Genomic DNA, 219,209 nt, shown 5'->3' with positions numbered 1-219,209 from the left:
TTACTTTGAAGTACCGCTAATAAATTTCATGTACGCTGGGTGTTCTGTCTTGCATTGTCGCGAAGATGTTTGCAAGGGGTACAATAAACTTGCACTCGATATGCTTAATAAGTTCACGGCGAGATCCATGTAGTCATTGCGATTGTCGATTGTTAACGATCATCGGCACAACGCCAAATACGGCGATTTCTGGCCTCAACAATGGTCCTTAACTTCAATGTATGTCCGGGTGCGAGTGTCTCCCATTCGTGTCGCTGTCGCTTTGCCATATAACAGCATCAACTCAACCGGCAAAAAGTGTTAAACAAAGACGATTGATGTTAAATAATTCATCAACATGTTTAAACATTATCTAGCAATTAAATAAACGAAATGATTAATATTTAAAAGTCAGGAAAAGTGTAAATTAAACAAAGATTGAGAATGTTTAAAGGGTAATACTAAATATTAAAGTGTAAATCAACATTCGCGAGACCTTACGGTCGACTATTTTTTCGTCCACCCGCGAAATGACGAGCTTCCTCGATCCAAGCATTGAGCGACTCAGACGCTGAATACACATCTCACCCCAACGATCACCTCGAGTAGAGCAATTCGACCCGATGTGCCATATCCGATTTATTAATCAACGGTGATGAGCTTCGGGTGATATGGCGTCGCTGATTCGTCCGGTATCATCGAAATCTTTGGCCGTGGATGCCACGCGACGTCTGAGGCGTATAGACCGGCGCTCTCAATGCCTTCCCGAGTCTGACATTGGCTTTCATAAAAATTGGCCTCCAAATGTCGAGAAGAGCGATGCAGCGTGTCGAAGAAGAGAAGACTCTCGCGATTAAGCTCGCAAGGCCCTTTGGACCGTCCGACGAAGGTGATTATCTCATGATAATCTCCGCTTTCGTATAAGGCATCGCCCAACTTAGATATAGAACAAGTCAATTGGCATCGGTCTCGTTGTGACGACTCATCCGAGGGCGGCGTGGATCATTGTTACCATCTTTCCTGCATGGCGCGATGAGTGTACCCCGATATTTTTCCAAGGAGGTGGAGTGCCGAGAAATGAGCTGACCTGAAGCCCTCTTGAATCCCACGATACACGCGCTTGAAAAGAAAAGAACGCGTTTTAAAAGCGATCACACGTCTCTCTCCACGATCGCACTTACTTCTTAGCGGTTGTCTCGAGCCGCCTTATCCACATACCAAAGCAAGCAGTCATGTCTGGAGATGTCGGCTGCAGTCGAGGACCACAAGGCATACTCTTTTTCCCAACCAAGCACCTTGCTAGTGGTATGTGGACACCATGTTCCATAACGTGTCCTCCGAATGTCGAGGTGGCCTTATGCGAGGGGCGGATTCGCTTAAGCTTCTAGCAGATCACTGCGATGCGCTAACCCAGTTTTGGGACGCTTTTCGGATGTGGCACGAACCTACTGCCACCACCGCAAGTGTGTGCCGGGTTGATTGTCTTGATTACGAAAGTATTTTTGTTATACTCTTTTTGATGCGTGAAGGCGCGCAGCTGACAACCATCGGCGCATTCGCGATCACTTTCGATGTTTTTCGTTCTTTATGAATTTGAAGTCAGAAATTCGCTTTTGATTGCATGATTTGAAAGTGCGTCCACTGAAATGTTCGAGGCAGTCAGCGTTGACCAATATCCAACGACAACCTTGGAATGATCGGCGAGGAAGGAAGACATCCACACGGTCGAGTGCTCATGGGGATGAATGGGAGCACTCGCAGAATGCAATCTCGCCGACACTTGATCAGATGAAAGATCAATATGTTAGCGGAGAATATAATGTTTAGCGATAATGACAATAGTTAAGCGTTAAATTAAATACTTAAACAATTAACTAATAACGTAAAGGACTAGTCTGATATGTTAACCCGATGTGGACGATATTTAAACAATAATGACCCGACAACGGAATAATTAAAAGAAAAGGAACTTCTGACGAGTAAACCTCGTTTTCATTAGGATTAAACGGATGGCACATTTTACGTCTCGAGCGACAAGATCAACTACGACACGTTTGAAGATGGAGTGGGCGTGACACATCCATTGGAAGTCGACATCGTTTTCTATTAGGTGAACCGTTTTATATCCATACGGTGTGATGAACTTAACCACGACAAGAGAGACTTGAGGACCCCATCGCTCACGTATCTCAGTAACACCAGATTCCCAAGAGTCGAGCCGTGAACATTAGCACTCTTCCCTCCCGTTGAATCTAGCGATACCACAAAAACTCTCCAGTAATATATCGATTCGAAAAGCCAAGATCGATACAGAGCAAATGAAATGAAGAACAAAGCGAAGGCAGCGAAGAAGAAGTAGAAGATGTAAAGAACAAGCGGTCGATCGAGCGCAAACAAAAAGTCTGCGATTGTATGCATAGAGGTTAGACTAGGCGTGATGTGATTGGGCGGTATTTTTCCCTCCATCCCAGGGCGAAAAGGGAAATATATGTCATTGTCGCGAGGGAAGACATGTTGTCGTCGTTCGAGATGAAAGTTCTCGACTCGACATGAGTCTGCGTAAAGCGTCAAGCTTTTTATGTTTAAAGCAGGATACATATAGTGTTTAACATAGCGGTTAGCTGTTTAACTAAAGTCTATATCATGTAAATAATATGTTATTGTTTTAAATTGAATGCTTTCAGCTGACATCGCGTTGCTAGATGGGTACCTCCTGGGTCATTTGTTTAAACATATTTACGTATTTTCTTAAACAGCGTTGTCGTTGTTTAAAGAGTAACTTGAGTATTGTTTAACTTTTTCTATTGTTTACTGATGGCGTTTTTGTTTCCCATTGTTTTTACTAGGTCTCTGTTTAAATTTCAGAAGTTCGCGATCGAAAATCACGATTGTTTCGTTTTATTTATAAAAGATTTACAACATTTACAACATTCTACGAAGATTTACAACATTTTACTGACATTTCTACGACGTCACTCGGACTTTGGGACGCTCACGACTCGACCCTCGTATATTGAAACAAGTATGCAGTACGTTCGAATGCTCACGGCGATTGCATAACAAGCGCATCGACTTGAACACGCAAAAGCGTCTGACATTAAAAAGGTTAAAGCAACACACGTTCATGAAAAGCGACTATTAATCGATGTAGTCGTGGTAGGACTTAAGCGGCGATCACGATAGTTAAACACGAGCGTAACGGGTTATGCTGCGGCGTCATTTTTCTTAAGCGTTAACGAGAGAAAGTCTCGAGTGGTAAATGTCAACCCGTCTTAAAGGATGTTTTCAGCGATCTCCCTCCTACAGAGAATCTCGCATGATCACCTTGATCAGTGAAAACTTTCTTTTTCTTACCCAAGTCGAAATGCTCTCTTAATTGCTTTCCCGTCGTCCATCTGGAGAATCCTGCGTTCGAGGCGATTATGAGAGGATTTCGGCTAGCGAAAAAATAGTTTAACTAGTTCGATGATTACGGCTAGTGATTCTCGAGATAAGGAAGAAAGGCTACTGAAACATCGCTTTCGAGATAGAGTGGTTGTCTATGGGAAGAGGAGGAAGAGGAGGAGGAGGAGGAGGGAAGATGATGAGGGACGGCGAGGGTGGTTGTCCATGGGGAGGGTTCTTCACAGTTGTTATGGTGTGAAGTCCACAAGCGGTGACTCTTCGTGTCAGAGAAAAAGTTAAGCCTGCGATGGCCGAGCGATTGGTGATGAGAGCGAGCGTGTGTTCGGAAATTTATGTTCACGGTGCGTAAGAATTAATCGATCATTAATTCTTACGCTTGCAGGATACTCTCTTTGCCACATGCCACGTGCCGCATGCCGACAATTCGGATCGAAGCGAAAAAGATCACCGTTTCTGCGAGACTTTGAGAATTTACGTTTATGAATAGTTATACATGTAAAGATAATGTTAAGCGGAGATGGGATGTATTAAGCGGATATGACAATTATTAAACATATTAGTAAAATATTTAAGCGGATAATAGCAAATAGTTAAACATTATTTAAAAATATACAAATAGATAACCATAAGCGAGGAAAAGAACTTTACAATGAAATGAACTCGTCGTAATTCTTTGTTCTTCTCGTCAGTAATCTAACTTCTGACCATAAGCGAGAAGGCGACAATGGCACATGCTCGCCTCGACAATAAAAATCGACTACGACTCATTTTGAAGATGAAGTGCACTTGACCAATCCGATGGAAATCGATTTCATTTTACATTAGAAAGCAGGTTTATATATTTCGGGTATGATAATGAGGAGAACAACAAGATGTAATGCAACTCCTTGGCATTGTCTATCAAAAACCAAGCAGAAAAGTCCTTGAGGTTGAGCATGATGTGATTTGGCGCTTTCCTTTCCCACCATTTTCGAGGGGCAAAAATGGGATTTCAGCAACATGGGACGTTTGAAGTGAGCGGTGGGGGTAAAAGGGAAGTTAAACACTATGGAAGGGCTAGTCAGTGGTGTGTAAAAGTAGGAGGGGGTTTTTGGGAAGTTTTGAAAATTACGAGGGGGGAACAGTAATTTTCCCTAAATAAAATTACTATTTTAGGCAAACACAAATGGATAATCAAAATCTCAAGAGGATCCGACAATCATAGCGGATCCATCTTTCATCGGATCCAAACAATAACCCGCCCGGATCCGCTTCCTTTTATAAGCATCATCTAGAATGCTCTCTTCTCTGAGCTTGAGAGAGAGAGGAATGGCGTCGGGGATTCAGATGGATCAAGAGACCGCGCTGGAGCTGGTGAAGAAGGGGGCTACTCTCCTCCTCCTCGACGTCCCCCAGTTCACCCTGTTCGGCATCGACACCCAGGTATTCCTCCAATCACCCTTGTTGCTTTCCTTTCCGGAATCTCTCCAATATCTCATTCAAAACCTAACCCTAACCCTAAAGAAATCTTTGAAATGTATTTTCTTGCTTGTTGGTATCACAAAGACTTTGTTCTTGATTTGGATTCTTGATGTGTTTACTAGAAAGTATCAAATGTTCTTGAATGTCACGCTTTGATTGTTGAGCATGGATGCTGTGAACTTTATCAGAAAGATGTTGATTGTTCTAGGTTTCAAATGACATTATATATGAATTCCTAGTAGGATTCTTGAATGATGTTTCTCTTACTTACTAGTTTACATAATTGAATTATAAACTTACTCACATTGCTGTTGAAAGATGAAGTCATCATTTGCAATGTTTTTGTGATTGTTCTGAGTATTCATTTCCTGTGTACTATATTCAATTTCTAGTTTTTTTATATTTATATGGATGTGTGTGTTTTTGTGCTCTACATGTGATCATCTGGAAGATGTTCTCTGTGGGTCCAAATTTCAAAGGCATGAAGATGATCCCACCTGGTCCACATTTTGTCTATTATAGTTCAGCGAATAAGTAAATCCCCTTCACTCATAAACACTAAAAGTTTTGTTGTTTGGTTTTAAATTAAAAAAAAACATGCTTTCCATTCTTTATGCCTTTATAAAGACTCAAATGCTAATAATTATTTTATTGCCTGATGAATGGTTGACTGGTTTTGGATTTCATTTGGTTTTTCTTGTTCCCTTTGTTACCTATAGGGAAGGAAATGAATTCTCTCCGACAATTGGCTTCTTTATCACTACAAGTTACTCTGAGGTACTTTTGTTTCAAACATTCTATCATGATTTAGTTAATTAATTATCCATCCATTTTTTTGTATTTCGCAATAAACTTTTTAGATTAGCTAACTCTGTACATCTAATTTTTACTACTTGTTTGCTGTGTGTGTAATTTCATTTTCTTGCCGAAACACGTGATAGGGAGATTCTTATTCCAGTCAAAACTGTCAAAAACTTTTCTAAAAGTCAGAAATGCGAGTTCAGAAAAAAATAGATATTGATCCGAGCAATAATATTGTGATTTTTTTCTTGTGTTTTTTCAGTAAGCATTTTAGAATAATTGGAGATCCAAATATGACCTGTTTTTGGTTTTTTTACCCCTCTTTTTGCACTTTCCTTCCCTATATGGGGCTTGTGAATTGATTCTTCTCGAGTTGTGATTATGATATTTCTATCTACCTTCTTTTTATGTCTTTGGATTAGATTGATGGCTACAACATCATCCATGCGAGTAGTTGTTCGTAGATGGCATTGCCAAGATGAGCACTTGGTGAAAATTTCAGAGGATGAGGTTATTTCCCTACTAGTACATACCATCTGAAAATTTTAGATATTAGTGAGAGAACTGTAGTTTATACCTGAATTTACTATAAGAAAAAAATGAAACTCCGAGTTTTTATTTCTGTGAGATATGTTGATTCGTTCCCTTTTTGTCCACATTTATATCCTAATATCATCAGTTGGCATCTTAAAAGCAATGAGTCATTAAGTGATTATGTCCCTGAACTCAACTCAACATATAGGAGTGTAGGTATTCAAGCGAGTGAAACATTTGGAGTTTGATAACCAACTTGGACCTTATGCTTTGGATCACTTTGTAGAGTGGAAGCGGCTGTCTAGTTACATCACGAATCACTGCTATTGAACGGCTTGGTAATGCTTTCATGTTACCTTTGTTTTGTGGCATATATGATTTAGTGGCATTAGTTTATGTCTCGGACCAATTCTTTTGTCCTTGTTGCAAGTTCTATGTTGAGTAGGTCATGCTATCTTTTTGTTTATATGTGTTTCCACTCTCAACATTTACATGTAATTTTTTATCTGATAAATGGATGAAATGAATGGTTTAAACTCTGCATTGAATAACTTCACAGGGGAGAATGTTCCATGTTTGATTTCGAATGATTGTTCTCTTGGATAGTATGATGTAATTGTTATTTTCTGTTATTTTGTTGCCACCTGGAGATCGATGGCCACACTACATTATTATGTTACTAAGGGCATATGCTGTTATTTATTTCAAATTGGTTTACCTTTCTATTGAACCTACTCATTTGGACAATCAGAAATTTTGGAATAGGTTGATCATGGTGTGGATTTAAAGGGTTATTGTGAATCATAGGAAAACATGTTTTTCTTGACTATAATTCTCGTCCTCTGGTTGGGATCATCAAACAAGATTTTAGTCTTTAAACTTAGGCAATAAAGGCCATCCCTCTAACACCTCGTGCGTCAACCATTGTAAATGGTGGTAATAATAAGTGCTTTTGAGGCAAACATTGAAGATAATTTATTGATTGTTACCTTATCATACCATGTACAACAACAAGAAGCCATTAGTCCCAAATATTTAGGGTTGGCTGAGTATTAACTTACAATGTATTTCTTGCACCTTATTATTCAGCATTATCATCACACTGTTAGCTATATCTCTTTTCTTCAACTATACTTTGTTATTTTTCATTACTCAAAGTTGGAAAGTATATATTGCTATTTACGCTTAATGCCTGATTTAATCACAGAACCTATTGGAGGAGATATTACAATTGCTTGTGAATCTGGATTGATCCCAGATGTTCCAAGAACAGCTATGGAGAAACAATTGATGGAGCAATTAAATAGCAGCAAGTTTTCCAGGACTACCCCAAAAGATTCACACAGACATAAATGCTACTATACAAAAATTTCCCAAATTGTTAAGCGTAAGGATATTTCTGGTGAAGAGCTTACTGCAATGAACCTTGACAAAGTAAGGTCCTTACTTTAATTCTGAAAGTTGAGTATTCTATGATATTTTTCTTGATTTCATGAACATTTGAAACAGATCCAATGTTTATATGGTTTTGTGGTTTTAAAAAACTTAAGATCAACAACTCCTTTCAATGTTTTGGTAAGTTAATTACAAAACACACAAGTTTTGAGTTGTTCTTCGTAAATTTTTTATGCAGAATTTTGGATTTGGATCAAACATGGACTGATTACTAGCTTTACACTGAGGGGCTTTTTGGTTCGTGGTAATAACATATTACCACATAACAAGATTACCATGATAATATGAGTGGGAATGTTATATGGTTGGGAATATTGCGGTAATTTGATATAAACATGTTTGGTTGGGAACTCTTATTACTGGGAATAGTTCATTGCCGTGTTTGGTTGTCATGGTAATCAATTTGCTAAAATATAAAAGGTTATAAGATTACCACGGTAATTCAAGATAGACACCAAATTTGGTGGTAATAGGATTACCAACTTTCTTGGTAATATTTATAAGTTGGTAATGTGATATTACTTTCCAGATTACCACCGTGCAATAACAAACGTGGTAATATTTTCAGATTAGCACATAACACTTGGTAATCTTTCTACATTACCGCGAACCAAACGACTCCTGAGGATAATCCATCCATCTTGACGCTTTAGCTTCTAAAAGGATATTGCTACTGATACTTGTTTGTTTTCTCATCTTTCCTGTAATTACAATAGCTTTTCTGTTTGAGTAACAAAATGTGCTACTAACAAAATATGCTATTTTGGGTACAGATTAATCTCTAATTGTAGGTCCTTGTTGACGCAATTTACTAAAATTCATTTTACTTCTATTTTTTATTTTATATTGTTTCATATTTTTTATTTTGGTATAATAGCTTTCGATTGGTCTAAGAATGTTTATGTGGAATTGATTATGCACTTTCTTTAATTCGCTTTGTTACGGTTACGGTGATGTTGGCAATTTAAAGACATTTGCAATGGGAGAATCACAGCTCTGATGAGTCTTGATACTACATGCATATCATTCTCCTATCAGAAAAGATTTTGTATGGAAAATTGTGGCTCCATTATAACTATATGTGATAAGTTTATATCCTTGTTTCTGCACAAACATTTCATTGCAATGGATCTGCATTTGAACTCCAACCTCCTTTTGTACCTTTGTGTATAATTGATAGTTGCTATTTGCTATCCTTGTTTTCTGATGCATGAGGCTTTTTCTTCTTCTTCTAATCTTTAATATTTTTATAATATATATATATATATTTGGTTACAGGTCTTCTATCAGTAGACTTTTTAGAAGACATTGATTATATTGAGATTCTGTTTTATATGGCGATGTAATGTTTCACTAAATAGATAAATTTTATTCAGACCCAGTTGCTGGAAACCATCCTTTTAAAGGACTTCAAGGGTGCAGAAAATCTACTTCTAGCAGAGCTGCAATTTGCTTTTGTGGCGTTTATGGTAAAGTCAACTAATATATCTCTATCTTAAGCAAAATTTCGGTCTGTGTATTATTGACTTAAAAAATTTTAAAAGCTTGCAGATGGGGCAATCACTTCAAGCATTTCTTCAATGGAAAACATTAGCAAGCCTTTTCCTCTGCTGCACAGAAGCTGTAAGTATTTTTGTTCTGTTTTATTTAAGTTTAGATCTATCAAAGTACAATCTTCATTAGGTGTTTATATAAATTATGATGATGGAAGAGAATATTGCCATGTATAAGGCACATTGTTTAATGGATATTTATACACTAGTAGAAAGGGAAAAGTGTTGAAATTCATGAATGTTTGCCGAAGTTTCACATGAAGCCTATGGGTATCACTGAAGAGCCAGAGTTCAAGAAAAGTTTGTACAACTTTATCATCATATACATGCATATGTGTATATATATATGTTGCATGTTGCTACAAATACTCAGAAAGTTCTTTTTCACATCAAGCTGCTTCTATGAGAGAAAGATACTGAAGCGTTATTAGGTCTTGAGATTTTTTTAATGTGACTGGAGTTTCTAGTTTAGCTCGTGTTATTATTTTTCTAATATAACCTTTTCCTTTCCAGCCTCTTAGAACAAGGAGTCAACTATTTTCTAAGGTAATTCTCTTTTTAAATTCATTTTTTTTAATATACTACTGTGGCCAGAAACTTCTTGGTATCAACTTCTTGGGTGTGATGATGATATATGGTAGTGCAATGAATTTCAACAAGCAACTTAGTGCAATAAATGCATGGGTTGTGATGTTCTTTTGGAGTAAAAATTACCTTTCCACCTTCATTAAGGTGGTAGATGTTAAATTAAAAGCCCCCAAGTTAAAATATACAATTTTTGTTTACTGAATTGGTGGAGAAAAATCTCCCATTTAAACCAGAGAATCAATAGGCTAACAAATCCTAACAAAATCTTTTATCTTTGGAAACTAACACAACTGTATTCAAAGGATTATTCTAATGTCTTCGCCTCCAAACACCAACATATTTCAGTCAGGTCAGGTTTGTACCAATGTCTGTAAACTCCCTTCTTCTTGATATGGAACATCAATGAGGTCATGGGTACCTCATCAGTCCCATGTGGTATTATTTTGCTATCCTATAATGATCCACAACGTGTATCTGTACATGTGCTGATGGATGATATGCTTTATGTGAGACTGTAAGAACAATTTTATTAGAAGCTTCTCATTATTCCGGCAATATGCTGGTTGCATTGTGAAAGGCTATGAATGTATCACTAGTACAATTGACTCTGGGCATCATTAATGTTTCTTTTTTTTGAAATATTAATATTCTTATTCATTAGGTGATCTGTGCAGTTTATTGAGGTGATCTACTGGCAGTTGAAGTATGGTTTTCAAAAACAAAAAAGTACCACTGCAGCTGAGGGTAAGGAAATCTCAGTATTCTTAGATGATGCATGGTTCTCGAAGGACATCTTTTTGTATCGCCTTTGCAAGGTTCGTATTTCCAGATTTCTCAATCTAATTCTAGTTTAGAATGCAAGTTCTTGAGGTCCAATTTAGGACTGTAAACAGATTTACTTCTGGCCTAGTCTGAACTGAATGCATATTAAAAAAAAACACCGTTGCCCAAAGTTGGAATGCCATATTAAAATATTCAGTTGCAATTGAGGTTGTGTTCAGGCTTATGCAATTTTCAAATGCATTTTCACTGGGCTTGACCCAAGTCGTGAAAGAAGTAGGGCATGGGCATGGTTGTGAAATTTTAGGCCGTGTATTCAAGTTATCTCAGGCTAGCGTAACCTGTTGACAGCCCCACCTACATTTTGAACATTAAAGCACTTCTGTTTTTGCAAGGGATTTGTGCATTGCAATAATTTATTACTAGAGCAGATCATTCATGAGTTAAATGAATTACTTAGAGCATATGTTCATAGTTGGAAATTTACGTCACTGATTTTTTTTCCATTAACTGGGCCAATTCATATTTGATTGACCTGTTTACTCAGATTATCAATTTAATGATTATAGTTGTTTTTCATGAAGCAGTTTTTTGAGTATTCCTTTGAAAGATGCTTTAGTTAACATCTGAGCATGTTTTTTATTTCCAGGACTTCTTTCTTTTGGTGTTACAATCTCCTGTTATTGATGGAGATCTTCTGACATGGGTATGAAGGCTGAATCCTTTTCTTGACTCATCCATGTTTCTATTCTGTTTACGAAATGACAAGAATCCCTTTTGTTCAGTGAAACCATAATAATTTTGAAATCCAGAAGGTATAAGCATGGCATGAGAACAAGAAAAGTTTAATTGTTTGAAGTTTTAGTAAACTAAATAAAAAAAAAAAACTAAATCTGCATTTTAGATATGATTCAGAGTAGGGATTATACATCCCAATTCCAAACGCCATGTTGCAATTAGACTGACTCAGCTTCACTGTCTGTGATCAACTGTAATTCCCCATGCACAAGATTGAGAAACCCAGCAGACAACCCACAAGTACCATTCTCTGATCAAATGTATGCTGAAAATTAGGGACTATAATACTTGTTACATAGTTAGAAATAATTCTGGTTCTATTGTGAAGAATTTTCTCAAAATAATTCTCTAGCACAAGAAGCTAACTTGCTGTCTCACATGCAGACCAGAAAACTCAAGGGATTATTGGAAGACATATTTGGCTGGGACTTTGAGGAGAGCGCTCTTGATGTTATGTGTGAAGATGGGGATGAGGTTATTCATTTTTCTATGGCTTTTGCTATCCATTATTTGATTTATTTCTTCTTGGCTGAGAAACTAAAATTATGTTTTTTAACCTGTTTGCAGTATGCACCAGTGGTTGTACCTCCAGATGAGGCTATGCCTGTTGAAGACCAAGCTAATTAATTAGCTCTGGAATAGCCGTTTCTTGTTGGACTCTATGACATGAATCCGCCAACAATATTGTACAATATTATAAATTATGGTTCCCACCTCTTCCCTTCATGTGTTACAGAGCTCTTAATCCTTGATTTTTCTCTGCTTCTGCATGTGTTCCTTTGGAGATAAAAGTTTCGGTTTAATGGAATTTTTCTAACTTATTCTAGGGAGTTTTTATTTTTTATTTTTTCCGTTAAATTTTGATTTAATAAATATTTATTAAAATAAACAAAAAAATATATATATTTAAATTAATGAAAGATGTCTATATATATATATATATATATATATTGGAAAACGATACTGATCAAATAAATAATATGGAAGATGATGATGGTACTATGATGAAGAAAACAATAAATAATAGTATTTATTTTATAAATGATGACATTGATGCAAATCATATGTACATCTACAGAGATTCAGGTACCTACAATATAAACCATTTGCTTTGAACATCATTTACAACCAAGCAAATCGACCGAAATTCATTGATGTTAACCAATTGTACCCTTTGAAGTTAAATGTTAGACACTCATTGAATAAGCATGTAGCTGTATCTCTCAATATATATTTAGTGCGTGTGTGTATAGTTTATTATTCAAATATTTTATTTTGTTGTTTTTTTTATTTGTTCGATTTTGGCACAACAATTTTGATTGTGTTTGTGAGCTTAATCCCTAAGCTAAGCTTCCTCAGATGATGATGACTAGACCGATCAAAGAGTACATGCATACGATTTATGCATGCTTAACATATATATATATATACATTAATTACTTTTGAAGCTAGCTATGTTCCAATGGATGTAACCATCACCATCAGCAACTGATTTTTGTGCCCATATATATCTATATATGTGTGTGTGCAATCATTGGTAAATCAAACTAAAATCAATTAAATCTAAAATTTAACCCCAAAGTTTTTAAAAAAAAAAATTAAAAATAAAAAACTTTATAATTATCAAACAAGTCTATTATCCTCAATGCATTTAGATGCCTATAATTATATAAACTAACTACTCTCTATGTTGTGTCGAAGAAAAAGAGAGCTTTTATTCGGAAACTAGTAGCTTATTTATTAGACTCAAGTATATATATATATATATATATATAGAACATCAGGAGCAAAAGACTTAATATGTATCCAAAGCATTCCTCTCAAGTGTACTTAATATGTTAAAATGAATAAAAGAATTAACAAAAATTTCAATTGATAGAAAGGCATCAATATCAACATATTAGTAGCATAGCAAACTTGAACAATTAGTGAATCAAACTCTCTGTTTTCCTGTTTCTTAATATTGTTTTCAATTTCTGTTCTTGCATTTGCACAACTATCATGAGTAATGCCATATAAATTATATTATCCTCTCCTCTCATCACATAAAGTCCAATATATATGTATATGATGAAAAATAAATTAATATCTTGAAGGCCTCAGGTTTTTGCACTAATGCTACTATGGATATTCAAACTAATACAATGATTATCAAATACAACTAACAAACTTTTGCTGCAAAATTTAAATTAATTTAGATAACAATTATTTTTATTATTTTATTTTTAAAAATCCAAAATTTTAACAAACTCAAATGATAACAATCTTTCAATTTTTTCAAATCCGAATATTCATTTATTTATTATCCAATTTCATATTCAAACATTTAACGGAGGGATGATTTTCATTGTGCACTCTAGCTTTCATATAGATTTTCTCCTTTTATTTTTTGTGATTTATTTTTTTAAAAAAGATTTTAAACTGGCTACTAACACTTGGCTATCTTTAAAATTAAGGAAGATTTGGAATAGATTTATTGCCAAATTGATATTTAAGCATTTATACAAAAATCTATAAAGCCTCATACCTTGGATAAAAAGTATACTGTGCTTAAGGTTAGGTTTTTTTTTGTTTTTTTTTGTTTTTCTCTTTTTTTGGGTAAAGTGGGATGTTGGTGGTAGTGTTAGCAATGATTTACAAAATTTGGGCCCGAATATTTAATAACGATAATAAAATTAATTTGAGTATATCCAAATTCATGAATTTGAATCCAGGAAATTATATGTGAATATTTAAATGATCATGGTTATAATTAAATTATACATTTTTATGTATTTATTTAAAGATAATATAAAATTTAAATTTTTTATATTATTACAATTGTATTATACATCCTATTTTATCATTATTAATTATTATGCCATAATTTTTTACATTATAATATATTCTTTTATATTTTATAATTGATCTAGATTCAACTCTGAGTCATCTCTAATTGAACCCTTGACCGTCAACCCCTGAGATATGGTAGACAATACTGAACCGGGTCCAACAACATTGTTTATTAGAGAAAAATTCCTCACATTTACTCTTAAGGAAAATGGTGATAGAAATGTTCGGCGCATAGATAGATATGTTTGCAATGAGGATTAAGTGAGCCTATTAACATATCCTCATTAAATGAATTGTTATATATGCGACTACATTCATACGAGTTAATGAGCTAATGAGCTAAGAAGCAATGCAAGTCTCACTAAGGAAAGTCATGGGCCTAGCACTACTAATACGGGTCACAATCTAAGGCTCCAAAGTACCCAGCTTTTGGAAGGTGAGGGAAAAGCCTTATGCAGCCGTTTGTGGCTCCTACATGATAATTTAAAATATAATCATCAAAATAGTGTATATATTTTTCTCTCTCTTTGGTTTTGGTCTCTCTACTCAGAAATGCTCCCGACTAGTCCCTTTATTTTTGAAAATGTGCCCATTTAGTTAAAAATACTCTAAACTAGTCATCTAGTTGAGCCATTTTTAAAAGTAGAGGAACTACTTAGGAGCATTAATTCTAACTAAGTGGGCACATTTTCAAAAGTAAAAGGACTAGTCAGGAGCATTTCTGAGTAGAGGGACGAAAAGAGAAGAGAGACAAAAGTAGAGGACCCAATTAGGGTATTATACCATAATTTAAACATAGAGTTGTCATTTTGCCTCGATCTGACCCAGTTCAATCAGGGCAAATGCTAACATTTGGAAACAAGTCAGGGATGTAAATCCCCATCGGGGAATAAAATCTCTTTTTCTCCCAGTCCTGAATACATAATTTTAATATATACATACATAAGTATTTTATTAAAAAATTATTTAAATTAAAATATATAAGTGCTATATTCCATAGATGCAAAAACAGGACAATCCTCGTGGGGATGTGAAAAAAAATTCTCCAGCTATGGAACCAGGGATAGGTTTTGCAAATCGGAGTCGGTGGTATGGGAATACACCCCTGGTGAATCCCGTGGGATCATGCACGCACCTTCAGAGGTTGCAGGTGGTCTGAACGTAGGTACTTTGACGTGTCTAGGAGAGCGTTTTTGCATGAGACCAGCTCTCTGCGCGTGATCGGTTTAGTAGTTTTTCACAAAGACTTAAGAATAATGCATTTGGTCCATGCACCTCACTCACATATGACCCAATATATCCACATGTCAGTGACAATTAAACTAAGACTTTTCATTTCCCACATCCTCTTTCATAACAGGGACAATGCCAAACTCATTAAAAAAAAAAGTTAAAAGATAATGGCATGAATTATTCAATAATAAAAATTTGATTTTATAAATTCATATATAATACATTTAGGCACAGAGGCAGATTAAATTTCAAAGAAAGATGCATTATTTGGATGCATGCACAGTGTAGTTAACTAAATGCTTACTTAACATCTCTCAGATAATTTTAATTTTTGTTTATTCTAATTGGTTGGTTCCAAACATTGGTTACCTTAATGCATGCTTATCATCTCTCACAATATTTCAATTAGTCTGTAGTATTTTGAATAAGCCAAGGGAAGTAACTATGATAATAATATTAATTGAAAATACAATTAAATCCATCCTCTTTTTAGAAACCTTAACTTCTACATTTAAATTTCAGATATAATCAAGCAATAAAATAATATATCAAACACCATCAAAATCAAGGGGAAAAATCAAAACAAAAACATCACAGGGAGAAAATTCAGATAGAATTTACTTGTTTTGAAGAGTATAGAAATTTTTTTTTCAGATTGCCAAATATATATGCATGTTTGCTTCTAGTAATTACAATTAAAAGGTCATATCATATCTATTGAGATGCCTTAAATTCGATTGTGATGGTAACTCTATCCGAATTATGACTCGACCCGAATTTAGAGAGTTAACCCTAAATTTGAGAATTCAATGAAGATTTGTGGTGGGCTTTTGACTTGGGCCTGACCAACAGATTGAACAGACTGACTGACTGATTCATTGTGGGTTATAATATTTTATTTTAATTCAGATATATATATAGGGGTTTTTCTCATCTATATGAGTTTTTTTCTCTCTAAAGAGAAGAATAAGAAACCTCTATCTCTCTGCCCATGGACGTAGGTCACATAGACCGAATCACGTAAATTTCTGTGCTACTATTTTTCTTTTGTTTTTCTCTATACTATTGCTATGTTTGGCATAACAATATCAAAACCAAGCTGAACAACATATATGTACTCTCCACCATCTAAGCCAGCGCTAAAGCACATTTAACCTTCCTGCTAAAATGAATGAATGAATGCATCAACATAAATTCAAAGACATTACTATCAACAATTAAATCTAAAAACTAGAATTTAAATGAAATTGCATGAAAGAATACCAAATATGTGTTGGATCCTAGAATCATTTAAATCCCAATTTTCTAGCTTCTTTTAACCTGTGAAATATTTATATATAAAAAAAACATGTAAATATAACACAAAAAAACAATCATCAACAATTAAAATATAATTTTCATACACCTTTTTACCTCATGTAAGTGTTCTGCACCATAGCTTTGGAAGTCAGCGGGTGGCCGCACCGCTTGCACGTTAAAGAGTTCCGGTGTACCGAGTTCACATGTGCAGTTAATCCCGCAGCAGCTTCGAAATCTTTGCGAATACAAATGGTGCAAAACGATCACACAAAAGCTTTTTTCTTTTTGTTAAAATCTATCGAACAACAAATGTAGAACCTGAAAATGGCAAAGCATACAAATTCAAGCGAAGTAGTTCAGGAGGAAGATCAATGGAGGAATGCGTTAGTAGGTTGTGTCTATGGCATGCAACCAAGATTGGAAAGATTTAATGCTATCATACAAGCTCGATGGAAGACTTATGGAATAGTCCCAGTCTCTAAAGTAAATGCAGATCTATTTTTCATTAAATTTGATGATGTTGAGGGGGTGTGAACAAGCCTTGAGGAATGGACCATACACTTTTGATAACCACCCCATTATCCTACAAAAATGGCAACCAAGGATGAGTATGGAAAGTGCAGTGTGTGTTCTCCCTATTTGGATTCAACTCCCAGGTTTACCTTGGGAATTTTGGTCTGTAATTATGTTAAGCTAGATTGGTAGTGTTTGTGGGAAACCTTTTTATTGTGATAAATGCACTATCTCAAAGGTGAAGTTGGGTTTTGCTATAATTCTTCTTGAAATGGATGCATATGGGGATTTCCCTAAAATGATTGAGTTGATTGAAGAAAAAAGTATGGTTTTTCAGCAAAAAGTAATATATGAATGGAGGTTTGCTGTCTGTTTGAATTGCAGGAAATTTGGACACATATTGAAGGATTGCAAGGCTGCTCAACCAGGAAAGATAGTGTGAAAACACTACAAAAGAATTGCATTTTACAAACAGCATTTTCTGTTTATAATCCGTTGCTAACTTGCATTAGCAACGGATTATAAACTATTATTATTATTACAATTATTATTATTATTATTATTATTATTATTATTATTATTATTATTATTATTATTATTATTATTATTATTTATAATATTTTACATTTTAAAAATCATTCAATCAAAAAATATATAATATTAATAATAATTTTATATATTGCAAACTTATTAACAAACAATTAAATCTATCTTAAACTTTATTAGTAATAATATATAAATTAATCTTTCCTGATTAGAGTTAAAAAAATTTGTAATTATCAAAACTTATTATGGCTATTTTTATATTTAAGTTATTGCCATATATATCTTTAAGGAAATTATTGGTCTGGAGTAATTCAAAAAGTCCCAAATAATGTTTGTCATTTTTTTATCCTAAAAAAATTTACTAATAAAAAAAGTTAATAATCCGTAACATTAATCATATCTAGGAGGAGTTAATATATATTCATAAAAAAATCATTTAAAAAAATTATTATTCTTTTCATGATTACAATTAAACAAAAAAATAATAACCACTTCAATTAATTTGTCAAAAAAATTGTTTTACAAAAAAATATAAATAAAAATTTAAACCTACTTTATCTAATATTTATTAAATCCCAATCTTATATATACGTATCTCCATAATATATTCATAAACGAATAGTATACATATGGATAAATTTATTATAATCATCTAAAACCAAAAATTTATTTAATAAAATATAACTTTAGAAATGGAAGTTCATGGCCATTTCTAATTTACCAATGGAACCAAACTCCGTTGCTAAGTTTTAGAAACGGATACCCAATCCGTTGGTAATTTACAAACCGAATCGTAATCCGTTACTAGATTTTAGAAACCGATATATGAACCGTTACTAGTTTACAAACGGAATACGGATCCGTTGGTAATTTACAAACCGAATTTTAATCCGTTGCTACCATTTAAAAACCGATGTGTAATCCGTTACTATTTTACAAATGGATTACAAGTCCGTTGGTAATTTACTAATGGATTATAATGTCCGTTTGTAATTGTTTTATTTAGAAAAATTCTGTATTTACAAAATCTAAATATTTTAATTTTGTTTGAAAAACTAATTATGGCTATTTTTATATTTAAGTTATTGTTATATATATTTTCAAGAAAATTATTGGTCTTGAGTAATTTAAAAAGTTACCAAATAATTTTTGTCCTTTTTATCCTAAAAAAATTATATTCATAAAAAAGTTAATAATATGTAACATCTAAAAAGGAGTTAATATATATTCATAAAAAAATTATTTAAAAAAATCATGGCCATTTATAATTTACCAACGGAAACAAACTCCGTTGCTAAGTTTTAGAAACGGATGCCCAGTCCGTTGATAATTTACAAACCGAATCGTAATCCGTTACTAGATTTTAGAAACCGATATATGAACCGTTACTATTTTGCAAACGGAATACGGTTCCGTTGGTAATTTACAAACCGAATTTTAATCCGTTGCTACCATTTAAAAACCGATGTGTAATCCGTTACTATTTTACAAATGGATTACAAGTCCGTTGGTAATTTACTAATGGATTATAATGTCCGTTTGTAATTATTTTTTTTAGAAAAATTCTGTATTTACAAAATCTAAATATTTTAATTTTGTTTGAAAAACTAATTATGGCTATTTTTATATTTAAGTTATTGTTATATATATTTTCAAGAAAATTATTGGTCTTGAGTAATTTAAAAAGTTACCAAATAATTTTTGTCCTTTTTATCCTAAAAATTATATTCATAAAAAAAAAGTTAATAATATGTAACATCTAAAAGGAGTTAATATATATTCATAAAAATTATTTAAAAATCATGGCCATTTATAATTTACCAACGGAAACAAACTCCGTTGCTAAGTTTTAGAAACGGATGCCCAGTCCGTTGATAATTTACAAACCGAATCGTAATCCGTTACTAGATTTTAGAAACCGATATATGAACCGTTACTATTTTGCAAACGGAATACGGTTCCGTTGGTAATTTACAAACCGAATTTTAATCCGTTGCTACCATTTAAAAACCGATGTGTAATCCGTTACTATTTTACAAATGGATTACAAGTCCGTTGGTAATTTACTAATGGATTATAATGTCCGTTTGTAATTGTTTTTTTTAGAAAAATTCTGTATTTACAAAATCTAAATATTTTAATTTTGTTTGAAAAACTAATTATGGCTATTTTTATATTTAAGTTATTGTTATATATATTTTCAAGAAAATTATTGGTCTTGAGTAATTAAAAAAGTTACCAAATAATTTTTGTCCTTTTTATCCTAAAAATTATATTCATAAAAAAAAGTTAATAATATGTAACATTAATCATATCTAAAAGGAGTTAATATATATTCATAAAAAAATTATTTAAAAAAATCATTATTCTTTCATGATTACAATTAAAAAAATAAATATAACCACTTCAATTGAGTCATAAAAATGTTTTTACTAAAAATATAATCAAAAATTTAAACCTACTTGATAACCAACGGAACCAAACTCGGTTACTAGGTTTTTAGAAAGCGAGATAACCAATTCGTTGGTAATTTACAAACCGAATATTAATCCGTTACTAGATTTTACAAACCGATATGCGATCCGTTACTAGTTACAAACGGATTATAAATCCGTTGGTAATATATAAACCGAATTTTAACCCATTGCTAATATTTCGAAACCGATATGTAATCCGTTACTATTTTACAAACGGACTTCGAATCGGTTGCTAAGTTTAGAAACCGATGTTTAATCCGTTACTATTTCATAAACGGACTCCAATTCCGTTGGTAATTTACAAACGAATATTTTACCCGTTTTTAAAACAGAAACGGATTAGCCACCGATGGCATTTACGTTTTAAATTTTGAAACAGTCCTAAATTTTGTTTGTAACATTGTAACGGACGGTCTAATCCGTTGCTAATCAGTTATTAAACCGCAACAGAACCAGTCCGTTGCTAAATTACTGTTTCTAATTCAACAGTTTCTTGTAGTGAAAATAAAGAATAAAGTTGATGGGGACAACCATGTGATACCCACCCAATACACAGATTCAAGAAGAAGTACATGAACATACTAAAAAAGAAATAAGAATTGGTAATACTGAAAATCTGCATGTTGAAGGCCTTATTGAAGGAAAGTGGAAGGAAATTGTTAAAGGTAAGACAGTAAGTTGTACAAATAACATAAGTAAGGGTGTTGTTCACAAGTCTTCTCAAGTTCAGATTGATAGAAATGGAGGGACGGATATGGATGGTAGAAAGTAGAATATACCAGATTTGGCTCCAATAGATAGTCAGTTGTTATCTTCTCCGCCTATATATATATATATACATATATATATTTTATAATTTTATTTATATATAAAATTTATTCAATTGTTGAATCATATTTATTATTTGAAATTGTTATTATTAGGAAAAATTTTATATTTAATATTCGTACGTGTATGATTTTGTATTGTTTAAGTTGGTGATTTATTGTAATCATTGAATTTATACATAAAGTATGTATGTTTTGATGCGGTCCTTAGCATGGACTATGATCTATTCTTATGTTCACATTATTGATGTCTGTGTATGAAATATTTTTATAGTGTTTTTTAAAAATATTGACTTTTTATTTAAAAAAATAAAATAAAATATTGACTTTATTGCTTTATATATATATAATGTATATTTTAGCTTGCAAAACTTCAAAAGGGTTTTTTTTTTTCTCCACAAGCAACATGAGCAACTACACTTTTAAAAAAACAATGACGTGTATAAATCTAGACCGAGCAATTGAGTAATAACACTATTAAAAAAAATAATGATGTGTACAAATCTAAACAGAGTTAGTGAGAATTGAGCCTGTGTACATGTGGGTATTAGAATTATAGCTATACAACTATTATATATACTCATCAAAATATTTTTTTATTTATAAATTAAACTTTTATTATTTGGCAAAAAATTCTGCATGGACTCGGATACAAATATAACTTTGGTCATTGGTAAACTTCAAAAAAGTATTACTAGGACACATTACCATGAAAATGAAACTATGAAAGCAAGGGGGTTGCAAGCAACTAAGCAAGAACCTAGACTTGGTGGCCACTAGTTGACTAAATTCTTTTAGTGGGCTTCTGTGGGATTCCGATGTTCATGATGAGAAAACAATCACAAGTGATGTGATTTTTTTAATTAATTAATTAAATTTAATTTGTTTGTATTTCATTCTCAACCTAAATTAAAGATAATTTTTTTTTAATAAAATAATTAAAATTTAAACAACCATATATATATACATTTGTGATTAATGATCAAAATAAGTAGAAAATAATTGAATCATGATTTAAAAAAAAGCTTTTATTATAAAATATTCAGAAATTTTATTTGAAATGATTATTATACATAAATTAATGTAAACATGAAGGCATGATATATTGAAACAATAATTTTACATTTATACAGGCTTGGTGATGTAGGGCTTCGTCATATTTTGTAAAAAAATATATAATAATAATAATTTGTATTTAATATTGATAAAATAGATTTAAAAATAATAATGATAATAATAATAAACACATGAATAGAGGGATTACATAAGAATTTTGAAAAAATATATATGAAGAAAATAGTATGCATAAATTAAAGATATTTGAAGAGCATTAATTGAGAATAATTCTTATGTTCTCTTCGCATTCACGTGCACTCAGCACACCCGCACAAGTGTACCCGCTAGTGCCAAAACTAACACCACACGCACGCACATTCCCCGTGGCCACTTGCAAACACATGCACAACACAAGACAAATAATTAGATAATTTTATTTAAAAATATTACTCCATCTATTTTTTTTATTTGTTATGGTTAATCAAATCTCATATACCAACAAGCTTAGTTACTTCACAAAATTTTATAAAAAATTAATTATTTTTCCATAATTACCTCTAATTAATATTTTTACATTTATTTCTCATATCTAATTCTAAAAAATTAATTGAATAAAGTGTTAAGGGTAATTTTGAAAAAAAAAATTAATGCTTCTTGATGTTAGAAAATGACAGATAAAAAATAATATGAATTTGTTATAAATAAAAGAGGAATAGAGGGAGTAATAAATTTTTTTAAATTTTAAAATGCTGATTAAAATACCAAAAAGTTTCGTGTCAAAAAAATACAAAAAATTTAAATATAATCTCAATTAATTATCTAAAATCCCAACTCCCTCTTAATATTTTTAAATGAATAAATCACATTAATTAATAAAAAATTAGAAAATACAATAAAAGGACAAAAAACTCAAAATCTCATCGCCATATATTTGTTTTTCCATATTTTTTTAAATTAAATAATCATATTAATTAAAAGAATTCAAAAAAATAAAACAAATTGAATGTAAGTTAATTACTATTTGAAAAATAATAAAATAGACTCGGTTTTATGGTAACTATCAAAGACATAGTTTACCTTAAAAATTTCTAATCTTTTTTAAAAATTATTTAATTTAGGAAAATCCAACAAATAGGATTAACCACATCTTGGTTATGTCATAATTACACCACAGAACCGGTTCGGTCGTATCATCTCTCTTACTTATTTTTTATTTTTTATTATTTATTTATTTTTTATTTTTTTAAGGCTAACACAAATGGTTAATCAAAATCTCAAGAGGATCCGACAATCATAGCGGATCCATCTTTCATCGGATCTAAACAATAACTCGCCCGGATCCGCTTCCTTTTATAAGCATCATCTAGAATGCTGAGAGACTCGAGATCCAAGTATCCAACAATCATAGCGGATCTATCTTTTATCGGATCTAAACAATAACCCGTCCGGATCCGCTTCCTTTTATAAGCATCATCTAGAATGCTGAGAGACTCGAGATCCAAGTATCCAACAATCATAGCGGATCCATCTTTCATCGGATCCAAACAATAACTCGCCCGGATCCGCTTCCTTTTATAAGCATCATCTAGAATGCTCTCTTCTCTGAGCTTGAGAGAGAGAGAGAGAGAGAGGAATGGCGTCGGGGATTCAGATGGATCAAGAGACCGCGCTGGAGCTGGTGAAGAAGGGGGCTACTCTCCTCCTCCTCGACGTCCCCCAGTTCACCCTGTTCGGCATCGACACCCAGGTATTCCTCCAATCACCCTTGTTGCTTTCCTTTCCGGAATCTCTCCAATATCTCATTCAAAACCCTAACCCTAAAGAAATCTTTGAAATGTATTTTCTTGCTTGTTGGTATCACAAAGACTTTGTTCTTGATTTGGATTCTTGATGTGTTTACTAGAAAGTATCAAATGTTCTTGAATGTCACGCTTTGATTGTTGAGCATGGATGCTGTGAACTTTATCAGAAAGATGTTGATTGTTCTAGGTTTCAAATGACATTATATATGAAGTCCTAGTAGGATTCTTGAATGATGTTTCTCTTACTTACTAGTTTACATAATTGAATTATAAACTTACATTGCTGTTGAAAGATGAAGTCATCATTTGCAATGTTCATGTGATTGTTCTGAGTATTTATTTCCTGTTTACTATATTCAATTTCTTGTATTTTATATTTATATGGATGTGTGTGTTTTTGTGCTATACATGTGATCATCTGGAAGATGTTCTCTGTGGGTCCAAATTTCAAAGGCATAAAGATGATCCCACCTGGTCCACATTTTGTCTATCATAGTTCAGCGAATAAGTAAATCCCCTTCACTCATAAACACTAAAAGTTTTGTTGTTTGGTTTTAAATTAAAAAAAAAACATGCTTTCCATTCTTTTATGCCTTTATAAAGACTCAAATGCTAATAATTATTTTATTGCCTGATAAATGGTTGACTGGTTTTGGATTTCATTTTTCTTGTTCCCTTTGTTACCTATAGGGAAGTAAATGAATTCTCTCCGACAATTGGCTTCTTTATCACTACAAGTTACTCTGAGGTACTTTGTTTCAAACATTCTATCATGATTTAGTAGATTAATTAGCCATCCATTTTTTGTATTTCTCAATAAACTTTTAGATTAGCTAACCTATACATCTAATTTTTACTACTTGTTTTCTATGTGTGTAATTTCATTTTCTCGCCGAAACACGTGAAAGGGAGATTCTTATTCCAGTCAAAACTGTTAAAAGTTTTCCAAAATCAGAAATGCCAGGTCCAGAAAAATAGATATTGATCTGAACAAATTATGTTTTGATTTTTCCTTGTGTGTTTTCAGTAAGCATTTTAGAATAATTGGAGATCCAAGTACGACCTGGTTTTTATGTTTTGTTTTGTTTTTATTTTATTTATTTTTTTTATCTTTTGGACTCCCTTTTCCCTATATGGGGCCTGTTGATTCTTCTCAGTTGTGATTATGATATTTCTATCTACCTTCTTTTATGTGCTGGATTAAATTGATGGCTACAACATCATTCATGCAGGTAGTTGTTCGTAGATGGCATTGCCAAGATGAGCACTTGGTGAAAATTTCAGAGGATGAGGTTATTTCCCTACTAGTACATACCATCTGAAAATTTTAGATATTAGTGAGAGAACTGTAGTTTATACCTGAATTTACTATAAGAAAAATGAAAGTATGAGTTTTATTTCTGTGAGATATGTTGATTCGTTCCCCTTTTCTTCCACATTTATATCCTAATATCATCAGTTGGCATCTTAAAGCAATGAGCTGTTAAGCAGATTATGTCCTGAACTCAACTCAACATATAGGAGTGTAGGTATTCTGAAGCAGTGAAACATTTGGAGTTTGATAACCAACTTGGACCTTATGCTTTGGACCACTTTGTAGAGTGGAAGCGGCTGTCTTGTTACATCACAAATACTGCTATTGAACGGCTTGGTAATGCTTTCATGTTACCTTTGTTTTTATAGCATATATGATTTAGTGGCATTAGTTTATGTCTTGGACTGTTGCAAGTTTTATGTTGAGTAGATCATGCTATCTTTTTTGTTTATATGTGTTTCCACTCTCAACATTTACGTGTAATTTTTTTTCTGATAAATGAATGAAATGAAGGGTTTAAACTCTAGCTTATTCCCTAACTGCAATGAAGAACTTCACAAGGGAAAGTGTTCCATGTTTGATTTCTGAATGATTGTTATCTTGGATAGTATGATTTAATTGTTATTTTCCGTTATTTTGTTGCCAGCTGGAGATCGATGGCCACACTACATTATTATGTTACTAAGGGAATATGCTGTTATTTATTTTCTAATTGGTTTACCTTTATATTGAACCTACTCATTTGGACGATCAGAAATTTTGGAATAGGTTGATCATGGTGTGGATTTAAATGGTTTATTGTAACTCATAGGAAAACATGTTTTTCTTGGCTATAATTTTCGTTCTCTGGTGGGATCATCAAACAAGATTTAATCTTAATCTTAAAATTTAGGCAATAAAGGCCATCCCTTGGACACCTCGTGTATCAACCATTGTAAATGGTGGGAATAATAAGTGTTTTTCAAGCAAACATTGAAGATAATTTATTGATTATTACCTTACTATACCATGTACAACAACAAGAAGCCGTTAGTCCCAAATATTTGGGGTTGATTGAGTATTAACTTACAATGTATTTCTTGTAAATCCTTTGCACCTTATTATTCAGCATTATCATCACACCGTTAGCTATATCTGTTTTCTTCAATTATACTTTGTTATTTTTCATTACTCAAAGTTAGAAAGTATATATTGCTATTTACGCTTAATGCCTGATTTAATCACAGAACCTATTGGAGGAGATATTACAATTGCTTGTGTATCTGGATTGATCCCAGATGTTCCAAGAACAGCTATGGAGAAACAATTGATGGAGCAATTAAATAGTAGCAAGTTTTCCAGGACTACCCCAGAAGATTCACAGAGACAGAAATGCTACTATACAAAAATTCCCCAAATTGTTAAGCGTAAGGATATTTCTGGTGAAGAGCTTACTGCAATGAACATCGACAAAGTAAGGTCCTTACTTTAGTTATGAAAGTTGAGTATTCTATGATATATTTGTTGATTTCATGAACTTTCGAAACAAATCCAATGTTTATATGATTTTGTGGTTATTAAAAAACTTAAGATCAACGACTCCTTTCAATGTTTTGGTAAGTTATTTACAAAATACACAAGTTTTGAGTTGCTCTTCGTAAATTTTTTATGCAGAATTTTGGATTTGGATCAATCATGGACTGATTACTAGCTTTACACCGGATAATCCATCTGATAGAGAGGGAGAGAGTAAGTGGATCAAATCCTCGTTAGATTGAGCAACTCACATGTATGATCTTAGGTCTACATATACGAACCAACAATACAACACAATGATACAAGTATAACCTAAGTATACCTCTGTACATATACATACGTACATACATGTTTTGGTAAGTTAATTACAAAAGACACAAGTTTTGAGTTGTTTTCCGTAAATTTTTTATGTTGAATTTTGGATTTGGATCAAACATGGACTGATTACTAGCTTTACACTGGATAATCCATATGGTAGAAAGGGAGAGAGCAAGTGGATCAAATCCTCATTAGATTGAGAAACTTACATGTATGATCTTAGGTCTACATATAAGAACCAACAATACAACACAATGATACAAGTATAACCCAATTATATCTCTTTATACATACATACATACAGCTAACACCCTCTCTCAAACTCAAGGCAGATTGTGCATCTGGAGTTTGGATAACATGAATAGATGCTGATCATGTGTCTGCATCTTGGTGAAAAAATCAGCCACCTGGACCTCTGTAGGAAGATAGTGAAGTGACACAATCTGGGCACGTGCATGACATCTGGTGAAGTGTGCATCCACACTAATGTGTTTGGTTAGCTCATTCTTGACCAGATTTGCAGCAATTTGAAGGGCCCTTTTATTGTCACAGTGAATAGAAATAGGAGAAGAGATCGATACACCAAAATCTTGCAGAACCGAGCGAATCCAAAGCACCTCCTGGATGGTAGAAGCCAAAGCACGAACCTCAGCCTCAGCACTGGACTTAGAAGTAGTAGGTTGTTTCTTGGTCTTTCAAACAACAAGTGAAAACCAAGAAAGATACATTAATCAGTAACAGAGACCCGATCATTAGGAGAACTGGCCCAAGTAACACAGAATAAGACTGCAGCTAAAGAGTGGACTGACGTAAGTGGAACAGACCACGAAAGGTAGTGCCACAAAGATATCGCATCACTCGAAGAAAATGAGCATAACGAACAGAAGTAGGAACCACAACGAATTGACTTGAGAATGTGAACATCATGAGAAATGTTACGACGTGTGACAACCAAGTATACCAAATTGCCAACCAGATGCCGATAATGAGAAGGATCCAATAAGAGAATCTCATCAAAAGCACGAAGTTGCAAATGAAGCTCCATCGGTGTAGTGGTAGTACGAGTGTCAAACCAGAGCGAGTAAGGAGATCTAGAGTGTAACGGGACCACGCCCCTCTAGCGACCGCGCCCGCCTCGACGGCGCTAGCCTCTGCCACTCGCTTGCCTCCCGTGCCACCGCTGCTCTTTTCTCGCCGGACAACAATTTTTTTGAAATTCAGTCTTTCTCTAGGATCAAGCATACCAACATGATGCATCTTTCTAACCACAATAAGCCAAGATGAAACATCTTTCCAACCACAACAAGCAAATATGAAGCATCTTGTCAAACAGAACAAAACAATATATTATGGCCCATCCTAATTTGCAGAATTTTTTCAAACAGACAACCATTATGCTGGGGCCACCATATAATTAAAAAAAATGGATGCTTATGGGTTCAGTGGTGTGGTACCGGAGGTTTGTCATCGAAACCCCCAACATTCTAATGTAATTCTTGATGGCACCAACTACATTCCCTGGAAGCTCACTATCAAGGGAATCCTCGACAGTATTCATGTTCCTCGCCATGTTGATGGCATCTTCACCACTCTTACTCAGTCTAACATTACTGCCGCCTTTTCGGAGGCTCCTGCCTTTCTCGCGGCATTTGAGCAACAGTTGGAAAAGTGGATCGTTGATGACTCTATGACCAAGATGATTATCTGTTAAATTGTTACTCTGGAGATTTGTACCCAGATTGCGCATCTTTTCACAGCTCATGCGATGTGGGAATACCTATGGCACTGTTACTGCAGCTTTGGTCATGCACAGCTCTATACTTTGTACCAGGCACTCGATAGTCTCTAGTAGGGCGAGAACAGCGTTGACTAGTTCTACAGTCGGTATTGTGCGCTTTGGCGTCAGATTGATGCTCTCATCCCTCTATAGGGCACTGTGTATACTGCTCAGATTCTTACCTCTTTAGAGTCCTGCTCCCGTTGCCGTCGCCATGATGAGACACGTCGTATGTATGAGTTCATCATGCAAGGTGTAAGAAAATCAAAAGTCAATATCTTTATAAAGATACATTCATCATTGCTGATGACATGCACATTCCCTAAGGCCCAACCACTATTTTTGTCCCTTGTTCAAGCTTCCAACTAAAATCATTTGTCGTGTTGTTGACGTTCAATTGAAGGTTTGTTTGGGATCTTGAATTGAATGTCAACAACACGGCAAATGATTTTAGTTGGAAACTTGAACAAGGGACAAATGTAGTGGTTGGGTCTTAGGGAATGTGCATGCCATCAGCCATGGTGAGTGTATTTTTATAAAGACATTGGCTTTTGTTTTTCATACATCTTGCATGATGAACTCATACATACGACGTGTCTCATCATGGCGACGGCGACGGGAGCAGGACTCTGAACAGGTAAGAATCTGAGCAGCATGTACAGTGCACTATGAAGGGATGAGAGCATCAATCTGACGCCAGAACGCACAATATTGACTGTAGAATTGGTCAACGCTGCCCTCGCCTTGCTGGAGACTACCGAGTGCCTGGTAGAAGGTGTAGAGCTGCGCTTGACTGGAGCTATAGTAGCGGTGCTCTAGGTATTCCCACATCGCATGACCTGTGGGAAGATTCGCAATCTAGGTACGGATCTCCAGAGTGACAGTTTAGCATCTAATCATCTTGGTGGTTGAGTCATCAGTGGCCTAGTTCTCCAGCTACTGCTCAAATGCCGCGAAAAGGGCAGAAGGCTCAGAAGAGGCAGTAATAGCGTCAGACTGAGTGGGGGTGAAGGTGCCATCAACATGGCGAAGAACACGAATACCGTTGAGGATTCGCTTTATGGTGAGCTTCCAGGGATTGTAGTTGGTGCCATAAAGAATTATGTTAGAATGTTGAAGGTTTCGATGACGATCCTCTAGTAGCACACCACTGAACTCATAAGCATCCATTTTTTTAAATTATATGATGGGCTCCAGCGTAATGACTGTCTGTTTGGAAAAATTTTGCAAATTAGGATGGACCCTAGTATATTGTTTTGTTCTGTTTGGCAAGAAGCTTCATATTGGCTTGTTGTGGTTGAAAAGATCCTTCATGTTGGTTTATTGTGGTTGGAAAGATGCTTCATGTTGGCATGCCTGATTCCAAGGAAAAAGGTTGAATTTCAGAAAATTGGTTGTCTGGTGGGGAGCAAGCAGCAGTGGTGCAGGTGGCGGAGGCTTGCGCGGTCGAGGCGAGTGTGTTCACGGGCGGTGGAGGGGCGTGGTCGTGGGCAGGTGGGTGCAGTCGTAGGCGGTGGAGCTGCGGGCGAGTGAGTGCGATCATAGGCGCCGGAGGGGTGCGGTCAGTGGAGCACGGGCTGGATCTGAAGGTTTGATATATATATATATATATATATATATATATATATATATATATATATATATCAAAACAAGGAGGAACAAGAGAAATAAAGGGTAGGCCGGGATAGCTGAAAATAGCCGGGAGAGATGGCCAAAAGAGGTGGCCGGGGGAGAAACCTAGTCTATAGTCTGATACCATGATAGAGAGGGAGAGAATAAGTGGATCAAATCTTCATTAGATTGAGCAACTCACATGTATACTTTAGGTTTACATATAAGAACCAACAATACAATACAATACATTGATACAAGTATAACTCAAGTATACCTCTGTGCATAGACATACATACATTTAACACCATCCACCTTGAAAAGCGTCTAAAAGGATATTGCCACTGATACTAGTTTGTTTTTCTCATCTTTCCTGTAATTATAATAGCTTTTCTGTTTGGGCGACAAAATGTGCTACTAACAAAATATGCTATTTTGGGTACAGATTTATTTCTAGTTGTAGTTCCTTGTTGACGCAATTTACTAAAATTCATTCGACTTTTATTTTTATTTTTTCATATTTTATATTTTGGTATAATAGCTTTCGATTGGTCTAAGAATGTTTATGTGGAATTGATTATGCACTTTCTTTAATTCGCCTTGTTATGCCTTGTTACGTTTATGGTGATGTTGGCAATTTAAAGACATCCGCAATGGGAGAATCACAGTTCCTGATGAGTCTTGATACTAAAGGCATATCATTCTCCTATCAGAAAAGGTTTGTATGGAAAATTGTGGCTCCATTATAACTATATGTGATAAGCTTATATCCTTCTGTCTGCACAAACATTTCATTGCAATGGATCTGTATTTGAACTCCAACCTACTTTTGTACCTTTGTGTATAATTGATAGTTGCTATTTGCTATCTTTGTTTTCTGATGCATGAGGCTTTTTCTTCTTCTTCATTTTTTTTGGTTACAGATCTTCTATCAATAGGCTTCCTAGAAGACATTGATTATATTGAGATTCTGTTTTATATGGCGATGCAATGTTTCACTAAGTAGATAAAATTTATTCAGACCCAGTTGCTGGAAACCATCCTTTTGAAGGACTTCAAGGGTGCAGAAAATCTACTACTAGCAGAGCTGCAATTTGCTTTTGTGGTGTTTATGGTAATGTCAACTAATATATCTCTATCTTCAGCAGAATTTCTGTCTGTGTATTATTGACTTAAAAAGTTTTAAAAGCTTGCAGATGGGGCAATCACTTCAAGCAGTTTTTCAATGGAAAACATTAGTAAGCCTTTTCCTCTGCTGCACAGAAGCTGTAAGTATTTTTGTTCTGTTTTATTTAAGTTTAGATCTATCAAAGTACAATCTTCATTAGGTGTTTATATAAATTTTGATGATGGAAGAGAATATTGCCATGTATAAGGCACATTGTTTAATGAATATATTATATACACTAGTAGAAAGGGAAGAGTGTTGAAATTCAGGAATGTATGCAGTATGCCAAAGTATGAAACCTATGGGTATCACTGAAGGGCCACAATTTGAGAAAAGTTTGTACAACTTTATCATTATATACATGCATATGTGTATGTATATGTTGCATGTTGCTACAAATACTCAGAAAGTTCTTTTTCATATCAAGCTGCTTCGATGAGAGAAAGATACTGAAGTGTTATTAGGTCTTGAGATTTCTTTAATGTGACTGGAGTTTCTAGTTTAGTTACTGTTATTAGTTTCCTTATATAACCTTCTCCTTTCCAGCCTCTTCGAACAAGGAGTCAACTATTTTCCAAGGTAATTCTCTTTGTAAATTCATTTTTTTTAATATACTACTATGGCCAGAAACTTCTTGGTATGAACTTCTTGGGTGTGATAATGATATATGGTACTGCAATGAATTTCATCAGGCACAAATAATGCAACAAAAGCATGGGTTGTGATGTTCTTGTGCTATAAAAATTATCTTTCCGCCTTCATTAAGGAGGTAGATGCTAATTAAAAGACCCCAAGTTAAAATATACAATTTTAGTTTACTGATTTGGTGGAGAAAAATCTCCCATTTGTACCAGAGAATCAATAGGCTAACTAGTCCTAACAAAATCTTCTATCTTAGGAAACTAACCCAACTGTATTCAAAGGATTATTCTAATCCTTTCCCCTCCAAACAACATCATATTTCAGTCAGGTCAGGTTTGTACCACTGTCTTTAAACTCTCTTCTTCTTGATATGGAACATCAATAAGGTCATGGGTACCACATCAGTCCCATGTGGTATTATTTTTCTAACCTATAATGATCCACAACATGTATCTGTACATGTGCTGATGGATGATATGCTTTATGTGAGACTGTAAGAACAATTTTATTAGAAGCTTCTCATTATTTCGGCAATATGCTGACTGCATTGTGGAAGGCTATGAATGTATCACTAGTACAATTGACTCTGGGCATCATTAATATTTCTTTTTTTTGAAATATTAATATTCTTATTCAGTAGGTGATCTGTGCAGTTTATTGAGGTGATCTACTGGCAGTTGAAGCATGGTTTTCAAAAACAAAAAAGTACCACTGCAGCTGAGGGTAAAGGAATCTCAGTATTCTTAGATGATGCATTGTTCTCGAAGGACATCTTTTTGTATCGCCTCTGCAAGGTTCGTATTTCCAGATTTCTCAATCTAATTCTAGTTTAGAATGCAAGTTCTTGAAGTCAAATTTAGGACTGTAAACAGATTTGCTTCTGGCCTAATCTGAACTGAATGTATATAAAAAAAAAACGCAAACCCTTGCCAAAGTTGAAACGCCATATTAAAATATTCAGTTGCACTTGAGCTTGTGTTCAGGCTTATGCAATTTTCAAATGCATTTTCACCGGGCTTGACCCAAGTTGTGGAAGAAGTAGGGTATGGACATGGTTGTGTAATTTTAGGCCATGTATTCAAGTTATCTCAGGCTAGCGTAACCTGTTGACAGCCCCACCTACATTTTGAACATTAAAGCACTTCTGTTTTTGCAAGGGATTTGTGCATTGCAAAAATTTATTACTAGAGCAGATCATTCATGAGCTAAATGAATTACTTAGAGCATATGTTCATAGTTGGAAATTTACGTCACTGATTTTTTTTTAATGATAAACTAAGTTCAAATGCGGTTAACTGGGCCAATTCATATTTGATTGACCTGTTTACTCAGATTATCAATTTAATGATTATAGTTGTTTTTCATGAAGCAGTTTTTTGAGTATTCCTTTGAAAGATGCTTTAGTTAACATCTGAGCATGTTTTTTATTTCCAGGACTTCTTTCTTTTGGTGTTACAATCTCCTGTTATTGATGGAGATCTTCTGACATGGGTATGAAGGCTGAATCCTTTTCTTGACTCATCCATGTTTCTATTCTGTTTACGAAATGACAAGAATCCCTTTTGTTCAGTGAAACCATAATAATTTTGAAATCCAGAAGGTATAAGCATGGCATGAGAACAAGAAAAGTTTAATTGTTTGAAGTTTTAGTAAACTAAATAAAAAAAAAAAACTAAATCTGCATTTTAGATATGATTCAGAGTAGGGATTATACATCCCAATTCCAAACGCCATGTTGCAATTAGACTGACTCAGCTTCACTGTCTGTGATCAACTGTAATTCCCCATGCACAAGATTGAGAAACCCAGCAGACAACCCACAAGTACCATTCTCTGATCAAATGTATGCTGAAAATTAGGGACTATAATACTTGTTACATAGTTAGAAATAATTCTGGTTCTATTGTGAAGAATTTTCTCAAAATAATTCTCTAGCACAAGAAGCTAGCTAACTTGCTGTCTCACATGCAGACCAGAAAACTCAAGGGATTATTGGAAGACATATTTGGCTGGGACTTTGAGGAGAGCGCTCTTGATGTTATGTGTGAAGATGGGGATGAGGTTATTCATTTTTCTATGGCTTTTTGCCATCTATTATTTCTTCTTGGCTGAGAAACTAAAATTATGTTTTTTAACCTGTTTGCAGTATGCACCAGTGGTTGTACCTCCAGATGAGGCTATGCCTGTTGAAGACCAAGCTAATTAATTAGCTCTGGAATAGCCGTTTCTTGTTGGACTCTATGACATGAATCCGCCAACAATAATGTACAATATTATAAATTATGGTTCCCACCTCTTCCCTTCATGTGTTACAGAGCTCTTAATCCTTGGTTTTTCTCTGCTTCTGCATATGTTCCTTTGGAGATAAAAGTTTTGGTTTAATGGAATTTTTCCAACTTATTCTAGGGAGTTTTTATTTTTTATTTTTCCGTTAAATTTTGATTTAATAAATATTTATTAAAATAAACAAAAAAAAATATATATTTAAATTAATGAAAGATGTCTATATATATATATATATATATTGGAAAACGATACTGATCAAATAAATAAATAAATATGGAAGTTTTAAATTTTATTTTTTTATTTATTGAAAAAAATTTATAATCTGTAATATAAAGAACAAGTTAGAAAAATGCACCAAAGAGGCAACGCACGGGGAGATTATAGTATGTCACACGCTAATAATGATGATAACTAAATCAATTTTAGTGTCATAAAAGTAAATGCCAATCTGTTAAACACTTTTAGTGGGATTGATTTTTTTTAAAACGCTTTTATTATTTAAACGTTTAATGTTTAAAAATGGGATTTATTTTTTTTTTAAAAAAAAAACGCTTTTATTATTTAAAAACGTTTAATGTTTTAAATTTTTTTTCCTAATGATTACTTATCTAATTCCACCAATAAACATTTTTGCCCCCTCTCTATGGTGTTACTCCTATAGTCCTATATACATGTTCAGGAGTTCTATGAAAATCCTAAAATTTTCAGGGTGGTGTTTACAAAAATAAATAAATAAATAAATAAATAAATAAATAATAATAATAAAGCCCTTTACAAACTTCAGTCCGGCGGGCTTCCCTTGTTATCGGCTTCACCACGAGGCCTTCGCCGGAGCCGTCCTCTTCCCGGCGTCATCTGCACTACATCTTCTCGATGGTTTTCAGTTCTCCTGTTTCAGCTCGTCGGTCATACCATCGATCATCCAATTCCTAACCCTTAAACCCTTAAAAAACCCTCGCTTTGAAATCACACCACCATGAGTCTTTGCCGCCGCCTCGGAGCTTGTCTCCTTCGATCTATGCCCACCGACAGGTTTGTTTTCAGTTTCAGGACAAAAATCTTATTCAGACTTCTGCTTTTCATCGGCTCCTGCCCAATTTTAATCGAAGATTTCTGCCTTTAGGTTTGGGGTGCCAAGTGGAATGCCCATTGGTGGTTCTTGGAGTGGAAGAAGCATAGGAGGGGGATCCAAGCTTTTTATTTTGCATGGTTTGTTTCTGGTTTTCATATCCTGTGTCTTTGATTCATTAAAGTTTGCAACTTTGATCGTTTTTAATATGCTTTGATTTATGTATTTGTACCAAAGCTCACGTTTTTCCCTTTTTCTATTCAAATACAGTCTCTTAGATTGATTCACTAATTCGATGATGAAAATTTGAGTCTTTGAGATTTGGTTTCCAAGTCTTTCGTTTAGCTAGTCTTGGATTGAGGAGATAAAAATCTTCTCCAAAATTTGGTTAAGGGTGGTAGTGATTATGGATGCTTAAATTACCTTGTAAATAGTCTGCTCAACTAGATTATTTTAACTAGAGTCTAGTCGAATTTGTTGATAAAATGTAATTTATGTAAGTGAAAATAGAATCTCAATTAGATAGAGGCAATTTACTGTGTGGATTTTATACAAAGATCACACATTGATTTGTGGAGGATCATTGGATGCCTAAAAGCTTGACTTTTTTCTTGATGAGAAGAAGGATGCAATTAAGAACTTTACAATCTGTGTATAATAGCAAGGATATTCTTAATGAAGTTTTCCTATAAGGAAATTATAACTCTAGTAGGGTCATCTTTCTTGACCATGATTGATGGATCTGTTTTGTGTGCTACACATTAACTTAGAGCCTTAAATTTTTATTAGCAAATCTAACTACTTGTTTGCCTTATACTCAAATAATGGGAAGCATGTTCTGTTATTTTGCATAGTGTTATCTGGCTTAATGCTTACCTACTTAGTTGTCTATTCTGAAATGGTGATTAAAAATCATATGATTGATTAATGCTTAAAAGATTCATCTTTTTGTTGTTCTGGTACTTCATTTACAAAATGGAATTCTGTTTGCTAGAATTAATTTTTGAATCTTTCTACTCTATTCCGCAGTATGGCGTTCCTATGCTCGTGGAAACACGCATTCTTATAACTTATTTGGCAATAGAATCCCTGGTGATAAGGAATTTAGAAAGGCATGGGCACAAGATGTTGATGAGGAGGACTGCCTTTGGACAGGCAGCGATGAAGATGAAGACAATGGAAAGGTTGATGGTAAATTAGAGAGAGATATAAAGAAACTGAAACAGAAAGCGAAAGAAAATTCAGATCTTATAGACGCAGATGACAGTGATGAATTGAGAAGTATTTGCTCTGAAAGTGATGAAGAGGTAACACTTTGGAGTGGTAGTGAATGTGATGATGACGATGATATTCCTTCAGAGGCACATCCAAATGAGCGAAGTGATCCATATATTGACAAGTTGTTTGAGTTTGAGGACTTACCAAAGTATCGAACAATTGGAGAGCTACTGAAAGCAGAAAAGGAACCCCCGGAGTTATCTCCAGGAAAACAAGCTCGGAAACTTGCTGTAGAAAATGCTTTGAAGAAATTAAAGAAAGGTCCAGACGGACGATACATAAACGTTTGGGAGGTCATGAGTGATATAGATATTCTGATCGGAGCTTTTGAGAACATAGTTTCAGGACCAGAATATGCAGAGCTACGTGAGGGCGGTCCTAAGAAGTTAAACATGCAGTTCTTCAAGGATATACAATCACGGATGAGGGATCCGAATTTTCAGTTCTCGCCCGAGTTGAAACTAAAACCAAAGAGCAAATTTGTTCGGAGAAAAAAGTGGCAGAAGTCTCAATCTAGACGAAAGAAAAACGAGAGGCGTTGAACTTGTGCATTTTTTACTCTTTCTATAAGAAATAGTTTCTGCAGTTTTGTATACTTTCGATAATCGGTTATTCTCGGATGTAAACCTTTCATAATTTGTACATTAAGATTAATTTTTGGAAATGTACTTGCCTAATTATTATCAATACATAGAGCTGTTCTTGTTCTTCTGTTGAGAAGGTGAAGCTCTCTGTGAACGTGTATGCTAATGTGTTAGCATATCGTCGGCTGTTGATATATATATATATTTGTCTTCTTTATAAAGGTAAATTCTCATTTAATCTTTATATTTTTAACACTATACAATGGTATGTGATTAGTACAAAAGGGTTTTAAAATGTACAAAAACTTTCTTTGACATCTTTAAATAGAATTATGGGGGAATTCTAAGTTCGTTTGTTATCCATTTCTGAATATTGTTGGATGTTACTACTTCGATAACTTGATATTTATACTTTTAAATTGTTGAGCTGCAGCTGTTGGCAAAACCAAAAGCTAATATAGGGACGTCCGGTAGAATTGTTATCTACAGGCGTTCCTAGTAGACTGGTCCTTATATATATATATATATATATATATATATATATATATATATATATATATATATATATATATATATATATATATATTGTATACTTGTATGTATAGAAAATGAAAGGACCATAGTAATTATTAACATATCAAAGTTAATACCGAACCTACTCTTCTCAACTTCCGTTCAGGTCATAGACTCATAAGCCATTTGGTTACAAGGTTTCTAGAGGATAAGGATAAATGGAATATATAATTTAACACAAAACCTATTCCAATAAATATAGGGATAACTTTATCCACATCCTTTCTAACCGGGATAAGTATGAGCTAAATGGTTGTCATATATATATGTATATATTTATGAATGTGAAAAAGAAAAAGGACAAAAGGATTTGTAAGCTGAACATAAGACATAATCCTGACAAATTCAGATGTCTTATTAGTTTGGATTTAAATCATCAGCCTTGAAATTCCAAGTCATTTTTTCAGTAGCAAAAGAATCTAGGGTGGCCCATGAATCTGCCAACTCTGATCACTTATCACATAATTTCTTGAAAACAACTTCTCCAAATGAAATGGACCAGATGAATGTTTGGTTGGCATTTGAATGAAAGTTCAATTAATTAATTAATTAAAATGAATAAATCATATATTTATTAGACAAATTACAAAAATAACAAAATTGGGAAGTAATCACAAGCACACAAATAAGTGCAAGACTAATAAATAGTTCGATAATGGCACCTGCACTAATACGTCATGTATTTTATTTTTTTCATTACAAATATACTCTCTCCGTTCTTTTTTATTTTTTAAGAAAAATTAATAAAAGTTAGTTTGTTACCCATATTTTTTAAAAAATTATATTATTTTTTATAACTACTCCTATTTAAAATTCCACTAGTAGAATATACTCCCTCCGTTCTTTTTTAGTTGTTACATTTACTTAATTCACACCGATTAAGAAAAGTTGGTTAAAGTTAGTTGATTACCTTGATCTACTTTATAAAAAATTCCATCACTTTCCAAAACTACCCTTTTTTAAAACTCCACTAATGGAATATATAATTTAATACTTAGTTGATTATGATTTATTGAAAATTGTACAAGTACATTAAATTTAAGGGTAAATTTGAAAAAAAAATTATTTAATGTTGCACAAAATTTTTAATGTGACAAGTAAAAAAGAACATAGAAGAGCTCCAAAACGTAACAAATAAAAAGAAACGATGGAGTATAATTTAATGCTTATTTGATTGTGATTTATTGAAAATTTTATAAGTATATTAAATTAAAGGGTAAATTTTAAAAAAATTATTTAATGCTGCACAAAATTTCTAATATGACAAATAAAGAAGAAATTTAAAGCATGACAACTAAAAAAACGGAGGGAGTATAAACTTACATATTGTGTATGTATATATATAATTTATATTTCACCTTGAGTTTACACTATTTTCTGTTCACAGCTTCTATGAAGTAAATTTCAATCTAAGTTGCAATTAATTACTCACATATCTAAATAAAAAGAAAGGTTCAACTAAGAATTAAGAAACAAATGAGGAAGTGGCCACTAATCCCAGAAATTCAGCAAGGAAATATTATACTACACTCTTTGCTTTGATTGAAGTTTTGTTTAACTTTTTTATTATTTGTCTTTTGTATCCACCATTCCAAGCGGCGCATTATCAAAACTTTCATCATTTGCCAACCAGTTAATCTTAGCTTTTTCCTTTTGATGTAACATCAACTTTAAATTATAAAAGTCTTAAAGTCTTTTTTTAGCCAAATCTCCTCATCTTTCTCTTCTTCTTTTTCCCTCAATATTCATTGTTTGTACAAATGAAATCATTTGTATTTGGGCCCCTCTTCTTTCTTTTCTTCCTTTTGTTTTTATATACTAAAATGTTATCTTATACATTATTGTTACATTCATTCAATATCTAATATTAGCATATTATTCCTAACCATTAATTATGAAATTGAATTTACATGTACTAATAACTATAATCATATAACATAAATGCTATAAAGGAATTTGATTATTTTTCTCCGACCATAGCAACATGAATAAAAATTATAATCATGAAACAATGATTTATTATTACAAAGAAAGTTGAGGATTCAAATCATACTCATATCTTATCAACAGATCTTTATATATATAAACTTATTTTCAACAAAAGTGTAACTTAAATTTATAAGCAATGATTATTCAACATATCTATTATGCTTAACATGGATTTGATTAGTGAAGTGTGGGCCAATAAAAGCTAATTTAAATCTCTTTCTAAAATAATATTATCATAATAAAATCTTCATCCAATATTCAAATTAAAAATTACCACTAATTAAATGAGAATATGTTATTTGAGTTTAGCTTTTTTTTTTTCTTTTTTTAATTATATGATATCAAAACTCTCGTAATTTTTTGGTGTTGAGATTAATAAATCTAGCCATTACTTAAAAACATAACATATATCATCATTAATTCATTCATTCATTGAATTAAAATAACTTCAAAGTGCAAACTCTTTAACAACTTCATTCATTCATGCATGCATGGTGCATATGCATGCTATATATTACATGATAGAGCAAGCATTAGGGTTATCATCACTGAAGAATGAAGTAAACTTCTCTTCATCAGGGTTTGGGAGAGCTTGAACTACATTTCTAACAAAACCTGAAGGTGCTCTCTTATCATAAGCTTGAGCAACATAAGGATGATAAACAAGGTTATGTTCGACATACGGCCATGGCTCGACTCTCTTTCCGGTGCTCTTCACCTTATTTATCACTTTCTTCGCATCGACATGCCCTGTTACAATTACTCGACTTTGTTTTCGGTTTACTTCATAAGATGTCACTCCTGATATGTATATATATATACACGTAAAAATTGAGAATATGAATTAAGTTAGTGTGACAAAGAAAAAAACATATTTATAAAAAAAATTAGAATATTTTTATATAAATAATAATATAATATAGACATAAGATAATTAACATTGTAATAAATAATTTATAACTAAAGAGTCATCATAGATTCTTGTGGAAGAGATATACGTACGAACTAAATCTCCTTGTTTTTCTTTTTCTTTTTCTTTTTTTTTATAAAAAAAATAGATAACTAAATGTTTTTTTTTATTTCTCTTAATTAAATTGTTTTCATGTAGGCTTTTATTTGGACTCATTTGTTGACAGTTTCCATGCAAGCACAAGGCCCCAGAAAAACAAAAGAATACTTCAAAGAGAAACAAAAAGAATGAGAAAAATATGGTGTTGGTGTTTGGCCTTTTCAATTCTATATCTATCCACTTTCAAATAAAACTTATAATATATTCATCATGATATATATATATATATATATATATAATATGCTTAGAAAACAAATTATTCTAATAGATCTTTCTTCTTTTTATTTTTTCATACAAATTGCTTTAGTTAATCTCTTAATAAGCACTCTATATATATATATGTTTGATAGAAACTTTCATTAATTCAGAGAGAAAAAAAGAGAGAAAGAGAAGTTAAGTGTTTGTTTGAACCTTTGATGGAGCTAACAGCATGCTTCACTCTTCTTTCACAGCCATCACAGTCCATTTTAACCTTCAACTCCACTGTCTATTCAATGAATCAAAGAAGAACATTTAACACTAAGAAAAAATAAAAACAAAGACATACATATATAGATTTTAATCTAAAGAGCATGAAAATTAAGCTGTTAAAACAAATGAAAAGAAGTTAAAAAAGAACAAGAAAAATAAAGAAAGAAGAAGAGAAAGAGTGTGATGTTCATCCTCACCTGGAAAGGCTTCCTTTTCTTGAGTTTCAATGCTCTCTTTGTGTCTGTAACACTGCATATGTTGGAGATGTAGTCCAAGGCACCCATGAAATTTTAATGTAGAGAGACAAAGATGAAGTTTAATTTAGTTTAGTTTAGAAAGAGAGAAATGAAGGATGACAAGCATGGAAGAAGAGGAGTGTGTATTTATAATTGAGGATGTGAAGGATGGGATATACATGTTGTTTTGTTAGGTTTCATTGGATTTAAATTTAGTAGTGTTCCAAAAACAACCTTTTATACAAGTGTTAAAAAAAAACTCTTTATTATTATTATTATTATTATTATTAAACAAATTAGATAAATCACAACTTTATTTTAAAACAAAAAAACAAGACAAACAGAGAAAAAAAAATCACAAAAAAAAAAAACAAACAGATTAAAATTCTTATCAGGGCTGAGAAACACAAAGAACAAAACAGAGAAAATAAAATATAAAAAGAAAGAAGCTGGACCGATGAAAATTATCATCTGGTAACACAAACCTGCTCGAGTTGTGAGAGGGAGAATACTACTACTCCTGATCTAGATTGGTGAGAAAATAAAACCTCTTTATTATTATTATTATTATTATTATTATTATAGATTGGTGGTAAACTTTTAATTCATTAAACCAAATGCCTCTTAAGAATCTTTGATACATATAAGTAATATTCTCATAATCTGACAAATGGTTGGCTATCATATGCACATCTATATAATTAATATTTAATTTGTAAGATAAATGAGACAGATCAAAACAACAAAAGGATAATATCCACTTCACTTTCTCAACCATAAAGAGCCTTGATGAGATATGGGTCATGATAAACTGATTCAGTATTGAATCTCTTTACTAGTAGTTATCCATTCATTTGTTCAGTATTAGTCTCTCTCAAGCCACCAAACATTCACATATTTCATTTATAAATAAAAGGTTAAGCTGCAAATTTTGTAATTTAATTAATGACAAGACTAGGCTTTGCCGACCACAATTAATGGCTTCTTTTCCATTTAATTAATTCAAAATCCATGATCAAGAAACCAAACAAAATTCAAATATAAAAAGTAATTGTAAACAACATTATCATGTATCAAGAATTAGAATGAATCATTGCTGAAATTGCAAGCATCCTGACTTAGTAATAGTCTCTGAGAGGTCCATTAAACAGATATCATTTCTGATGATAAGTTTGTCACAAAGAAACCTTCAGCTATTGATCCTAAAAAATGATGGAAATTTATCAGAAAACTTCTCATTGATGGGAGATTACTTAAATAAACATAATTGAGAAAGAGCAATGCTAATATCATACCGAGTTATTGACTAAAGTTTCCTCTCATATCAACCTTCTCAACTTCTGGCCTTGTAAGCCATTCCGCAAGTCACGCGCAGTCATTACCTTTTTTCCCGGGAGCTGAAGTTCGAGTACCTAATTAAGGTAATACCGAAAAGTGTCATAATTTTTTTGAGGAATGAAGTTCATGACAGTTTGGTTAAAAACATAGATTAAGGAACAATGTGTGATAAGAGGATCATGCACCTCAAGAGCAGATTGTTCGGCACATGGAATCACCATGGCACTGCCAACAAAAGTTATCTCATCTGCTTCACCTTGTCTTTCATAAGCACTAGAAACTCTTGTTGTGATTATCTTGATTTCAAGAGTATTTGGATTACCATTGCTATCAATAACTTGAATTCGAGCTCGAGTTCCTGGCCAACCTGCAAATGCTCGAACCTGAAGAAATAATTTTATTGCTGCTTATCCATGTTCTTCCAAATTTTTATCAAATAATTACCTTGTTGTGTAGAATTTTAGCTTCTTGATCAAAGGATAGCCATGACTCATCAGATGTTAGCTGTAGGATCACGAGGCTTAGTAAATTCATAAATTAAATGTCATCCAGCAAACTGGTATGGCATGGTTCATGAAACAATCGTTTGCATAACAAACTTTCACCACGTGTGGGAATTTATTCACAAACCATTACTTTTTACTTGGTTACTTCAGTATGGCCTCAGAAACTACTTGAAATATTTTCTTTTATGTTGGAAATAGCATTAGGAAACATTTTCTTGCTTAAGGACTGAAAAATACCTTCGGTGCTAAGGTAGCTTTGGAATCATCTTGTGCTTTTGCTTTCAGTTTTGCTGATCCATCAAAAATGGATGGTAGCTCGTGAATCAGGATTTTTGATCCTATGAGCGAAATCCATCAACAGAAGAATTAGACCAAAAAATTGTAGATCTTCATGTGTACTTCACCTATCTTTCACAAACTATCCACATAGATGATATACAAATCAACTTATGTGCAAATATAACAAGAAATCTAACGGTTATATAACCACATGCAACCATGGATTTATAGGATGCAAATAAACAGCACTAAATAATGTAACTACGCACTTGCTGGAACATTCACAGACGAAGCAAAATGATGACAAGCAAAAGGGTGCAAAACATAAGTAACAAAATAAAGTGGCATACCTAGATCAAACAAAAAAGTTAGCAGTTCCGGTGCCTGAACAAAAAAAGATGAAAAACAACATTGAGTACAATACCAGAACCAGAAGGAAATTTTCACCACCTAATGCATAACAAATTTCCATGCTAAAGAAAATTTAAGGATAAAAAGAAATGAGAATTAAAATATCCAAATGAGAATTTTGCAATAAATATTCATGGTTTTGTTCACCTTAATGCAATCATCAACTTCCACTCTTTCACAAGCAATTATAGGACCAGCATCCAGTGCACGGACAGTGAAGGCAAGTGACACACCTGTCTCTTTAACACCATCCTAAGCAGGAAAAGTAACAAATCATTGGTGTAAAAAGTGTGGAATCAACCATTTGCCCAGATGTAATAATTTGAAGGCATCAGACCTGCAATGCCCTTTGAACTGGAGCAGCACCACGATACAGAGGCAACAAACTTGGGTGTATGTTCACAGTGCCTAAAAGGAAAACACATATTCAACTGATGCTGCGTATTCAACTGATTTCAACATATACATCTTTAAGTTGAATAACCAAGGAAAAAGAGTTTTCTGAACAAAAATCACTAACTTCTGGCATTATTAAACTAAGCCTAACTTCAGTCAAACAAATTGCTGCCAGACATTCACTAACCATATGGAGGAATCTCAAGAAACTTGTTCGGTAAAATATTCCCATACGCAGCTGTAACACAAAGTTCTGGATTTAGTGCCCTGAAATTACCCAGAAAATTCTCCTGCATGAAGAGCAGATAGGAACCTAATAAATCGTCAAAACTTTATCTAGCATTCACCTTTAGCCATTCAAGTACATTCTTACAAAGCTCCCACTGAATTTAATACCAAAAAAGAAAGCTCTTTTTCCATTGAAATCATGATGGAAAATCAACAAGCAAGCAATTAGCAACAATAACACAGGACTCACATCTCCAGTTCGATCTGGAGTTAATATGAGATCCCTAGGGAATCCCCAATCCAAGGCATACTGTGCAACAGCAGACGGCATTAGCTTCCTGCCTCTATCCCTAGTGGAAGGAGGCTGCGTGACAATAGCTGCAACCTAAAAAAGTAAAAATCCTTAATTTCTTGTCAATACTTCAATTCCATACCAGTTTTTCCAACATAAGTGGCAAAAACAACACATCCCCCCAAGTGCAATGAATGAAATCAATCAATGGCACCTGAAAAGAAGAATTTGTGGCTGTGGATGCGTCAAGCAAAGCACCGAGAACGGATGCGGATACCTCCAAGAAAACAAAGGAAAGGATATAAAGGAGGAGAAGAAAAGAGGATGAAAGAGAAGAGCAGAGACAGTGAGAGAAACCTGAGGAGAGCCCATGAAGACGAGGTTCTTCTTCTTAGTAGCTGGCTCGAGAGCCGAGGGGGCTCCATTGCCGCCGCCGGCGAAGCAAGAGAGCAAGCGCCGCAGCGCTGGAACCGAAGGCGCCATTCTCCGTTTATCAAAACCCCAAGAGGAAATCTAGTTATCTCTTACAAACAAGAACTTTTACATCCATCCCCCTTGAAAAGTTCAAAATTTACTTTGAGGGGGTAACAAGTGAAAAGGCCAATAATATCATTATATTCGCACAAAATACAACAAAAACAACTTGATCTCCATTGAAATCATTGCATTAATAATAGCAAAAAATGGTTTTGATTCATGATAATGAGAATATATAACTACAAAGGCTGGAAGAACCTGAGAATGGAGTTCTTGTTATCAGTTTTGGTTTTAGTCTTTGGATGCTTTGCTTTGCTGTTAGGCTTAGACTCCACAGTGTCTTGTGATTCTGGTGATGAGGAGCATAAAAAATCGCCTGGTTTTTCGGCATCCAAGAGCACAGGAACTTGATGAGATAAACCATTTTTCACTGGATTGGTGTCGCCTAATTTTCTTCTCTTGAACGGATTGTTATTTGGTTTTTCCCTCCTCTCCATATGTATCTCTACTTCTTGTTGGCTTTCTAATGGTGCAATTAGTTTTCCAAGTGATAGAGCTTCTTTCATATACTTCTTTTGGTCTACTTTTACCTGCCTAGTAACTGTCCATGAACCATAACAAGGAGATACAATCAATTTTATGATGGTATTATACAACTCTGTGGAAATGGACATTATGTAGTTGATGTCCACTTACCTGTAATCTCCTCATCGCCAACTTGCTGGTCTGAAATGATAGTTATGCAACTCTCTTGTGTTAATGACATCTGAGATTCATCTCTGTAAGAAATATTTTCATTTTTCATTCGCTTGGCTGGAAAGATGGTGATGCAATTATCTGCTGCAGGTGTATCAGAGCGGCTAGGACTCTTATATAAGCAATCAAAAGCTTCCATGGTCAAAGGATTCAAGTGCCCTTCAGCAATGGCAGTAGCCATTGATGGTGGGAGCTCTCTTTAGCATTACCTTTAAGTCAAGGAAAGAGTGAACAATTTTTCAAAAAAAAAAAAAAACCAGCAACCTGCTATCAAATATCTATGATCCAGGAGTTTATGCAAGTGCAAGAAATTCAATGCAGTGAATGTATACCAGTTGAGTCGATGAAGCATAATCAGATGCCTTCTCAATGCAAACCACCCAACATTATCATAATATCATGATTTCATAACTAATAACTGATTTGATGGCATGGCCTATTCTATCATCAAACTGCTATTCTTTAATCCAAGATAAATACCGATAGTTTCTATCGAGGACTATTAAAGAAATATTTTCATTGTTTTTGATAGGATACGGTCCAAGAAAGTCCAAGTCTCCAATTAGAGAGTGCATATCCTTCTGCTGGAGAGGTTTCATATGTTTGAGTTTTTTAGTTTCTGCATCATATCTGCATGAGATGGGGCATGCAACTCAAACAGGACATAATTTAACAATACCAACCATTAAGTGATATATCTCATTTCTTAAGAACAAATAGTAATTTTTTTCAAGTCAGAGACAAGCACAAATCATTAGCTCACACGGTAGCATGATGGAAGACTGCAACTGCTTTTCTAAAGAACTCTGGATAATCTTCTGGTATTTGATAGTGTTTGTCAAGCTTCAATGCTGATAAAACCTGCAAAGTCAGGAGCAGGAGCTAAAGAGCATGTCAATTAAATTAAGACCTTCTGACACAAGGTTATGATACCATTATTAAGTGTAAGAAATAATTCACCAACATCATGTGTGTTTACAAATAAGTATAAGTGAGAGGTTAGTCATACACGATCTAAGTTTCTGTACTTTGAGATCAAGGAGTAAGCTCGTTTTATTCCAATGCCACTGATAGAAGGAAGAAAATCACAGCCTGCTAGCACACACATGCCTGTAAAAGCATAAAACTGAAGTTGGTTGTTAAACTGCTTGTAGAAGAATCATTGAGATTAGAAAGAGAATTGAACTCCGCATTGAAGATGAGAGATGCAAAATTTAAGAACAAGACTCATGGAATATAAATATACTTGAAACTATCAAGAAAAGTGTTTTCCATTTCCTATAAACATTGTCTTCCACATAAGGCAATATTTTTAAAATGATGATCAGAATACTGCAAGTATGCAACATAGAAGACTTATTTTATCAATTTATGAACACAAGCAAGCAACAGCATAGGCTTACACAGCATTATAAGAAACAGAGTGTGTCACCTGTAAACAACTTTTTATCAAAATTCTTGAAGGAAAGTTCATTAGAAACAGAATTGAAGACTCGGTCAAGCAAAAGCTCTTCACCATTCCCATATCTGTCCATCTTATATATTACCTAGAACAGTGAAAAGCTTCAAACTTTCTGTCTAGAAAAATATCATCAAGAATGAATGTGAAAAATGAACTCACAGCTTGACAACCATAAGCTATAAGATCACTGTCTTCTGTTATCACAACATCAACACCACCTTCATCAGCATCAAGAGTAGACAAATAAGCTAACTGAGCGTCAGCTTCATACGGAGCAACAACAAACTCAACGTTTTCTTTTCTCAAAATCTGGAAATGAGCCATTTTGAAGATTCAGGAGCTGCCAGAAGCTCAAGGTAGTCAACAAAGATTACAAGCAGAAAGTCACCTGAATCAGCTGATGTGCCATTGATGGAGTAATTCGAACTGCTCTCTAGTAACAGAAAACCTCAAAATAAGAAAAAAAAAACTCATTGCCATCACTGATATTCCAAGATTAACATTTATGATTACCTGAAATAATTCGACTGCCCCTCTAACATCCCCTCGTTTGAGCTTCTCCTTAGCCAATTCAAGATTATTTTCTCTTCTCCTAAATCAACAAATCAACCATATAAAGAGCTAATTAAAACAAAACTTCAAATCTTTTAGTGATAACAAAAACAAAAGAAAAAAACACAAATGAGGCCCCCATTGATTTCAAAGCAGCTTGCCTATGGCGTTCATTCTCAGTGGCGGCCTTGCAAGGCATGTTACCGCCATCAAAGACAACAACCGGAGTAATCTTATAATGCCTAAGCAAATCAATGTGATGCATGAAATACTTGAGAAACCGTTTCGCACTTTCGCTCCGAGATCCAAGACACAGCTCCATGCTGCAAGAATAAGCTACAAGAAAACCCATGATTCACAATTCACGCCAAAAAAAAATCATTTTTTTTCTAGCAAAACCTTCAACAGCTCTTTACCTCCTTTATGAAGCCATGAATACGCATCGATCCCAATCTATCAAGAAAAACAGGAATCAATGGCGAATGCTAAGGAAAACGAAGATGAATTTAGTGATCGCAATGAAAAATTACCCGCTTTCCAGAGTACTTCTCGATGTGGACGGGCTCGATGAAGGGTTTCATGAATCGCAGGAGATTTTGGATGCCCATCTTCGAGGATTAGGGTTCTCTCCATCGATTTGGTTTGGATTATAAGAAACGAAGGGTGGAGCGTTTCCCGCGCTATATTTGAATATTTCGTGAATGCATAGTTATTCCCGCGCTTTTCTTTCAGGTTTCTAATAAATTAATAATGTTTTATTAATGTAATAACTTTGTTAGGATATTTTTTTATAGATTTTTTTTAGAATAATTTAAATTTTAAATTTTATTTTTAAAAAAATTTACAATATTTTTTTTAATGCAATATAAACAAATCATGTCATGAGAGTGTATAGATATGTAATTAATACATCAACACACTAATTTGTTTTTTTTTATTTTATAAAACAATCGGTAGTAGTTTATAAATTTTTATGATTTTTTAAAAAATGGGAAAATATATAAAAAATAGTTTTTTATTAGACGAATTATTTATAAAATCCAATTAGTTAAATTGATAAAATGGTTAGTTGATATTTTGAAATTTTATTAACCAAATATGAAACTTTGGCCTCCAAATATTAATTTTAATAATTATTATTATTAAATAAAACTGTCTTCAATCAAATATAATTCATGGATTTGTATAAAATTAAACTCTTGTTTATGTGAGAAGCCACTTTTTTAACAAATTATGGGCTTTTGATTGTTTTCTACATATTTGAATTAGATTTTTCTTTGAAAAATGAGAAAATGTTAAAAAATAAGTTAATTTTACAAATCGCAAGTTTTATTCAGTGATTCATAAGTACAGCACAAGGGTACATCACATCATAAGTATCACAAGTGTTTTGTCTCATGTTTTGTTTGATATTCAAAAAGTAATACAAATTAATATAAAACAATTAAATATAAAATTACTATAATATCTTCTATATATTCGTATGATATTTTGAAATAAAAAAAGTAGCAAAAAGAAATATTTTCAAATTACTTAGCACAAATATATATTTTAAAATTTTAAATATATTAACTAATAATTATTTATGAAAAATATATTATAAATTCTGTTAACATTTCTTATCTTATTAAAAAAACTAATTATCTTGATATTTTTAACTATAATTCACAAAATTAAATATGCTTATTACAATTAGAGACAAGAAACATGCAATCTTAACATAATAATCTTTTTTACTCAATAAATAAATCTAAAAAATTTGCATAGGAAAAAACTAGTAAATCTTGAAGGGTGCTCAAAAACCATAGAATACTCAAAAAGAGAATAGAAAGGAAGGAGAAAGGCAAGAGAAGGGGAGAGAGATTTGAAGAGGAGAGTGCCACGACTGAAGGAAGGTCGGGTGTTGTCCCGTAACTTAAAACTTGTACGGTTATACAGTGGTTTTGGTGGAACAAATTTTTTTCCAACTTATGATGTACTCAAACATGTTGTTGTGTTGTGCCCTAAACACATTAGCAAATTAAACAAGAGATAAGAAAGTTTGTGCTATTTTTGTACAGATACAACAATGATATTAATATTTTTTCTTAAAAAAATATATTATTATTATTATTAACAACTGAATCAGAATGCCCATTTAGTAATTTTTTTAAATAGCCCTGTTTCTTAAGTAACGTATTTTAACATCAAAATAAAAAGAATCAATACCCATTATTTACTCAGAAAGAGAAACTTTTTTTACATGAACCCATCCAAACAAAAACTATTAAAAAAAAAAAAACAAATATAGAGATCCAACTAGACTGTTATCACTACAGAAGACTAACAGAAACATTTCATCATTTCGGAATAACTTAAGTATGATTCCCATCAGCAGAAGTTGAAGGCAGCTTGCATTTCTGTATGGACACATTCACAATGATCTTGTGAGAGAAAGCAAAGAAATCTTTCGGAACAAAGAGAAAAACTTTGGCAGGATGAACACCCTTCCATTCATTTGTAACTTCTGCTGACGACTTCAGTTTAAGATTCATTGTGTCATCACCAACAGAAAGCTCATACACAAAGTTATGATCCTCTGCGCTTGAACAAATACAAATCATTGAGAGAGCATTTCCACCGGTTGTGTCATTCTTGTTCAGAAGTAGGAAGAGACGATCATCTGATCCTATAAGAACAAGAAATGGAGTTTCTGATCGATTAACTGCAATAGGGAAATGGCATCCATATCTGAATTCAATAGCAGACTTTTTGTGGTGGGTGCGGATGTGCTGCGAAAGACTTCTTGCGGAGCCCCAGAATGAACAAGATGAGTCAGGGCAATTGCATGCAGCATAATTGCAGGTTTTCTGGTGCGCTTCGCGGTGTGAGTATGCTAGGGTTTCATTGCATCCGTATTTAGCATTTATACAGTGCATTTTTACTGATTCGATAACCTTTTCTAGTGCCAAACAACGTATACCAATTAATTCAGAGCAGACTGGACATTTGCGACTAGTAGTGACGCAGCAGCGTGAGCACACCACATGACCATTTTTGCACTGTAAGAAAAGAAAAAAGAAATGTATGCCTGGAGAATTACAATAAAGATAATGCTGAATAAATAAGAAAAAATATATTTTGGTGGTTAAAATTATCTGAAATAGATTGGGAGTGACAACTATAAAATATTACTAATAAGTTAAAAAAGAATTGATTAAAATAGTTCAGCCATATCAGACTCGTAGATACCCCACAAGAAGGGTGTAAGCTCCTCAGGTGGAGGGTCATAAAACAAGAAAGATGGACCTAAAAAGTATTCAGTAAAAACTTTAAGAACTAACATGTGTGATCTTAATTTATATAGTCCTTTGGTTTTTGATGAACCAACTTGGAGGAAGAATTCATGTAGTGACCCCAAATAGTTGGGATCAATGAGCAATGGTTTGTTGCTGCTGTTTTCATCATTGTACATTTTATTTAGCTGATAAGTTGTTGTCAGAATGACTAAATAAGCATCTGAAAATATAAAACACTATATTTACATAAAGGCATACCATAGTATAAAAAAAAAAAAAAAAGCTTTTTTTTACATGCATCCTAACATGGTCTCATATTGGGTAGAAATTGAAATTTAAACTCATTAAAAGTTAGAAAACAAACTTGTCATTACATGAAAATGAGCCATTTCTGATCATAAATTACTAAGATTTTGGTGCAAGCATAAACAAATAAAGAAACGAAAAACAGTAAGAGTATCAATAGAAAGCCTCATATAAGCCCATGGTGTCATTAAATACTAAAACAACGCAATCGAAAGAACTTTAAAAATAATAAAAATACATACAATCTCAAAACAAATGGCAAAGTAAAAGATTACCCTACCTAATGCATAACAGAACATTGCATATTTGCACTAGTCTGTTCACCCATTCCTTAGCATAAAAACTAATTAAAACATCATTGCAGATTAGAAAAATTGGTGTTCTTCAAACTATCCTATGAATTGCAGCACTCATTAAACACAATTATCTGCAAGCTTTTGCCTTTCAAGATGCTCTGTTCCCAAACATTAATCATCAAAGTGAACCATTTTCTTATTGTCAAATAAAGTGAAAAAAAAGAACATCAATTAAAAGGAAAAAGGATCTGAAAAAAAAAAACCTTCGATTTTCCTCTCACCATTTTCGACCAATTCTATCATCCCACAATCCCAATCAAAGAATTAGCGCTTTAAGGTTTGCATGATGATTCAAAATTAGAGAAAAAAAAAATTAGCAATTGATACAACCAAAGCCATCATTCATTACAAAATCTCAAAAAAATCAGCAATTGATGCAAAAATAGATGCGAATAACAATAAATGGCTAAAAATTAAACAAAATCAAGTAATTGCAAGATAAATCCAACCTGGTAAATGGGATGAAGCAAAGCCTCGTAACAGACGGGGCAATCGAGCGCATCTGTATCAATTCTAACAAGAGCTCCGTTCCCATTCGAAGCACTCGCGTCTTGTCCTCCTTCCTCGTTTTCGGATTTCACTGGCTCTTCGGATTTCACGGTCGCCTCATGATTCGTAGGATGGTTTTCTTTGGCGACACCGCTCATGCTACCCGGACTCTCCTCTGCGGATCCGGGAACCTGTTTCCGCTTCTTGGCTGAGCGCCTGCCGGCGCCGCCGACGGAGAACCTCGCCATGGACGCCTTCTCGAAGCCCTGATCTTCCAAATCGAAGCATCAAATTGGGGCCAGGTTTTATAGATTTTCAGAGACGACGAGCTTAATGGCCACGTGGCGGCCTCACAGGCTCTGATCGTTTCCGATGACTTTGATATCCACCGTCCATTGCCACCAATCATACCATCCACTCAGAAGCATTTATTAACTAAAATAAAAGGGTATAATATCGATTTTAAGATCAGTTATTTATCTAGATATAAAATAAAATTTTAATTTTGAAAATTGGGAATCACTATTTATTATTTACTTTTTAATAAAATGAATATTCATTAATTTATTAAAGGGAAAATTACTGTTTACCCCTCGATAATTTCAAAACTTCCCAAATGTACGTGAGTTTTTCATGACACTCGATAACCCTTCCTTTATTGTTTTCACTTCCTTTTTACCCCTGCGATTATGAAATTCCATCATCGCTCTTAAACCTTTTCAGATACATTTTTTTCATTCTTTTTCAGATTCCTTTTTGCATGTACTCATTTCTTAAACGAGAGTTCATTTTCTTAAACGAAAAACTCATTTCTTAAATGCAAACCCTCATTTTTCTTAAACATAAAACTCATTTTTTTTAAACAAAAAAACATTAATATTTAAACAGAAAAACAAATATTTACATGATAAATTAATCCTGGATATAAAACCAATTAATCTTGGCCACTCGTACATATTTAAATAGAAACAACGATATTTAAGCACTTTTTTAAACGTAAACGCAATATATTAAACAGAAACATTGATAGTTAAACAAAGACAAACAAGCATATAAACAGAGAACTCATTTCTTAAACAGAGAGCTTATTTGTTAAACAAAGACCTCATTTTTTTAAACAGAAACCTCATTGAGTAGGGACATTGAGTATCTCATCGTCGCTGATCTCGCGTGAACGCTTGAGTGCTGAGCTCCAGATCTGGCGAGCGATCTCGAAGGTGGCATGCTCGTATGGGGTCTTAAAGGAGAAATCTTTATTGGCGTTGGCGATCCGGTTGGCGACGTTCCTCGGCGGTCGGAGTGGTGAGGTCTTCGGTGGCGACGTCGGATAAGACGAGTCGAACTCGAATCGGAACCATTCTCGACTCACGGAGACCGCAACATGGATAGCAATAGGGTTAGGGTTAGGGATCATTCCGGGGTTTGGATCCATGGTGCCTAAGTCGGTGACTGGGAACGGAGGGAGGAAGCGGTGCCGATGAGGGTTCGATCTCGCCCGTCTTCGCCTTCATCTTCATCGCCTTCCTCGTCGTCGACCTCATCTCTTTCATCTTCTTCGTCGCCGACCTCGGGGAAGACCGCGATGCTCCTTGTCGTCGAGCGAAGGCATCGAAAGGTTGCACCTTTTCCTCTCGAACATGAAATCCCATTTTTTTCGATGCAACGTGATCGTGATTGTGAGCCGCATGCTTTGTCTCACTCGGCAGATCAAATCGCAATAAAGAGATTTTGGGGGTGATAAATACACCACAAAAAACTCATTTCTTAAACAGAGACCTCATTTTTTTTAAACAAAACCCTCATTTCTTAAAGCAAAACTCATTTCTTAAACAGAGACCTCATTTTTTTTAAACAGAAACCTCTTTTCTTAAACAGAAAACTCATTTCTTAAACAAAAAACTCAATTTTTTAAACAAAAAACTCATTTTTTTAAACAAAAAAACTCATTTTTTTAAAATAGAAAACTCATTTTTTTATACTAGAAACTCATTTTTTTTAAACGTAACCTCATACCTCATATTTTTAAATAGAGCTTTCATTTTCAAATAGAAACTCATCAGTACTCCAAGGGGCATTATAGTCAAACCCCTATCACACTTGCCATAACTTCCCACGCAAGGGACAATTTCAGTCAAAAAAATTCCAAATTAACTCTATCAATCACTATTAGATGTTTGGGGGTTTAAAAAAATCATCAGTATTCAAAAGGGAAGGGGTTTTTGAGGAGTCAGAAAACTAATGGGTGTTTTTAGCAATATCAGAACTTACTGAGTGTTTTTGGCAATTTCCACTTTATTAAACTAATAATAATAATAATAAACAGTGACATAGCAATTAAAAAACATATAAAAATATTATTAAAAAAAAAAGTAAAAATAAATAGGGGTAATAAAAAAATAACATAACAAGTAAATAGAAAAGTAATCACCAAAAGTGATACTAGTCTTTATGAACAAACTTATAAAAAAATAAAAAATAATTGAATTGGCAAAATTAACCGTGCAATAACAAAAATTTTGCACAACTGTTATTATAAAAAATCCTAGACAAAGGTTTAAACATCCATATCTAATAGTTTAAATTTTTTTCGCGTCTGTTTTGTTATCTTATTTTTTTATTTCAATAAAACTGTAGTTTATCCACATTTATTAAAAAAAAAATAGTTTAAATTTAAATTAAATTCAAATTATCTTCAAAATACTGGTCTTTTGGAAGTCAAAATATAGCTGCAAAACCATCCAATGTTTTCACTGATTATTTATGGCAAAGACATAATTTGCATGAAGCTAGAACTACATATAAGAACACACAACAACAGGTTTGTCATTAATTATAGAAAACATCACTTAAAAACATAGACATAAAATATCAAACTAGGACCTATTAAAATAGACAAATATGTTGGGAGCTTGTACGCTCACAGATGAAGAAATAATAATGGAAAAAAATCATTAATAATAAAATAAAGGAAGTCTTTCCGCTGTTTTGTGTCGTGGATGACCGGATGTTCATCATCCTCGGTGATTTTTCCTAATTTGTTTAGTTTCAGTTTATTTTTTGTTTTAAATAGATTGTGATTTATTTACTTTAATTAAAAATAAAAGAATGAAAGGGAAAGCACAAAAATCAGTTATTCATTCATAATTAATTTCTGAAAATACACTGTTCAAAGCTTTTAAACCAACCGATGCTGAGTCATGATCTGATGAACTTATCTCTGCCGTTCATTTCTTCTTTAATCCATCCACCTGCTTTCCCTCCAGACTTCAACGAACTAAACTAACAAACAAGTTTATACAACCATTCAGACACTTAATACTCAACTAAACAACCTATATATATATATATATATATATATATATATTTAATTAACAAAACACAGCAAAAACACAGAATCATCCACAGTGTTTCAGCTCAGCTTCTCTGCAATTCAGTAGTCAATCACCTGGTAACAAAATATTGACAGATCAAATTTCAGAGGATCATCCTTCTACAGACATGATAAAAATAAAAGAGAACAACTTTATACCTAGCTTCGAAATCGTTTGACTTTCTGTATAAACAAATCGACATTGGTCTTGCCAGAACATAAACCGTCAGGAACAAAGAGAACAATTTTAGGATAAACACCCTTCCATTCATAAGTCATTTCTCTCCAGATGATTTCAGCTTAAGATGAGTCGGATGCGCTTCAACTGAAAGCTCATACATGAATTTATTATCTTCAGTAGCCGGACAAATGCAAATAATTGAGAGTGTCTTCCCTGCAACTACATCACAATTAACCAACAGTAGAAACAGACTTTTTTCTTGAGAGATTAGAATCAGAAATTCCTCATCAGGAATAGGAACACTGAAATGGCGTCTGTAACTGAATTCAACTGCAGAATTCTTATGGTTATCGGTGAAATGCTGGGATAGATTATTCATGGAGCATTGGAATGAGCAAGATGGCACGGGGCAGGAGCATGGTGTGTATATGCATGATTCATGGTGTTCTTCTTTGTGTAAATAGGATGGCATTGCCCAACATCCATAGTTGGCATTTCGGCACTTTAATTTTATTGATTCAAGTACTTTTTCAAGCGCCAGACAGCGTATGAGACCCATGAATTGAGAACAGAATGCACATTTGCCAGTAAGACGAACACAGCATGCTGAACACACCACATGACCATTTGAGCACTGGGTGAAACAAAGTAACAAGAATAAATTAGTTAACAAGAAATATAAGCTGCAAAACTTAAACATAATGATAAAACATATTACATTATCATCAAAGAGACATTTTTTTTTCTTTTACAAGCATTTGATATTGAACATGCACTGAGTGAAAGTTGAACTTTAAACTCATAACTATAAAAGAGAAAGCAAGCTTCTTGTAACATGCAACTAAGCAATTTCCCCTGTAGCTTATCCTCATTTTTTTTTTGGCAAGAAATACACCATAAATATCATAAAGGACAACATTGGACATATATATCAAAGCAAAGGTAATTGAAATGACTTTCAAAATAATGACAAGGAAAAGCATGTGCCCAAGATAAATGCTGAAACACTAGACAATTAATCAGACAAAATGTCTAATTATATTAAAAACAGAACATACATAAGGCATAACATGGAAAGAAAAGACATCTTTTGCATGCATTCTAGTATTGACCTCAAATTGAGTACAATTGAAGATCAATTCCATCAAAAAACAAAGGAAACAACACGAAGAAAAGAGTAACCAATAGAACCAATAAAGAGTACACAAGCATTGATCATATGCATTCTCGTATTGACCTCAAATTGAGTACAAATTGAAGTTCAATTCCATTCAAAAACAAAGAAAACAAATTTCTAATACATGAAGAAGAAAAGAGTAAACCAACAGAACCAATAGAAAACACACAAACATTCATCATATCTCAGAACAACCAGTAAATTTCATCTCCAACTAAATTGAAACAACTTTTAAATTAACAGCAAGTAAAAAAAAACAAAAATCAAAGCATATAGCACTAAAGGGCAAAATCATTCAACAAAATCCAAAATCTCAAATTAAAACACATACAATCGTTCATCAAACCTGATGTATAGGAGGCAATAAAGCCCCAAAACAAATGGGGCAGTTGAGGACATCAGACTCAATTTCAACAAGAATTCGGCTTCCATTCGATGCCGTGTAATCTTTGGATACCTCCTCACTCTCCTCCTCCTCCTCCTCCTCCTCCTCTTCTTCTTCTTCCTCGGAATCTCTAGATACCTCCTCACTCTCCTCCTCCTCCTCCTCCTCCTCCTCCTCCTTGTGGTTCGGATCCTTCTCTGCGGTTTCGGTCACCTTCTTCCTTTTTTTGGCGCTGATGGAGGGCGTCGCCATTGATGCGCTTCTTCGAGCTCTGTTGAGAAGAGCTGTTGTTGAGTTCTATGTATATATATAAAGGATCACAAGGGTGTTAGTGGACACGTGTCATAATCATAGTGGCTAGTCTTGTTTGATGGAGTGAATATCTACCGTTCGTACTGCAATCCATCGGCCACTGGAAAACATTTACCACTGAAATTTAATTAGATATTTATTCAACACCATCGAACACTGTAAAAAAATATTTATTAAAAAAAATATATAGAAACCTATATTTATGGAGAGGAATAACTGATTTTTTCTGGATTTTTGTGTAAAAATTAATATAATATTTTTTTGATAAATATATTTTGAAATCTCAAAAGTAAATATGAAATTTGGCTTATATTTATTTTTTAGGAATTTGTTATTTTTAGAATTTGTTTCCATAGGCTTAAAATCATTAAAAATATCCCAACAATTATATATTTAAAAAGAAAAAGAAAAAAGATGAGTATCTTTTCCCAATGTTCCAATAATAAATAACGGAACTGGTTACTATACAGTCTATATTCTTCGCAAATAAAACGATTATCAAGATTTTTGTTTTCTTTGGTATTTTCTAATTTCTATGGAACATTGAAAATTAAAGTAGAATTATACTCGCTTGTGTCTTGTAAATTTTAACTAAATCACACATATAAAAAAAAAATAGTTAAAATTAATTAATATTCTAAAATTTTAAAAAATTACATTAATTATGAAAAAATATTAAATATGTAATTTAATATAATTTATTAAAAATTATATAAATATATTAAATATAAAAAATAAATTAAAAAAAATAATATTTGATGTTTTATAAATTTCTAAATGATCAAGTAAAAAAGCAAAAAAAAACCCCTAAAATGGACGAGTCAAAAAAGATTGAAGGGAGCATAAGAAAATATTTAAAAATAATTAATTAATAAATAAGCTAATATTAAAATATTATTTGATAAAATGAAATTTATCAGGGATGTAAGTTACCTCAAACATGATAGTCAAATGATATTTAGAAAAATAGATTTGATTTTTTTACCACATGTACGTCAACAAACATCTATTTTGCTGGACTACATAACCTTTATGGGAGCAAATATTTAATTATGCACTTGAAAGATGGTTTAAATGCAAATTTATCAAAATCCAATTTTGCTTTCACATTCTATATACTCTCTAGATTCCTAAATACATGTTATATTAAAAAAAAAATTATTCCAAAATAATTATCATTTTACAATATCATAGCAATATTTATTTATTTTTTTAATTTTACCCATCTTCAATTTCCTAAGTTATATAAATGAAGAGAATAATATTTATAGTCCAAGAAAAAAAATACATGATTTCAAGAGAGGGACAATTTAAGAGTCGCTTGGAATTGCTGTCAAATCCTTGTTTTTGTTTCCAACTCTAAATTTTAGAAACAAAACAAGAAAAACATGTTTGGTAAACTATTTTTGTTTCCAAAAATTTTGAAAACATCCGTGTTTTCAAAAAAAGTGAAAACACAATTTTTATGTTTTCAATTTTTTTTCAAAACATATAACCCATTAAGGATATTAATTACTATTTTTTTCTCATAAACATTAATGATTTAGACAAACGTGCCAACTAATCTTCATAACTTTTTTCTTGATTTTTTTCTATCGTAAAATCTATTTTCTCACATCTCTTTTTTGAGATTTATTTGTGATCTTTTTAAGATAACTAGGAAAATTAAGTTAAAAATGGTCAAAGATTTGATAGTTTTATTGATAAATCTCCTTAGTTTTTTTTTTCTAAATATTTTATAATTATTACAAAAGAGATATATCATATTCTCCTCTTCTTTTTATTCATGACTAATAGAATTTTATAAAGATTTGGCATCTCATTATTTATATATATATATATTTTTTATAAAAATATATATAACTTAATTTCGTGTACTAATATAAAAAAATTATAAAAATCATAAAAAATATAAATTAAGAAAAATACAAAATTTTACAATACAATTTTTTTTTTTATGCTTTTGTGTTTGTTGCTTTCCAAAACATACCACTTTTGTATCCAAACATGTTTTTGTTTTCAAAAAATTAACAACAAAACAAAAACAAAACAATACGAATCAAAATTGAAACAAAAACAAAAAACAGAAAAACAAAAACAATTCCAAACATGTAATTTGGTTGTTTTTTATGTTAAAATTTAGATAATTTAATGTTATCCTTAATTCTTGTGCAACATCCTTAAACAACATGTATTTACGAACGAATGGAGTATATATATACATACATACAAACACCAGTATTAGACAATCATATAAATGAAAAACAACCTGCATACTAATATTAGAAGAAAAGAAGAAATTGCAACTTCATAAGACTCGAGCATGATCCAAATAAATAAGCCTGAAACTCATCTTCTACATTCACAGAAGAAAAAAAAAGGGATAAAATCTTGAAAATCTCATGCACATTTTCAAGCAGTATGAACAGTCTATGACAGAGTTGGAGAATCTGTACAATCCTTTGGAAATAAAGGGTGGTATTATATTTTCAATCTGAAAAATTTCAGACATGAATCCTCTGGCAAGAAAACAAACCAGTCCATGCTGCAATTTTTTTGAAGCAGAAAAACCTAAAAGATCCAATGCACAATGTATGGGAATTGCACAATTGCTAAGAAGAGCCGATATGATATATATCATCATTCACAACACTTAGAACTATCAGATGGTGTGGTTTGTCCCACTGAAACTACCTGTAAGTGAAGTAGGGTCAACATTGTTTCTCGCCGCTGAAATTTCAGGAAAATCACCAGAATCAAACCCTTCATTCTGCAACAATCATATAACGTGATCAGGTAATAAATATGGAAAGCAATAAGTTCACAAGCACCAAAAAAGGATTTCAAAGACAAGCATACAAACATGCCTTGAACAGCTCCAGCATATAAATAGCCTCATTCAAATTACCATTGTTCACATGTGTGGCGACGTGAATAATCTCGCATAAGATTGAGCAATGAAGTTTCTGAATGATTAACTGCAATAGGGAAATGGCATCCATATCTGAATTCGACAGCAGACTTTGTGTGGTGGCTGCAGAAGTGCTGCGAAAGACTTCTTGTGGAGCCCCATAATGAACAAGATAAGTCAAGGCAGTTGCATGGAGCATAATTGCAGGTTTCTGGTGTACTTCGTAGTGTGAGTATGCTAGGGTTTCATTGCATCTGTATTTGGCATTCACACAGCTTACTTTTACTGATTTGATAACCCTTTTTAGTGCAAACAAATTAATTCCGTGCAGTCCGGACATTTGGCACTAATAGTGATGCAGTAGCATAAGCACACCACATGACTATTTGGGCACTGGAAGAAAAGAAAAGAAAATCAGCTGACAAACATTTATGCTTGGACAATTACAATAAAGATAATGTTGAATAGATTGGGAGTGACATCTAATACTTATAAGTCAAGAGAGAATCAACTAGCATCGTACAAACATCCTTAGACGACTGATAGATGCCCCTATAAGAAACATTGAAGCTCTTCAGGACAAGAATTGAGGACGAAATAGGCCTCATAAAGAGCTTAGCAGAAACTATGCGAATGATACATCTTGATCCTAGTTTATCTAGTCTTTTGACTTTTGATAAAACAACGTGGAAGGGAAGGATTCATGCAGCCCAAATAGTTGCGACTAATGGTTTTTGTTGTTGTACATTTTAGTTATCAGAATGACTAAATCAGCATTTGAAAATATAAACCATTATATTTGCATAAAGGTGTGCCAGAATAACAAAAATGATATCTTTAACATGCATTTGAATATTGTCTCATATTGTGAAGAAATTGAGCGAATTCTGATCATAAATTATTCAGTTTTTGATGCAAGCATAAATACATAAAGGCGAAGACAGTAAGAGAATCAATAGAGAGCCTCATATAAGCCCAAGGTGTTATTAAATCCTAAAAACAATGCAATAGAAAGAATTTTTTAAGATAATAGACATATCAAAGTTTTAGATCACCCTTCACCTATTCCTTGGCATGAAAATTAATTAAAACATCTTTGCAGATTAGAAAAATTGGTGCTCTTCTTTGAACTATCCTGTGAACTGCAACACTCATTAAACACAATTATCTTCAAGCTTTTGCCTTTCCAGATCTCATGTTCCCAAACATTAATCATCAAAGTGAACCATTTTCTTATTGTTTAGTCAACTGAAGAAAATAACATGAAACAACAATTAAAAAAAAAAAAACCATCTGAAAAATTTAAACCATCTAAAAAAACATATGTAATTTTCCTCTCACCGTTTTCCACTAATTTCTATCATCCCACAATCCCAATCAAAGCATTAACAGTTTAAGACTTGTATGATCATTCAAAATTAGGGGAAAAAATCAGCGATTGATACAAAATAGATGCAAATAACAATAAAAAGAACAAAAAAAAAAAGAAGAAAATCAAGTAATTGCAAGAAAAATCTAACCTGGTAAATGGGAGGAAGCAAAGCCTCGAAACAGATAAAGCAATAGAGCACATCGGTATCGATTCTAACAACAGTTCAATTCCCATTCGAAGCACCCTGGTCTCTTCCTCCCTCCTCACTCTCCTCCTCGTTTTCCACATCCTTTGACATTCGCTCGTCGGATTTCACCATCGCCTCATGGTTCTCAGAGTTGTTTCCCTTGACGAGACCGCTGCTGCTACTTTGACTCTCATCTGAGGATCCGGGAACCCGCTTCCGCTTCTTCCCCGGGCCGTCGCCGGCGCCGTCGACGGAGAACCTCGCCATAAAACGCCCTCTCAATGCTCCGTTCTTCCTAATCGAAGAATCAAATTGGAAACAGGTGGTTTTATAGGAGACGACAAAGATATACGGCCACGTGGCGGCATCACAAGCTCTAGTCTTACCAGATGACTATGATATCCACCGTCCATTTTGCCACCAATTAAGCGATCTAATAATATATATATATATATATATATATATTGGGTTACTTGGGTATAATACACTAATTGGTCTCTTTATTTTCCTCACTTCTCTTTCGGTATCTTTATTCAGAAATATTGCAAACTAGTCTCTATATTCTTGAAAGTTGATACACTTAAGTCTTGTTTAGATTAGGTTAAAAAAAATTGCTTTTTTTTTTAAGTTGTAGAATCACTTTTTTTTTTTTAAGTGCTTTTGAGAGTAAATTAAATGTTTTTCAGTATTTTATGTATGGATAAGCTAATGTAAAAGTACTTTTATATGTGTGAAGTTATTTGGATGTGGATTTTTAAAAGGGCTTTTAGGGGTGGCAAATCATTAATTTTTCATTGAGTTATTATTATACATTGCTATTAATAATGGTAACGAAAACATTAATGATAATAATAATAATAACTTAATGTATTATAATTATAATTATAATTATGATTACAATTACAATTATTATTATAATAATTATTATTATTATTGTCATGTTTGTTGTTGTCTAATAAGCTAGGACTGAGGGCATTAATTTGTTCAATTGTTGAGGGTAAACTGGTAATTTACAACACCCAAAAACATTTTTTTAGAAGTGTTTTTTTTAAAAACATCTCTTTACCAGCTTTTGAAAAAAAGCTGAATTTGTGTTTTTTTAACAGCTTCTACTTTTGCAGAAAACCTAATACAAATACATTTTCTTTCCTCCAAAAGTGATTCACTTATAAAAAAACATGCTTATAGGTTTCCTAGAAGCCAATCCAAACAACCTCATAGTCCCTCTATACTTTATCTCTTCCCAACTAATCCTTCTATTCTAGGAATCAAAAGAGAATAGAGAGAAAAGTACTTATGCGTTGTAGTTGTTCTTTACTCTCTCTCTCTCTATCTATATATATATATATATATATATATATATATATATATATATATATATATGCCAGAACACCACTCAAATTTTCAGACTACTTGAAATAGTAACCCTGAGTACATAAAAATCCCAAACAAAGAGTACTTACATTAACTTATCTTGATTATTTATGCAAGAGAGATAATTAGCATAGAGTTGCAATATATAAGAACAAAACAAGATACCAGCCTTATTATTATAAAAACAGAAAACAGAAATAAAAAAGCAAAGACTACATTTCAGCAAAGCCTGAGTTCAATTCCATCAGCCTGGTCCTGGACACACATTGTTTTTCTTGATGGTCACAAAGATTTGTAACTTGGGTAAAGGAAATGCATCATCAGGAACAAAAAGATAAGTTTTGGGATGAACACCCTTCCATTCACAAGTCATTGCTCCAGCTGCTCTTAGCTCAAGATGAGTAGAAAACATGTCAACTGAAAGTTCATATGTAAATTGATACTCTTTAGCAGCAGGACAGATGCCAACAACTGAGAGTGCAGTCCCTTCAGTTACATCTCTATTAATCAGCAGGAGGAACAAACGATTATCAGGAGAAATAAGAATGCGACGTCCCTCACCAGTAACATGAATACCAAAACAAGATTCATATTTGAATTTAACTGCAGAAAATTTGTGTGTGTCTACAAAATGCTGAGATAGAGTTGTCACACAGCCTTGGAATGAGCAAACAGGGCAAGAGCATTGTGCATAACTGCATGACTTCTGATGGGATGCTCTGTCTATGTACACCAGAGTTTCATCACATCCGGCATTTGAGCAACTTATTTCCATTGTTTCAATGATTTTTTCTAATGCCAAACAGCGTATCAGCCCAATAATTTGAGAACAAGATGGACATTTCCCAGTAAGCTTAACAGTGCATTTTGAGCACATCAAATGCCCATTCGGACACTGGTTTAAAAAAAAAAAAAAATGAAAAAGTAATGATTCGTTAGCTGACAAGAAATATATATATATATATATATATATATATATATATATGGTGTAAAAGTTAAAAATAATAAAATCTCAAGTTAAAATGGACCAACTGATGGTAATCAAATTAACCTGGTAGATTGGAGGATACAGAGCTTCAAAACAGATAGGACAATCAAACGCATCAGCTTCAATCCGAACAAGCATTCCTCTGGATACCTCATCATCCTTTGGCCTTTTGGATTTCTCCTCTTGAGTTTTAGCCACTTCCTTCCTCTTGGTGCTAGAGGGCCTCGCCATTGATGCGCCTCTTCCAACTCTGTTGAGAGAAGTAATATATACTACGTTCTATTCTATGTACATTGTACACACACAATATATATATATATATATATATATGGGGGACAAGTGTCATAATCGTAGTGGTTAGTATTGTCTGATGAAGTGAATCTCTACCGTTCGTACTAAAATCCATCGGAAACCAGCGAGCATTTATTCAATAACATCGAACATTTTAAAAAAGTTAATTGTAAAAAAAAAAACTAAATAAATTGTTCATATTACTCTTCCAATTTTTTCACTTAATCCAAAAATCCATGGACTATTTTATATATATATATATTTAAACATTATCTATAACTTATTTTTTCAGTATTTTGTTTTTTTTTTAAATTGAAATACAAAATAGCAAAATAGCAAAATACCCTTCATAAATACCTTTCATCGATTTTAAACAGAAACACAAAATAACAAACAAGAAAATAATATATTAAAGGTCAAAAATAAATATTAAACAAAAATATTAAATATTAAATTAAAATTTATAGTTATACATAAATACTTTTTTATACTTAATAAATGGCAAGTACATTTCATAAGCAGCGGAACAAAATTAGATTTTTAAATAAAATAAACTGATGCAAGAACTGAAAATAAGTAAACTAAAAAAGAAAATATTACAATGGAAATTGAAATGTCAGAGGGATTGCAGGAGATGTTTGAAAAGTTGCAAGGACTAATAAATAATTTTCAAAAAATAAATAATTTTTTTTAAAAAAATAATTAATATATATATAGAAGATTAATCTATTTTCTCTGGATTTGGGCAAATAGCCTATATTTTAATCTATTTTATTTAAATCCAATTTGAGTTTTCGATAATATCGACCATTGGTATTACACAATCCATCGGGCATCGGAAAGTATTTACCACTAAAATTTAATTAGATATTTACTTCTCCGTTCCGAATTAGATGTTGTTCTAGGAAGTAAAAAAAATTCTAAAATACTTGTCATTTATGTTACCAAGATAAAATTTCTTTTTTTTTTCTCAACCCTACCCTTTTTTAATAAAGAATTTCAATTTCCAAAATATATTAATGAAATCCACTATATAATTTTATAAACTTAATTTTAAATTAAAGACCAACAAAGAAAATAAAAAGATGTAAAGACTCCATGTTCCATAGTTGCGGGATCTAAACCTTCATTTGATTTTGATATAATGTCTACCAAAGAAGAAACCAAAGATACACCATGTAATGAAATCCACTATATAAGTTTTATAATCATACAATACTAAATAAAACTTTATTTTTATCTTTTACCATGCAAACTAGTTTTAATTTAAATAAAACTCGAATCATATCATTTAAATAAAACTATATTATTTTTATCTTACATACTCTCTCTCTCTCTCCGTAAGATAAATTAAAAAAGAGAGATTTATTTAAATCAAAATAATTATTATAACTAATTTATCCATAAATAACTATTTTGATTTAAATAATTTATCTATAAATAACTCTTTTGATTTAAATAAATCTCTTTTTTTATTTGATAATAGATTGACTTATCTCTCAATTTATCGTAACGACTTTATTTACACTAGCAAACTAGTAAAATTCTAGGTTAATTTATTCATAAAGAAAAATTTAAATTTAAATAAAAACTTCTTATTTTTTTTTTTTATCTTTGTTTACACTAGCATATTAGTATTTTTTTAAAATAATATGAAAAGAGAGTTAACATACTTGCAAATATCCGAGTTTGTTTCATGATGCAATCTTATTGCCATATTTGAAGTTACTTCATAAAGTGCATCTGAGCCATTCAAATTTAAATTTATAAGACTGTAATCTTCTACGGTTTCTTCACATGGTGTTCTGTTCAAGTCGAATTGTAAATGATTTGATGAAGTTATCTCAAATATTGAAGAACTTGGACTGAGATTGAGGTCGATAATAGTTGTAATATCAATATTAAGATATGGCAATTGAATTTGTACTTGTCTTTGAGGCCTATTTCCATCTATATTTAAATCTATTTCATGTAAATCCATTAAATGATAACGTTGTCTTATTTTATAGGATAAGTTTTGGTGGAAATTATACATATCCATAATTTTAAATTAAAATTTTAGTGGGAACAGATTTTATACATTGAAAAGTATAGATTTTCAAAATTTTAAAATGAAAAATTTGGTGGTAAAACATGCCAATTGGAGTATTTTGAAAGAGGAAAAAAATCAACGATGGAGTAATGGGTGGAAAAATTAAAAAAAGAGAATCATTTTCAATTATAATTGTAGTCCCAAGAAAATTTGTAGTTTGGTCATTTAACTTGTTTTATTGTAAAAATATGAAAAATTTATTGTTGTTCTTAATTCTTGTGCAAATAGCATCGAACAGTGTAAAAAAATTATTTATAAAATAACTTATAAAAACTTATATTTATGGAGAAGACTAACCGATTTTCTCTGGATTTATGTAAAAAAATTAAAATAATAATTTTTAAATAAATATATTTTCAAATCTCAAAAGTAAATATTAAATTTGGCTTCTTCTTCTTCTTCTTTTTTTTTCCAAATGTTCCAAATGTTCCAAATGTTCCAAATGTTCCAATAATAAATACCGGAACAAGTTACTAAACAGTCTTCACAAATAAAGGGTATATCAACTATCAAGGTTTGTTTACTTCGGTATTCTCTGCATTGAACTCTGAAAATTAAAGTTGAGTTATATAAGAAAGTTTTTTTAAAAAAATATTAATTAATAAACAAATAAAATATTGAAAATTTTATTTGATGAGATGAAATTTATCAGGAATGCAAGTTAACTTGAAATTGTGATAGTCAAATGATATTTAAAAAAAAATTGGTCCTAAAATAAAAACACTTATTTTTTTACCACAGGTGTATTATACCATTCAATATCCAAAGGATTGTACAGATTCTCCAACTGTGTCATTGATTGTTCATACTGGTTGAACATGTGCATGAACTTTTCATGAATTTTATCCCTTTTTTTTTCCCTTTGAATTCAGATGATATATTATCCTTATTGTGATCCTTGTTATTAGTTTCAGGTATAGCTTGACATCCTCTTTATGTAGATCATGCTTGAATATTATGAATTTGCAATTTTTATTTTTATTTTTTTTTAATATTGATATGTAGGTTTTGTTTCATTTATGTGTGTGTTTTATGATTAAATATTTGCCGCCATAAAGAGTAAATAATCCAGTGAAATAGATGTTTTTTTGACATATATATACCCAATCAGTGGGGGAACTAGGTCAAAATGAAGGGTGCTAACTTTAATTTAAAAAATTATATATATATTTTTTGTGTGTGTTTTATGATTAAATATTTGCCGCCATAAAGAGTAAATAATCCAGTGAAATAGATGTTTTTTTTGACATATATATACCCAATCAGTGGGGGAACTAGGTGAAAATGAAGGGTGCTAACTTTAATTTAAAAAATTATATTTTTTTAAAAAAATTATATTAATTTAAATTTAAAATTATAATAATTAATATTTCAAAAAATATATCATGATTATCAATATGAGATGAGAGTTGAATTATTTAGACAAATCCAATCTAGTTTTGATTTAAATATGAAATTTTTTTATATTAATTCAAACTAAAAAAAATTATAATTAATATTTTAAAAATAAAAAATATACATACAACTAACAACTACCACTATTTGGTAAAAATTAAATCATTCCACCGACTTGCAAAATCATGGCATTCAACAAAATCAAAACATATTCTAAAATTATTTTTTTTCAGAATTTAAAAATTTTATACAAAATAAAAATCATAAGAATAAATTTCTAATAAGATGAAGTAGCTTGTTACGACAAAATCTAAAAAAAAAAAACGATATGCAAGATTATATTAAATATAAATATAATATATATAATTATAAATTAATATATTATATGTACTGTGTAATATATATATATAACATATAAGATGGAGCCAAAGCGAGTGTTTAACCCCTTCACCACCTCCTTCCGCCTCTGCTTGCCCCCTCTCCTTTTGTCTATGGCTATATCATATTATCAACTTGAAAGCAAAACATTTCAGACATTAATCCTATAACAACAAAACTAACCAGTCCATGCTGCAATTTTTTGAAGCAGGAAAACCTAAACGATACTACAAACTATGTATGGGAATTACACAATTGCTAAGCAGAATCGATATGGTACTATATCATCCTCATTCACAACACTCAGAATTATCAGACGGTGTCGCTTGTCCCACTGGAACTACTTTCCAGTGAAGTAGGGTCACAGTTGTTTCTCGCCTCTAAAGTTTCAATGAAATCACCAGAATCAAACCCTTCATTCTGCAACAATCATATAATTCAGTTAGGTAATAAATATAAAAAGCAATAAGCTTCACAGGAACAAAAATGGGATTTCAGAGATGAGCATAAATGAGTGCCTCAAACTGCCCTAGCATATTAATAGCCTCATTCAGATTACCATTGTTCATATGTAAAACTTCAGCAAGAGATTCCATTGAGATATCTGGATACAAGGAGGAGAAAGTTCCCATCTTCAATGCGAGATCATTTATGCCGCCAAAGTCCTTGTATTCAGCAGTATCATCCAGAAGAGTGTGCGAGATTTTTCAATGACTAAAATGCTCCTGCATAAATAAAATAATAATTATCATTATCCTTAATTGAATGTCCCGTTTAGTAATTTTCTAAAAGCCCCATTCATGAATAAACATGTTTAAACACAAAGCTTAAAAAGAATCAAAAGCCATAATTTACTCAAAAGACAAACCTTTTTTACATGAACCAATCCAAACAAACCCTAAAACTGAAACAAATAAAACAAAACAAAACATTAAAGAGATCAAACTGGGCACTTGTCACAAAAGTAGAATAACAGATAAACATTCCATTATTTCAGAAAAACTAAGCATGATTCCCATCAGCAGAATTAGGAGGCAGCTTGAATTTCTGTATGGACACACATTCACAATGATCTTGTGAGAGAAAGCAAAGAGAAAAAATTTAGCAGGATAAACACCCTTCCATTTACTTGTAGCTTCCGCCCATGTTTAAGATTCATCCTATCATCACCAATTGAAAGCTCATATACAAAGTTATGATTCTCTGTGCTTGAACAAATGCAAATCATCGAGAGCGCATTTCCACCGCTTGTGTCATTCTTGTTCAAAAGCGGGAAGAGATGGCTTTCTAAACCGATAAGGATGAGAAATGGAGTTTCTAAAAGATTAACTTCAATAGGCCAACGACTTTCAGGTCTATTGGTACACGGGTCGTCGATAGAGCCTCTCACCGAGTGGTGAGAGTTCAATTCTCAGCTGAGGTTACATTTCTGGGAGTTGAATAGTAGTTGTGTACAGGTGGTTCCAGCACCCACATGAGCGCGGCTCGTCCCCACTTATTCCACCGAAGCTTGTGCACGTCTCTGGGGTCTCTAATAGGTTCGCCCCGCTCCTCTTCTCCATCCAAAAAAAAAAGATTAACTTCAATAGGGAAATAACATCCATATCTAACTTCGACAGCAGACATTTTTGTGGTGGCTGTGGACATGCTGCAAAAGACTTCTTGTGGTGCCCCCGAATGAACAAGATGAGTCAGGGCAGTTGCATGGAGCATAATTGCAGGTTTTCTGGTGTGCTTCTCAGTGTGAGTATGCTAGGGTTGTATTGCATCTGTATTTGGTGTTTACAGTGTATTTTTACTGATTCGATAACCCTTTCTAGTGCCAAACAGCATATGTGACCAATTAATTCAGGGCAGACTGGACATTTGCCACTAAGAGCGATGCAGCAACATCAGCACACCACATGACCATTTTGACATTGGAAGAAAAGACAAGAAAATCAGCTGATAAAAAATGTATTCTTGGAGAATTACGATAAAGATTTTGCTGAATAAATAAGAAAGAATGCATTTTAGTTGCTAAATTTATCCTAAATAGATTGGGAGTAACATCTATTACTGATATGCCAAGAGAGAATCAACTAACATGGTACATGCATCCTTAGATTAACGGTTGATGCCCACGTAACAAGGGCGGAAGCTCTTCAAGTGTAGGACTGAAGAACAAAAAAAAGATAGACCTAAAAAGTCTTTAGCGGAAACTTTGCGAAATGATACGTCTTGATCTTAGTTTATCTAATCTTTTGACATTTGATAAAACAACGTGGAAGAGAAGGCTTCATGCACCCCAAATAGTTGCGACTAATGGTTTTTGTTGTACATTTTAGTTATCTATAATGACTAAATCAACATCTGAAAAAATAAAACACTATACTTGCATAAAGGTATATACCATAGTAACAAAAAGAGAACTTTAATATGCATTCTAACATTGTCTCATATCGTGAAGAAATAGAATTTTGAACTCATTAAAAGTCAGAAAACAAACTAGCCATTGCATGAAAATGAGCGAGTTCTAAATCTTAAATTAAAATTTTTAATCTAAACAATGAACCGAAACTCCTTTCCTAAATTCTAAATCATAAATTGCAAACACCAAAAATTTACAATTTAATATATATAGGGCTTAAAATTTAAGATTTAAGGTTTAAAATTTAGTATTTATTAGTTAGAGTTTAATCTTTTCGATTATTAGGTAGGATTTTATAAAATCTAGGTTCAAGATATTACATGTAGTTTTTTTATAATTTTTTTAAAATTTTAAAAATTCAAGGATGTTTAGGGTTTAAATTCGAAGTTTATATTAAAAAAGAATAAATGATGTGGATAACAAGCTGGTATCCACGTCATTTGAAAACCTATTCAAAAAATTTATTCTGAAAAAATATTATCGCTCTTTACTTACAAGATTAAAATCTTGTGATTTTGATCTCAGAAACAGAAAAAATTATTCATTTATAATTTGTATTTATTTATATAGAATTTTAATCATATATATATATATCTTGTAGTTTTTCTTTGTATATATATTAATAATATATTATACTTTGGTGTCATACCACTAGTTTATCTATTATTATTATTATATATATATATATATATATATATATATATCAGAATACCTCTCAATTTTTCTTACTACTGGAAATAATCACATTAAGTACACAAAAATCCCAAACAAAGAGTAAATACATTAAATTACCTTGAGTATTCATGCAAGAGAGATAAATAGCAAAGAGTTGCAATATATAAGAACAAAACAGGACACCAGGCCTTGTCATTATAAAAACAGAAATCAAAAACAGATACTACATTTCAGCTGAAGACTGAGTCCCATCAACAGATCATGGCCGCATATTCTTTTTCGTTATGGTCACACATACTTGTAACTTGTGACAAGGAAATGCATCAGCAGGAACAAGGAGAAAAGTTTTGGGATGAACACCCTTCCATTCACAAGTCATTGATCCAGATGATCTCAACTCAATATAATTTGGATGGTTATAAACTGAAAGTTTATATGTAAACTTATAATCTTCAGCTGCAGGACAGATACCAATAACTGAGAATGCAACCCCTTCAGCTACATCTTTAATTAGCAAGAGAAACAGACGATTATCGGGAGCGATAAGAATGTTAAGTTCATGATCAGTAACACGAACATCAAAGCAGGATTCATAACTGAATAATTGAACTGCAGATTTTTTATGGTTGTCTGCAACATGCTGAGAAAGACTTGACATGCAACCTTGAAATGAACAAAGAGGGCAAAAGCATTGTGCATAAATGCATGACTTCTGGTGGGATGCTCTGTCTAAGTAGGACACAATTGCATCACATCCGGCATTTGAGCAACTTATTTCCATTGATTCAATGATTTTTTCTAATGTCAAACATCGTATAAGACCAATGATTTCAGAACATGATGGACATTTGCCATTAAGATTGACACAGCATTTAGAGCACATCACATGACCATTTTGACACTGGGTGAAAAAAAAAAGGTGAAAAAAATAATTCATTAGCTGACAAGAAATATATGGTGCAAAAATTAGAAATAATTATAAAACCTTTAACATCATAGTATGATAATTAACATGCATTTTGATATTGAACTTTCAACCCATAATGATAAAAGATGAGCAATTTCCTTTGTAGCTTATTCAATTTTTGCCAGAAAGACACCATGAACATCAGTAAGCACAAGGTTGAATATATATATATCAAAACAATGGCAATTGAAATGACTTTAAAAAAAAAAGAAAAAAAAAAGAAACATATTTGCTCAGGAAAAATGCATTACTGGTCAATTAATCAGAGACATAACATGCTAAGGGAAGATTTTTCTTGCATTCTTGTACTAACAGCATATTGAGTAGAAATTGAAGCTACTTTTAAATACATGAGAAAATTTAAAATCAACCAATACAACCAATAGAAATCACATCAAAAAATGAAAATATCTCAATCCAACCAGCAAATTTAAACAACTTTTAAAAAGAATAGCAAGGAAAAAATAAAAAAAATCTAAGCACATAGAAATCAATGGCAAAATTATGAACAGAATCCAACAAGTTAAAATGCATAGATCAATGAGAATCATACCTGATGGATTGGAGGATCCAAAGCATGGCAACAGATAGGACAATGAAAGACATCAGCCTTAATCAGCACAAGAATTCCTCTAGATACCTCTTCATTCTCCTTCTCTTGTGAAGCCACCTCTTTGTATTTCAACATGTCCTCCTGATTTGGATCCTTATTAGTTTCAGTCACCTTATTCCTTTTTTTAATGCTCTTGTTCTTGGTGCGGTAGAAGGAGGGTTTCTCCATTGATACTCCTCTTCAAGCTCTATTGAGAGAACTGCTACTACGTTCTATTTATATATATATATATATATATATGTATATATATATATATGTGTGTGTGGAGAGAGAAAAACACATGGGAAACACGTGTCATAATATAATATGGATCGTTCGCACTGCATAATCATCGGGCATCGGAAAGTATTTACCACTAAAATTTGATTAGATATTTATTCAATAGCATCGAACACTGTATATAAATTATTTATAAAATAACTTATAAAAACTTATATTTATGGAGAAGATTAACCGATTTTCTCTGGGTTTATGTGCAAAAATTAAATTTTTTTTTTATAAATATATTTTCAAATCTCAAAAGTAAATATAAAATTTTGCTTATATTTATTTTTCAGGATTAGAACACATCTTCCATACTTAAAAAAAATAAAATAAAAGAGGACACAGAGGTAAGCATGCAGTAGTAACCTTTTCCCAATGTTCCAATAATAAATACTGGAACTACTGCCCCCATTCCAACACACATCTTGTTGAAGCATGTTGCACACGAATTAATGAAGTATTAATTTTTTAAAATTTTAATATAAAAATCAATCAAATTATTATATATATATTTTATTTAGATTATAAATATTACTCTATTTATTTATATAATTTAAAAAATCAAAAATCAATAAAATTGAAAAAAAAAATATAGCCTTAATATTTCAAAATGAAAATTATTTTAAAATAATTTTTTTTAAAAAACAACTTATATTTCAGAATGATAAGGGTAGTTACTATATAGTCTTCAAAAATAATAGAACTATCAAGGTTTATTTTCCTCCGTATTCTCTAATTTCTATTATACACTGAATATTAGAGTTGGGTGATATAAGAAAATTATTGAAAAAAATATTAATTAATAAACAAATAAAATATTAAAATATTATTTGGTAAGATCAAATTTATCACGGATGTAAGTTACCTTGAAATTGATAGCCAAATACTAATATTTACAAAAAAAAATTTGTTGTTTATAAAATAAAAACACTTGATTTTTTACCACAGATATATATATGTCAAAAAAACATCTATTTCGGTGGATTACATAATCGTTATGGCAGCAAATATGTAATTCTGCACTTGAATGGTAATTTAAATACAAATTTATCAAAGGCCATTTCTGTTTTTACATTCTTTACACACACACACACACACACACACACACACACACACACACACACACACACACACACCAGATTTAGACAATCATATAAACGAAACACAACCTGCAAATTAATATTAAAAAAAGAAAAAAGAAAAACTTTGCAAACTCATACTAGTCAAGCATGATCCATATAAAGAGGATGTCAAACTGTACCTGAAACTCATAACAAGTAAAGGATCACAAGAAGTATAATATATCATCTGAATTCAAAGAAAAGAAAAAGGATAAAATCCATGAAAATTTCATGCACATGTTCAACCAGTATGAACAATCTATGATAGAGTTGGAGAATCTGTACAATCCTTTGGATATTGAATGGCTATATCATATTATCAACCTGAAAGCAAAACATTTCAGACATCAATCCTATAACAACAAAACAAACCAGTCCATGCTGCAATTTTTTGAAGCAGGAAAACCTAAATGATCCTACACACGATGTATGGGAATTACACAATTGCTAAGCAGAATCGATACGGTATAATATCATCATTCACAACCCTCACAACTATCAGCCACTGTTGTTTGTCCCACTGGAACTACCTTCCAGTGAAGTAGGGTCGAAGTTGTTTCTCGCCTCTGAACTTTCAGGAAAATCACCAGAATCAAACCCTTCATTCTGCAACAATCATAGAAGTCAATCAGGTAATAAACATGGAAAGCAATAAGCTTCATGAGAACAAAAATGGGATTTCATAGATAAGCATAGATGCGTGCCTCGAATTGCTCCAGCATATCAATAGCGTCATTCAGATTACCATAGTTCACATATAAAACTTCAGCAAGAGATTCCACTGAGATATCTGGATACAAGGAGGAGAGAGTTTCCATCTTCAATGCATGATCATTCATGCCGCCAAAGTCCTCATATTCAGCAGTCTCATCCGGAAGAGTGTGCATGTCAGGAGAACCACTGTTCTGGCCAATCTTTGTCGGCAGCTCCTCAAAATTGTCCGGTTTCACAGCATTTTGGACACCATACGATGAAGTAGTACCAGCAACCAGGCAATTCACAGTGTTCTTCTCCTTAGATTCATCCAGAATTCCTTTGCCAGCTTTGTTCTTTTCTTCGAAGCTCATTCCAGAAAACATTTCCGAAAGAGGTACATATGGAGTGGCATACGGATTCAAAACAGACTTTCTGGCCATCATTTCGTTGCTTGGAGTATTCCTGCCAAAATGAGAGTGTAACATACATTCTTGTCACACACACACACACACACACACATATATATATCAATAAAAAAGCTCGCTAATTTCTGCAGCACATTGACAAATATTTGTTCAAAAATTGATCCACATCATACTAATATACATTAATTTCGGTCCCAATATCCTACTTCTTAAGCTTAATTAGATTCATTGCAATTGATAAGAAATTATCTATGGATGGATTATACTGAACAGGAGAACTCATCTACACAATGATATTGTTTATAAGGATATGATAAATCAGTACATAGATTTCTATATGAAATAATTTCTAATCCTGAAAAACAATCTTGGTAAACTATCAATTAAGAACTTAATTCTGAGAAGATACTACGAAATGTAGAATTAATGCATTATTTCTACAATTTATAAATCAGACAAACAAAATCAAAACCACAAATTGCCCTAAAACATACAAATCGGAATCAAAACTAAAAACTACATTAAAAAAAGATAAAAATCACATGAAATTGAATGGAAAACCAACTCATAGAACCATAAAACTAAATGAATAATAAGATCAATTTCAGACGATCAAAACCCTAACAGAGAAACTCAAATCTAAATCGAGACCTAAAGAAATACAAGCGACATTGTGATGAAGTGGATCAAAAAACCCCACCAGGAAATCACAAATAAAATCACAAATAAAAAACCAAAAAAATCCATAAAATTCAAGAAAAACGAAACGAACGCTCACTGGAATCGAACCAAATTGAATCAAGAATCAAAGATCACAAGAAGAAATTGGAAGTAGGGATAAAAATTACCAGAGATCGCAACAAAGGAACTCTAAATCGGAATGCCACCGGCGAGGATCTGGAGTGATTTTGAGGAACCCTCGAAGAAAAAATGAAGAGAAGTTATGAGTGCTTTCGGAGAAGACGCTTCCCACGTTGCTTGCTTTCTTTATTTATATCAATATATAATTTTTTTTTTAATAATAATCAATATATAAAAGTGAAAACAAGAACCCAAATAATTAATTAATAATAATAATAATAAAACATTTATGAAGAAATAATTATTAAAAAAATTACATTTTTATATAATTAAACATATATATATATTAATTGTATTTAGATTGGTATTGAAATAAGGACTATATATTTATAAATGGTTTTTAAAAAAAAGAGCTCTAATTATACTCTGAATTTTTAATTTTAAATGCTTAATTTGATAAAATCTTGAAAAATATGGATTAAAGTACTTAACCAGCTAGGATTACTTTTGAATAATTAGTTCTTAAATTGAGGGTTTCTACCTCTTAACTTCTATTATTATCAATAAAATTAGAATCTAATAACTTCTTTCAGTGCATATAAGAAAAGCAACAATTCTTTTTTAAAGATTTGTATGAAATTCTAATTAAAGAATTAAAAAAAAACAGAGAACATCCTGAGCAAGGGATACAAGCACCAGATTAATATACAACAAAGAGAGAGAGAGAGAGAGAAGCACTGTCTTCAAAAAGGAATAGCTTCCCTGGTAACTTACAAATACTAAAATTTGTCATCTCTATGTTCTATCTGGGAACTCTGATGCTGTTCCAACTTCCAAGCTCAGATACTAGAACAAATCACATTGTCGGCTTCTTCTTCTTCTTCTTCTTCTTCTTCTTCTTCTTCTTCTTCTTCGTCTCCCAACAACAGATTTATAAAGAATAAATGAGTTCTCGCTTATTCCTGATTAAGTTACTTACATGAATCCAAGTCGGAATTCCAATCATCGACAAGCTTCTTCATTACCTTGCCAAAATTTTCCACCCATCGACTAGGCTTCACAATATTGACATCTTTCCATTGTGAGCATGGATCAGTCCACCATCTCCGCTTCCCAGAACACCATGCTCCAGGAACAGGTCTATAGTAACTACGGTCGAGTATCGTCTCATCAATCATATCAAGTACCGGATCATCCTTCTTGAATTGCCGGGCAAATGGCACTCCACTCTTTGACATTTCATCAAAATCAGTCACATTGAGTAAGTGTGGCTCCATCTGAGGAGGATTATCCCAAGCCATGTATCTCAGGTCATTGTTCACAGTTTTGTTTTGGAATTCAGGAGCATTGCATAAGACTGAGTGAAAATAGCCCTCTTGCGGCAATGGAACATTGGTAAAATACATGAGGAGTGTCCGGGGAAGGTTATCCCAGCCTACGATGCAGTACTCCAAGAAGGATCGGCTCAATATAACCCATGGAGACCCTATTAATTAGAGGTCAATCAGAATCATGCAATAAAGAATTTACAATCATCAAAGAAGGTAATGGGCAAAAGAAGATGAATTGCCTGTGAAGAATTTGAAAGCGTCAGGAGTTTTACGCTTCACGGTAGCATGAAAGATTTGTGTCCTCCTAGCCAAATAAATCCCTGGGTCGACTACAATTGGTTGAACCCTATGTGACCTGCCAGAATGTATTAGGGATTTAGGTTGAAGAAGAAAATTAAACAAGTGAAAAGCTCAAGGAAATACAAGAAGTAAATAAAGTGTGCCTACTCCTTCCATCCAAGATCACTTGTGTGATCTATAAAATTGAGATCTCTTGGTACAGATGAGAAGACATGAATAAGGTCTGCAAAACGCACAGGAAAAAAAATATATGAAGTGCAGGATACAGTAACAATCATTGGAAAAATAAACAGCTTTTAACACCAAGACATAAAGATATTACAGGAAATGAGTTGGACAAACATTATAACCCATCAATTGAAGAATCATAAAACTGACTTTATGCTTTGATAAACAGTGCATATGACTACTTTATGTTGCAAAAGGAAATAAAAAAAAAAACGTTTTAAAAAAAATATAGACTTGACATCGCTGTTCTCTTTCCACTACCTTGTGCTTGCCGGCATATATCTAATATTGCATCTAGTTTGCATTTGCAAGGGATGATACACTAACCATCTTTGGAAAAATAAGCTTCATATAATACCAAGACATAAGGATCTAACATGAAACGACTTGGACATGCATTGCAATACATCAATTGGAGAAGCATCAAACTAACTATACATTTTGATAAACACTGTGGATGACTTTTTTATGATGCTAAAGGGAAGTAATTTTAAAAAAAAATATAAACAAGACATTACTGTGCTCTCTCCACTACAATCTGTCTGTTTGCATAAATCTAATATTGCATCTAGTTTGCTTTTAAAGACCTATATAGTTTAGCGGCTTTAGCCATGTTAGCAAGTTCACCCAGAATGTACCTTCACAAACAGCCACTCATCTTACCTTGTTTCAAGTCTCTCATTAGATTGACTCACTAATAACCAAGTCCAAGCACAAATATACCTAAAAATTTTTTATGAGAAGGAAATTCACATAATATTTGGATAGGATAAACAAAGATCCATTAAAGATGCAATCTTCATGAAAACATATGAGAACAGGAGAACTAAACTGATTTTTCTTTGCAATTTGATCCATAACATAGAATAAATTATAAGGGAAGCTCGTGAAATAAACTAGACGGATCTTTTATTTTATCTCCATAAGTTAATAGAATACTCTATAATGAAAATTTCATTAAAAAAAAAAAAATCTTCAAAAACTAATGTGCACAATTTTTACTTGAGTGAGTAAAATAATGAATTATGTTTCCATATTCATAGCTCTCAAAGATTTATTCAACAATATCTTTCACCGAAGCCCTAAACCTTCAAACCTTACTGCACCCAGTTCAATAACCATTTCTAATACTAAATCTTCTGCCTTCCGCCATTAAGTATTACCACCCAGATTGCCATAGCATGAAACTAAACATTAAACACTTAAAATCAAGATTCTTGGAAATTGACCCTTTTAATCAGTGAAGGAAATCAGAATTTATTGGAAAAATTAAAATTAGGAATTGACTAAACACACAAACATAATTTCTAAAAATGACCGCTACATCATTCCATCAATCGTTGATGTCATCACGACAAAATTGCGTCCAATAACCCAGACACGTGGTCTCAACTCTCAGACTGAATTAAAATCCACAAGAAAATGAAAATTTTTGATAAAAATGAACTACGATAATGATCAAAATCATTCAATTAAACTACAAGAGACGACAAAACTTGGATCCTCCTTCCCTAGAGCTAACATTCATTCAGGGCTCATTTTGATAGCAAAACTATAATACAATTCTCTACAATACAATATGAAATTAGCATTCAGGACTCATTTTGCTTGCAAAACTATAACGAATTTCTCTGCAATAGAATTTCAAATTAGATGCATTTGTTTGAAACAAAGATTAGCTAAAATCCCAATTTTAACAACACAAAACCAAATCACAAACAGAGGGGAAAAAAAAGAAATTTTTCTAAACGCAGCACCGTAGAAATTTAATCAGTAACAATGATAACATACCGTCAGGCGTGACCAGCGGGTAATCCGCAGCATTCAGCGTCACAAACCAATCCCACTCGCCATCAAGCCTCAACATCACCGACGCCGCATGGAGCGTCGCTGCCAACACCGACGAGCCCATATAAGTCATGGCATCACCACGCCCAAGCACATCGACGTTGCCAAAGGCTCGGATAGCAGGGATCGCAGCGCGGGCGGCGCTGGAAAGATAAGCGCGCTCGGAGGCGGGGGCATCCCAGGATAAGTGAAGAAGGTAGCGGTTGCGAGGGTGGTAGACGGCGAGGAGGAGGCGGAGAAGGCGGTGAGCATCGCCACGGGAGCCAGATAGATAGAAGGCAAAGGAGGCAGGGTTGTTAGGTCCACGGCGGAGGTCGGCCGCGGCGGGTAAGAGGGATGAGGAGGCGGTGAAGCCGGAGATGGCGGAGAGGAAGAGGATGAGAGAGACGAAGGCGAGGGAGAGGATGGGGAACAACCACTTCTCGGCAGCCATGCATGGATCTAGAGCTAGGGTTAGTGGTTGCATCGGAGGTCGATGGATCTCATGGTGATGGAGATGGAGGTGGAGATGGAGTTAGGGTTACGTTTTGGCACTCGGTGAAGAAGGAAGTGGGCCCCGGAAAACGGAAGATTAGGGACAGTGACGTAAAAATAAAAATATATATTTTTATTTTAATTAATTTATTAATTTATTAATTTATTTAAATGGATTTCAGTTGGCAACGTGGCAGTTTATTACCGGGAAATGAGTGGGTCCCGCATCTAGCTCTGACTTTCGAAATTTCACCTTAAAGACCATTTTTGTTTACTTTCCGAATTTTTAGTTTGGTAATAAAATGATAAATTGAAGAAAAAAAAACTTGGAATGTGGGAATAAATTGGTACTTTATGCACATGTAAATAATAAATATATACATGTATCATAAAATTGAGAGTTTCTTATTACATTTAATTATTGAATTATGGTTTTTTTATTTAAAGAAAAACTTCTGTTCACAATAATATATAAATGCCTTTGGATTTATATTTTATTAGGTGTGTAAATATGATAATTGTATGAATAGAAACAATTTTAAAATATAAATATGTCTACCGAACCATTATAAATCAATATGTGAAAAAGTATGTATATATATATATATATATAAAATTGTCCATATAACAATATGAAAGAAATATTAAGAACATTACAGTAATTTCAAACTATTATTAGTTAATAATGGGTAATTGAATGAACTCCAACATAAATAAGAAAAAAAACCAAATATATAGTAATGACATTAAAAAAATTAACAAATAAGATAATATTCCTACAATCAACATGCACACTACTTGTATGAAGTAAATGTATATATATGTGGATTTTTTTTTTTTGCATATATATATATATATATATGTATATGTAAGAACAATAAAAATTTTAATGTCTACCATCTGCAAAAATAGGAACTAGTGCTGGTAACAAATAGAAATGAAAACACCGCAGTAAATTTAATACCTCACAAAACTGCTTACAGCTCTAGTGTAACATAACAAAAAAAAAAGGATTAAAATATAATAAATATCAGGACCAACTTCACTGTCAAGAGAGTTCCAATCAACCACCAACCTGGAAATTTAAGCAACAAGAATTCCAACCCTTTTAATGCGGTGATGGTGAACTGAACAGTGATGTAGGAGCTGAGTTGTCCACCAAGCTATGATATAATAGCATTGACATTATTTCAAAAATAGCAAAATAAAGAGTTTATCAGAATTGATGCATTTAAAAGAAAAGCACATTGAAGAGTTAATTGCAGTAGTTAGAATTAGGCTTGTATTTTCCTACCAAAACCAACAAGTAGATAGAAGATGATTGGAAGTAGAATCACATACCTTCTCAGGATATCATTATTCATTTAGCTTCTTGAATTGAAGAAATGCAGGGCCTAATTGAGATTCACATGCAGAATATGCATCTGGTTTTAGTGTCTTGAGAAATGATTTATGAAGCTTGAGCACTGATATTGCATGCAGGAGATGGGAGCAAAATCGGCGAACTTCTGTCCTTCGGGATTGTTTTTCTGGCAAATTGCTCAAGAGGGCATGGATGAGGTCACAGAGAGCTGGCAGATGTTTCTTCAAAAACTTGGGTTTGGTTGGAGTATCCTTGCCCTCATCTCCTTTGTTAGCTGAAATCCATGTCTTGATAATGCTGTCCACCAGCTCAAGAGATTTAACTTGTCGAAATTCTGATTTTGCAGTCTGGCATTTCTCCAATAGGAATTCAAACAGCTGAAAACCGATCCAAGGATGACGGCGAATTATGTCTTTCACAAACCCGGCTTTCAGTCGAGACTTTTTATTAGTGAAATAGTCTGTCAGTGTTTGCTGGAAAATCTCCAACACCCTCTCAAGTTCAGGTTTTGGGAAATCTCTGGACTGAAGTATCTTTAGCAACCAAAATGTAGATTGCTGAGCCATAGAAGAGACCCTTTTGTACCGGGAACGGGATGCAGATTTTAAACTCTTCTCCAGCAGGGTTTCCAATGTCAACAGCTGGATATCCTCACCTTTAGGATATTCCTTTTGCTTGAATATCTTCTTCTGTAAAATTGCTCCAATGCGCTGCACAAGTTGTTCACTGCCCTCCACAGAATGATAATTGGCAAATGCTTGGGCCAAGGAAGAACATATTGTCATCACCTGAGACTCTCCTGTTGAGATGACAGAACACATTAGGGGCAGAATAATGCATTCCAAGGCAAAATAAAAGAAAAGCCACACACACACAGCGCTTGTTAGAATGTTCTGCAAATAACTTATCAAAAGAAATATAACTTTTTGCAAAGCCCGAGAGTATAAGATGGTACCCAGATTCCTGTGCAAATAAATTTCAAGGAGTGAGAGAACCCGGAGTTTAAAAGGCATGAGCTGTGAATGAGCACTTTCAGTCGAAGCCAATTTCCGTTCCTTGAAGATACGTGCTAGATAGGAATCCATCCGAAACATTGCATCATCATCCATACCATCAGAATCATCAGACTCATCAGAATCTGAGTCATCTCTCGCATGCCCGCTAGCTTCTTTATCAGTTTCCTCAGCTTCAACCCTCCACCCAGAATTACCTTCATCTTTCTTGTCTACTTCTTCATCAGTTCCTTCATCTCCACTGGTCCCCTCAGAACCCACTTCCGCATTTGTGCATATCTCCTCATCAGTTTGCTCAACACCATCCATACCCTCAGAATCATCAGCATGGTCATCACTATTGCCTCTCTCAACTTGTTCAGCATCGTCAGTCTCCTCAGCATCTTCAATTGCAAGAAAATCATCAACATCATCTTCTTCATCAGCATCACTAGAAGGAGCCTGATGGCGTGCAGGTTTTAAATCTTTCTTCACAACTCGCAACATCTGAAGAAGTCCTGTGTCTGTAATATCATCGCAGAAAAGCCTAAAAACCTATAAGCAAAGACAAATATGGAATTATAAGATAACAGCATGCAGAAAGTTGTTTGGTTCTAGTCAAGTTGTGAGACAGAGTAAAGCAGCTTCTTTCATTAATGCGTAGTCCTCTTTTACCTGTTCAATAACACAGAACATAGGACCAGATGTATGAGGCAGAAGTGACAGAAAAGTGTCCACCATGACATCCATTAATTCAGGGCAATCATCATCATCATCATCATCGTCGTCGTCATCATCATCATCATCATCATCATTCTCCAAGGTATCACTATGAGCAACGGTAGGGAAAGCCTTCTTGCAACATATGACAAGCTCCAATGCAGCTTCAGAGAAGTCAGCTGGATAGAGGAGGACTTGTAACAACAACTGGATGAGCAGATAACGCAGTGCTTGTAATCGATATGCATCTGGCCCAGGTCGAATATTTCTTGACTATTATGTACAGGAAAATTTGTCAGAACACAATAACTAATGTTATTAGAGTAAACCACAGTTCACAAATCACATCCATGAAATTTTTGCAAGAAAGAGAAGCCAGAAGAACATCTGAGAGGTCTTAAACAACAAAGCATGACCTTTACCATACTTTAAGGTTACCTTAACCAGCTAAAGACCATCTTGACACACATAATTCGGCAACTATAATTTTTGCTACCACCACATAGCTAATACTGAACAAATTGTCATTATATTACTATTTATATAGAGAGTAATGCTATTTGTATAAAATAGGATTACAAAATAGATTTACCAAATGGTTGATAACCATTAACATTTGGCACAGCTTGAATGGTCATCAATCATTCACAAAGTTTGTTTGGTAAACTAATGTTGCAAAAATAGCATTACTCATCAGTAAAAGATTGTTCAGGTATTATACTTGTTATCTTAAGTTCCATGGTGATCAATACTAATCAACAAACAGTGTCATGACAAACATTATGTAAAAAAGGCTGAAAAAGTATACCTCCATAAAGAGTCTAGATTCCATTTTTTGCAATTTCTTGAAGGCCTCTTCATCCTCACTGTTCAGTGTCCTAAAAAGTGAAACAGAAGGAATGTTGCACAAAGTGCTGAGGAAACACATAAAGTAATGTCCAAGATCATTCTGCTCAAGGCAACTTGACAACATATGTATTTCTTTCTCTTTCTGAGCATCTTCCTTTTTCCGAGCAGCTTCAAGCAAATGCATCAGTGTAACTTGCCCTTTCCGAGCATCTTCAAGCAAAAGCATCAGTTGTTCAATGCACATTCTGCATAGAGCACTTGAGGTGGCTGCTTTGGGCCATTTAAACCTTTCTTGCAGTTCAAATGATGTTACTTCAGTGCCTAGAGACGCAGAGAATAAACCCTGAACAGCCAAAAACTTCATTATTTCTGTCTGTACCCTATACTTTGCTTCTATAAATTTCACTAGTTCAGTATGTGACAAAGACTTTGCATTGGAATTAAAGTTTAAGTTCTTTAAAACACGTGGCATGGTATCTATCACCCACTTCTTCAAGAAATCTGCATTTTCTGACACCGCAGGAGATTCATCCTCTGGGGTACCCAGTTCTGAATTTTCATCTGTGGTCTGGCTTTGGTCTGATGGTTCATCTGTGAGTGCACCCTCATTAACAAACAAGCTCATCAAGTTTTGCACAAATAACAAGCATCCAGAATCAGTTTTGAACTTCAAAACCAGCTCTTTTACAGTTTGTGTCCTTGTAATGCAATCAAATCTTCCATTGCTGTGCTTCTGCAAAGATACAATCACTCCAACACGTCGATCGTCATCATCTCCAGTCCAATTAATTAGCTCCTTCACAAAGTGCTGAGCAGCATTATATAACAAGGAGCCCTTCGTTGATAGGATGTCCATCAAGCAAAGGACCAATTTTGGAGTGAGAACAATCTGAATGCATGACACTGGCAGCCTTGGAAGAAGGAGTAGTAGAATATCAAGTGCCAAATGCTTCCTATCATGAGATGACATAAGAAGTGAATCTTCAATTACCACCTCACAGAAAGTGCGGATATTCTTTGTCACTTCTTCAAAGCAGCCACCCTTCCGGTTCTTCTTGTTCTTCCTGGAGGAAGTGGAGCACATTGATTTATCTTCATTGTGAGAAGTTTCTGGCACAAGAATATTTACCAAAACATTCCAAAGACTGTGAATTCTTGGTAGACAAAAGGTTGATTCCTGAATTGGCAAGGATAAACATTCAGGATATTCAAGAGAAATGAAAGCAACCAAATTTTAAGTAGTTGTAACAAAAACAAACAAAGTTTATGCAAAATAAGTCCATGTTTAGATCCAATGGTACATCAATTAAAAATCAGCTACCACTACGTAAAGCCCACCTGTTACATCTCATGATTTACCTGTGAAAATACTTTAAAGTAAAAGTACTAAACCGAGCCTCTGATCTATAAGCTCCAACAACTTAAATCATAATTGCATCCCTTCAATTTCAAATAGGTGACTTTGAACCATAGAACAGGCTTAGTAAATATTTATTCTCGGAATGAACTTAACATATGTTTCACCCCTATTGAAGGATGGTCATTTTTTGTCCATATTGTCAAATGCAATATACATATTAGAGAAAAACAGAATAAAACTAAGCAAATAACCATTTTTTCTATACGCCAGTAAATTTTAATGGAATAATGAGGTTTTCAAAATAACAAAAAGGCTTCAGTTCTCTCTGGCTTATGTCTGAACAATTCAAGATAATATATAATGTTTTTGTTTATCCCTTAACACAATATAAAACTTGAAATGTATTGACATGATCTCAAGGCAAAATTCTCAAGCCCATCTGGAAATGTTATTCAATATATCATAAACCAATAAATGTGAATACCTTAGGAACAAGGATGACTTCCAGAACATGTTAGTGCATCTATGAAATGATTAGCACCTTAAAAAGTCTACATTTTTTTAATAATCAAGCCACTAAAAATTCTTACTACTGGACAAGTGATGTACTTATAGCAATCCATCAAAAAAAACAACTGTATGTTTAGGGGACTAGGAGCATTACCTTTAAGCAGGTTGCAAGGAGTGCAAGATGATCCCGAGTAAAGAAGCTGTTTGAACTAAACGGGCATGGCAACAGTTTGCCAACCATGCCATTGCCTAAATGGCCTCTTTCTTGTAATTTTAAAGCCAAAAATAAGACATCAGGGTCCCCAGTGTCAGTAGCATTTCCAAACCACTCTCGCATGCCAGGAGCTCCAAGTACTTGGCTTGACACGGCTTCTTCAGGTAACTGTAAAATTTAAAAAGCATTATGTAATGAAAAATTTTCAGTCTCAAAATGTTTTACCAACAAACTCACATTAACAACATAATAACAAAGGAAAAACAATTATAGTTACAGAGAAACCGATTTACAGCCAACAAGGGCTTTGCTTTTTTCAATCAATTAGAAAACACACACAAGCACAAATTCACATGGCATAAAATATGGTTATACCTTTTCAACAACCTCCAATATGACAGAAACAGCTGGCTCATGCAAGTAACGCTTCTTTGCTGCGAGGGAGATGACATTACCAACAAAATCTTTGACTAATGTTGTCTTGTTATCCAAAACCCACTCTCGAGAGATTCGCCCAGATCTAGCCAGTGACCCGTAAGCAAAAAGGCGGCCCAAAAGACTCTCCCTTGCATCCTGCAGTACAATAAACGAAAAATCATACACGTCACTAAAAAGGCATCCCCTTAACTAGTTAATTCAAATTGTAATATCATATGCTACCATACCTGGCCCTCCATCTTAGCTGTGACTCTTAGCTCATCTTCAATCAGTTTCATCACTGATTCCACATTAACACTAGGAATTGTCCCAACAATAGCTGCAAGACCCAGGGCAAAGCCTTGTCTTGCACACTGCAAAGCAAATGAAACCAAAATTGTCAAGAGAAGGCAAATTAGCCAGTCTTCAACATTTCCACCCAGCTGCTGGGTCAAAGAAGAAAGCTTTCTAGAGTTAACAGTAAATTAAAAAGAAATGCTTGATGATTCAAATCAGACCCGTGAAGTACTACTTACTTGCAATTTTAATATATAACCAATAAAACTAATAGAGTTAAAAAATAATACAATCAAAATCTCTTCTTTGTTCTCTGGCTGTTATTATGTCAGAAATCTCTTTTTTTTTTTTTTAATTACCTCTCTGGAAGAAGACACTCCACGAACAAGCCGCCGAATAGCATAGATCACGGAAGGGGCGCAATTCTCAAAACCCTCGTCCTTCTTGGCCTCCAGAGGAGCCACCCCTTCCTTGATTCCCTTCTTCCCAACCTTTTCAAACACCTTCTGGGCCTTTCTCAGCTCGAACACCAACGCCTCCGCCGCCGCCTCCCTCACGGAACCCTCTGCCGAAGCCAAATCACTAAACACGTCCATGCGCAGTCCATGAGCAGGGGCAATAGTCGGCGTCGCAGCCAAAACCTCCCTCGACTTCTTCGCTTTGAAGGTCTCCATACTTCCAGACTCCTTAGCGTGCCTCTCCTTATCCAATGCCTTTCTCTTCTTCAATTTCTCCATTTGTTTCATCGATTGCCGTGATTCCTTCAAAGATTTCTCACCAGTTTCATCGGCAGCCACTTGCTGCTCGTCTTCCGGTTCCTCCATTAAATCTGCTGATCTCTTCTTGCTCCCCATTGATCAATGTGCTTTCTCTAGGGTTTCGCACACAAGCCCTGAAGAAGCACTTCCGATGTTTCTAGGGTTTCCGATCGAGGGGTTAAGGTTCGGAACACTCGCGGGCAGAGGGTCAGAGAAACTTTATATATAATTGAAATTGACGGTGTAGATCCGTTCATCGTGAGTGACATGATGATGAACGGTTGACATGAAACCGGTGCTGCAGCCACCGGCTTGAGCTAGTTCACATGCTTAAAAAAAAGGGAAAATTGGTTATGAACCCCTAAAAAATTCTATAATTGTATATTTACCCTTAGAAAAAACATAATTGCATATATACCCCTGAAAAATATAGATAATTGCGGATATGCCCCTGCTGTTAGATTCCGTTAACGGAAGTTAATTAACTTTATTAATTATAATTATCTTTTGCATTAAGATACACAAAATGTCTAAAATAACCTTATACAACTTTACCAATAATATCTCATTTCTCATCTCTCTCTCTCTCTCTCTCTCTCTCTCTCTCCCCCATTCAGCTTGTCTCTTTCTCTTGGAAATTCGCAGGATGTCTCTCTCCCATTCATCCCTTCTCTTTCTCTTGGAAATTCACAGGAAGTTGAGGGCTCTTTTGATGTGTTTTGTGTGCAAGGTATGGAAAGTTTAAGCCTTTTAGATCACTTGGATCCGGTATTTCCTTTTTCTTTTCCTTTTTCTTTTTGTGTGTCATGTGTTGTGTGTGTTTTAAATTTTTGGTGATTTGATTTCTAATGTGCGGGGATGCTCTAAGAATCTTACTTTGAATTTAAGTGCCTAACAAATCATTTGACTTTCGTAACTGATGAAGGTGTGTGATCTCATGAAGCAAAGAGCTAGTGAGGTAGGTAAATTTTTATTTTTTTAAAAATTGCATGGTCTCTTAGAGTTGTATGTAGTCCAATCATCATGCCATTCAATTCTATCTACTATGGCATTTCATCTATATCTTTCTTTATGGATTTCCATGATGTCGAGTATTCTTGCAAGACTATACTATCTAAAATGATAATATTCATTTTTAATATTTTAAATGTGTTAAATTCAAGCCTATACTACGCTAAACTCATTGTGTTAATATTTTTAAATGTTGTAGAAGTGTCCATTTCATCTTTTTTGACAGTTCACGTGGCCATCTTTATATGTTAATATTTATATGTAGTTTATAAATCCATATTCTTACATATTGAATTCGATTATGCATAAAAATTTGATTCTTTATACCAATCAATTCACAGCTAAATTCATAAAATTACTGCACATATTCATAGAATTTTTCTGGTAATTTTCATGTTTTCTTTGTTCTTGGTATTTTTCACGTAAAATTACTACACATCTTTGTTTCTTGAATTATTGGTCCTTATTGGATGCAGTACCTTGGATGAGGTTTCTTTTTACATGCTAAGATGATACCTTTGAAGAATTAAAGGGCTAGTTCCTGGTTCCTCCTCAGTTTACAACAATGTGGTATCAAAATAAAATTTTTGCTTTTTTTTGGTGAAATGTTTTCCCACTTTGTTTTTAGGTTGTATGTTCTTTAACCAATTCCAACAATTTCCATTTCATGCAGATGATAGTGTCAACGAGTGTGTACAAGTTGACATTCAAGTATAGTGGATACTTCAAGGAAATTAAAGGCACTACAAGATTGAAGTATCATTTGGGAAAAACAAAAAAATCAATTACTATAGATGCCGATTTATACAACAAAAATGAATATGGAAGAAGATCTATCTCAATTCTACGAGTTGAGGGGTTGAATCAAATACCAATATTTTTGGAGTGTGTCAAGACAAAACAGATCGAAGTCATTTGTTGAAATCAAAAAGAGAAGAAGATCTCACCAACATGTTTAATGATTATAAGGACTTAAAGAAGTGTGAGATTTATGTAACATTGGTTGATGCAACACCATGTTCATGTACAGGGAGGGTGGGCAAAGGGCGATAATTTAGAAGTAATGGATAGGAGAGAAACTCAAAGTTGTGCTTCTAATGACGGACCTATTCCGACTCAAGCAAGCGATGATGCAAATCATGAAAACATCAATATAGTGCATGAAGAAGATTGTGGTCAAGATGATGACTTGGTTGAGCAGATTGACAGTGAAACTAGCTACCATTCATTGTATAGCAGTGAATCAGGTGATGAATCAGGTGATGAATCAGGTGCTAAGGAAGACCAAATTCAGATTGATGGTGAAAACCCAAGTATAAAGATCGGCTCCTTGTTTGTTGATTGTTATCAATTCCGAAGGGCACTTGAACAGTACTCCATCCTTAGGGAGTTTTCCATTAAGTACATCAAAAGTGATCGATCAAGAGTGACGGCAAGGTGTGCAGATTATAAATGCTCTTGGAGGGTCCATGCATCGATTGTTCGAGAGCAAGGTGTATTCCAAGTAAGAACAATTATTATTTACTTATTGTTACTTAATTTTGCAATACACATTAACTAGCAATTAATATGCATTAATACCTTGTAGGTAAAGACAATGCAAGATGAACACTCTTGTTGCTCAATAAACAAATGTGGGAATCAAATGGCTACCCAACATTGGATTGCAAGTAAGGTTTGTGATTGGCTTCGGCGAGGAAGGTGATTTATCCGCTAAGGAGTTAAGAAGAAGGCTTAATGAAAAGTATAATGTGGATCTACCATATCATCGGGTTTGGAGAGGGAAAGAAGAAGCAATGTCTACCATACATGGTAATTGGGAGGATTCTTATCTGAAGATCACAGATTTCAAGGATGAGTTGATGAGAAGGAATCATGGCGAGTATAGTAAAAAAATTGACAAAAGAATCAAAGGAGGGAAAAATCACATTTCAAGAGGATGTTCATATGTCTAGGACCGTGCAGTACTGAGGGTTTTCTTTTGGGATGTAGACCTTTCTTGGGACTTGATGGATGCCATCTCAAAGGTAAATACAAAGGAGTAATGGCGTGACTAGTGCTATTGATGGATGTAATCGACTTTTTCCGAGTTGCTTATGGCATATTAGAGTCGAAAAACATTGAGTCTTGGACATGGTTCTTGAATGGCTTATATGAGGGCAATAGGTTTGCCTAATGGTTTGGTACTTGCATCCGATAGGCGGAAGGGTCTTGAGGAAGCCATTTGCGGGGTTTATCCATCATGGAGCATAGAACATGTGTGAGGCACATGTACAAAAATTTCAAGAAGAAATTTCGTGGGGAAAAGTCTACAAAGAAGCGTTTGGGTTCTGCTAAGATCATACGCAGTTAGAGGTTACAATACGACTATTGAAGACATCAAATCAATTAATATCGGAGCTTATAATTGGATAGAAGACTTGGGGAAGAAACCGAGGAGATATGGAGTAGATCACGGTTTAGTCTTGTTTGCAAAATGTGATTACATCACAAATAACATATCTGAGTCATTCAATGCATGGGTTGCGGAAGCAGGGAAAGGCTCGTTTACGGATCTTTTAGACACAATCAGACAGAAGATAATGGTGACCATGGATAAAAGAAGAAGAATGGCAACAAAATGGAAGGATGATATTGTGCCATCTGTGAAGAAATATGAGGAACCTATCTAGAGGATTGGCGAGCATATGAGGTACAACGTTGTAGTGATTCAAAGGTGAGGTATCTTATAAAGAGACGAGGTGTGAGGTTACGTTGGGCGATGGAATATGCAGATTGTAGAAAGTGGCAAGTCTCGGGAATACCTTGTGTACATGCTATGGCATTCATCTTGATGTCGAGAGGTGCAAAAATGGGAAGAATATGTTGATTTATATTTTTTTCGGTGGAGAAAACTAGGGTTGCCTACAACTTGGAGATTGCTCCTATGCTGACATTAACCAATGGACTTGTAATGGTCAATTGGATGGTTTACTTCCTCCATTGTCAAGGAGACCAGCTGGAAGACCCGAAGAAAAAAATAGGATAAGGAGCTGCAAATGAGATAAAATCAGGCAGACATAAATGTGCTAGGTGTGGTGGATTTGGTCATCAAGCAAGAACTTGTAAAGAGCCAGAACATTCAACAAATCCATCAACAAGTAGTTCCCAAGGAAGGTATTGAAAAATTATATAAATGTTCTACTTTATTGATTTAAATTGTTTTTTTAATTTTTGTTTGAAGTTTTGTAATCTATGTTAAAGTTGCCCTCTTGTTAATCAATTAGTTGTTTGTTGAGTTACTAATCAAGTTTAATTTAAAAATTGTAGGGGAAGAGGCAAGCCTAGAAAAACTCCATGAGATAAAGAGATCCATGTTAAGGCAAACTTCTTTTGCTTCTACTTGAGTCTCTTATGCTCGCTAATTGCATGGTTATAAATGATACTTATATAATCTATTTTTTTGTTAATGTTGCGAGGTTTGGCTACAAATATTGGAGCTTTTATGATTGTAATAGACTCCATTTTGATATTTGGTTTGCAAACATGTTCATGATCACATGTTAAACTTTTTAATGGTTAGTAAACATTTTGTGAACATGTTGATGTGTTTGTATGGTTATAAATGATACTCATATAATCTATTTTTGTTAATGTTGCAGGTTTGGCTACAAATATTGGAGCTTTATGATTGTAATAGACTCCATTATGATATTTTGTTGTAAACATGTTCATGTCAATATGTTTTAGCAAACATTTCGTGAACATGTTGATGTGTTTGTATGGTTTGGTTATAAATGATGTTTATATAATCTATTTTTGTTGATGTTGTCAGTTTGGCTACAAATATTAGAGCTTTATGATTGTAATAGACTCCATTTTGATATTTGGTTGCAAACATGTTCATGTGAACATGTAAAGGTTAGCAAACATTTTATGAACATAGTGATGTGTTTGTATGATTAGCTTTTATGATTGTAATAGACTCCATTTTGATAATTTTTTAACTATTTTAAATTTTAGATTTTTAAAGGGGTTATTCATAAATGGTCATTTTACAATAAATTTTTTTTTTCAAGGGTATATACATGTAGATCAATATATTTAATGGTGTATTTCTCATTTAGGTTATTATCAAAATTAAAATTTTGGGGTATATTTGGAAGTATAAATAGGATGATATAATTGCACATAAAAAATAAAATTTTTAACTATTTTAAATTTCAGATTTTTAAAGGGGGTATTCATAAATGGTCATTTTACAATAAATTTTTTTTCAAGGGTATATATGAAAAGGGTATAATGGTCATTTTATATATTTGCTGTTTGTTAACTGATGGTTTTTCAACTAATTTGAACCCCAGGGGTATATACGCAATTCAATTGGTTATTCAGGGGTATGTATGCAATTATCTTTTATTCAAGGGCAAATATGCAATTTCAAAATTATTCAAGGGTACACCTGCAAAAAACCCTAAAAAAAAACTGTTTGCTTTCTTTTCTTTACCACCCTCCAAATCTCTCTAATTATTTCTAAGACTCCCTCCAAATTATATTTAGGTTCTTATATAATTTTTTGTGAGAGTTTAAATCACATGTAAAAGCATATTTTGAAGAATATAAATAATGATTATATACTAGTAGTCCTAACTTCACGTATGCTCAGATATGACCCCCACTTGCTCCATAAAGATTTGTGTACTTTTATTTTTTTTAACAGCTTTGCTGATCATTTTGTTAAAAAAAAATTATTTATTAATTTATTTAAAATATATGAACATTAAATATATTTTTTAAAATTAACAATATTTTTATAACTTAAAAAATAAATCATATTCAACATCACATTCTATTAAATCATATTTTAAATAAAAATAAATTTAAAATTTTAATATAAATTTAGATTACCAATTAATTTTAAACAATTTTTTAATTTAAAAAGTTAAAATTTATAAATAAAAATGACGGGAAAAAATATTATTAGATGCCTGTATGTATTTATAATTTTAAATTTTTAAAATGCTGGATAGCAGTCTGAATTCTTAACTATATATTCATATTTTTATATTTTTAATACTATATTAATTTATATATATATATATATTTTTTTTTTTAATTTATTTTATTGTATAAAGAACATAGAAGAAAATTTTTTGTGATACGGTGAAAAATAAAACTCATAAAATAATTTATAAGGGCTAATATAAATTAAATATTTTTTTTATTTGTAATAAATTTTTTTAATATTAAAACTCATAAAATATTAATTAGTTTGCGCTCCAAGGTATTGAGGCGAGGTGGACGTTGTTGAAGATGTTGTGCAGTTTCCTTTTGTTTTGATATTTTGTGGATTTCTTTCTGGTTTGATTTGTAAATTATTCTTTGCAAGATCTACGATTGTATCCGCACTCGTGATAGTGAAGTGAGTTTTTAAAATGGTTAGCGCCAACAAAACGTTGTCCGACATGCAATGACAAAACTTTAAAATTATCTAACGAGGAAGAAAGGCCTACTAAACCGTTATGATGGCCCTGAGGTGAAACAGATACGCTCGTAGAATCTGAATACCTACTAAAATCATTTATGTTTAAATAGAACCTGGATAAATTTAAACATGGACATAACATTTTAAACATAACTTGATAAATTTAAACGGAAACATTTCTGTTTAAACAAAAAGCTATATAATTTTAAACAAAAACAGGGACATGACAATGATAGCTGAGAGAAAACATAAGTTTTAAGTGGAAACTGAGATAATTAATCAATAATTAACTTGTGCAACTATGTTTTTGTTTAAATATCATCGTTTCGTTTTATATTTGCGTTTATTTATGAAAACGATTTTCATAAATAACGAGCAAAATGTACAATAATATGCGATAGTTTGTGGCAAATATATATAACGAATATAAGTTGTCTGTTACAGGGCTTTTAGCGTCACGCCCTTGGCGCGGGAGTGACAAGGCCAAGTGAAGCCGGGAGTGGTTATTCCATTCCCTTAGACCGTTTTGCAGCACGTCTGTACGGTCGGATATTTTACTCGGGCATGATCTGGTTTCGTGACCGAGAGCGGAGTAGCGACCCGCTCAACTACCAAGACATAGAGAATATCGATCATCATCCGTATAGGCATACGCGTACGGGCGGAGACTGTCTCTCGATCAGCATGGGCGATTATCGAGACATCCGGGGCGGATGCGCAGCAATTATCTGGCACTGCGGACAGACGGAAGACAAGAGTGGGAAACACATAGTGATGACGGACCCCGGCTATTCGGACTTTAGCCATTGGATGGGGGAACACGTTTCGTCTTCTTCCATTCGGCCATGGAATTCATGGGAATGCGGCCGTCTCTTTGCCCTTGGCCAAGATGCCATTCTTTGGCTATATAAAGGGGCCTTCCTCTCCTTGGATGAGCATCCTCACATCCTCAAATCCTCCATTTCTCATTCTCATCTCCTCTCCTCACTTGAGAGAGTTTCTCTTGTAACACTAGGAGCCCGGAGTGCTCTTAGGAGGAGAGTGTCTTGGGTGGTTGTAATAGCTTCCATTCATCAATAGAGAGTTTAAGCCTTTCTCTCTTATCCTTGTGTCTTGCTATACTTTGTGTGCGTGTCCTTGGGCTGGTGTAGGTTTTTGCACCAACGAGAGCAGACTGACTTGTGATTGCGCACAAGTGCCGCACGGAGGAGTCTTGAAAGTTGTCACGCCGACAAGCCCCGTGTCATTGTCCTCTATGCTTAGTTGGTGACATTTTTTTTGCAAGATCTACGATTGTGTCCGCACTCGTGGTAGTGAAATGAGTTTTTTAAATGGTTAGCGCCTACAAAACATTGTCCGACATGCAATGACAAATCTTCAAATTGATCTAATGAGTAAGGAAGGCCTACTAAACCGTCAGGATGACCCTGAGATGGAACGGATACGCTTGTAGAATCCGAATATCTACTAAAATCATTTCTGTTTAAACAGAAACTGGATAAATTTAAACATAAACATAACATTTTGAATATAAACTTGGTAAATTTAAACAGAAACATTTATGTTTAAACAAAAAACGGTATAATTTTAAACGGGAACAGGGATATGACAAGGATAGCTGAGAAAAAACATAAGTTTTAAGCGGAAACTGGGATAATTAATCAATAATTAACTTGTATAACTATGTTTCTGTTTAAATATCATCGTTTCATTTTAAGTTTGTGTTTATTTATGGAAACAATTTTCATAAATAATAAGCAAAATGTACAATAATATGCGATAGTTTGTGGCAAATATATGTAACGAATATAAGTTGTCCTCTATGCTTAGTTGGCGATATTTTTTTGCAAGATCTACGATTGTGTCCGCACTCGTGGTAGTGAAGTGAGTTTTTTAAATGATTAGTGCCTACAAAACGTTGTCCTACATGCAATGACAAAACTTTAAATTGATCTAATGAGTAAGGAATTTCTACTAAACCGTCAGGATGGCTCTAAGGTGGAACGGATACGCTCGTAGAATCCGAATATCTACTAAAATCATTTCTGTATAAACAGAAACTGGATAAATTTAAACAGAGACATAACATTTTAAATAGAAACTTGATAAATTTAAATGGAAACATTTCTGTTTACACAAAAACTTAAAAAGAATGTAGAAAATGTATGCAAAAAAGTTTATCATGATGTGTTTTTCCACGATTTTCAAGGGCAATAATGGAATTTCATAACATGGAACCAGTCCTAGTGACATGCAGGAGTAAAAAAAAAGTAAAATAATAAAAGAAGAGTTGTATGAGGTATTCAAAACTCACAAGAGTTATTTGGGAAGTTTTGAAATTATCGATGGTAAACAGTAACTTTCCCTTCAATATTTGGTCTGAAATGAGCAAGAATCCCCGGCTCCTTATCACTTCCCTCGCTAGCGGGAACACCACCGCCTTCGTTTTTCATCCATATTGGATCTCCGGTTCCCGGCGAGCGGTGGCACTCGAGGGAACTTCGAAGGAGAGAAAGGGAGATGGTGGCTCTAGCCGGGAACGGCCTGGCCAGGATGCTGGCAGCGCTGGCGGCGGCGCTCTTCATCCGCTTCATCACTAGCCCTGGCCCTGCACTGCCTCCGCCTAACGATGACCCGGAATCCGGCTCCACCGATATCAACGGTGATGAGGAGGAATCCACTGGAGAGGTCTCTCCGGTGACCATACGCTGGAACCGCATCACCTGTTTCATCTCCGACAAGCGTGGGAAATCAGTGAGCTGCTTTTTATCTCTATTGGAAATTAGATTGCAATCAAGCACTAAAAAGAAAGTCTTCCGTCAATTATGTTCTTCTGTCATAGAAAAAGAGGAAGGCTTAACAAGCATTGATGTCTAAGGATTTCTAATGTTTGATTTTAGATTGTGTGTAGAGAAAAGAAGAAATTGTGAGACAAATTTGTCTCCTTGATTGGTGAATTTCTTATTATATCACTTTCTTGTTTTTCATTTAAAATCAATTATGTTTAATATTAGTTTCTCCTTGGGTAGCATTGGTTTGTAATTGAAAGGGAAATACTTGAAATTTTCGATATTGTTTGTTATGGAATATATACTGTGTGTATGTGTAGGTTAAATTTCTGCTAACAAATGTGAGCGGGGAGGCAAAGCCTGGAAGATTGCTTGTGATCATGGGGCCCTCGGGGTCGGGGAAGACCACATTGCTGAATGTCCTTGCAGGACAGCTTGCAGCTTCAACCCGGCTGAGTCTTTCAGGACATTTAGATGTTAATGACAAGCCTAGATCAAGCAGAACTTATAAGTACGCCATTGAAGGATTGGGTCATGATATTGTTTTACACTGGTTACATGATGAACCTCTGCTTTTTTCAGGATTGCTTATGTGAGACAAGAGGACCTTTTCTTTTCACAATTGACAGTCCGAGAGACACTCTCACTTGCTGCTGAACTGCAGCTTCCAGATATAACTTCTCCAGAGATGAGAGATGAGTATGTTGGGAAACTATTATTCCGAATGGGCTTGGTAAGCCTTAGTAGTTCAACTAACCTATTGAAATGTTTTCAACTAGCACCACTGAGACGTGTATTTTTTGGAAATTCTATATAATTGATAAATATGGTACTTCATTGCTTGTTCTATGTTTTGATGCATGCTGTATCTTTTATTCATTTTTCACATGAATTTGTGTTTTAAGATCAACTGTGCCGATTCAATTGTTGGTGATGCCAAAGTTCGTGGAATAAGTGGCGGTGAAAAGAAACGACTGTCACTTGCTTGTGAATTGATTGCAAGTCCCTCTGTCATATTTGCAGATGAACCAACAACAGGTGCATGGCATGCGTACTATTCCTTTATGTTTTGAGTAGTTCATCTACATGAAATTGTGCATCTTTGACAGGAAAGAATTTGTGCTTTAAATATCATCTCAGTTTATGTGAATATTACCTTCTGTTCTCCCTCACCCTGTTTTATATTCTTATTGATGGAGGAGAAATGTTCATGTAGGTCTGGATGCATTTCAGGCAGAGAGGGTTATGGAGACTCTTCGGCAACTTGCCCAAGAGGGACATACTGTGATTTGCTCCATACACCAGCCCAGAGGTTCAATATACAGTAAATTTGATGACATTGTGCTATTATCTGAAGGTTCAGTTGTTTATGCCGGTCCTGCAAAAGAAGAGCCTTTGTTATATTTCTCTAAATTTGGGTAGGCCCTCCCATCCTTGTAGCATAATTGTCTCAATAGCTTCTAACCCCTTTGTTGTGTATTTGAATGACATCTCATTCAATTTACATTTTGAAATTCCTAAATACCTCCATCTTTAAGGGAGCTGTCTTTGAGAAAAATTAGGATAATCAGAAGTATGGCTGCTTTGGCAACTTAATAGTCATGATATGCCTTAACTATAGGAAGACTAGGATAAATATTTATCAAGTTTGAGTTTGGTTTATATGCAGTAAACAGTTAGGCGAACAATCCTTTTGCTCCTTTTCATCCCTTTGTTTTCTCCTTGGATTTCATTTTACTGCCCTGTGCTTTGCTTTATATCAATTAGATGATTATAACTTTCCAAAATGCAAGCTATAGATCTGAGTGCTGCAAAATATTTTGTGAACCATTTAGGAGAATAACCTACAACTTCATGCATCCTTGTTAACACCTAGGTTTTGTCTTGGAGGCTCATTGCTTGTTCTGATCTTAAATTGAATTCTGTTATTTATCAGGTATCAGTGTCCTGACCATGTGAACCCGGCTGAATTTTTGGCAGACCTAATATCAGTTGACTATAGCTCTGCAGAAACTGTGCATCTATCCCAGAAAAGGATTGATGATCTTATTGAAGCGTTCTCTAATCATGCCCCTGTCATACAATGTGTGAGTCCAGTTGGGGAGTCGAAGGAGTATACCCTTCCAAAAAGATATGGGAAAAAAACTATAGTGAAGCGGAAACAAGGTTGGTGGAGGCAGTTTTGGTTGCTTCTTAAACGTGCATGGATGCAGGTATACAATTCGATGAATTTCTACTTTAAGTTCATCTTACTATTTGTGCTTTGTGTGGCAAGTCGTATTGTTATTTCCTATTCTCTTTGGATTACTCTCTTTGCCGAATCACATCCCACTGTTATGCTCAGGCTTTGCGTGATGGCCCCACAAACAAGGTGAGGGCAAGAATGTCTGTTGCATCCGCTGTTATATTTGGATCCGTCTTTTGGCGAATGGGAAAAACTCAAGCATCAATCCAAGACAGAATGGGGCTTCTTCAGGCATGCAAAATCTCAACCCTTAATCACCTTCACATAATTATTTATATTGACAAAATACATGTTTAGTGTATAAATAAATTATCCATTGCAATGATAATCCATTTCTCGTTACAATATTATGTTATTTTTTAATGGATAACAACATCTTGGAATGACAATTGGGGCGAGTTTAGCATTTAAAATCACAACTTCTTTACTCAATAAGTTACTTAATGTTACATGTGAACAAGAGGGATGAACTCTTTAGGTCCTTTGTTATACTGACATTTCAATCTGGTCTGCAATGATTATGCAATATGAACAAGTAGTCCAGCGTTTGACCTTAATCTTTGTATATTATGATATAGGTGGCTGCTATTAATACTGCAATGGCAGCGCTAACAAAGACCGTAGGTGTGTTTGCCAAGGAGCGGGCAATAGTTGATAGAGAACGGGCCAAGGGGTCCTATACACTGGGGCCGTATCTTTTGTCTAAATTGATTGCTGAAATTCCCATTGGAGCAGCATTCCCTCTAGTATTTGGGACAATTCTCTACCCCATGGCTCGTCTCAATCCTACATTCTCAAGGTTCGTTTTCTAATGTTTTTTAACACAAAAAAAAAAATAATAATAATAATCATTTATTCAGCAGCAACTTGGAATATTTGATTTCTATAATTTTCTTTTAAATGAAAATGAATACTCAGATCTTCAACATGGAAACTAATCATGTTTTACTAGTCAATGCTAAAATGAAATCCAATATGAAATTCAGGTTTGCAAAGTTTTGCGGCATCGTGACAGCTGAATCTTTTGCTGCATCTGCCATGGGTCTCTCTGTAGGAGCTATGGTTCCTACAACTGAAGCAGCAATGGCTCTGGGACCGTCTCTCATGACTGTTTTCATTGTCTTCGGAGGCTATTATGTCAATGCTGAAAACACACCTGTGGTCTTCAGATGGATTCCTCAAGTATCTCTAATACGATGGTAAGTTCCAAATTCGACATTTCCCGACCCCCAATACATTCTCCAATGTTTAACAAGTGAATGCTGCATACATTTCAGGGCCTTTCAGGGACTTTGCCTCAATGAGTTCCATGGCCTTCAGTTCGAGCAACAAAATTCATTCGACATTCAGACTGGAGAACAGGTACACAATGATCATTGTAATCGAGAAACAACCGAAAGTAATATAGATACACTAGATAACATCGAAGAATTTTGTTTTTTATTAACAGGCATTGGAGAGGCTTTCCTTTGGAAACAGCAGCATTAAGGACACAATGGTGGCACAAGGAAGGATTCTAATGTTTTGGTATTGGACTACTTACCTTCTTCTCCAGAAGAACAAACCAAAATACCAGCAACTTCAAGCTCCCCCGCCTGAACAACATCAGCAATATCATAATAATTACTGAAACTATTTAGTACTTTAATCGTCGACATGATGTAATTTTATGGAAGTTATAATAGTTTAATTACTAGCAGAACTGATTGTTCCAACTTCCAAGCAATCAAGATCCAGTTTAGTTGTAATTTCAGATTTAAATTTTGTAAACTTCGTCACAAGTTATGTTATATGCCAAAAATTTTATAAGTTTTTGACTCCTTTGCCATTGTTAATTAGACATAAACAGAAAACAGAATGCATGGTTCATTTAGAAAATTTAATCAGAAATAAGAATTATTATAATAACTGACAGTTATATAGAGTTTTTTTCCCAGAAGCTTCAACAAAATCAAGTTTGAAGTTAATTCCAAGAACGTACATAAAAATGTCTTCTGTCAATAAAATAAAATATTCTTTCCAGAAGGTGAACGTTTTATTGAACAACAACTGAGAATTGGTCTATATATGAACTTTAGAGTACAATCAGGGAAACAACTCCACCACCACCTTTTCAAAGTCAATATCATTAACAAATCCTCATCAACTCATGAAAACAGAAACAACACATTACTTGTACATAAATTATATCATAATCAAAGTCAAATAACAGTATCTCAAGATCTCTTTTTCTCTCCAATAAATAAATAAATTAATATATAAATCATAACTAAGTAAATAGGAAGTTTCCAACTGATTTCCAACCTTGCTTATTCTATTCTCTTAACTAACCGACCACACACGTCTTCATTTTCAACTTCAACTTCAACTTCCAACTTACTTCCCTCCAAATTCAGTATAAATAAACCCATGCACACACAAACATCATCTTCAATTTTGTTCATCTTCCAAACATAACTTACCCATTAATCATGACAACTACCGCATTGCCAGTCTCCGGCCACCGCTTTCCTAGCCTCAGCCTTTCGAAGCCTCGCCGGAGCTCTCTTCGGTGTGCCTTCAACTCAAACTCCGGAGGCGGGCTTGTCGATGAAAACATGATAGTTTTGAGGAAAAGAATTCATGAGATGAAGATGCAAGAAAGAAACTATGAACCTCCAAAAAATTGGATGGAGTGGGAGAAGAAGTATTACACCAATTATGAGTCTGATGTTTGTGAAGTTGTAGGCATGTTGCAGTCCATTTTGATGAACACTAGGCCATGTGTTGCAATTGGCTTCATGTTCTTCATTCTTTTCAGCTTGCCCACTTCTTGTATTTTGATTTTTGTTTCTTTGTTTAATGTTTCAAAGTCCATTATTTGATTATCATTTCAAGTCATTAATCTTAATGGAATTTATTAAGGAATAAATAAATGATTCAATTCAACTAACATTAACTGTTTCATAGCTGTGAGTTTCTTCTTCACGTGATGTTTTTAGATATTTTATTTTAGGTGATGATTTATTGGTGATAAGTAATTTATAATATTTAATTTCACGAGTGTCATGAGGCATGCACCGGCTAAAAACGTCAGATAAGACTCACCAACCTTTTTTTTTAAAAAAAAAAATAAATTATTGCCTTTTTTTTTTGTCATAGTAGTTAAAGAAGTATCATTATAGTTCCCAAGGTTTGCTAGAATTAATCAAATATTTATTTAAATTATAATAACAAGATATTTATATCAATTATACATATAAATATATATATATATATTATGAATGCCAAAATTTTAATAATATACTCCCTTCCGTCTTTTTTACTTGTACATTTTAATTAATTTACATTAGTTAAAAAAATCAATTAAAATAAGTTGATAATTTAAAATTTATAAAAAAAATTATATTAATTTTCTAAAATTACTTTTAATTAAAATATAATTTAATAAGTTATGCATTTGAATATAATTTATTAAAAATATTAAAGAACATTAAATATAAAAAATAAATTTTAAAAATAATATTTAATATTATATAAATTTTTTAAAATGAATAATTAAAAAAAGAAAAAAAATCTAAAACAAGACAAATAAAAATACCAAAAAAATATTATTTTTACAATAAAATATTCATTTAGACGGTATATTATATAGTTTTATCAAGTGGATAAAGCAGAGGCATGCATGGACTTTCTAAATATACTAGACACCCTCACTTTATGGCAGGGGTTCAAACCTAGGATCTCACTCACAAGTATCGAACCACCGAACCCGGTAACATGTGTTATGTAATAATCTCGCTATGAAGATTAATTTTAAATAATAATAATAATAATAATAATAATAATAATAATAATAATAAAGATAACGGATCCAAACCCGAATCCGAATTGCAGCCCGGATCCGAACTTGGGTATCCCCGACGGTTTACTCGAGAAAACCATCAACAAGAGAGATTCCCACTTGCGCGCTGTGCTCTCGAGCCCTCACACTCTCCTCCCAATCCTCAGCCCCCTCTCAACCCTCGCTCCAAATCCTCTTTGATTCTCGTTAATGCGCTTCTAATCACGCCATGTTCAATCTAAGGTGAGTTTTTCTCCGATTCAATCCGATCCCTCTATCAGTTCTCATCACCATCGCTTTGATCTTTGGAAAAGCTTGAGATTGATCCCAATTTGTATTTAGGGGTCTTTGGAGACGCCATAGGAGGAAAGTTTTTGTAGCTGTTGGTGTGTTTGGAGGTAGCTATGCGCTTTACAAGCTCTATCAAGCTCACAGCGCTAGGGTTCTTTATTTGGAGGATGAGCGCCGTGTTGACGAGCTCATCAAGACCCAGTAATCATCTTTTGGATTTTTTTGATTTTTTTTTTTTTGTTTAATTTGGTGTTGTTTTGATTGGGTTTGCTTTTTGGATGGTAAGATTGCAGCAGCATTTTGAGAGTATTCAGAGAATTTCGGATACGACGACGTTGCCATATGCTATGCATTACTTGAGGTCTCGGATGTTGGAGGAGCTTGATCTTTCGGCTATTACTGATAGGTTGATGCAGGGGAAGGAGCAGCCTAGTAGTTTGACTGCAAAGGAGAAGCTTGAGTTGTGGGAGCAGCTCAAAAATCTAAGTGTGTGCCTTTTCTAATGCTAGTGTTAATTGTTTGTGAGGGATGTTCATCTTGTACTGATTTGGTTTGTTGTTGTTTGTGACAATTAGGTTTCACAAAGACTGTCTCTTCCTTGTGGGCAATGACGATGCTTTGTTTGTATGTGAGGGTTCAGGTCAACATTTTAGGTAGACATCTTTATGTAGAAACAGCTCGTGGTTTGGGAAGCTCACAATTGCTGGTAAGTGCTTTCTGTTTTTCTTTGTCAGAGTGAATTTGCTTTTTTTTTGCACTTAAGCAAACATATGAGGATTATTCTGTTGCATTTCTCTTTACTGGAGCATTCTGCTCATATTTAGTTGCTATGTTTCATGTGCAGTATTGCATTATCTACGTTTGTATAGAATTGAGTGAAGAATGTGAATGTGATTATTATGTTTGCTGTTTATGATGCTTAAGTTTGTCAAGAGATCCCGTTAATGTATATTACTCTGCCCTTAATGATATTTTAGTAGATGGTTGTTGACAGCCTTTAAATGCATAAATTTTGGATGTATTGTGTTATAATTGTTTGATGTGCTTTGGTTGGCTATGTAATTTCTGCATTAAGACTTTGCATGTGCAATTATTAATTTGTACGGGCAGGATCATGGTGGTGTGTATACCTTAACTGCCCGCTCCAATAAGCATGTCTTCATATAGGATTTTCCAAATCTAAGATGTCATATTCATCTTCATGACTTGAGGCCTGGGACAATCATACAGCATACTAGTGATATTTGAAGGTACTGATTTCTGCATCATGACATCACAATAACAACCAAACATTGTTATTGTACAAAGTTGGAAGAATGATTTTTTTCCCCTGACGATAATAGTTAGAAGTTTAATTACGACAGCAACCCTTGGATTTCTCAACAATGTCGAGTGAAGCCTTAAGACAAATTACAAAAGATAAATTAAAGCAATGGTAGTATCCTAATTAAAACAACGCAACAATACCATCTAGACTCAATAGCTATGATCTAATATTTGCATATGCTTAACTGTAATGTTTTGCTGTGTGTGTATCACATGTTTTTTGAGTTGGTTTTCCTATCTTTATTTTTTTCAGGACAAGGAAGACTCTTTAAATAGCCATGGCCAACAAGAATTTCTTGGAACTGCAGATTTTCTTTCCACGTATGGTGTTACCTCATTGATTTCAAGCATGCAAAATGCTGTGGTGGATGTTATGAAAGAGTAAGAAGTTAATCGAGTCATAACTTCATAGGATCTAAGAGGCATGTTTAGGGTTGTTTTCATTAGGTGTATCAACCCCCTTAACAAAAAAAAAAGTGGTTTTTTATTGGAGCTACATTTTTTTTTTTTCTGCACATTCTTTTTGAAATTTTCCCTGTGCACACGCATGCTAAACATTAACTTCTTTATATTAAATTCCCATTGACATTGGTGTCATATTTTTTTCTTTTTTTTTTATAATCAATTCTATTCATCTGCGTTGGCCGAATGCATTTGTTATTGGAATGTTAGATGTTTTTTTAAGGATTAATGGGATTTTTTGACATTCAATAAAATACAGAAAGCAGCTGAAGGATCTCTTCCGTGTGGCCCAACTGCGTGAAACAATCACTAGGATATTGGAGTCATTTATGGGCTTTGATGATTCAAATCACTGGCTGAGCTACTTGTTACCTGAAGATGCCACTACATACAGGCAGCTCATGGCAGTGTCTTCCAATGGATCTGGCAATTCTTCTTTTTTCATGGACATTAGCAAACTTGAAAAACTTATGGGGGAGACTCGTGCAGTGCTATCAAGGTATATTTTTCTGGGTCTTTGGGTTTACAAAATTTAAAGTTTTATGAACATATATAATTTTACATGTGACCAACTTGAGCTGACATATGGTATTAACCGTGAAGAAAGCTGTGTCCTATGGCCTACATTAACTATACTTCTGCATATTTCCAGGATTATCTTTTCTCTAAGTTAATTCTACTCAGGATAAGTTATGAGAATGGCCAAGCTTAAATTTTTCTTCCACTGCTAGCTTACCCTTATAGATTGGTATTTGTCATCATTTTAGAAGCCAGCTCTCCATAGAAGATGGCTTCTTGTTCTTTCATATTATTTAACTTCTGTTTGTCATCTGTTCCTTGTATTTACATCTGTTATTTGCTGCATTTAATTGATCGAATCAATATTTACTTGCATGATGACCTAGAATAAACTTGAGAACATATCACACAGATGGTGGTTAGTGGTTATTTGCCATATAGTTGATGAACATCATATGCTTGCAAAACCATTTCTTTCACACATTATCTATGGTTTTATACAATTGGCTTCGTCTATGCATTTTACAAACTCCCAAGGTTTTTTTATAACATGGAATCTATTCTCTTACAGTCCTGATTTTCGGAACATTGCCATGTTATCCTTGAGAAAAATGGTAGACATGCTGATGGAGGACATTGCCTCAAGTTTCAATTCAACCAGTTCATCTGAAGTTCCCTTGGCCAGACTCCTTCCTAGAGTTGCACAAATTGGTTCTCCAATGCTTGAAGATCCAACCAACAACAAGTTCATCCATGCCATTCAGAGTTCCCCAGAAGTTGAACTTTTTTACACACTACTCTATTCCAACATGCCACCCGGATTCTGAAGCATCTCACATGAAATGTTAAAGAAAAAACCAAAAAAGGAAAAAAAAGGGAACCACCTTATTCAAGGCACTGTGACACTCAGATTAGTGACAATTTAAGGTCTTTAATTGTATTTTAAGTCTTGTTTCAAGTCACATATAGTTTGATTATTATTAAGATAGTTTGACAAAAATTCTTTGTTTGCTTCTCTAGGATGATAGATTTGGGTTTGTAATCATGTTTTGGCCACTCTGTAGCTTTAAAGAGATGTTCTTTGTCATTAATTGTGTACCTTTAATTATTTCCCTATGTAGACAGGTGTTGGAATCTTGTAATATTTTTATATAAGATTGTCAAATTTTCTTTGTATTATCTATATATATATATTTTTTTTTCTTTATGGGAAAATTATTCATTGATTAGTTGTGTTTCTCAAAATTTGAGTAATAATTAATTCTGATATGTATTATTTATTTAATGCATAAGAACCACAGCCATAATAATTAATAATAGGTAATATTTTCTACTTTAAAAAACTAATCAAAATATGCCAATGAAAATATCTTTCGGTACTTGTAATTGTTCTCTCCAAAATTTGACATTAATTGTAAAAAATTACAGAACTTAAGTAACAATCTTATAAATAAATAATGAAAAAAAATAAAAAATAATAATAATAAACTCTCCATCCGTGAGATCTTCAACTCCCAGATCCAATGATAATAATCTGCAATTAAAACAAATACTTCCACTTAATCAGAACAAAATCAAAATCAAAATCAAAAGAAACAATACAACCCATACATACCTTCCCAACGAGCAAAACACTCATCAAAGCACATGCTGATAAAATTTAGGAAAAAAAAAAAAAACTAAAAAACCAAACCATAAATAGTAAATGGAAGTAGAGTTCATTGCATATAAGAATCCAATAAAATGAGTGGACAATGGCATCCCACCAACCACTTAAGAGAAAAACCACAAAACTTCAATAGAATCATCAATAAACAAAAAACACAGTAAAAATAAATGTCAAAATAGAAACTTAAGTAAACAAAAGAAAAAATAATAAATAAAATAGAGAAGAGTTAGTCACATAAAATATAGATGTAGAGCTCCCTTCAATCCAAACAAAAGTCTGAAAGAACTAATGCAGCTCCTGAATCATGCAACCCACAAACCTATCCCAAATTAACTCCTTTAACTTCTTTCCTCTTTAGCTCTCTCTATATCTCTAGTTCTTTGTATAATAAAAAACATGGAATAGGATAGTGGAATCCATAACTCAGCAGCTCAACCAAGCTCTTTCAAGACTCTCTTTTGGACTTCAAGGAGCTCCTCTTCCAAATCCATACAACTTAACAAACCAAAATAAAACATCAAGTGATCAACAAAGCTATGTCCTTCATGTAAGTTAAAAAAAAGAAGAAGGATGAAGTATGGATACTAATAATAATAATAATAATAATAATAATAACAAGAAGAAGAAGAAGAAGAAGAGAGGTTTTGGTGTGGTTTTGAGGAGGTGTGAATTGAAGCTTAAAAATGTTTGAAAAGAAGGGGTTGAGAGGTGGAGATGATGAGGAGGATAGAGGAGAGGAGAGGTGGTGGTGGTGGTGGCCTTGGGAAGTGGCCTTGAATAAGATTCCTCTCTGAAACACTGATCACTACTCACATGGTCTTGTTTCTTCTTGGCTCTTATCCCTCTCCTCAACCTCTCCTCTCTCATCTCCTCTCTGTGTCTTTTATTTCTAACTCTTTACCCTTTGGATAACAAAGTCCTTGGTGTTGTGTCATGTGTGTTTCTTGAGTTTTGTAAGTATATTATTTCAAAAAAAAATTAAAAAAAATTATATATATATATATATATATGAGTATTTAGATGCAGTTGAAAGTAGTTCTAATTAGATGGTGGGTGAGCGTTGGAAGATCGAAAATTATATCTACGGTATAATATTATATAATACTGTAAAAAATATTATGTAAATTGTTTATTTACTGTTTATTTGGTTTGTTACGAAAGAAATCTTATTTTTTATTTTTTTTTATTCGCTTTACAGTAAATCAATTTGAGTGTATATGATAGAGCATTATTATCTTACATGTTAATCCATCTTACCTAAAATCTTTTAAGATCGTTAAATCACTGTAATTGTTATATTTGATTGTTTTTTTAATAACTTAGTTGTAGATTATAGCTTGTTGTTTTTGTAAAAAAAATTGTAGTTAATGAATTTATGTTGAATAATTTCAACTATTAATTAGTAGATTTTTTGTTAATATATTATGTGTTTGAAAATAAAATGAATTAGTGACTAGTAATAATCTAAAGGTAAAACACTCAATGTACCAATCCAACATCAACATAAAAAAATTCAGGAGATGGGAGTTTTGTTTCATTCTCAATGCACGATTGGGGTGAGTTGTATTAATAAAATTTTATTTATTTTCATTATTAAATAAATAAAAATATTTATATATATTTAAGTCATCTGTGTATTTATGTGGATAATTAATTATTAGGAATGTTTATTTACAATTATTGGATGATGATCCAACGACTATTAATTGTTCATAAAATCCAATTTCTACCTAGGATATCTCTGGATTTAGAATTTACTGTAGATGTTTATTTATCTACTATAAACATTCTTAGTAGCGGTTGAAATCCAGGGACATTTCTTATGATGGGTCCTCCATAAATTTTTTTTATAAAATGAAATATATATATATTATTTTTCCCACTTGATATGGCAAAATGTAATCCCATCGCTGCAATTTCAAGGGTAGTTCACCTAAAACAAGAAAACCCTTAAACCTAAATATTGCTCCCTTAATGGAGAACAAAAGTTTGGCATGAATAAAAGGCTCATCTTTTAATAAGATTAAGATATAACATGATACAATAAGCTGTATTTAAAAAATAAAATAAGAAAGCAATGAGAGATGCTTCTAGTTTTGAAGTCAACAATTAATACAACGCTAAAATTAAATTAAATCACTTATCCTAAACGATGATTAACTCAAAAACCTCTATTTAAATATTTAATTACGTAAATGATGATCTTAATTAGAAAATGACAGTTCAATAAATAAGTATTCAGATATGAAAAACAATGTAGGATGTTGAAAGAATATTTTTTAATTTTTTTTTATTATTTTTTTAAAAGTGATATAATATTTTTGAACAGCTAGTCCTCACTTACAATCATTATTAATTCTAACAAGTCTATAATTTCAGATTTTTTTAATATCTCATTTTTATTTTCGTAATAAGATAAAATATGAGTTTATAATAATAATAATTTTTATTTTTAATTAATAGTATAAGTTTAAAATAAAATAAAAACCTCAAATTTATTTGTTTGAAATTTTGGTGAAATGTGAGGAATAATAATAATAATAATAATAATAATAATAATAATAATAATAATAATAATAATAATAAGAGGAAGAACAATACACAAGGACAAAGGGGGCAAGTTGATGATGTCGGTAATGGTAGGGGTATGTTAGGAATTGCAAAATTTAAAAGGGTAATTTGGTAAAATGAGACGGAGAAGACAGCGACAGGACAAAGAGAGAGAGAGAGAGGTCTGTCCCGTTTTTCACGGTAACTTTGTTCAGACACGCTCCATCTCTGCGCCCAACATTTTGTCCGGTCCGGATCCAACGCTAGATTTTCGGGCCCACATTTTTGACTTTGTCAATGCCTCGAGATTCGCGTTCTTTGTCTTTTGCCCGTTCGATGTTTATATATATATATATATAATTATTTATTTAAATTTTTAAAACTTTGGATCCAATCAAATGATTTATATAAATATCAATATGGTTTCTTTATTTTATGTTTTTCACCATTTTAGTATCTCTAATATAAAATTCGCCCTTTTAGATTTTGTATTTATATATTTTCGTTCTTTAGTTGTAAAATTTGCCCTTTTAATCCTCTTATTTACATATTTTCATCTTTTTTGGCCCTCTAATTCATCAATTAGAATGACTAAAAAGGTAGATCCGTCAATTAGAGCGACCAAAAAGACAAAAATATAAAAATACGAGGACAAAAAAACGGATTTTATATTAAAAGGACTAAAAAAACAGAAAATATAAAATAGAGGGACCATTTTGATATTTTGACTTATTATATATTGAAAAATGGAATGCTATGTTATTTTTAAACTATGATATTTTGATGGGTCTTTGTTGAGATATTTTTGTACCGAAAAGAATTATTGGTTCTTCTTTAATTCTATTTTTTTTTTTTAATTTTAAAATCTATCTCATCCACTATTCATTAAATGACAACCATTGAGTGGTGAGTTATCTTTAAATGGTGAGTGCCATCCGGTGATAAATCATAAGTAAACAATGGGTGAGTGGCAGGGGGACCAATGTTATCTATAAATATTGTAAAAAATATTATAACAGTATTATTTGTAGATTTTTCACTGGAATTTTAATAAAATAAATCATATTCTTCTTATTTTTCAGAGTTGCAAAGCAAGATAAATTTATCATTTATAAAGTTATTATATTTGATATTTTATCTTGAGTATATGTGGTAACCTATTGTTTTTTTTTATGTTAATCATTTCTGTATATTAAATTTTTAAAAATGTATTAAATCACTATAATTAATACGTCAACATGTATATTTGTTCTTTGACAATCTCTTGTGGGAGGTATTTGTCAACTTTGCTATATATATTTATTTGTTAAAAAAACATAATATTAACATCGCAGGGAGATAAAGAAAATATATCTACTTTATTTTTTTTAATTCTAAAATATATTTTCGTGTGCAATGCTTAATAATAGAAGAATAATTTAGGTATGATCTTTTTTTTAATTATTTTGTTTTTTATACAAATAATAGTAATTAAAATATTTTTGAATGATTATGTTTTGTAAATTAATGTAAGATATATATTAAGGATTTTTTATTAGATATTAGTGAAACAGTTGTTAAATGTTTGGTGAGATTAAAAATATAATAATAGATAAGGGATTATGATTCATCACATCTATGTTCAATAAATAAATAAATAAATAAAATCTTGACACCTTGATTAGTGCCTTTAATTGAGATTCCAAGAGGCTTTCAAATGATTAAGAAAAAAGGTTGAGGTGAGTCTATAATAATGAATAGAGAATGTTAAAGATTTCAAGAAATAAACTTTGATAAATATTTAAATTAATGCAAAACTTTATTCCTTGGTGTTGAATTCTTTTAACTTTGATAAATATCAAGTCATACCAACCCATTTGAACAACCTAATCATCTAAAACACATTTTGATAAATTAACACGTTGTGAAACAGGAAGAAACATCTTATTTATAAAGTTTTTTTTTTTTTTCTCCAATAAGTGACAAGCACGGCACTTAAAAATTATCAAATTGATAAATATGTATAGATAGATGTGCATTAAATATGACAATTTATTAACTTCTTAAAGACTTATTAATTCGGTTAATTACTATATAGGACAATAAAAAATTTGTTACGTCTATACCCAGAAAATTTATAATGATCATAAAGACTTATTAATTATATTAAGTACTACATGAGGTACTGAAAAGTCTATTTGTATGTTCAGAAGATTTGCAAAAACTATATCAAACTAATAAGTCATCTACCATGCAATTCTAGAAGAAAGGGATTCAACTCCTGTAACAGATCTACTCAGAACTTATTTAATATATTTGAGTAAAAAAAATAATGGTGAACAATATTGCTACAGTGAGTCACAGGTTTTTTTTTTTTTTTTTGGAAAAAGGAGCGGGGCGAACCCACTAAAGACCCAAGGACGTGCATGCACAAGCCTCGGTAAATTAAATGGAGATGGGGCCGCGCTCACGTGGGCGCTGGAACCACTCATACACAACTACTATTCATAACTCCCAGAAATGTGCCCTCAGCCGAGAATCGAACTCTCACCACTTGATGAGAGCTTTATCGGTGACCCGTGTACCAATAGACCCAAAATTCGTTGGCATGTGCATTTTCATTCATTGTCAATTTACCACATGATAATCAGTTGTGGTGGGCTATTGGCTTTTTTAAAAGTAAAAAAATAAAAAAAATATTTATCAATGCATCATTATGAGATAATTGATTGTAAGATATATACTTTTGAAAAATATCATTAATTAATATAATTGTTAAATTATTAGAAAATATATTCACTATACAAAAAGAAAGTGTTTTGTATTTTGGAGTTTTTAGAACTAATAAATGAGGTCTAGGAAGGCAACTTGTTTGTAGGTAGAATGAGTAACTCGTTTTATTTGAATATGCTTTCTTTTTAAGATTATAAAATCTTATAATTTATCTAGTTGTCATTTTTAATTTTTTTAGATTTTAACATATGCTTTTTGAGAGCTATTATTAGAAAACATATTCATTATACCAAGGAGAAAGCATTACTTGGAGTTTTTAAAATTAATAAATAATGTCTATAAAGAAAAAGAAAATTATGGTTATATGTATAATGAATTAGAAACATGAATAACTAGTTTGATTTAATTTGCTTTCTTTTTAAGAATTAGACAATTTTTTTTATTAATACTTCCTCCCATTAAGGTTTTAGCACTATTATTAGGGAAAAAAAATTATTTAATAGCTTTAATTACAAGTGCATTTAACTAAATAACATTTTATGAAAAATACTCAAAATTATTACTCTCTGAATTCTATCTCACACAATATCAATCAATCGTTGAGATTATGAAATTAAATTAAAATTAAGGTGATTTCCAAACTTCTAATCCAAGTCATTTCAATCTCATTTTGTCAAAATTCAATCCCAATTATTAATAATATAATAATTAAAAAAAAATTATTTAGAAAAATTATTTAGTTCAATTCAATTTTTTTCTTTTCAAGAAGCAGACAAAGCACGCACTCTAGGGGTATACATAAATTTAAAATTAATATCTCACCTAATTTTTTCTATCATCTTTCATGAGTTGAGATTCAAACTCATATCATCAGCACTTTATGAAAGAGAACTCCGTGTAAATAGACTAATAGGTGGTTGGCTTTTAAAAATGCATATGTACCGACTTAACACAAATGAGTTAAATTTAATAGAAAAAAAAATCTTTTTTTTTTTTAAAAAAAGGGGAGAAAATAATTTCTATTTTCAAATAAGAGGGACACAAGAGGATGAAACATAGCTTTCAAATATGAATTGAATATTTGGATAGAAATGGAGAAAGTTAGGGAAAGAGGAAGGTGGTGGGTGGGGCTTTTGAAAGGCACTCATAACTGACTCCATTTGTATTCTTTTTCTTTCAATCCCATTGCTTTTATTGGGTTAGAGATTGGGATTAGATCTTATGCTACATTTGGTTGGGCATTGATGGAATCATTGATTGGCTATGTAGCCCTTATTGTTAATGTCTATTTTTACCAAAAAACTCTCTCTAAATTTTATAGCTTTCAATTTAAATGGTCATCACAAATAATATTACTCTTTTGGAGTTCAAATTAATATATACATATGTATATATATATATATATATATATATATATATATATATATATATATATACATATATATAGATGTAGGATGCCTAACGTAACAATATTTGATTAGCAAATAAAAGCAACACAAGATAGTTTAAATGGTTAAATTATATCACAAATACTTGTGCTATTTCACATTTGATGTTCAATCAATAACAAAAAGTTTTATTTTAACCAAAAATAATTGTGTTTTAGTTATATTGTAATTTAATATAATTTTTGTACTATAATTTTTGGGTACAAAAAATTTATATTATGTTATACTTAAAGACGAGAAAATTTAAGCCGTGTTATATTTTAAATTTTTTGTATATCAAACAAACCATATGTGATACTAGAGTTTTTATAATTTATAAAATTGTAAATGTTTATTTCATTATACCCAAACAAAAACCTTGTTTCCAAGAAAATGAAGATAATAATGGAAATTTTGGAAAATATAATTAGGACGGATTAAAAATTAAATAAACATTAAAAAAAAAACCTACATGATAATAATAATAATAAAAAAATCCAGGGACTAATAAGTAAAAATAAAAATGTCTAAGGACTAATAAATGATTTAACCTAAAAATTTAACATTACTCTGTGAAATATAGCATGTTCTAAATTAAGCACAAAATCTAAGTGAAAGCTGCTTGCTGATTAAAAGCAGCAGCAAAAGAATATCATGGAGCATTTGTCATCCTTCCACAAAGAATATAATCTACAAATGTGTCATGATATCGATGTTACAAAGACGGTGATGATGATGACAACAACAATAATAAATCTATGAAGATTTCGAATTAATTCTCTTCACTCTCGAGTATAAGAAAACTCCGGCAAGAGCTACACCAGTTCCTGCAATCAAACTTGTTGTGATTCTAAGGGAATTGTAGAATATGTATTGCAATTCACGTACGAATTAATCGAAGTTTTATGAATCAATCATAACAGTACCTAAAGAGTTAATGGGAGAGATTGGAGTCCTAAAGAACAGAACTGAGGCCACAATGACCACCACACGCTTCACACAATTGCCGATAGAATGAGTGACCGGAGATATCTCGGCCAAGATCATGTACGAAACCTGCGAATTTGGTGAAGAAGCATGAGATGTGATATGAACAAAAGCCAATGTGGCAAGTGGTTTTCATGTTTTAAAGAATTAGATCATTTGTAAGAAACCATTCAAAAAAGAGTCAATCTTGCAAACAAAAAGCATGATATGAAAATAGTTTGAAAAGAAGTTCAATGATTCACCTGTTGATAAGCATGGAAACAAAGCCCAGAAAGAAAGGCCCTCATGTATATCTCCTTAAGATTTAAACCCTACAATGTGAAAAGTAGATCACAAGAGTTGAATTGGTATGAATAAAAGGTGGGATATAAGCAATATTTTCTCGAGATTTATACTCACAAAAGATTGCAAATGTGCAGGAGTAAACTTGGCACCTTCGACAAATAGTGTCAGAGGAACCATCAGGAAAAGAGACAAGATAGTAATTATAGAGTAGAGATTTATGTTGTCTAATGATTCCTGTTTAAGGAGAAATATAGCTAGTCAGGCGCCAGAATTACTAAGAAAGCAAGATTTCGCATCAAAGCATACTATGAGGGTGAGCATTGAACTCATTGCTGGGAAATCAAAACCAAAAAAAAAAAAATCATGACAATAACCGTTATAACAACATGGTGAGGTTTATACTGATTCAAAAAAAAGTTATTTTTTATATGAAAATTTAATTAATTATTATCAAAGCATGATTACCTCTTTCTCAACCAGGATCTTTTTGCTGAGTACATTCCGAGACTGGTATGTTAGATTTGAGGCCATCGCACTCCAAAATCCGCCCCTGTTGACAGATAAATGCACAGCAAATTAGAAGAGTTATGCAAGAAATGCAAGGAAGATATGGAACAGAGAAGCGTCAGGAAAGGAAATACATCCAAGAAGTGCTTCAGAGCAAATGCATCCTTGTGCTACGAATGCTTAGCGACATTAGAAATAGAACTGACCTACCAATTAAAAGATGCTTCGGTAAGCGAAGCCAATCCAACACCACCAACAATTGGAACAAGTGAAAGCAGAACCCAAAGAGTAGGCATCTGCACAACAAAACAGCCTAATGATTTATATCTTTAGACATGAAAGACAACAGGCTGTTTGAATCTCCCAACACTAGAAAAGTGCATTTCAGATCAATTTCCAATCAATAACCATCTTTAACACGATTGATCTACAATGCTTCTGTTAAGAAAGCATTATATAAACATAGACGGCGATAGGGTTGCTACGTGAATTATAGGGAAGTAATTTGTTTTGCGATGTATAGAGGAAGGTTCCACGACAGGTCACATATATATATATATATATACATGTTACTTTTTCCCTTCATTTTTAACAGGACACATCAACCATTGACCACCATCATTTTCAAGAAAAAGACACTTCAAACTCAATAAATGCACTCTGGCTTTGAATATTGACCCATTGAAAGATTTTAATGAGATTGATTGAGAAAATTAGCAAGTATCATGAGCTCGGTATGAAAAAGTAATTGGACAGCAAACTGTAAGGCATTTTGATGAAAAATTTTCCAGAATTTTTATATAAAAATCTCAAGAATAGAAGCTAAACATAAGAGTCCGACAGAATAGTGACAACTGAACATAAATATTAAATTACAACAACAGCACATACTCCCTCCAATCCAAAATACATGTCGTTTTAAGAAAGAAAAAAAATGATTCCAAAATAGTTGTCGTTTTACAATATCAAGGCAATATTTATTTATTTTTTTCAATTTTATCCATCTTCAATTTCCTAAATTATATAAATAAAAAAAGTAATTTTTATATTCTCAAGAAAAAGACATGGTTTCAAGATAGAGATAGCTTAATAATTTGGTTGTCTTTTTATATTGAAGTTTAGATAATTTAATACTATCTTTAATTATTGTGCAATATCTTTAAGCTACATGTATTTAGGAATGGAGGGAGTATCAGATTAGATGTTACCTCCCCAAGAAACAAAGCCGACAGCATAACCGTGAAAAAGGGCTCCATAGCCTTGATTGTGTGTGTGAATGAAACAGCAACTTTTCCAAGACTCATATTTGTAAAAAGAAGTCCCAATGCATGAACAAGGGCCAATGGAAGAATTGGCACAAGCTGCAAAAGCAGACCACTCAAATCAAGGTATATTATTTAAATTTCAGAAAAAAAAAACATGTTGTTCAAGAAACAAACCTGTGATAGAGAGATCTTAGGTTTCTTGTGAAGATTAGTAATCCACATAAGAATAACAAATACAGACCCAAAAGCCAATTGAACAGTAGTGAGGGTTGTCGGGAATGGATAAACCTTCAAAACCTATTGAAGATCAGACTTTTGTTGCATTCTCCATGCATAACAATTTAGTAAGACTATTGAATGAAAAATAAAGGTATCGTTTATATAAGTTTGAACAAAAATTTACAGTCCAATGTTACAGATTTAAATTAAAAACAAATTCAAACTGGTATTGAATATAGCATTTAAAAAAAAATCACGAATGATACGAGCTTAAAAATGAAAACTTTAATACAAAGATACGAATTCATACTCAACCATCTTGAATTTTCAAACAAACAAAATATATATATAAAAAAAGGGAAATTTTCAATATCAGAAGGTCTGAAACAACAATATGGAATACGTCAACATTTGCCCACACTCATTGATCCACCATCCAAATCAAAATTCAATAATTTCAGAATGACAATACAAGCATAAAAATGCAAACTTGAATCAAAATATTCGAATTTAAACCAAGAAATCCAATAAAACAGAGCTCTATATCACTGGAAACAAAAAAAGAAAAGAAAAGGGAAGGAGGACGGACCTGCTTATCATAGATGTTGAAATAGATATTGAAGAGATACCAAAGGCCAAAGAGGATGCCGAGCTGGAGGGTACGGAGAAGCCGGCGAGGAGCCGCTTCAGTCTCACCAACGCCATCGGAATCGGAGATCGCTCGAAGAGGACGAGGAGCGAGAGAGATCAAAGATAGAGGGCGAGGAGAAGAGGAGGAGTAGCTGAGGGCATTAACAGAGAGCCGGAAGGGGAAGAGTCCGGAGGGAAAGGAGAGAGATTGGGGATCCAGAGAGGTAGGGTTCCGGCGACTGAGGCGGCGGAGAGGGCCGGCGTCGGCGGCGGCGGCGGCGGCGGAGGAGGAGGAGGAGATGGCGGAAGAGTGCATGGTGGATGGAATCGTGGTTTTGGGTCAAAAGAGAGCTTCCAATCAAAAGAGGGGGACTTGGGGCGCGGTTTTTGATTGGGAAACGCTGGGAATCGATGGGAAACGTTTTTGGGATTTTAAAGGAAACGCATGCGTTGATAATGGGCTTTGATGTGAGAGATTGTGGGCCTTTTAATAATAATAATAATAATAGATAAATTTAATTAAATTATAATGAGATTTTGATTAATTACTAATTAGAGGAGAATGAGTACTCCCGTGTTTGGTTGGGGATATAAGTATTGTTCCCCAACCAAATAATTTGGTATAAGTATTTATTATTATTATTATTATTATTATTATTATTATTATTATTATTTTAAATATATATAATTAATAATTAAATTTTTAAAAAGTATCATTATTTAATAAATATTTTATTATTGTTTATATAATTAAATTTTTAATTTAGAAAATTTAGCTTCTTTAATAGTAATTAATTCAAACATTGATTAGCCCATATGACAATTTCCTTTCAAACCTAAAATTTCATAGAAAAAATAAATCTTTAACAATCCGTAGAGTTTTGAAAAAAAAGCTCAAAGATTTATAGGATCAGTTGCAGTTTGGGAAGGACCGGGTGGTCCTTTATTATGTAATAAAGGCATATATATTCATAAAGGAAATGGGTTTTGTGGAATTAGGTTTAGGAAACGGGAAAGGATGGTGATGAGTTCGATGATTAAAAATGTGATTTATATAAATAACTACTTTAATTATAAATATCGTGTCTGAAAGTTAGTTTTTAATATTGGTTGTTATTCATTTTGAGCCAGTGGTATTGATCCCGCTATCAAAAGTATTTTATAAAAATTTTCAATACTTATGGTTCAAAAAACATCAAATAAAATACTACTTGTGGGCTCCTTTCTTTCCACCCGGCCTTTAATTAGGGTATGACCGGTTGAAAAGCATGGATCACAAATCAAAATTTAATTTTTTTATATTTCAGATGATTGCGGGTTCGTGACTCCTATTAGGGGCAAGCCCCTAATATTAATTACCCCATACAATGTCATGGGAACCTCCGATTAAGAAACAAGTGTGAATGAGAAGTAACTGAGTAAACATGATAATTTTTTTTATATTTTATTTCAAAGATGCATGCGAATACATGATCATAGACAAGAATACAAAAGAAGAAAGCTATTCTCTAAGAGAGCTTAACAAGAGATTTTTTTTAGAAAGAGCTATTTCTATCCTGCTCTTCAAAATTTATTTTTTAGCCGGCGCTCTTAGCTCCTATACTGAAAGTGTGTCAGAAGATCCTTTTAACTTTGTGGATGTAGCTCTCCTCAATTTTTTTTTTTTTATGTGGGTTTGTGTCTTGAAACATAGTTTAGTCCAAGCTGCAGCCACTCTACATTTACGAGTTGCCTACTTGGCCACTTTTGCTTATTTTATCGCTGAAGACCTTGGCTCTTTGCGCTTGTAAAATCTCCAGCTCCTTGACTTGTGAAACTCCTCAAGTCTTTGACTTCTTAGTACCTTAAAACTTCAGAGTTGCATTTGTCGTTTACATAATGCATTTAGGTCTTAGCTCTTCAATGCTTTTGAGCCTTGACCATTTTGATTTTTAAAGTCGTGACCTTTAACATGGCTAGGTCATTAACTTGATAATTTTTGACTTGATTTTTAAAAATGATCCTCAAACTCTTTTTGAAAGAGATCTTATAATGGGGCTTAAAAAAATCTTTTGCCAACTCAACTTTTTTTCAATGAATGTTGACAAGAAGCTTTTTATCATCATTTTTCTCTCTCGTGAAATTTTTCATTTTTTTACTCTTCCTTTCATTTCAAGAAAAAGATTTTTCATCATTTTTTTATTACACCTCTTTTTCACTCCAACGGTTGTCAAAAGACCTCCAAGTGAGTTTCAAGAAAAATCTTTTGTCAACTCTTCTCTTTTTTTTTTTTATGAGTGTTGACGAGAGATATTTTTTTGTGAACTTTTCATTCATTTCTTTGTTTATCACTTCAAGGAATTTTTTATTCTTCTTTTCATTTCACTTTTTTACTCCAATGAGTGTCAAAAGACCTCAAAGTGAGCTTGAAGAAATTGTTTGACTTTTTTTATGAAAAATTTCTCTTTACCCCAAAAGTGTTAAAATTTCAAGGTGGAATTAGAGAAAATTATGAAAAATTTCTCGTTACCCCTAGAAAGTCGAGACTTCAAGGTGGAATTAGAGAAAATTATGAAAAATTTCTCGTTACCCCTAGAAAGTCGAGACTTCAAGGTGGAATGAAAGAAATTTCATGAAAAAAATTTCTCGTTACCCCTAGGGAAGTCAAGACTTCAGGTGGAATGAGAGAAATTTCATGGAAAATTTCTCGTTACTCCCAAGAAAGCCAAGGCTTCAGGTGGAATGAGAGAAATCATGAAAAAAATTTCTCGTTACCCCCTAGGAAAGTCAAGACTTCAGGTGGAATGAGAGAAATTTCATGGAAAATTTCTCGTTCCCCAAGAAAGCCAAGGCTTCAAGGTGGAATGAGAGAAATCATGAAAAATTTCTCGTTACCCCAAGAAAAGCCAAAGCTTCATGGTGGAATGAGAGAAATTTCATAAGATTTTTTTATATAGGAGGCCTTACAAGAATAAAATTACCAAAATACCCCCACTCAAATTCATCCTTTACTTTTTTTCCTCATTTTTTACTCTCTCTCTTTTTAACCCATCCTTTCATTTTCCCATATTTTCCTTTCTTCTCTTATTTTACTCACCCTTCCATTTTCCATATTTTCCTTCTCTCTTTTTCTACTCACCCTTCCATTTTTTCCAATTTTCCCTTTTCTCTTTTTTTTTTTTATTCACCCTTCATTTTTTATTTTTCCTCTCTTTTCTTTCATTTTTTTTCTTTTTTACTCTTCCTTCATTCTTTCATCTCTTTTATTTTCTTCATTTCTTTCATCATTTTTTTCCTTGCCAAAAATGCCCCTCACCAGTAGACTCCTCATTCATATTTTTAAAACAAAATATCGCTATACTCTAAAAGAAGTCAAACCTAGAAACATAGCAAAACAGGATACATGGTCTAGACTGATTTTTATAAAGAGCATGCTTTGAATTTCTAAATAATGGTAATTATAAAAGAACTTTGGAAGGAAATAACCTGTCTAGAGCCAACCAATCCTTCGCCATGAGCAACGAACAAACTCAAAGGACACTTCCATTCCATGCCCATCCAAGCTTTAACCAACTCATAAGCTTCTGTGAACCATCATCACTAAGATCACTGCATTCTTTCATCGTACTCTGAACATCTATATCATTGGACATTGTTGCTAAGGCATCTACATCCCACCATATCTAAGCTTCTGATCACTTGGTCGGGCCAAATTATCCTCCTAAAACTGTTGAGGCCTGAGAAACTGAGCTTGCAAATGCTTCCAACCATAGCAACTCATCAGTGTTCTTCTTAAACAAGTGAGCTATCTCAAACATCAAACAACCAGAAAGCTCTCCATGAAATATGCCCATCTTGTAAAACTTTAATTTAAGCTCCCAAAAGAGCTTAACAGGATCAACCTCGGGCTCTTTGGAGATCTTTCGCTGCTTCTTTTTTATTTCCCTTCATTGTCACTCTCACTATCTTGGTCACAGAACTGACATTAAACCCATCATCATTGTTAAGATCAGAGGCATTAGCCAGTGTCAGCACTTCAATGTTTTCCCGAAGAGTCCAGCGTAAGCCGGTCCTCATCTCTAGAATATGAAGAACAATAACCAGATCATTTTATTTGCTGAGGTTGTTAAGATGGATCAGACGGTGGCTATCGGCCACAAAGACCCGAGACTCCGAAGAAACAAGATCCAAAAGGCGCCAGATGTTACGGTGACGGCCCCAGCTGATCAAGAGAAGGTGACTCTCTGCTCTGGAGAGAGTAATCTCAAGCCTGTAGTGTGGTGGAATGAGAAGACAGGACAGACAAGCTTCTTGATTTCGAGTGGTGAATACAACGTTCTTCACAACCTGGGGAGAAAAGTGGGAGACCTCGGCTTCCTAAGCTATGCAGGCGAAGGGCGTTTGAGTGCTTCAGACTTGTCAGAGTCGAAATGGCTGTCGAACAAGGGGTGCGATACCGGCACCGTCGGGTTGCCGTAGAGATGAGCATCGATCGGTGCCGATCCGGGAAACCAATGAAAAACACCTCGTTGAAATTCTCTGCAGTCGCTTGTAATTGGGAGAACATCGAAGCCATGCCAAGACAAAGATGGAGAGAGGGAAAGAGAGAGAGAGAACACGGGTTCTGGCGGACGGGGAAAAGAGAAAGAACACGAGGGAAGAGAAAGTGCATGCATGATGAATGCACATGCATTTATTATTTTTTTATTTTATTATTATTATTATTATTATTATTATTTTGCTTTAAATGCATGGGAATGTTAAATATATTTTTCTAGAGAGAGAGAGAGAGCACGAATGAGAGAGAAAGAGACATGAGGAATCATCAACAACGTGTTCTTATTGCATGTTCTAATAATAATAAAAAAAACTAAGCAACTAGGCAGCATGCTATCAATGTGGAATCCTTCACGTGCATAGGGCTTGGAAAGAATACATATAAATCTTAAAGAAAGAAGTGGGGCCCGGTGCATGTCAATGCATGGATGCATCATGCTCATCAAAATAATGTTTACTATTATTGTATCCCTTTTTTTTATATATTATTTTAGGGAAAAATGTAATACCTCTTGATTAATTTCTCCGGCCTCCTTGTCTCCTCCCTTTCTTTCTCCTTCTCTGTTCTCTTTGTCCCTTCTCAGTCTCCTCTTGTTTTTATCTCTCTTTTTTTTCCCTCTGTCTTTTTTCCCTCTCGTCTTCTCTTGCATCTCTCCTCCCCTGTTTTCTCCCTGCTTTTTTTTCTTCTTCTTCCGTCTTCTCTATCTCTTTCTTCGCCTCCCGTAAATCCTCAACACCCTCGAAGAATCTCCAACTCCCGGGAGAGATTTTTTTTTTTTTTAAAAAAAAATTGAATTCAAAAATTCTCATCCCTATCCATAATCTCTCTTCTTTTATTTATTTATTTATTTATTTTTTTGAATTTCCCTTCCCTTTTTTATTATTATTCATATATATATATATATTTTTTTAAATATATATATATATATATTTTGAAATTTCAAACGAATATATATATATATATATATATATATATATATATATATATCTCTTTCCTCTTCTTTTTCTTTATATCATTATTATTTTTTCATTTACACCCCTACTTTTATTTGGAATAGAATAATGCCCATTATCTCCTCTCTTTTTTTTCTATTTGAAGTAGGAGAATATAATTCATCATCACTCTTTTTATTTATCCCCCCCTTTTTTTTTGTTTGATTTTAATTCGAAGTAGAATGCGAAATTCCTAATGAGATTAGGAATGAAAATTTTTTATATAAACACTACTAATAAAAATTTTCAGTTGTAGAAGCGAGTTTGTAAACTAATTACCGTATTCATGGAATGAGGGCACGTACACAAATTATAATTACCTTCATGTTCTTAACATATGGTTTCACACTTTCTCAAATATACATGTATTAATTATCATTTTGCATCCTTTCTCTTATTTTGTTATATATAGTACTAGCTACAATGAATAAGACACAATACTTAAGTGGGAATAAAGTTAATAGCGAATTTTCTAAATGGTTTTGTTCAATATAGATTGTCTAGCATTTGCATAGAATAAAGTGAGAATGGAGGAACGAGGAAAAAACAAGATAATGATGAGCACTTTAGGTAATGCCACTTATCTAGTTATCTTCTTCTTCATCTTCTTCATCATCTTTTTCTTTTCGTTTTTTTTTAATACGTCCAAATGTTTTTATACATTGTTGTTATGATTTAAATTTTTTTTAAAAAAATAATAAGAATTTAAGCTCTTTCATGAGACTTCTACCAACATCTCCAACTTTTATTTTTATCAATATTAATTTGATTATTATCACCGATGACCTCTTAGTATATGATCTTTCATGAGACTTCTACCAACATCTCCAACTTTTATTTTTATCAATATTAATTTAATTATTATCACCGATGACCTCTTAGTATATGAGTACAAATTCCTTTGTGTTGGATATTGATATTTTTATTAAAAGATATATTTAAATATTAGCTCTCATGTGGTGAAAACACATATCCATTGTGATATTAACTTTTCACATGTGTGCATTAATGATATGGTTTATACACGTTTAAAAAAAAAAAGTAAAAACTTGATTCTCATTAATAAATTTATATTATTTCAAATACAGTGTTATATGCTCAAGAATTATCATTAATATTTAATGTTTATAATAAAATGATTTTAAAGTTATAGACTTAAAAGCAAAGATTTATGGGATAGTTTTGAATACTTAGCAAGTTAGATTTAATCTTTTCATTGGTGATAGCTTAATATCTAATAGGAGTTAATGACAAAGATGATAATTTGCATTCGGTTGCTTTTCAAAGTTGGTCTTCAATTTTAACATGGTTTACTTCATTCAACCGCTCACTATTTTCTAATGTCTGTATCCCCTTTGCCTCATTGAAGTCAAATCAAACTAGTCTTTATTTTTGACTCCTTATTGAAAATTACTTGGTTAGCTTCCATGAAATTGTATTTTTATGCCATATGTTTAATGAGTTAAATTTCATTTTCATGTAAAAGTAAGGACACAATATAAACATTGTTAAGCATTGCATGACAAGGAAAAGTGGGTTGAGATAGTGGTGTTAAATGGGCCGGTCCGGCCCGGCACGGCTCGGGCCCATACGGCCCACGCACTATACGTGCTCGGGCCGGCACAGCCCGTCTAGAAATCGTGCCGGGCTGGCACACTCGTCAACCACCAAGGTCGGCCCAACACATGGCCGGCCCGGTTATATTATATTTATATTTTTTATTGCAAACCCTAAAAACATAAAAAACACCCAAAATTTGCTAAAAATATATAAAAAAATATCATAAAATTCAAAAACATAGTACTAAATGCCTTATTGACTAAAAAAAAATAAAAAAATATACCAAAACATTAAAAATGAAAAAAACTCAGATTTAGGCGTCTGGGCCATGTATTTGCCCGGGTCAGAAACCCTTAGCTCAAAGACGGCCCAGGGTTTGGGCCGTGCCTGACCCGGGCATGGTCTGTAGCACCGTGCTTGGCCCAAGCATGACCCGTTTAACACCACTAGGTTGAGATTAGAAAAGCGCGCGCGCACACACACAGATATATATATACTTTCATGGAAGTTTAACATATATATATATTTGATATTTTGTCAATATTTCATAAAATTAGAGAATATTTTTTAGAATATCTTGGTAAACATTGTTGATCAATGTCATTATAATTAAAGCTATCAGCTTTGAATTTAACTCCAAGTTTATCCATTCGATGAAATTTTAATCCATTTCCATCTTCCCTAAAATAAAATTCCCTTTTATTTTATTTATTTTTGTATTTCTTCTCCTAAAAACATCTTTATTGTTTTAAATAATCAAATACTTATTAATTACACCTAATTTTCCGCTTAAAAACTGAAGATTAATAATTATTAAATTTAATAATATTTTTTTTATAAATATAAATAAATTATTTATCAGATGTACATGAGCCTTTTAATTATATCACACGATTTAATTTTGCAAAACAATAAAGAGTTGAATTCGTGATATTACGGGCACAAGTTAGGTGCCAAGAGGCTACTCAGGCGGTTAGACATTAATCTTTTTTATTAATCATGCTTACTAATTATTTTTGAATATTTTTAATTAAATATGAATTATAATAAATTTTGGAGGTTTGAACCAATAAATCAATTCCTTTTAATGAGTCTCAACTCAATGAATGAGAACTTTGGGACCATCAAATTGATATGTCCCAGAAGATTAACACAAAGAATATCTCAATATATATATATATATATATATCCACATGAACAATAATATAATAATAATTAAAAAAAAGAAAAGAATATTACCAACTTTTTATTTTTCTATTCAAAGTCTTCGTTCAATACGAGCCGCCCATTCAAACTTTCATAGTCTTTTTTGTCCTCTAATGGACTCACTAATAGTGGCGGGAATCTCATCGCAATTTACCATAATGCCCTCAATCTCACATTATAGTCTGCCATGAGTCTTATTTCTTTGCTGGAAATTCCATGCGCATGATAACTTGCTCTCGCGGTACACGTTAGTTAACCCAGGACTGGCATGCATGGTCGTGGGGGATTCGTCCTCAGTCAAAGGGTTAGTCATGAAAGGCTAATCAAAGGGTGCCTCGTATTGGGTTTTGTTTTAATTAGTCTACTCCGTGGTTTTCACTCCCGAAGAACTTGCTTTCCGGTTCTTTCAGAGAAAAGATCAGATACATTGAACGTTGTTAAATTTCTCGTATTTATGCAATCGGAATAAGCCACGTGTTACGAACAAACTCGTCAAGACACGTGACCTATTTCCAATGGTTTAAAAATAAACTTGTACATTGATCTTTATATCTGATATATAGTACAGTCCATGGCATCCAAGCTTCTATAAAGATAGCGAATAGATTCCTGCCACGTGGTGGGTCTATTTTAGCAACTCCAAATCCGCGACGTATCTAAATGGTTAAGATCAACAGAGAACAACAAAACACATTCAAAGTATTCTTCAATAACAAATCTCCACGTGTACAACTAATGTAGGAAAAGTCCACGTGTTCGTCTTTCATTAGTCAAATAAGATGCACCACATTAATATGAAACAGCTGATCTCCAGACTCAATTCCAAGGCGCTCCATCTCTCCCTCCACTTGAACCCGCCTCCTTTGTCACCACTCTTTCTCTTCAAACCCTAACCCTACAAATTCGAAGCTCAAATCCCTAAAAATCCCACGATTTCCCCCCTTTTCCATTCGGATTCCAGTTTCCACTGACGAAAGCGATCGATTTTTCGCCAAAATCCTCCAAAATCTCCATCCATTCGTTCCTAATCCCTCCCCAAATCCCCAAATTTTGCTTCAATTTATACGATGCGTGGCGTTTCCATCATCCCCATCATCCCGCAAACCCTAGATATGCCCACCCCCTTTCCCCATCTCCTCTCCCCATCGCCGCCGTCTGCGGTGGCGCCAGCGGCGGTAGTGCTCTCCCAGGATGAGCAAAAGCGGGTGGCGGCTTACCGTGCTGTGGACTTCGTGCAATCCGGGATGGTCCTTGGCCTTGGCACCGGCTCCACTGCTGTTCACGCCCTTGACCGCATCGCCGACCTTCTCCGCCGTGGCGTCCTCCATGACATCGTCGGCATCCCCACCTCCAAGCAAACGGAATCCATTGCCCGTGCCCTCAAGATCCCTCTCTCCGATCTCGATGCCCATCCCGTCATTGACCTCTCAATTGACGGCGCCGACGAAGTTGATCCCTTCCTCAACCTCGTCAAGGGCCGCGGTGGTTCCCTCCTCCGCGAGAAGATGATCGAAGGCGCGACCAAAAAATTCATTGTCATCGTCGATGAATCCAAAATGGTCGGAAGACTCGGTGGCTCCGGCCTGGCGGTGCCAGTGGAGATTGTGCCATTCGGATGGAGCTACACGCTCTCAAAGCTCAAAGCTTTGTTCGAATTGGAGCGTGGATTCAATGCCAAGCTGAGGACCAGAGTGGAAGAGGATGGAAAGGAGGTGCCTTTCGTCACTGACAATGGAAATTACATCATTGATTTATACTTTGAGAATGGAATTGAAAGGGATTTGGGGATGCTCAGTGATTCATTATTGAGGATTGTTGGGGTTGCAGAGCATGGGATGTTTCTTGGAATGGCTACATCAGTTATAGTTGCAAACAAAGATGGAGAAATCACAGTGATTAACAAGTGAATTTACCATTTAATTCTGCTGCAGAAACAAGTAGGTAATTGAAATATATTTATTGCCAAATAAATTTTGGTTCCTAATCTGTTGTTATCTTTGATAGGGGAATTTGTAGGGGATTGGGGGAGTGGATGATGTTATCCTTGAATTTTGGCTCTGCTAATCTGATATAATTTTTTTTTATATATAAATTTGTTGGATTTTAAGTTGAGCAACTTTGGTTTGATTCAATTGGATGTGTTTCAAGTGATAATTTTTTTTTTATGGGAAGTTAATTAAGATGATTATAATGGATTATTATTTGTTCATTTGGTTGTAATTGGCTGATAAAATTTGGAATTATTTTGGTTCTTAAGAGATGAAGAATTGTATTTTTAAATTCCAGTTCACAGATGGCACATTTCTTGCTTTGGAAAAAGTCTTGATTGCAAAGTGCACAGAGATTCCGTGTTCATATTTAATTCAAATCTAAAAGAGTACTAAAGTTTTTTATTTATTTATTTATGCTAATGGTTGATAAGTCATGGATGTCAACGCATCTACATCCTTACCTGACTTGTGTAGTAACCTTTTGAACCCTGCCTCATCGACGAAAACACAAATACTTAATCTTATATTCGGTATCCAACTTTAAAGAGATCTGGTATCAATAAACCACGAATACTCTGTCTACTCCTAATAAATCGGTGTCAATAAACCATGATTCTGTTAACAAGAGTGCATTGATAAGAATACCAAAGTTGTCGAGGAGTTAACATTCTAGTTCTAGTTAATTTCAATTTATATCTGAACACCAAATGACTCTTGTATTTAAGCTCGAAAACTCAAAAATAGAGTTTCATAACAATTATCAAACACACAACTTAGTCATAATAAAAGCATATAAACATTCTCATAGATAATAGAAAAGTTCAGAGCTCCATTACACCTTAAAAGTTAAAACAAACCACCACCATGAGATCAAACATTATTTATTATTAATCAAGGTTTGAAAGTAGATGGTTCATTTTATTTGCCACCATGGCGATGATCATAAAAGTAACCCTTTGGGTTACCCTGAAAGACATCCCTGGGGATGTGATTACCACCTCCTCCCGGAGCCTTCATCATACCTCCACCACTGGCACCGCCGCCTCCGCCACCATTACCACCACCTTTGCCTCCGCCTCCACCGCCTCCTCCACCATTACCACCACCTTTGCCTCCGCTGCTGCCTTTGCCCCCCATTTGTATATAGAGGTTTGCAAATGAAGGAATTGATTGTTGGATAGTTTTGAGTTGAAGTGTGATTTCTTCTTTTTTCAGTGGGATGGAATTTATAGGCTGAGCTTGGAGGAATATGTTTATAGCTGAGTTTAATGGCTGGTATTGGGAATGTGTATTTTTGGTTTGGGAACTTGGATACATTTAGTAGTGAATGGTATAGTGCAGCAGTGGTAATGTAATGGCTCCTTTAATCTTTGGAAATCTAATTAAAGAGTGGTGTTTTACATATACATCAATAACTCTTGATTAACATTTAAAATAAATTAGCTGTATGTATATGAAAATTAGAGATTGCATAAATCCACATTTGACATAAAAATTGTTTTTTTTATTAAGATTCTCAGTTGCCTTTATCCAAAATTATATCCAGTTATAAAAATTCACCTGAGAATTTAACAACAAAAATGAGAGTGAAAACGTATGACAGTTTCTCTTGTTTGTGTACGTCCCGAAGGGTTGGTATTTGTCACCCGATCTCACCGATCGAAAAAAAAATTTCAATTGAATATCAGAATATCAACAAGATTGCTGCATCATGATAACACCAAAATGTTCTTCAAGAAACAAAGAAATGAACAGCAACTTTTGCTCTGGATTGACAAAACCCCTTCCCACACAAAAAGTTTCAAATAAAACAAAGCACTAGATTGAACACTGAACACCTCCCTCTTCAGGCCAGTTAGAAAGGGCATAGCAACAAGAGTGAATATTCATTTAGAATAGTAGCCATGCACTCAACTTAAACCTATGAAAACTACTGTAATTTCAGTTACGAACAAATGCGACAGTGGACACACGAGACCCTTCCACTCCGCCGAAGATGATGGTAGGGAAGGTGCGAACATGATCCACATATCGGAATACATCAGCAGGCCCGGTTCCTCCCTCTTGAACCTGGTCTTGTATTCCGAATCTCTTGTTAAAATTATCGACCTCTTGCAATAGCTCATCTTTTGTACTGTTACATGATGTGATGACCTATGGAGATAATGTGAGAAATCCAGAAAAATTAATAAGAAGCCAGTAAACAAATTGTAAGGGCTCATGAGGTAACAGATCAAGTTCCTACCAGCAATCCACCAGAGGCAACCATGTTTGCTACAGACTCCCAATACATCATTCTGACATATAATTCAAAAGTAGAGCATGAGGAATTAACAAATCATAAACCAATCTAATTTTCATATTAGAATGCACAGAATCATCAGAAAGGCATACTTCAAGTTTCTTCTGTTCAGTCTAAAACCAAGTAATGTTTAAACTAATATTAACAACGTGAAATAAGGCTTGATAATGATTTCTATTCCCAACAATGGATACACAACCATTTTATACTTGCAGCAATCAGACACCACAAAATGCAATGGTAATAATACTAGTGAATGTTAACGCTAAAAGAAGCAATGGTAATAATACAGATTTTTTATGTAGACTAAGTCACAAGTTTCACCATCATGTATCTATTATTCAGGAAACATATTGATGGTCATACGTTCACTATGTGGTGGCAAAAATTGGTGTCCTATACAAGTTCTCCTATAGCCATAGGATAAACTGGTCATATGTCTGTAAAAATTTCAATATCCGGAAATATATTTAGTGTTTGATAATGTAAGCAACTTTCACCTCTTAACAGGACCATCTGGATGCAGCCCAATAGCATCCAAAGTCCCTTTGTCCATAACAAGCTGGTATTTTCTGTCCAATTTGGCATCAAGAACGTCAGCAGCCTGACAGAACGCAACAAATTAAAGCGATATCATTAATATTGAGCTGAAAAACACAGTTGACAGCAACAACTATCATAAAACAGCAATCAATCCATGTGGACACAACAGAGAAAAATAGCTTGCGTTAAAAGTGAAGCCTATAAAAGCCGAGAGGAACTGATAATTACAAACTGTAGAAACATCGGCATAAATATAACCAAGATAAGGGACTCTTTATGCAAAAGACGGACACATCATCCTACAAGACAACTATTGATTGGGAACCACCTTATTTGGGCAAAATAATCACATTGCATATGTGCATTCATAGGTAGTCGAGTAGCAGACAGAGACAATAAGTTCAACCTCCAAATCAGAACAAGACATACCACAAAATTAATACCAGAAAATCCATCACGAACAGCAAGGTTATGTGCAAGCTCAATTCCTGCTTCACTATAATCAATTCCAGTCAGATCGGAAAACCTGAAAGCCAATTCAAAGGATTTGTTAAAAGATATTATTAGTCTATCGAAAGCAACCGGTGGTACAAATAAATGTAGCAGTTGAAGATTCTAAAAGATAAAAACCTATCAAAATATAATTCACTAACACAAATATAAGATGAAAAACAATCCTAAACTAGTGAAGCAAAAATATAAAAAGGCTATGCTGAAAAGAACAGAATTCCTAGCAAACATACAGGATCAAATTTGTGTATTCTTCATTTTCACCAATCCATGAAACTATAAGAACTTATCCAAATATCTGTCAATCCTCACAGTTAAGTCATGAAAGATCACACCAAAGGTTATCTCCGCAAAAGTACAAGGCCAGTTGTAATCAGACAGGGGTTCCAATAATCTTAACACCCAGCAGTTACACTGCATGATTCAAGTGCATTAAGATACAAAATTTTCCAATATAACAACAGAATAATTATGGCTTATGTATACATGTCACACTTGGCAGAAACCATGAAGCTATGCCAATTAACCATAACACATGTCAAAAGTAAAAAGTTTAGAGTCAACGGAGTACTCAGATTACACTTGCTGTTCAATGTTTTTCAGTCAAATCATACACATTTTTATTGTCAATATCAGTAAGCATATATATATATATATATATATATATAATTGAACAAATCTTAAAATGTAAAAAGACAGGAAGCAAAAAGATAGGGAAAAATACAGGGGCAGGAAGAGTGAAAAAAATACCCTTGCTTTGCAAGCTCTTGCAAGAGCAAGCCATTTCCAGTTCCAACATCAAGCACACTCCAGGTGGACAAGTCTCCAACAGTTTCTCCTGATTCAGAATTGGAACTGCTGCCTTCTGCTGCATCCTTAGCACTGGACATGTTTGCACACAAGTTTTTGGTCCAAGACACAACCACATCCATAACTTCAGCACCAAACCTTGAGAAAGAAGAGAATTCCCACTTTCAATAGTTCCACAAATGAATTTGAACAAGAAACAGCTTTGCTAAAAGCAAAACTAAGTCCCTTTAAGCTACAAGTTTTTGAAATTCCCTTAAACAGTAACACAAACAGAATTCTTAATTATCAGTTTTGCCTCGCTAGATGTTATATTATGCAGTGCACTATCTTTACTAATGTCCCCCTATAACCACAACTATATGTTCATACCTTTGCAAGAGTTACCCACACCATCATATAAAAAAAAATGCAGGCTTTTAAATAATCATGAATCTAAACGAAAATATGTAATTCGATCTATTTTAAATACTAAATTGGCCTGTTTCGTGCATAATTATAAGATATTTACCAAATTTCACCAGCATGACCATGCTCATGAAAATTTACAAGATCTTCAGCATAAGTTGCATCCCAATAGCTTTGCAAGCCCAACATTGATGGCTCAACTTCATTCGCATCAGGCTCCTCCTTGTCAGAACTGCATAATAGTTAAAAACTTAAAATTAATCCCATCAACACAAAAAAACATCACCAATCAACAACAAAAAAAGTCCACATGTGCATAATAAAATTTCAAAAATCGGAAAGCAAAATGCATCACAAACAGTTGCTCTTTCTTTTATCAATCAAATTTCTAAAAGATTGAATATTTCAAATCGTACCATTTCCATAATCCATTTCAATATTAAAAAAAAAAAAGCAAAAACATCTCAAAATCATCCACAATGCATCAAATTTCCCCAAACTTCCAACAAGTTTAAATAGAACCCAAGCTTATAAATTTACAAGCTAATAATCATCCAAATTTGAAGAGTATTAGTACCATCAAACGTACGGTTTTCGCAGCATGAAACCCTAGGGCAACCAAAAGGCACAAAAAACCAGAAATTTATTGACATCTGAAACCAAAGACAATCAGAGACAACGAAGGCACCTGTAATCAGACGCCGCAGGGAAATTGGAAGCTGAAAGAACCTCCGCGGCATCGACATGGCGCTGCTCATCGTCGAGAGTGCTGCCATAATCGCTCTTGATTGACCACGAATCAGCCGCCACTGACCTATCATCATCGGAGATCAGCTCCGTCACCGTCGCCCCCGCCGGCCTCGCCGGAAACAGATCGGAATCCTCCGGTGGCCACCTTATCCCCGCCATCGCAATGGATCGAGATCGAGATCGAAAGAGAAAGAGTGAGAAAGCGCGAGGGATGGAGAAGAAGAGGCGAGTATTCAGGGGAACACGATCCGCTACATTGAGTGGAACAGCGATTGTTCTGTTCAGAGGATCTCAGCCGTAAACAAAGCATAGATGGAGATCGTGTTTTGATCTCGAGGCTGTATTGACGGTCAAGAATAGTGTGTTTGATCTTTGATGTTTGGATGGGAATAGCAAAGCATGGGGCGGTTTCGATGAGCCTTTGGACGGTGTCCGGCTTGTCCAGAGTTCGTGCTGGCGTGGCCATATTTAGTTCAGCTAATTTTTTATATTCTGGGGGTCTTTCTGCAAAATTGTAGATCTTTATGTATTTTTGCAGAAAAGCCCAATCATTTCAATTTTTATATTTGTTCTTTAGGGGATGTTTTTGCAAAAATGCACAAATCTATGATTTTTTTTTTTGGAAAATCACAATGGTTTAAAATGTTGAACAGTCTCCCAAGTTTTTTTCCCAAAAAAATCATATGCATCTTCCGAAGGAGTAACCCTCAGTTATACTCTCTCCGTTCATTTTTATTTATCATGTTTTGGAGTTCTTCCTTGTTCTTATCATATTAAAAATTTTATATTATATTAAATAATTATTTTTAATTTATTATTTTAATTTAACGTACTTGTACAATTTGTAATAAATCACAATCAATTAAGCATTAAATCATATACTCCACTTAGTGGAGTTTTAAATAGAGATAGTTTTGAAAAGTAATAAATTTTTTATAAAATATAAATAACCAACTAGATTTAACCGACATTTCTTAATCTGTGTGAATTATGTAAATATGACAAGTAAAAATAACGGATGGAGTACATCCAAAACATGCCTCTCAAATATACTTAAATGTGTTAAAATGAATGAAAGAATCAACATAAATTTCAATTGCTAGAACAAAACAATTTAGTAAAAAATATAATAATAGACAGCTCTTCCGAGCATGCATGAACTAAGCAAATTTTAAAAATCAATGAATAACCACAGTTCAGACAATATAAAAAATCCATAATCAAGACTCAACATAGCTAATAAATATAAAATACAAAGAAAAGTAACTAAATATGATGTTTATTTATCACTATCACATATCAACACCAAACTAAGAGAGAGAGATTGATGATGAAAAAAACACAAATTAAATTAAAAAGCTAAGAATGGGTTCCCATTTGTTTTGACCATTTATTTAGAACCTTGGTGAAAGAATGTAGTGTCAACACAGGATTGAGATTGGTTAAGTCACCCGCCTTCAAAAATGAGATTGTGTGTTGATTGTCAACGAGTGAAATGTGTTTCCTTGCATCTTGTAAGACTTAATTTTTTTGTTTTACTTTTTTTAATAGATTTAATCATAAGAGACTGGTCTTGAGACATAGACACGTTGTGCCAAACTACATTATTAAATTTTATGTTTCTTATTTTTGTGTTTTTCGTGTGTGAGTTTGATACTTAAAAAATTTAATAATATGGAGATTGACGAGTTATGGGAACATAGTGGAAAAAGTTGTAAAACTGGGTAGTTTTATAAGTTGATGATAATGATTTTTTTTTCCTAGGTCAAAGATTATATTATTAAAAAAATAACATGCACAAATCTCAGTAGAGTAAATGAGAATATAACCCATACACATATGGGATATAGGATCACCAACATATAATCATTACTAGTGGTATTAAACGGGCCGTGCCGGCCGGGCCCAGCGCGGCCCGACACGAGTTGGGCCGTGCTTGGCCCAAGCATGGTGCTACTGATCGCAGTGCTTGGGCTGCACGACCCAAACCCCTGGGACGTCTTTGGGCTAGGGGTTTGCGACCCTGCGCCAACCTGACTCGAGACCCGCTTCGACCAGACGTGGTCCCAAGACGCCAAATCTGAGTTTTTTTTTGTATATTTTTTTAGTCGATAAAAGCTTTTTAGTTCATGTTTTTGAATTTTTAGGATATTTTTTTATATTTTTTTAGCAAATTTAAGGTATTTTTTTTTATATTTTTGGGGTTTAAAAATAAAAAAATATAAATATAATATAACAGGGTCAGGGTAGTATCTTTGGGTGACGTTAGGTGGTTATGGCACGTCTCAGACGGCACGATTTCTAGATGGGTCATGCTGGCCCGTATAGTGCGTGGGCCATATGGGCCCGGGCCATCCTGGGCCAGCCTGTTTGACACCACTAATCATTACTTATATTTTCAAAAATATATTTTTTTACTCCTGATTTGAACTCTTATTATTTATAAATAGTTTTAATGGTTCGATTATTAATAAATGACTTAGTGGTTGGTAACTGATGATGATGTTGATTGGCACAAGTAACGCACCAAATGCCCTAAAGGAAATTAGTTTAAGTTGGTAAAGGCACTTGTGTCCTTAAATAGAAGAGATGTGAGCGAAGACTTAACTGGTTGTTGTGACAAATCATCAAGACAAATTACGCTTTACCATCTCTGGCTTGTTACCTCATTTTGATACGTTTGTGAGTTTTTTTTAATCTTAATTTTTAATGTAACATATTAATTTTTTTTAATATAACAGTTTAAACACCAAAAGATATATTAACTTTGCAAAATATATAATCCAGATTGCAAACATTTTTTTTTTCCCTTGATGAACCAGCCTCTTGTCCTAGAACACAGAAATAAAGAAATAAAATGTACCTCTAATCTTTGTTGTTACTTTTTAGTTTAGCAGCAAAGAGGCTTTAAGTATATGTTTGATATACTTTCCTATCAGTTAAATTAAAAAATAAAATGATAATGATATCAGTTATTCATCTAATGCGACCTGGAGAAAGTAAATAAATATTATTAAACAATAAAAGTTTGATTTTTATGAATTACATATAATACATTTTAATAGACAGAAAAAGTAATTTTTTTTTTTCTAAAAAATTGTATTGTTTAAATACAAGTCATTACAGATGAAGTAGCCCAATATATATATATATATATATATATATATATATATACCCAATGAAAGCGATAAGCCATATATATTAAGGATGTACACACGCACCGGAAATTGATTGTCTAACCTGTGCCCACAGTTAGTCATTCATCTCTCTTATTTTTCACATGGAGCCAAATACTGCTAGACTATAAACCTTCTGATGAAATAATATATTAATTATCTAATATATATATATATATATAAATTCTGACAAAGTAGATAAGACAAGTCAAAAATATACAGTAATATATCCTCACTGTGAGCTAACTCCAAATATTTTTTTTTTTTAATAAAAACATAAATACAGAAGAAATCCAATATTCATATGCACATTAATTTGATCTAAACCATTCAATTAATTTGTGCACAGTATCTGAACAAATTTAAACTGTCTAACCCTATTTTACAAATAAAAAAAACTAAGTAACCCAACTAACTCTAATTATCTTTCACTGTAGCACCCTATTTAGTACTGTGCTCAACTGCGGACGTTCTACCACGGTCGAGCACAACGGACGTTCTACCACCGTCCGCAACTGGTGTTCTCTCTCTATATATATTATATATATATATATATATATATATATATATTTTTATTTTTTTTTTCTTTTGAAAAGCATAAATATATATATATATATACCTCATCCTCAAAAGCAAAACTCCGACCTTTCTGGCGGCGGCGCTGACTCGAACTCTCTCTCATTCTCTCATTCTCTATAATAAAATGGCTACGCTTGCGCTCCTTTCGGCTTCGTCTCCACCTCCTTCGCTCCTCCTCCGCCCCATGCCTTCCTCTCTCCTCCGCCCTCTCCTCCCCCTTCGCCGCCGCCTCTCCCTCGCCGCCGCTGCGGCCGCCCGTCCAGACACCACCCTCTGGACCGAAGCCCCCGTCACCACCATCCACCCCGCCTCCGCTGACGGCTCCCTTTTCCACATCTCCATCGACGCCGGAGACCTCGCCTCCTCCTACACCTCCCCCGGTCAGTACCTCCAGGTCCGCCTCCCCGGCTCCGAGAAACCATCTTTCCTCGCCATCGCTTCTCCGCCTCCCTCCCTTGATTCGTCCCCAACTGGTGAGTTCGAGTTCCTTGTGAAAAAGATCGCTGGATCCGTCGCAGAGTTGCTGTGCGGGTTGCGGAGTGGTGACGTTGTTGAGCTTAGTGCCGTCATGGGCAAAGGATTCGAGATCCATCGGATCTCTCCGGCTGATGCGTTCCAATCCGTCTTGATCTTCGCCACCGGCTCCGGAATCAGGTCAATTTTCTGTAGAATTATCTATGATTTATGCATTTCTAGGGTTAGGGTTGGAGAATTTTTTAATTGAGTTTTGATTTCCTGTGAATTTCTGAGGTGATGGATTTTTCACAAAACGTAACTGAGATTGAATTATGGAAAAATAGGAATTCAAAAGAATAATTTTTTGATTTTTCGATGAGAAAATTTTGAAGCTTTATTCATTATAAACTACAAAATTATTACATTTACCTTTGAGTAATGGCTAGCATGGCATTGAATTATGGAAGAGATTGAACCATAGAAAGAAAGGGAATACAAAAGAATATTATTTGTTTTTTGATGAGAAAATATTGAAGCTTTATTCATTAGAGCGTTTGCAAGTTGTCTAGAAATTCTTGGACAGATATAAACTACAAAATTATTACATTTACCTTTGAGTATTGGCTTCTAGCATGGCATTGAATTATGGAAGAGATTGAACTATGGAAAGAAAGGGAATTCGAACGAATAATTTTTGTTTTTGATGAGAAAATATTGAAGCTTTATTCATTAGAGTGTTTGCAGGTTGCCTAGAAATTCTTCGATATATATTAACTACAAAATTATTACAATTACCTTTTGAGTATTGGCTTCTAGCATGGCATTAAATTATGGAAAAATAGGAATTCAAAAGAATGATTTTTTGATTTTTGATGAGAAAATATTGAAGCTTTATTCATTGGAGTGTTTGCAAGTTTCCTAGAAATTCTTGGATATATAAACTACAAAATTAATACATTTACCTTTGAGTATTGGCTTCTAGCATGGCATTGAATTATGGAAGAGACATTGTTAGTTTTTTTATTCTAAATTTAACTCAAAATAGTTTCAGGTGGATAGAAATTAAACTAAAGGGGATCCAACAATGTGCAATAGGTTGATGGTGATCATTATATGTGAATTAGGAGAAAATGGCATGAAGATATATAGAAAGGTTGAATTTTCAATGAGTATTTACTTTGATTCCTGTGTAGAATGGGATATATGTTGCCTTTTGGTTTTTTGGTTTAGTTAAAGGCATTCCTATTTTGCGAGAGGCAGATCATTTTTAACTCAGTGTTCACGATTTACATGATTTTTGATGTAATATATAAAGCAAAGACTATTACCTTGGTTGTGGCAATATTTGGTAGAATGTAGATGATTGTAAGGACAAAACAGCATCTATTTTGTACTATAAGATGCATTTTGTGTGCTATTAATGTTCAGCTTGTATGCCATGGCCACTGACCTTGGATCCATTTTTGTTATTATGGCAATTAACCTGATGTCTTACTAAGAGGGAACATGAGTCTCTAAACAATGGAAAATTGTCCAAATTGCTGAAATATATCATGTAATGAATAGGAATAAGCATGAGACATAATCACATATGGTAGTTCATGCCTGGGTAGGAATGATTAATAACTAATATGGTATTATTCCGAATTATTTATGCGACTCTTTGTTGAATTCTTTCATTTTACTTTCTTTTGGCAGTCCAATTCGCTCCCTTATTGAGTCAGGTTTCAATGCAAATGAAAGATCAGATGTGAGGCTATATTATGGGGCTAGAAATCTTCAAAGAATGGCCTATCAGGTGCCAATTATGCAAACTCAAATTTCATAACATGTTAAAAAAATTTCTAGACAAAAGCTTATTTTAGAAATAAAATTTTTATTGCTCTCTTGTAGGATAGGTTTGAGTACTGGGAATCTACCGGTGTTAAGATCATACCTGTTTTGTCTAGACCAGAAGATAAATGGAAAGGAGAACATGGCTATGTTCAGGTACATTTCAAAGCATTTCATGTTTAAACATATTTAATCCCCATAGCAAAAACTTATATGTCTAATTTGCTCAACTCCTTGTCAAATATAATACAGGCTGCATTCTCTAAAGCTAAAGAACTGGTAAATCCTTCATCAACCGGTGCAGTTCTTTGCGGGCACAAACAGATGGCTGAGGTGAACAGGCATTCGTTAGTTTATTGTGCATGATTGAAGTTTTCTAATTGATGATCATATGCAGTTAACAATCCCATTCAGATCATGATTACTGTTTACTGATTTTCCTGCAATGTGTATTATTGCAGGATGTAACATCAGTTCTTGTGGCTGATGGAGTTTCCAAAGAAAAAATTTTGAAGAATTTCTAACAATTCAGTGGTGGATGCAACTAGGTTGTTGTACTATTCTTTGCCTGTCAAATTGTGATTATTATTTTCCCACAATGCTTTCGTGGAGCCTGGATCAAAACCTGGATTTTTGTTTGGCAAACATGATGCATCTGTTGATGCTGGACTTTGCCCATGCCAATAACAGAGAACGGAGAAAGTCATTCAAAAAAATTTGTTAGGCTGTACACTTTTTTGTGCACCTTTTCAGAATCAGGATGTAACCTTGTTATTGTTGCATGTGTTATTTGAAAACAGAAATAATATACCCTTCTAAATTTTGTCTATGATCTAAGTTTCCAACTAAAGATGAACATATAATACATGTTATAATTTTAGGAAGAAAAAACATTGAATACAATATATGTTATAATTTTAGGAAGAAAAAACATTGAAATCAGGATGTCACCTTGTTATTGTTGCATGTGTTATTTGAAAACAGAAATAATATACCCTTCTAAATTTTGTCTATGATCTAAGTTTACAACTAAAGATGAACATATAATATATGTTATAATTTAAGGAAGAAAAAACATTGAATACAATCCTACAGACTATTCATTCAACAAATAAAACAGCATACTCAGGCTAAAATGAATGACACAACCCAAAGTCAGGAAAAGATCACTCCATGCCTTTTCTTCCAACCAATAATTTTCCCATGAGTTTTGTAGAAAAAGTGGGCAAATTAAAAGAGTCAGGGTCAGTGCATCCAACCAGAGGCTACATTTCTTCACATACCCTTGTCCACAAGGTTTGCCTCGGTGGAATCCGGGTGGTGGCGATGGCTGTGATGATGATGGCGGTCATGATGGTGGTGGTGGTGCCCATGCCGGTGATGAGACTTTTTGAAATTTCTTGGTTCTCCAATCTCTTCACTGTTGTCATCAGAGGACTTTCCAAGTGATCTACTTCTCCTAGCATTTCTCTGGTCATCAGATTCTGAAATTGAGTCACCACTGCTCAATCTGATATGCTGCTTGTGCTGCCTCCTATGGGTTTTGTTATCTTCAGAATCTGATGAATTATCAGCACTTGATCGGCGATGCCGTTTGTGGGGCCTAGAATGACCTTTCCGCCCAGTCTCAGCTTCATCTTCACTGCTTGAGTCAGAATTGGAGTCAGTTCTTGAAGGATGGTGTTTCTGCCTCTTCTTATGAGAGTGCTTCTTCTTGTGCCTACCCCCGTCAGATTCACTTTCATACTCATCAAGGCTGCTCTCGTCACTTGACCTAGAGTGCCGTTTCTTGGAATGGTGACTTCGATGCTTCTTGTGACTTCTCTTCTTGAGCTTTCGTTCTGTGTCACTGCTATCAGAATCACTGTCATAGTCGGATGCCGATGAATTCTTTCTTTTGTGCTTCTTGATTTTCTGTTTTTTCTCCTTTCCCTTAGCTTCAGCTTCAGCTTCAGCTTCAGCTTTTGCCTTTGCAGCTTCAAGCTTCTGTTCCCATTTCAAGGGTGCTTCCTTCTTCTCAAGTATTCTCTTCTTCTTCTCTTCCACCAACTGCATGAATTTCTTGGTGTCCATTGTCTGGTAGCTTTAATAAACGATTCAACACCTGCATTTTGTTGAAATGATGCAAGGAAGTGCATCTCACAAAAGAGAAAAATACTGTTAGCTTACAATCATCTCAAAACAACAGCGAGCCAACTTAGTAAGAACCAGATTTCCCATCCATAAGGACAAGTAGCTAGTAAAATTTAAAATGTAACGGCATATTAATTCCTTCGATCATGTGCATCTCTGAAGATTGGCCACTATAACTTAAGTTGTTGTAGTTGCCCATTGGAAATAAAAGTAAAGTGACAAATCAGTAAGTACAGACAGAGCAATTATTACCTTAAAGGTGATAATAATACAAATGCAATTGTAGAGGATTTGAACACATTTCAACTAACAATGTGAGATATAACACATGATAAATTAGATAAAGACTGTTCTCACACATGGCATGAGGGTAGGAACATGGCATTTTCTCAATGGCTACATATCAACAGAACTGAAACTGTTGTTCATACATCAATTGGGTTGGTGCCTAACCTCATCCATAGGATTTCAAAAAGTATCAGGACGATTTAAAATTTGAGCAAAACCATCAATCCACATAATTCATGAAAGATGGAAAGAAATATTACTGGAAAAGCATGGCAGTTAACAAAGAAACAAGGACATGAGTGCAACTTTCTTACCTTAATTAAAGCTTTCCAAAGCAATGGCAGATGGGCACACCTTAAACAGTGACACCTTTAGCACTAAAACAAAAAATCACCAGCTTTGTATTAGTCAAGCCAAATAACTTTATAACCGATGAATTGCACTTGTTTATTCTCATAGAAAACAGCAAATAATGACTACTACGTCAAATTACTAAAACGTCAAGGAGAGGTTCCTGACGCTCATGCAATACACAATACAACGAATGTTGAGTTATTTACAAAGAATCAATCACAACGTCGTCGTTCTATAAAAGAAGTTCAAAAGTGTCGTAGAAACCACACATTAAATGAAAAAAAAAGAAAGACTCAAAGACATAATAGCAACAATAAACTTTGTCTTGTAATATATCAGGATTCAATTAAACTTCATACACAGAATCTATATATTCATGTGTGTGTATGTGGCCATGTTTACATAATCGGTTTTCATTAAATTCAAGCATCAACATCCATTTACATGTCCTAGGAAAAATGGCATAATCTCATGTTAATTGAAAGTTCATGCTTTCCCCAAAGGAAATTCTCAAAGACCTTCAACATGTACGATCCAGTGCATACACTTCCGTTTTTTAGTCAAAGGAGATAAAGATAGCAGATGATCCAGTGCATACACTTAACATTGGCAAACATGTCTAAGAATGAAATATTCCACATTTTACTAAAAAAAGGAGCTATATTTGACAATGATCCAGTATCAAGTGTCTAAACAACACACACACACAAACTAATCCATAACCTCACATAGGCAAGATAACCCAATGAGCATGGTTAGCATTTAAAATTTAAAAGCATCAAAGCAAATTGCTTGTTATCAAGAAAACAAATGGCTTAAGATTACACACCTATTCAAGGATGACGATGCTGAAATGTAAGCGCCACTGCAGTGACAACCAAAATTTCCAAACCTGCAACATCACCAAAGCATAATTAAATGACAAATAGAATTTTTTTTTTTTTTCCAGTGAAAAACATCATTCTCTTCATCGTGCAATCCAACTGGAAGAAATCAAACCCAATCATAAAACACATAAAAACACCGGCGGATCAAAACCTATATTTTTAATGGAAAGCCAAAGATCTGGATAATAAAAGAGAAATCCAAGAACGTAACCTAATTTCCATCCAAATCCCGATCCATCAAACCCTAATCCAAAAACCCCGACCTCAGGAAAAACAAAATCAAACAATTCTCACACAAACAAAAACAAAATCATAAACCAAAGTAGAAAAAGCACCAGATCACAAGATTCTTAGCAGAAGAAAAAAAAACCCTAAGCCAAGAACCCAGATAACATCAAAATACAAGCAAAAACCAACACAAAAACTCACCGGAAACTCCAACCGAAGACAAACCACACAATCCAAGCTTCAGATGCGTCGAGATCCGATCGAAAGAGGGAAAAAGACGATGAATTTAGAACCCTAGACGGGCGAGAGCAAGAGGGCGAGAAGGAGATTGGCAGAGAGGAAAGAAGATACGCGAAGACCCAATGATGTGCGGCCACGATGGCGTGTTTGTTTTTATATTATTTTTAAACCGTTCATCAACGGTGTGCTTCTTCATACGTTAGTTTTCTTTTGTGTTATTCTTTTATCCTGACCGTCCGATCGGTTATCAACGGTCAGATATATAGAGTTTTGGTTCAGTTTGCGCTGACCCCCCTGTGAATGGTCAAAATTATACAGCTCACTTTGAAGCTTGAAATACTATACAATTTGGATTTTTTTTAGCATATATATACACTCACAGAATAACTATAAAAAAAACATATTTTTTTTTTTCTAAAATATAAAATCATGTTATAAATATTTAGAGTTTAAAATGCAAAAGTAAATATCATAATATTTAAAAGAGTATATATATACACACATAACTTCAAGATTTCAAAAGCCATAAATACACTAAACAGTATAGTAAATTCATGATGTATTTGGATTTACAAATAATTGATGTTATATTATTTTAGAAAATATTTTATTTATTTAGTTGAATTGATAATGATGAACGGACTTTGGGTCAATTGGTATTGGGTCCTTTGACATTCATTTTGAAGAGGAACCGAGATTGAATCTCATATCCTACATAAGGTGAGGACACATGAGTCAGTATTGAGCTTTACTTTTCACACGTGCACATCTCTGGGTTCTGGTGTTTGTCATTTTAAAAAAAAAACAATTGGTGATGTAATTCAAATTACTTAAAAACTAGAATATCAGTCTATTTCAATTTATAGGAACTATAAATATAAAACAAAATCTTGAATACTCATGATTAGTGGTCAAAGATGGCATGCAAGACCTTTGTTTCACCGTCTTCTCCACCTTAGCACATGGTGATGGTGAAGCACATTATCCAAGCCTAAATTGTCCCCTAAATATACTAATTCTAAATAAATATATATATATATATGGTTAACAAAAAAGTGGAATAATTTTATTAAGAGCGCTATCAAATCTTTCATCTATGTTTATTTCTTTTTACCAGTGATTCATGAGCTGATTCCAGCTTATTGTCTTTGTTCTCTTTTGTTTTGTTTTTTTCTAATGGTCCCATTTATACTATCACTTTTTTTTAATAATTGGTGGAGAGAATGCACCTTGTTTTATTTTTATTGTCCTTTCCAAACTCTCTTTTTAATGATCTTTACTGTTAAGGTGAAGAGAGGAGAGGATTATATAATTTGCATGGTATTATTCATAATAAGTTTGTATAAACGGAAGAATAGAAATTGAAACTAATATTAAGAAATAGATGATTATAGGTTCAGTGAATATTCTAAGTGAATATTCTAATGGAATTGATTAAACAAAAAAAAAAAGATCACCACCAAATTGATAACATAATTGGTTATCTTTCTTTATATTTTTTATTAGTTCTGTTGAGTTCTAATTACGGATTATATATATATATATAAATATATTATGCAACCTACAATAATTTATTGATTTCTAAAATTCGTTTATTTCATGCATGCTAGGAAGCTGCCTGTTATTAATTTCTCAACTAAATAATAAATAGTTTTCTTCAAGTCTACTATGCTACTAAAATGTTGATATTGATGTCTTTCTAGCAATTATAATTTATGTTGTTCCTTTCATTCACTTTAGCATATTAAATACACTTGAGGAATGCTTTGGATATATATATATATATATATATATATATATGGTTGAGGGTTACTTCTTTGGAAGATGCATACTTTTTGCTCATAATATTCTATAAATCTACTTGAATCTAATTAATAAGCTAGTAGTTTCTTAATAAGCGTGCTCTTTTTCTTCAACAATATATAGAGGGTAGTTAGTTTATTTAATTATAGTATCTATATGCATGATGATAAACTCGTTTGATCATTATAGAGTTTTTTTTCTTTCTTTTTTTTAACCAAATTTTTTTTTTTGAGGGTTTAATTTTAAATTTAATTGATGTTAGTTTTATTAAAAAAATCAGTTGCTGATGGTGATGGTTACATCCATTGGAACATAGCTAGCTTCAAAAGTAATTAATGTATATATATATATATATATATATGGGGAAACATCATCTAGGGACGTCCCTAGATTTCAAATATAGGGATGTTTTTAAATCTAAGCCGTTGGATAATCATCCGATGGTTGATTGATTATATAAACATCAGACACCTTTTTACTCGTTTCATGATCATCAGACAACACTGTAGAACGCGGTTTCTACTGCTCATAATGATAAGAATCGTCGATTTTTCATCCGATGCATTTACTATGGACATCCCTAGATTTGAAATCTAGGGACGTCCCTAGATGATGGGTTCTCTATATATATACATATATATATATATATATATATATATATATATATATATATATATGTTAAGCATGCATAAATCGTATGCATGTACTCTTTGATCGGTCTAGTCATCATCATCTGAGGAAGCTTAGCTTAGGGATTAAGCTCACAAACACAATCAAAATTGTTGTGCCAAAATCGAACAAATAAAAAAAACAACAAAATAAAATATTTGATTAATAAACTATACACACACGCACTAAATATATATTGAGAGATACAGCTACATGCTTATTCAATGAGTGCCTAACATTTAACTTCTACGGACTACGGGTACCATTGGTTAACATCAATGAATATCGGTCGATTTGCTTGGTTGTAAATGTTGTTCAAAGCAAATGGTGTGATGCTCCCATCGTTTATATTATAGATACCTGAATCTCTGTAGATGTACATGTGGTTTGTATCAATGTCGTCATCAGTGAAATAAATATTACTACTTGTTGTTTTCTCCATTATAGTTGTTGGAATCACAACAGCATGATTAGAGCCCACAAATAAATTATGACCATTTATGCTTTTTAATTCAATAAATTTCTTCTCTCCTCGATCAAACTTAAATAGCATGAAACTTTCTGTATATAGAAAATACATGATATCTGCACCCCACGGATAATATACTTCAAAACCATCATCATCTTCTATCTCATTTTGGTTATTCTCTCCGTCATCTTCGTCAACATCATCATCGTCTATCTCATTATTGTTATCCTCTACATCATCTTCATCACCATTGCCCTCATCATTATCATCCTCTATAGAATTAATTTTTCTAAAAATAAGGAACAAATCTCCCATAAAATCTACTAAATACTTTTCCCATGAATATAAGTTCACACTGTCTTGCGAGCTAAATTCTACTAACTTGTTGTTCACACCAAGTTCAACTAACCACATTTTGTTATTGCTTCCAACAACATAAAATGCTCCATAATACCATATGACATCATTAATAAAAACATTATTACTTATCACAGTCCAAGAGAAGTCACCATGCCTCCAAAATGCTAACTTGTGCCTATCAAAATAAATGGCAATTACAATATAGTCGGAACTCTCTTGAGGATCAGCAGATAACACTGCTTTATAAATGAGTTCATCACGTCTTTCTTCACGCCATTTCATCCAAAAGGTTTCATAATACCCAAGAAGGTGAATATCAAATGCATCAAATGGCAGTGGAGGTAAACTAACTTGAGCTTTGGAAAAAGGATTCAACAAACATATATTGAGTTCTAAATCTGTTGTAATTAGCCAACCATGTGAAGAACTAGAGCAATGTCTCTTATACAACTCAGGAATTTTTATTTGATAAACCCTCTTTTCTAATGGATTAAAGAACCTTGGGACATCAACATCAAAACAAATCAACCATGGAAGTTGTTTTGGAGGAGAGTGATCTATCTCTTTTGCAACATGAAACCAATGAGTACACACCACACCAGATTGAATGTAATCCGGAAATTAAAGAAACTTTATTATCTCTTGTAATAAATCCTTTAGAAGATTAGCATAATCAACCATAGTTCCTGCCAGGTCAATAAAAACAAAAGAAATATAATATCTGAAAAGTAAATTGAATATGAAATTTTTTTTGATAATTTGAATATGAAAATTTAATTGAATTGTATGTTTGCAAAGAAGGTTTGAACCTTTTAATAACTATTACAAATAAAAAATAAAAAATAAACCTTTAACTTTCTCCCAAAGTTACTCATAATTATCTCCATAATTAATGCACAATGATTTCCAATCAATATCACTATAATTATCTCATTACTAACGACCGTTGAATATTTTCTTAACATAATTAACACCAATGATGATCTAAAATACCTCCTTTAACATAAATGGGTGATCTTCAAATCAGCATCACTATTATTTCTTTAACAATATCTTCTTTATTTTAAAAAAAAAGTACAATTTTAATTTAAATTATCAGTAATTTTACAGATCTCATCTCATATCTGAACAATTGCCTGACCGAATTTTTATTCAATTAATGTGTTGTTTTTTATATTTAATTCAAATATTTTAAAAGACAATCTGAATTGGTTGTAGACAAGTAGTGCAGATATTGGACTATAGCACATAAATATTATTAATTGATGATATCTTTTCTTCCAAGAAAAGAAGAAAAAAACTAATTTTAAAAAAAAAATAAATAAAAACCTTTAGTATGTGATGAATGGCAATCTCAAAAGAGATTGGAAGTGGGATATGGGAGCAAGAACAAGTGTTCTTTTTAGTACCCAAAAAAAAAAAATAGAGTGCTCTTTTATTGATTTTTAATTATTTAATCCTAATCAAACTATTTAATCCTAATCAAACTCAAATAATAATAAAATTAGTATGAAAAGTTTTTTTTAAATAAACTTTTTTTCTCATCCTAATCGAATTATAATCAATCAATTCCTAATAGAATTAATTTAATCAAACCCTAATCATAATAAAACCTCTAACTCACTGAAGTAACTTGTTCTCTTGAAAGTTTTATTATCAATAGATTATTTAGTTTAATTTTAAGATTGTTTTATAAAACTCTTTATTTATTTATCTATCTATGACATTTATCTATAGGGTTCTTCTCATATTCATTGTATTGATGATTGTGTAGGGGTTCTTTTCATGCAGTATCTTGATGATTCTATAGGGTTCTTCTCATCTTCAGTGTATTGATGATTTTGTAAGGTTCTTTCTATGCTTAATTTTCTTCTCATATTCAGAGTGTGTTGATGATTATGTAGGGTTCTTTTTGTTGGAAAATCTTATTTGTTGTTGGAGCAGAAACAGGAATGGGATGACAGAAGACTGAGACGTGCAAGAGCACTGTTCTTAAGAACAAATTCGCCCTCTTTTTTGCAGTGCAACAGAAAACTCAGATGGCGTTGTTCTCCAGGATTCAACAGTCCGGTTCTCTGTTCGCGCACCAGAACAGAGAACAAGCGACAGGCGGCAAGACAGGGGGCGCGGACGGCGAAGAGGCATGGCAACGGGCGGTTCTCGGAAGGATCACGGCGAAAGGTGAAGAGACACGCCCGGAACAAGGAAGCAGTTTAAAAAGGCGCAAAAGATTAAAAGTTTAAATATAAGATAAAGAGCAAAAAGGTAAAAAACCTATTGAGTGACTGCACCCAATAAATCTGAATATGGTGCATTCGTGTCCGCACCATGCGACTACGTGAGTTCAGAATTTCTAAGCTAATTTCCGGAGCATAACCACTAAAGCAAAGTTAAAGGATAATGAATAGTACTATATATAAAGTGGATGAAGTTCTTGTAGCTAGGCAATGTGGTACTAAATTTTTAGTGGGAATGTTTTGAAACAAATATGGGCATAAAGTATATGGACCCTCTAACACTTTTCATGCTATGTCTTGATAATTTTGTAGGGTTCTTTTCAATTTATTGATGATCTAAAAATGTCATGACTGAAAATCAGGGTCATTAGTATCATCTGACCTTTGATATTAAAATCAAGATAAAATTATTCAATTGGGAATTAGAACAACCTGCACCTATCCTGCACAAATGTCTCAATTTCAAGAATAATTCAATTAAGAATAAAAAAGAACTCTTAATTATTCTGTTTTGCCATTTTTAAGTTCTACATAACTTGTTCAAGATAGAAAATTTTTAACAAAGAACAAAAAGCCTTTGTGCAATTATTTTCTACATCTTGTTATTTAAGCAAGTTCAGTACTGCCTCATGATTCACTTAGCACATGCATTTGAATCACCATAATGCTATAATATGCAAGAAGTGTGGGAACCCTTTGGCTTCCAAGGCTTTTGTGGCTGAACATTCACGGAAGGTATGAAAATTATATTTTAATTGATGAGGAGGACTATTTTTGGTGTGATATTTACACATGCTTTTTTTTGTTTTAAACATTCCACAGGTGCCAGCTGATAAAGTAGAACAAGCTAGAAAATTAGGATTTAAATGATTCTAAGATCAGTGAGCATCAAGCACTTCTTCCGTATTCATTCAAAGTTACATATGCAATTCCATTTATTTCCTACTTTCTAGACTTAATTGTTAATAGTAATATCTTTTCTTGCAGGAATTTATGTTGGTGCATTAATTCATTTTAGCAGGTTAAATGTGCATGAGTGATGATCCTACTTTCTACACTTAATTGTTAATAGTATATCTTTTCTTTGCAATAGGAATTTATGTTGAGCGATGATCTTAGGTTTTATGGCCAGGTCCAAATTTTTTTTTTTTTTTTTTATAAATAGGCAACAAGTGTCCCCCATTTAAAGGTATTCAGGGACATATATGTGGGAGCGGTGCTCACTGAACCATACACTCACCTTGCGCGAAGCAGGATTCGAACCCGGCACCAGGTCCAAATTTTTACAATCAAATCGGTTTGAGTTTTTTAAATTTTGGATTTTAAAAAATAAAATAACAAAAACAACTATCATCTAAATTAATTTAAATTCAGAAATTTTTGACCCTTTACACACGGCTAACTCTTATATGATCAAAGCCCAAGTTTTTCCAATTGGTTTTGTGGCCAGGTCAAAACTTTCCGATCCAATCAGTCTGAGTGTTTAAATTTTGTATTTTAAAAAATAAAATAACAATAACAACTATCATCTGAATTAATTTAAATTCAACAAAAAAATTTTTACCCTTTTACACATGGTGTCAAGTTCCAAATTTTTCTGATTCAGTCAGCCAATCTAAGTATAGCAATCATGCTAATTATTATACCTCCAATCAAAGCTAATGATGACTGTTAACAAGTTTATTAGTTTTGTTTGATAATCATTATATTAATTTGAACATTCATAGTAGCAGTAGTGCCTCGGCCTTTACGCCTTATTTTTCTTCATATATATATATATATATATATTGGACTTGAGGCAAAGAGAAAGAGAGGAGAGGATAATATTATACATATGGTATCATTCATAATAAGTCTCTATAAACAGAAGAACAGAAATTGAAACCAATATCAAAGATATGGATGATACCAACATCAAGAAATGGATGATTACAGGTTCAGAGAAGGTTCTGATGGAATTGGCCAAACGGTTTTCATAATGTGCGTATACCACCTGTGAAGCAAAATAAGCAGGTCCTAAAAGGGAAACAATGCCACTAGTTGCTAATGGAACCAAAAAAAAAAGACAGCAATGAAAATAATTCTTGGCAATGGAAGATAAAATTCAACTCAGTTCCACTGGATGCCAAATAATTTCATGAGAAATGTATCAAAATGGGTAAAAACTAAGCAAATGTCTGCACCTTTATTGGGCAAAAGTCGCTGTTTTGAGCAGGCACTCACTCTTTTGCTCAAAAACCTAAACATGCTGTCAACAAAAGCACCGAAGACATAAACAGAATACTGTTGACCTCATAAACCAAAAAAATTACATGTTTTTGACACAGCGATTGGTTCAACTGCATCGTCGTAATTATTAAATGTAAGGAAGAAAATCAAGCTCAAGTGGAGGATTCCTTCGCTATCTTCTCAGCTTTGGCAATAACTTCATCAATACCTCCAACCAGATAAAATGACTGCTCTGGAAGGTCATCATACTTTCCATCCAAAACTCCCTGTCAATCAAGGAAAACCTTTCATCGTATGGAGATGCTGTCATAATAACTTGAGACATTGCTAAAAATCATATAACTCCCCAATTAAGAAGGCTATGATTAAATTAAATGATCTCCTGCTAAAATGTTTCTCAAATCATTTTACCTTTTGAAGAACTAAAGTATATTATTTATATAAAATGAAATCAAGTGAATTTCTTCATGAAAGAGGTTTCCTTACCTGGAAGCTGGCAACACTTTCTTTCAAATCAACATACTTCCCAGGTGCACCAGTGAAAACTTCAGCAACATGGAAAGGCTGACTCAGGAACCGTTGAATCTTGCGAGCGCGAGCAACAGTCAACTTGTCATCTTCACTGAGCTCATCCATTCCCAGGATAGCAATAATATCCTGAAGGTTCTTATAGTTCTGAAGGACCTTCTGAACACCACGAGCAGTGTTATAGTGATCTTCTCCAAGCACATGGGGAGAAAGCATTCTGGATGTGGAGTCAAGAGGATCCACCGCAGGGTAAATACCAAGCTCAGCAATCTGAACAGGAGGTAACCAATTTATAAAATCCGAGAAAGAGAGAAACCTGAGAAAAGATGGGAGAAATCTAAAGAGGCACACACCTGACGTGACAACACAGTTGTGGCATCAAGATGTGCAAAGGTAGTGGCAGGGGCTGGATCAGTCAAGTCATCAGCCGGGACATAAATAGCCTGTACAGAAGTGATAGAACCCTTTTTCGTCGTTGTAATACGTTCTTGAAGCCCACCAAGATCAGTGGCCAGAGTTGGTTGGTAACCGACAGCAGATGGAATACGGCCAAGCAAAGCAGACACTTCTGAGTTTGCCTGAAAGATATAAAAGCATATGAGAGAATAAGAAACACAATCTTGTACTCAAATGTTTATTGTTGACAATCATATATATATATACAATATTGACAAATGTTGTAGATAAATCCCGTCATATATAACTTTCGCAAGTGTACCTGGGTGAAACGGAAAATGTTATCAATGAAAAGTAGCACATCCTGCCCTTCAGCATCTCGGAAATGCTCAGCCACCGTTAACCCAGTCAGCCCCACACGAGCACGTGCACCAGGAGGCTCATTCATTTGTCCATATACAAGAGCACATTTGCTCTCACTCTGCAAAACAAAGAAACAACATCAACATACTAGAAATGGAACTAACACATATACCACCAAGAACTATAACAGGAATGTATTGTTCAAACCTGCTTGTCACCTAGCTTAATGACACCACTCTCAATCATTTCCCTGTACAAGTCATTGCCTTCACGAGTACGTTCTCCAACACCAGCAAATACAGAGAAACCACCTTGAAGAGAAAAACTTGAGTAAACATAAGAAACAAACAAAATTGTTTCAGATCCTTAAGGAAAATTTGATTAGTAACAGCCATGGCGTACCATGAGCTTTAGCAACATTATTGATCAGTTCCATAATAAGCACAGTTTTCCCGACCCCAGCACCACCGAAGAGCCCAATCTTTCCACCCCTTTGGTAAGGGGCCAGAAGATCAACAACCTGTATAAGAATATTAAAGATGTGATGAAGACAGAAAATACTCATTTCATTCTTGCCCAACAAAATACACAAAAGAGACAATGTCCATGTTAAGGGGTCTAAAAGAACACATCATATGTAATATAAGCACCATCCATAGGTATCTCACCTTGATTCCAGTGACGAGGATCTGTTGCTCTGTTGCCTGCTCAACAAATGCAGGTGCTTCACGATGAATGGGGAGGAAATGGTTGGTCTCTATTAACCAAAAACAAAAATAAAACAGTGAGTATCCAACAGGACAAATCGATAACTGATACACATTAGTTGACTAATCCAAACAACAAAATGATTGCGCCATGAAAACATACTCAATTCACCCTTCTCGTCAATCGGCTCCCCGATAACATTCATGATTCGTCCAAGAGTCACCCTCCCAACAGGAACCTGAATTAATTGAATACATAAGATCAGAATAGTAAAGATTTTACAAAAACATATGTCATCAAGTAAGAGGAAAATGAACTGTATATGCAATGGAAATTACATATAGGACCCTAAACTCAAGTAAAGAGCAAAGAAAGACTCAGCTTCCTGAACAAAATATGATTTTATTTCATAATCAAGTCACTGGACTACTTTTTTTATTCCACTTCAACAGCTGTTGCTATGTTAGTAGTAACAACTTATTGTCATATGTGTGGTATGCATATATCAACTTGCAATTGAATCAAAACTCATTAATAATTATATCTGACAATTTTTCCACAAGACTTGAAACATCAGACATCCATGGCATACAACATTCTTTTGAAACTATCAGGGCAGGCGTATTCATTTACAAGATATAAAAAATACCAACAACATTGTGATAGTATTTGTATGTATTCCATATGTGTATTTAAAAAGCAATGCCGACACTGTAAATCCGCCCAGTCCAATGTAAGATCATGGAATAATGCTGCATCTTAAACATGCATTTTAAATACTCAATAATGTGGGAATTCCAAACCACATTAGCAGTTCTGAGTATAGAACAACGTAGCATTTATATGTGAATCTCAAAATGGGATATCCAGCATTCCCCATTTCTAAGTAGAACAACCATGCTACTCGTTATTACGCATTCATAAAAAAACAGAAAGAATAAAATAGATGGTATCAAATGTAGAATCAAGTAAATCAGGCACTAGATCTAAAAGAAAGACAAGCATGAAATTCATGAAAGTAAAAAAAGAAGTCTATCATCGCATGCCCGCTTATAGATCAGTGTCCAAAGAAACCACACTGAAAACAATAGATCAGATTTTCCAACTAACTCGTTGAAAAAGAGAGATCTTTTAGTTTGAATATTGAAAAGGCAAAAAACAAAAGAGAATGAAACATACAGTGATCGGAGATCCGGTGTTCAATACTGCCTGCCCACGAACCAATCCTTCAGTACCATCCATAGCGATGGTCCTCACCATGTTCTCTCCAAGATGCTGTGCGACCTCGAGGACCAATCGGATCGAATGATTTTGGACCTCCAAAGCGGTCAAGATCGGGGGCAAACCCTCATCGAACCTAACGTCAACGACGGCACCGATCACCTGTGCAACCTTCCCGATCGAGCCGGCGCCAGTGAACTCGTCTGTGATCTTACCTCCGGGGCCACCAGCAGGCTTAGATGGCGGAGCAGAAGGGGCGGGGGTTGCCGCGGCGGCAGCTGTAGCATACTCGGCAGCTCGGGAAAGGAGGAATCCAGTGGGGGAAGGGCGGGATACGGGGGAATGGGAGGGACATCTGGGACCGGTGAAAGGGGATCTGGAAGAAAACGGGCGGCGGGAGGAGGAACGCAGGAGGGAGGAGAGGGCCCGGCGAGTGGCCATGGCCGGAGAGATTGCGGCGGCTCTAGGGTTTTGTGAGGAGAGGCCTCGGCGTCGAGGAGTGAAGAAGAGAGAGAAAGAGAAGTGATGGAATGGTATTTAACGGCTGAGATTGGACGGAGAATGGCTGGGTGTTTGAGAAGGTCTAATAGCGGACGTCAACGGGCTTTTCTAAAATGGAATTTATTGGATATTCTGGAGTCCGGATTGTTTGGGCTGCTGAAAGGTTTAGGCTTGAGCTTGGGCTTTTCGATATGGGCCTTAAAAATATAGGAGCTTTTATTATTTGGGAAAATTGGTTTTTTTTTTTTCATTATGATTATTAGTAAAGGGCATGTTTGATTTGAGCATACTGGAAAATGTACTGGAAAAAATTTCATGGAAAAATTTTACATGGAAAATGAAAAAATAATCGTTTGATTGCCATTATTTTCTAGCTAAAAAATCAAAAAATTTCTATGGAAAATTCAAATTTTGTTGTTTGATTGCTCTTATTTTCCACGGAAAATGAAATATTTTCTATGAAAAAAACCTCATTTGTTTGATTGCATCAATTTTCCCTGAAAATTTTTTTTTAAAAAAAATTATTAAAATTATAAACAGCGCTGGTGGAATTGAATCTTACTATCGTGGTGGGATCTGTTCACTGATATGAATAAATTTATTTAAAATATTATCAAGTTATATAATTTATCTATTTTTAAAAAAATTTAAAAGAAAAGAAAAAACTTTTCTTTTAAATTTTTAAAAGAAAAGTTATTTTAAAATTATAAACAACGCTATGTGGAATTGAATCTTACCATCAAAATGCCGCGGGATCTGTTCACTGATCTAGATAAATTTATTTAAAATATTATCAAGTTATATAATTTATCTTTTTAAAAAAAATTAAAAGAAAAGGAAAAACTTTTCTTTTAAATTTTTAAAAGAAAAATTATTTTAAATATTTCAATCGCACGTTATCTTTTTATATAGCCCCTTACGTTTTCCCTGGAAAACTTTTCCCAGGGTGGAGACAGGAAAAATTTTCTACTGATTTGTGGAAAAATATGATCACGTGATAGAGCCTGTGAAAAAATTTTCCACGAAAAATTTTGGCAAACAAACACAACCAAAATGTTTTTTGATTGTTAAAGTTTGGATGTGTTTGTTTATTAAGATTTAAATTTTATGATTTCTTGAAATTTCGAAATTAGGATATGCATTGATTTTAATTTTGGATATGTATTGATTTTGTGAAAAGAAAACTATGAAGCTGTTGAATGACTGGGGCCATGTTCATTGTTAATTTATTTTTTTTCATAAATACAAAGACTATACTGATCATTTTTTGTGAATATAAGAACAAAAGTAAACAATAGAGTGAAATATAAAGAATTAAACAACAGTTAAACCACATACAACAGATAACTTACAAAATAAACTGCGAAGGTTAGGGCTTGATTAGATGGGCTTATAAAAAAAGTGTTTTTTTTTTTTTGGCTTTTGTAGAAGCACTTTTGGGAAAAATACTTTTGAATAAGTTAATTACTTATAAAAAAAAGCTGGTCTTTTGTAGCTTATAAAATAAATTGTTTTTGGCTTATTTTACAGCTTCAGCTTATTTAAAAAAACTGATCCAAACACCAATAAACCATCATAAGCATTTAACTTATGAAATAAGTGCTTTTGGATCAGCTATAACCTGATCGAAACATGATCGAAACAAGCCCAAGCCCTTAGTGTTTTTAATGATCTAAAAAAAAGTTTCAAACTAAAATATATATACAGTAGAAACATCAACTGTGGACGTTCTGTGTGAACGCAGTTGAGCACCTTAATCATTAAGCTGCTACAATGTGGACTAATTAGGGGTTAGTAGGGTTTGTTTAGTTTTAGGTTTAGGGATTTTTTTTGTTCCTGTAAATCATGCTGCATTTGATTGAACAATTGAAATCAAAATAGTGCATCCCACATTTTATTGTGATACTATTTATATGCACAATGATACTATTTATTATATAGTGCGGAACTGTTGGATTAAAATCCAATAGCCTGCATTAATGTTCATAACTTCATAATCTATGAATGTAAACAGAGGATTGATCCTCATACATACATATATATATATATATATTATAAATCATTCACACAGCAACTTGTCTCCATGATTTTTACTTTCAAATAAGAACTTCCCAAGGAAAGAAACATGAAAAAGCAACTGTTATCATCATCAGATTTCCTTTAACTTGAGCAACAAACAAGGAGGAACTGTTGTGATAATTGATGATAAGAAGAGTTTATGCTTAAAAATAAGAATGAGATGAAATAACAAGATACAGATCATAACAATTCATGGTGCACAATATAGTCGAAGCTCTTAAGATTTGTGAAGAAACTTCAAGCAAGAATGAAAATACAATCATTGGAGTAAACTATGCTTCAAAAATGTTTGGATATGAATATTGAATAAGAAAAAGATTACAATTTTCTATCACTTTTGTCATTGATGCAGACGAACTCAGTAAACATGTTAAATAACACTAACATCAGATACTAAAGAAGATTCAATAGGTCAGATGCTTATCTGCATTATGGGACAGCTTACAAAAACAGTGACATAGATTCAAGATCAGTAAAGTGAGATGTATCACACAATCAAATCAGGAAGAGAATAAACCCTAATTTATTTTTTATGCCAAATCGAAAGTCTTGGTTACAATTTTATCTGTGATCTACATATGTACTTCATCAAAACGCTTGCCAAATCACTGTCATGATATATTCAAAACACATAACCAACATTACATAGAGACAAGACAGAATGATCTTAGGCGAGAAATTTTGGTTCAATTGCAATGGTGCTATATTTAATACCAATCATTCTGCATATAATATAAATCCAAGAAAGGCCAAACAAGTACAATTTTCATATTTAAACAAAAAGAAAATGTCAACTAAAGGAGAGTACTATGATATAAATTTGATTGAATCACTTGGGGCAGACCATCACACAGGGAACCAGGGTGGCAAAAGTGAAGAAAGAATTAAGAAAGAACAATGTGGATTCGAACCCCATGTGTTATCCAAATTCCTGTTCGTAAATCTCTGATCTACTAATCAGAGCCTTGTCTGACAACAATACATTGTTTGAATTCTAGACATCAAACCTTTGAAAAGACTCATAAAGTCATTACTCAGCATATAATTCAAATTGCATAACATATCAAGATTGGCTGTTGTCACTATTTGGAAATAATTTGCATAGCTTATAACTAAGTTCTCCATAACTTCGGAAGGAAAGTTCAACATCTATGATGTTTATCATACACAATATTTCTCACCTTCAGTTTCACCAATCATGGAAGCACCGCAACATGAACTAATTCTTTTGTTGGCAAAATAAAAATAAGCAAACAAGTACTACTTCTCCAATTTCAAAATAACAATTTCAAATAAATAAACTATTTTCAAAGCTTACAATCACAAACTCCAATCTAAGAAACCAGTCATGGATATTGCAAATTAAAAAAAATTCTAAACTTCAATTTCATCCATCACGGAATGATTCTTTAGTTGGCGAAATAAAATCTAACAAACATTTTCTTCTCAGGTTTCAACACAACAAATTGAAAAAATAATATAATTAGCAAACTTTACAATCAGAGGAGCTCCACTCTAAGAAACAAACCAAGCATGAGAAATCAACATAATAAAAACAACCAATGAAAAAGCAAGACTAAGTCATGATTATTCATTAAATACCAATAAAGTTAACAAAGAAGTAACATTTAGAGAATATCAAACTTTTAAGGACACATGTATCAATTCAAAAATTGAGTTTTTGGGGAGAATTCAACCCCCAAAGTCAATCATTAACTGGAGCTCATAAATAGCCTAAATTATTCCAAAAATCATCAAAAGATCACAATTTGAATTTCTCAAAACGTATGAAGAGAGAAAGAAATGTAGGAGACCTTTCTAATTCTCTGGTTCCGAAGATTTCTGAGGCTCAGAAGGCTCTGGAGAAGATTTCTGAGGCTCAGAAGGCTCTGGAGAAGACTTCTGAGGCTCAGAAAGCTCTTAAGAAGACTCCTGGATCTCAGCGGCGACGGCATCCGCCATTGCCTGCTCAGCCTTGAGGACGGGTTCGTAGTAATCCGCGTGCTCGTCCATGCATTTCTTCAGCAACGACGTCACCTGGAAGCACTTCTCCACCACATCCTCTCCACTCTTCTCGGCATCTTCGACGCACTTCTCCCACGCTACGAAACTCTCTTTGCAACCTCCGCCCTTCATGTAGATGCAGAACCCGCACTCCTCCTCTTCTTCTTCCTCCTCCTCCTCCTTCTCCTCCTTCTTCTTGCCATCTTCTCCGCCATCACCTTCCGCATCGACGGCGGGTTTCGTCGGATCGGGCTCGGTTTCCGGCGGGGAGGGAGCTAGGGTTTCGGCGGAGGAGATCGGAGAGGAAGCCATGGACGAGGGTTTTGGGAGGGTTCGGCGACTCGGGAAACCGTGAAAGGTTCGATTTGTAGCCCGCTTTTGAGCTTATCGGATTTAATCATTTTATCGGGTTTCACGAATTCGTACGTTTATCGGATCCTGATAACCTTATCGGATCTATTTTTTTTTCTTTTATATTTTTTCCTTGATTGGATAAAGTTTGGAAATAAAATAAATTAAGAAAACATATTTTGATTGAAATCTTTTATCTTGGGCACTACATCTATTTTTAAAAAATAAAAAATTATTTTATTTAAGTTTTTATTCAAAGATATTTGAAATTTCAATATAAATCAATGGCATGTGGTAATAGCTTTTGATCAAAATAAAAACTAATTCAAGTAGTTGTAGACTAATAATAAATCAGAGAAAAGGAAAACAAACATGAACACTATATTGGACGTAAATATGGAATTAACTAACTCAATTAATTAATTATAAAATTGCACAAATGTTAGAATTGAGATTTGTCAATAATTTTTTTTTAAATAGATAAATCATCATTCATTGAAAAACCGAAAGAAACAAAGTACAAAAGAGAAAATATGTATAAGCACACATGACACAAAAGAAAATGAGCGGAGCTATGAAGATCCTCCATTTGATGTGTAGGGTAAAATCTAGGCGAAAACAATCACAAGGAATATGGGACAACACCAATGAGAGTAGAGGAGACCGACTGAAGAGTGAATAACATCAGGGGGCTCTTAACGAAGACCCCACGATTATAAAGCCCCTTTAAATCATGTTAAATTCCGAATGTGTCGCTTCTTAAGATCGCATGTCTCTCTTGTACAGGACTCTAGGGACTCTAGGCTTCTTTTAATCGTCGAGATCAAGTCTTCTAACTTAACCTTTTTTGTTGCAGGACTACAAATAACCATAGGAAGAAAGTATGTGCAATTTTACAGAAAATCACATTAGTTGGTTGAAACTTATGATTAAAAATTCACTCATTTCGTCCTAGCCATATATTCCACAAAAAGGCCCAGTTATCTTATGTGAGCTAGCATAAAAGATTCACTTTGCTTGGACTTTCATTTTTTAAGAGCAATAGTGATATCCTACAGTGAAGTCATCCATCTATCAAAAATATGTAGAAAGATTTTACAGTGTTAGATCCATTTTGGCGTGAGGGACTACCACTCTGTGTCTATGATCTTTTTTTAGTACTAGCCTAAAGATAGTTCGGTTCAGAACTGTCAACCAACCAGTCTAGCTAAAAGATAGTGGAAGTGCTATCTCAAATCTACATGAATTAAGCATACCCTAAGGTTGTGTTTGGATGAAGGGATTGGGCACTATTGGCATGTGATTGATTGCTAATAGGGATATATGCCCATGTTTGGGTATTTTACTATTAGCTTAGTAATGAGTACTGTAGGTAATTGTATGATGCATAGTAAAGGCATTTGATTACCCCCAAAATTGGGGGGCATGGAGGGGAATAAACACTATTGATAGTAAAATGACATTTTTGCCCCTACTTAAAATTTAATTAAATAATAATTATTAATTTAAATAACTAATTATAATAATTAAAGTAAATAATAATTAATATAAATTGAGTCATTTAAATATTATAATAATTAAAGTGAAATGACAGTTTTGCCCCTACATAGATTTAATTAAATAAATAATTAATAAAAGTATTTAATTATGATAAGGAAAGTGAAATGACATTTTTGCCCCTACTTAAGATTTAATTAAATAATAATTATTAATTTAAATAACTAATTATAATAATTAAAGTAAATAATAATTAATATAAATTGAACCATTTAAATATTATAATAATTAAAAAGTGAAATGACAGGGTTTTGCCCCTACATGATTTAATTAAATAAAAATAATTAATAAAAACTATTTAATTATGATAAGTAAAAGTGAAATGACATTTTTGCCCCTACTTAAGACTTAATTAAATAACAATAATAATAAATATAAATTAAGTCATTATAATAATTAAATTAAATTATAATAAACATAAATTAAGTAATTTAAATATTATAATTAAATTAAATTGGTTAATGATAAAAAAATTATTTATTCTAAATATTTAATTATAATAATTATAGAGACTAAATATTTATTTATATGTAATTATTTTATATATTAGTTTATCATTACTTATATTAAGGGTATTAAAGTAATTTACATACAATTCTCTATGTCACTTTTTCCATTCCCAATATTTATTCCTTTCAACCAAACACTTTTTTCATTACCATTACCATTACTTTTCCCATTACCATTACCATTACCATTACCATTCCTATTCCGTGATCCAAACGGACCCTAAAAGTCAACCACTTGTTTTGAATTCCATTCCGGAAAAAAGAGATCCTACTATTATTATCTTAAGGTGCAAGTTCCGCATATTAATATCTTGGTAGTACTTGTAATATTTGTAGAAGTTTTCCAATTAAATACAAGATTATCCTAATATGAGTATTTATACAACTTTAATTAAATAAATTTCAAATTCTTTTTTTTTCCTTTTTTAAAAAAAAACATCCGACATTTTTTACACAAAGCAAACATCAGCCAACAACCATTTGGTCTATTGACATCGGGTCTCTTGCGTAGGGTGTTCGCCTCGAGTGTCGAGTGTGGTTCCCCGAGTTTGATCCCCATCTCGCATGGTGAGGCAGCGGTTCGATGATGAGTACTGCTCCCTCACGTAGTAATCCCCTGGATTCCGTGACATCGTCTTTCTCAAAACAAAGCAAACATCAACATCACTTATTTTGTCTCATTGATCAGTGCAAATCAAGCACTGTTTTTCATGGTCTTTTATCTCTTCACTCTCTTTTGCCCATCATCACGAGCTTTTCCATTTCATGAGAACTTCTTGGCAAGATGTATATATTTATATATAGTTTGAAAAATATAAAAAAATAATAATAAAAAAATAGCATCCTTTTTTTCAGGCTGAAGTAGACAAACAATATCGTATGACCTGTTTTCTTATTAATTGATGATGGCTGTCATTATCTTCAACTTTTATTATTTTATTTATTTTTATGACTTTGGAGAAAATTATGGCACAACTATAATCAACTCTAGCAGCCAAAATTGAAAATTAAACAATGGAAAATAAAAAAATTTATCTCAGCTCAGCTATAATTTTAAGTTTATCTTAATAACAAGTGTAAAATCATAAAAAAAAAATCATTGACTATAAAACTTACAAATCATGAAAATGTGGGGTTTTAAAATAAAATTTAATTTATATTTTGGTCCATTTAAATTATTGCAATTATTTCATGTTACAATAAGGATTGCTAGTGTGATTTATTCTCATATTAAATGAGTGTTCAACTTCTTTTGAAAATATAATTGAGTGTTTATGCCTGAAATAATTTGTTCATATTAAAAAAAAAAGTCACACATGATGTATAACCGACAAAAGTTTTGAAGTGATATTACATATTATTTCTATATTTAAATATATATTTTTAATAATAATTTATCTATTAGTTATCTAACAAGACACTGGAGATATTTGATAAATGAGAGTTATTATGAGGTTATTACCACTTAAATTTTAATATATCTCTGTGCCTAAATAATATACAATTTCGTTTGTGAAAAAAATTGTAATAATTTTTTTTTAAAAAAAATAGATAAATCGCTATATATCGAAAAGAAAGAGGATTCACTAAAAAAAAAGTATAAAAAATTTACGACAAAAAACAAGAGATTACAAAAATATATGTAAAAAAAACAGTATATGTCTACTAAATATGGAGATAAACTAATTGGAGAGACAAAGAGAAAGATGACACTTTCTCTAAAATCAAATAAAAGAGGAAAAAACTCCTGAGTAGTCACTAAAAAAAATTTAAAATCTTCAAGGTAAGACAAGTCTGATGGGAAAAAAATGTAACAAATTAAATTTTGGTGTAACTCAACATCTATATGATATTAATTTTTCTAGGACTTTTAGATGTAAATCAGTAAATTACACTATATGCATTTTTTCTTAATAATAATAATAATAAGAATAATAAATCTAATGAGTCAAAATAAGCAACATATATACACAGACACTTCAATAGTGAGGTAAAGAGAAGTAAGAGAGCAACCATGGAATCACCATTGATGCCAAGCTCTGAGAAGAAGAGTGATGGAGATGGTGTTGATGGAGGTCAGGTGGTGGCTGAGGTGAAGAAACAGTTGTTTTTGGCTGGACCTCTCATAGCTTCAAGTCTTTTGCAAAACATCCTTCGAGTGATTTCCATCATGTTTGTTGGTCATCTTGGAGAGCTTCCTCTATCTGGTGCCTCTATGGCCACTTCCTTTGCTGTTGTCTCTGCCTTTGCCCTCTTGGTATCTCTCTCTCAGCTCCCTCTCTCTTTTTCTGTCTATTGTATCTCTGCAATGAATAAACAAATAAATGTGTTCATGTTTGGCTTGTGGTGTTCGTTTGTGCAAGATGTTAATTTGCTGAAACTATGCTGAGTGTTATGGATTAATTCATCTTTAGCAGTTTTTATGCTTGCAGTGGGAATTAATTGTCCATGATTTATACTTCAAATGTTGTAAAAGACTAAAAGTCAACATTTATGACTGAAAAATGGGGAATGGGAATATCTTTGTCTAATAGCTTGGCCATGGTTTATGTGTCAAATGTGTTGAACATCAACAATTAAGGAAAAAGACTTGATTTTTACTCATAACAAGAATGGAATGGGAAGTGCACTGGATGCATTTGGAGTGCAAATACTGTCGATGTTTATATGGATTCAATCATCCTTATCTATTTCCATGATTGCAATTGCAATCATTTGGCCATGATTTATGAATCTAATGTGTTAAACATCAACCTTTGTTTCTGAAAAACATGAGAAAATGATGAATTAACTGCAGTTTAACTTACTATTTATTAGATGGGAATGGGAAGTGCATTGGATACATTGTGTGGCCAGTCATTTGGTGCAAAGCAATACTCCATGATGGGTGTACACATGCAAAGAGCCATGCTTGTGCTAACTCTTGTTAGCGTTCCCCTTGCTGTCATCTGGACTTACACAGGCGAAATCCTTGCATTTTTGGGGCAAGACCCAGAGGTATCTGCACAAGCCGGAATTTATGCACGGTGGCTGATTCCTGTTCTCTTTGCTTATGGCCTTCTTCAATGCCTTACTAGGTTCCTACAAACACAGAACAATGTTGTTCCCATGATGATAAGTTCTGGAATCACAACACTTCTTCACCTTTTAATCTGTTGGCTTTTGGTATTCAAATCTGGGCTTGGCCACAAAGGTGCTGCTCTTGCAATGTCTATTTCTTATTGGCTCAATGTGATTCTCTTGGCTCTCTATATCAAGTTTTCGCCTGCTTGCAAGAAGACGTGGACTGGTTTTTCATTGGAAGCTTTGCATGATATACTCAACTTTATCAAACTTGCTATTCCATCTGCTTGCATGGTTTGGTAAGTACTTAATAATTAACATTTATATTGCTATCATCTCTGAATAGCTGAAATATGACCATTTATATTATGTTTTTTTTTTTCTTCTTTTACGACATGAGGCAGCTTAGAATTGTGGTCATTTGAAATGATTGTGCTTCTTTCCGGTCTTCTTCCAAATCCAACACTCGAAACTTCCGTATTGTCAATCAGGTAATCTATTTCAGGATCACTTGAAGAATCAATCACTCACTCTATATTCCTCACAACCATTTGTTTCTTCAGCCTTAACACTGCTTCCTTGGTGTTCATGATCCCATTTGGTCTTGGTACTGCTGTAAGGTAAGCTTAATTGAGGTCATTGTTGCATCTCCCCATGTATCATGAGATCCTAATGTCTCCTATTGTCTCATAGTATTTGCGTCTCGAATGAACTCGGAGCCGGCCGCCCAAATGCTGCTCGCTTAGCGGCATGTGTTGTAGTAGTGTTGGCTGTGACTGAAGGCCTAATTGTAGGAGCGGCGATGACTTTAGCTCGCAGTTTATGGGGCCATGCATATAGTGATGAAGAAGAAGTAGTGAAATATGTTGCAATTATGATGCCAATACTAGCAATATCTAACTTCATGGATGGCATCCAATGTGTTCTTTCAGGTAAAAAAAACATCCAAACTCAATTGGCCATTTATTTTTCCTGTAAGTAAAGATCATCACAAATCATGTTCAGGAACCGCTAGAGGATGTGGATGGCAAAAAATCGGTGCTTTTGTGAACCTCGGAGCTTACTACATTGCTGGCATTCCTTCTGCTATCTTGTTAGCTTTTGTCTTCAAAATTGGTGGAAAGGTGTGATAATTTTTTTTTTTTCATTTTTCTTTTGAATCTTTTCATGTTTGAAATTGAAAATGCTAATTAGTTTGTGAAATGGTGATGAACAGGGACTCTGGATAGGTATCTTGTGTGGTTTGTTTGTGCAAGTAGTATTACTCTTAACCATAACTTTATGCACTGATTGGGAGAAAGAGGTAATTAACTTGATATTTGAATTCTTTCATGTCTTTTAAGATTAATCCTATTATGATTTCAGTACCATTCTATCTGTTTTTATTCCATTCGATATTTATTTTGTTTTCAGGCAAATAAAGCAAGAGAAAGAGTTCATAGTTCTACTGTTCCCTTAAATCATGTATCTTAGGATGCTTTTGGTTGGAGACATTCTGATATGTAAGTCTGAATCCCGTATTTTTTTCGGGAGTTGTATCTCAAAATCTAGACTTGCATTGAGATACAAAATATCGACAAATGCCGAGCTCAATTTACAGTGATTTACTTTCAGTAATACACATTTTTATCAGTCTTTGCAGTATCTCAACAAAACACATCTTTGTTGATATTTATAGTACTCTTCCAAGTGTATTTATGGTCCAAATAAATTGTTAAATTTGGATTAAGCAAAATGACAACTACTATCTTGTCATTAGCTTGTTTTTTTTATTATTATATATTAATGTTTTGATGTTGGCCAAGCTGCAATATGACAAAACTGTGATCAACTCTGTCAATCATCTTGTCTGTGACGATTTCAAAATTAAAGAAATATTTTTAAACATTTTTTATCCTTAATTCAATGGTAGTTAGCTCATAGTTTTTTTAAGAGAATTGTGGACAAACTTCGAATAGGGGAATTGATCTTATATTTTTTTAGTGGTATTTACAAAGGGGACAAGCGATGTTATATTTTTAATTCCATCTATTGAATTTAATAATTTTATTTTTATTATATTATATTGTCATGTGGTGTATTGGACAATGTAAATTTGAAATTATACCTTTTAAATTTTATTATTAATGTCAAGTTGCCAACTAAATGATTACCGGATTGGTGAAAATTTTAGATTGCATTAATTTTTAAAAAAAAGAAATTAATGGTAAATATACCCATACACTCTAAGATTATATTTTTCCAAAAAAAAAAAAACTCTGAGATTATAGACCAAAATAGCACTTGGATCACTTCCCTAATCTAATGTTGCTTTGTACTTGTTTAAGGGAACCAAAATACAATTTCTCAATAATATATTATATATTGATTGGTTAATAAAATTTACATTTATGTTTTTTTTTTTTTTGGAAAAAACAGAAATGCTAAAAAACCAAGAAAAAAAGATACAAAATTAAAAAGACAAGTTCCTCAAAGCAAAGAGATCTTCAAGCCAAGCAAGTCGATCTTTTCCATGAAGGAATAGAGATAGCCTAGGGTTTGATCGTCCAAAGTTTGCAAGAGCATCAACAATATCATTTTCTTCACGAGAGATCGTTTTGATACTAGTGTGGGAGAAACATTCAAGCTTAAGATATCGCTTAAGTTTTTCATATTCAGTGTTCATATGCCAGACGATGGATGGACAATAGCATTTCAAGAGTTGGGTGATTCCTGGGCAATCACAGCAAATTCAATCCGGACACCAAGCTCAATCAGTGCAGACACTGAGGGCGAGGTTGATCGTAACCATTTCCGCTATGAAGAGAGTGTCGAAAGTGTCACTAGCAGCCCTTGCCAGCAAGAGAGAGTTTGAATTAATAGTAATAACAAATCCCAGGCCAGAGGGAGATGAATTAGAGGTCCAAGAAGCATATGTGAAGATAGTAATCAAAGGTGAATAAACAAATTATAAAGAGTACTCCATGTGAGGTTTGTTGGAGGTTTTAAAGAAGTCTATACAACGATAATATCACAACGATGTTTCCAGATAGGACTGACGTTAACTCATGGTTGCAAAAGATAATATCACAACGATGTTTCCAGATAAACCATGCCGTTGTAGCAATCAAAGCCTTGGACATCGCATTGGAGGCCGAAGGAAGAAAGTGATCAACGAGCGAAGCCCCCGAGCTAAGATAGGTAATATCATTGCAGTTCGTGTTAATCATTGAAAGAACAATCTGCCAAGAACAAAGTAATTTGTGACAATGCCAAAGGATACGCATAACAATTTCTTCAAACAATCCACAAAAGGGACAGGAGGCCCAATGTTTAGTTGATAAAAGTAATCACTAGTGGAGAGCCGGCCATGAGCATGTTTCCAAAGAAAAAGTTTAACACGGGACAAAACAGGGAGCCGCCAAATGTCCTGCCAATCCTTCCAAATTTCAGTGTTAGGAGTTGAACTGTTAATACAATTATAGACTGCAGAGGCAATAAAGGCATTGCAAGTTTTAGGGGACCAAATCCAAACACTAGGGTCATCAGTAACATGTTTAATCATAGAAACCCCATCCTAATCAAGGGAGTGACCGAAAAGATTTACAATATTTTCAACACAAGGGCCACTAGTAGAGATGTAATTAGAGAAGTGGAGGTCTGGGATGGGAAGGTTCATATTTAGGAAAGTAGGCTTGTGAGAAATAAGAAGATCAAGAATACAAGGATCTTGACAAAGGTTAACATCATTGCTATTACAAGAGATCATTTTGATGTAAGGTTTCAAAACATCGGCAGTAGTACAAATCGATTTGAAGAACCATGAAGTTTGAGAGGTCTTGCCAGGATTCCAGATATGCCAAGAGTCATATTTTAATTTAAAGATGTCCACCCAAATTTTATTAGCATGCTTTAATATGGAGAAGAGATTTTTTGCCATAAGAGAGTGCTTAACCAGTCTAAGATTGCGAAGGCCAAGTCCCTCCTCAAGTTTACTAAGTGTAGTAACTGTTCATCCCATAGCATGAAAGGCTCTATTATTATTGTTCCTACCCCAGAGGAAATTCCTAGCAGATTTAGAAATTTGATCGAGGATGGTATTTGGGAGATGCATAACAGAGAGAATATAATTCGACATGGCAAAGATTGTACTGTTGAGAAGAATAATCCTGCCAGCAGTAGAAACAGAAGAGTGATTCCAAGATTGAATAGCATTGTTAACTCTGAGGGGAATGTGGTGAAGCTGGTTAGTCATGAGTCTCTTGGGAGAAATAGGGATACCCAAATAAGTAAAAGGGAAGGTGCCTAAGCTGATGCCCAAAATCTTGGAAATGGAATTAGAGATCTTTCTATTGCACCAAGAGGAGACATAAAGAGCTGATTTGCGAAGGTTAGGTCATTGACCAGTAAGGTCTTGATAAATATTAAGACACAGAAGGCAATTTCTGGCTGTGAGACGAGAGGCTTTAGTAATTAGGATAAGGTCGTCTGCAAACATTAAATGATTAAAATTTCAAGGGAGATTGCAGTTGAAGCCATTAATTAACTTAAGAGAGAGGGCTTTGTTGAGAATAGAAGAGAGATTTTGAGAGACTAGAAGAAACAGAAGGGGAGAAATTGGGTCACCCTGTCTAATGCCACGATAACTCTTGATCCAATTGGAGTGTCGACCATTGATAATAAAAGAGAAGGAGGCATAGGAAAGGCAAGAATGAATCCAAATTATCCAAATCTGATGACGGGCTTATAGACGACGTGGCATGTGCGTACATGGAGAAGTACGAGGCAATTGGGCATTTCGGTAATTTGGCGGGCGACGAGATTTTATAGTTTGTGTCCTACAAACTCATGAGTCATACCAAAATTTGGCCAAATTCCATCGTTTAGGCCTCAAAAACCCTAATTTTGCCATTTTAGTAATAATTGATTTCGTTATATCTTAGAGTAGAAATCTCTGATTAGAGAACCGTTTGTGGCAATAGTCTTTATTTTGTTAGATCTTTTATTTCTTGCTGATATTTGAGAATTTACTATTTTTTGGTAAATTTTCGAATTATCTCCTTTCTTAGTGTTATTTTCGTCTATTTAATGTAAGCCTATGGGCAAGAGAAATATTAGTTTTGTGATATTTATTTTCCTAAGTAATAAGATTTTACTCTCTTCCCCAATTCCTGGCTATCTTTGACCAACAGGTGTTGGAGCTTGCTATCGGTATTCGTGCGCGAATCAACGATCTCGAGTATACCGCTGCATCAAAATCTCAGGGAATCTCATCTTCTGGAGGATAGTAATAATAGCCAGCCATTCAACAGAGTCAAAAGCTTTTTCGATATCAATTTTGCAAATCATCCTAGGGGGGCACTCTTATCAGATTCCAAGCTATGAGCAATCTCTTGGGTTGCGATTAAATTGTCATAAGTGCCACGCTAGGGGAGAAAGCCACATTGCTCAGGGCCAATAAGATTATCAATAAGAGGTCTAAGACGGTTAGTGAGAAGCTCGGTGATAACCTTATAGCAAACATTAAAAAATGAAATAGGCCTGAAGTCATTGACAGAATTAGGCTTGTTCTTTTTAGGAATTAAAGCTATAAACATTTTGCCCTAAGAGGGAGGGAGGACACCAGTGTTGAAGAATTAAGTTATATCTTTTAATAAATGATTGCCAATTTGATTCCAATAGTAGATATAGAATTCAGAGTTTAAACCATTAGGTCCCGGGGATTTGCCAGAAGGCATAGTCTTGAGATTAGAATAGACTTCTCGTTTAGTGATAGGTCTAATGAGACTCTTAGCATCTATGTCATTAAGGACGGGAAGATCATTCGGAAGGACGAATAGGAGACTATCCAAAGTGTAAGAGGTAGTGGTGGACCAAAGATTATGACAGAAATTCATAAAACAGTTTTCAATAGCAGTTTGATCAGTATAGATATTACCTGAAATGTCCTTGATTACTCTGATTTTGTTCTTGTGGCGACGAATTTTGACAGAGTTGTGAAAATACTTGGTATTTCTATCACCATTAGTGAGACAATTGATTTTGGCCAATTGACCCCAAAAGATGTGATGTTGTCTTAAAAGGGCATTATGACGGTTGTAAAGAGCGTGCAGCCAAATAGTATGCCAATCAATAGGATGAGAGACATCATCTTGCTCAATTCTGAATATCTCCTCTTGAATGTTACTAAGTTCCCTATCCAGATGGCAAAAGCCCGATTTTCTCCATCTGCGAAGATTTTGCTTGGTCTTAGAAATGTAATTTGAAAAAAAGAGAATAGGAGAAGAGGAAGAAGCCGGATTAGACCATGCTTCAAGGACACAGTTATGGCACCCCTCATAATCAAGTCAAAAATTCTCAAAGCGAAATATATTTTTAGAAAAAAGGCTAGGGTTATAGACACTTATTAGAAAGGGGGAGTGGTCCGAGTTGATTTATGGGTAGATGGTGATTTATATAATGTTGATGGAGGAGGAGCTAGCTGGTGTTAGCAAGAAAACGGTTAAGTCTTGCCCATCTTCTAGCCAGGCTGCGTTGGCCATTACACCAAGTATAACGTGTGCATGAAAAGCCAAGGTCATGAAGGTTGTTGTTAGTGATAAAGTTAGAAAAATAAAAGGATTTAGATGCATAGTTTGTAAAGTTCCCTCCCTTATGCTCTTTAGCGCTAATGATGGCGTTGAAATCAGAACAGAGGAGCCAAGGGAAGGGAAGCTGAGAGAGAGTTGACAAGGATATCCAGAGAGCTTTGTGCTGAGAAAGGGATTGGGAGTTGTAAATACTGGAGAGAATCCAGGTATCATTGCTAGTAGAGATCACAAGGTGCAGAGCAAGACTGGAAACAACAATCGGGGTGACTTGTCCGATTCTTTTCTTCCAAGTAACGATAATACCTCCAGAGAGACCGAGGGAGGGGATACCTGTCCAATCCCAAGCAACCATGGAATCACCATTAAATTTTAAAAAGAACTTCTCAACTGAGAAGCTAAATTTATTGAAAAAATAACTTCTCAACCATGGAGTCACCATTGATTCCAAGCTCTGAGAAGAAGAGTGATGGAGATGGTGAAAATGGAGGTCATGTGGTGGGTGAGGTGAAGAAGCATTAGTTCTTGGCTGGACCTCGCATAGCTTCAAGAAAACATATTTTGATTGAAATCTTTTATCTTGGACACTACATCTATTTTTTTTATATTTTAAATATTATTTTATTTAAGTTTTTATTCAAATATTTTTGAAATTTCAATATAAATCAATGGCATGTTAAGTCTTTTGATAAAAAAAAAAAACTAATTCAAGTAGTTGTAGACTAATAATAAATCAGATAAAAGAAAAACAAACAAGAACATTATATTGGAAGTAAATATGGAATTAATTAACTCAATTAATCATTTATAAAATTGCACAAATGTTAGAATTGAGATTTGTAAATATATATTTTTTTTTTGGAAAAAAAGATAAATCATTATTCATTGAAAACCCGAAAGAAACAAAGTACAAAGGAGAAAATATGTGAAAGTACACATGAACACAAAAGAAAATGAGCAAAGCTTTGAAAATCCTCCATTTGATGTGTAGGGTAAAACCTAGGTGAAAACAATCACATGGAATATGGGACAACACCAATGAGAGTAGAGTAGACAGATTGAAGAGTGAATAACATCAATGGGCTCTTAACGAAGACCCCAAGATTATAAAGCCTCTTTAAATCGTGCTAAATTCCAAATGAGTCACTTCTTAAGATCGCATGTCTCTCTTATACAGGACTCTAGGGAATCTAGGCTTCCTTTAATCGTTGAGATCAAGTCTTCTAGCTTAACCTTTTTTGTTGCAGGGACTGCAAATAACCATGGGAGGAAAGTATAAGCAATTTTACAGATATTCACATTAGTTCAGGGACGGAATCAGGACTTGATGGTAGAGGGGGCTGAAGCCTAAAGGCAAAACAAAAAAATAAAAAGTAAAAAAATAATCTAACAAAATAATTATTTTAAATGAAGAATAATGTGCTAATATAACCAAAATTTGAATACACATATTAAAAAAATATAAAGTATAATTTAAAATTTTGTTAATACTGATAGAAAATATATGAGATTTTCAATAATTCAACTAATAAGAATACATCTCAAGTTTGTATTTTTTTTTAAATATGGTAAAATTGATCTTCCTCACTACAAACAATCAAACTATTGTTTATAAAAAAAACTTTTGTTGTTTCACTCTAGCATATATGGTACATTATAACATATATATATATATATATATGTTAGGCCTCATGATCAATTCAAACTTTTTTAAATTACTAAAATTTGTATATAAGATTTATTTAATTAAAATTTTGAAATAATATTAATTTTTAAATTTAAAAATAAAATGTGAAAAAAATGCACCAAGTGGGATTTGAACTTGGGTGGATCAAAAAATCCCAAAACTTATAGATAAACCCACTAACCAGTCAAGCACACCCATACTCCACACTTTTATGTGTCCAAATATTATATTTTACATAAAATTAAGTATAGAAAAATCGAAAACCATCAAATCTTATATTGTTTAAAAAGTATTTTCTCCGGCGCCCAGGGCCAGGGGGGACTTCAGCCCCTGCTAGCCCCCCCTTGGTTCCGCCCCTGCATTAGTTGGTTGAAACTTATGATTAAAAATTCGCTCATTTCGTCTTAGCCATATATTCTACAAAAAAGCCAGGTTATCTTATGTGAGCCAGCAGAAAAGATTCATTTTGCTTAGACTTTCATTTTTTAAGAGAAATAGTGATATCCTGCAGTGAAGTCATCCATCTATCAAAAAAATGTAGAAGGATTTTACAGTGTAAGATCCATTTTGGTGTGAGGGGCTACCACTTTGTGTCTATGATCTTTCTTGGAGCACTAGCAAGCCTACCAGCAATAGTGTCAACTACTTCATTAAAGCAGAAAACATTAGTCCGTAAATAGTGGCCAAAGGATATAGGGTGTTCTGAAATGCTTATACCCAAAGATACCTCCATTCAGAACCATTAACCAACTAGTCTAGCCAAAAGGTAGTAGAAGTGCTATCTCAAATCTACATGAATTAAGCAGACTCTAAAAATTAACAGCCTGTTTTAGATTCCATTCCAGAAAAAAGAAATTCTACTATTATTATTATCATTCAGGGCCTGTTTGGATACTCCAGAATTATGGCATAATCTGTACAATATGCCATAATTTAATATTTTCTGAGAATTATGCCATATTGGCTGTTTGGGTACTTATTTTAGAGTATAAAATTATGGCATAATATAGGCATTATGGCATAAAAAAATATTCCACTCTTAGTGGAATATTTTTTTATTGTAAAAAGTCTCTCTCTTTTGATCCAGCAACCAGCCACCGGTCAGGCCGGCGGTCCAACCGGCCTCCGATGACACGCCGGTGATCCACCGGTGGTCCGGTAGGCTTCCGGCAACTGGTCACCAGTCCAACCACCGGTCCACCGGCCTCCAATGACACACCGGCGATCCACTGGTGGTCCGCCTGGCTAGCCTCCGGTGACACACTGGTGATCCACCAGTGCTCCGGCCGACCTCCGACGACTGGCCACAAGTCCACCGGTGATCTAGTTGCCGATCGGTCGATCTCCATAATTTTTTTTATTTTGGTAACCAAACACTCATTCTGTAGAAATAAAATATGTTATAATTTCTGTAATAATTACTTGCATTTCCTACATAATAAAATTATGCCATATTTTTTTATTTTGCAGCCAAACAAGCCCTCAGTGTAGGTTCCATGTATTATTATCTTGGTAATAATTGTAATATTTGTAGAATTTTTCCAATTAAATACAAGATTATCCTAATATGAGTATTTATACAACTTTAATTAAATAAATCTCAAATTTTACTTTTTTTGGTAAAAACATCCGACATTTTTGACATAAAACATCACTTATTTTGTCTTATTGATCAGTGAGCAAATCAAGCACGGTTTTTCATTGTCTTTATCTCTTCTTCACTCTCTTTAGCTCATCATCACGAGCTTTTCCATTTCATGCGAACTTCTTGGCAAGGTATATATATATATATATATATATATATATATTTATATATAGTTTGAAAAATATAAAATAATAATAATAAAAAAATAGCATCCTTTGTTTCAGACTGAAGTAGACAAACAATATCGTATGACTTGTTTTCTTATTAATTGATGATGGTTGTCATTATCTTCAACTTTTATTTTTTATTTTATTATTATTTTTTTATGACGTTGGAGAAAATTATGGCACAACTATAATCAACTCTAGCAACCAAAATTGAAAATTAAACCATGGAAAATAAAAAAAATTATCTCAGCTCAGCTATAATTTTAAGTTTATCTCACTATAATATAACAAGTGTAAAATCATTAAAAAAAATTATTAACTAAAACACTTACAAATCATGAAAATGTGGGTTTTTAAAATAAAATTTAATTTATATTTTGGTCCATTTAAATTATTGCAATTATTTCATGTTGCAATAAGAATTGCTAGTGTGATTTACTCCCATATTAAATGAGTGTTCAACTTCTTTTCAAAATATAATTGAGTATTTATGTGTGAAATAACTTGTTCATATTGTCAAAAAAAAAAAAAATCACATATAATGTATAAACGACAAAAGTTTCGAATTGATATTATATATAATTTCTATATTTAAATATTTTTTTTATAATAAATTATCTATTAGTTATCTAACAAAACATTGGAGATATTTGATAAATGGGAGTTATTATGGGGTTATTATCACTTAAATTTTAATATATCTTTGTGCCTAAATAATATTCAATTCCGCTTGCGAAAAAAATTGTAACAAAAGTTTTTTTGAAAAAAATTGGATAAATCACTATATATTGAAAAGAAAAAGAATTCACTAGGAGAAGTATAAAAATTTATGACAGAAAACAAGGGATTACAAAAGTATATATAAAAAAATCGTATATGTCTACTAGATGCGGAGATAAACCAATCGGAGAGACAAAAAGATAGATGATAGTTTTTTTTTAAATAAAACAAAAAAGGAGACTCCTGAGTAGTAACAAAATAAACAAAATAAACTAAAAATCTTCAAGGTTAGACAAATCTGCTAAAAAAAAAGTAACAAATTAAATTTTGTTGTATCTCAGTATCTATATGATATTAATTTTTTGTAGGACTTCTCGATGTAAATTACACTAAATGCATTTTTTTTTAATAATAATAAGAATAATAAATCTAGTGAGTCAAAAAAAAGTAACACATACACAAAGACACTTCAATAATGAGGATAGGAGAAGGGAGAGAGCAACCATGGAATCACCATTGATGCCAAGCTCTGAGAAGAAGAGTGATGGAGATGGTGTTGATGGAGGTCAGGTGGTGGCTGAGGTGAAGAAACAGTTGTTCTTGGCTGGACCTCTCATAGCTTCAAGTCTCTTGCAAAACATCCTTCAAGTGATTTCCATCATGTTTGTTGGTCATCTTGGAGAGCTTCCTCTATCTGGTGCCTCTATGGCCACTTCCTTTGCTGGTGTCTCTGCCTTTGGCCTCTTGGTATCTCTCTCTCAGCTCCCGCTCTCTTTTTCTGTCTATTGTATCTCTGCAATGAATAAACAAATATATGTGTTCATGTTTGGATTGTGGTGTTTGTTTGTGCAAGATGGTAATTTGCTGAAACTATGCTGAGTGTTATTTACGCATTCATTCATCTTTAGCAGTTTTTATGCTTGCAGTGAGAATTAATTGTCCATGATTTATACTTCAAATGTTGTAAAAGTCAACATTTATGACTGAAAAATGGGGAATGGGAATATCTTTGTCTAATAGCTTGGCCATGGTTTATGTATCAAATCTGTTGAACATCAACAATTAAGTCTGACAATTAAGGAAAAAGACTTGATTTTTACTCATAACAAGATGGAATGGGAAGTGCACTGGATGCATTTGGAGTGCAAATACAGTGTCGATGTTTTTATGGATTCAATCATCCTTATCTATTTCCATGATTGCAATTGCAATCACTTGGTCATGATTTATGAATCTAATGTGTTAAACATCGACCTTTGTTTCTGAAAACATGAGAAAATGATGAATTAACTGCAGTTTTACTTATGATTTATTAGATGGGAATGGGAAGTGCATTGGATACATTGTGTGGGCAGTCATTTGGTGCAAAGCAATACTCCATGATGGGTGTGCACATGCAAAGAGCCATGCTTGTGCTTACTCTTGTTAGTGTTCCCCTTGCCGTCATCTGGACTTACACAGGTGAAATCCTTGCATCGTTGGGGCAAGACCCAGAGATATCTGCACAAGCCGGAATTTATGCACGGTGGATGATTCCTGTTCTCTTTGCCTATGGCCTCCTTCAATGCCTTACTAGGTTCCTACAAACACAGAACAATGTTGTTCCCTTGATGATAAGTTCTGGAATCACAACTCTTCTTCACCTTTTAATCTGTTGGCTTTTGGTATTCAAATCTGGGCTTGGCCACAAAGGTGCTGCTCTTGCAATGTCTATTTCTTATTGGCTCAATGTGATTCTCTTGGTTCTCTATGTCAAGTTTTCACCTGCTTGCAAGAAGACGTGGACTGGTTTTTCATCAGAAGCTTTGCATGATATACTCAACTTTATCAAACTTGCTATTCCATCTGCTTGCATGGTTTGGTAAGTACTTAATAATTAACATTTATATTGCTATCATCTCTGAATAGCTGAAATATGACCATTTATATTATGATTTTTTTTCTTCTTTTACGACATGGGGCAGCTTAGAATACTGGTCATTTGAAATGATTGTGCTTCTTTCCGGTCTTCTTCCAAATCCAACACTCGAAACTTCTGTATTGTCAATCAGGTAATCTATTTCAGGATCACTTGAAGAATCAATCACTCACTCTATATTCCTCACAACCATTTGTTTCTTCAGCCTTAACACTGCTTCCTTGGTGTTCATGATCCCATTTGGCCTTGGTTCTGCTGTAAGGTAAGCTTAATCGAGGTCATTGTTGCATCTCCCCATGTAACATGAGATCCTAATGTTTTAACTCCTATTATCTCATAGTACTCGCGTCTCGAATGAACTTGGAGCCGGACGACCAAATGCTGCTCGCTTAGCGGCATGTGTTGTAGTAGCATTGGCTGTGACTGAAGGCCTAATTGTAGGAGCGACGATGACTTTAGCTCGCAATTTATGGGGCCATGCATATAGTGATGAAGAAGAAGTTGTGAAATATGTTGCAATTATGATGCCAATACTAGCAATATCTAACTTCATGGATGGCATCCAATGTGTTCTTTCAGGTCAAAAACAACATCCAAACTCAATTGTCTATTTTTTTTTCCCTGTAAGTAAAGATCGGCACAAATTCATGTTCAGGAACTGCTAGAGGATGTGGATGGCAAAAAATCGGTGCTTTTGTGAACCTCGGAGCTTACTACATTGCCGGCATTCCTTCTGCTATATTGTTAGCTTTTGTCTTCAAAATTGGTGGAAAGGTGTGATCAAAAAATTTTTTTTCTCCCATTATTCTTTTGAATCTTTTCATGTTTGAAATTGAAAATGCTAATTAGTTTGTGAAATGGTGATGAACAGGGACTCTGGATGGGTATCTTGTGTGGTTTGTTTGTGCAAGTAGTATTACTCTCAACCATAACTTTATGCACTGATTGGGAGAAAGAGGTAATTAACTTGATATTGGAATTCTTTCATTTTTTTAAGATTAATTCCATTATGATATCAGTATCATTCTATCTGTTTTTATTCCATCTCGATATTTATCTTGTTTTCAGGCAAGTAAAGCAAGAGAAAGAGTTCATAGTTCTACTGTTCCATTAAATCATGTATCTTAGGATGCTTTTGGTTGGAGATATTCGTATATGTAAGTCTAAATCCCGTATTTTTTTCGGGAGTTGTATCTCAAATTCCAGACTTGCATTGAGATACAAAATATCGACAAATGCTCAAGCTCAGTTTATAGTGAGTTACTTTCAGTAAAACACATTTTTATCAGTCTTTGCAGTTTCTCAACAAAACACATCTTTGTTGATATTTATAGCACTCTTCCAAGTATGTTTATGGTCCAAATTAATTCTTAAATTTGGATTTAGCAAAATGACAATCACTCTCTTGTCCTTAGCTTTTGGAGAAAGAGCTCAGAGAGCTGATTTTATTGATTAGAGGGAAAAATACAAAGCGTTTAGGGATAACAAACCAAGAAGCAAAACAATACAAACAAACCCACTAAGAAACCCAGAAGAAGACAATACAAATAAACAAAACAAAAACTGAATTAGAAATTAAAACCAAAATCTGAAAATAATTTCATGATCCAACGGGGCAAGTCTCGGCCAGAGAGGAAAAGACAGAGAAGATGATTGTTGCTGCCATGAGAAGCAAGACCAGCTGCAGGAGCATTCCAGGAGGGAGGGATGAAGACCAAAGGAGGATTTCCAGCAAGGTGAAGAAAGTGGTTGAGGACAGAGATATCATGATCAACACGCCAACCAGCAGGATTCCGGCCAAGCAGCAGTGAGCTGGAGAGAGCAGGACAACAATGTAATATACGCTTGATGTCAAATTGCCGGTCAATAGAAGATCTGATGGCAAGTTGGAGAGCTTTGATGGATGCTTCAAGGCAGGAATCAGCAGAGAAAGTGCAGCAACCTGCACAAAAAATGGAATAAGTATAGTTGGAGATGAAGAAGCCCAACCTACCTGTTTTAGAGTTGTCTGCCCAACGGAAAGCAAAGAAGAGGATAAGTCCATTGATGTGAGAAAAGTTATTTAATAGGAGCTTCCGGCCAATGTGAGAAGAATTCTCCTGAGAAAACTCAAGAACATGGGCAGCAGCTTTAGCAGCGATAAGATTAAAGCTTGGAGACACATTGCTAAAAATAGCATCACAACGAGCTTACCAAATAAGCCAAATACAAGCCGCAATGACAGACATAGTATAAAAAGAATAATTATACTCAGTAAGCCAACAGCCAGCAGAAATAGGATCTGGGAATGATATATGAGTACAATGGTGTTGATTAAGCATATTCCACACAATCTGGGTCCAACGACAATCAAGGAAAATATGATCAATAGATTCATACTCGATTTTGCAAAACACACACAGAGATCTAGGGCCGATATTGATGCTGTTCAGGAAATCAGTAGTAGAGATTTTACCATGCAACATGAGCCAAATAAAATGTTTCACCCTTGGAGCAACACTTAGCTTCCAAATTTTTGTCCAACCATACCACTCAGAGGTACCAGCGGAATGAAGGTTCAAGTGATGGTAGATAGTAGAAGAGAGATTCACATTAGATGACTGAGGAAACCAGACCCAAAAATTATCACTAGAATAATCAGGGGTACAAGAAGTTGGGATCAAAGGACCGAGGATATCACCAAAGATTAAAGCAAGAAGATTTTGATTCCAATGGTCATTAACAATAAGCTCAGTAAACCCAACATCATTAGATACAATGTCCATATTCAAGAAAAGTAGGTTTGAAAGCTAGAGGAACATCAAATAACCAAGGATCAAGCATAAATGAAGTTTGATTGGATTAAAAATTCTTAATCCAAAGGTTATGTTTCGTAATCATGGCCGCATTTACGGATGCCACGAAAGATCCAGGAACAGTTACTAGGAATAGTATCAGTCCAGAGATTCAAGCAACCATACTTATGGCGGATAATGTTGACCCAAAAAATGCTATCCGAATTAAGATACTTGAAAACATTTTTCGCCATAAGAGAAGTCTTAGCATGAATGAGGTTGCGAAGACCTAAGCCCCCTCGACGTTTATTATCGCGATACAACTCCACTCATCGCATGGATGCTCTTTCCATCGCCTCAACCAAAAAAATCCCCCGACAAGCTTTAGTGATTTCGTGAAGGATCGAATCAGAAATGTGATAGGCGTAAAAGAATATAGTTTGGGATTGAAAGAATAGTGGAATTAATAAGAATGGATTTGGCGAGAGAGGATAATTTATAAGTTTTCCAACGAGAAAGCATGTAGTCTTGATTTTATCAATCAATGGTTTGTAAGAATGGACACTAATCTTCTTAGGAGAAATGAGAAAAACCTAAATAAGAGAAGGGAAAGTGGGCAAGAGAGAAGCCGTGAATGGAACAAATCATCGGACGCGACCCTTTTATTAAACCAAGAAGGAAGATAGATATGAGTTTTGGAATTGCTGGGACGCTGCCGCTTAATCGGGTTATAAATAGAAAGGCAAAGATTGATATTACGAGCTATGCACTCTAGTAGCTCGAAAGTTACCAATATGATATCATCAACGAACATCAAATGGTTGAAATTGGGGTGAAGATTCTGGTCAAAACCAGTGGATCAAGTTGATAGAAAGTGGCACGATTCAAAAATAGCAGAGAAATTTTTGGGCAACTAGAATAAAAAAAGATAAGAAGAGGGGATCTCTCGACGAATTCCCCTAGAAGAGGAAAAACCAAGGAGAGGGAGTTCCATTCACAAGAATAGAGAAAGTTAAGAAGTAAAAAGTAGCTCTAATCCAAGAAATCCAACGATCGTGGAAATTCATTTTTAGTGAGGGTAGCAAGAATCGCACTCCAGCTAATAGTATCATAGGCTTTTTTTCGATATCAAGTTTAACTATCATCCTAGGGGGACTAGAAAGGTCGGGCCCTCAAGAGAACGAACCACCTCGAATCAGTTTATAGCATTATCAAAGGCACCTCGTCTCGAGATAAACCCGACTTGCTCTCTACCTATAAGCATAGGGAGCAAATGTGCTCGAGTCTATTCGAGAGGACCTTTGAAATGATTTTTATAACAAACATTGCAAAAGCGAGATGGGACGATAATCCGAAACCCGACCTAGGATCGGAGTGTTTAGGGACAAGAGTGATATAGGTTCTACCCCAAGAGTGAGGAGATTTGAGAAGTATGGAAAAAAGTGTTTGATAGCATCAACGATGTAATCACCCACATCATCCCAAAAACCGAAAAAAATTCAAGATTGGAGCCTATCGGGACCGTGGGACTTACTCGAGGGAGATCGAGAAGAAGCAAGAAAGATTTCTTCTTTAGATACTTCCCAACAAGGTGAATACCAGCCTCGATAGAAACCGAGGGAGATCATCGAGCAAAGCATGTATGAGATTATGTAAATTGTCATTGGTGCAAGAATCGCTGCACATTCAAAGGTTAGAATAAAAAATCCACAAAGGCTCGCTCAATACTCGAATGGTCGAATAGACGCTACTGTAAGAGTCCATGATCCGAGAGATATAGTTGTGGTGAGAGTGAATGCGGGCAGCGCTATGAAAAAAGTGCGTATTTTTATCACCATCGCTAACCCAGAGAAGACGAGCACGCTGGGCCCACTTAATAGACAATTGGCGCTGAATCGCAGCAAGTCTAGCATACTGGCTTGACAAATGAGATTGGGAGACAAGATTGTCATCCAAGCTTTCTAAATTGGAAATATTAGTCTCAGTCTGAAGGAGATCCTGCTCAAGAGAATTAACGCCAGTTTTCTTCCAAATATTAAGTTTAAATCTGATACAGGATAAAAGATGTGTCAGTACATGTAGGGGGTTACCATGAGAAGGAGATAGAAGGGCATCGCGAACAGATTTATGGCAACCAACAAAATCCAACCAATAGTTTTCAAATCTGAATAAGTAGCATTTAGAAGAGTCATGAGAAGAAATAGATAAGGCAAGAGGAGAATGATCCGAAAAACTGCGAGAAAGATGACGAAGAGAGTAGTTTTTAAAATAAGAAATCTAATCGAGGTTAACAATGCAACGATCAAGTCGTGCCCACCGACGAGCAAGACCCACTGATATACACCAAGTAAAAGTGGGAGTCGGAGCTATCGAGATCGAATAAATTATTATTATTGATAAAACCACGAAAAAGAAGCTTTATGAGAGTAATAATGGAAACGGTCGCCTTTTATGCTCACACGGGAGCAAAATAGTGTTGAAATCTCCAATAATAAGCCAAGGGAGCACGTAAGAGAAGAGATTTTGGAAAGCTCATACCAAACGGAGCAATCGGGAAGACGCCCGGTTAGAATTATAGACAACTGAGATAATAACATTAGATAAAAAGTTGGAGGATATCACCAGATGAAGGACTCGCCGAGAATAGGCGATAGGAGTAATCTGATTCCAAACCTTTTTTTCCAAAGAAACAACTATACCACCAGAGAACCCTTCAGAGAGGATGCGGCCCACTCCCAAGATTTGGAGAGTCTAGAACAAAAACTTACCAACACGAATGTAGTTTGCTCGTTTCCACAAGATGTAGGATAGCTAGGTCATTTTGACGAAGAAATCTAAAAGTGCGGGCGAGGGTTTCCCGGGAAGAGAGACCCCTGCAATTCCAGCAAAGAATATTTGTAGTACTCATCAAAAAACTAGGAAAAAGAAGACAACTTCCTGAAGGAAAGGATAAGAGGAAATCAATGGATACTGGAACCACCCGCCCAAACGCCTTTCTTTTGGGATTCTACATCAAGGAGAGGCCCCTTTGCGAACAAGAGCAACACGCCGGGCTTCTTCCCGGTAATCGGGTCCAAGGTCATGTGGTCGCCGTGCTCATCTTCTTCCCGACATCCGGGTCATCGAGCATCGTAAGACACAAAGCATCCCTCGCTCGTAGTCTTCATCCATAGAACCGTCATCGAGAGCAGCTGAAACCTGAGATACAAGTTTTGAGTGCTCTGGATTAGGACTAGGAGGTTTGAAAGAAGGGTTAGCAGAGGAAGAGGTCAAGAGGACAGGGGGAGGAGAGGGATGCCGACGAGGCAACTTCGCTTTAGCAGTGTGAGTGGGAGCTCTGGGTAGAGTGTCAGGGGGTGGATTCTCCAAAGTGGAATGTGAGACTGACAGTGAGAGCAGAGACAGTGGAAGAAGAAGTGGTCCCGAGGAGTCTCGGGACGGAGCGCAGTTAGGGTCCCAAGGCGTAATAGATAAAGCAACGGAGGGATCAACGACGCCAGAGGTGTAAGGGTCTGGCAGAGAATGCTGTTGTGCGACTCGGGGAGTCGTGCAACGTGGGGAGGGAGACGCCGCCCACTCGAACCGCCCGCAGCCGCCACGCGTACCACGACATGAACTCCCTCGACGAGCGGTCATCGCTGCTCGAGCGTCGCCGCTCCAACGTCGCGTAGGCGCGAGCACCACCGCCACTGAACGGGGTTAGCCTCGCCCGGCAGAAACGAGAAGCCAAGGACCCAAGTCGAATCACTCACGTAATTATCGGAACAAACAAAGCACCATCATCGCTAGCAAGAAGGGGAACAGGATCTCTGACGGAAGTTCCAAAGATCCATGGGAAGGGGATCAAGTCTAACCTCCTTCTCTCGAAAAATTTCGAGAGGGTCGAGAGACTTTGGCCTTCCCTGCCATCGGGTTCCGACTACGTGAGCTAGAGCCATGGCCAATCACTCCACTGTGAGTAGCAAAAGGTTGGAAGACGCTCATATCGAACCACAACAAAGACACGATGGATATCATCTCCAAGCCAAAAACCCTTGCCGAAAGTGGTTTGAAAGATCCGACTCAAGACAAATTCTAGCGTATTTGGTCTCGGGTAAGAGAGAGAGTGAGTTCATCGATTTTTCGTAAGCCTTCCAAGATGATCGGAAACGGTTTCAAGGGTATCACCACCCGTAATTCAATTGGAAGATTATGAAGTTGGATCCAGATTGCTGCAGTAGTCAGCTTAGTGAAAGAAGGTTCGAAGTAAGGGCGCCAAGGAGATAGCTGCAAGATAATACCATTGATGGTCCAGTGGACCTTCGGAGAGAAGGCGTCGAAGACATTATCATTAGGACAACGAATAAGGATGAAGCCATTAGGTAAATCCGAGATCAGAACTTCCCCAATGTTCTCCCATTTCTTCAAGAGAAAGATCTTCACTTGTTCAAACAGTAGGAGGTTTTACCAAAAAAACTTCCCAAAGAGTGAGTGTTGGAAACGAAGGCGAGCTCGATTCAAGGTATCATTGTCCAGTTTAATGAAATCTGAAGTAGATTCTTTAAGTTTGTTGAGAATCGCAGGATTGTACAGGGGAGAGGTTTCTTGGGTGGATGTAACCTTGGAGGCAATTTGAGCCCAAGAAGGATGGGAGGGATGGGATGGAGGAGGCTGGGGAGTATGGCCCCCGCTTGCCATGGCAAGAGGGGAAACAGAGAACCAGGGAGAAACTCAGAGGATGGGAAGAAGGAGGGAATCCTTTTGCTGAATTGATCTCTATCTCTTTCGCAGCAACTTCATTAACCTGTTTATCTTTTGGAGGGAATCCTTTTTACTAATGTTTTGATGTTGGCCAAGCTGCAATATGACAAAACTATGATCTCATAAAGATTATAATTTTATTTTTAATTTCATCAATTAAATTTTATAATTTTATTTTTATTATATTATTATTGTCATGTGGTGTATTGGACAATGTAAATTTGAAATTATACCTTTTAAATTTTATTAGATATAATATAAAAATCTCATACGGGAGATTTTTTTAAGGGAAAATTATTTATTAGTCCCTGAAACCTTTTAATAATATTATTATTAATATCAAGTTACCAACTAAATGATTACCTGATTGGTGAAAATTTTAGATTGCATTAATTTTTTGGAAATAGAAATTTATGGCAAATATACCCATACACTCTAAGATTATATTTTTTCAAAAACAAAAAAACAAAAAAACTCTAAGATTATAGACCAAAATAGCACTTGGATCACTTCCCCAATCTAATGTTGCTTTGAACTTGCTTCATTTTAGTAATCAAACTTCAATTTACATCAAAATGGTCGCTCATCTTTAATTTATTTCACCAGGCAGTCACCCGATTGATTTGAGAACCAAATAGTTTATGTGAAAACCGAAAAATTTGTGTCAACTTCCATGTGGTATATCAGGCGTTTTATTTGGACTGTACATGTCACCAAACTTGAAGATTTTTCGATTGTCACATCAGTTATTTGGTTCCCAAATAAACTGGGCGATTGCCTGATGAAATAAAATTGAAGATAAATGACCATTTTTATATAAATTGAAGTTTAGTTACTAAAATAAAATTAAACCAAAGTTATGTGACTCATGAAAAAAATTAAGCACAAAGACAGCATGAACATAAAATCACAGAATGCATGAATATATATATATATATATATATATATATATTTTAATATATTTCTAAATAATGTACCAAGTCAAAGCAAATTGAGAATTTTTATCAAATAAATAATTGGCAAAGATATATGGCAAAGATAAAAGGCTATAAAGAGACTAAAGACAAGTACACTTTGTTGAGTAAGCAGAAGAGAAGAGAGAACAAGCAACCATGGAGTCACCATTGATTCCAAACTCTGAGAAGAAGAGTGATGGAGATGGTGAAGATGGAGGTCATGTGGTGGGTGAGGTGAAGAAGCAGTTGTTCTTGGCTGGACCTCTCATAGCTTCAAGTCTTCTGCAAAACATCCTTCAAGTCATTTCTACCATGTTTGTTGGTCATCTTGGAGAGCTTCCTCTCTCTGGTGCTTCCATGGCCTTTTCCTTTGCTGGTGTCTCTGCCTTTGGCCTCTTGGTACTATCTCCTCTCTCTCTTTCTCTCTTTTGTCTCTTACTTAACTCTCTGCAAAAGCATAAATATAAAATACACAAAATAAATTTGTGTTCATATTTGGATTGTGGTGTTTGTTTGTAGATCTTGTTTTGCTGAAACTATGTTGATTGTTATGGATTCATTCATTCTTATCAGTTTATATGCTTGCAATGACAATTACTTGGCCATGGTTTCTGTGTCAGATGTTGTAAAACATCTCCATTTGAGGCTGAAAAATGGGGAATGGGAAGTGCATTAGATAACTATTGATTTGGTTATCTTTATCAATTTCTGTGCTTACAATGAGGCTGAATTACTTGGTCATGGTTTGTGTATCGAATTTGTTGAACATCAACAATTAAGTATTGCAATTTAAGGAAAAGACTTGATTTTTAGTCATAATTAGGTGGGAATGGGAAGTGCATTGGATGCATTTGGATTCAATAATCCTTTATCTATTTTTGGTCATATTTGGTGAATCAAATGTGCTAAACATCAACATTTGATTCAGAAGAACATGAGAAAAAGATGAATTAACTTCAGTCTTACTCATGATTGATTAGATGGGAATGGGAACTGCATTGGATACATTGTGTGGGCAGTCATATGGAGCAAAGCAATACCACATGTTGGGTGTACACATGCAAAGAGCCATGCTTGTGCTTACTCTTGTTGGCATTCCCCTCGCTGTCATCTGGGCTTATACAGGAGAAATTCTTGCAGCATTGGGGCAAGACCCAGAGATATCCGCACAAGCTGGAATTTATGCACGGTGGATGATTCCCGTTCTCTTTGCTTATGGTCTCCTTCAATGCCTTACTAGGTTCCTACAAACACAGAACAATGTTGTTCCCATGATGATAAGTTCTGGAATCACCACTCTTCTTCACCTTTTAATCTGTTGGCTTTTAGTATTCAAATCTGGGCTTGGCCACAAAGGTGCTGCTCTTGCAATGTCTATCTCTTATTGGCTCAATGTGATTCTCTTGGTTCTCTACGTCAAATTTTCACCCGCTTGCAAGAAGACGTGGACCGGTTTTTCATCAGAAGCTTTGCGTGATATATTTAACTTCATCAAACTTGCTATTCCATCCGCTGTCATGGTTTGGTAGGTGGTTAATAATTATCGTTCAGTATTGCTATCATCCCTGAATAGCTGAAATATGACACCATTTATATTATGTTTTTTTTTTCTTCTTTATCAACATGAGGTAGCTTAGAATTCTGGTCATTTGAGATGCTTGTCCTTCTTTCCGGTCTTCTTCCAAATCCAAAGCTTGAAACTTCAGTATTGTCAATAAGGTAATCTTTTTCAGGATCATTTGAGGCAGCACTCACTCATATTACTGACAATTATCTGCTTCTTCAGTCTTAACACTGCCGCAATGGTGTTCATGATTCCATTTGGTCTTAGTTCTGCTATAAGGTAAGCTTAATCAAATTCATTGTTACATCTACCCATTGATCATCTTGAGATTGTAATGTTTAATTTCTACCATTGCATAGTACTCGTGTCTCAAATGAACTCGGAGCTGGCCATCCAAAGGCAGCTCGCTTAGCAATATGTGTCGTAGTAGCATTGGCTGTGACTGAAGGCCTAATTGTAGGAGCGACGATGACCCTAGCTCGCAATTTATGGGGTCATGCATATAGTGATGAAGACGAAGTAGTAAAATATGTCGCCATTATGATGCCAATCCTAGCAATCTCTAATTTTGTGGATGGCATCCAAGCTGTTCTTGCAGGTAAACAAGCATCAAAACTACAAAAAAATTTTTTTAGCCAGAAACTTATTTACACTTTTCTCCTTAGTTCACTTCTATTCCTTATAAGTTTTGATTTTGCCAATTGACTCTCATGCTTCAAGATTTGTTACAATTTGCGCCATAAATTTATTTTTCCGCATTGAGCTGGCAACCAATAGGGCAATTCACATCGACTGGAGAAGTCAAAATCGATAGAAATGAGTAACTTTTTGGATTTGATTAAAACTTGTAAATGGAAAAAGTCTGTGTTTACTTTACTATATTTTTGATGATTTCGTTCTGCCTGGCCTATGTAGAATGGATTGTATCACATGTAACACTGACGAGTAACATCTATTCAATCGAAAAATGGATGGAGAGTGATATATACATATATACATACATATATATATACACATATATAGCGATAACGACGAAGTCTAATGTTCAGGAACTGCGAGAGGATGTGGTTGGCAAAACATCGGTGCTTTGGTGAACCTTGGAGCATACTACATTTTCGGCATTCCTTCTGCTATTTTGTTAGCTTTTGTCTTCAAAATTGGTGGAAAGGTGTGAAGAAAATTTCATTCCTTTGGAACCTTTTCATGTTCAAAATTGAAATGCTACTGCTTTGTGAACAGGGTCTTTGGATTGGAATCATATCTGGTTTGTTTGTGCAATTGGTGTCATACTCAACCATCACTATATGCACTGATTGGGAGAAAGAGGTTACAGTAACTTCATGTTGATTTTTTTTTTCTTCATGTTTTTTTTTTTTTAGATTAAGTCCATTTTTGATTTTGATCTTTATCTTTTTGTTTTGTTTTTCAGGCAAAGAAGGCAAGAGAAAGAGTTTATAGTTCAACTCTTCCCATTGATCAAGTATTTTAGGATGATTTGGTTGGAGATATGGTGACATGCAAATCCAAATCCTATATTTTTAACATTTTCATATTTGTGGAATGTTCTACCTCAAAATACAATCTCATGTGTAGATACAAAATATTAAACTACACCAAAATCTAGTGCATAATGATTTATTTCCAAACAATCACCTTTTTAATGTTGTCATAGATTGAATTGTTCTTAAATATTAATATTATTAAATATGTTTTTTTTTTTATAAGGATGTGTACATATCTCAACACACATATGTTTTCATTGTGTGTGTTGGGGTTTGAACTTGCCTGCTCAACAAGATAGGGAGAATCGGGTGTTAAATGGTAAAAAAATAATTAATTACATAATTAATTAAATATCTATAAATATCAAGAAAATAATAAACCAACTAAGTTAACCAAAATCATTCCAAATCATTAGAATCAAATTAATTATTTATATAATTATTGGAAATTTGAAAATGTTTCTAAATTTGGTTAATTTCATTTTTTTTTTTCAAGTTTAAATTTTTATTTTTTTTTATTGAAAAAAAAAATCTCATTTTTATGACTATAAAAATTCAAGTGATTTCCATATCCTTAGCCAAACCACAACGGTTCCTTTCCCTCTTTCCTCCTCGTCTTCGGCGAGATGTTCGAAATCCAATATCAGCTACGCTTTCAGCCTCCTCTGCGTTTCCTCCATGCTTCTCCAACTCCTTCTCCTGCCGTTCTCCTCCTTGATCTCCGTTTCCCATGCCGGCGCTTCTCCCGGGTGCGCTGCTGCAGTGGCGGGGGCAATGGCGGCAGTGCAAAGCCACAGCAGCTTCAGCAGAGGAGGGCGTACCCTTTTGATGAGATAGAACCCCGGTGGCAGAGGTATTGGGAGGAGAACCGTACTTTCCGAACCCCCGATGAGGATCTTGACATGTCTAAACCCAAGTGCTACATCCTCGACATGTTCCCATATCCTAGGTACCTCTCCAGGGCCATGAGTTTCTTGAATTTATCATAAAGATTGGTTTTTGGTTTGAAAAACATGGGAAACGTAATGTTTTGTGTGTGTGTGTGTGTGTGTGTGTGTGTGTGTGTGTTACTTGTGCATCTTGATTCTGGTTCTTCACCTAGTTGATGGTGATGACTGATTTGAGAACTAAAAGTATGATTTTGTTTGTTACGGAAGTGCCTTCTGACCAAAACTAGCAGTATAATCTTCTCTGCAGTGCTATCTGTGAGAATCTGCGGCTGGGTACTCTTTGTATTGCTTTCTTATTCAATGCTTAGGCTTTACTAGAAACTTGAGCTTGTTTCTTTCAGTAATTGGATGATGTTAGGATTAGTTAATTGTTCCATTTGATTCTATTTGTTGTTTTATTTTCTATCAAAATGTTTATTAGATATACTGATTATGCAGTGGTGCTGGCTTGCATGTTGGGCATCCCCTTGGATATACTGCCACTGATATTCTATCACGATTCAAACGCATGAAAGGTTTTAATGTTCTTCATCCAATGGGATGGGATGCATTTGGTCTTCCTGCTGAACAGTATGCTATTGAGGTCTGCTTAAAACTTTTGTTTTATATCCTAATGGTTTTTTTCCCTTGCTGATTTAATTTCTCATTCACAGACAGGAACCCACCCAAAGGTCACGACAATACGAAATATTGACAGGTTCAGGTCACAGGTACTCTGAAGCTGATCTCCTTATCCATGAAGACCTTTATAAGACTATATTACAGCTTTTTATGGTCTAATAATTTGTTTAGTCTATAGCTGCCTCATGGAAATGTGTTGACTGACCATTTTTCCCCACACATATGTTCATACAGTTTGTATCTTTTTGTATATTTATTGTTCTTCATACAGCTGAAGTTATTAGGCTTCGCTTATGATTGGGACCGTGAAATTTCTACCACTGATCCAGAGTACTATAAATGGACACAATGGATATTTCTGCAACTGTTAAAGAGAGGACTTGCGTACCAGGTCTTGCACATTAGCCTTCTTCTTTTTGCACACCAGTCAATATATTTTAGGTTTTTCCTTATCTATTCTTGGATTATGCTGTTTACTCACAACTTTTAGGTGCTATTGTCATTTGAATTGGTTATTCTTTCTTGGTACGTTAATTCCACCACTCTTAATTGTCCCTTTCTCTATAGATAGGCTGAAGTACCTGTCAATTGGTGCCCTGCTCTTGGCACTGTTTTGGCAAATGAAGAGATTGTGGATGGGGTTAGTGAGCGTGGTGGTTTCCCTGTAATAAGAAAGGTAAGGAAAGGATTTAGTGAACATGTTTATTTTGTAGCAAGGATGATTTTGACATCTGTTACATGTATGTTCTTGACCAACATTAGCTTAATGATTTGTTTATAGATATCATATTTTATAGGGCTAAATGTTTTATCAAACAGCCTATGCGTCAGTGGATGCTGAAGATTACTTCTTATTCTGAACGCCTTCTTGAAGATTTGGATGATCTTGACTGGCCAGAAAGTATTAAAGAAATGCAGCGGAATTGGATAGGACGATCTGAAGGTGCTGAGCTAGAGTTTCATGTAATTGGTTCTGATGGACAGGAGCGGGGAATAAAGCTTTCTGTTTATACGACAAGACCAGATACCATATTTGGTGCAACGTATGATCTCCTTTTTCTTTTTCTTTTTCCCACGCACAATGAATGTTACTGAATTTTCAAAATTTAATTGGTTGGTAACTGTGGTATGCCTCTTCCCTGGCAGATATCTTGTGGTTGCTCCTGAGCATATCTCGCTAGCATCACTGGTGCCCAAGGAACAAGAAAAACAGGTAAATTCATAAGTTCCATTTTGATTGAACCAGCTTTTTAATACTAAAAAACTTAGTGTATCATTTCATAATGCAGGTGGAGGAATACAAAGAACTTGCAGCAAGAAAAAGTGAACTTGAAAGAACTGATCTTCAGAAGGAAAAAACTGGAGTGTTTAGTGGTTCTTATGCCAAGAATCCTGCCACTGGAGAATCAATTCCAATATGGATAGCTGATTATGTCTTAGGAAGGTTTGTTTGGATTTACTATTAATGCTTTGATTTTTGATCTAATCTTCTGTTGTTTTTCTGATTTTACTAGCAAATGTTTGCTTTTGCTATAAAACGCTTTATGTTCTGAAACAAGCATTTTGATGATACAATTGTTTTTCTGATTTTACTAGCAAATGTTTGCTTTTGCTATAAAACGCTTTATGTTCTGAAACAAGCATTTTGATGATACGACTATTTTTGTATAGCTGGGTAACTACCATTGTGTTTGTCAGATTCTTATTTGCTGATTGGTTCAGATTTTATTTCTAGTATGCTGACGCCCAAATTCATACTGGTTACTGATTCGGGCTGTCTGATTAAATCATGTCACTTTCTTATCTGTAATAATTAGCAAGATCTATTTGTCACATTGTGTGCTAATCAATGAACAGAAAAATTCATGCTTCTCTTATGGAATTTACAATGACCTTTATTTGATTGGGCTTGTCGTTATACAATATTACCAGCTCATGTCTCCCTAACTACTGCAATACGCCATATTACTTGATATGCAGTTATGGTACTGGAGCAATTATGGCTGTACCTGCACACGATTCTCGTGATTATGAGTTTGCTGTAAAGTATGACATTCCAATAATTAGGGTTGTGGAGCCGGCAGGCACTAGTTCTAATCTTGATGGACCTTATGTAGATGATGGGTTTGTCATAAATTCCTCAAATATGTCTTCTGGGCTAAATATCAATGGCCTGACATGCAAAGAAGCTGCCATGGAAGTCATAGATTGGCTTGAAAGAACTGGTCATGGGAGTAAAAAGGTGCTCTCTTGATTATTCTTGGTATATCTGCTATTCGTTGTTGGTTTACAACTTTATACATAGTATATTGCTTCTTCACTGAAACCATTAGACTTCTATAGGTTAATTACAAGCTGAGGGATTGGCTGTTTGCTCGTCAACGCTATTGGGGAGAACCCTTTCCAGTGATTTTCCTAAATGAAACCGGTGAACTTGTTCCTCTTCCAGAAAGTCAGTTGCCGCTTACTCTCCCTGAATTGGATGACTTCACTCCTACTGGAACAGGAGAACCTCCACTGGCAAAAGCAACAACTTGGGCATGTTAAACAAAAGAAATAAGCATTATTATACTATCAGCTTAAATAATTACTTTGCTTTTTTTTGGCTTTCGGTTGTTACTTTTTTTGCTAACTTGAAAATTTGATATTGTGTTCAATTGCGTCTGCATGTGTATGTTTGTGTTAGTAAAGCATCCTTCTCATAAAACATGATGAGAGAATATGCCAGTGCCTGAATAGTTATTTAATGCTTAAGTGTGTAAAATCTTTCAGCTGGATCTTCTTTCTTCTATCTTGTATTAAAAACCTGTAACCCTGGAGCTGACCTGGATAAGCCTCATTTCGTTGATCTTTTATGATCAAGTAAGTAGAATAATAATTAATTAAGTGAATGAAAAAAAGGGTAATAAAATGTTGTTTGTAAAGTCCATATAATTTTTACTCTATGTTTCACTTTTCTTATTACAATGGTTCTTATTTTTTATTGAAATAAAATATCTGATCTCTTATAAGATGCATCATTTTACAGGTCAATACTATTGATCCTATCTCCGGGAAACCTGCCAGACGGGAAACAAATACAATGCCACAATGGGCTGGATCCTGCTGGTATGTTAATTGAATTATGTCCGGGTCATCTAGAATTTTTTTTCTGGGAATTCTGACCATTCCCTTTTTTGAAGGCTGTCTTCTTGTTCTATGATTTTTTTTGTTTAAATAATGCTTAGTATTTGTTTTTTTTCAGTTTTACCTTGGAGACCATCGATGTCATTGGCTTGAAACTTGTGAAAAATCTAAAACTAGAGCTACAAATGCCTAAAGTTGATTTTATGAGAAAAAATGTTTTTAAAGATGTCCTATGCAGAATGAGATGCTACTTTGAAGATAGGAATTTTAGATATTTAGCTATATGATTTGGACACTAGTAACAATTTCATATTGAATTTATTTTGGTATTCAATCATTGCTGCTGGCAGGGTTTTAGCATGTTAAGGCAATTGTTTGTTTTATTGAACTGTTCTGTAACTGATTCTACTATCTATGGCAAGAAGGCACTTAGTTTTATAATGACAATCATATCAGTTTATATGTAATTATATGTAATTTTTTATCCTCCTCATTTTACAAACAGGTACTATTTGAGATTTATGGATCCAAAGAATTCCACTGCTATTGTTAACAAGGATAAAGAGAGGTGTATAGCACTATCATCTTTATTTTTAGCACAGGATATGATAAATATTTATGAGCTAAGTCTTTCAGGACTGAATTTCTACAGATACTGGAGCCCTGTGGATATTTATGTTGGTGGAGCCGAACATTCTGTTCTGCATTTGCTTTATGCAAGGTTTTGGCACAAGGTGTTCCTCAACTCTGAATGTTAACAGAAAACTTGACCAAAGTAGTCTTTATAATTGGTGTTAATTGGTTTAAATTGTTTGTAGTTCTGTTGTCATCTTTCTCTTCATGTGTGGATTTATGGCTTAGAATGGTTCTTGTTCATTACTTTCCTTTGGCTTGCATTATCTTGCCATCCATATTTAAAATTATCTTATTATTTACAGACATTGGAATCCTTTCGGTTCCATGACCTTTAACTATACATTGTTGCTGCCATAAAACTAGAAAACCACTAGTTGTTCAAGTATATTTTATGCTGTTGAGTTTCTCTGTGTTTCTCAAGAAATTACCGTAAAAGGTGTCAATCTTCAGGTCCTTTATGACATAGGTGTTGTCTCAACGATTGAACCTTTCCAATGTCTTATAAATCAAGGATTGATACTTGGAGAGGTAAATAAATATGCTTGGCCATAGTACCCATTCTTGTTTTAATTTCTAATGGCTCAAAGGAACAGGTCGAATATGTGGCATACAGAGATGCAGAAGGGAGATTATTGTCTGCTGATTCTGTTTCTGATGTGGGCGAGTATGCTCTAGAGAGAATACCTGTAGAAAAGGTTTGCCATCAGATTACTATTTTCTTGTTGAAATGAAGAAATTTCAGAGTTATATAGATCTGAACTTTCTCATTTTTCACAATCTTATGCGGAATTTGCTAATAGACTGATTTATGCAAATTATTGTGCAGGTTACAAAAGCTGGAGATTTTTATGTCTTGAAAGATGATCCGAGCATTCGTTTGATTTCCCGATCCTACAAAATGAGTAAAAGTAGAGGGAATGTAATTAATCCGGATGATGTTGTTTCTGAATATGGTGCAGATTCTCTTCGTTTGTATGAGATGTTCATGGGACCATTGAGGTAGTTTCTTTGTTCTACCCTGCATTGTTCATCGTCCAGAAAATGTTGTTCAGAAATCTCATTTTTTACCATCTTTCCAGGGATTCAAAAGCATGGAGTACTGGTGGAATTGAAGGTGTACATAGATTCTTAGCGAGGATTTGGAGGCTTGTTGTTGGAGCACCCTTACCTGATGGTTCTTATAGGAAAGGGACGGTTGTCACTGATGATAAACCCACTTTGGAACAACTCCGTGCTCTTCATAAGTGCATTGACAAGGTTAGATTACTTTTAGATTTTGCATTTCAAAAAATTAGGTGAAATTTAAGACTTTAATGGACAAGCTGAAACAGAAAAAATTTTCCTATATAATCATTTAGACTTTTCTTAGAGGTGAAATTAAGTTATCACTTGCCAGTTCTACCATTCCAATGAACACCCTTGATCTTTAGACTCACAACATCAAGCAAAGATTTATTTCTTGCTGTGGCGTACTGACAGCCATCTAACAGTAAAAGTACTGATGTAGAATTTTCTGTGTTTCTTTGTATAACATGCCATTTATATTTTTTTGTGGTTGCTTTGTATCTTCAGTTTTTATGCTTAAAATCTTCCTTGTTGGTCATATCAAATTCCAACTCCCTTTTTGCAATCTTTTTAATTCATCTCCTAGCTGATATTTTTTTTCTTATGTTTGGTGCACATGCATCTTTTCTTGTCAATCTATTCGTCTGAAGGTTTCAGAAGAAATTCAAGAAACAAGATTCAACACAGGAATCTCTGCCATGATGGAATTTATCAATGCTGCATACAAGGTACCTCTAAGCTTGTTACTCGGTTTCTTGACTATAGAAAGCTTAGTTGAATATCAGGAAACGGACCTCGTCCATGAAAATTTTCCTTTTATCTGCTTGGACATACTTCTTGTCTCAGTTTGATATGCCACAGATTTATTATTGTGTGTAGAATAGAATCTATAATATAACTATTTCTGTTTGTTTATTACCATTCAATTTAGTTCTTCATAACAATTTCTTATGCAAGCTCTTGATTGGATTTTTTAAAATGTTGATGAAGGCATTTGATTTAACTTTTTGTTTTCCATATGCTTTTAGTGGGATAATCATCCGAAACCAATTATGGAAGCGTTTATTTTGTTGCTTTCTCCTTATGCACCTCATATGGCGGAGGAGCTGTGGTTCCGCTTGGGACATTCAAGTTCATTGGCTTATGAAAATTTTCCAGAGGTACTTTTCTTGCTTATTATCTTGATTGATTGCGTCTCTGATCGTTGGATGCTTTATTTCCATTTTGGCCATAAAGAATTGCGCTTAAACCTAATCTAATCAAGGTAGGTTTTTACATATTTTTTTTTCCCCAAAGAGAAACTTATATTACAATTAGTTATTTAAATTTAAATGATTCTTGTCATGTAAGGATTTTCATATGGTAGCTGACACATGAGAATCCAGTTATTGAACTTCAGAAGTTATATCAAACTATTAGGATTTATGCGCCCCTACCAAGAGTTTCTCAACTCCAAGGATGAGCAGGACCTCCACTAGGAACATTGTTAATCTTGAAAATTTAGAAGAACTAAGGGAAACAATAGAAGAAATTAAATCCCTTTGATGGTGGCCGGCTAGGCTTATTTAGTTTTTCTGCATCTTATCTCAACTTGAATTTATTAGGGATTTGCTGTTGCGTTGGCCATTAATTTGTTGGTGAGTTGTTGTTTCTGGGTAATTCCTAGTTAAAGATTTTATTGCTGCAGCAACTTATCGCCCCATGGAGGCACCTTATATCCGAGATGCAATCTCAGGAAAACAAAGATCGAGACCATTACGGTCTTCCCAAGTTTTTGCATTTGTGCCATAACTCCAATGAACAAGAACTTTTTGTGAATACAACCATGCACTTGGCAGCAATGCCGGTGATCCTGCACTTCCATGGGAATATGTGGCTGATCTTTAATTAATTTAGGAGACAGTAGAAGTTGGAAGAGTTTACTTTGAAAAACCATTTGTTTGGAAACATGAAAAACATCATGAACATCGGCTCTAGGGGAAATCTTCAATCTATAAGCTGCAGTGCCCATCTTTGCGATCACCTCTAAAGGACCATAAAAAGTAGGGGACAACTTGGAGTGAAAAGCATATTCTGCCCAAACTCATCATGCAATTTTGTGTAACGGATATGTAGTGCTTTAAAAGTCTTTTAGTATGCCAATTCATATCAGCATCCCCCAAATGTAGGAAGATATGGTAGGCAGTGACCGGCCATATAATGCTTCAAATTGTGTCATTCTGGATGATGGAGTGGTAAGACATATTATAAAACCATGCCGCCAAAGTTGAAAATTTCATTCATGATTTTAGTTCTTCACCTACATAGCATATAAGATAGGTTTTCAGGCTTTAATTCAAGACCTCTGTTTGGGCATCAGTTTGTGAATCACTGCCTACATAGGGAGCTTGGTGCTTTGTAGAGAAAAGAATTCCTGCCAAATAAAAAAAGAGAGAAATAATCTATCTTTATTGCATACAATGGATTCAGGCATGTCATGGAACTTAACAATGGTTTTTATGTAAGCATAACTTCTTGTTTTGCAGTGTAAGGATGCCTGAGAGCAATGAAGTGAGCATATTTAGTTAGCCGAACCACTACCACCGAGATAGTTGTGTTTCTTCTGCTTTCGGGTAGCATCTTGGTGAAATCCATAGCAATATTCTCTTGGACTTGATTTGGAATTGGAAGGCGTTGAAGTAGGTCGGCCAGTTTAGTGGCCTCATATTTCAGTACACTCGGTAATAGTATGTCGTGTCCCTCCACATTCTTAGCCAATAAAAACTCAGTGGGATTTGCTTGAAGTATTCACCTACTATAGGACCACAATGAATGTGGCGAATAATGCGCTTACATTGAGGCAAGGTAGCTCTTAACAGTGTCCGCTCCTTATCATAATTAAAGGATGGCCAACTAGTATAGTTCTCCTTAGTATATAGATTGATATTTAACAGTTGTCTTATCCCTAGTATATGTGGATTTTGTTCATAATCCCTAGCAATGTCATTATGAAAAGGAACAAAAACAAGGGATGATATAGTTAGTATGAGTTAATGAGAAGGCATTTGCAGTTGAATTCCCGAGCTTTTTATATAGACTATTTCATAGACATATCTAGGAAGTTTAAATGGCCATTTGTGTTGTACTAGTGTAGCTATCTTTTACTCCAAAATGTATTACAAAGGATGGCGACTTATTCGGATGATGAATTTCCTCCCAAGTAACTATGGCTGTCACTTTTGAATTTAAGTCATCAAAGCTAGTTCTTTTCATAGGTAGAGTGAGCTTACATCCTTTCCTTCAGCTTCCAGTGAAGGAAAGCGACTAGATGACTTTCTTGTAAAGCTTGTAGAAGCAGGGGCTTCTATACCTGTGCCGGAAGCATGAGTCTCCACACTTCAAATGGTTAAATAACACATGGGCAAGGACAGTTCTTAGGTTGCAGTCATAGCCTCTTTTAGTTTTGAGAATGTGTTGGTAGCCTCCTCCGACTAAGGGAAGCCATCTTTTTCAATAAATGTGTAATGGAAAGCAAGAATATTGATATCCACGTACTACCAATAGTAGCCTGTTAGACAATGAAATCCTTCCAAAGCTTTTACGAATGTAGGAATGAGCCACTCAATCACTGTCTTAATCTTCTTAGAATCGGTTTTGGCACCTTCAAAGAATATTGACCCAAATACAAAATGGAGGGAGTGTGTCGTCAGAATAACTAGACATGAAGGCTAAAAAAAAAAAATCAATAGCCAGAGGTCGAGTGATGATGATTAGAACGACCAACCTAGTCAGCATCAGAATATGCTGCAAGGCGTGAATAGGGTGGCTTTGGTTAGATAAATGCCATGAGAAGACGTATACCGCAAGTATTGTAGAATTTGATTAGTTGTAGTGCTATGACACTTTGTTTACAAAAACTTATATGTTAAGGCAAGTAAGTCAGAGGTAGTGAAGAGCAACACCAATGATGTTATGGTATTTAGTAGGATTCGAGAGGGGTACCATGATTTTTAGATAGTGGTAAGGTTGGGTTGATTGGTGTATGCACAGGTTTAGATGTGTACAGTGAAGGCCGTCGTAGGTGTATTTGGTTTAGGTGATGAGTAGTCCAGATCGTGTTAGTGTCATTTCAATGCAAAGGACGTAATGAATAAGGCCAGGGTGTTTTTTATGTGAAAATAGGTGACGAACATGTAACCAGGATGTCATCCACATAAATCAGGATGAAGGTAGTGTGGGAGAAAATGAACCATATAAAGAGTGAAGTATCAGCTTTAGAGGGAGTGAAGTTGAGGCCTTGAAGTTTTTGACCTAAGCAATGAAATCATGCAGAAGGGGCTTGGGTGAAGGCTTTAGAGGGCTTTGTTAAGAAGGCATATAATTTGGATGATGAGAATCAGCAGACCTAAGAGTTTGAACCATGAAAATTGGTTCTTGAAGATTTTATGAAGAAAGACATTATGGACATTAAGTTGGTGAATGGATTAATTATTAGTGAGTGCGAGAGTAACAGTGACGCTGATGTTGGTGTGCTTGACAACATGACTGAAGGTATCATTGTGGTCGATGCTAGAGGATTGATGGTATCTCTTAGCTACGAAACGAGTTTTGTAGCGATCAAGAAGGCCAGGGAATTTTCTTTTTGTTTGAAAAACCCATTTAGATCTGATAATATTGGCATTGGGTGATAGAAGAACAAGAATCCAGCTTTAATTTTTAATGAAGAGCATTGAACTTATCAAACGTAGCTTGCTGCTAGTGTGGAAATTTGTTTACTTGGGTGAAAGAACTGAGATCAGGATCAGATGAGCTGTGAGTACCGGATCATATAGCTGGCCATATAGTCTGGTCTGAATCATATCATAATTGCCTGCTTAAAGTCTCCCTATGCTGGCTTCTCCATCCATGAAAAATACCATTTCTACAATTGTGTGGCTTCCTTTTCCAAATAAATCACTGTAATTGCCACCTTCAATTTTCCGTTGCTTTTGCACACATGAAATAATTTTCAGCAGCAAAAAGCGAAATTTGTATATTTGTCTTTCCATCTAATCCTGGAAAATTGATGAAGATGGAGGTTGCATTGTCTGTTGAGGGAAACGATGCTCGCATGGTATTTGGGGAACTGAGATCAGGATCAGATGAGCTGTGAGTACCGGATCATATAGCTGGCCATATAGTCTGGTCTGAATCATATCATAATTGCCTGCTTAAAGTCTCCCTATGCTGGCTTCTCCATCCATGAAAAATACCATTTCTACAATTGTGTGGCTTCCTTTTCCAAATAAATCACTGTAATTGCCACCTTCAATTTTCCGTTGCTTTTGCACACATGAAATAATTTTCAGCAGCAAAAAGCGAAATTTGTATATTTGTCTTTCCATCGAATCCTGGAAAATTGATGAAGATGGAGGTTGCATTGTCTGTTGAGGGAAACGATGCTCGCATGGTATTTGGGGTTGACCAAGAGTAGTTTGTTTGAATCCCATCTTCCTTGCAGCCCATTTTGCCAATGGGCACAATCATATGGATTCTGACCACATGTAAGCTGTGGAAGGACAGAACTACCACTGTGAGACCTCGGAACAGCAGCATAATGTCAGTATTAAGCATCAGGTAGTACAGTTTGGAGAAGCATTGGTTAGCTTCAACCCTCTCCAACCACAATGTCAGGTCCTTATTGGATGAAGGGATTTTCTTTTTCTTTTTTTGTTCTTGGGAGAGATTGTTCAATTGATGGTGTTAGGTACTGTCAACTTCGTAGATTCAGATGTCGGAGAAATCGTCATCGAAACCGAACAAAGAATCAAGAGAAGAAGGTTGAGAGTAGATCATTCTTTACGGGATATCAAATCGTTAGTATTTATGCTTCCCTAACTTGAGTTTCTCAAATTCAAGGAATGGTTGACAAACTTTTAGTTGAAAATTTATTCTGCTTTCTCCTCTTTTTCCATTTGGTGCTGTAATCATCCCAGTTATATGTAGTCTTGATTTAAACTTGTTCCATTAATTATCATGATTTAAATATCGGAAGAAGAATGATAATTATAGACTCTAAGATACAGCTTATTTATTTATTTAGACAATGATCCTTTTGTTACTTGGAGTACAGGCCAGAACTGAGTATTTGAAAGATTCAAGCATTGTGTTGCCTGTCCAGATTAATGGAAAAACCAGGGGCACCATATTAGTTAATGAGGACTGTTCAGAGGATGAAGCCTTCAAATTGGCATCACTTGATGAAAAGCTTTCCAAGTACTTACATGGGAAGGCAATCAAGAAAAGAATTTATGTCCCAAGAAGAATCTTAAATGTGATCTTGGATCAGCAAAAGGTACATGCGTGATTTTTATTCTCCATGTTGTTAATCATTTTTAACAGAATGTTGTATGTGTTATTTTTGGTTCACTCAACCATCAATATATTCTTTCAATGTTAATTTTATAAAGTACACTTTATGAAGTATTGTTTTCATAGTAAGGAAGTAAAAGATTTCTTTTATTTTACTACTCCTTTCATAGTTTATTCTTACACTTGGATTGAGAGCAAATTATTCTTTACATGATAAGTCACAAAAAATGCAAATGAATCAACTGGTCTAAATCTTCCTACAAAAATCAATACTCTATGGTTTGAGAAACCTAAGAGCTTCCAACAAGACTGGTCTAAACCTTCCGACATCTAGCTTTACTTTTTGTTTGTTGAGAAATATAGACCAGAGAGCATTCCATCCTTGCTTTTGAACTGACAGAGGATCTGTGAATACTGCATTGTTTCTCGGGTATTGTTCTATTAATGAGCTCTCTTCTTCCTTTATTTCATACTCTACATACCTTATCCCCATATCTGGAGCCGGCTCTCCAAAATCATGCCTACAAGCCCACTTTAAGCCTCCCCATGGAATTATTTGTATTAGTGTTGCATTCGTTGGGAGAAAAACCATGTTTGCAAGACCAGCACCGTGCACTCCCATCATCACATCACATGAGTTTACTGTATGTGCAAACTTGGTTAGGTTCCTTGTTTCTTCGGGTCCCGCTGTGACCACTTTGTAGCCTGATCTTCTTGCCATCTGAATCACTTGCTTTGCATTTGTTATGGATCTAGAACCCTTCCTCAGTAGGATCAGTAGTCTTGGTTTTCTCCTTGATTGAGCTGGAATCATCTTAGTATACCTTCTTTGTAGAGATAAGCTTTCCCTTATGAACTCTCTGAAGTCAGCCATGGAGTAGCCATTTGGTGATTTAGAAGGATCGATCCCCATTACTTTGTCACTCTGGAGTCCCACATTCAAATTTTGGAAGCAATGCACTCTGGTATCAGTATCAATGTTGATGATCTCGTATCGAGAAAGTTTTTGTAGGATCAGCTGGTATTTGTTTATCCACTTTGCATTGAAATCTGTTACTAGAAACTGGACTTCCCCGTGGTACTGACGTGCTGTTGTGAAGAGGGGAATTAACACATCAGTGAAGTCATGGAAGAAGTTACCAAGGAATCCACCTGTAGAGAAGACTACAGCAGGGACACTGTGGTTGACAGCACAATGAGCATTTTCCTTGAAATTTTCTAATGATCTGAGGGATATTTCTTTGATGTATCCCATAACATTTGTTTCCCACTTCCGAGCATATGGTCTTATCTGCCATGTCGTGTTGGGAGAATTGAGCTGTGATGATGAAGCTGATAAGATGACATTTCCAAGAACCCTGACATCACCATGTATGTAGCAGGTATCCGATCGTGGTCCTGAGAAGTCACAAGTGATACTGCTTTGTGGAATAAGCCCCTCTGCATTTTGGACCAAAAATTAGAAGGTGATGTCTTACAATGTAATGTGACCATTTTGAAACTGCTGAATGAAACTAATATATGCATTTTCCACCCATGGATCTATGACTCACCTTTGGTCGAATTCTTTTCCTCGTTTTCTTTAGCGGTGAGGGGAAGTCCTTTCTCTCCCATATCTATTATCAAATGCACTGTAGTTAGTGAATTTATGTTTTGTCAGGCAGTAGATATTAAAGATTGGAACTTTATTTTTTTTGATGTAGTTTTACATTTAAAGCGAAGATTCATTTTCTTGCTTTAGTGTCTTCTCGAGATATTAACACTCTTTGGATAATTATATAAAGTGAGATGCAATTGAGTTTATATAATTTTGCAGTTTCTTGTTTGAATTAAGGACTGGCCGTGTGGTGTGCTTTTTATCTACATGAAATGTTCAACAAGAACTTGTTATTTATATGAATCAGAATCATATGGAGATAAAGTTCAAAGTTTACGCCACCTTTTCTCATGTTATTTGCCTCTTGTTTCTTCTCATTTGAATCAAGAATGAGATCTGTCATCTTAGAATCTGCGTAAGAATATTCAATAGCAACTGGTTATTTACATGAATGATCTGCATATCATGATTTAATTGAAAATTTATACCTACCATTTCTCGTGTAATTTTGCTGTTGTTTCTGCTCATTTGAAGCATCAGCAAGCACTGCAGTGTCAATACCATCTGTTTGATATGTTTTATCATGATCAGGTTATTTATATGAATCAGAATCATATGGAGATACAATTGAACATTGTTTCTTGCCTTTTTTCGTATAATTTTGCTGCAGCTTTATTTCATTTGAAGCATCAGTGAAAACCACAGTGTTAATATCTGCATGAAATGTGTACCCGGTCATTTATATAAATCATCGGCGTGTCATGATGCAATTGCAAGTTTATTCCTAACATTTCTCTTATGATTTTGCTGTTGTTTCTTCTCATTTCAAGCAAGAACTAGTTCTGCATGAAATGTTTAACAGACAATTTGTTGACTTTACTGAACCAAGTTAATATTTTTTTCACTAACCTGCATTCTTGTTGCTCTCCTCTTCAATTTCTTCTGCTTCCAGAGTCAGTATCGAAATTTCGGCATCTGCATTACATGTGTTTCATGATCAATAAAAAGTCAAACCGAATTACATGTATTACAGAAAAGGCAGGCTCTTTTTAACTATTTTCTATATCAAAGTACAAACAAATAGTACACAAATTTTTCAAAATTGACCATTTGATTATGTGATTGGCATTGTGTGAAAGTTGTGAATCTCAAGTTTTCTTTGTTTAATACTTTAATTAATTAGCAGAAGACTTCATAGCTGACCACAAGATTATAACCCAACTAGTTTGAAGTTGATTGCTTCTACATTTTGCTTTGCTTTTATGATGATCACATGAATCCATAGCAACTTGAAGAGTTACTTTTTTTTTTTATTAAATTGTTGATTAATGTGTAAAATTTTGCTCTTAATTTTTTTTTCTTGGGTGGGTAATGTATTTGGTGGGTGGTTGATCAACATCATATGATAAATGGACCACTACTTTGATTTCTTTTCACCAAAACATAACAAAATAATAAGTTGGTTCTAGACTTTTGCTTAATATAATTAGTGGGAGCAAATGGTTTGTTCTTTTTGTAAGTGGTCCACTTTATTCTTTCCTATCATTATCTTTATTGTCATGCAATGCCTCCGCCGCAAATGTCCCTCTCCTAAAGATTAATTAAGAGCGAGTGAAGCACATTACTGTAGGGTGCTGTCTATAATTGGGAAACTTATTATTGTAAATATATATATATAATATATATATATATAATGGAATCAGTTTATTTAAAGAAAAGAGAGAATAAAATGGAAAGTAACTTCTAATTATATATATGGAGAGGGAATAGACATGGTTGTCTATATAGAAATGATTTCCATATATAGCACTTAATAATATAACATGTTTGTGCTTGCTATTTGACAAAAAGTTCTATTTGTGTGTAAATTAACATAAATAATGTATTTCTCTTCATATATATTTTTTTAATAAAAGAAAAGAGAAAAAGATGCTCCACTAGTTACAAAAGAAGAGGCTACACGTTTCCATATTGACTTGAAATGATGAAAATTGAAAATAAAAGAAATTAATTAAGAAAAATAAAAAATAAAAACTAAAAATAAAGAAGAAGAAGAAGAAGAAGAAGAAGAAGAAGAAGAGAGATAAATTAGTAATAAATTACCTGGTGGTTTGTAGGAATCCTTGGATTCATTCACAGTTGATAAAGGTACATGAGCCTCACGGATTGGCAAGTGCAAACTCACTGCAAAAAAATATGTATATATATATATATACACACACACATTAATTCATCAATGAAAACACAAGCACCATGCATGTTTTTTCTTTTTTTCTTTTCTTATTAATTTTAGTTCCATATGAACACAAGCTCCATGCATGTATACTTTCATCATTGAAAACACTAGTCCCATGCATGAATCTTATTTTACTTTGAGGAGAATAAGATTACAAAATTAGTGAGAGGAGGAAACCATATGTGTGTGTCTACATATATATATATATATATATACAGAGAGAAGAAGAAGAAGAAGAAGAAGAGAAGAAGAAGAAGAAGAAGAAGAAGAAGAAGAAGAGCTTACTGATATCCAATGATTGTGAAGTGATGTTAGGAAGAGCAAGGATGATGATTGGCACCACCAAAAGACATGCAAGAACAGCCATGCAGCCAAGCTTCTCTGGCTTTATCCTTGCCATACTTTTGCATGCCTCCATCTTTGCATGCACCTCTCTCTCTCTCTCTTTTCTTTCTCTCTTTCTCAACTCAAAGCTTTATAATAAGCTCATTAATTCTAATCTTCATCAAAAGACTATCATAAGTTGTGAATGAGATATGAATATCATGGCATGTGAGAGGTCTCAATCCAACTTCACAACCAACAAAGGAAAGATATTGACACAATTAATAACAACATCATTATCTTCTAAACAAATATATGTAATTCATATTACTAATCATGGCTTCTAAAGTGGTTGAGTGCTCTCTTAGTAAAGCATAGAATTCAATTTTGCATGCTTTGCAAGTAAAGGTTCAAATTTTTTTTCGAACCTTGTTGACATATAAATATATATACACACACACTGTAGCTCTTTCTTGAGTCTCCAATGGCAACTTCTTTATTTGATCATTTGACCATTAATTAGTTTGAATAGCTCATGTGAATATATATATATATATATATATATATATATATATATGTCAATATATGCACACCAACCATTGAGTTGATTTTGGTGTTTGAAGTTAGATTGAATATTTCATCCTCAATTAATCTTATGACGCGTAGTTTAGATTCATTGATTAATCAGTAATTATTATTTTTTATTTCTAAAGAAACATCAAGCAATAGAATTGAAAACAACTCTTTCTCATCATCATTATAAGAAATATATAAAAAAACCAGAAAGGTGAGATCTTTATGTGCCCACTTGTGTTCATTGTATGGGATAAGAAAGTTGGTAATTGAAGATCATACTAATTTTTTCCTTATTGAAGAAAGCCAACATATCATATATTCATATGATTAAGATTGAGAGAGAAAGAGAGAAGAAGAGAAATGCTAACATTTGATGAAAATTATGAGATTTTATAATTTTTTTTATAAAAAAGGAAAGAAAGGAAAGAGAGAGATGTTAACAGCTTACCAGCCATGGGCACTGAAATGAAAATTATTGGTGATATTTTGTTTTCATAATATTGTTTGGTTCTCATGCAATCAGACCACTGAGAGATGAACCGCTTAATCTTTGAGCCATGATATATGTCTTCTTCGTTGTTCCTTTTTTTGACTTATTTAATGGATAGAACCTCATCAAGTTTCATTACATATTTAATTAAAGTGATTAGTCTTTTATATAGATATAGATATAAACCATTCTTTTGATTTATTAATATTAATCAACCTTTTGATATACATCATAATCTATGCCAAAGTCACTTATTCACATTTTTTCCTTAATAATAATAGTTACCACCATGGGTTTTGAGAATTCTCTATAGCAAATAGTTACCAATTAACAATCACTACTTAGTGCAGTGGAATGTCATGAAAATAGTGAATAAATAGACCTATAATCTATTTCTTGGTCGGTATTAATATATATTCTAGACTGCACAATTAAATACTATAGTCAATATTGAAGGATATATATATATATATATATATATATACCATAGCAATATTGTTCATTTGTTGTTCACTAGGTCCTTTGTGGGAGGATATTGCTTCCCTCTCCTCCAAATGTATATTGCAGGGGATTTATTAGCTTGGTTTGGTTTTGTAAATATGATAGAACTCTAATCGTTCAATGTGATATCTGTGACATTTGTGACATTTGGCCGAGTTAATAAATTTTTAGAGGTTGTTAAGTCACCGGCGCACCATCGTATTCGTTCCTTGACAACCTTTAATTTTGTGGGGAGGCGCACGTTCTTTTTGTAAAAAAAAAAAACGAATTATAAAATTAACCTAATTATTGTTAATAAAATTTTTAAAAAACTAAGTTATTAGAATTTGATTGTATTTGGTTTAGGATGAGATAATAATAAAGATATTTATATTACTTGTAAGATTATAATTCTAAATTTGATTTTCTTTGGTCCCTCTACTATTAATCTTTTCATATATAGTCTCTCTACTCTTGAAAATACAGCCACTAATTAACACATTTTAGAGTAGAAGGGACTAAGTAGAACCATTTTTAAGAGTAGAGGGATTAGTATGGCACATTTCTGAGTAGAGGGACCTAAAGTGAAAAGAGAAAAAAATTAGAGGGATCAATTCGGGTATTATACTTTTTAGTTTTTGCTTTCTATATGCTTTTAGTGGGATAATCATCTGAAACCATTATGGAAGCATTTATTTTGTTAAAATAAAAAAATAAAAAGAAAGTTATCAATAAATAAATAAGAGTTATTTATAGATAAAAATTAAAAAAGTTTTATGAAATAATATTAAAATTAAACTAATTGTTTGTTGTGAATAAAACTTTTTAAAAACTAAGTTACTTTCGGTGTGGGTTAAATTTGATTAGTTGTGGATTAAGTTAAGATAATAACAGAAAACATTTCTAAAACTTCAAATTTTAGTTTGATTATAATTAAATAACAAAATTTAGTAAAATGATACTTGTCTTCCTCTCTCATCTTAGGGTCCGTTTGGTATTTTGCAGGGAAAGTAATTGCATGTAAAGTCTTTGCAGGGAAAGACTTTGCATGCATTACTACTTAAACTACTATTCTAGACGTTGGTTATCCCAATCAAAAATTGTAATTACTTTGCATGCAAAACTTAATTCCCACGTTTGGTATGAAACTTGTTTTCGATGTAAAATTAGGTTTATTCTCATTTTTGCCTTTTAGTTGTTATAGTTACTAAATTTGGGTTTTTATTCAACTCTAATAATATTATTAACTTAGTCCAAAATAATAATTAACCTATTCTTCATAAATTAAAAAAAAAAATCAAATGGGGTTTTTATGTTTTTTTAGTACACTAAAATTGTTAAACTAAGGAATTAATATTTTGATTTGAATGCTTCTACTTAATATTTATTTATATATCTCATATATTTTAAAAACTTTATATTCATCCAAATGAGAACAATTTTTCGTGGGAATTAAAAACATTACAATCGTGGACAAGTAAAATATATATGTCTCAAGTTCTTATCTTATCGTGTTGGATTATTATTTCAACATAGATTTGATTTAATCAAAACAAAAATTCTCAATAAAAAAATTTTTATCCAAACAAATATGAAATTTATTTATCTTTGATCCATTTAAAATATGAATTTTACACCAAGAAAAAATTTAACAAAAATTTAACACAAAAATAATCTAACAAACTTGAGAAAAAATATTACCGAGGTTTTCTCCGATTCGAAGAAAGCGTGATTCTCACTCGAATTGGAATATATGATCGCGGTAGGGTTTTTCGAAAGGCAAAAGCGAGCGAGAAAGAGTTTTATGTAATAAAGGGGTAGTTTGGTAATTTGACAATTACCAAAACTTTCCCATCAACAGTGTAAAACACTTTCACACCACATGTGAATCACTTTCCCTAGTCAGTGGAAAGTGATTCTGAGGCAAGTAATATTTTTAAGAGCCAAACGCTTGAAATAGATTCACCCTTACTTGCTGGGGAAAAGTAACGACTTTCAGTCATCCCAGCGGGACCTACTTTCGATCGCTTGTTTGAGTGTGACTTGTAACCTTTATTCGGTATGTTTTTCCGGGATCTATATGATTTTATTATTATAATTATTGCTCTTATTTTCATATCATAATCCCTTGTTTTAGAAAGTTTATATTAAACTCTCTAGCTTTGAGATGATTCCACCATTTTATTGTGGTTACATGAGTATTAATACAACATGGGTTGAAGAGAAGAGTTCTCTTCAAGAAATAGTCACCTACAATAAAATAAAATAAAATAAATAAATAAATACTATGCAAATTAAAAGGTAAAAAAAATGAATTATAAAATTAAAGTAAGTATTGTTAATAAAATTTTTAAAAAACTAAGTTTTTTTGGGCTGAGTTGAAGTTCAATTAGGATTAGAATTTGATTATATTTGGTTTAGGATAAAATAATACTAAAGATACTTATATAACTTATAATGATAATTTAATTATAATTATAATTTGATTAGGATTAAGTAATTAAAAATCAATAAAATAACGCTTGTTTGGCCTCTTTCAGTTCACTGCCTTTTTTTACAGTGTAACTCAATAAACTTTTATTCTATTGAAGGTATGCGTTTGTTTTTTTTTTTCTATCTTTAATTTTTTTAATATTTTTTTCTTCATCATAACAAAAGATTCGATGAAGTCATAGTATGTATGATATTACTACAATTGCATACATGCATCACTCGTCCACGGCTAGCACAAGGCATTTACTCACTGTTTAATATAATTTTTCATAAAAATAAATATTTTTCTTATATGGCATATATATATATGAATTTATTTAAAAAATTGATATTAGTAATTCGTGAAATCTAGAATATTCAAAATCTAGTAAGGCTTCGAGGATTATCTTTAACAAGGAGTTATATTTAAAGAAATTTATGTAATTTAATTGAACAAATAAAGAATTGTGAAATAATTTAAAATTTGAACTAATTGTCTATTGTTAACTCTGGCTTCTCTCCATTCTCATAACAATGTCATGGTTTATTATGTAGTTGTTTGGCTATGGATTTTTCATATTAATTATTATATCGTTTTTAAATAATTGCATGAGTCAATTAAGATGGAGGCGCATCAAATATAATTGCTTATAGACAATCTCTTAAGAAATATATTAATTATGGTGGTTTACAGATTGTTTAAATTTTTTTTTTTGTTTTTCAAATATGAGAGGTGTAACTATTGTTTCCTGACATAGAACCCACACAAGAGTATTGTCGTGAAAAAGATATAAATCTTTGTCCTGCTCCTTTATACTTTGTGTCATACCATTAGATTTTCCATGGTTGAGATATTATTTAAAATTTATATATTTTTAATCCAAGGTAAATAGACCAAGTTTATTTGCTCAAGTCGTTAGCTAACATGACATTTATAAACAAGCTCTCCATGAATAGCAAATAAGTACTTGATTCACTTTTCCAATTTTACCCCTCAACTGTAGCATAGTTACAACTATGCCGCTGGAGATTATTTTGTATATTTTACCCCTCAACTTGAACATGATTCACCTTATTTAAATTTTTTATACTTTTATTTTATAGAGTACAAATGCAAGTTTGTTTGATTAAGTTGTACATAAAGTCTATAGATTGGAAAGAGAACTCTATAGACTATACTAGTTATTTCCTTGGAGAAATTGTTTCCCATCTAAATCTTAATTTTATTTTTAAATATTTAACTAAATTTATATAAATTTGTAAATTATATATATATATATATATTTGTTAATATTGTTAGAAATATTATATAGTTATTTAATGATTAATTTGAGTGAAATTAGAATTTTAGTTTGAGTATTATTATTTACTTTGAATTTGAATAGTAGTCTTTTAAATTTTATTAGGACATAGTGATTTATGACCCTATATAAGCATCATATATGGATGTAACAAGGTGTATAGTAAGATAGCAAACCTAGTGTGTCAAATCTAAGATAGCAAACATAGTTCTTTTTTAGTTTTTGTTGTTTATTTCCCACATATAGTCAACAATAATAAAGTTTATTTAAAAAAAAAAACAATATATTTCCTCTTTCTAATTTTTTTTAAAAATTGATTACTTTTATAACTTTTATAAAGATTTTTTTAGTTTCTTGGGAGTAGAAACAATAAATTGATAAGCTAAATAGTCCCTATCCTTGAAAAAAAAAAACAGAAAGAAAATAATAAAACCAGTTTAGCCCTAACAAGCCATGTGTGATTTTATTTATTTATTTAAATTGTTGTTATGTCGTTAATAAAATATATATAAAAAAATAGATAACAAATGTTTAAGCATAAATTATTTTCATCAATTTTGGGAAAAAAATCATAGAAAATTAGGAAGTTCCCATATAAAGCACAAATTTGTTTAAATTTTTTTAAATTATTTTATATTGAAATATGACCTTCTAATTCTAGTTTGAACTTACATGGAAAAACTATTTAATTCTTATTTTATATATTTTATTTTCTCCTCAGAAAATATTATTGAGATTTTTAAAATACTCATAAATTTTCAAAACACAGGTTTCACCACCACACTATTATCTTCACTCGCTTTGGGCTTATAGGTTTCTTTCTTGAAGGTAAAGCCCTAATCTCTTACTCTCATGGCTCAAAATCTTTATTTCTTCATTTTGATCTTAATATTGTCCTAATTTCTCTTGTTTTTTTTTCACTTGTAGAGTTAATGCGTGCTTATTTAGCTCTTTTTTATTTTGGAATTCATTTTATCAAATGATTTGCTCTTAATATTTTTTTTTTAAAATAAATATTTTGCTGATCTAACATTTGCATAAATTTATTTTAAAAAATATATACTGATTGACTATTATTAATTACACTCTAGAGAATTCAAAACAAAATTAAATTATCTAAATTTAGGTCTTGAGGATTGTTTTAAAATAAAAAGTTATTTATAAAATAAAAAAATAGAGAAATTTATAAAATATATATATAAATATATATAAATATTTTATAAAATAATTTTAAAATTAAATTATTTGTTTATTGTAAATAAATATTTTAAAAAACTAAGGTATTTTGTGTGAGTTAGAAGTTATATTATAATAATGAGGTTTTGATTAGAGTTGGTCACGGATCAGATAATAATATAAAATATTAATAAAACTTTTAATTGTATTTTGATTATAATTAAAATTTGATTACAATTAAATAATTAAAAGTAAATTAAAGAATGCTTGTTTTCCCCTCACTCTCTTCACTTGTGATCTCTTTCTTTAAGTGTGATTCATCATCGATTTAGGAGGCATGTCTTTATTTATTTTTATTTTATTATATATATATATATAAATATATCCATTGTAATAAAAAGATCATATGTTCATAATATTTATGATATTATAATTAAATATCTATGCCATTTCTCCTCTGGTAGTAGTTGGAGAAGAACGAGTGTAGTTTAGTTATAATTATTTTATTGTAAAAGCAGTAAACTATATAAATTAATGATGATTTGGGGATTTTTGGGGATATGTTGAATTTTTTTTTTTAATTAAGTTTTAGTTTTGGGAGATTTTTAATACTTTCCTCTAAATAAGGTGAAATTCAAATGTCAACTAAAATTTATTTTTTAAAAATATGAATTAAATATAAAGAATAACATCTACATCGAATAAGCTTGTCGTGTAAACTATAACTAAAATGTATGTATTTTAGATTCTTTAGAATTCAATGATTTAAATTAACATTGTTTGTTCATGAAATTAAATGATGGAAGCATTATATTTTCTTTTTTATCTAACTTGCAGGAGTAATGGTAAACTACGAAGATCTTCCGAGGGACATATTACAAGAGATAATAAAGTTTCTTTCTTTTTCAGATTATATTCGATTTAGTGCTGTGTGTTCATATTGGCATGAAGTGGCAAAAGAGAGACACCAATTCCTTGAGAAACAACTTCCTTGGTTACTTTTCTATGATAATGATTCCCCGAGATTCTTTAACCCATTAGAGGAGAAGGTTTACCAAATAGAAATATCAGAGTTACATGGGAAGCTTTGTGTTGGTTCTTCACATGGCTGGCTAATTACAATAGATTTAGATCTCAATATAAATTTGTTGGATCCTTTCTCTAAGGCCCAAGTTAAGCTACCTCTAATGGAATATAATACTTCTAATGCTCGGCATGAAGATTTTTATAAAAATTTTTTGGGGCATGTGCCTGAAAGAAAACGTGATATGTTTATTTATAAAGTAGTGTTATCAGCAAATCCTTACAAGAGTTCTGACTATATTGTAATTGCTATTTTCTTTGGCAATTTTAAATTAGGATTTTGGAGGCCTGGTGACTTAATGTGGACTACGATAGATAGTGAGTTTTTCCTTGAAGATGTCATATGGTATAATGAAGCATTTTATGTTGTTGGAGCGCATAATCAAGTGTGTCTAGTTGAACTTGGTATGAATCACAAGTTAATAGAAATTTGTTCCCCATATGATAATGACTACTTGCGAGCCAATCACCACTTAGAAGGAATGGAAAAATATTTGGTAGATTTTATGGGAGATCTGGTACTTGTTTATAGGGATTATATCGAGGGCAACAATGATGAGGATGACGATTATCATACAAGCGGTTTCATACTATTTAAGCTGGATAAAAAAGTGAATAAATTCTTTGAATTGAAAAGCATAAATAGTAATGTTTTGGTTTTGGGAGCTAATCATGCAATGTTGATTCCAACAACTTCTGTGGTTGATAAAACAAAAAATAATATTATTTATTTCAGTGATGATTATAAGTATTCTAAACACAAGTATGGATACAATGATTCAGGTGTCTACAACATAAGAGATCAAAGCATCACATTATTTCCTTTGCGCAACATTTATCACCAAGAAAAGCAACCAATATTCATAAATGTTAGCTGTGGTAACTTATGGTTTATTTAAATGTAAAAAAAAAACACAAAGTTATCTATATTAATATATTTAGTAGATTTTTCTTTCTTTATCAATTTTTAATTTTTAATTTTTTAATTTTTTTAAATATCAATACAACATATATAATTTATTGTTTCTTCTTGCTTGATTTTAAACTACCTTTTAGTCGAATAAATGTTGATATGGGAAGATTATTCCATGATGTTCTCACATCTCAGATGTTGTTATATGGATACTTTAACATACTATATTATTGTTTTGTGAAAGTACCAATATTTATTATTAATGTTATCAAAAATTTTAATTAAGATTAATATTAAATATGACATTAAACAAAAGCGAGTTATAACAACATTGGTATAAATGTGTCACAAACAATGATGGAGTATTTTAGAATTTATATTATTTCGAACTTGGAAGGATTAAATTCGTATCCCAAGTTGGATCCTTACTCCACAATTTATTTATTTGTTTATCTAGTTATATTATACATACTAGCTTTCTACATTGTATTTTTTAATAATATTTTTTATTTTTTTATTTTCTTACATTAGTTTGTCTAGCTTAATAATAAAAATATTTCTTACATTGTATTTTCCTTTAAATTTAAAAATATATTAATAACAAAAAATAATTTCTAATGCCCCCATAGGCCATAATAAACCCCACCTAACACACAAGGTGGGGCATTTTTTTTTAATTTTCAAAAAACTCAATTAAAAACATTAATTTTTTTTTTTTGGAAAGAGGAGCGGGGCGAACCCACTAAAGACCCAGGGACGTGCACAAGCCTCGGTGGAATAAATGGGGATGGGGCCACGCTCATGTGGGCGCTGGAACCACCCATACACAACCACTATTCACAACTCCCAGAAATGTGCCCTCAGCCGAGAATCGAACTCTCACCACTCGGTGAGAGCTCTATCGGAGACCCGTGTACCAATAGACCCAAAAGTCATTGGCTTTTGAAGCCTTAAGCTCTACTATTACCCAAAAAGGCATAACCAATTACTCTACATATCTTATTGAATAATGATAGAAATATATGTCAACTTTTAACAACACCCTCGAATTCAATAAGAACATCTACATAAATATTAACCTCAAATAATAACAACATAAATATTAACTTGAAAATTTATACTATATTTTTTTATTAGTTGTGAAAATATTATTGTGTGTTCTACATTTGCAATACAATGTGAGTAGACATTTAATGTTAAGTGAAAATGTATATGTTGAACACAATAAGTGACCAATTATCACCATTAAATATTGAAAGGCAAGTTTACATAGATAATTGGAAGTGTATTTAATTTCGATAGTTAAAAATAGAGATATGAATCATTGAAACTAGTGACTTCTTCTTCTTCTTCATCCATGAGCACAAATTTAACAAGACTTAAGAGTTTAAGATGGTATTTGGTTAGATGTAATTCTAAATGTTATAGATTTCTAATTACAATGTAACTATAAATACTTGGTTTTTAAAATACAGTGCAGTTAAATCTTGTGTTTGGTTGGGTGTAATTGGAATTACTGTATTATATGATTTTTTATTTGTTTGGAAGGATTTGTAAATCTGAAATTAAAAAACACGTGTATCATTGTATATATATGTCTGTATATATGCACATCTATGTACATGTATCCCAATATATATATATATAACTATATAAGTATATGTATATGAATATGTATGTATATATGAATATATGTATGAGTATATATATATATATATGCAAACATACTATGTATAGGTATATATATGCGTGTGTATATGCATATATGTACATATGTAGATGTGTATATATGTATATGTATGTAAACATACTATGTATAGGTATATATATGTGTATATGCATATATGCATATGTATAAATGTATATATGTAGATGTGTATATATGTATATGTATGTATGTATATGTAAACATACCTATGTATGTTTATATAAAATATGTATATATATATATGTATATGAATATATATATATATATATATATATATATATATATATATATATATATATATATATATATATATATATATATATATATATATGTGTGTGTGTGTGTGTGTGTGTGTATAAGTATATGCATGTGTGTGTATATGCATATGCATGTGTATGTATATATATGCATAAACATTAATATATATATATACACATATATATACATCACCTAAGGATTTTTAACTCCTGAGATTTCGACTTACACCCAATTTGGGCGTAAAACCAAATTCCTCATTGGATGTAATCTGAGTTACATGGGTTTTTAAAATTCTATGAAACAAACACTATATTTCTAAAAACCAAGTAACTCAAGTTACATATAACTCAAAATTTCTCCAAACAAACACTAACTAAGAGTAAAGCTAAGTCCTTGGTAGGCATCAATAATGATGAATAAATAAATAAATAGTAATTTCTATCAAAAGTAAAAGAAATACATGAATTGTGATTTCTCTCACACTCAAGGAAATATATAAGCAATTTAATTCATTTAGTAAACGAATTATGTGTAAGCCCTTCTTTTTTTAGTTGTTTCAAATTTTTTAAATTTATTAAAATTATTTTTAATCTTATGACTTTTTTAAATTTTTTTAAAAACTTGGTTTGAGCTTTCTTTTTATTTACTTCTTTTTAACAACCACCCAACGTGAAAAGTGCCCTAGTTTGAGTCTCCAAATTATATTCAAAATTATTTAAGAAATAATAAAAAAAAATATTTAAACAACCGCATACTTGGGTGGGTAACCAGGCTAGGTCCTGGTCACCTTTAGGTGGGCCATGATCTGTTAGATTTGTCAGGTTAACCCGGCCCGTAAAAGCCAGTGTTCTGCACCAGTCCAATTACGGGCCAATAAAAAAAATCAACCTTGGCCCATTGGATTGGTTCAACGGGCCCAGTTAATCAACCCATGCCCATGTCCATCAAAGAGGAAACAAACTTAAACCGTTTTAATTAGTGAGTTATCCCTTGAGCAAAATGATTAACAGAACTAAAATCAAATCAAAATCTATGATATCAAAATTAGGAGGCTAATAGTAGGCATTAGAAAGTTTGATTTGACAAAATATTATCCTATTTTTTATGGCTAAATTTCTATAGCAATTAAACTTGCCTTGGTCTTGAGAAACTACAAGCACTATTATTTTCTTCTTTTTTTTTGTGTGTGGGGTTTTATTTATTTATTTATTTATTTAAATTATTGTTATATACATATATATATTTATATATAATTTACAAATTTATATAAATTTATTTAAATATTTACAAATAAAATGAAGATTTAGATGAAAAGCCAATTTATCCAAGAAAATAACTAAAATATAGATTTGTCTCGCCAATCTATGGCCTATATGCACACAACTTAATCAAACAAACTTATGTTCATACTCTATAAAATAAAAATATACGAATTTGAATAATATTATCCAACTTAAATTATCTCATTTGACATGCAAATATTTTTAAATTAATAGTTAATATGAAAAAAAAAAAATCCACACAGTGATCCAAACAACAAAGTTACAAACAAAGTAATAGAAAATATGGTTCAGATTCAAGCATCATCATCAGTGAACAAGTATGTGT

The 219,209-nt window shown here is 33.6% G+C and overlaps 28 protein-coding genes and 1 long non-coding RNA gene across 39 annotated transcripts; 11 read left to right on the top strand and 18 right to left on the bottom strand.

The window, feature by feature from the left end:
- Positions 1-4,670: 4,670 nt before the first annotated feature.
- LOC120280585 (protein AAR2 homolog) lies at positions 4,671-12,175 on the top strand. The gene is given in 14 exon segments (XM_039287456.1): positions 4,671-4,806; positions 5,297-5,379; positions 5,565-5,621; positions 6,096-6,156; positions 6,397-6,498; positions 6,500-6,518; positions 7,388-7,614; positions 9,012-9,104; positions 9,187-9,258; positions 9,702-9,734; positions 10,451-10,591; positions 11,206-11,262; positions 11,739-11,828; positions 11,922-12,175. Coding segments are annotated over 14 exon segments (1,209 nt in total). The 5' UTR covers positions 4,671-4,692; the 3' UTR covers positions 11,982-12,175.
- Positions 12,176-23,740: 11,565 nt separating this feature from the next.
- On the top strand, positions 23,741-34,590 carry LOC120280584 (protein AAR2 homolog). The gene is made up of 13 exons (XM_039287455.1): positions 23,741-23,884; positions 24,365-24,447; positions 24,630-24,687; positions 25,172-25,231; positions 25,461-25,590; positions 26,481-26,707; positions 31,497-31,589; positions 31,672-31,743; positions 32,190-32,222; positions 32,939-33,079; positions 33,720-33,776; positions 34,257-34,346; positions 34,432-34,590. Exons 1-13 carry the CDS (start codon positions 23,771-23,773, stop codon positions 34,489-34,491), a joined length of 1,218 nt encoding a protein of 405 aa, XP_039143389.1. The 5' UTR covers positions 23,741-23,770; the 3' UTR covers positions 34,492-34,590.
- A 766-nt stretch (positions 34,591-35,356) lies between these two features.
- Positions 35,357-37,629, top strand: LOC120280233. The gene is made up of 3 exons (XM_039287009.1): positions 35,357-35,603; positions 35,695-35,780; positions 36,670-37,629. The coding sequence occupies exons 1-3, from the start codon at positions 35,548-35,550 to the stop codon at positions 37,458-37,460; spliced, it is 933 nt and encodes a 310-aa protein (XP_039142943.1). The 5' UTR covers positions 35,357-35,547; the 3' UTR covers positions 37,461-37,629.
- Positions 37,630-40,525: 2,896 nt separating this feature from the next.
- On the bottom strand, positions 40,526-42,035 carry LOC120280832 (heavy metal-associated isoprenylated plant protein 21-like). Its single transcript, XM_039287786.1, has 3 exons — positions 41,802-42,035; positions 41,545-41,620; positions 40,526-40,865 (listed from the first exon to the last, which is right to left on the bottom strand). The coding sequence occupies exons 1-3, from the start codon at positions 41,886-41,888 to the stop codon at positions 40,579-40,581; spliced, it is 450 nt and encodes a 149-aa protein (XP_039143720.1). The 5' UTR covers positions 41,889-42,035; the 3' UTR covers positions 40,526-40,578.
- A 760-nt stretch (positions 42,036-42,795) lies between these two features.
- On the bottom strand, positions 42,796-45,858 carry LOC120279954 (methionyl-tRNA formyltransferase). 3 transcript variants are annotated; one of them, XM_039286639.1, is made up of 12 exons: positions 45,648-45,858; positions 45,505-45,570; positions 45,249-45,383; positions 44,958-45,060; positions 44,712-44,782; positions 44,522-44,626; positions 44,314-44,347; positions 43,922-44,022; positions 43,623-43,682; positions 43,364-43,561; positions 43,136-43,252; positions 42,796-43,042 (listed from the first exon to the last, which is right to left on the bottom strand). In XM_039286639.1, the coding sequence occupies exons 1-11, from the start codon at positions 45,771-45,773 to the stop codon at positions 43,160-43,162; spliced, it is 1,092 nt and encodes a 363-aa protein (XP_039142573.1). In that variant the 5' UTR covers positions 45,774-45,858; the 3' UTR covers positions 42,796-43,042; positions 43,136-43,159. The 3 variants fall into 3 exon arrangements, with proteins under 3 accessions (XP_039142573.1, XP_039142574.1, XP_039142575.1); XM_039286640.1 differs by having other exon boundaries at positions 45,505-45,567; XM_039286641.1 differs by lacking the exon at positions 45,249-45,383 and having other exon boundaries at positions 45,505-45,567.
- A 69-nt stretch (positions 45,859-45,927) lies between these two features.
- Positions 45,928-49,153, bottom strand: LOC120279952 (exonuclease 1). 2 transcript variants are annotated; one of them, XM_039286637.1, is made up of 12 exons: positions 49,068-49,153; positions 48,954-48,990; positions 48,699-48,873; positions 48,499-48,577; positions 48,374-48,418; positions 48,145-48,294; positions 47,956-48,070; positions 47,533-47,633; positions 47,287-47,384; positions 47,061-47,153; positions 46,464-46,720; positions 45,928-46,368 (listed from the first exon to the last, which is right to left on the bottom strand). In XM_039286637.1, exons 1-12 carry the CDS (start codon positions 49,143-49,145, stop codon positions 46,007-46,009), a joined length of 1,590 nt encoding a protein of 529 aa, XP_039142571.1. In that variant the 5' UTR covers positions 49,146-49,153; the 3' UTR covers positions 45,928-46,006. The 2 variants fall into 2 exon arrangements, with proteins under 2 accessions (XP_039142571.1, XP_039142572.1); XM_039286638.1 differs by having other exon boundaries at positions 48,699-48,860; positions 49,068-49,114.
- A 1,576-nt stretch (positions 49,154-50,729) lies between these two features.
- Positions 50,730-53,236, bottom strand: LOC120281375 (putative E3 ubiquitin-protein ligase SINA-like 6). The gene is made up of 2 exons (XM_039288218.1): positions 52,927-53,236; positions 50,730-51,578 (listed from the first exon to the last, which is right to left on the bottom strand). The coding sequence occupies exons 1-2, from the start codon at positions 53,212-53,214 to the stop codon at positions 50,892-50,894; spliced, it is 975 nt and encodes a 324-aa protein (XP_039144152.1). The 5' UTR covers positions 53,215-53,236; the 3' UTR covers positions 50,730-50,891.
- A 2,836-nt stretch (positions 53,237-56,072) lies between these two features.
- LOC120280700 (E3 ubiquitin-protein ligase SINA-like 5) lies at positions 56,073-58,338 on the bottom strand. Its single transcript, XM_039287628.1, has 3 exons — positions 58,041-58,338; positions 56,496-57,151; positions 56,073-56,411 (listed from the first exon to the last, which is right to left on the bottom strand). The coding sequence occupies exons 1-2, from the start codon at positions 58,329-58,331 to the stop codon at positions 56,612-56,614; spliced, it is 831 nt and encodes a 276-aa protein (XP_039143562.1). The 5' UTR covers positions 58,332-58,338; the 3' UTR covers positions 56,073-56,411; positions 56,496-56,611.
- Positions 58,339-60,706: 2,368 nt separating this feature from the next.
- Positions 60,707-63,144, bottom strand: LOC120280256. Of its 4 annotated transcripts, none has more exons than XR_005542282.1 (3): positions 62,823-63,144; positions 61,300-61,695; positions 60,707-61,161 (listed from the first exon to the last, which is right to left on the bottom strand). XR_005542282.1 is itself a non-coding variant. In XM_039287031.1 (3 exons), exons 2-3 carry the CDS (start codon positions 61,640-61,642, stop codon positions 61,054-61,056), a joined length of 492 nt encoding a protein of 163 aa, XP_039142965.1. In that variant the 5' UTR covers positions 61,643-61,695; positions 62,823-63,144; the 3' UTR covers positions 60,707-61,053. The 4 variants fall into 4 exon arrangements, 3 of the variants coding, with proteins under 3 accessions (XP_039142965.1, XP_039142966.1, XP_039142967.1); XM_039287031.1 differs by having other exon boundaries at positions 61,259-61,695; XM_039287032.1 differs by lacking the exon at positions 62,823-63,144 and adding an exon at positions 61,792-61,825 and having other exon boundaries at positions 61,259-61,695.
- A 1,335-nt stretch (positions 63,145-64,479) lies between these two features.
- Positions 64,480-65,454, bottom strand: LOC120280484 (E3 ubiquitin-protein ligase SINA-like 1). The gene is made up of 2 exons (XM_039287345.1): positions 65,287-65,454; positions 64,480-65,130 (listed from the first exon to the last, which is right to left on the bottom strand). Exons 1-2 carry the CDS (start codon positions 65,452-65,454, stop codon positions 64,480-64,482), a joined length of 819 nt encoding a protein of 272 aa, XP_039143279.1.
- Positions 65,455-72,657: 7,203 nt separating this feature from the next.
- LOC120280978 (E3 ubiquitin-protein ligase SINA-like 10) lies at positions 72,658-74,223 on the bottom strand. Its single transcript, XM_039287936.1, has 2 exons — positions 73,985-74,223; positions 72,658-73,365 (listed from the first exon to the last, which is right to left on the bottom strand). The coding sequence occupies exons 1-2, from the start codon at positions 74,210-74,212 to the stop codon at positions 72,724-72,726; spliced, it is 870 nt and encodes a 289-aa protein (XP_039143870.1). The 5' UTR covers positions 74,213-74,223; the 3' UTR covers positions 72,658-72,723.
- Positions 74,224-75,632: 1,409 nt separating this feature from the next.
- Positions 75,633-77,525, bottom strand: LOC120280139. The gene is made up of 3 exons (XM_039286881.1): positions 77,399-77,525; positions 76,134-76,587; positions 75,633-76,035 (listed from the first exon to the last, which is right to left on the bottom strand). Exons 2-3 carry the CDS (start codon positions 76,566-76,568, stop codon positions 75,928-75,930), a joined length of 543 nt encoding a protein of 180 aa, XP_039142815.1. The 5' UTR covers positions 76,569-76,587; positions 77,399-77,525; the 3' UTR covers positions 75,633-75,927.
- Positions 77,526-78,095: 570 nt separating this feature from the next.
- LOC120280807 (beta-glucuronosyltransferase GlcAT14B) lies at positions 78,096-81,623 on the bottom strand. The gene is made up of 4 exons (XM_039287750.1): positions 81,002-81,623; positions 79,130-79,205; positions 78,922-79,037; positions 78,096-78,837 (listed from the first exon to the last, which is right to left on the bottom strand). The coding sequence occupies exons 1-4, from the start codon at positions 81,522-81,524 to the stop codon at positions 78,323-78,325; spliced, it is 1,230 nt and encodes a 409-aa protein (XP_039143684.1). The 5' UTR covers positions 81,525-81,623; the 3' UTR covers positions 78,096-78,322.
- An 834-nt stretch (positions 81,624-82,457) lies between these two features.
- On the bottom strand, positions 82,458-89,195 carry LOC120280269 (rDNA transcriptional regulator pol5). The gene is made up of 9 exons (XM_039287046.1): positions 88,614-89,195; positions 88,206-88,331; positions 87,916-88,113; positions 87,481-87,708; positions 85,416-86,633; positions 84,563-84,880; positions 83,851-84,442; positions 82,874-83,694; positions 82,458-82,695 (listed from the first exon to the last, which is right to left on the bottom strand). The coding sequence occupies exons 1-8, from the start codon at positions 89,106-89,108 to the stop codon at positions 82,889-82,891; spliced, it is 3,981 nt and encodes a 1,326-aa protein (XP_039142980.1). The 5' UTR covers positions 89,109-89,195; the 3' UTR covers positions 82,458-82,695; positions 82,874-82,888.
- An 8,689-nt stretch (positions 89,196-97,884) lies between these two features.
- Positions 97,885-102,330, top strand: LOC120280785 (ABC transporter G family member 7). The gene is made up of 11 exons (XM_039287731.1): positions 97,885-98,241; positions 98,597-98,787; positions 98,859-99,009; positions 99,182-99,314; positions 99,493-99,694; positions 100,213-100,489; positions 100,621-100,752; positions 101,100-101,320; positions 101,508-101,720; positions 101,799-101,883; positions 101,972-102,330. The coding sequence occupies exons 1-11, from the start codon at positions 98,008-98,010 to the stop codon at positions 102,149-102,151; spliced, it is 2,019 nt and encodes a 672-aa protein (XP_039143665.1). The 5' UTR covers positions 97,885-98,007; the 3' UTR covers positions 102,152-102,330.
- Positions 102,331-104,451: 2,121 nt separating this feature from the next.
- Positions 104,452-108,050, top strand: LOC120280586 (peroxisome biogenesis protein 3-1-like). The gene is made up of 7 exons (XM_039287457.1): positions 104,452-104,587; positions 104,687-104,836; positions 104,922-105,121; positions 105,211-105,341; positions 106,215-106,342; positions 106,683-106,922; positions 107,514-108,050. Exons 1-7 carry the CDS (start codon positions 104,574-104,576, stop codon positions 107,767-107,769), a joined length of 1,119 nt encoding a protein of 372 aa, XP_039143391.1. The 5' UTR covers positions 104,452-104,573; the 3' UTR covers positions 107,770-108,050.
- Positions 108,051-108,295: 245 nt separating this feature from the next.
- On the bottom strand, positions 108,296-109,542 carry LOC120280587. Its single transcript, XR_005542364.1, has 2 exons — positions 108,558-109,542; positions 108,296-108,476 (listed from the first exon to the last, which is right to left on the bottom strand). It is a non-coding gene; the product is annotated as an uncharacterized LOC120280587 (long non-coding RNA).
- Positions 109,543-115,874: 6,332 nt separating this feature from the next.
- On the bottom strand, positions 115,875-119,529 carry LOC120280687 (phosphoenolpyruvate/phosphate translocator 2, chloroplastic-like). The gene is made up of 9 exons (XM_039287614.1): positions 119,153-119,529; positions 118,519-118,641; positions 118,288-118,440; positions 117,290-117,375; positions 117,038-117,122; positions 116,687-116,806; positions 116,530-116,598; positions 116,227-116,356; positions 115,875-116,127 (listed from the first exon to the last, which is right to left on the bottom strand). The coding sequence occupies exons 1-9, from the start codon at positions 119,507-119,509 to the stop codon at positions 116,057-116,059; spliced, it is 1,194 nt and encodes a 397-aa protein (XP_039143548.1). The 5' UTR covers positions 119,510-119,529; the 3' UTR covers positions 115,875-116,056.
- Positions 119,530-128,355: 8,826 nt separating this feature from the next.
- LOC120280688 (probable ribose-5-phosphate isomerase 2) lies at positions 128,356-129,683 on the top strand. The gene is made up of 2 exons (XM_039287615.1): positions 128,356-129,426; positions 129,493-129,683. Exon 1 carries the CDS (start codon positions 128,556-128,558, stop codon positions 129,393-129,395), a length of 840 nt encoding a protein of 279 aa, XP_039143549.1. The 5' UTR covers positions 128,356-128,555; the 3' UTR covers positions 129,396-129,426; positions 129,493-129,683.
- Positions 129,684-131,171: 1,488 nt separating this feature from the next.
- On the bottom strand, positions 131,172-135,064 carry LOC120280897 (EEF1A lysine methyltransferase 2-like). The gene is made up of 7 exons (XM_039287867.1): positions 134,738-135,064; positions 134,153-134,281; positions 133,585-133,782; positions 132,754-132,850; positions 132,282-132,385; positions 131,725-131,776; positions 131,172-131,633 (listed from the first exon to the last, which is right to left on the bottom strand). The coding sequence occupies exons 1-7, from the start codon at positions 134,956-134,958 to the stop codon at positions 131,421-131,423; spliced, it is 1,014 nt and encodes a 337-aa protein (XP_039143801.1). The 5' UTR covers positions 134,959-135,064; the 3' UTR covers positions 131,172-131,420.
- Positions 135,065-138,607: 3,543 nt separating this feature from the next.
- LOC120280408 (fruit protein pKIWI502) lies at positions 138,608-141,672 on the top strand. The gene is made up of 5 exons (XM_039287254.1): positions 138,608-139,208; positions 140,709-140,808; positions 140,904-140,999; positions 141,096-141,176; positions 141,305-141,672. The coding sequence occupies exons 1-5, from the start codon at positions 138,679-138,681 to the stop codon at positions 141,365-141,367; spliced, it is 870 nt and encodes a 289-aa protein (XP_039143188.1). The 5' UTR covers positions 138,608-138,678; the 3' UTR covers positions 141,368-141,672.
- A 207-nt stretch (positions 141,673-141,879) lies between these two features.
- Positions 141,880-145,120, bottom strand: LOC120280409 (protein FAM133A). 2 transcript variants are annotated; one of them, XM_039287255.1, is made up of 4 exons: positions 144,935-145,120; positions 144,448-144,510; positions 143,579-143,641; positions 141,880-142,981 (listed from the first exon to the last, which is right to left on the bottom strand). In XM_039287255.1, the coding sequence occupies exon 4, from the start codon at positions 142,914-142,916 to the stop codon at positions 142,119-142,121; it is 798 nt and encodes a 265-aa protein (XP_039143189.1). In that variant the 5' UTR covers positions 142,917-142,981; positions 143,579-143,641; positions 144,448-144,510; positions 144,935-145,120; the 3' UTR covers positions 141,880-142,118. The 2 variants fall into 2 exon arrangements, with proteins under 2 accessions (XP_039143189.1, XP_039143190.1); XM_039287256.1 differs by having other exon boundaries at positions 141,880-142,947.
- Positions 144,452-148,556, bottom strand: LOC120280483. The gene is made up of 2 exons (XM_039287344.1): positions 147,806-148,556; positions 144,452-144,510 (listed from the first exon to the last, which is right to left on the bottom strand). The coding sequence occupies exons 1-2, from the start codon at positions 148,554-148,556 to the stop codon at positions 144,452-144,454; spliced, it is 810 nt and encodes a 269-aa protein (XP_039143278.1).
- Positions 148,557-152,609: 4,053 nt separating this feature from the next.
- LOC120280582 (ATP synthase subunit beta, mitochondrial-like) lies at positions 152,610-156,499 on the bottom strand. The gene is made up of 9 exons (XM_039287453.1): positions 155,915-156,499; positions 154,898-154,973; positions 154,696-154,784; positions 154,430-154,547; positions 154,235-154,338; positions 153,987-154,145; positions 153,622-153,846; positions 153,227-153,538; positions 152,610-153,006 (listed from the first exon to the last, which is right to left on the bottom strand). The coding sequence occupies exons 1-9, from the start codon at positions 156,395-156,397 to the stop codon at positions 152,893-152,895; spliced, it is 1,680 nt and encodes a 559-aa protein (XP_039143387.1). The 5' UTR covers positions 156,398-156,499; the 3' UTR covers positions 152,610-152,892.
- Positions 156,500-160,165: 3,666 nt separating this feature from the next.
- Positions 160,166-160,892, bottom strand: LOC120280742. The gene has a single exon (XM_039287686.1). It carries the CDS (start codon positions 160,850-160,852, stop codon positions 160,457-160,459), a length of 396 nt encoding a protein of 131 aa, XP_039143620.1. The 5' UTR covers positions 160,853-160,892; the 3' UTR covers positions 160,166-160,456.
- Positions 160,893-164,965: 4,073 nt separating this feature from the next.
- LOC120280124 (protein DETOXIFICATION 16-like) lies at positions 164,966-167,775 on the top strand. The gene is made up of 8 exons (XM_039286864.1): positions 164,966-165,214; positions 165,775-166,319; positions 166,425-166,511; positions 166,584-166,640; positions 166,714-166,952; positions 167,026-167,144; positions 167,237-167,323; positions 167,434-167,775. Exons 1-8 carry the CDS (start codon positions 164,972-164,974, stop codon positions 167,491-167,493), a joined length of 1,437 nt encoding a protein of 478 aa, XP_039142798.1. The 5' UTR covers positions 164,966-164,971; the 3' UTR covers positions 167,494-167,775.
- Positions 167,776-177,268: 9,493 nt separating this feature from the next.
- Positions 177,269-180,014, top strand: LOC120280410 (protein DETOXIFICATION 16-like). The gene is made up of 8 exons (XM_039287257.1): positions 177,269-177,552; positions 178,122-178,666; positions 178,770-178,856; positions 178,929-178,985; positions 179,064-179,302; positions 179,379-179,497; positions 179,595-179,681; positions 179,792-180,014. The coding sequence occupies exons 1-8, from the start codon at positions 177,310-177,312 to the stop codon at positions 179,849-179,851; spliced, it is 1,437 nt and encodes a 478-aa protein (XP_039143191.1). The 5' UTR covers positions 177,269-177,309; the 3' UTR covers positions 179,852-180,014.
- On the top strand, positions 179,900-190,438 carry LOC120280411 (protein DETOXIFICATION 16-like). Its single transcript, XM_039287258.1, has 9 exons — positions 179,900-179,978; positions 187,327-187,592; positions 188,174-188,718; positions 188,826-188,912; positions 188,980-189,036; positions 189,117-189,355; positions 189,807-189,925; positions 189,997-190,083; positions 190,187-190,438. The coding sequence occupies exons 2-9, from the start codon at positions 187,350-187,352 to the stop codon at positions 190,244-190,246; spliced, it is 1,437 nt and encodes a 478-aa protein (XP_039143192.1). The 5' UTR covers positions 179,900-179,978; positions 187,327-187,349; the 3' UTR covers positions 190,247-190,438.
- Positions 190,439-190,849: 411 nt separating this feature from the next.
- Positions 190,850-204,234, top strand: LOC120279946 (leucine--tRNA ligase, chloroplastic/mitochondrial). 4 transcript variants are annotated; one of them, XM_039286629.1, is made up of 21 exons: positions 190,850-191,208; positions 191,648-191,792; positions 191,863-191,919; positions 192,102-192,221; positions 192,402-192,506; positions 192,650-192,873; positions 192,977-193,043; positions 193,120-193,274; positions 193,811-194,072; positions 194,174-194,368; positions 194,859-194,938; positions 195,462-195,524; positions 195,609-195,690; positions 196,043-196,120; positions 196,186-196,287; positions 196,419-196,591; positions 196,672-196,849; positions 197,308-197,385; positions 197,686-197,817; positions 202,749-202,970; positions 204,048-204,234. In XM_039286629.1, the coding sequence occupies exons 1-21, from the start codon at positions 190,886-190,888 to the stop codon at positions 204,096-204,098; spliced, it is 2,892 nt and encodes a 963-aa protein (XP_039142563.1). In that variant the 5' UTR covers positions 190,850-190,885; the 3' UTR covers positions 204,099-204,234. The 4 variants fall into 4 exon arrangements, with proteins under 4 accessions (XP_039142563.1, XP_039142564.1, XP_039142561.1 ...); XM_039286630.1 differs by lacking the exon at positions 196,043-196,120; XM_039286627.1 differs by having other exon boundaries at positions 195,462-195,690.
- The last annotated feature ends 14,975 nt before the right edge of the window (positions 204,235-219,209 follow it).

Source organism: Dioscorea cayenensis, chromosome 17, assembly GCF_009730915.1.
Source record: "Dioscorea cayenensis subsp. rotundata cultivar TDr96_F1 chromosome 17, TDr96_F1_v2_PseudoChromosome.rev07_lg8_w22 25.fasta, whole genome shotgun sequence".
Taxonomy (NCBI): domain Eukaryota; kingdom Viridiplantae; phylum Streptophyta; class Magnoliopsida; order Dioscoreales; family Dioscoreaceae; genus Dioscorea; species Dioscorea cayenensis.
This window is presented reverse-complemented; position numbering and strand designations above follow the sequence as displayed.

Excerpts from the sequence above, each read along its gene's own strand:
- LOC120280584 (XM_039287455.1), top strand. The coding sequence starts at position 23,771 with ATGGCGTCGGGGATTCAGATGGATCAAGAGACCGCGCTGGAGCTGGTG. Across the intron at positions 31,744-32,189 it reads TCCTCTGCTGCACAGAAGCT|CCTCTTCGAACAAGGAGTCA; the intron begins GTAAGTATTTTT and ends TCTCCTTTCCAG. Across the intron at positions 32,223-32,938 it reads GGAGTCAACTATTTTCCAAG|TTTATTGAGGTGATCTACTG; the intron begins GTAATTCTCTTT and ends TGATCTGTGCAG.
- LOC120280233 (XM_039287009.1), top strand. The coding sequence starts at position 35,548 with ATGAGTCTTTGCCGCCGCCTCGGAGCTTGTCTCCTTCGATCTATGCCC. Across the intron at positions 35,604-35,694 it reads CGATCTATGCCCACCGACAG|GTTTGGGGTGCCAAGTGGAA; the intron begins GTTTGTTTTCAG and ends TTCTGCCTTTAG. Across the intron at positions 35,781-36,669 it reads CAAGCTTTTTATTTTGCATG|TATGGCGTTCCTATGCTCGT; the intron begins GTTTGTTTCTGG and ends TCTATTCCGCAG.
- LOC120280832 (XM_039287786.1), bottom strand. The coding sequence starts at position 41,888 with ATGGGTGCCTTGGACTACATCTCCAACATATGCAGTGTTACAGACACA. Across the intron at positions 41,621-41,801 it reads AGAAAAGGAAGCCTTTCCAG|ACAGTGGAGTTGAAGGTTAA; the intron begins GTGAGGATGAAC and ends TTCATTGAATAG. Across the intron at positions 40,866-41,544 it reads TGCTGTTAGCTCCATCAAAG|GAGTGACATCTTATGAAGTA; the intron begins GTTCAAACAAAC and ends TATACATATCAG.
- LOC120279954 (XM_039286639.1), bottom strand. The coding sequence starts at position 45,773 with ATGGCGCCTTCGGTTCCAGCGCTGCGGCGCTTGCTCTCTTGCTTCGCC. Across the intron at positions 44,348-44,521 it reads AAGTTGATGATTGCATTAAG|GCACCGGAACTGCTAACTTT; the intron begins GTGAACAAAACC and ends TTTTTTGTTCAG. Across the intron at positions 43,683-43,921 it reads AAGCTACCTTAGCACCGAAG|CTAACATCTGATGAGTCATG; the intron begins GTATTTTTCAGT and ends GTGATCCTACAG.
- LOC120279952 (XM_039286637.1), bottom strand. The coding sequence starts at position 49,145 with ATGGGCATCCAAAATCTCCTGCGATTCATGAAACCCTTCATCGAGCCC. Across the intron at positions 48,295-48,373 it reads TGGCACATCAGCTGATTCAG|ATTTTGAGAAAAGAAAACGT; the intron begins GTGACTTTCTGC and ends GCTCATTTCCAG. Across the intron at positions 48,071-48,144 it reads TAGCTTATGGTTGTCAAGCT|GTAATATATAAGATGGACAG; the intron begins GTGAGTTCATTT and ends TCACTGTTCTAG.
- LOC120281375 (XM_039288218.1), bottom strand. The coding sequence starts at position 53,214 with ATGGCGAGGTTCTCCGTCGGCGGCGCCGGCAGGCGCTCAGCCAAGAAG. Across the intron at positions 51,579-52,926 it reads TGCTTCATCCCATTTACCAG|TGCAAAAATGGTCATGTGGT; the intron begins GTTGGATTTATC and ends CTTTTCTTACAG.
- LOC120280700 (XM_039287628.1), bottom strand. The coding sequence starts at position 58,331 with ATGGCGACGCCCTCCATCAGCGCCAAAAAAAGGAAGAAGGTGACCGAA. Across the intron at positions 57,152-58,040 it reads TATTGCCTCCTATACATCAG|TGCTCAAATGGTCATGTGGT; the intron begins GTTTGATGAACG and ends TGTTTCACCCAG.
- LOC120280256 (XM_039287031.1), bottom strand. The coding sequence starts at position 61,642 with ATGTCCGGACTGCACGGAATTAATTTGTTTGCACTAAAAAGGGTTATC. Across the intron at positions 61,162-61,258 it reads ATATGCTGGAGCTGTTCAAG|AATGAAGGGTTTGATTCTGG; the intron begins GCATGTTTGTAT and ends TGATTGTTGCAG.
- LOC120280484 (XM_039287345.1), bottom strand. The coding sequence starts at position 65,454 with ATGGCGAGGCCCTCTAGCACCAAGAGGAAGGAAGTGGCTAAAACTCAA. Across the intron at positions 65,131-65,286 it reads TGTATCCTCCAATCTACCAG|TGTCCGAATGGGCATTTGAT; the intron begins GTTAATTTGATT and ends TTTTTAAACCAG.
- LOC120280978 (XM_039287936.1), bottom strand. The coding sequence starts at position 74,212 with ATGGAGAAACCCTCCTTCTACCGCACCAAGAACAAGAGCATTAAAAAA. Across the intron at positions 73,366-73,984 it reads TGGATCCTCCAATCCATCAG|TGTCAAAATGGTCATGTGAT; the intron begins GTATGATTCTCA and ends TTTTTCACCCAG.
- LOC120280139 (XM_039286881.1), bottom strand. The coding sequence starts at position 76,568 with ATGATGGCCAGAAAGTCTGTTTTGAATCCGTATGCCACTCCATATGTA. Across the intron at positions 76,036-76,133 it reads ATATGCTGGAGCAATTCGAG|AATGAAGGGTTTGATTCTGG; the intron begins GCACGCATCTAT and ends TGATTGTTGCAG.
- LOC120280807 (XM_039287750.1), bottom strand. The coding sequence starts at position 81,524 with ATGCAACCACTAACCCTAGCTCTAGATCCATGCATGGCTGCCGAGAAG. Across the intron at positions 79,206-81,001 it reads CCCGCTGGTCACGCCTGACG|ACCTTATTCATGTCTTCTCA; the intron begins GTATGTTATCAT and ends TGCGTTTTGCAG. Across the intron at positions 78,838-78,921 it reads CGCTTTCAAATTCTTCACAG|GGTCTCCATGGGTTATATTG; the intron begins GCAATTCATCTT and ends TCTAATTAATAG.
- LOC120280269 (XM_039287046.1), bottom strand. The coding sequence starts at position 89,108 with ATGGGGAGCAAGAAGAGATCAGCAGATTTAATGGAGGAACCGGAAGAC. Across the intron at positions 88,332-88,613 it reads GAGTGTCTTCTTCCAGAGAG|TGTGCAAGACAAGGCTTTGC; the intron begins GTAATTAAAAAA and ends TTTGCTTTGCAG. Across the intron at positions 84,443-84,562 it reads TGTTCTGTGTTATTGAACAG|GTTTTTAGGCTTTTCTGCGA; the intron begins GTAAAAGAGGAC and ends CTTTGCTTATAG.
- LOC120280785 (XM_039287731.1), top strand. The coding sequence starts at position 98,008 with ATGGTGGCTCTAGCCGGGAACGGCCTGGCCAGGATGCTGGCAGCGCTG. Across the intron at positions 101,721-101,798 it reads CAAGTATCTCTAATACGATG|GGCCTTTCAGGGACTTTGCC; the intron begins GTAAGTTCCAAA and ends CATACATTTCAG. Across the intron at positions 101,884-101,971 it reads ACATTCAGACTGGAGAACAG|GCATTGGAGAGGCTTTCCTT; the intron begins GTACACAATGAT and ends TTTTATTAACAG.
- LOC120280586 (XM_039287457.1), top strand. Across the intron at positions 104,837-104,921 it reads GACGAGCTCATCAAGACCCA|ATTGCAGCAGCATTTTGAGA; the intron begins GTAATCATCTTT and ends TTGGATGGTAAG. Across the intron at positions 105,342-106,214 it reads TGGGAAGCTCACAATTGCTG|GACAAGGAAGACTCTTTAAA; the intron begins GTAAGTGCTTTC and ends TATTTTTTTCAG.
- LOC120280687 (XM_039287614.1), bottom strand. The coding sequence starts at position 119,509 with ATGCACTCTTCCGCCATCTCCTCCTCCTCCTCCGCCGCCGCCGCCGCC. Across the intron at positions 116,357-116,529 it reads GTTTCCATGCTTATCAACAG|GTTTCGTACATGATCTTGGC; the intron begins GTGAATCATTGA and ends CCAAATTCGCAG. Across the intron at positions 116,128-116,226 it reads CTCTCCCATTAACTCTTTAG|GAACTGGTGTAGCTCTTGCC; the intron begins GTACTGTTATGA and ends GTTTGATTGCAG.
- LOC120280688 (XM_039287615.1), top strand. The coding sequence starts at position 128,556 with ATGCGTGGCGTTTCCATCATCCCCATCATCCCGCAAACCCTAGATATG.
- LOC120280897 (XM_039287867.1), bottom strand. The coding sequence starts at position 134,958 with ATGGCGGGGATAAGGTGGCCACCGGAGGATTCCGATCTGTTTCCGGCG. Across the intron at positions 134,282-134,737 it reads CCTGCGGCGTCTGATTACAG|TTCTGACAAGGAGGAGCCTG; the intron begins GTGCCTTCGTTG and ends ACTATTATGCAG. Across the intron at positions 133,783-134,152 it reads GGTCATGCTGGTGAAATTTG|GTTTGGTGCTGAAGTTATGG; the intron begins GTAAATATCTTA and ends TTCTTTCTCAAG.
- LOC120280408 (XM_039287254.1), top strand. The coding sequence starts at position 138,679 with ATGGCTACGCTTGCGCTCCTTTCGGCTTCGTCTCCACCTCCTTCGCTC. Across the intron at positions 139,209-140,708 it reads GCCACCGGCTCCGGAATCAG|TCCAATTCGCTCCCTTATTG; the intron begins GTCAATTTTCTG and ends TTCTTTTGGCAG. Across the intron at positions 140,809-140,903 it reads TTCAAAGAATGGCCTATCAG|GATAGGTTTGAGTACTGGGA; the intron begins GTGCCAATTATG and ends GCTCTCTTGTAG.
- LOC120280409 (XM_039287255.1), bottom strand. The coding sequence starts at position 142,916 with ATGGACACCAAGAAATTCATGCAGTTGGTGGAAGAGAAGAAGAAGAGA.
- LOC120280483 (XM_039287344.1), bottom strand. The coding sequence starts at position 148,556 with ATGAAATGGCGTGAAGAAAGACGTGATGAACTCATTTATAAAGCAGTG. Across the intron at positions 144,511-147,805 it reads GTACATCTACAGAGATTCAG|GTTTGGAAATTTTGGTTGTC; the intron begins GTATCTATAATA and ends GTGATGTTGCAG.
- LOC120280582 (XM_039287453.1), bottom strand. The coding sequence starts at position 156,397 with ATGGCCACTCGCCGGGCCCTCTCCTCCCTCCTGCGTTCCTCCTCCCGC. Across the intron at positions 154,146-154,234 it reads TTAAGCTAGGTGACAAGCAG|AGTGAGAGCAAATGTGCTCT; the intron begins GTTTGAACAATA and ends TTTGTTTTGCAG. Across the intron at positions 153,539-153,621 it reads CAACTGTGTTGTCACGTCAG|ATTGCTGAGCTTGGTATTTA; the intron begins GTGTGTGCCTCT and ends CCTCCTGTTCAG.
- LOC120280742 (XM_039287686.1), bottom strand. The coding sequence starts at position 160,852 with ATGGCTTCCTCTCCGATCTCCTCCGCCGAAACCCTAGCTCCCTCCCCG.
- LOC120280124 (XM_039286864.1), top strand. The coding sequence starts at position 164,972 with ATGGAATCACCATTGATGCCAAGCTCTGAGAAGAAGAGTGATGGAGAT. Across the intron at positions 166,953-167,025 it reads CATCCAATGTGTTCTTTCAG|GAACCGCTAGAGGATGTGGA; the intron begins GTAAAAAAAACA and ends AATCATGTTCAG. Across the intron at positions 167,145-167,236 it reads TCTTCAAAATTGGTGGAAAG|GGACTCTGGATAGGTATCTT; the intron begins GTGTGATAATTT and ends GGTGATGAACAG.
- LOC120280410 (XM_039287257.1), top strand. The coding sequence starts at position 177,310 with ATGGAATCACCATTGATGCCAAGCTCTGAGAAGAAGAGTGATGGAGAT. Across the intron at positions 178,857-178,928 it reads ACTTCTGTATTGTCAATCAG|CCTTAACACTGCTTCCTTGG; the intron begins GTAATCTATTTC and ends TTGTTTCTTCAG. Across the intron at positions 179,303-179,378 it reads CATCCAATGTGTTCTTTCAG|GAACTGCTAGAGGATGTGGA; the intron begins GTCAAAAACAAC and ends ATTCATGTTCAG.
- LOC120280411 (XM_039287258.1), top strand. The coding sequence starts at position 187,350 with ATGGAGTCACCATTGATTCCAAACTCTGAGAAGAAGAGTGATGGAGAT. Across the intron at positions 187,593-188,173 it reads TCTCTGCCTTTGGCCTCTTG|ATGGGAATGGGAACTGCATT; the intron begins GTACTATCTCCT and ends ATGATTGATTAG. Across the intron at positions 190,084-190,186 it reads GCACTGATTGGGAGAAAGAG|GCAAAGAAGGCAAGAGAAAG; the intron begins GTTACAGTAACT and ends TTTGTTTTTCAG.
- LOC120279946 (XM_039286627.1), top strand. The coding sequence starts at position 190,886 with ATGTTCGAAATCCAATATCAGCTACGCTTTCAGCCTCCTCTGCGTTTC. Across the intron at positions 193,275-193,810 it reads GCTGATTATGTCTTAGGAAG|TTATGGTACTGGAGCAATTA; the intron begins GTTTGTTTGGAT and ends CTTGATATGCAG. Across the intron at positions 194,073-194,173 it reads CTGGTCATGGGAGTAAAAAG|GTTAATTACAAGCTGAGGGA; the intron begins GTGCTCTCTTGA and ends AGACTTCTATAG.